Raw genomic sequence first — 209,450 nt, forward strand, 5'->3', positions numbered from 1 at the left:
CCCCCATACAGGTGCTCCCTTGACCTGAGAGGTCCTCTGTCCCTTGCCTCCTGGGGGAGTCCTGGAAGCCTGATTCACTCTTGTCTTTCTTCAGTTCTCTGGAACCCTTTGACTCTGAGACCTTGCCCTGGTCCTGTGATAAGTCTGTCCTTTTTGATCTTCTCTTCGCAGCTCTTCTATTCTCTTGTCCTGTAATCATCCTTTCTTATCGCTTGAGAAATGTGCTATTTACAAAACCTCATTTGCCCTTATTTTGTCATATACTCCCCACAGCAACCCTGGATAATGTTAACTCCATTGTATACATGGAAAATATGGAGGACCATGGGGGTTTCATCTCTGTTAACGGGCATGAGGCTGCCAAGGGGTAGAGCTGGAATCCAACCCAGGCCTTTCCTCCTTCCCAGAGCCCCCCGCACACAGCAAACCCACAGAGCAGCTGACACACGTGTGACCGTCATTGCAGGATGTCAGTGGTGTTCCCAAAAGAGGCCCCAAGAGCATGGGCACCTTGTCTGAGGTCTCACAGCTGGGCAGGGCGGTACCAGGCCCAGGGCCCAGCAGTCCTGGCTCCCAGCCCTGGGGTCCCTCTCCTGGGCAGGGAAAGAGATTGCCCAGATAGCGCTGGGGATTACACGGCTAATCCAGGGCTCAGACCTGAATCCGTGGATCCCTCCTTCTGGGGCAGGAGAAGGGGGGTTGGATGGAGCCAGAGGGTGGATTCCTAACTCATCCCTCCCTAACCGTGTCAAGGGAACACCAGGCCGTGGGGAGAAGGCAGCCTGGGGATGCTGCGGATGGGAGAAGGCTGGGTGTGGGGTGATGGGAAATGGAGAGTAAGGAGCAGGATCTCCTGTTCATCTAGCCCAGGCTCTGTGCCAGCCACTTGCCATGTGTTATCTCCTTAATCCTCCCTCAACCCAGGGCGTAGGAGTGATGAGCCCCTGTTTTCAGAAGAGGACAGAGTGTATTAGCAATGCTGAGTGGCCTGCCCAGGATGGCACAGCTGCCAGAACTCAGCCTAAGGTCCCCTGACCCTGAATTCCCCCACTCAGTCCCCACTCCTCTAGAGCACAATTGTCAGGCTCCACTCAGTGTCACCTGCCAGGAAGCTCTGGCGCTCACCTCTCCCTCTGCACCTGTCCCATTCTATGCCACTGTCCACATCTGCCTCCCCCACCAGCCTCCAGGCCAGAAGCCTCCCTGTCCCCAGATCGACTGCGTCCTGCCAACTCGGCCTTTTTTGAACACTTCCTGCTCTTGTGCCCTCAGGCCCTGCCCCACAGCCATGACCGTCACCTTTCACCTGGAATTTTGCAAAACCTCTTTGAGGTCTCCCAGCCTGATTCTTGGCCCCTCCAATCCCTTCTTTGCACCATGACGCAAGCAGGATTGTTGTAACTTCACATCCATTTTGCCCCTCCCCTGCATAAGACCCTTGGTGGTTCCCCAGTGTCCTCAGGACAAAGCCTGAGCCCCTTGGCCTGGCATGCAAGGTCCTGCGCAGATGGCTCTGCCCACACAAGCTGGGTTTGCACCAGAGGATCCCTCGTCTTCCGCTTCCTCCTCCTCCTGTAGAGCCCATCGGATGTCACCTCCGCAGGAAGCTTTCTTCCACCGCTCCATACAACCGTCTTGAGCAACTATTGCCACAGGTCCAGTGTGACTGTGCGTGATCGGAGCTTCTCTCTTTTCGGACCCCCCAGCACAGAGCTGTTCAAGGGAGGTGCTTACTCAATATTGGAATCTAACTTTGTATTTGGAAAAGGAAAAAAAACAATGTTTTTCCTTTGTTGGAGATTTAAGAGATACGGAAAAGAAACAAGAAAGTGGTAACTTGTTTTCACCACCCTGACTTAATCCCCATTATCATTTTTGCTTTTTTGTTGCCACTCTGTTCTCTAGGTGATTTAAAAACATTTCACAGTAGCTAGGAATATACTGATCCTTAAAAATTTAGACCTTAACAGAAAAGACAAAAGCCCCTCCACCCCAGAGCCAAATGCTGTTGAATCCAATATTATCTTCCAATCCTTTTTAAAAAATACCTTTACTTGTACATGTATTTACCCGCAGAAAAATATGAGCGTTGGGTGCTTTTAATTTGTAGTGATAGTATCTTGCTATAACACGATTCTTCAGCTTGCCTTTGCTTCATTCAACACTATGTTTTTTGTTTTTTTGTGTGTGTGAGGAAGATCTGCCCTGAGGTAACATCAGATGCCAGTCCTCCTCTTTTTGCTGAGGAAGACTGGCCCTGGGCTAACATCTGTGCCCATCTGTGCTCTACTTTATATGGGACACCACCACAGCATGGCTTGACAAGCGGTGCGTCAATGCGAGCCTGGGATCTGAACCGGTGAACCCCGGGCCACTGAAGCGGAGCGCATGCACTTAACCACTGCACCACCAGGCCAGCCCCCTCAACGCTATGTTTTTGAGATTAGTCCATGTTGATTGAATAGATTTAGAAACATGATTATCTACAGGTGATAGCAGAGTTTCAAGGTTAAGGACCTGGATTCAAAATCCTTCCATCACTTACTACCTCTGTGATTTTATGACCTGCTCCTCAGTTTCCTCTAGTGGGAAATTAGGATAACATATACCCTAAAGGAGCATTTGTTAGCGTTGTTGAGAAAAGTAAACGAGCAGTGCCTGGCACACGGCAAATGCCCAAAGAATGTTTGACTCGATGCACCGGATTATAGATTAATTTGGAGAAGAGCCACATCTTTACAATATTGAGTCTTCCCACCCCTGAAAAAATCCTCATTTTTCAGATCTTTTAGGTCCTTTGCTAAACATTTAGAATTTTTTCTTAAAATTCTGCACATATTTGAATATAGGTATTTATGTGATGTTTTGTGTTTTGATGTTTTTGTGATCTGTGTTCTGTACATTTTCTGATCAGTTATTGTTTGTGAATAGAGCACTATCAAGTTGCCTTTATTGATTTTGTATCTGGATCCCTTCATGGACTCCCCTGTATAAAAGTTTGGCCATTGTAGGGGCCAGCCCTGTGGCATAGTGGTTAAGTTCAGCATGCTCTGCTTCGGATCCCGGGCTTGGACCTACACCACTCGTCAGCCATGCTGTGGTGGCGACCCACATACAAAATAGAGGAAGACTGGCACAGATGTTAGCTCAGGACTAATCTTCCTCAAGCAAAAAAAAAAAAAAAAGAGGAAGATTGGTAACAGATGTTAGCTCAGAGCGAGTCTTCCTCAGCAAAAAAGAAAAAAGAAAAAGAAAGAAAGAAAATTTTGTCCATTGAAGCATTTCTGTTTTCTATGCTGATAATCATATTGTTGAGAAATAATGAGAGTCTAGTATCTTCCTTTCTTTTTTTTAAAAAAAAAATTTTTTTTATTTGTTTATTTATTTTTCCCCCAAAGCCCCAGTAGGTAGTTGTACATCATAGCTGCACATCCTTCTAGTTGCTGTATGTGGGACGCGGCCTCAGCATGGCCAGAGAAGCAGTGCGTCGGTGCATGCCTGGGATCCGAACCCCGGGCCGCCAGTAACGGAGGGCGCGCACTTAACCGCTAAGCCATGGGGTCGGCCCCTAGTATCTTCCTTTCTAATATCAGGATCTAGTTTCTTTTTCTTATTGCACCAACTAAGAGCTTCAGAATAAGGCTGAATAGTGGTGGTAGTAGTGAGCGTCCTTATATAGGGTGTGACTTTAATGGAAGCATGTAAAAGCTTAATATTAAATATTAAAGTCCCCAATTCCATTTGTTAGAATTTATGTTCCTCCTCTTCATTTCACATGCCTTTAGATTTCCTCAGGCCAGCCTCTGGCTGCTCAGAAACCGAATTCCCGCAAGTGGGTGTCACAGGAATTTATTGCCTTCCACGTCCTCTTCCCCCATCAATCAGAACTACCTTTCCTAACACCTGCTGCATCCTGAGGAATGACCTTTAACCTCCAAATGACTTGCTTATAAACTGTGTGTATCACTGGTTCCGGACAATAAAATTGAACTGCCTTACCAGATCTGGGCGTGGCTTGGTCGGTTGCCCAGAGGCACCTTTGGAAATGGGTTTCTCCTCCCATCAGGCAGGAAGGTAAAATGCTTGCACACACCTGTGTGATGATAGTCATGGCAACCTGTAAGTATGAGGTTTGCTGAGACTTTTGAAAGAGACCTTGATTATATTAAGGAAACTCCCTTCCAAGGCACACTTTTATCATGAAGGGGTGCTCAGTTTCAATGAATGATTCTTCTGCATCTGAGATGATCATATTGTTTTTCTTCTTTCTTCTTAATTACATCAATCTTTTTGCTAATCTATTGAATTATTGTTGACCTAAAGGAGCGGCAGAGTGAGGCAGCAAAGAGAACAGATTGAAGCCAGTTGGGACTAAATCTTGGGCTCTACCACTTATCAGCTGTGTGGCATTGGGCAAGTCCCTTGACCTCTCTGTGCCTCATGACATCATTGTGATGATTAAATGTTTTAATCTCTGCAAAGTCCTTAGAACAGGGCCTGGCATCTAGTAATATGTGTTTGCTGTTCTCATTTTTTATTATTCTGGGGACAAACTTTTGGTCGTGCTGTAATATTCTTTCATTGCACTGCTGGATTGCTTTTTACATCAATGCTCATAAGTGAGGGTAGCCTATAGTTTTATTTTCTCCAGGGGATCTTGTCTAGTTTTGTTAAAAGGAGGTGGGCCACTTTCCACCTTTTCCTATACATTGCAGGAGTTTGCTGAGGGTGAAAATGATCATTTCTGGAAGTGTAACTAGAACTCACTATAAGGCCATTTGGAGCTGGGGCCTCTGCTTAGGGGTGATCTGATCACTGTTTCCATTTCTTTTATGGTTATTTGTTTATATCCTTGAGCCAATTTTGAACACCTATATTTTAAAGAATGTTTTCTTGATGGATTGTTCCTTTTTCTAATATGAAATATTTTTCTGTGTCTTTTTTAAGGATTTTGCCTTGAGGTCTAGGTTCTCTGATACTACTATTGCTACACACGCTTTCTTTTTATGGTATTTTTCCTGTCTTTTTATTCAGTTTTTCTCTCGTTTTAGGAATGCCTCTTGAAAACAATATCTAATTAAATTTCATTTTGTTTAATTTTAATCCAATCAGTGTCTGTCTTTTAAAAAGCGAGTTTGACCCATTTACATTTATTGGTATCACCACTGGGAGTTATATCTGCCGTATTATATTGTGTTTTCTATTTAGCATTCTTTCTCTCTCTTTCTTTTTTCCTCTATTTTCCCGTCTTCTATTGAATTAGTTGAGGGGTGTGTGTGTGTGTGTGTGTGTGTGTGTGTGTGTGTGTGCGCGCGCTATTCTCTTCTTCCCCACTATTGGTTTGGAAGTTATACATTTTAATTTCTGTTTGTAGTGGTTTCTCTTACATTTTAAGTCATATCTAGATTTTTTTCCAGCAAAAGGTAATTAATATGCCTATCCTCCTGCTGAATATGAAACAGAAACAGGCTATCCTGCTTTCCTCTGTACTCCCTTCCCTCCCCAGTTCTGCACTCCTGTTTTCTGAGTTGGTCCCATTTGTGACTTGGCAGGGAGGGCATTTCTGGCCCTCATGCTGCTGGTGGAGACCTGGCCTCAGTCATGGGGGTCTCTCAGCTTTGCTCTCCAGCGCTGGGTACAGACTGAGGACTGGGCCCCAAGCCCTGTGCATTCAGCCTGGCTGCTTCCTGGCTAAGACACAAGGCTTCAGTTGCCGCTCTGGGCTGTGAGTTTTTTCCTGTTTCTTCCCTTCAGAGAGAGGCTTATTTCAAGTCTACACAGAATTCTCTTTTTCATTTCTGTGTGGCTGAGATTTCATTAGGAACATTTTTTTCTTCTCTGATTTTAATGTGTTTGAGGACAGGGTGAATTTCAGGTTGTACTCTGCTATCTTGAACTGGAAAGCTCCCTATTTTTTTTTTTTTTTTTTTACCATTAATTTAAACTCGAGAAGGTGAAGTCGATCAGTCATGGCTGAGAGGGTACACATAGGACAAAGTGTGCACATTTGGGGCAAGCAACCCAATTAATGACCCATCTAGCCCAGGTCTCCCTCCCTGCTCTCCAGCACAGGGTGCCCTGGCATGCTCTGCAGACTCTCTAGTCCTGGCATGAGAACCACTCCCTGTCAGCCTCCCAGTGTCTCATTGTCCCTCCTCGGCTTGTACTGGCCCTGAAGCACTGGAAACCATCTGCAGTCTCCATCAGGGGGGACCTGTGGGGTCTCAGTTGGGACAGGTCCCAGTCCCAGTACAGTCCCCATGGCCCACCCATCCTGGCACCTTCCTAGCAGCAGACTCACATTCATACACCCAGCAGATCAAGTCTAGGTATCTGACGTGTCTCCACAATGGTCCTTTGCCTGTCCCCAAGTCATCCCTTGAAGTCCTGCCTACACCCCTTTGTCCCTTAATACAAAAGCTCTACTTTCTTCTTTGCCCAATGTAGCCCTTGATGGCCATTTGGGATGACAGACACCAGGAAGAGCTCACATCCCTCCACTAATCCTAAACTGTGGGAAATGTGGGCCTCATCTTCCCCATTTCTCCAGGGTTCAGTTTGTAGAAATGCCATGCTCTATCTTGTAAATTAGCAAAAAGAAAAAGCCTGTTAAGTGTTTATTATTAGAAACAGGTTGAGCTGTTTGTCTTCTGTCACACGTTCTTCCTCCCGTGACCACTTTGCACTTCACAAAGACAATTTCCTCCCAATATACAAAACTCAGAGCCACAAAGGACATATGGAGGGGGCTGCAACGGGTCATAATAGTATAGCCAGTATTTATGGCTTCCTTCCTCCTTCATGCGTCCACATTCCCTTCGCCTCCAGCCAGCACCTCAGCTGCTCAGGGGACTTTACCAGGTGGGGTGACTTAATATCATAAAGATGTCACCTCTCTCCAAATTAACCTATAAACTCACTGCAAATTCTAATCAAAAGCCTATCAAGGCTTTTCAAGGAACTGGGAAAACTGATGCTAAAATGTGTATAGAAGAATAAAAGCCCAAAACAGCCAAGCCAATTCTGAAGATGAACAAGGGGGAGGGACCCGCCCTGCCAGGTAGCAAGACTAATTATAAAGCCAGAGTAATGGAGACAAGCAGATCAATGCTTCTGATATATGGTGCTCCTTTCTCATAATTTGCTAGAAGTTCTGCAATTTTAACTTTGATTTCTTTTTTTTTTTTTTTTGCATTTAGGCATTTTTATTTGCTTAGCAGAAAATTAAATCCAATATGCACAAATTGACTGTACCCTGCTTGCAGTAAGCAGATTTTTTAAACACAGAAGCAGTAATAGGCAATATGGTAATAAAAAAGTCCCAAAGTATCTCTTTCTGCATACTTATCAGTAAGTATTAGAAGCCAGAATCAAAACAAAACTTGAAATTTTCACAGTGAAACGATGTTTTAAATTAAGCAAGTCACAATTTTCACATCAGCGTTGAGATTACTGGATCATTTGCTGCCCAGCTCAATGCGCTGTTGTCTTCGAAGGTTGAAGCTCAAGTTCATGAAAGGCTAGAGATTTAGTTGAAGTCTTCAAGTCACCTTGTTCCCAAGGCATGACCTTTTATTATTGATTTTGGACATAGGTTGGATAAAGGACAAATTTTCATGATTTGGTAACAAGTGTTTAATTCAAAATGATAGATGGTTTTCTCATCCGTGTTTTCTCTCTGGGTTAGTTCTGGGCTTGAGCAAGCTGATAGATGAATAAATCAAATGCTCTGGGTTTCCAGTCATTTGTTGTAATAAATGAGTTAGGCAAAAACCACAGTCAAAGATAAGATGACTTATCTCACGTCAGGATGCTATAAATTACTAAGCACATGGGATCCAGCTGCACACTACCCGGGTCTTAATCAGCCTTCCCAGACCCCCGGCCTTCCTCCCTCCCCTGCAACCAGGCCTCCATTTTAATAACACAATCTCTTCTTGCTTATACGATAAGAACAACAACAAGAGACTGAAGGCTGTCTTATTTCTTTTTTCTTTCCACAGACTCTTTTTGATTACCCTTGTTTTTTTCACTGAACTGTGTTTAACAAAAATATCCCGGGCAGAGGAGGAAAAGAGAAATATACTTCAAGGCCTCTTTCTGATCCTTCTTTTTCTTTTTTAAAGATTTTATTTATTTATTTTTTCCCCCCAAAGCCCCAGTAGATAGTTGTATGTCGTAGTTGCACATCCTTCTAGTTGCTGTATGTGGGACGCGGCCTCAGCATGGCCGGAGAAGTGGTGCGTCGGTGCGCGCCCGGGATCCGAACCCGGGCCGCCAGCAGCGGAGCGTGCGCACTTAATCGCTAAGCCACGGGGCCGGCCCTGATCCTTCTCTTTCATCTCAACGATTTTAAAGCAGGCTGTAAACGTTCTCAGCAGGCCTGATATTGGCGACACTTCCTCTTGATTTTCACTCCTCTTTGTTTCTCAGCTGTGGCAACCTTCTTCCTCTTGGTCGTCTTCTTTTTTTTTTTTTTTTTTTAACTTTGATTTCTTCTTTGGCATGAGTCATTTTAAGAGAGATTTATAAACATACTTATAAATATGAATATTATAAATTAATAAATATTATAACTACAAATATTAGGATCTTTTTGTTTCCTGGTTTTGTTATTTTTATTGCCTTATAATGAGAGACTGTTGTCTGTATTAGTTCTCTCTCTCCCTCTGGAATGTTCTAAAACTTTCTCTGAGCCATGATATATGGTTATATGTCCCAAGCAAAATTGAAAGGACAGCACCTTCTCTGTTTTCCTATTGCAGAGTTTGAAATGTGTTGTTTCCAGCTGCCAAAGACCTTGTCTTCCCACTAGCTTCTGCTTTGTGAATGTTGAGGTATGTTATTTGGTGCATGGAAGTTCATAACTGTAACCACTTCACATCTCTCCCACTTTCATGAGATGGAGTGTGCGTTTTAGTTTTCCATGGTATTTGTGGCTGTGGGGGGATTCTGAAAGATTAGTGGGAGCGCAGGCTGGCCCCGTGGCATAGCGGTTAAGTGCTTGCACTCCACTGATGGCGGCCCGGGTTCGGATCCCGGGCTCGCACCAAGGCACCACTTGTCAGGCCATGCTGTGGCAGCATCCCATATAAAAAGTGGATGGAAGATAGGCACAGATGTTAGCCCAGAGCCAGTCTTCCTCAGCAAAAAGAGGAGGATTGGCATGGATGTTAGCTCAGGGCTGATCTTCCTCACACACAAAAAAAATAAGATTAGTGGGAGCGCCACTTCCAACATTTAAACCACAGGTCCTCCATCCCCGTCAGATGTTGCAAATATTTCCTTTGAGTTTATCTTCTATCTGATAATCTGATAAACAATAACCATTATTGCACAAGAGAAATTCTCAGTTTTGGTTTAGTCAAGTTCATTTTTTGAGGACCTTGTTTAAGAAATTTATCCCCAGCCTGAGGTCATAAAGACAACTCTTACTATTTTTTTTTTAATTTAATATTTTGTGTTTGTCTTTTACATTTAGGTGAACTCTGTTGCAGGGGTTCTCAGTCTTGCCAGTGTGGACATTTCCGGCTTTGTTGTGGGCAGCCATCCTGTGCATTTAGGATGTTTAGCAGCATCGCTAGGTGCCAGTAGCACCCCACAAGTTGTGACAACAAAAATGTCTCCAGACATTGCCAAATGTAATCTAGGGGACAAACTCTCCCCCCGTTGAGAACCACTGATCCATCTGGAGTTTATTGTTGTATATGGCGTGAGGTAAGGATCCAGTAATTTTTCTCAACTTGGTGAATCAGGTTTACTAATACTAAGTAACTCTTCTTTTCAAACATATTTATGATGCCACTGCTATTACATACCAAGTTCCTGTATATGCATGGGTCCGTTGTTGTTTACGGTAGAGACTGACTAGATATCACAAACTCATGCCCTCTTCCTGGGCACAGAGCCCCCTTGCATCGGAATGGGGCAGAAGTGAAGAGTGTCAGTTCCAGAGCTGGGCAGCTGGGAGCAGGTGTGTCTTCATCACATTCTCTCTCTCTCTCCCTCCTCCTTCCAAAGACACCTTGTCCAGGTATGAATCTGGGGGTTGAAGGGGTTCACCTAGGCAGTTCTCACTCAGGGTCTCATGTGGTCACAGTCAGATGACAGTTGTGGTGGGGTCACCTTGAGGGCCTCTTCCCTCACCTGGATGGCACTGGACTGGGAGAACAGCTGGAGGCTGGAACAACTAAAGTGCTCATCTCTCTGTCTCTCCCCCCCCCCTCCTTCCTTCCCTCTCTCTCCCTCTCTCTCTGTCTCCCTCCCTCCCCTTTCTCCCTCCCTCCCTCTCTCTCCTTGTCTGCCTCCCTCCCCCCCTCTCTCCTTCCCTCCCTCTCTCTCCCTCTCTCTCTCTGTCTCCCTTCCTCCTTCCCCCTCTCTCTCCTTCCCTCCCTCTCTCTGGCTTTCTCCCTCCCTCCCCTCTCTCTCTCCTTCCCTCCCTCTCTCTCCCTTCCTCTCTCTCTTCTCCGCCCCCCCCGTCTCTCTCCTTCCCCATCTCCCTCTCTCTGTCTCTGTCTCTCTCTCTCCCTCCCTCCCTCCTCCCTCTCTCCCTCCCCCCCTCTCCTTCCCTGCTCCCTTCTCTCTCCCTCTCTCCCTCCCTCCCTCTCTCTCCCTCTCCTTCCCTCCCTCCCTCTCTGGTCTCTCCACGTGGACTCCCCCCCCACCCCCCACCCCCGTGGCAGCCTCAGGGTAGCTGAACCTTTTGCACAATGACTGATGTGAGTGTCTCAAGAGAAACTGCAAAGTTGCGTGACCTTTTCTAACTTAGCCTGGGGAGCCTCACAGTGTCGCTTCCTGCTGAGTTCTCCCTGTTGAGGCAGCCACAAGGCCCTGCCCAGCTTCCACGGGAGGGCACAGAGATGCCAGAGCATCAAAGTATTTGTGGACATATTTCGAAATCCCCACAAGAAATCTGACGCGATTCCAAATTCCTTACCCTCATGTGTGGTTTTTATTTTTCTCTCTCTGGGAGGTTGCAGGGTCTTCGGTTTCTCTCTGGGGACTCTAGAATTTCACAGTCTGCTTTTGTATTAGTCTTCCATCCTTTTTCATTCAATGTGCTTGGCACTCATTGTGCCTTTCAACCTGAAAGCTCATCTTCTTCAGTCCTGGGAAAATTTATTGTATTATTCATTTGATCATCTGCTCCCTACTAATTTTTTCCTACCCTCTCTCTCTTCCTCTCTCTGGACCTCCTTGAATAATACTCTATTTTTCTTATCTTTCCGTGCTTGTATCTTCTTGTTCTATTTTCATATGTATTTTTCAACTTTATCTTCTGAGATTTTTCGTTTCTGCTATCACGTTTGTAATTTCCAAGAGCTCCTTTTTCTCCGAATGTTCTTTATAATAACTTCCCTTTCTTGTCTTCTGGATGTGATATCTTTTGTTATGTCCCTGAATATAATGATTAAAGTTTATGTGAAGTTTTCTTATGCAGCCTGCATGGTCTCTATCTTCTCCAAGTTCCTTTATTTTCCTGTTTGTTATCGTCTCTCTATTACGTTAGCGATTTCTCTCAGATATCTGGCAATTATTGTTGTCTGTTGATATCTGTCGTGTTAGGAGTGAGCAGGAAAGTTGAGGGAAGTTCTGGGTGACAGAGGGGCTTGTAAACTTCACAGCAGGTTTACTGGACACAGACCCTGTCACTGGGGTCCCCCAGTGTGTTTCCACTTCTCCCAGAGGACTCCCCCAGTCCCCCACCTGGGGTATGGGCTTCTCTGCACCTGCTCAGGGAGCTGGGCTGGAGGGCCAGTGCAGGGTCTCAGGGTTGAGTGTGTGGACCCTCCCGCTGGCCTGCAGGCTGCCCAGCCCCACCCACTGAATGCTCATGGCCAGGCCTACTGTGCCCTGCCTGAATTCCTGGTGGAGACTGATGTCACCAAGTTTGTTGTATAGCATTAGATGCCTGAAAACCCACTGAGTAGGAACTGGGTCAGCTGGGGAAGGACAACTCAAGAGACAGCCTGGTGGGGGTCATCGCCCCGACTGTTTGCCGCCTTTTTCTGCAGCAGGGTCTTCTGGGTGAGCATTCCCACAACACATGCACGTTGGCATGCACGGCTCACCCCCAAGGCCCTCCCTTAAACCTTGTCACCCACAACCCCAACGCCACTCCCCCAGTCTTGCCTCTTCCGAGTTCCTGAACGCTGGCCTCTGCCCAGGACTGTGGATGTTGACCTTGGCCTTCTCTCTTTCCTGGCAAAATCGACAGCGAGAGGGGCCACGTGAAGTTCTGCCCAGGGAGAGGTTTCTTTACCAGGGTCCTTCAGGGCTGCGCACCCTGGCTAGAGCTAGCCTGTCGTGCTGTGCAGAGCCCCAGGGAAGCCAAGCCCTTGGGGTTAGTCTCCAGGGCCCTGGAGGCCAAGGTGGGACAGGTGCAGGCACATTGGTGACAGGAGTCACAGGCTCCTGCGGTTTCCTGGGGCCTCAGGACCTGCTCAAGCAGGTCCCACGGTCATCTCTAGGGCAGTGCCATTTGGCACACGATCTCTGTATCTTGGTGTTCTGATGAGTGACTGATACTGGTCCTCTGGTGCCCCACAATCAAGTGTCCAGTCTCTCTCAGGGCCCAGAAACGAGCCAGGAGCTCGTTTCTTGAAAGCAGGCTCCTGCTTTCTGCCTGCTGGATCTTTCTCCAATCAAGTTTCAAATGCCTGAGGAAGAGGCTTCCGGTTGGCGTGGCTGGGATCTCATGTCTCCAGAGAGGCAAGAGACTGAATCCACAAACCCAAAATGGCCAGATCATAGATGAAAATACAACTCTGACCCACAACCTGCAGCCACTTGCCCAGAAAAGCAACCTCTTATCTACAATAACTAGCCAGGAAGCCAGCCTGCTGTTAAGTCAGACTTGCAGAAAGTCAGACTGCTGTCTCTAGGAACAGGCAGTCAACAGGAAGCCAAACGATAACCTTTGTGACAGTCACAAAGTGTCCAGGACTTGATTAGTAAATGACAGCTTCCTTAGCTTTTATCCCCTTTTCCAACTTAGGACCAACCAGAGAGAGCCAAACCTGCTCCCTAAACAATGACATGGGACGCCCCACTTCTAGTTGGCCAGCCCACAGCTTCCCCAGGCCGACAGCGTCCTAACAGGGCACACGGGAAGTCTCCCTTTTTCTCCCCTAACGCTCTCCCACTCCTCTGGCTGCCTCTGTCTCTGCCAATTCAAGTGATAGCGGCCGACTCCCTTGCTGCGGCAAGCTCCGAGTCAACAGTCACTGCTTGCTCTCACTTGTTGGTCTTCGTTTACTTTCACACAGGGCAGCTGGAACCAGCTATGAGGGAAGCGGAGTTTCCGAAAGCAAGATGAGGAAGGTGCTGATGCGGGAAGAAGATGGAGGCAGACCAAAGTCTTCAGCGGTCCGTGGGGATGGGGACTTTGGGATGCAGGGGACAAAGCGTGCATCTGCAGGTTACTCCTGGGCCAGAAGGAGCAGGCCCAGTCTAGCTCTGATACCCTCCTCTGCTCTCCCCAGCGGCCAGTCACTGGCCAGAGTCTCCAGGCCCAGGCACTGTCCTCAGGAGCAACACCAGTTGTGCCCACAGTCCTTGGATAGGACCCCATTCATCTGTTTCACCTTTTCCTGCGCTGCAGACAAATGTCCCTGCCGAGGAGAGGGCTGGCCCTTTAGTCTCTCTCCTGTCACCTCCTTCAGCTTGGTGTCTTCCTCCACCCGCAATGAGGAAATTTTCTCAATTCCTCATCACTGACAGCTCTCAGGGCTTGGTCTACGGGAGCCGGAGGGGCCTAGTCTTGGGGTGGGGAGAATACCCCAGTCATAGCCCTCTCTCTCATCCCCTTCTCTGATCACCTTCAGAGGCAGGACAAAGTTGGAGGGGTGACTGGACTCCCTCCGCCTGAGCTGAGAACAAAGGATGGATCCGACAGGATGGGTCAGGTTATGCCGCAGTTACAAACAACTGGAAACTGCCAGCACTGGAAAACCCCAGGGTCACTGCTCACCCTCACCATGTCCATCACACACTAACAGGGGCTCTGCTCCACGTCATCCTGGCTCAGGGACCAGGCTGCCAGAGCCAGTCGTGGCAGGCAGAGGACAGCACTGGGGTTTCCTAAACCGATTCACCCACCCTGCCCACAGCCCAGACCAGAACATGTCATGTACCCCCCCCCGACTGCAAGGGGGACAGGGAACTGCCATTTCCTCATATGTCACTGGTGAACAGCAGAAAAAAGTCCTTGCAAAGTGGGCTGCCCTCAGCTGCCCCAGCGCCCTGTGCTCCAGAAGAGCCTGGTCCAGGCCCCCTTGTCCTTTGTCACAGCAGCAAAATCCATTGTGTGTGCATTTAATGCGCCTAGCGGGTCTCCTGTCCGTTTATGCCATTTTCAATCTGCTGTGATCACGAACAATGACACGATGAATGACCTCATCTGTGCCTCAGTTCACACATCAGCAAGTTACTTAAACTTCCTGTGACTCGGTTTCCTCATCCATAAATAGGGGTAAGAGTAGGATGAACGCCTACTCAAGGTACTTGGGTCCTTACTATAAGGCAGGCAGTACACTCAGGCGTGCAGCCTGACACCTGACACGGACCAGGTACTCAACAAGCATCAGCAATGACTGTTGTCGTTATTTGCAAGTGCAAATAATGATTCAAAAAACACTTATTTACAAAGTAGGCAGTTCAAGGATACGTGCCTTTTCAGCTTCGATCCACATTTCCTCAATCCAAACTCCTCCCACTGGCAATGTCTATTCTAGCCTCTACCAGTTCCCCAGGGAGCGCCTGGCACTGCTCCCAGCTGGGGGCTCCCCGAGGGGGTTCCTGCATTCCACCCTAATGCTCGGGGTCGTGACTGCTCTGACACCACAAACGGCCCCAAAGGGGGCCTCTGAGATATGAGACGGCTGCAGGGATTCCTCTGCCAACCCACCACCCCTGCAGCGTGTGGCAGAAGGCCTCCTCCTTGGCCCTCTAGCGACATTTCCCGGAAGGTGTCAACTTACTGAGTCCTTTCAGAATGAGGCTGACCTCCTGAGGGGTTCCCCTATGTAGGGATCCCCCTCTGCTAGGCAAAAATCCCCAGAGAAGTGTTTGCTCCTCCAGGCTGCACCATGGGGGCCTCCCATGGCTCCTCCCCTCTGGCCAGCCCTAGGAGCCCCCAGAGTCCTGACCTGCTAGCACCCCAATGCCTCTGCTTTGCCTGGGCCTCTCATTGCTGTGGACAGGCCAGCGCCAGCTCACCCAGGCTGCACTGTTCTCTTTGCCAGACTCCATCCTTTGGCAACCCAGATGGTGAGGTGGCAAGAGAGCCACCTGGGTCATCCAGTGTGGCTCATATGCCCTCAGTGGCTGAACAGAAGAGCGTCTGACCCTGCCCGGCCCAACCTGGGCTGCTCTGAGCTACTCGGCTCCTGCCCACACCCCCCTCACCAGGGGCCCCTCAGCTCCCGCTGTCCTGACTGGGGCCCTCTGGCAGCTGGCCTGCTGGGACCAGAAAGCATGTTTAGAAAAGTGAGCCTTTTCTCTCTCTCTCGACTGCGGGGACCTCCAGGACAGGGACCATGGTTATTATTTCTTTTTCTGTTTCTTTTTATCTTCTCTTCCAGTTTCTAGACTTCAGTAAACACAGGCTAGGTTGAAGGCTCCGGGAAGACACTCCGATTGTGTTTTAGGACTTCAAGTACCCTAGCCAGCTGCCCTGTCCCTCCTGAGTCTGACAGCTGAGGATCCCAAAGTCCCCTCCCCAGGAAACTCAATAATGCTCGCAGCAGTGCTTCTCTCTCAGAAATTTTATTGGTCCTGCGGAAAGGGAGGCAGGCAGCACCTAGGCAGGGGGCTGCCCTCATTGTTTCCCATTGCCATTGATGGGGCGGTTCACATGCTCGGGGGAGGCCAGGAAGGCCTTGAGCTTGGGCCGGGCGCTCAGGCGGGTCACGTAGGCCGAGAGCAGGGGGAAGGAGTCCAGGCAGCTGGGGGCCAGGACCTGGTGAATCAGCAGCAAGTCCAGCAGGTTGTAGTCGGCGAAGGAGATCTGCAGGGCAGGGGGCCGGGGACTCAGCAGGTGGGAACCGACCAGGGGACAGGGGGAGGGGGCACAGAGAGCCCGAGCCGTTCCCTAGGTCTGCCCAGCTTTGCTGAACACACGGCTCAAGTGCTCTCTCTGCGCCTGTTTCCCATCTGTAAGAAAGAGGGCGGTGCAGGACAGGACCCGACACTCACCTGGCTGCCCACAATGAAGGCCTGGCCCCCCTGGTTCTGGGACAGCAGGGTCTCAAAAGGCTTCAGGTGCCCGGGCAGTGCCTTCACATAGTCCTCCTTGCCCGCCTCCTGCCAGGAAGGTGCCACCGCGCATCATTCTCCTGACCCTCACACTGCTGCCCAGCGCAGCCCAGCCCCTGCCCCTGCCTTTGCCCCTGCCCTGTGACGGCCCCTCCTGTCTGCCCCATCTCAGTGAATCACCACCACCCTGGGCTGGAGCCCCAGTGCTCCCCTGCTCACTGCCCAACCCAAGCTATTGCCACATCCTGTCCATTGCAGCTGCTGATTCTTCTCTACTCCATCCCCGCCTTTCCATTCCTGCTACGATCTCTCACCAGACTACTACAAAAACCTTGGAGGATCCTTCTCGACCTCAAGTTTGGACACCGCCCTGCTTAAGACTCCTTGACGGCTCCCCACTGCTGTCAGGAGAGTTCAAGCCAGCCAGTTCAAGGCCTTAAGGACCTGGGCCTGCTGCCCCTCCACCTCCATCTCGTGACTCTCCCTCTCTCTCATGTGCATGCACACACATGCATGCGCACGCGCACACACCCACACACGCCCTGCCTCTGCACAATTGGTCCGAGATCCCCGAATGTCCTCCGTGTCTGCATACTTTGTGCACCTGAAAGTGCCAGCACCCCCTATACATCCTCCTACACCTGTTCCCAGAAGGCCCTCCCGACCTCCCCCAGCCGAGGGGATCGGGAGTCCTCTGGCCCACGTCTCCCGTCCTTGCACTGTTCTACCAACCAGTGCCCCTGACTCGACTGGGTCCCTCCCCCAGGCAATGAGGCTTCGGGTTGTGTCTCGTCCATGTTGGCTGCTGGCCCCCAGCACAGAGCCCTACCCAGCCCAGACACCCTGACTGAGGCAGGGGTCAGCCAGAGCCACGGGAGGAGTGACGGGCGAGAGTACGGGTTACCGTTTTCTGTGCTCGTCCCTGGTGCCCACCCCCAGTGCCCAGGCTCACGTAGTTGGTGTAGATGAGAGTCACATATTTGCAGCGGAGATCCTCCACGCCGTCATTCACCACATCCACCAAGGCTGCCTCCCGCTGGTCCTTGCCATACAGCCCTGGGGGTCGGGAGAGCAGACAGCATGACTGGGCGCCTGACATGAAACTCTCTGTTGATCCGCTGCCACGCCACGTGGCTGCCTTCGGGCCACAGCCAGGGAAGAAGATGTGGACAGAAGGAAGGGACAGTCCTGACCCACAGTAGGTGCTCAGAACTCAGTGGGAGGCAGACTCAGGCCTGACCCTGGACAAGTTATAACCTCCACTCCACAGGGTTGCTGGAAGCCTGATTTAAACACATGAGACTCACAGGGCTGGGGCAATGAGCAGATGCTTAGGAACGCTGGCTGTGGCTCACCCACCCCTGCCCTGCGCTGGGCCGCTTGCGACCTCAGTACTCACCGAGGGAGCGGCCCAGGTGTCGCAGGATGGCATTGGACTGGTACAGGGTGAGGTCTCCATCCTGGAACTTGGGGAGCTGCCCGTAGAGCTGGGGGTAGTGCAGCATGGTGAGAAGTGCTGAGCTCGGCTGCCTCCTCACCCTAGTTTTGCCCCCCAAGTGCAGCCTCTGACCCCCATCTGGGCACAGTCACTCACACAGGAGGCCTTGAGTGGGCCCTGCAGCCAGGTCTCCATGGTCACCGCCTCCTCCTTCCAGCTCTGGCCCTGGTCAGCCAGCAGCATGCGCATGGCCTCGCAGCGCCCTGGGGGAGGGGAGGCAGGGGTGTGGGGACTCCTCCCGTGATCTCACGGCATCCTGGGGAGGGGACCAGCCATAGCCAGGAGGTTGGATACTCCAGCCTCAGGAGCTCAGGGATACAGGGAAGGAGGCCCGGGCTAGTAGCCACGTGATGGAGGAGTAAGTGGGGGTTGGGGTCTCCCTCAGACGGGTGAGGGGCGTGGGCTGCAGGCCCCAACCTCTGCCTCCCCTCCTTCCCAGTCATAGGCCCCTACCTCGAACAGGGAAGTAGATGATGGTATAAGGCGGCACTAGAGGGACAAAAGAAAAGTCTGTTAGGAGTCTGGGAGAAGAGCATCACGGGGAGATTTACCCACCTGTCCTCCTGGGGTCCCATTCCCTGCTCTGGGCGCTCCGGGCCCCCAGGAGCCGGTCTCTGTGCTGGGGGCGCCGCGCCCCGTCCAGAGCCTCAACCCCGCAATGATGGCGTCCTGAGTCCCCTGGATCCGTCCCGGCGCTGGGGGGTGGGGGGCGCGATGAAGGGGGCAGCGCGGGGGGGGGGGCGGGATGAGGGGAGCAGCGCGGGGGGCGCGGGATGAGGCGGGCAGCGCCTCCTAGGAGCCCCGGCCCGACGCTGAGGGCAGCGCTCCGAGCCCCCCGGAGGCCCGGCGGCGCGGACTCACTGGTTGCGGTGCACACGTTGACGCGGACGGAGGCAGCGGCGGCACACCTCTTGCAGGCCTGGCGCCTCGAGCCTTATAAGGGTGGTCCCGCCCCGCGCGCCCCACTCCGCCCCCAGTGCTGAGTCACCGCGCTGGCTCCGGACTGTAGCCCCGCCTCCTCCGCCTGCCCACCCGGCCCCCGGCCGCGCCCCCGGCCCCCATCACCCCCGCGGTCGAGCCCCTCCCAGCCCGCCGGGCCCCGACCTGCGCCCCTCGAGGATTTGCCCAACATCCCCCTGGGGCTGGTGGATTCGCGGCAGAGGCTGGGATGGGGGTTCTAGAATCTTCCAGAAGCCTTAGGGTCCGCCCAGTCCACGCCCTTTCCATGCTTGAATTGCAGACCTCAGAGGCCCAACTCTTTGCATGCAGATACTTTTCCCTCCAGACAAAGGACACAATAGACGCTGCACAAAGACGGGCACACCCGCCTGCCCGGCACACAGACACACACACATGCAAACTCACACTCCTAGTTGAGTTTCGCATACCCATCAGCAGCCGGCTCTGTTCTTGTCATAGTCAGGCACCCCGATGCTTACCATTTTTCTGTAATTACCTCAATTCTTCAGCTGAAATTCGCTCACTTTAAAATGGAACCTGTTTCACTTTCTTTCATTCTAAGTGGAAACGGGCACCACTTGTCATAAGTAGAAAGTCACCATAAAAATGACGAGAACAATATGGCTTTTTAAATCTACCTGAACAAAGGGACACTGGACCCTCCCTTTTCAAAAGTAACATTAGCGAGTGTTGGGTGTTTCTGGCACAATAGCACCAAACCGAACTGTGTCCCTTTGTGCATCAGGATTGAGGACAATAGCAAACGGTTTGAGGACGAGCTTCAATGCTGTTTAACCCTGTCTGTCTGCCTTGGAACTGCTTTCCAGAATTTCAGGCCCTACTCCGTGTGGACAGATTTTTGGGACCCTCTCTCTGGTCTAACAGGCGAATCTAGGAGGCAAATGGCACAGGCTTTAAGTCAGTGCAATAACATCCGTGCTGTCCTGTGAAGCAGCCGTGCATGCCATCCTCAGCCTGGGTCAAGTGACCTTTCCACCCCACACCTCATGACCAAAGACGCCAGCTGGACAGATCCTCAGCAGGAAGAGATAAAGCATACCGCGCTCTCAAGTTTCCCAGCTGCATTTCTTAGAGATTGAGGGACTAATTAACGACCCTGGTCCTTGCCTCCCTTCACACATAGATAACATCAGAATCTCTGAACTTGTTTGATGTCTAACCAAGGAATTCTTGTTTATGTCACCTTCAATGTAGAGTCTAGAGAAAAGCCCTGATGTCCTCTATCCCTTTTTTTGAAATCTAGCTGTAAGATTTTTCTCTTTTCCTCTTCCCTGCACGTGCACCGTTTGTGACAGAGATGTAAGCTGCACTTACACTCACACAGCTCGGAGCACTTCCATCAGAGCGCCCTGTTGGACTGTTTCCCCAGGGTTCGAACTCCTCACGCTGGTTATTGAATAAACCCCCTTCACTAACATCACCGAGACTCTTTATTGCAGTCTGCAAATTGGTGACCACGCAGGGACCCAGAGAGACTGCCTGAGACCACCTGGGACATCGAGAGGACCCAGTGCTGTGGTACCAGCAGGGCCCTTTGCACCCAACAGGCTCCCCGGAGCTCCAGCTGAGGCAGGGTAAGTCCTTCCTGGGCCTTAGATCTCCTGATTAATGATTGAAGGTCCTTGAGTTTATTCAATTGTTTGTAATTGTCCAGGTGGGACGGGTTATCCTCTGTGTTCGCAGAGAAGGGAATTACAAACTTGGTGCTCAGATTTTCTGGCTTTTTGAGCCAAGGGAAGTAAGACAGGATAGATGGCGGCTAATGTCGGAGTTTTCTCCTTTTGGCTCTCTTGAGAATCAGAAACTGGTTCAGCTTGCCAAAACCAAAACTATTTGATTAGGTCTCTGGGTGACCAGGGGCCAAGCAGAGGTGTCTGAGATCAATTCTCAAGACACGTAGCAGTCCCATAGGGGACTCCAAACCACATAATTAAGTAATTTGGCTCTCCTGGGGATGCACTATAAGGTTGATCACCAGTGCTCTGAGCCCCTACGATTGTGTTAGATAATCGGCAGGAGAACCAAGGCACTTAAGTAGGTTGAACCGACTCATTGGTGACACTTTGAGGAGCTATGCCGGTAAACAGCACACTTCTGATCCACCACTGTAAATCACTTGTTTGACTTACTGAACCAGAATGGGAAACAAAACATCAAAATCTGGTAACTGTGGGACATCTGACAGCCAGCCACCAGCTAGTACTCTGGTCAATTTCATGTTGAACTTTCGTTTCAGATAAGTGCACCTTAAGGGTCACCCTTAAAAGAGAGGATTCAAAACCTCTCAGAAACAGTGGAATGAATTCTTTGATTGTTATGCAGAAACTTCTAAAAGACAAAATGACTTCAAAAACCACTCTAAAAAAGATCCTTACAAAAAAAAAGAGAAAAGAATCTTCAGGAAAAATTTTTAACCATCTGTGTGGATGGACCTGGAGGGTATTATGTTAAGCGAAATAAGCTAGAGAGAGAAAGACAAACACCACATGATTTCGCTCATATGTGGAATGTAAACCAACACATGGACAGAGAGAACTGTTTGGTGGTTACCAGGGGCAAGGGGGTGGGGTGGGCACAAGGGGTGAGGGGAGGCATTTATATGGTAACTGACAAACAATAATGTACAACTAAAATTTCACAATGTTATAAACTATTAAGACATCAATAAAAAAAGCACACACAAAAAATTTTTAGCCATCTGAGCAAATAAACTTAATTTAATTCATCTGCCATAAAAACAATTTGGATGCAACTATTCTTTTGAGTTTCGTACCTGAGACATGGGTAAAATTTTAAAGATCTCTGTTTGTGTCTACCTGTATGTAAGTCTCTCTCTATTTGTCTGCCTCCAGATGGTATAATTTCTAAAGGAGCTCTATTTAATTGGCTTGAAGTAGGCGCTTATATAAATTATTTCTAAATGTAATAGAAATTAACCCAAATGTCTTTCAAGTTAACATGATATAAAGTGATCTTTGATAAATGAAAGCTTGTTTAAGTTGTTGGTTTAATTAAAATAGACATGTTTTCAGAATTACCAACATTGGATATGATACAAACATGTTATTTCTGTAACAAAATTTGTCAGTAAAAAATAACTTAGACTAATAGCTGATTTTGTCTAATGTCTCATGAGGTTTTTGTAGGCAATCTAAATATAATTATTGGGAACAAGTAAACGAAATGGTTGTGAAAGGATAAAAGTGTTGGGGGTGAACTTTTTAATAATAATTACGTGTTATGGTATGTGTACTTAAAATACCTTCAAAACCTTTTGGTGACTTGAAACCTGATGAGTTTTGCTAAATTAAGTTAAATGATAAAAATTTGTTGAGTATCTAGGTCATGTCCACATAAGATAAAATGTGAAAATTAATTACTAGGCATAAATTTGTCTGCCTTTGGCTTCTTATTTCAGAGGAACTGGAATATGCTTGGGTTTATTGATGAACGTGTTTTGTGCCACACTGGGAAATTTCCTATGAGAAATTACATGTTTCTAGAAAGTCTGTATTCAAGAAAAGTAAGGTGTTTTTTTTTCAGTAAAGAAGGTATAAGTAATAGAGATATTTTTGTTTATTTTGTTAAGAAAGACAAATTTGTCCTAAAGTACTAGGGGGAAAAAAAAAAGGAAAGAAGGCATGGGACAAATTCTGAATGTAAAAAGCAAGTGACAGAAGGTTTGTGGAAGTAAAAACCCAAGGAAAGAGTTTTGTACATGGTCAAGTTGGCTAAGATTAAAATGAATTTAATTATGTGAATAAGTTTTAATATCAAAAGTAAGCTGGTACAAAATTAGAATTAGGCTTTCTCTCCCTTAAAAGAATAGTCTTCAACTTTTGGTCTGTTGTGGATAAAGAGGTTATAAAAGGTTTTTTCTTTACCTCTGAGTAAGTCTACTTAAAAGACAGAAAATCAGTGTTTTGTTAAAATAATTTCCTATGTTCAAAAAGACTGAGGTCTCTCTATTAAGGTCTTTTTTTTGCTTTTTTGCCTTTGACATCTTCTGTTGTCATCTTGATTGAATGGATAACTAAGCATTGTTTCCTATTTGACCAAGTGTTTTAGGACCTTTTGATATTTTTGACAAACTTCCTCCCAAATTAAAGTCTTTCTTTTGACTTAAAAAGGACCTTTAAAAATTTCCAATTGGCCCTGGGGTTTCTCAAAGAATTTATTCTCTCTTTCTATAAAGAGGGAAATATTAAACCAATCAGACTCATTTGGTATGTTAAATTACATGCAAAGCATTGTCAAATAACTGATGACAAACCCTCTTAGGTTATATTACATAAGTAAATGTTAGTAATATAAGTGTTTTAAAAATTATATAACATTCCTAAAATTGTGATCTGTCCTGGTTATCAGTCATAATTCTAGTTATTATCTTAAAACATTATATGTCACAGAAATAACCAAGTTTCTTTGTCAGTTGCCATTTTTAAGTCTTTTGTCATCTATAGATAATTATTGTTTTACTCTGATGCTTTTGCAAATATGTTTCATCTTCAGAGAAATTCACGAAAAGGACTCTGGCACTTACTGTAAAATACAAGTCTCTGATAAACCTTCAGATCATAAAACTGAACTAAGTTAAAAAATTACAGAACCATAATGGAGAAACTGATGGCTTCATAACTGCTACCAAAAACAATTGAGGGGATTTTTTTTAATTTATTTTATTTTTTATTTTTTTTAATTTTATTTATTTGTTTTTTCCCCCAAAGCCCCAGTAGATAGTTGTATGTCATAGCTCCACATCCTTCCAGTTGCTGTATGTGGGACGTGGCCTCAGCATGGCCAGAGAAGCGGTGCGTTGGTGCGCGCCCGGGATCCAAACCCGGACCGCCAGCAGCGGAGCACGAGCACTTAACCGCTAAGCCGCGGGGCCGGCCCAAAGTTTTTTTGTTTTTTTTTTTGTGAGGAAGATCAGCCCTGAGCTAACATCTGCCAATCCTCCTCTTTTTGCTGAGGAAGACTGGCCCTGGGCTAACATTCATGCCCATCTTCCTCTACTTTATATGGGACGCCGCCACAGCATGGCTTGACAAGCAGTGCATCGGTGCACGCCCAGGATCCGAACTGGCGAACCCAGGGCCGCCGCAGCAGAGTGCATGCACTTAACTGCTTGTGCCACCGGGCCAGCCCCCGAGGGGATTTTTTTTAAACTGACTAGTTACTGCAGGAACTAGGTGCCTAACTTTTCACTCATTGCTCAACCTTTTATATATATTACTTAAATCTGACCAGTCTGATTTGATTAAATGAACACCAGAAGGAGAAAAAACCATAAACACCTTAAATTCTGTCTTGGCTCAGGCACCGACATTAGTTAACTAATTTCACCTTGCCATTTTCTCTCTTTGTACATGAAGCTAAAGGAAATGCTTAGGTGTATTAATTCAAGAACATGATGATCAACATCGACCTATAAGATATTACAGTCAGCAGTTAACCTCGGTAGCAAAGGGACTTCCACTGCATATGAAGGCTATTTCAGCAATAGCTCGCTTGTGCAAGGCTACTAAAGAAATGATGATGAGGTCTCCTTTAACTGCTTATGCTCCTCATTCAGTTAAAGCCTGTTAAATTCTCATCACACTCAACATTGTTCTGCAAGTCAATTAACTTCTTATGAAATTGTTTTACTGTCTCCTAATCTAACTTTACTTAGGTGTAACCGGTTAAATCCTCCTGCCTTGCTCCTAGATGATGCCAAATCAATGACATTTGATCATGACTGTATAAAATTAACTGATCAACTTTTGACCCCTAGGGATGATTTACGTGAAAGTCCTCTAACTAATGCTGACCTTATATTATTCTCAGATGGCTCATACTTGCGAGGACCTACCAGGAAATATGAAGCTGGAAATACTGTGGTTTCTCCAATCTCCATTCTTGAAAGAGCTCCCTTGCCTGGCGCTCACTCAGCGCAACAAGCGAAACTTGTTGCACTGACTAGAGCCAGTCCTTTGACTAAAGGAAACTGCAAATATTTTTACTGACAATAGATATATATTTGGAATAGCCCATGATTTGGGGGTGCTCTAAAAACAAAGGTTTTTTTTTTTAACCTCTACTGGACAACATATTAAAAATGGAAAACAAATGGCTGCTTTGTTACAAGCTGTTTTACTCCCTAAGAAATTGGCAATAATAAAAGTACAAGATCACTCCAAGGTGGACACTTTAGAAACCAAACAAAACAGCAAGTTAGCAGATCAGGCAGCTAAGGAAGGTGTGTCACGAATGGTGAGTCCACAAACTTTGACATGTTCCTTGTCCCTCTCTAGCTTAACTGAGGCTCTATTTGAGTTTCAGAAAACCACCACAGAAAAAGAAAAACAATTATAGATCCAAAAAGGGGGGGCTTTTGATTCTCACAGGAGCCTGTGGATTAGACCTAATCAATGCCCAATACTTCCTTTAGAAGCTCAACTTTCGTTTCTACAGTATATTCATGATTTTACTCACTGGGCCCTAGGAAATATGATCTCTTGGGGAAGACAATGCTTTTGGAAACCCTCTTACTATAGCACAGAAAATATACTCTAAATGTTTAGTCTGCCCTAAACATAAGGGAGGCCCCTGCGTAGTTAAAGGGAGTTTTCCCTTTGCCAGCAGGACTGCCAAATCTGAAATTTGGCAGATAGATTTTATCCAAATGCCTCACTCCCAAGGTTACCAATAGGTACTTGGTATGATTTGCATGTTCTCTCCTTGGGCTGAAGCATTTCCATGCCAAAGGGCTACGGCTCAGTCAGTAAGTAAACTACTCCTGCAGTGTATCCATTTCAGCATGGGGAGTTCCAGCGGAACTACGCAGTGACCTGGGACTCATTTCACCAGACCAAGTATGAAGAGAATTTGTAAAATCTGGCCTGTTTTGCAGCATATTCACTGCCGTTACTACCCCCAATCATCAGGCCCAATGGAACGAACATATGGCATAATTAAGACTCAATTGGCTAAGCTCACAGATGCGTTTTCTTTACCGTGGCCTAAAGCCCCTCCACTGGTATTGCTTAACCGAAAATCAATACTCTTCGGCAAACACCAGTTGTCTCCATTTGAGATTATTCCTGGAAGACCTATGCATCTGGATGAAGGATTCTATGAACCTTCATTACTAAAAGGTGATGTACATCATTATCATAAAATCTTAACCAGACTCTTAAAGGAACACTCGAACTTGCTTGCTGATGCATCTGATGCAAACTTATCCACGGAGGAAGATGTACAACCTCATGATTAACAGCCTGGTGACTACGTTTATGGAAACGTCACCATTTGAAAAAGTCTTGCAGCCTAAGTGGAAAGAACCTTATCAAGTCCTTCTGACTAATTCCTGTGCAGCTAAATTGCAGGGAATTGTCCCTTGGATCCATATTTCTCACTTAAAAAGGCACCTAGTCCAGAGTGGTCCCCAGAGCGTGTCTCAGATTTATGACTGAAACTACGCTGATGAGACCCGGATGAGAAGCAGCTGACAGCTGATGTGGACAGCTCTCCCAAGAGTCCGGACAACATGCGTTATTTTTTTTTCTTACTGGACTCACGTACTCTTGTCACAACATTTGTCTTTCCAAGCCTCCCCAATTCTTACATACTAACTAATGGTCTTGGAAAAAGGTTACCACTTTGAGTCCAACGAATGCTGAGCCCATAAGTCAAATACTCATATATAACTCTAAAACACAGAGTCTAGAATCTGTCATACACGAACCTGTTCTAAACCCGCCTGTTAATTCTGACTTCACAGGATAGATCTATTATATAGGGCATGCCTTGGGGAAAACCCCCAAGGAAATCCTGCCCGGGGACATTTTTCAGAGAAAAATGATAAAAACTGTATTCACGATTGTCATTTTGATTGTATTCGTTATCCTATTATTCCGATGTTATGCTAGGTGTTGAAGGAGGCAACAGCAAGACAAGGCCCAGATCATGTTAGCTAGGAAGGTAGAAGCAATCCAGATTGTGTTTTTAATAAATAACATGTAAGATAGGTAAGGAAATGAAGAGTACCCCACTGTGTTGCAGAAAAATGAAAGGAACACCTCATTGGTCATGAATGCAGCTGTGGGGGATTGTGGACAGGTTTTTGGGACGCTCTCTCTGGTCTAACAGGCGAATCTAGGAAGCAAATGGTACAGGCTTTAAGTCAGTACAATAACATCCGTGCTGTCCTGTGAAACAGCCGTGCAGGCCATCCTCAGCCTGTGTCCAATGACCTTGCAGCCCTGCACCTCATGACCGAAGACGCCAGCTGGACAGATCCACAGCAGGAAGAGATAAAGCATACCGCGCTCTCACATTTCACAGCTGCATTTCTTAGAGATCGAGGGACTAATTAAAGACCCTGGTCCTTTTCTCCCTCCACGCGCAGATAACATCAGCATCTCTGAACTTGTTTGATGTCTAACCAAGGAATTCTTGTTTATGTCACCTTCAATGTAGAAGCTAGAGGAAAGCGTAGATGTCCTCTATCCATTTTTTTTTTGAAATCTAGCTGCAAGTTTTTTCTCTTTTCCTCTTCCCTGCACATGCACTGTTTGTGACAGAGATGTAAGCTCCACTTACACTCACACAGCTCAGAGCCGTTCCATCAGAGCGCCCTGTGGAACTGTTTCGCTGGGGTTCGAACTCCTCACGCTGATTAGTGAATAAACCCCTTCACTAAGATCACCGAGACTCTTTATTTCAGTGGACTTGCGGGACCTCCTGGTGGCAGCGATGGAGAGCACAGCAGTGGGGGGCATTCAGGCAGCCTTTCGTGAAGACCCTCCCACAGAGCTGACCAACTGGGCTGAGGCTGCAGGGGGGCCAGGCCCCAGGTTGGGGCTGGCCTGGGCTAAGCCCTGGACAAGCTCTCCCAACACATCTGGGTGGAAGCTTCTGGACTTGGTCACTGTATGGGGAAGGAGGCTTCAAGGGAGACTGAGGGGTCCCTCCTTTCCTGAGGTGGAGACTGGGGAGGAGAGGCAGCCTGTGGGGCCTAGTGAGTCCAGGCATCTATGGGATTGGGGGGCGGTCCCCAGGAGGCAGAAAGAAAACCCAGACAGGGGCTCAGTAGAGCCACAGGGTTGAGTCAGGAGAACCAGATTCCTGCTGAAGGGCTGGTGCCCTTCTCATTTCTTCACCTTTGACACCTGCCCCCTCCCCCCAGCAGTGATTCTTCAGGGTCGATAAAAAACTTGAAAAACACCATCAATATATAAGGTAACTTTATTTGTGTACGATAAAATAGTCATTTCCTGACTGCCCCTTGGCAGGTGGAGTGGAGGGGTGGCACCCTCCAGGAGTGGCCCAGCCAGAGGTGGTATAGGCGGGGACAGGCACTGTCCTGGGGCAGACAATTCTGGCCCACAGAAGGGCTGGCCCAAGTCGCCATCAGCACAGTGCCTGGGCCTTAAAATATGCTCCAGGTTCCTGCCCAGAGACCCTGGCCCGGGGTCTCTGTGCGCCCGCTGCCCACAAACTTCTTTCCTGTTTTACCCCTTAACACACAAGACTCTGTTCTTTTTCTTCCAGAAGAGCTTAATTTGCCATTTGACCTCAGCTAAAAGGAACTGAAATTTGCCATCCTCAGTTCTAACCGCCTGGTATTCAATGAGCTATACAGAAAGCAAAGAAAAATAGAGCAAAGAAACAGTTGCAATTTTATATCAAAAACAGTGTGAATAGTTTCCTTTCTGCTACATTTGTCTCCTTGCAGCAAACTCCACAGCCCTGTGAGAGATAACACTCCCTCATCTCCAAAGACACTCACACATCCACACCGACACTCACACCTACATTCGCATGGCCCTTTCACACAGTCACACACACCCACGCACACCCACTCATACACACACACACACCATGTAGGGACCGGAATCTCACTAGGCAGTGCAGAGACCTCTTCCTCTGGGCTCTCCAGGGCCTGACGGGGACAGCCAGACCTCAGGGTCTTTCTGTGTAGGTAGGGGCCTAGGCCTGGGCCTGTGCTATTAAAGTGGGGGTGGGGGTGGGGTAGTGGTGACCATGGCTGGTGTCCCCCTGCCCCAGCCCCTGCCCCTGCCTCAGCCCCAGGTTCTGTCCCCTTCTGCTGTTTCTGAGTGGGCATTAGCCCAACTCTACCCCTCCTGTTTGCCCTGGAGTGGACAGAAGCATTTAGCCACCCCCACCCTCCATCCCTGTGCCCGTCTGTGGACCATAAGAGATTTCCGGGATTCATTTTAACTTGTCAGGTCCCTCTCACCCCCACAGCGCAGTCATAGGGCAGTCCTGGGCTGTTCCTGCATGCTGAAACTCAGGTGTGTGTGTGTGTGCGCGTGCACGCTCGCACACGCTCCTCGGTTCCTAGTCCATTATCATTGCTAGTGTGTGCTGGGTGTCCCCTCTCCCCCATTTGCATGCATTTATTTATTTATCTGGGCATTTCCTTTATCCCCACATTCCGTCTCATTCCCTGCAGGCAAGTTTGTTCGGTTGCCTGCCCAGAGGTGGAACCCCAGCCTCCAGGTGTGCAAAGAGTTGATTTCCATAAGTAGAGCCAGGTTGCCCTCCCAGGTGGCTGCATCAGCCCACTCCACGCTCCTGCTGCTCGGCTGTTTTTCCGACTCTGTCCAGCCCCACGTGCCCCCCAACACGTGGCATTAGCAGCTCTGGAATGTTCGCCAGTCCAATAGATGTAAAGCGATGTGTTGTTTTCAGTTGCATGTCTCTCATCGCTCAGGATTTCTATCATCTCTTCGTGTGCTCATTGGATTTTGTCTTCCTCTTCTGGAAACTGCCCCTTCATATCCTGACCATTTCCTGTTGGATTTGCTGCCTACTTTCTGCAGATTGGCAGGAGTTCTTCATTTATTCTTTTTTTTTTTTTTTTAAAGATTTTATTTATTTATTTTTCCCCTCAAAGCCCCAGTAGATAGTTGTATGTCATAGCTGCACATCCTTCTAGTTGCTGTATGTGGGACTCGGCCTCAGGATGGATGGAGAAGTGGTGCCTCGGTGCGCGCCCGGGATCCGAACCCGGGCCACCAGCATCGGAGCGCGCGCACTTAACCACCAAGCCACGGGGCCGGCCCAGGAGTTCTTCATTTATTCTAGAGATTAATGTCTTGTTGGCTTCAGACATTCTCCTATTCTGTCAACTCTCTCTCTTTACTTTGTCCAAGGTGTCTTTCATTGAAAACACTCCTTAATTTTAGAGTAGTCAAATTCATCAGGAGGTTTTTTTGTGGGTGGGGGGGATGCTCGTGTTTTGTGCTTTTGAAACTTTGTTTAAAAGTCTGCCCAGGATCACGACAATCTTCTCCTATGTTGTCTTCTATTAACTTTGTCAGTGAACTTCCACATTTACACCATTAATCCATCTAGAGGCCACTTTGCATGTGCTGTTAGGTAGTGTAGGGGAGGTAGAGATTTCCTCTACCCACTCTAGGTCCTTCTGGCTGGGCTATGAATTAAATTGACATGAGACAAAATAACAGGAAAAATCAAACAAAGCTTTGTAACATGTATACATGGGAGACACCCAGGAAACTGGGTAACTCAGCCATCTGGCCAAGGTTATCATCTTAAATAGCATCTTCAGCTAAAGACAAAGGAGGGTGTTGGGGGTAGTGGTTTGGGACTTCAAAGGGGTGGAAGGCAATTCACATGGAAATGGAGAAGCAAAAAAAAAACTCTGATAAGAATAGGCTTAGCAAGGGCCCTCCCAATCTATCAATACCTAGAGTTATCTATGGTGATGGCCTATCCTGGGGACAGGCCTTCTATCTTAAATTTCTTTTAGGCAATTAGTGGGGAGGAGGTCAAAGTTTCTTTCAGAGTCTTTTGTTCTTGAAAATAATCAAGGCAAAGAGACACATTTTGAGGTGGCCAATTCTTATCCCCCACAGTAGGAATCCAGTTTTATTTTTCTCCATGAGAAGAGCCACCTTCCCCAACACCATCTACTGAACAATCAGACTTATATATTAAGCTCTGTAGACATTGTGTGTGCCTGTTTGTTCCCTATTCTCTTCTGTTGTCTCTTTGTCTCTTCCTGTGCCAGTACCATGATTTTTTTTATTACTATGGTCTTCTAAATCTGGTAGGGAAAAACACACTCTCCAGCTTTTTTTTTTTTTTTTGAAGTTTTCTTAGTTATTTATGGGTCTTTATTCATCTATAAAAATACTATCATACATTTATCAAATTTCTACCAAAAAATCCAACTGGAATTTTGATTAGGACTGCATTACATTTAGAGATGAATTTGGAAAGAACTCCCATCTTTATAACTTTGCCATCCTACCCTACATTATGGACTATTTCTCTATTTATTCAGATTTTCTTCTATATCATTATTAAAGTTTTCTACCAAGAAGTCTCATATATTCTTATATATTCTAGATACTTTGTATCTTGCTGCTGTGAATAATATTTTTTAGTTGGGGATTGGAGAAGTAAACAAATACTAGAAATACTATTGGTTTTGTAGGTTTATATCTGTCAATGTTGCTGAAATCTCTTATTGATACTAATAGTTAGTGCGTTGATGCCAAAGGTCCTTCTAGATAAATGAACACATCATCTACAAATACATTTATCCCTTGGTATCTGCAGGGGATTGGTTCCAGGACCTGTCTCAGATACCAAAACCTGTGGGTGCTCTAGTCCCTTAGTTGGCCCTCCCTATCCATGCGTTCTGCATCCACAGATTCAACCAACCACATGGATTGTAAACATAGTATACACAGTCTGTGGTTGGTTGAATCTGGGGATGTGAAACCCATGGATATGGAGGGCCAACTGTAATGAGAATTTTATCTCCTCCCTTCCAACCTTTACCTCTTTTATTTCTTTTTCTTTATTTATCACATTGACCAGGACCTCCAGAATTATATAGAATCATAGTGTCTTGTTTCTGATCTTAAAGGGGCATTGTGGGTGTAGGGGTGGAAAAACTATTCCTCTGCCCTCTAGATCCTTCTGGCTGGTCTAAGAATTAAATTGACATGAGACAGAATAACAGGAGAAAGTCAAACAAAGCTTAATAACTTGTAGACATGGGAGAAACCAAGAAATCTTGAGTAACTCGCCAAAATGGCGGAAGCTACCACCTTAAATACCATCTTCACCTGAAGACAAAGGAAGATGTTGGGGGTAGTGGTTTGGAACTTCAAAGTGGGGGAAGGCAATTTACACGGAGATGGAAAAGCAAATGTTTGATAAACAAATGTTGAGAGCTGGCCCCGTGGCTTGGCGGTTAAGTGCGCACGCTCTGCTGCTGGCGGCCCGGGTTCGGATCCCGGGCGCGCACAGACGCGCCACTTCTCTGGCCATGCTGAGGCCGCGTCCCACATACAGCAACTGGAAGGATGTGCAACTATGACGTACAACTATCTACTGGGGCTTTGGGGGAAAAATAAATAAATAAAATTATAAAACAAACAAACAAACAAACAAAAAAACAAATGTTGACCGTGTCTTGCAAAAATAGTGAGAGATGGAGAGGACTTTGATCAAAAAGCCCTTGTTAGGTTCCCCCCTGTCTATCATACCTATTTTACATTACACTACCAGGTATCTTATGGTATTAGCTCCTTCCTGGAACAGACCTTCTATCTTAAATTCTTTTAGGCAGTTAGAGGGAAGGTTAAAGTTTCTTTCAGAGTCTTTTGTTCTTAAAAATAATAAAGCCAAAGAGACATATTTTGGGGTGGCAAATTCTGATCCTCCACATGGGCATGGATGAAGAAAGCGATGCCCAAACTCACACCTCCATCTCTCTTATGGGTCAGGCTGACCATTGCCTTGGTTAGGATGTCTGGGCTGGAGGCTGAAGGCCATTATGTATAATATTTGTTGTAGATTTTTGGCATGAAAACTGCATCAAGTTCAACAAGTTCTCCCCTATTCCTAGTTTAGTAAGGATTTGTATCATAAACAAGTAGATCCTTTCAAATTCATTTTCTACATTGCTTGATGTTATCATGTGCTGTTTCTCCTTTATTTTATTAGTGTGGAGAATTATACTGATACATTTTCTGATGAATTCCTGGAACAAACCCTACTGATCATGATGTATTATTTTTAATACAATGTTATATATTTTGTTTAGGACTTTAACATCTATATTCACAAGTGACATAAGAATGTAATTTTCTCTGCTTGTTCTGTCCTTATCTGGTTTTTGGAATAAAAATTTTGCTATCCCCACAACATTTTCTGGGAAACTTTCCCCTTTTTTTCCCGTTATCTGGAATAACTTGTAAAGATTAGAAGTTATTCACATCTTCTCATTATTCTTTTCCCAACTTTGTGAGTTCAAAGATTTGCTCATTTATTTTTAGCCCTTTTTATTTCCTGATAAATACATTTAAAGGTATAAATTTTCCTCAAAGTACTCTTTAGCTGCATTCCACCACTTTCAACATGTAATGATTCTATTCATTCAAATATACGTATTTCTTCTTTCCCTTTGTGATTTCCTCATTAACTCGAGGATTACTTAATGATCTATCATTCAATTTCTAAATATACGGAACTTTTAAGCTATCCTGGTTTGAGTCCTACTTTTTAGATAATTGTTATCAATTTCAATTGGCAGAGGCTTCTAGCCCTCTTGTTTTTAATTTCTAATCTTATTACATTATGGTCAGAGAACATAATTCAATCTCATACTTATCCATTGTAATTTATTGAGGTTTTATTTATAGCTTAGGTCATAGCTTGTAAAATTCCATGTTCTGTTGGGTATAGATAATTGTTCATACCTTTGACATTAGTGTTTATTCCTTTTGTATGTTTGTTCTATCAATATATGAGAGACATATAGTATTATTGTTGTTTTATCTATAGCTCCCTGCAGTTCTACCAGTTTTTATTTGATATCAGGTGAAGCTATATTGTTAGATGCATATATCTTCTTTGTCCACTGTACCTTTTATGAGTTTATAACATCCTTGTTTGTTCATTGTGACTTTTAGCCTTGAATTATATTTTTTCATGTATTAAGGTTCCTACCCTGGCTTCTTTTTAGTCATGTTCACTTGGACTATCTTCTCCTATCTTTTTATTTATTTTATTTTTATTTTTTTGGTGAGAAAGATTGGCCTTTGAGCTAACATCCATAGCCAGTCTTCCTCTTTTTGCTAAAGAAGATTAGCCCTGAGCTAACAGCTGTGCCCATCTTCCTCTATTTTGTATGTAGGACACTGCCACAGCATGGCTTGATGAGTGGTGTGTAGGTCCATGCCTGGGATCCGAACCTGTGAACCCCAGGCTGCTGAAGCAGAGCATGTGAATTTAACCACTACACCACTGGGCCGGCCCCCTTATCCTTCTGTTTTTTAATATTTCTGTATGTTTAAAATTTTTAAGGGATTTATATTCAGTAAAATGTACAAATTTTTAAGAGTACAATATGATGCATTTTGATAAATTTATGTCCTCATGTAACCACCACCCAATCAAGTTACAGAAGATGTCCATCACCTTGAGAGTCCTCTCAGGCCCCTTCCACTTGATCCTCACTCTCTGTAGAGAACTGCTGCTTTGATTTCTATCACCATAGACTAGTTTTACCTCTTCTTGAACTTCCCATAATTGCCATCAGTTAGTAAGTATCTAGCTTCTTTCACTCAACATAATGTTAAAAATTTTTTTATTGAGGTATGGTTTATATATATATATATATTTATTTATTTATTTATTTATTTATTGTGTGTGTGTGAGGAAGATCAGCTCTGAGCTAACATCCATGCTAATCCTCCTCGTTTTTGCTGAGGAAGACTGGCTCTGAGCTAACATCTATTGCCAATCCTCCTCCTTTTTTTTTCCCCAAAGCCCCAGTAGATAGTTGTATGTCATAGTTGCACATCCTTCTAGTTGCTGTATGTGGGACACGGCCTCAGCATGGCCGGAGAAGCAGTGCATCGGTGCACACCCAGGATCCGAACCCAGGCCACCAGTAGTGGAGTGCGTGCACTTAACTACTAAGCCACGGGACCAGCCCAAGGTATGGTTTATGTTTAGTAAAATTTATCCTTTTTAGTATACAGTTCTATGAGTTTGATAAAAGCCATCATTACAATGAAGATATAGAACATTTCTATCATCCCAAAAGTTTCCTTTTGCCACTTTGTAGTCAGCCTCTCCCCCTACCTTTAGCCCCTGGTAACCACTGATCTTCTTTCTTTACCTATAGTTTGGTCTTTTTCAGAGTGTTACAGAAATGGATTCATACAGTATATAGCATCTGAGTCTGGCTTTTTTCACTTAGCATACGCATTTGAGATTCATCCATGCTCTTGTGTCTATCTGTAGTTCTTTCCCTTTTATTGCTGAATAGTATTCCATTGTATGGATGTACCATAGTTTGTTTATCCAGTCACCAGTCAAAGGGCATTTGGGTTCTTGGCGGTTATGAATAAAGCTTCCTTAAACATTTGCATGCAGTTTTTTATGTGAACATAAGTTTTCATTTGTCTTGAGTAAATACCTAGGAGAAGGATTGCTGGGTCATATGGTAAGTGTACTTTTAAACTTATAACATATTGCCAAACTGTTTTCCAAAGTGGCTGTACCATTTTACATTCCCACCAACAGTGTACAGTCATGCATTGCTTAATGATGGGGATATGTTCTGAGAAATGCATTGTTAGGCGATTTCATCGTTGTGCAAACATCGTAGAGTATACTTACACAAACCTAGATGGTATAGCCTACTTTGCACCTAGGCTGTATGGTACCAGTCTTATGGGAGCACCATTGTATATGCGGTCTGTCATTGACTGAAATGTGGTTATGCAGTACATGACTATATAAGAATTCCATTTGCTTCCAACTGTCATCAGCGCTTAATATTGTCAGCTTTTTTCCTAGCCATTCTAATAGGTTTGTAATGTTGTCTCATTGTGGTTTTAATTTGCATTTCTCTAATGACTAATGATGTTGAGCATCTTGTCATGTACTTGTTTGCCATCAATATATCTTCTTTGTTGAAGTGTTTGTTTAAATCTTTTGTCCATTTTCAATGAGATTTTTTGTTTTCTTTTTTTTGAGTTTTGAGAATTCTTCATAAACTCTGGAGATAAGTCCTTATCAGATATGGGTTTGCAAATATTTTCTCCCAGTCTATAGTTTGTCTTTTCATTTTCTTAGAGTTTTGTTTTTTTTTTTGAAGTTTTGAAGTTTTTAATTTTGATGAAGTAAAATTTATCAATTTTTTTCTTTTATGGATTATGTTTTTGGTGTTGTATCTAAGAAATCTTTACCTAATGCAAGAACAAAAAGATTTATTTTATACTTTCTTCTAGAAATTTTATAGTTTGGAGTTTTGCATTTATGTCTATGATCCATTTTGAATTTTATATGTAATGTGAAGTATGGGTTGAAGTTCTTTTTTTTTTTGGTGAGGAAGATTGTCACTGAGCTAACATCTGTGCCAGTCTTCCTCTATTTTATATATGGGACACCACCACAGCATGGCTTGATGAGTGGTGTGTAGGTCCATGCCTGGGATCCACATCCGTGAACCCTGGGCTGCTGAAGTGGAGCACATGAACTTAACCACTACGCCATCAGGCCAGCCCCTGAAGTTCATTTTTTTGCATACAGATGTCTAATTGTTCCAGCACATTTGTTGAAAAGACTATCCTTTCTTCATTGACTTGTCTTGCAGCTTTGTCAAAAATCACTTGACCGTATACATGCAGGTCTACTTCCAGACTGTTCTGTTCTATTGATTATGTGTCAATCCTTTCACCAATGCCACACTATTTATTTCTGTAGTTTTTTTTGTTTGTTATAATTTTATTTATTTATTTTTCTCCCCAAAGCCCCAGTAGATAGTTGTGTGTCACAGCTGCACATCCTTTTAGTTGCTGTGTGTGGGACGCGGCCTCAGCATGGCCAGAGAAGCAGTGCCTCAGTGCGTGCCCGGGATCCGAACCCGGGCCGCCAGCAGCGGAGCGCGCGCACTTAACCCCTAAGCCACGGGGCTGGCCCTCTAATTTTGTTCTTATGATGGTTGCTTTTAACCTAAGAGACTTGGTAGGGAGAAGATATAAATATCAACAAGTTTAGGATATCAATAGGAGTATATAAAATTATCAAGATGTATACCTTCCCCATACCAAGACTCTTAGTCCTCCTTGCCCCCATACTGTTGATAGTATCTGGAAATTTGATTCTGGGTTGTAATGGATATATATGGCCTCTTTTTCTTTTCTTTGGTCCCAGCTTTTTAAAAAGATGCCAAAAACCTTTATAAACTTATTCAGTCGTCATGGCTTCCACGTGCCCTGCAGCATCTGCTGTATGTTTCTCTTCTTGCTTGAGTGCTCCCTTCCAAAGCATTTTCACTGTGAATCTTCAATGTGGCAAACCTTTTCAGCCCTTGTATGCCTGAGCATGTTGTCATTATACCCTCACATTTACATACTAATTTGGCTGAATAAAGAGGTCCAAGTTCAAAGATTTTTCCTTCAAGATTTTAAAAATACTGTTCTATAGTCTACCTGTATCCACTGTTTCTGTTGGGAAGTCTGATGTCAAACGGAATCATCTTCCTTTGTAAGTGATCTGTTCTTCCTCTCTGAGAGCTTTTATAATTTTCTTTTTTCACCTCAGATATTCTTCAATTTCACTCTAATTGTCTGGGTCTGGCACTCTTAATTTGCCAAACTGTCTCTCTGGATTGGCATTCTCAGCCCTTTTAGCCTGAGGTCGATCATCTTTCTTTAATTCTGAGAAATGTATCTCCATTATTTCTTCCCAGATTTCCTCCTCTCCATCTTTATTTTTCTCTCCTTCTAGGACTTGTATTTTCTGGATAATGGCCCTTCTATTCTATCCTCTTTATTCCTTCAGTGACATTTATATTTTTTCTTGTTTAGCTTTCCAGAGAGAGAGTTCTCCAATTGATCTCTCCACTCACCATTTCATCCTCCATTGTATGATTCATTCCATCTGTTATAGCTTTTCTCAATTATTGTTTTTATATGTAATATTTCTTTTTGGGTTTTTTTTGTTACTTATTTCATATTGCCAGTAACTTTTCTTATATCCCTGTGTATTTTTATTATATGTATTCTCTATGCAGTCCACTAAGTCTGCTTCGGATGATCTATTTGTCTTCTGAGATCTCTCCTCCAGGGCCTGTGAGCTCATGTTCCCTGGTGGAATTTGTCATTTTGTCTGGTAATATGCCAGCCTGTGGTTTCAGGGAGGGGGAAGGAGATGAGCCCTGGGCACCACCAGACCACGGCCAACCTCTGTTCTCTTTGCCATCACCTACCACAAAGCGTCTGAGGCCAAAGCTTCCCGTCAGATCTTTGGGTAAGCACACTGTGGGGGTTGGCTCCCAGGTTCTAATGTGTGCCTCCTGGGGGCCTGTGGGGAAGTGTGGAAGGGAGAAAGCCAAGGCCTATGGTGTCCACTCTTCTCCCCAGTGCCTCACCCAGCAGAGGTTTTGCAGTCCTGATGTAACACTGGTAAAGCCTGCACTAAAGTCAGAGTAGAGCAATGACAGCCACTTGACAACTCCAGGGAGTGGTAAGAACCGAGTGCAAACTGCTTCCATCCGGTATCTTCTTGCCACCTCCAGCCACGCTCAGCCCCTGCCCCCACACATGCACACACACACCTACACACATGCACATGTATACACAGCCACACACACACACAGGCACACAAACACACCTATGCACATGCAGATGCATACACACCCACACACACCTACACACCTGCACACACAGGTTCAAAACAGCCATCAGTCTCCAGGAGCGGGTATGACTCACTTGTTTTAATTTGTTTTTTCCTGAAATCCTTGCTTCTCTTTGTAGTTTCTCCAGGCTTCCTATCAGAGAGGGAGCCGGCAGCATGTGCTCCTTCACCATCTAGACCAAAGGTCGACACACTGTGGACCTCAAGCCATCACCTGCTTTTGTAAATAACGTTTTATTGGAACCCAACCGCTCACTCATTTACGTAGTATCTATGGCTGTTTTTGTGTTACAAGGGCAGAAATGAGTAATTGCAGGGGAGACCATGTGGTCCTCAAACCTTAAAATATTTGCTCTCTGCCTTTACATAAAAAGTTTGCCGACCCCTGACCTAGACCGAGTTCCTGAGCCCCAGCTTCCTGGAGAAGGTAGACTTCCAGTGTCATCGATTTTACCTTCACCAAGAGAGTTGTTATGGAGTCCTGCATAGCAACACCCTGTCATCCCCTCGCAACGCACCACCCGGCACCTCCCTGACATCCTGACACTCATGGGTGATTCCAGTCCAGTGTGGGAGCACTGAGAGCTCCTGGAATGTGCCCTGAGGGTGAGCTCTGCACCCCGTGTAGTTCCCCCACCACCTCAGAGCAGATGGACCCGGTTATGGAACTGGCTGCTCTCCAGTGGGTGCCAGCACACAGAGCTTTTCTCCTCGCATCCTGCACATTAAATGTGCTCCATCGAAGGAGTCCTTCTCTCCCGCTGGGAGAAATCCAGGGCATATCCCGTAGCTTAATCAATCACTCTGAAGTCTTCAAAGCACTTCCAGGCACCTTGAGATCATCGAAAGGTCTGGTCCCTTATAATCTTCAAAGTTCTGGACTGTTATCCAATTTGGAGCTTCTCTCGCCCCCAACTTGGATCGGACCCTGGCTTGGGAGCCCAGATTGGGAGGGGGTGGCCTTCTCTACCATGTTCTAGCTTCTTTCCACTCACCAACTCCAAGGGTAAGGTTTAGCAGCCAGGACATATTTTCCAAAGACTTTCACACCCTCTGTCTGTTTCACCTCAACAATTCTATATCCTTGAGATGAGTGATGAGCTAATGGTGGCCAAATAGGTCAGCTGGTCTCTTAGCACGTCCTATGTGGGTGGTCCTGCACCGCGCTCAGTGTGGGCATATTTGGCAAACATCCTAACATTCCCAACATTTGGAATCTAGCCCCAGGTGAGACAAGAAACTAGTTTTACTATCTTATTATTCAGAACTCCAAGAACAGCCACGGTTCCTCCTAAAAATCAAGAATTTCTGGCCATGTCCTAAATGTCTGGGTGGACCTCACTGAATGTTCGTTCTGGGTCTCAGGATCTGATCTGCCCTTCATCAATGAGTTTGGGTCTGAAAACGGACAGGTTCAGGTCTGCAAACTGGACAAGGGTGGTGACCTCTGTTGGGCCGACTGCCTGCAGACCCCTGATCACCTAGTCTTGACTTCGAGTGGTCCAGTTTGGGCACTAATTGTGTTGGTTGACCATCTATTTTGCCCCTGGAGCACTGAGTTCTATTTACCATTTCCATACCTCTCTAGGATCAGGACCTGGGGCTGCCGCTCTGATTCTGCCCTTTTTTACAGTAGTTGTTCCCACTTCCTTCTGGTGGTTAAGTGCCCACTTGGCTACATTGTTTCAGAGTTCCATCATCCCCATTGCCCTATGGAGCCCAGTTCTGTACAGCTTCTCCTGTCAGCCCCGGCCTGCAGAGGGGCATTGCCACTGAGCTTCGTCACAATGCTGGGCCCTCCTGCCAGTGCATCCCTTACTGCTTTGGTAAATGTGGGGTTTTCGGCCTTGGCCTTGCACGGAACATCCACTCTAGCATGCCTACTTCTCTGAACCTTTTACTTGTACCTTCCACCATCGACCATGGCGGCCCTGGTATTTCCACCTCACTTAGTGTGGGCATTGCTACTTAGAGCCGCCCTAACAGCTTAATTGCACCACTTCCTAGGGTCCTTGCCAGAAATTGCATCCTATATCACTGGGAAGTGCTCCCAGATTGTAACCGAGCTCAGTGGGTTTGTCTGTTGGTGAGTGCGGAGCCAAAAAGCACAACCAAGGCAGAAGTAGGTAAAGAAAAGGTTTATTGCTTGCACAAGCAATGGAAAACACCAGGGAAGCAGTGTCTCCCCAAGCTTAGTGCTGAGGGAGACTTTATATACAAGAGAGCAGAGGATAACAGGTTCATTTGTTACAACTGGGTACCAACTGTGCTTAATCAGAGTGCATGCGTAGCAGGTCAACAAAACATTACATAATGAGTTACAGTAACTTTTGGACACTTGGAGCTGGAGCATTTTTCAGGGGTCTTGCTGCAAGTGTGTAAGTTTCTCTGTAAGATGGCAACATCTGCAAAACCGGGACATCACCTTCTGAAAAACAGAACACATGGCTTTTTCTTGTCTGGAAAACATTTGACAGACCGTGTTAGTTATTGATCAGATCCACAGTAATCCTTTCTTTGCCTGGTTTCCTGGTCACAAAAACCCCCCTGAGATATTCTACTCCTCATTCTTGAGGGACAACAGACAACTCAGTCTTCTGTAACTGGTTCCTGCTGGCTGGAGTCATTGTTAGGGAATTTACAGGAGTAAAACTCTCGTGCTGCCAGGCTAAGATAAGTTTTAGGGCTATCTGAGGAGTTCTGCAATGGTTGGTACTGTCGCAGAACCAGCACTTGTAACTTGAATTATTCCAAACAAGAGCTAGTAAACTTAACTAGCATATTAAAGATGCATGGGCCAAAATTCATAATAACAGAAGTACAAGGGGGCCTACCAAAGGCAAGAACCAGGTTACAGAGGGGATGGCCTTTCCACAGTGTCCCATACCTCAGTGGCTGTACTGCCCTTTTGGTTAAAGGTGTGTAGCCGTGTAGCTTGATTAAATATTTCCTTAATATTCACCTCAACTTCTCCTGAAGTGTTTGCCCAAGTGCAGGATGAGGTATTAGTTACTGCACATACATCCCCTTGTTCTGCCAGCAGGTAATCTAAGGCCATTCTGTTGTCTAGCACCACACTGGCTAGTGAATCTAGGGATGCTCGTATGTTATGGAGTGCTTTTCCTGTATTACTAGCCAATGTTTCAAGAGACTTAGTTAGGTTCCTTAGGGTCACTTCATGGTATATGAATCCTCCCCAGGGTGTGGCCAATCTTGCTATTAATCCTATTCCTGCCAGGATTAGTCCAATAGCTCTTTTTTCTCTGGGATGGTGTTAGGTGTGGTTGTATATTGTGATACCTGTGGGACCTAGCATTCCCATGGTGCATTGTCCCACGTATTGTACATTATCTAAGCACGGATGGGCTGTTGCAAGCAGCAGGGAAAGGAAAACAGCAGAGGGGGAATGGTAGTCAGGGAGCCTATGGTGCGGGGAGCTACAGAGGAAGACATATCCCTGGGGTGCACAGGCCTATCGGGGCGTGCTACTATTAAAGTTGAGTATGGAATGCCCCAACCGGGGCCGTTGTCTGTGCAACTGGGAGATAACGGTCCCCCATGAATTGAGTTATATTTTATGGTGCCTGTGGGTACCCTTCCAGCTACCTGGGGAGACAGGTAAGTAAGCCCCCACTATCCAAGGGGCTTTTGCTTTGGTATTCCTGTCCAGAATTTGCACTGGTTTAGAAAGTTTTCCCTCGGGCTTTTTATATACCTTTCAGTTTTAGGGCACCAATGAGTTTCATTTGGGGCTGCAGGATTGGGTGATATTAAAAGTGATGGGGTGGGCCGGCCCGGTGGCTTAGTGGTTAAGTGAGTGCGCTCCGCTGCTGGCGGCCCGGGGTTCGGATCCCGGGCGCGCACCTACGCACCGCTTCTCTGGCCATGCTGAGGCCGCTTCCCACATACAGCAACTAGAAGGATGTGCAGCTATGACATACAACTATCTACTGGGGCTTTGGGGGAAAAAAATAAATAAAATAAAATTATTTAAAAAAAAAAGTGATGGGGTACATAGAGGATTGGTTTAAGTCGCCCTTCATTGGTAACCACTGGTGACAGGTCTCACTGACTGAAGTGCAGTTCAGATATATTACCCCCTCACAACTAGTGTGATTTGTTACTGGGGTAAGATGTAAACATTTTAGGTTTATACCTGAGGAGCCTAACTCTACTGCAATAGATGGGGGTCCACTGAAAGCCTTTGAGGCCCTTCGAAGAGGCTAATGTTGGGTTCCGATTGTATAGGATAAGTGACAGGCCATCCACTTTTGGTTTGGGGGTGCCTATGGCATATCCACATTGGGATCATCCATTTCTTCTTGCTATGGTTCTGGAAAGGTTTACCATTGCATTTGTTTCCCAGGGAATTGAGAGGGTCTGTGTTAATGCCCTTTGTGAATAAAGGTAGATAAGGATACAAGCTATAATACATCCAACAGATTTAGGCATTACTTATCTTTGGCTCTGTGGCACCCTTCTTAAACAGGAACTTCAAGTCTGATCATGGCTCGCAGGAATAGGAGTCTGTGGGAATGGTGAAGTTTCCGGCTCTTGAGCTCGCTTAACCCAAGTGTGGTAGATCCAGAGAGTCACACCTTGCAATTTAAGAGAAGAGTGTGTGGTTAGTAAGACCAAATAAGATCCTGTCCAAATGGGCTTAAGTTTAAGTCTGGGGGGACCCAGACTTCCAGGTTTTCAAGTCCGTGCATTCCCCTGGCTCATGGGGATGAAGCTTTATTCTCGTAGGGGAAGGGAGGTTCAGATTGACATGTTTCTGAAGGTTAGCCATTACTTGCCACAGGTTAATTATGTGCTTTACAGCTAATTCGATCTCTTTATCAGGGTGCATTATTGAACCAGTGTCACCGGAAAGGCCCTTCCATATAACATGTCAAAAGGGCTTAGCTTAAGATTTCCTTTAGGGGCATCCCTGATACAGGTCAGGGCAATGGGGAAGAGCTTCAGCCAGTTGTCCTGTGCCTCTTGGCAGAGTTTGGCCAAAGTGACCTTCAGGGTATGGTTGGTTCTTTCAGTTTTTCCTGAAGACTGAGGTCTCTAGGCCGCATGCAGTTTCCATTGTGTTCCCAGTGTTTGAGAAACTCTGGCAACTACTTTTGATATGAAGGCAGGGCCATTGCCGCTTTGGACAGACCTAGGCAGTCCAAACCTCGGGAGGATTTCTTTCATCAGTCCTTCATCACTTCCCCTGCCTTTTCTGTTCTACAAAGAAAGGCTTCAACCCATCCAGTAAAAGTGTCTGCAAAAACCAAGAGATACCTAAACCGTCCTGGTGCGACTGGCATAACCGTCAAGTCCACCTGTCAATCTTCCTCTGGCAGGCTTCCCCTGGACAGTGTGGCTCTTGCCAGAGGTGGTATTGGTGGCCTGGTGTGCACATTATTTTGTTGGCTGTGTACACGTTGCTCTGTTAACTTATCTATTATCTCCTTTAAACCCAGGGTTCTCTCTATGCCTGGGAGCCAGTTGTACAAGGTTTCCTTTCCAGAGTGAGTGGAATTGTGAGCAAACTTTATTATTGCCCAGACTGTAGGTGGCCAGCCTCAGGACACAGTGTCCAATTGTTTTGAAAAATAGGCCACCACCCTTTTAAGAGACCCAAGCATTTAATACTCTTAAAGCCACTCCTTGTTTTTCATGCAAAGAGAGATCAAAAGGTTTAATTAAACCAAGTAACCCCAAGGCAAGAGCACTCATCAGGAGCTCTTTTAGTCTCTTGAAGGCCCATTCTCATTGTTTGTCCCACTCCGAGGGATCAGGGATCGGTTTCTTGCCCTTGCCGCTTATCATATAGGGGTTTTGCTGTTAATCTAAAATTAGGAATCCAAACCTGGCAGAAATCTGCCATTCCCAGAAACCCTGGCGATCGAAGGGGCCAGAGGGTAAATGGCTGATTTTCTTTCTTGGGGAAGGCTGCATTGGACTTGTGAAATTATGAACCCCAAATACTTAACAGTTTCCTTAGGTATTTGTGCCTTCTCTCTAGAGACTTGATAACCCCTTTCAGCTAAGAAGTTCAGAACCATAGCCGTGTTCCTGTCAGAGCCCTTCTCCATAGGGCTCACGATAAGGATGACATCTACAAATTGCAATAAAGTCCCACAGCTTAATTTTAAGTCTCTTACGTCTCTACTCAGGATTTCTCCAATAATGGTTGGGGAATTTTTAAATCCTTGTGGCAACACAGTCCAACAATATTGTTGTTTTTGATGAGTCTCAGGGTCCTCTCATCCAAAAGCAAATAATTCCTGAGACTCAAGGTCCAAAGGGATGCAGAAGAAAGCATCCTTTAGGTCCAAAACAGTGTAATATTTACTATCTCCAGGCAAGTTTGCCAGGAGGGTATACAGGTTTGGGACCACTGGGTGAATGTCCCTGACAGCCTCATTCACAGCTCTGAGGTCTTATCCAAACCCTTATTCTCCCATCCCCAGTTTCTTAATGGGCAGGATGGGAGTGTTACAGGGAGATCTGCAAGGGCTTAGTAATTTTTGCCTCAAAAGCCTGTTTATTATGGGCAAGATCCCAGGTAAAGCCTCAGGTTTTAAACGGTATTGTTTTACCCGAGGCCAATGTTTCGAGTTTACCTTAACAGGCTGGGCGTTAACAGCCCGTGCCCCCTGCCCTTGCGCCCAAGTGTTGGGATTCACCTGCGTTAAAACATTTTCTGGAGGGCCAGCCCCGTGGCTTAGCGGTTAAGTGCGCGCGCTCCGCTGCTGGCGGCCCGGGTTTGGATCCCGGGTGCGCACCGACGCACCACTTGTCCAGCCATGCTGAGGCCGCGTCCCACATACAGCAACTAGAAGGATGTGCAGCTATGACATACAACTATCTACTGGGGCTTTGGGGGAAAAAAAAATTTAAAAAACATTTTCTGGAATGACCTCAGCCAGTTTGGTTGGCTCATGAAGGAGTGCCACAAATTCTGCTCCTCAGTTCCGGGGAACCTGAACCTCTATCTTATCCTGCTGAAGACTCATGGTGACCCCTAGCTTTGCCAACAGATCTCTCCTCAGTAAAGGCATTGGACACTCTGGGACCTATTTCACAGGTCAGAGGCTCTAGGAAATGCTTTGTTTCTCTTTCTCCTGATACTCCTTTTATGTTACATTCCCTCTTAGAGAGAGTGCCTTTTTAGCGGTCAACACAGAGTATGTGGTTCCTGTATGGAACAGGAACTCGATTTCCTCTCCAGTAATATCTAAAGTAACCTGGGGCTCCTTGGAGATTTCCAGAGCCGAGTGGGGAGCCTCTTGGCCTCCTCAGTCATCCTCTCGGGTCAGGGGTAGCTGGAAGGAATTGGACTTGTCCGGCCCCTTCCTTCTCCGGGGACGGTGCGGGCATTCCCCCTCCCAGTGTCCCTCCTGTCTGCAGTAAACACATTGATTAGGCCTGAATTTTACACACACCTTTTTGGTCTCACACTGGGGGCCAGGGACACTCACCCGTGGTGATTTCTTCCTTCCTCCCAAGTTACCTGGGATAGACTGCAATGCCCCGCTGACAAGGCTGCTTGCTTTTCCATCTTCTTTTGTTTTCCTCTCCTACCATACCTCAGTTGTTGAAGACCTTAAAGGCAATCTCCACCCACTTAGAGGGGTCGGTCTCAGGACCAATGGCTGATTTTGGCAGTTTCCCCTGGATATCAGGGGCACTCTGAGATATGAAAGAGGTTCCCAACACTATTTGGCTACCTCACCATTAGGGTTCCAGGGGGTATATTTTTGAAGGCATTCCCTTAATCTCTGCATAAACGTTGATGGATTCTCATCTTGCCTTTGCTGAATCTCCCTTAAGTTATTCCGATTTACAGGGGGTTTTCCTGCTGCCTGTATCCCTTTCAAGAGCATGTTTCTATAGTGCTCTAAGGCTGCCTCATCCCCGGCTCTATTGGGATCCCAGTCCAGATGGGTGGTGGGTACTGTCTGTTCCGCTAGTTGCCACATCTGGTGATGGGGCTGATTGGCATACTGTTTATCTGCCTCTTTTCGGGCTTCAGCTAAAACTGCTGCTTTTCTTCTCTGGTCAGTAGGGTTGACAGCAGAGTCTGTATGTCAGCCCAAATGGGGTTATGAGTGGAGAATATGCCCTTCATGAAATTAAGGAACTCTCCAGGGTCTCTCCGCAGACCCTGAGAATGTGCCTTCCAGTTGTAAAGGTCGGAGGTGGTGAAAGGTACATGCATGTTTATAAGGTTCCCATCCCCATCAGGGATTTGGTGTAAGGGAAAAATTCCACTTTTCCCTGGATTGTAGCAAGTCCCGTGTCTGGTAGTGCCATCAGGCAAGGGAGGGGGGATAGGTTTAGGAGCGGCAGTGAATGGGTGCGGCTCCTTGGGTGCAGACTTCTGATTAGGAGGATAAAGAGTAGGGTGCTCTGTGAGTCCCTTTGTAGCCAGGATGAGGGGAGCAGATGGCATGGCCTCCCCGTCCCATCTCCTAGCAGGATAGAACAGGTCCTTGTTGTCTGGAGGGCTTTCTATCGGAAGGTACTCCCTTTTGGGGCAGAAGGTTTGATCTTAAATTTGGTCAATTTGTACTTTTGCTGTAGTCCCTCATTTTGATAGAAAGCCATAGGGGGCCGGCCCCGTGGTGTAGTGGTTAAGTGCGTGCGCTCCGCTGCTGGCAGCCCAGGTTTGGATCCCGGGTGCGCACCGATGCACCGTTTGTCAGGCCATGCTGCGGCGGCATCCTACATAAGGTGGAGGAAGATGGACACAGATGTTAGCTCAGGGCCAGTCTTCCTCAGCAAAAAGAGGAGGATTGGCATGGATGTTAGCTCAGGGCTGATCTTCCTCAAAAAAAAAAAAAGCCATAAAGCATTGTACATAGGGAATTTCTTCCCATTTCCCTTCTCTTTTTTTTTTTTTTTTTTGGTGAGGGGGATCAGCCCTGAGCTAACATCCGTGCTAATCCTCCTCTTTTTGCTGAGGAAGACCGGCTCTGAGCTAACATCTATTGCCAATCCTCCTCCTTTTTTTTTTTTCCCCCAAAGCCCCAGTAGATAGTTGTATGTCATAGTTGCACGTCCTTCTAGTTGCTGTATGTGGGACACGGCCTCAGCATGGCCAGAGAAGCGGTGCATCGGTGCGCGCCCGGGATCCGAACCCGGGCCGCCAGTAGCGGAGCGCGTGCACTTAACTGCTAAGCCACCAGGCTGGCCCTCCCTCCCCTTTTACATAACGAGTCCAATTGTAGGATGGTATTATATTTCAGTGACCCATTCTGGCCACCTTTCCTGATTTCCCAAGGTATACTGGGGCCAAGCTGTATTACAAAAGAATCATTCTCTTTTTAGTCATGGGAGTACAGCCAAACAATTGCCAATGACAGAGGAGGCACCCCAGTGGGCTCTTCTTCAGTGTGGACGCTATATTGCCCATACTGGCATTACAGATTTGTTTCTAGTTCCCAAGAGGTTGTTAGTAATGGTTAATAAACACACGAGTCTCACAATTTTAACCTAGATGTAATTGAAATACTTTCCTTCCACTATCAGAGCTCTCTAGCGATATCACGCACATGGGGGGCTCAGGATGGACGGCTGAGCCTCCTGTCCCAGAACTCAGAGCTGCCTGTGGAGATCTCTCCCTAGGTTACGGAGGTTTTTCTCAGTCAGATGTCCCCTACCAGCCTCCCATTCAGCTAGGACAGAGATGTGTTGCGATCTCCCAGAACTTAGCTGCTTCAGCCAGAACAGAAACCAAACCCAGGAACCAGAAATCCGCACAGTTTATACCCAAAACCATTCTTCACCCAATACAAAAGACTCTTACAGCCGACTCGTGGGTCCAGCACTATTCACCGCTCCAGGAGAACTCCTGAACAAAACGGTCTGGTGCAGCCGCTAAGGTTGTCCAAGGGGGCAGCCGTGCAGGGCCGACGAGTCAGGCGCCAAGAGGAACCTCTCCCTTCACCCTTCACCAAGCCGCCAGCGGTGTAGGGGAGTTAGCCCGGGCGAGCTGCCGCTGCCCACTGCTTCCCTTGTTGGAAGCCGAGTGACAAGGATCTCAGCGGGCAGGGGAGCAGTCCCACCTGGGTTGCCAAATTTGTGACCGAACTCAACGGGTTCGTCTCTTGGTGAGTGCGGAGCTGAAAAGCACAACCAAGGCAGAAGTAGGTGAAGAAAATGTTTATTGCTTGAACAAGCAATGGAGAACACCGGGGTTATCTCCCAAAAGCAGTGTCTCCCTGAGCTCTGAAGAAGGTGCGAGACTTTATATGCAAGAGAGCAGAGGATAACAGGTTTATTTGTTACAACTGGGTACCAACTGTGCTTAACGGGGCACATGCGTAGCAAGTCAACATGCCATTACATAACGAGTTACAGTAACTTTTGGACACTTGGAGCTGGAGCATTTTGCAGGGGTCTTGCTGCAAGTGTGTAAGTTTCTCTGCAAGATGGCAACGTCTGCCAACAGGGGGCATCAACTTCTGAAAAACAGAACACAGTTTTTCTTGTCTGGAAAACATTTCACAGACCGTGTTAGTTATTGATCAGATCCTCAGTAACCCTTTCTTGGCCTGGTTCCCTGGTCACAAAACCAATAAACTCTCCTTGGCCCAACTGTGTGTTCTACCCTCCTTTTATCTCGCATGTTCAGAGTCCAGACCCTGGCACATTCTCCTGGTGAGATAGGTAGCTCATGAGCAGGGACATGAGCAGGGAATCATAGTTGGAGACCTTGGTGCATCAGTGGATCAGTGGAGCATCTTGCTGGCATCCTATAAGATACAAATAAAGGGGACCTGAGACTCGCCTGGCACTGCCATGGGAGTCTGAGACCCTCAACCACAACGAGAAAAGTAACAAGTACACAAAACAAAGCCTTCTGCTATAGACTTCTAGAGGACATTGACCTTTCTTTAATTTACATACAAATTCCATATGCATTAGCCCCCCTTCCACTGGGGATGACTGCCGTCACAGTTCTGGAGATTCCCCTAAAATGTCAAGAACTCCCCCTCCCGACGTGTAGGTGGAGGAAAGACCATTATTGGCGGATAACCAGATAATGCTAATTACCTTCTAAACAGCCCAAACAAAAATAAAACTAACTCAAGACAGGGGCAGATGGGTTCTCTGGCACTGCCCGCTCCTCACTTGGAGGGTATCTGACCTTTCCTCTAATAAATCTTTGCTTGCTTGCTGCTGCCGTTGTGTCAGTGTCTGAATTCCTCTCTTACGCTGACCAAGAACCTGGGTGCTTGGCCTCTTCAGTCTGGTTACACTGGTACGCTCTGGCTGGGTCCTCAGCTCCTTTGAGTGTGGTCTCTTTCCCCCCTTATCGGCCCAGCCTGTCCCACCAGGTCATATGGTGACTTAACCCCAGGTATTTGCACAGTGTCTGGAAGAGGCTGAGGGGCCTGCACACTGTCCCGGAGAGGGGAGGCCTCTGTATCATCTTCAAGCAAGTGAGTTGGGGTAGGGGTAAGCATTAGCCCTTAACAGGGAGAGGTAGGCCACTTCTCACTCAAGGGTTCAGGGGACGCTGGGGATTCAAGATTTGAGGGAGCGTCAACCCAGATGTTGCCATCCCATATGACAGTCTCCTGACGTAGGCCTGGCAGATCTGCCTCGATGGGAAACTTCACCTTCTTCAGGGCTCAGCTGCTCTCAGGATTAAGTCCCAGCCTGTCCTTGTGCTCTGCCCTCCAGCTGCAGGAGGTAAGAGCCTAGCTGTCTTCCTGCACATCACTTAGCTTTTCATGCCAATTCATCACTCTCAGTCTTTCACTATCTCTTCCCAAAGCGTCAGTCAAGAGCAGCAACAGACTCCTGACACCACTGTCCTGGTAGGTGCAATTTCCCTCGTGTTTCTCACATGCCTGATCCATCTGGCCAGCTCATGCATGCCTTTGCTATCCACTGGTATCCCATTCATTCCCCTCCACCTCCCCGAATTTAAGTGTAGCAATCATTCTGTTACTTTGTGCCAGCAGCTCTCTGTGCCACCTGCCACCAGTGACAGGTCCTCATTGCCAGCCGGATGATGGGTGATCCTGCTCCAAACTCCCGTGGAGTGTCTGCCTTCTTAGGCCACTTTGGATACCAGCTGTCATAGCTTGGGCTCCCCAGGAAGCAGACTCTAGGACAGAGCTTGGCATGTGGGAGATTTGTTAGGAAGAGTTTTGGGGTCAACACCTCTGGGAGCGTAAGGAAGGAAACAGGATTGGGTGGAGGGAGAAATCGGGCTGCAGTGGGGTATCAGTGAAGGCCTCAGCCAACCCCATGGGAAGCTAGGAAGCTGGATGGTTCCAGAAGATCTGTGACCAGAAACCAGGCAAGGAAAGGGTTACTGAGAATCTGATCCATAACTACCAGGGTCTGTCAAATGTTTTCCAGACAAGGAGAAGACCAAATGTGCAGTTTTTCAGAGGTTGATGTCCCAATTTTTGCAGATGTTGCCATCCTACAGTGAAACTTGCACGATTGCAGGAAGACCCCTGCAAATTGCTCCAGCTCTAAGTGGCCAAAAGTTACCATGGACCGTTATGTAATGATATGTTCCTCGACCTCATTATGTAATGGCATGTTGCATTGACCTCATTATGTAGTAGTACCTTGACCTCGTGATGTAATGGTGCCTTGAACTCCTCAGGTAATGACCTGCACATGCACCCTGATTGGGCCCAGTTGTTACACAGTTGTAACATACCCTCTGCACTCTGATATATAAAGTCTCCACCGGCACTGAGCTGGGAGAGGCACTGCTTTGGGAGATATCTCTGGTGTTCTCCATCGCTTGTGCAAGCAATAAACCTTTTCTTCACCTACTCCTGCCTTGGTTGTGCTTTTCGGCTCTGCGCTCACCAAGAGACGGACCCACTGGGTTCAGTTACAGATTGTCCTCAGTTAGGATAAAGATCGGGTCTTTATACCCCTCTCTCAACTAGTTACTGGATGTGGGCTGCCTGGGGGAGGGGGGTGACCTCGAGCAAGTGACTGTCTTCCAAAGCAATTCCAAAGAGGGCTGACAGCCCAGGGCTGTTTGCCACCAGCGTGTGCTGGGGCTGGGGCATAAGTTCTCAGTTGAGAACGGAATGGTTCTGGGCAATGTAGCACAGCATCTCCCCAGCTAGGAAAATTGAAAAACAGACAAGAAAGAATTCTTGGAAATTCAGAATGATTGCAAAAATAAAAATTGTTAGATTTTTAAGGGTTGGAATATAAAGAGACATTTTACAATATTTTAAAAAGAGGTAAAAATAAGGGGAAGACGACAAGAGCCATGGAAAATGAAACTGAGAAGTTTGACATCCAACTACTAGAGAGAACAGAGAAAGTGAAATTCTCAAAGAGATAATGTGAGAGGATTTTGTGAGCTAAAGGAAACACATCTCAGGATTGAAAGACCTCAAGGATCCTGGAAAATGAAGAGAAAGAGGACCCACACCTATACCCGTGAGTGAGAAGTTTTAGAACACCAAGAATAAAAAGATCGTAAAAGCTTCGCTAGATTAAAAACCAGGCTGCGTACAGAAGGGGGAAATCAGACTGGCCTTAGGTTTCCCGTATTTAAGGGTGGGGGTAAGAAGACCACGAAGCCATGGCCTTCCAGGCAGGGGGAAGGATTCTCAACGTGGAATGTACACTCAGCCAAATTATGAGTCAATTCCACACCTTCTTTCTTAGGAATTCATGTGAAGTTTTGCTCCAGCCAAACAAGGGAGTGAAGCAAGAAATCACAAGACCTGGGACACAGCAGTGCCTCCCTGCTCCCCCAGCATCACCCAACACCATGGGGCTGACACCTCTGTGGGCAGGGACTCGGGGAGGCTCGGGGTTGGCAGCCCCCAAATCAATGCCGCTCGCTCAGGGGCACGTTCAAGCCCTTGAGAGCCCCAAGTTGCCCTGCGCCCCTCTCTGGGGTGGGTTCAGCAGCCTGCAGCGGGCAAGGAGAAGGGGCCCCAGTGGCCTCGCTGAGGACTGGTCTATTCCTGTGACTGCCCTGGGCATCTGGGGGACCTCAGGTGTGGGTTCCTGCTTCACTGAAAGTTGTTGATAATGGCCCATTTTAGGGCTCAGAGCTCTGCTTTATGCTGATGCTGGTGAAAGCCCTTGGCCTCTGTCCCTTTCTTGGACTTGATCCAGTGTCACCCTGTGTCCACCATCCTGCCATGTGCGGCATGACCGAGGGCTTGGCCTCGGTGTGGGCAGCAAAGGCTAAGCTAGGGGCTTGACCCCCAGCTCACTAGGGCACGAAGGACAGCTGGCTTCACCCCAACACTCCTCTAGAGGGTAGGGAGGGCAGCCATCGGGGGCAGGGGCTGGACTCCTGGCACTCTAGGGTCTTGCCCACATCATGTGTGGCGACCTGGCCTAACCTGATAATCTGGGTGAGCTCATTTACCAGTTTAGTGCTCAGAATAATCTCCCCAAACGTCCCAGCGTAACTGGAAACCCCACAAGGGCTTTCATCTCTAGCTGTGCTGGAGCAGAGCCAATTGGTGACAGCGAGGCTCTTCCAGGTCTGTGTCCCCTCAGTGCCAGGACCATGCTCCAGGGAAGGCGGGGACCACAGGCACCGCTGGCTCTCATGTTCCTTCAGACTGCAGCCCCGTGCAGGCTCTCCAGGGTGGGGCTGCACCGCACCTGCTTTGCTGAAAGCCTGGGAAGGTGCAGTTAGGGTCTTGGGCTGAATAGCCCTTCAATGAATGGAGCAATCAAGAAGAAGAAAGCAGGTCCCCGCTCTCGTGGCACTCACATTATAATTTCCCATCTGAGGCATCAGGGGCAAGAGCCCAATCTGGGGCCAGCAGCCTGGTTCAAGTCCTAGCTCCTCGGTACTCTCAGGGACCTTGGCCTTTCCTTCCTCACGAAGTGAGGGCAAGCTGTAAGGATTAAATGAGACGGCACCTGGCCCATAGCGAGCGCTCAGTACATGCCAGCGGTCACTCGTACTCTCCTTGCCTGGTCCCAGGCTGAGCCTTTCCCTGCAGCTCTGAGCCCTTCCCCGCATCCCCATCCCCCCCAGGATGAGCCACAGCTTCGCCTCCTCCCACCTGACCAGCTCTGAAGGAGGGAAGGTGCTCCGGGCCCACTGGGCTAGCTTAGGACCCTTACTTCTGGTCCTCCCCATCTCCCCTGGGATATTCCCAGATGGCTTTTCTGCTTTTGGATCTTGCTCCCCGAGGTTGGCTCCAGGGAGCGAGGGCCCTGGTGTGCTCGGGGTCCAATCACGAAGCACCACCCAAGAGCCGTTCCCACGCCTACTAGGGGGCCGATGAGCTCCATCCCAGTGGAAGAAGCTGGGGTCAGGACTCAGGCCCAGATGAGGTTTTTCCCTCCCTCCTCCGGACACACGCGCTCAGACCCCCAGGCGGGGACCTGTCAGGTGCTGGTCCTGGGGCAGTGGGGAGCACCTCTCCAAGGCGGGGGCCCCAGACCCAGTCCTGGCTGCCCCCAAGCCAGACGCCAAGGTTCTGGCACCCCCCTGAGGCAAAACCAGGGAGTGCAGTGGCCAGGACGACTCATCCCAAGAAGAAACTTGGCTCCTATAACTGACCCAAGGATGCTGCTGAGAGCAGCAGGATACCCCACTTCAACAGGTATTTCTTAAGCACCTGCTAAGTACCAGGCACTGTTCAAGGCCCTGAGAATTCAGCAGGGAACTCAGGAGTGGTTCGGATGGGTAGTTGCTGCACGGGGTCTCTGTTTTAAATACATGCTTTCTTGTCATTTACGTACGGCAAGGCCAAAAGATCAGGAGGCGACTGCCATTGAAAAGATAGTTTGTGACTCACAGATCCCAAGAGAATGGGGCACGCCACGACATGGGGGCTACATGGGGAAACACCGGGGTCGATCAGGAGGCAGAGGGAGACAGAGAACTGTGGGCAGGGGCTTTTATTGTGGCTTCCACAGAGAGGAACGGGCAAGGCAGGGGAAGCAGGCTGAGGATTGCCTGCTTTGGATAATTTCAGTGGGCTCGGGGGCACAGGGGCTGCCCCTAATCATCTGGTGCCTGGCCTTGGGGAGGTTAGGGCAGGGGATAGTGGCCCTGAGTGTGGGAGTCCAATAAAGGAGGTAGTTGGGGGTATGGACTCTGAATTGGTTGGTTTGTATTTGGAAGGCACACTTGCAGGTACCACCTCTAGGAATTAGCTTGTCCCTCCAGGGTCAGTGAGGCCCCAGATGTCAATGCATCAGAATACAGAACATAAAAGACATGGTGAATGCAGTCTCTCATGAGGCTGCAATCAAGATGGCGCCTGGGGCTGAAGACATCCGAAGGCTTGACTGGAGCTGGAGAATTCCTTTCCCAGATGGCTCACTCATGGGGACAGTGATTCAGTGCTGTTTGGGAGGAAGCCTTAGTTCCTCATCACCTGAATCTCTCCACAGGGCTGCTTGAGTGTCCTCCCGACATGGTGGCTGGCTTCCCCCAGAGCATGTGCTCCAAGAGAGGGAGCAAGGAACAAGCCACAGGGCCTTTATGACCTAGCCTTGGAAGTCGTGCACCATCACTTCCACCGCACCTGAGTTAGAAGCGTGTCACTAAGTCCAGCTGCACTCAAGGGGTAGGGAATTAGTTCCACATTTTCAGGGGGAAATTGTCAAAGGATCTGTAGACATATATTGAAACTATCACAGTCCCTTTCAGCAGAAGTCGCAAAAACTCAACACTAAAAGGAGGCATTTATGGGCTTATGTGACCAAACCAGGGGAAGGACAGAGTGGAGCTGGCCTCTCAGGGACTGGAACAGGGGCCTAATCTCTCTCTCTCTCTCTGTCTCTCTCTCCACACACACACACACACACACACACACACTTTTCTCTGTGCAGGGGCTCTACTCTCTCGGCTATAACCAACCCCACAGTCTGCCTGAATTCACATCCTCACAGCCTCTTGAACAGAAAAGACGGCTCTGGTCTCAGAGGGCCAGCTGCTGTCTGGGATGAGTCAGGGGAGGACATGGATGGACCCAGCTCTGTTCGTTCGTGTGCTCACCCCTTGGACCAAGAGCTGGGGCTGTGAGTGGGGCTTGGTGATTGGCTGGGCTTGGGTCCTCTGTGTCTGGAGAACAGGGCCTGGTCCCAGCAGGGGACGATGGGGGCTGGCGGGGGTGGAGGAAGAGACGCACAGAGGTTGCCAGGCTGGAGCTGGGTGGCCAGTCCATTTGTGTGTGAAACTCTGTCCTGGCCGGATTTATGACCCAAAGTCACGGTTGCCCTATTTTTGGAATAACAGGAAAAAGCAACTGCTTCAAACTCTCAAAATGGTAACTTTCCACAGGTGTGGCCTAATCAGACTTATACATACAGAGCCTGAATCTTTGAGAAACCATCTTCTCATTGTTGACACACTTCTGAGCCAGAATCCAGTTGCAGACACAGCAGATGGGTGGGCCAAACGTCTTTGATTTTCTCCCCTGCCTTCTGCTCCTAAAAACAAGGCTCATGAAAATAAGTTGAAGGGGCAGCAAATAAAATTCAAGCCCACAGGGCCCAGGGCTCTTTTCCTGACCTCGTGGCAGAAAATCCCATCTGGAGACGAAAAGGCTCCCCCCTCACCCCATCCAAAGTCTTCCAATGGGAAGGTCTGGAGCTCAAATGTGGCTTCTTGCCAAAAACATCTCCCAGACAACCACCCAGCAGTTCTTGGGGGTCTCCATGGGTTCAGCGAAAGGACACGACCAGCTGCACACGCTCACCCCGATTCCATCCCCACATGTCTGCAGGGCTGGTTTCCAGCCTCTCTGGCCGTGAAAGCAAACAGTAAAGCAGGCCAAGGGCTGGGCGTGATCTATGAGCTTGCTTCTAAAATTCCTTGGCTTCAACTTGATTTCAATCAGGATATTTAACATTGAACTAATATTGACATTTTAAATAACCACTTCTTCATTTGTCCAGAGCACACTGGAGAGCATTTTCTGGGGCTGTTCGGGAAAGAACTGAGGCTTAGGAGTCAGCCTGCCTGGGGGCAAATTCCAGCTCTGACCTCAGTTTTCTCATCTGTAAAGTGGGGGTCTGAACACCTGCCAAGTGTCTGACACACAGGATGTGCTTGGTAAACAGTGCGGCACTTTGCGACTGCTGGGGATGTCAGAAGAGGAAACAGGCCCAGAGAGGGTTGGCCACCTGTCCAAGGTTGCACATCCGGGTAGGGGCAGCCAGGGGTCCCGACCCTCAGTCCCTCCCTGGACCAGGCCAAGGAAGAGATGTCTCAGGGAGCTCACGAGAGGGGGTCAGGGGGATGGACGCCAAGCCAGAGCGATCAAGGACCTTGACAGAGCAGGGAGAAGCTGGTGGAGGCAGGAGGCCAGGCTGGGAGGGACGGGGCCAAGTCCCTGCAGCTTCCCTGCCCAGATGGTGCGGCTGGGGAGCGAGGCCCGCAGGCTGAGACCTGAACCCAAGGCCTCAAAGCAGCCTCGGGTTCTACCCCCACGCTCTCCAGGCGGGTACCCCAGGGGAGACTCGAGTCACAGAGCTGCCACCAAAGGGCAAACCCTTGGGTGAACTGATGCTGGCTCCCCCCCCACCCCACCCCCATCTTCTGACCCAACAGCAGCCCTGGAGGAGAATGGAGTTTTTAATCTGCATCCGCACGTCCCACCTCCCCAGCTGGGGAGCAGAACCAGTCACCAGTCTTTAAATGTTCCCACCTTCCACCTGGAACCAACCCACTTCTACTCCCGGCCTGATAGGCTGGAAGCCCGATCTTTCTCTTGGGGTTCCTGTCCCCCACAGAATTAGGAGGTCACCAGTGTTACCAGCCTCCTGCAGTCACCCTGTGCCAGAATATAAAAAATAGTGGCTCGAGCCCCCACTTGTGGCAGAGTCGTTACAAGCACAGGCTCCAGAGCCAGAGAGCCTGGGTTCAAATCCTGGCTTGGCCTCTTAATCAGCTGTGCATCTTTGAGAAGGCTGCTTCACCTCTCTGGGTCTCAATGTCCTCATCTGTAAAACGGGGATATTAATAGCATCTACTAGGTGGGTTCTTTCGTGAGGATGAAATGAGTTAATGTATGTAAAATGCTTGCGGCATTGCTTGGAGGAAGGTTAGCCCCAGGTGTCACCTGTCACCTCTCCAGCTGGAGGGGCTCCCAGCCTCTCCCTAACCTAGCCACCTGGTCACCCCCATGCCTTGCTGCACCAGCTCACACCAGTCACCGGCTGCCCAAACAGGGGCCAGCCACTCCTCTCAGCCGCAGGGAGCCTCCTCCATCCACCTTCTTGGGGTCACGGAGCAGCACACTCAAGATGCCCAGTCATCCGGAAGAATGTGGAAGCAGTTGGTTGCAGGAAACTTTCAAAAGAGCAACTTCCTCCTGCCGCCCTGGGACCTGCAGGATGCCCGAGTGTCCCCTGGGCCTGCTCTGTGGCCTCTCACGGCTACTGTCCTGCCTGCCTGCTTGGTGAACCACTGTGGCCCTAGATTCTAGCACTCTCCGTGAGGAGCCGCTGGCCGGGGCTGCCTGCCCTCCTCGCACCCGGTGGAGCTGGGAGCTGAACATGCTGTGCTGAAGGCTCAGGGCACAAGGACACAGGGCCTGAGGAGGCTCGAAGGCTGTGGGGCTGCAGGCCTCAGCCCTCCCCTGCAGTCTCCCTAGGGCAGAGTGATGAAACCCACCAGGACAGCGGATCCCCAGGCGGCAATCTCTGCCTCCAGCGCAGTGGGTGCTTCAGGGTCCTCCACTCTCCTCTCGGGGACCAACAGGCCCTTCCCAGGGCATTCCCACCCTGAGGTCAGCTCTCCTCCTCTGGAACCCAAAACTGCCAATCAGCCCCCAAAACCGAGTGCATCTCCTCACAAGGCGTCTGTTCAGTCTGTCGGGCAGAGGCTCCTTCGAGCAGCCAGGCCGGAGGCCTGGGAGCTTCAGACCCACGACATCATCTTGGCCCACCTACCCACTTGCTCAGTAAACCTGGGAAGCCCAGTCCCCTCTCCGGGCCTCAGTACCCCTATCTGTAAGGCGAGGATGTTGAGTTAGGTGATGCCGGAGGGCTCCTGAGCACTCACAGGCTAAGGCTCCTAACAGTCCTCTTTCATGTCATTTTTCCTGCTCAAAAGCCTGCAGTGGCTCCCCAGTGCCCTGGGCATCAACTCCACTTGTGGGCAAGGCCTCCACACTGGACACCAGTGCCCCTGCCCACTCCACCCCCCAAGAAGCCTCTGCCAGCCTCTGGCTCCTGTCCATGCCTGGGTCATCCCTGGAAATGAGACCGGCCTCCTGCTTTCTCCTCTGGCCCCTAACCCCCTCCCTCCTTCTTTTTCCGAGGACCACTCATACGTCTGGGAGTCACTCAAACCTAGATCTGAATTCCAGCTCTCCTGTTTATGAGCTGTGAGGCCTTCGGTAAGCTGCCTCACCTCTCTGAGTTTCAGCTTCCTCCCTTGAGGGGGTTAGATGAGATAATTAAGTCCTCAGCATGGTGCCCCCACGGAGTGGGGGCACCAGGCCTGTGACCTTGGACAGGCCTCTGACAGGAGACTCTTGTCAACCAACTTGGTTGATGAGAGAGTGAGAGAGCTCGTGGTACTGAGGCCCGGAGGTAGCAGCATGTGGGACATAAGGTTCAGTTCTTGTTGGTGTTTGCACACCCATTTCCTGACAGGTAAAGGTGAGTCAGCCACCCCACCTGGGGGCAGGGGAGAGTGGAGCTGAGGGAGAGGCGGAAGTGCCAGGTCACCTGGGTCACTGCCGGAGGGACAGCGAAGTGAGCACTGAGCGGGTGTGGCTGTGGGTAGATGGGACAGAGCTGGGCAGACAGGGTCACAGGAACAAAGGCTGGAGGGACAATGCTGGGCATCCAGGGAGCTGAGAGAAGCGCAGTGGGGCACTAAGGGTGAACAGGGCAGGGAGAGCGGGGAATGTTCTGGAGAGCGGGAGTTCATATCAAGGAGAGCCTGGCAGGCTCCTCAAGCTGTGGACTTCACCTGGAGGGCATCGAGGATCCACTGAGAGGTTTGCACTGCGAGTGCCAGGCATTCTGGAGTTGTGTGACTCCACGTTGCCCAGTGAGCCTGCAGGAGTGCGGGGCAGGCTGAGGGAGCCAGGCAGGAGGCAGCTGTGGCTTTTCAGAAGGGAGAGACAGGCTGGGACTGGGCAGGCGGTGGGGCACCCCCACCAGGGCCTGCCAGAGGCCCCCTGCAGCTGAGGGAGACCTCGACCCCCTCGGGTCCCCAAGCAGCGAACACTGTTCAGAGCTCCAGGCCTGCCTCGGGCCCCCCAGCCCAGGGCCCTGCTGGCTGCCTGCCACACCCCCTAAAGTTGTCTGATTGTCTGCGACCCTGGGTAATGTACAAGACCAGTCTTGTACCAGTCTTGTACAGTCTTGTACACCAGACTGTACATTGTACAGTCTTGTACAGTCACAACATCGATGTGCGTATGAAACACTCGAGTGTGTGTCACTCCCAAGTGTACACAATGTCTGAGTGTGAGGAGACCATCCTGAGGCCAACCTGACCGCATGCCTGACGGAATTCATCACACAGACGGCAGGGACCGTCTGTCAGTTACACACAAGGCCGCCCTTGTCTCAGATGGAGATGGCTCCCCCAGGTGCTATAATCGTGCATGCCTGGTGAGGTCAGAGGACGTCCCAAGATGGATCCTTGAGGTCTGGAGTCTCATCTTCCTCCTCTTTGCCTCCCGGCAGCTCCAGGGGCCAAATGCTGTTCCAGGGCCCAGATGCCCACCCAGTCCTCATCCTCCCCAAGGCAGCCTGGGAGGGAGCAGAGGGTCCCCTGTACCCACCAGGCCCCTTGGGGACCACAGCACAGCGTCCTTCTCACTGTGTTTATTGGTTTCCAAGGGCAGCCCTCTCCCGAGGAGGCCGAGCAGGCTTATATCTTGCGGCTTCCAAAAACAGGGCGGTTCACATGCTCGGGGGAGGCCAGGAAGGCCTTGAGCTTGGGCCGGGCGCTGAGGCGGGCCACGTAGGCTGAGAGCAGGGGGAAGGAGTCCAGGCAGCCAGGGGCGAGGACCTGGTGAACCAGCAGCAAGTCCAGCAGGTTGTAGTCCGCGAAGGAGATCTGCAGGGCAGGTGGTGGGAGGGGGCTGGAGCGGGCTGAGAAGGGGGGCTGCCGGGAGCCAGAACCTCGGGTGCTCCAATGAACCAGTCATGGCCCGGCTCTGGGCCTCAGTTTGCCCGTCTTGAGAAATGGACCCACAATGGGCTGGATCTAGCGCTCACCTGGTCACCCACGATGAAGGCCTGGCCTCCCTGGTTCTGAGCCAGCAGGGTCTCAAAAGGCTTCAGGTGCCCAGGCAGCTCCTGAACATACCGGGCCTTGCCCTCCTCCTACAAACGAGAGTAATCCCAGCTGGCGGCATGCAGTGTGCCTGGCCAGATGACCTCACTGTCCCCACACCCCCCCCAGCCCTGAGCACCAGCCGAGGCCCCTGCTCACATAGTCATGGCGGATGAGGTGGCTGCCGCGCTTCCGGAGGTCCTCCACACCATCGTTGACCATGTCCACCAGCGCCGCCTCCCGCTGGTCTCTGCCGTAGAGCCCTGGGTCAGTGGCCAGGCAGTGGGTCATGTTCTGGCTGGGCGGGCGCCCCCGCTGCTCTCTCTTCCAAACCAGACCCCTTGCTTTGGAGGCCCTGCTTTGCCCAACTCTGCTGCCCCCAACTCCACGAGCCCAAGGGGACACACCCAGCTGAAGCCCACGCCTGTCTTCTAGGCCACACCCCGGGTCCCTAGGACTTGGAAATTCCCTACCCAAATGGCCCAAGCCCCCTCCCCAGGTCTGTCCCCCGCGAGGGTGGACCAAGCCTCTGGTGCACACCTCCCTAGGCCGGGAGGTGGCTGTTGTAGGGCCTGGACAGAACTTGGCTGTGTGGGCGGGCGTGTCCACTGGCAGTGCAGCACAGCATATGGGCGGGACGAGGGGGTGGCAGGCTGCAGCCAGAGGCCTCTGTCCTCACCCTGGGTCCCGCAGAAGTGAGGGTGGGCCTGGGCATGGCTGCTCCCGCTGCTCCTCTGCCCCCTTCCCTAGTTGCCATGTCCTTCTGGGACCCTGAGCTTTTCTGGACCTCCCCAAACTGGCAAAAGAAGAGGCAGCCACCTCCCTAAGCCATGTTCCTGCCACCCTTGAAACAGGGCCACAGGCCTGCTCACCGTGACCAGGGGTTTTCCAGATTCAGGTGAGGCTAGAGCAGGAAGAAATGGGCAGGAGGTCTACCTGGAATGCCCTGGCCACACCCATAGTGACCTCTAGCCTACACCAGCACACACGTGGGGACTGGCAGCCTCCTCGGAGCTGTCGTCCAGGAAATGGGCACAGTGAACCCATCTGGTGCCGCCTGGCTGGGGGCTACCCCGAGCTGCATGGCCCCTGCCCAGGTGGACTGGCAACCCCAGCCCCATAACCCAGAGCCCTCCTAATCCAGGCCCTGCCCCTTCCTTTAGGGCCATCTGGCCTGCCCTCTAGCCGGGCAGGAGTCTAGTGGCTGCAGGTCCAACAGCTCAGGCCCCAGGACATCCTGCCATGATCCGTCAGGCACTTTTCTGGACGGGGCCGCCTGCAACCTCAGGACTCACCGAGGGAGCGGCCCAGGTGTCGCAGGATGGCGTTGGACTGGTACAGAGTGAGGTCTCCATCCTGGAACTTGGGGAGCTGCCCGTACAGCTGGGAGGTGGCACGGCTCAGTGAGGGACGCTGAGCTCAGCTGTCCCCCACCCTAGTTTTGCTCCCAAAGGCCCAGCACCCGCCCCCTGCCTGGGCACAGTCACTCACACAGGAGGCCTTGAGTGGGCCCTGCAGCCAGGTCTCTTTGGTCACCACCTCCTCCTTCCAGCTCTGGCCCTGGTCAGCCAGCAGCATGCGCATGGCCTCGCAGCGCCCTGAGGCGCGGAGACAGGGGTGTGGGGATGGGCAGAGATCCCAGCCTCACAGCACCCTGGGGAAGGGTCAGGAGTACGGGGAAGGTACATAGGAATAGGATAGAATCGCCAGCTTGGTAGCATTCTGGGGAGAGGATGGATCTCAGAGAAAGAACGGAGACCATGGCCGCGACACTGTTTTGGATATGGGGACGGGGCGGAGACCCTCACCCGACAGCGCCCCAGTAAGGGAACAAGGACAGACGGACAGGAAACAGCGCCTGCGGCTCACGAGGTTGCAGCCAGCGGGAAAACCAGTCTCGCGCTCCCCGCCTCGCCCCTCCATCCCTGGTCCCGCCCCGCGACCCCGGCTCCGCCCCCGCAATCATTGACCCCGCCCCCGTGACCCCGACCCCGACCCCGCCCCCCGATCCCGGCTCCCGCCCTGGCCCGCGCCTAGCGAGCCGCCTGAGCGTCCGGGCTGCGCCGGGTCTGTGCCCTTCGCCTTCCTGAAGGAGGAGGAGCCGCACCTCGGACGGGGAAGTAGACGATGGTGTAGGGCGGCACTAGGAGAGACAGAGAGGACGATGAAGGAGGACCCCCCCGCGGGGCTGCAGGGCCCAGGGGCAGGCAGCCTGGGGGTCAGACCCCCGGGAGAGGAGGTGGCTCAGCCTGGGCGCCCCCACACCCGTCCAGACCCTACTCACTGGTGGCGGTGGAGTGGAAGTGGGCGGAAGCCCAGAGGCCTTATATTTACGAGTCTGCTCCACGCCCTCTTCCCTCCCTGCCCCACCCCAGGAATATGCCAAGTCACGGAGCTGAGCTGGGCCCCGGGCAAGGCTGGGTGTGGTGGGCAGGGCCGGCGGGCACACCTGCTCACTGCATGGGTGTACCCTGCCTGCAGGGCTGTGGCTTCACAGGAGGCACCCACACGTAGCATCACTCAGTCACTGCCCTCCTCCCGGCACACCCAAACAGCCTAACTCCTCATGGCCCACGGAGGGCCAGGACTGAGTATCTTACTCACTGCTGGGTCCCCAGCACCAGCACTCAGTAGGTGCTTATAAATGTTCGTCGCCTGAATGAATGCAATTTCAAGAGGCATATCCATTTACACATTCTCTCTCCATGATGATAATAGCAGCAAACCCTTAGGGTCTGAGGACTGTGTTGAGAGCTTTACATATATTACAACCCTAAAACTTGGTACTGTTCTGATCCTCATCTTACAGAGGAGGAAACTGAAGCACAGAGAGAGGGTAAGTGGCGTTCCCAAGGTCACACAGCTGGTAAACAGGATTTAAAGCCAGGTCTGGCTGGCTTCAGGGGCTTCACTTTTAACTCTCATTCTTTCTTCTGCAAGATCTTGTAGTGTCCAAACCATTTTTGACTGAGTCTGAGTGCTCTGTACTCTTCAAATACAGGCTGGGCCTGGGGAGATGGGTGGAGGGAAAGATACACAGACTGAAATGGGCAGGACCTTCTGGACCTGGGAGGGCTGCATCCTTCCAGGGAGAGGCCAGCGCCTGCCTCCCTGCAGGCTCATCTGGCACCCTCAGCCGAGTTCTCCTCCCGGGTGCCCCCTCTCCTGGGGGGCTCTCGGTGGTTGTGGCGGTCTTCCTCGGGAGCTGGGACCTGGTTGAGCCAGGCGCCTCAGCATGGGCCTGTCGGAACCACAAGCAGAGAGGAGGGTATCCTTCCCATCCAACCACCCATCTGTCCACTCAACCTTCTGTCTAACCATTTGTTGTCAACTACTGATCCACCTGGACATCCTGGGCACCAGAGCTGGGACTCAAGCTTGGCTAAGTCAGGCTGGGCAAGTCAAGGGCACAAAGATGAATGCCCTAGGATGCTGTTCATTGAACACAAGCCAGGAAGGATTTCCAAGCCAGGCTTTCTCCACTTAGACACAAAGCTTCTGCTCCTTGATTGAAAATTCTTCCACCCACTATACCCTGACCAGTTATAGCCTCAACTACTTTGGCTTGTACTTTGGGACACACATTTCTCACCACTCCCCACTCTCTTAGATGGTTATTTGGACATGGAATCATTCATCACATGTGGCATCCCCCATTTTTTGAGCCCTTCCTATGTGCCAGGAACCTGCTCGGTCCTTTATCATTTAATTTTCACAAAGGCACCATGAGGCAGATAATAGATCAATCCCCATTTCCCAGAGAGGTGAAATACTTTGCCCAGGGTCACACAGCAAGTGTGTGGGGGAACACAGGCCTGCAGGCCCTTTCTATGACCTTGCAGAAAATGGGAGAATTCCCATCTTTGAGGGGTTGGCGTTTGAATTGCTGGTGGCTGGAAGGATGGATGATTGAGTAGATGGATGGATAGATGAACAGATGGATGAAAGGATGGATGGATGGACAGGTAATTGGATGGACGGATAGGTGGATGCATAGTTGAGTGAGTAGATAGGAAGTTAGATGAGTGGATGGATGGATGGATGGATCATGGCTGACTGGATGGAAGGATGGGCAGATGATTTGATGGGCTAGTGGTTAAATGGTTGGTAGATGGATGGATGGATGATTGCATAGACAGATGGTTGGTCGGATGGTTGGAGGAATGGATGGATGAATGAAAAGATAGATGGATAGACAAATGGAAGATGTTTGGGTGGGTAAATGGGTAGTTGGATGGACAGGTTGGATAAACGGATAGGTGGATGTTTTGATGGACTGCTGGTCAAGTGTTTGGTTGTTGGATGGATGAATGATTGGGTAGATGGGTGTATAGATGGATAGACAGAGAGATGGTTGGAGCCACAGATAGATGGCTGGGTGGATAGACTGCTGGAGAAGATCTTATATTCTTCCTTAAAATTGTCCGTTAGACTGGAGACCATATCTTAACCAATTTCGTTATCTCCCATGATGTCTAGCCCACTCATTGCCTGACACATACTAATCAATGTGTGAATGAAGACTTGTGTCCATCTATCTACCCCCACTCTGAGGTGTGATTCCTCTGATGGCAAAGACGATGGCTCCTTTTCCACCCTGTTCCCCACAAGCCAGATCCAGGCTTGGCACCTGGTAAGCACCACACACAGAACCACGTTGAGATACCCCTTCACACTCACTAGGAGAGCCAAAGTAAAAAGGAAGACAATAACAATTGTCGGTGAGGATGTGGAGAAGTCGGAACCTTTATATGCTGCTGTTGGGTTTATAAAATGATGCAGCCATTTTGGAAAAGAGTTTGGCAGTTCCTCAAAATGAGTTACCATATGACCCAGCAATTCCACTCTTAGGTATATACCAAAGCAAATTGAAACCGTAAGTTCACACAAAAATTTGTATGCAAATGTATATAGCAGCATTATTCATAGTAGCCAAAAAGTGAAACAACCCAAATGTCCACCAATGCATGAAGAGGTAAACAAAATGTGTATATCTGCACAACAGAATACTATTTGTCCATAAACAGGAATGACGTACTGACACAGGCTACAACAACAGATGAACCTTTCATAAGTGAAAGCAGCCAGACACAAAAGACCACATAGTGTATGATTCCATTTATCTGAAATGTTCAGAATAAGCAAATTCATAGCGACAAAACAGATTAGTGGTTGTCAGGGGATGGGGGGAGGGGGAATGAGGAGTGACTGCTGATGGGTACAGGTTCCTTTTTGGGGTGATGAAAATGTTCTGCAATTACATAGTGGTGAGGATTGCACAACACTGAATACACTAAGAACCACAGAATGTACACTTTAAAAAGGGTGACTTTTATGTAGCCATAAAGCTACATAAAATATAAATATATATTTAATAACCTGCTGAGGACAGGTGCTGACGTCCACAAGGACCAGAGGTGGGGGATGGACACAAGGGGGTGCCGGCCCATTGGGCCGGGAAAGCTGTGCTTCTGGGCCCCAGAGGAGGAGCCCCAGGGCGGCCACAGAGCTCGACCACAGGCTGCGCCTGTGGAGCCAGAGGACTGTGGGTAAAAGCAGCCACCCGGAACACCACAGCACAGGGCCAAGCCAGCCTAGGGGACAGCCCACCCAGGGGACGTGAGCGTGATGGCTGGAGGGTGTAAGCTGGCAGGAGGCTGGCCCACTGGAAGGCAGGGGGTCTCCACTCTCCCAGGTCTGTGATGCTTGTGCCAAAGGAAGGGCGTGTGTGCCCCTGGCCAGAGCAGGTAGGTGAATGAAACTCACTGAGCCTCGGTGTCCTTGTCTGTATAATGGGAACAAGACTCCCTCCCTCCCAGGGTGTTACGGAGATGAAATGAGACCATTTATATGAAAGCTCTTTGTAAGCTGCTAAGTGCTGAGCAGATGTTCCTCCAGCTGTGAGTCAGGGATGAGAACCCAGGTCTGGTGCCACCTCCCCCATCCTCTGCCAGCCCCAGGCAGCTGTGAGCTCAAATGGGGCTAAGAGATGCTCCTGATCAGGCGCTGTCTGGGTTTGTTCCCATGCTTTGGGTGGGCAGTCCTGCACCTGGGAAGGATATCTTCCTCTCTTCTTGTGGTTCCGACAGGCCCATGCTGAGGCGCCTGGCTCAACCAGGTCCCAGCTCCCGAGGAAGACCGCCACAACCACCGAGAGCCCCCCAGGAGAGGGGGCACCTGGGAGGAGAACTCGGCTGAGGGTGCCAGATGAGCCTGCAGGGAGGCAGGCGCTGGCCTCTCCCTGGAAGGATGCAGCCCTCCCAGGTCCAGAAGGTCCTGCCCATTTCGGTCTGTGTACCTTTCCCTCCACCCATCTCCCCAGGCCCAGCCTGTATTTAAAGAGTACAGAGCACTCAGACTCAGTCAAAAATGGTTTGGACTCTACAAGATCTTGCAGAAGAAAGAATGAGAGTTAAAAGTGAGGCCCCTGAAGCCAGCCAGACCTGGCTTTAAACCCTGTTTACCAGCTGTGTGACCTTGGGAACGCCACTTACCCTCTCTCTGTGCTTCAGTTTCCTCCTCTGTAAGATGAGGATCAGAACAGTACCAAGTCTTAGGGTTGAGGGACATTTGCAGTGCTGCCTGGGATGCAGTGCACTCCTGGCCTCCAGGAGAAGATGTGACCCGGGATGCCAGGGGCTGAAGGATGCTGAAGGCGGAGCGTTCAAATAGTCAACATGAATGGTCACAACGAACCCTTCTTAACCTTGACCATCAGGCCAGCATCCACTCGCCTCTCAACCCTCGCCTTTCCTCAGATCTTCAGACCCTCCCAGGGTTGTGTGGAGGCTGTTCCCTCTGCTGCGTGGCTGCCCTCTCCCTTCACTCAGTCACCCCCTTCATCTCTCTGGTCTTGGTTCACATGTCACTTCCCCAGCCCCCCAGTCACAGCAAGGTCCCCATTCTCCTCCCTCTGGACAGCCTGTTGGGCTCTTCCCTGCACTCACCCTTCCATTGTCATTTGAAGTTTGCTGAATGTGCTCCTCCTACCAGGTGGAAGGTTCCAGGACGCAGGGACCGGTTCCCAGCACTCAGGAAGACACGTAGAAAGTGCTCCACAAACATTTGCTGAAGATTCAGCCCCTCTGAAATTTTCTCCAAACTTTTGCCACTCATACCCTCTCCAGGGGCTACCTACTCACCTCTGCCTCCCTCCTGAGGGCATCCACCCAACATACCCTGTCGGATTCCAGCACCTGGGACACTCCAAGTTCATGGCTGATGTCTGGGACGCCAGTGCTCGCCAAGGGCCAAGCACGGGTTAGACATTGGTGGCAATGCCTAGAATGTTGCTCCATCCCCTCACCTCCTCCATGAAGCCATCCTGATGCCTGGGATGGTGTCCTCAAGCACTTGGACACTGTCTGGTGGCCGTTTTCTGAGTCAAATGTGCCTGAGAGCAGGGCCCTCAGAGCAGACGGGGTCTGTGTGTGACCCCCAGCAGCCAGCCCAGGGCTGGGTCCCAGTTGGCCTAAGTGTTTGCAAAAGGAATATATGAATGGACGGCTGCCTGTGGCCAAGAGAGGCCAGAGCCACCATCTCAGGTGGCAGGTGTCCGGTGGGATCCGGTTCCCTCGGATAGAGGCTGGTGGGGGGCGGGGGGAGGGCAGGTGAATAAATCATGAGGGGCCTGGAGCAGGGCCGGGGCAGGACAACTGACCTCATTCTGGGAGGTGAGGAGCAGGTGGCCGGGCGGTAAGTGGGCCAGGGGCATAACAAGGGGGCACGAGAGGCGGGTGGGGGCTGCCTGGCCCACCTCCACCCTTTTCCCTGAGAAGCAGGAGGTTGGGGGTCAGCAGAAGCTGGGTGGGAGGTACTGGCAGGAGGTGGGGACGTGGGGAAGCACAGAGCCAGATAGGCCAGGTGACCAGGGCTCTGCAAGGATGGTCTGGTGGAGCCCCGGCGGGTTGGGGGCAAGGTCAGGATTTCGGGGAGGGGCTGTGTGAGGGGCATGGGGAGCCAGGAAAGATGTGGGCTTGGGGGGCCTTGGGCCTGCCGGTCCACGAAGCAAGGAACAGGGAGAACAGCAGGGACCCTGTGGGACCACACCCACAGTGGCCCACTAAGTCACACTCGTGCAGGAATGGGGAGACCCGAGTGACCGGAGTGGGGCAGTGTCCCCCAGCCCGCAGGCGGTGCCAAGCCCTCGTCTCCATGGCCCTTCCCCAGGGCCCGGCAGATGGCAGCCTCCCCGTGGGAGACCCCAGCCCCTCTGAGGGTGCTTCAGGGCCCAGTCGGGCCTGTGCCAGCCCAGCAGCCACCAGGCGGCGGGCACTCCTCCGGGAGCTCGAGGCCCAGGTGCAGGCTGCCTACGGGCAGGTAAAGGGGGCAGGGGCATGGAGCCATCCTCAACTGAGGGAACAGCAAGGGCCCCAGACCCCGTCGGGGCCCTGTAGGACAGACCCAGGGCCGAGCCCAGGGAAGGGACCCTGGACATGCATGTTGATGGAGGGTCAGTCAGTCGGTCGGTCAGTCAGCTGGTGTCCCCCCCTTCCTCGGCCCTCACTGAGCCCTGCTGCCAGCCCACAGCACCCAGCGTCAGACCCCTTTAGCTCCTCACCCGAGTACAAGAGTCGGGGGGCTGGTGCAAGCAGGACTGCCGAGGGCAGGCGGGCTGGGCAGGCACTCTGAGGTGAGGGCCAGGGTCCTGGCAGGAAGGGGCAGGGTCTTCCTGGGCTGGGCCGAGGTTGCCTCCTCTCTCAGGCCAGGCAGCGGGGGAGGGTCTGCTGAGCTCATACCACCTGGTATGGTCTGCCATTTTGAGGGGAGAGATGCCCCAGCCGCCCTGGCACACCAGGCACCTGGTTCCCTCCTCCAAGGTCCAGGCCCTGCTTCTGAAGACATTAAATCTCTCCTGATTGGGAGAGATTAGGGGTAGGGGTGGGGGGAGAAGGGTGCTGGAGAGGAGGTGTCTGGAAGACCCTCAAGAGTGAGCATGGGGAGGCGGTGCCTTCCAGGGGGCCTTGGGCCTCGAGTGGCCCCCCTCACCAGCAGAGATGCTCAGAGATAATCCCGGATTAGGACCCGAGCCCCTGTGCCCAGGGCTCCCCGTCTGCCCACCCGTCCCCAATCTTCTCCACAAAACCCTAGGAAAATCCCCTGCATTGCTCCCAGACTCTCACTGGGAGCGGCTGGGGGCTGGCGGGAGCCCACAGCATCCGCTGAGGCCCAGCCCTGGGCCGTCCCCGGGACTCCAGGCCTAGCATGGTTCAGGAGCCCATGGGAAACTGTGCCAAGCGGCCCCGACACTGGGGGCCTAAGGTAGGAGTGCTAAGGGGGAGAAGCCGAGGCCAGGAGGCTGGGCTGGACCCTGGGAGGGTCAGGTGGGGCGGGCAGAGCCCTGGGTGAGGGCTGGGCTGGGGTGGGAGGTGGGGCACAGCCGGGGGATAGAGGGGGTGGTTCCCACTGCCCTAGGCCAAGATTTTCCCTGGAAGCCCCCGACTTTGGCCCATCCTGGCTTTGGCTCCTGTGGGCCACTGGGCCTCCCCTGCCAAGCTCCTCAGGCCCCCAGCTGCCCATCCAGCTGCCCCGTCTCTGCTGCTGTCCCTGCTCCCTGCTGGTCAGTCTTGACCTGGGAGACACAGGGCTTGAGCTCAGAGTCCCTCTCTGTCACTGGCTCTCTGAGTGAGCTTGGCCAAATCCCTTGTCTTTTCTGGGCCTCGGTTTGGCCAACTAAATAGTAAGAGGGCGGACTCTTCCAGCCTAGGGTGTTGAGGGGTGAGGGCCCCCACTGTCCTATGCTGGGTGCCAAAGACAGGAGAGGCTGAGGAGTGAGGGCGGAGAGGGGCCGCTGCCTCAGCTCACGGCCGGCTCTGCCACAGGACCGCTGGCAGTGGCCCGGCTCCCCCCCAGGGGGCTCCCACCACAGCCCCGGCCCCGGCCCCAGCCCTGAGGAGCAGGGGGGCCCCGGGCCGGGGGTCCAGGGCTATTCGGTGCTCAACAGCCTGGTGGGCCCTGCCTGCATCTTCCTGCGGCCCAGCATCGCCGTCACCCAGCTCGTATGTACGGCCGCCCACCTACCCGCCTGCCCACTGCCCCCTCGCTCTGCCTCTCCTTGAGTAATGGGGAGAGGTTTGACAGGGACATCAGAGCAAAGGCCCAGTGATCCAGGGAGGTAGGGGGCAGAGAGGAGTAGAGAAACAGAGACAAGATCAGACACGGGGGAGACCCAGGAGACACGCCAGGAAAGAGAGAAGAGGTGGCAGAGAGAGACAGAGAAACGTCAGAGACGGCCACCAAGGGGATGGGCAGGGAGGTGGCAGGGCCCCCAGGAGAGGGCCAGAGAGAGAACAAGAGAGACATACAGTGACGTTGAGGCCTCCAGGGCCAAGCCTGAGGCTTTGCCCAACCCCAGACTCACCTCTGGGAAATGGAGCTCCGTGCCCGAGAAGAGGGGGTGTGGGGGCAAGGAAGGCCCTGGGAGAGGCCTGGGCAGGGGGCAGGAAAGGGGGACCAAAGACACCCAGACCAGTCAGCAGGAACGGGGCGGGGAGGAACCAGGTCTGAGCAGTGTCGGACAGACACGGGCCCTCTGGGTGCATGTTGTGGGGGGCTGAGTGGGGAGCCCCAAAGAACAAGAAGGAAGGGAGCAGGTCCCTGGGTGGCCCAAGGAATTCTTAACCCCTCTGTGCCCCCTCAGGACCGGGAGCTGCGGCCAGAGGAGATTGAAGGTAAACGGTTTGGGAAAGAACTAGAGTTTCCAGAAGGGTGGGCATCGGGTGGGGCACACAGGGTGGGGGGCATTGGGCAGGGGCCTCAGCAGTGTCCAGGAGGAACTAGCAGCAAGAAGAGGCTGCAGGGGACCCATCCGAGGAGATGGGAACAAGACTGAGCAGGGAGGGGGTGACAGAACCCCCAGCTGCCAGTTCCCTAGTCTCCTTTGCCGGGTGCGTCAGCCCCAAGCCACTTTTATATTTGCTCATTCAGCGAACACTTCCTGGGTGACCACTGTGTGCCCGGCCCTGTGCCGAGCACCAGGAAATGTGGCAAACTGGACAGAGATGGCCCATGTCCTCTGGAGACAGATGTCAATAAATCAACTACAAGTACAAATGGCGCTAAGTGCTCTCAAGGGCAGGAGGGGACCAAATTTAGAGGGAAGACTTCCTTGAGTAGGTGACACAAGGACCAAAGAGGTGGGGAGAGTTCCAGAATGTGAGCTCCATGAGGTCAGGAATTTGTTTCTCTCTCTTCCTTCCTCCCTTCCTCCCTTCCTTCTCGCCTTCTCTCCCTTCCTTCCTCCCTTCCTTCTTTTCTCTCTCTTTCTTTCTTTCACTGCCATATCCTCAGTACCTAGAGCAAAGCTTGGCACATAGTGGATGATCCTCAAATATTTGCTGAAAGAATTGAATTAGAGGAATAGCATGCGCAAAGGCCCTGAGGCAGCAAAGAGAAACTGATGTTTAGAAGGAGGGAACGATTCGGCCAAGGGGAGGAGGGTGAGCTGGTCCAGAGTGGGGTCCAGGGGGACGTAGGGGAGGGACTGACCCTGCCCTGCCCGGCAGAGCTGCAGGCCGCCTTCCAGGAGTTTGACCGAGACCAGGATGGCTATATCGGCTACCGGGAGCTGGGTGCCTGCATGCGGACACTGGGCTACATGCCCACCGAGATGGAGCTCATCGAGATTTCACAGCAAATCAGTATGTGCCTCAGACCCACCCCACCTCCGGTTCTCCAGAGGCCAGGCAGCTGGGCAGCCTGGGGAACAGAGGTGCCACACAGGTTGGCCCCAGAACCCGGGACCTTGGTCATTCTCAAGGCGAGGTCTCTGCTCCAGAGAATCTCACCATCCCCTGTGAGGTGGGTGGGACAAGAACCTTCATCCCCATTTTTTAGATGAGGAAACGGAATTTCTGAAAGGTTATGTGACTTGCCTAATGTCACACAGCCAGGTCATTGGAGCTAGGGCTTGACAGCATGGAACTCTTCAGGACAGTTAGGAGAAGCCATCGGGAAACAGAGGTGGCCCAGCCCACGGGGCCCAGGGGGAGGGAAGGGCTCAGGGAGCGGGCAGGGGAGAGGGCCACAGGCCAGGAGGGGAGGGCAGAGGGCAGAGGAGGGCCAGGGCTGGGCAGGGGCCTCTGATGACCTGGGTCTCTGATGCGCGTGGCCCCCAGGTGGTGGGAAGGTGGACTTTGAAGACTTTGTGGAGCTGATGGGCCCCAAGCTGCTGGCAGAGACGGCAGACATGATCGGCGTCCGGGAGCTGCGAGATGCCTTCCGGGAGGTGCGCCCCGGGGCCCGAGGGCGGCGGGGCCTGCGTGTCTGCTGTGAGTGAGGGGCTGTGCGAATGAACGGTTTGGTTGGTGACCCAGTACCGTGACCAACGCCACCACAGTTCGACACCAACGGGGACGGCTGCATCAGCTTGGCTGAGCTCCGGGCGGCCCTCAAGGCCCTGCTAGGGGAGCGCCTCAGCCAGCGGGAGGTGGACGAGATCCTCCAAGACATTGACCTCAATGGCGACGGCCTGGTCGACTTTGAAGGTACCGCCCGCTGCCCACCACGCTTAGTGCCACACGCCCTGGAAGCTTTTCAACAGATAAAGAAATGACAAAGGGAGCATTATCGCAGCGTGCCAGGCCCTGTCCTGAGCACATCTAACTTAATGTGCTAACGAGTTAATCATCACGAGAACCCAGGAGGAAGGAACTATTATTATCCCCATAAGCAGAAGACAGTCAGTTCTTAGGAAAGCGTGAGTGCTTAGCAAAAGAAGTGGGCAGAGCCAAGACTTGAATCCAGGTAGCTGGACCAGAATCCAGCTCTCCCTCTACGCTGCATTTCCACAGAGGGAAAACAAGGATTAAATAATAGGAAGTCAAGGAAAAATCAGTATGTAGAAATTCTCCAAAGTAGGCCTCAAAGTTGTTCCTGAGCATCCTAGCAGCCAAAGCAAAGAGGAAAATAGGTTCAGTTACAAGATTTTTTTGTCCATAAGACAAAGCCCCTCTTCCTAGCCCAGAGGCCTATTCCCTACCAGATCCAGGGGATTCCCTTGCAGGCTGTGCCCTTGATCGCACTTCCTCCCACCTCAAGGCCAGTATACTCGCCTCACTCTTAGTGGGGTCCAGAGAGCAGACCCAAAACTTTGGCTTTGTCCTGGCAGAGTTTGTGCGAATGATGTCTCGCTGAGCCTGCACAGAAGCTGGAGGCAGCAGACAGGACTTAGGATCACAGCCACTGCCTGCCAGTGTGTCCCTGGAAGCCCATTGCCTCTGGCTGGGACCCTCCTCTCCTCCTCCCCACCCCCTGCCTGTGTGCAATGCCCTTGCCTGCCCTCACCCCACCCCCACTCCTCCACCAAGCCCCCTAGCCCATCTCTGTTCCTCTGACAATAAAGTACCTTCGGGCCTGGGGTGATGGCTTCCACCTCTCACTTCTTCACCCTGGAGGACCTAATGTTTGGCCTCTAAAAGTTAAGTCCTGGGCCACAAGCCCCCTCAACTGTGAACTCCAGGTGACAGGGGCCCTCTCTGGATCCTGGCCCAGCCCTGAGCTGGTGTCAGGAAACATCCCTGGACAAGTAAACCCACCTTGCTTCTCCCAGAGCTGGGTGTGCATTGGCCCCTCATCCTGCGAATGGCTCCTGCCAGACCCAGGATTACATCAGACGGTGGCGCAGTGCGTGAGGGCTTTTCCCAAGCTCCATCTCATTCACTCTCTGAGGGGAGCTGCTTAGAGCTCCCTTCAAGAAAGAACTTGCGGTCAGCGAGGAGGAATGAGTTAGCTGACAAGCTCTGGCTGTTGGCCCCTTCAAGACACGCCTCAGCTTTCGGGCTGTCACCTCACTCTTCCCAGGAGCCCCCAGCCACTGACCGAGCATGGTGGGGGCGAGGCTCCTCTCGTAGGTGGGCTCTGCTCTGAGCTCCCCTCTAGGGTAGCCGTGGCGTGCTCAGGTCGGCCACAGATCAGAGGCTCTCCCTCCCATTCTGCTTCCTTGCCCTTTCTCTGTCTTGCATTCCTAACTTCAGCTCAGTGCCTGCTTCCTGGGGGACCCAAATGACAGGTCTCCTCACTCCAACCCTGCTGTGGTCTTCATAGCCCCATTTTCCAGATTGAGAAAAGCGAGGTCACACAGATTTGCTAGAGGTCACGCGACCCCCCTGCCACCTCTCCCCTCCAGTCCATGCAGCATGCACTGCCAGATTATTCTTCCTGAAATGCCACTTGTATTTTGTCACACTCCTGTTTAAGAACTGGCCATGATCCCCCATCGCCCCCAGGTTAATCCTGGCACCAGGAGGCTCCAGGAGGGTGAGAGACTGGCATAAAGTCACACACCATTAGGATGAAGAGGAGGTGGGACTTGCAGCCAGACGCAGGGCCTCTAAAATCACAGTGCCTGCAAGAGAAGGTGCCTCAGGGTCAGAGTGGACCCAGGACGGGCCGCAGCCTCTTCTAGCTACAGCAAAGGCCTGGTCCCCAGAGCACCGTCTGATCGGCCGCTGCTCCTGCCTGCTGGGAGGGGGGACGAGCCCTGACCTCCTGGCCAAGAAGGGGTGGGAGCTTTTAGCGCCCGTGCCCCGTCCTCACTCATCACTGCTGCCAACAAGATGGCCTAGGGACAGGGCAGGTGGGCAGCCTCCGGGCCCTGCCCAGCCCAGAGACTGAACACCGAGGTGCCAGGGCTGGCTGCAGCCGCCTCAGCATCACTCGCCTGGCAGATCCCAATTAATCCTTAATCCTCAATTAGGTGAGCTCTCCTGCCAGTCGGGCTGGGATGAGGAGGGGTTGCTCCAGCCCTGCAGCTTCTCTGGGAGCCACGGCCCAGTCTCCCTCCCACCGCCCTCCATCGGCTGGCACAGATGGCATTGCTGCCTGAGAAGATGTCTGTCCCCTCTGCAGGGGTTGGGGGCTAGTGATGGATGTGTGCTAGGGGAAGACCAGAACCCCACTCAGGGTCAGCCTCCTACACCCCCTGGCCCCAGCCTGGAAGGCTCTGTGGTTGGGGTGGAGGGGAGGGCGGTTAGTGGGATGGTCATAATTGGCTGCAGTGTGTCCACTGGCACCAGAAGTGCCCACAGCTCCCCCAAACCTCACGAATGCCCTCCTACCCCAAAAGGCTTCTAGCCCAGAAGGTCCCGACACACGACAGCTGGAGCGGGGACCAGGGCCGGGAAGGAACAGTGGGCAGGCAGAGATTGCACTGAGCCAAGAGCCCCTTTCCCACCTAAAGGGGGCACCTGCCGCCCACCTCCATTGACTGTTGCCATTTGGAGCAGGCTGGAGCTACAAGATCTTCTGATTTTCCAAGAGAAGCTGTAAATTCAGATTTTTACATTAAGTCCACTTGAAATAGTTTGAGTATAATATACATTCAGTAAGGTGTATAAATCTTAAGTGCACAGCTCAATGAATTTTTACAAGTACACGCACCCAGGTAACTGTCACCCAGATCAACATATTACATCCACTTATCTTATTTTAGAACAGTTCTAGGTTTACAGAATCATTTCAAAGATAGTACAGGGAGTTCCTGTATACTCCACACCCAGCTTCTCCTGTGTGTTAGTCAAGGCTCTCCAGAGAAACAGAACCAATGAATGTGTGTGTGTCTGTGTGTACATGTGTATGTGTAAAGATATTTATTGTAAGGAATTGGCTCAGGTGATTCTGGGTGCTGAGCAGTCCCACGATCTGCAGTCAGCAACCTACAGACCCAGGAGAGCTGGTGATATAGTTCCAGTCTGAGCCCAAAGACCTGAGAACCAGGAAAGTTGGTGGCATAGGTTCCAGTCTGAGGGCAGGAGAAGACTGATGTCGCAGCTCAACAGTCAGCCAGGTGAAGTTCCCTCTTACACAGCCTTTTTATCCCCTTCAGGTCTTCAACTGATTGGATGAGGCCCACCCACACTGGGAAGGGCAATCTGCTTTACTTAGTCCACCAGTTCAGTGGATGTTAATCTCATCCAGAAACACCCTCACGGACACACCTGGAATAATGTTTGACCACATGTCTGGGCACTCTGTGACCCAGCCAAGTTGACATAAAATTAACCATCACATGAGGGAGAAGTGAGAGTGGCTTCAATGAGACCAGTTGTTGCTGCTATGCTCCCAGTGTCTAAAACACACTGGATGGTCGTGCTGGTTCACATCTTACATTAGAATTGTACATTTGTCACAGTTAACGGACTAACACTGACACACTATTATTAACTAAAGTCCACATTTTATGCAGATTCCATCAGTTTTCCCCTGCTTATCCTTCTTCTGTTCCAGAATGCCCCCCAGGACGCCACATCACATTAGGCATCGTGTGTCCTTAGGCTCCTCTTGGTTGTGATGGTTTCTCAGACTTTCCTTGTTTTTTAATGATCCTGACAGTTTTGAGGAGGACTGGTCAGGTATTTGTAGCATGTCCCTCAACTGGGATTTGTCTGATGTTTTTCTCATGATTAGTCCGGGATTATGGGTTTGGGGGAGGAAAACCACGGAGGTAAAGTGCCCTTCTCATTGCGTCATATCAAGGGTGCATGCTATCAACATGATCTCGCCATTGATGTTGACCTTGACCACCTGGCCTGAGGTCGTGTTTGTCAGGGGTCTGTCCTGTAAAATTACTCTTTCTCTCTCTCCTGTTACATACTACACTCTTCGGAAGGAAGTCGCTATGCACAGCCCACACTTAAGGGGTGAGAGGTTATAATCCTCATTAATGGCAGAGTAGCTACATCAATTACTTGCAATTATTCCCTGCAGGAGATTTCTCTTTTCTCCCGCATTTATTTATTTATTCAGTCAGTCATTTATTTTTATCTGTATGGGCTCATAGATATTTATTTTATACAAGTTATAATTCAACACTATTTTATTTATTTTGTTCAAATTGCTCCAGCCTTGGTCAGTGGGAGCGCTTGCAGTTGTTCCTGTGTCCCTTTGCCATACCCCCAGCACCTAGGGGGTTTGGGGATTTGGGGTTTTTTTGGTTTTTTTCTTTAGCATTTTCTTACCCTTGGCACTACAAGATGCTTCAAGAGCATCTTGTATATGTCCTGCCCCAGTCCTAGAATCAGCCATTTCTCCGAGGAACTCTAGTTCATTTTATTGGAGAATGGTATTAGAAACCAAGATCTGGGTGCAAGGTTGCTTCTAGGACTTTCAGCTGATAGAGTGAGGAGATATGTGTATATACTAACCTATGTATATATACCTTTTTAAATATTTCTGTATGCAACCAAACTGTATCTATATTAAGCTAAACATGAGTTCATATTGATGTCTCCAACTCCAATCCATTACCACATGGATCATTCTAGCCTCCTCCCCTTGCTTACCTGTAACTTCTTATTCCAACAGTGAGAAATCATCCACCCTACGTTTACTTAATTTTCAATTCCTGTGCACATGCGCAGTGGTTTCAGCATTGTTACCCCCACCCCCACCGGAGCCACTTCGTCAACTAGAGTACAGTGCTCTGTGCAGTCCCTTTTGTCTTTATTCTTACAGACTCCAGCCACTTCCAGATTTCCACCTTATTCCTCCACCCCCTTCAGTGAAGCTGTTTCATATATTTGTAATACAGCTAGATTCTTTTGTCATAGTCTGCATTCCATCCTGGGATCCCCTGGCCTCCTAAATGATTTTTTAAATTTGCATACATTAAAGTTTACTCTTTGACAAATGCTTAATATCTTGTATTCACCCTTACAGTATCATACAGAATAGTTTCACCACCCTAAAGAAAATCTCCTATGCTTCACCTATTCAATTCTATCCCTTACACCCCAGGCAACCAGTAATTGTTTACCTTCTGTGTAAGTTTGCCTTTTCCAGAATGCCATACAATTGGAATCATACAGTATGGGGCTTTTTCAGACTGGCTTCTTTCACTTAGCAATATGCCTATCTGTGTCTTTTCATGGCTGGATAAATGATTTCCTTTTATTGCCGAATAATAGTCCATTGTATGGATATATCACAGTTTATTTGTCCATTCACCTACTGAAGGCCACCTCCTCTGGGAACACTTCTGTGATGTCACCAGGGAGTCCCTTCCTCTGAGTTCCAATGCACTGTCCCAGTCTCCACATTGTCTTACTGTGCTGTGTACGGGAAGCCGTTGCTTCCCTGCCTGTCTCTCCTTGAGACCAGGAGCTCCTTGAGGACAGAGGCCATGCCAGTTCACTTCGGTATCATCAGTGTCCAGCCTGGGATGGAGGATGGAGTCAGAAAATGTTTGTTGGATGAATGAATGAATAAATGTCCTGGGGATGAGGATAATCTACAGACCTGGGGGCATGAAGGATACACAAGGCTAAAGAGGTTTGGGGGAGAAGTAACCTGGGAGAAAGGATTAGTGTTTGGAGCAGAGTCTAAGATCTAGGGTTGTGAGGAATGAGATTTGAGGGGAGGGGTCTGGGTGGAGAAACGGATAGGAAAGAGGAGAATGAAACAATAAGCCCTTTATGAATATTCATTTAACCCACACAACAGCCCTGTGAGATAGTTATTAGCGTCCCCATCTTGCAGATGGGGAAACCGAGGCACATCGAGATGAGTAACTTGTCCAGGGGGAAATCGCTGGTGGGGGTGGTGTGAGATTCGTACCCTCAGTCCGACTCCGGTCGGTGCTCCTGTCCATGATCCGTTTGGTACAGGGCCCGGCGTGCAGTCAGTAATCAACAAAGGTCAGCTGTTCCTGCTATCGTCATTGTGAGGCACGGGCGTGGGGCCGTGGTGGGTGGGCAGGTTGCGGTCTTCGAGGTCGCCCCTGGACCTAACAGCAGCCTATGAGGATAAGGCAATTGGGAGCAAGAGGCGCGGCGGTAGCGTTGGTGAGGGTCCCGTTGCCATGGGAACAAACTACGGCTTCATGAGGGCGCATGCGCGGATCGGGGACCGGGTGTCGCACCGGTGAAAGGTGACGTAAAAGCGCACGGGGTGGAGCGCAGGGCTCGGAACGTCAAAGCCCTGCGTCCTCCGCCACCCGGAGCGGAGGGAAAGCGCGCTCGGCTGTGTCGGCAACGACAGCAGCCCCAGCTGGACCGAGACCGGGCGGCGCGAAGCTGACGTACGGAGCAGCGCGAGTGAAGCGTGAGGGTGGCGCCGGCGCCCGGGAAGACCTCCTCGGCGCGGACCGGGCGGACCAGACCCAGGTCCGGGCTGCCGAGGCCCCGCCTCTCGGGTCTTGAGACTAATCGGATTGAGAGCGCGCCGGCCCGGCCGCGAACTCGCCAATTGCCGAGGGCGTCGGCCACCGCCCAATCCGGGGCAGACAGGTGCGAGGTCCGGAAGGCGGAGACCAATCAGCAGCGATTGCGGCCTGCTGGGGCCGGTCTCGGCCAATGAGGAGGCCCGAGTGACACCTCCGTGAGCCAATCGGGAGTGAGGGAGCGTTCGTGGCCGCCCGCCCTTCCGGCCTGAGCTGTATTTACCAGGGGCGTGCAGCCGGTTTACCAATCAGAGTGCGGCTGAGCGGCCAGGCAGCCAACCCCGGAGGAGCGGCCGGCCGGCGTCCGCCGCGCCCAGGAGTTGGGGATGTCCTACAAACCCATCGCCCCCGCCCCCAGCAGCACCCCCGGCTCCAGCACCCCTGGGCCCGGCACCCCGGTTCCTACAGGTGAGGACCCAGCTCCACCCCTGCTCGCCTGCCCGGGCGGTCGAGGTCTCGAAGAGAAGACGGCCTGAGTTCTGCAATACTGGGCCTGCCGCCTACCTTCGCTGAGCCTCAGTTTGCTGGCCTGGGAAGTGGGCGTCGTCACGTAAGGGCTTGTTGGTGGAGCGCAGGGGGGAGGGATTTGTCCCTGAAGTTGAGCAGCCTGGAATGAAGCATCTATTTGGAGGGAATCGGGCGAGTCCGGTCGGGGGCTTGGAACGCTGGGAGGAGGTGTCCCTGCCCCGCACTGACCTCGTAAATTACTCGCGCATGTTGCAGCTGGGAGTGTCCCATCGCCGTCGGGCTCGGTGCCGGGAGCCGCTGCCCCTTTCAGACCACTGTTTAACGACTTTGGACCGCCTTCCATGGGCTATGTGCAGGTGAGTGAGGCCGAGGGACTGCCTGTGGATGGGGACTGGAGGCCCCCTCGGGACCTGAGCTCACTGCCCTGTTCCTCTTTTGACACAGGCAATGAAGCCACCTGGCGCCCAGGGCTCCCAGAGCACCTACACAGACCTGCTGTCGGTCATAGAGGAGATGGGCAAAGAGATCCGGCCCACCTATGCTGGCAGCAAGAGCGCCATGGAGCGCCTGAAGAGAGGTAAGTGAGGCCACGCCCACCCCCGCTGCCCAGGAGACTCACACTGGACACTCCTTCATTAGGAAAGGAAGGACATCTGGGGGCCACCAGAGCCAAGCCTAGACCAGGGCCAGTATCAGTCTCCAGAGAGGCATTTTGAATTGAATTGAAATTGAGTCGATTTCCAGGGAAGGACCAGGGAATTTGTATTTCAACAGGGCAAGTTTGAGGATTAGCCAAACCTCTAATCTCATCCAGCTCCTCTTTAGATTATCATCCCTCTTACTGAAAGGAAAGGGGGTGCAGAGAGAAGGGTCTTCCTCTGGAGGGTGGGGGCGGGACTGTGGAGATCAAGACCCTGGATGTTACTTATGCATCCCCACCCCAGGCATCATCCATGCCCGGGCCCTAGTCAGAGAGTGCCTGGCAGAGACAGAGCGGAACGCCCGCACGTAACAGGACGCACCTCCGCCTCGGCGTCTGGACCTTTCTCGGCCACTGCAGAGCACCTCCTTCTCCCTGGCCTTCACCCCGAGATGCACTTCCCATCCTGGGCTTCCTGTCTTGTGTCCCTTGGTGGGTGTCCTCCAGGAACCAGGGGGCAGCTCTCACTCCAGTTGGCAGCACTAACTGGGACCCCCACAAGAGTTAGCAGCGAGGTCACCGTGAGTTTCACCCATGACCTGCCAACAGTGTTGATCCCACTGGAGCCTTCTCCCTTCTGGGGCCCCCATCACTCAGCACTTGCCCAGGACTCCCCACTTTTCCTAGACCCCTTCTCTCCCAGCAGGGCCTCGAAAGGCCTGCCACCTCCCTGCCTTGTCTCCTGGGCCATAGTGATTCTTTTCTCAGTGTGTCTTTTGCTAAATATGCCCTTTTTGTATAAATAAAAGATAATTTGGAGTTGTTTTCTCAGCTCATAATCCTTGAGTCTGGTGCTTCTGCTAAGCCCAGGTGGGCTAGGAAGAAAGAGGGCAAGAGGAGACCCGGAGAGGGGGAAGGGGCAGTGCAGTGGGTGGGAGTGAGGCTGGCTGAGTTAGCCTTGCCCCTGCTGTCCATTGACCTTGGGTGGGACCGTGCCCTTCTCTGGCCCTCAGCCTTCCCAGCTGGAAGTAGTGGAAAGAGTTGAGCTCCAGTAGCTCAGAGCCCTGCCTGCCTGCACGTGGTGTCACCAGGGGGCAGTGCAGGGCCTTGGCTGCCTCCACAGCTGGCGGGCACTGTCACCACCCTGGGCCTAGATCCTCTGGATTGGCCTTGATGCCTGGCAGGGTGGAAAAGCCTTTTCACTTAAGCTATGTCCTCATGTGCCTTAATGCCCCAGCATCCTAAATTTGGAATCAGCCCTGGGAGGCTCTGAATACACGCAGTCTCTGACTCCTTAGAGAGGGGAGGGGGCGCTGGTGCTGCCCTCCCACCAGCACCTGGGAAGCAGAGCCAAAGGGAGAGGACTGGCTTCCAACATGGGTGAGACCCAGCTGGGTGCTGCCATCCTCTGTCCCAGCGCCTTCTAGCCGACTGGGTGTGGTCGCATGAGCCCAGCCCTCAGGTATCTCAGCCTTTGCCCAGGGTCTGGTGGCTGGTTGGTTAGACTTGTGGACCCGGAAGGTATAGGTGGGGCCCCATACAGGGGGTAGCCCACGGATTCGGAGTGCCTGCAGCCTTCTGCCTGGCTCTGTAGCTGAATGACCCCAGAGGCCTGGGGCGCTGGACCCCCACCCCCTAGGTAGAGGCAAGTCAGAGACCAGCTTCTGGCCAGACTTTGGAGGGTGGGGGTGGGGCACTTGCCCTACCCTGGGTCCCAGGTTGGAGGCCTGGGGCTGGGGAGGATGGGGATGGGAGCCTGCCGTATTTCCACAGCACTCAGGAGGGCTGAGCCAGGGTGGAGATAGGAACCTGGAGGGCTTCGGGGATCCCCAAGAGCACAGGGAGAGTAAAAAGCGCCCGCATTTGGAGAACGGCCTCTTCCCCGCTGCCTTGGGGAAGGAAGGCAGGGGCCGCCCTGCTCCGCCGCGGGCGGGGCTGCCTGGACCCCGCAGGGGTGGGGAGGGCCAGTCGGGCCCAGGAAGGGGGCGGGGCGGCCGCAGTGACGCGCGGGCGGCGGGGAGGGACGGCGGGGGCGCCGGCGGACGGACTGGGAGGAAGGTCGGGGCCATGGGCCCGCGCTGCGCCTCCAGAGGGTCCGGCTACTGCTGGAACCCGAGGCCGAGGCTGGGGGCGCTCCGGGCTCCGATCCACGGCCCGTGCGCCTTCGCCCGCACCGGGTGAGGGGCGCCCGCCCTAAACTAGAGGTGAGCCGGGACGTCGGCAGGCGGGCCAAGAGCACGGGGGGACGGGGACGCTGGGGAGCACAGGGAAGTGGGGACAACGCGGCCTCTCGCCTGTCCGCTGGGCGCGAGGTGGGGGGTGGGTGGGAGGGGTGCCCGCAGCGGAACCGGGGCGCAGGTGGGCGGAGCGGGGCTCCCAGGGCAGGGGCCTGTGGAATACCAAGTGGAGCCACTCTTGCCTCAGCCCGAAGGAGTCAGCCCACGGGAAGGATGATGGGGTGGCTGCATAGACGAGTGCCGGGGGTCCACGGAGGATGCTGGGGAGGGAGCAGTTGAGGACTAGACTGCCGGCCGGGAAGAGGAAGGCAGGTCTGGGGGGCGGAGGGATTACTTATCTAGTCCTGGAAGGTCAGTTCGGATGCGGGGGGGTGGGGAACACTGACAGAGATGCTAAGAGGAAGGGCGCATGGGGCTGCTTCGCTCAGAGACACCCCGGAGGGACGAGGTTCTAAGTGGACGTCTAGAGTCGGGGACACGGGACCCCACCGACTCGGGTAAAGGAATGCAGGGGATGGCCCCGAGGGGCCGGGTGTGGAAGGCGGGCCCGGAAGGAGGGGCCCCGGGGCTCCTGGGGGCGGGTCCCCGAGGGATGCCGTTTCCAGGAGGCTTAGGACGCGGCCGTGGCCGGAGCGGCGAGGAGGGCCCGCCGGCCCGCGCCCGCCGCTCCGGGGGGCCCGCGTCAGCGCGCGGTTGCCATGGTGACGAGCGGGAGGGGGGCGGGGGCTGCGCGGAAAAGAGGTCAGCGCTCAGCCGCGCTGCGGCTCCCGGCCCCCGGCGGCGCTGGCGGCAGCGCTGGACTCCCTCTGCCTCCCCCTTGGCGGGCTCGGGCATGGGGTCCCGCGGCCCGAGCCCCTCTGCCCGCGCGCAGGGCTCGGGGCCGCGCGCCGCCGCCCCGCACTGACAGCCGCGCGGTGCCCTGCGCCAGGCGGAGCGGAGGCCGCGCGCGGCCGGCCGAGCGCCTTCAGGATGCTCATCAAGGAGTACCACATTCTGCTGCCCATGAGCCTGGACGAGTACCAGGTGGCCCAGCTCTACATGATCCAGGTGAGGGCGGCGGGAAACAGGAGACCAGGGGGGGCGATACTTCATGATGGGGTAACCCCACCTGGGACAAGGGGCCGGGCCCAGCCCAACACCCACCAGTCCTGCTCCGGGGCTTGGAAGGGCTCAGAGGCTAGAGGAGGAGAGAGAGGGCCCCCTTTGGATGCGGGGGGAAGGGTAAGTGCTGTGGGGAAAGGGACAGGAGGGCCTGAAGGTGCCTCCCTACCCCCAAGTGCCCAGCCGGTGGTGGACGCTCAGCCTACGTCTGATCTCCTTTAATCCTCCTTAGGATCTAATCCCATGGGGGTAAGGAAAGGAGAGCATGAGAAGTGTGAGGAGGGGTCCTAGGTGGTAGAGAAGCCTGGGAGGGAGTCCCCAGAGGGTAGGATCCTGGCAACCCCAGGAGGTCAGAGAGTGGGATGAGGATCAGGCCCCAAAACTGTGACAGAGAGGGGCAGGCAGGGACCCCAGAGGGTGAGGGAGGGGGCTAGGCTAAGAAGGGGCTAGAGTTCTGGGCTTGGGCTGTGAGCAGAATGAGCCAGGGCAGGCTCTCAGGGAGGGGAGAGGGTGGGTGCAGGCCCTCAGGGAGGCCTGTTCCAGATGTGTTCCCCAGAAACATAGGATCAGAGTCTGCGGAGGCAAGAGGGCCATGATCCAGCCTCAGGGGGTTGAGTGGGCCGAGTTCAGCTTCCAGGGCTATAAAAGGGCAGGATCTGGTGCTCTCAAACTATGAGAGTTGTGGCAGGAGCTGGTATTGGGGTCCCAGTGAGGGAGGGCACCAGGTCAGGTCCTCAGAGAGGTGGGCACTCCTTTTACTCTCCTCGATCCTTCCAGCCCACCCACCCTGGCTTCCTCACTGCCCTTGGAGCACATGCAGCATGCTCCCACCTCAGGAGAGCTTGCACTGGCTTCCCCTCTGCCTTGAGTACTTCCCCCGACCCCACATCGGCTTGGCACCCTCCCCTCGCTTTGTCACGTTCAAATCGTGGTCATGTTGTCTTCTCGGTGAGGCCTTCCGTGACCATCCCATCAAAATTGCAATCCCCAACTCGATCCCCCTTACCCTATTCTATGCTTTCTTCCATAGCCCTGCGCACCTTCTGATAGCAGATAATTTGCTTTTTTCTGTTATCTGTCTCCCTCTACTAGAAGGTATGTTCTGTGAGGGCAGGCAGGGGTCTTTGTTCTGTTCATCAACAGATCCCAATTAATACAATCCAAACAATGCCCGGAATAGAGCAGACACTCAATAAATACTTGAATGACTGAATGAGTGACAGGTTGCTGAACCCTGGGGGCGACTGGACAGTGGCTGTGATCCTGAGCCCAGGAGCTGCGGAGGGCCAGGGTCAGGTTTCAGGGAATTGGAAAGGCTGGGACTAGGGCCCCAGAGCTGTATAGGGGGCCAGGCCGAGCTGGGGACCCCAGGAGCTGAGGTGGAGCTGAGCAGCCTGTTCTGCTCTGCCCTGGGCTACAGAAAAAGAGCCGGGAGGAGTCGAGTGGTGAGGGCAGCGGTGTGGAGATCTTAGCCAACCAACCCTACACGGATGGGCCCGGCGGCAGCGGGCAGTACACACACAAGGTGTACCACGTGGGCTCCCACATCCCAGGCTGGTTCCGGGCGCTGCTGCCCAAGGCCGCCCTGCAGGTGGAGGAGGAATCCTGGAACGCTTATCCCTACACCCGAACCCGGTGAGTGGGTGGGGCAGGCCTGGGGACAAGAGGGGAACAGCCCTGGTGGCACAGTAGTGACCTTCACCCCTGCCCTCTGCCCAGGTACACCTGCCCCTTTGTGGAGAAATTCTCCATTGAAATAGAGACCTATTACCTGCCTGATGGGGGACAGCAGCCGAACGTCTTCAACCTGAGCGGGGCCGAGAGGAGACAGCGCATCCTGGGTGAGGCCTGGAGCCAGTGGGGGGACCCTGGAGACCCTCTTACGCCACCTCCCGCCTCGACAGGCAGCCTCTGACAAGTCCCAGGCTCTCCCCCTGCCTCGGCTTCCTGCCCGTGAAAGGCAGCCCTCCCAATCCCGAGGTGGGGAAGGGGCGGCAGGGGCTGGAGGGTGCCGGTGTTGCTCAGTGCTGCTGGAACCCCCTCAGACACCATCGACATCGTGCGGGATGCCGTGGCCCCAGGCGAGTACAAAGCAGAAGAGGACCCCCGGCTGTACCGCTCGGCCAAGACGGGCCGAGGACCGCTGGCTGATGACTGGGCACGCACGGCGGCACAGACGGGACCCCTCATGTGCGCCTACAAGCTGTGCAAGGTCGAGTTCCGCTACTGGGGCATGCAGGCCAAGATTGAGCAGTTCATCCACGATGTCGGTGAGCGCCCAGCCTCGGGAGGTTCCGTCTACCCAGCATGCCCCGGGCCCCGGCTTTGAGCCATGGATGAGCCATAGATGTCTACTGGGGACACAGAAGCCTAAAGCCATCATTTCCATTTGATGTGTGAGCGCTGAGGCAGAGGGGAGCAGCAGAGCCTGGCCAGGGTTCGGGGGAGCCTAGCCTTGAAATTCGGGTAAGAGTCCGGAGGCCAAGAATCTGATGACGTGGTCTCTGAGCTCCCTGCCGGCTCTGACGTCCAGAGCTGCTGCTTCTAATCATTAAGATTCTAAGATTCTCCAGTGTTCTGTGAGTTAAGTGAGACTTAGAGACTCTCAGGAGGCAACATGCTAAGGAGCACAGGCTAAGGCTGTGACTCTGATGTCATTCTCTTGAGGTCCCTCCCACCCTCAGCTCCCAGAGTCCCATCCTCTGGCCCTGGTCTCCAGGAGCCTCTGTTTGACACTCCTCTAAACCTAACCCCTTGGCCCCTGTGGCTCAGCCCTGCCCCACCTGCCAGGTCTGAGGACGGGCCACCTGCAGGTAGGGAGATCCCTGGTTGAGGGTGTCCAGGGGCCTGGGTTCCACTCCACTACAGACTCGCATGGGACCTCCAGCAAGCCACTTCCCTCCTCTGCTCCTTAATTTCCCTCCGGTCAACGAGGCGGAGGTTGGGCCAGACATTAAGAGCTAGTATTGACTGAGTGATCACACATGCCAGATCCTCTGCTAATCACTTTTTATGCAAGGAGATGCAAGATCTCCTTTAATTCCCACAACACCCCTCAAGGTAAGGACTATTATTATTCCCATTTCACAGATGAGGAAATTTAGCTTGGAGAATAATACAGGCTCCTGGTTCTTACCTTTGGAAAAATACGAAAAAGCACAAATAAGAAAATGAAAATCCTCCACATATAACCACTATTAAGATTCTGATATATTTCCTTCCAGAAGTTTATAATTCAACCATTATTACTTTATTTCCAAGATATGGACGTTTCTAATTTTATTCCTCTGCTTAAGATGAAAATATCCCAGAATGGGTATCATCTTTCACTACACTCTTCATTAAGTGCCAACACTTCCATTAACTGTTAACACCTTCATTAACCATCAACAATTTCATTAACTGTTAACGCCTTAATTGTTAACTCCTCTCAGGAAGTCAGCAGCAAGCCAGCTGAAAGAGAGCAAGAACAAGCATTGGTCCCAGCTTCCTGGGGTGTGGGGGTGGGGTCAGTGCTCAGAGTTGGGGTGTCAGAGGGATAGAAGAGGCAGGGAGGGAGGTGGGGCAGGAAGACAAATGCCCCAGTTCCCACTCCCATCTCGTGGATAGCTCTTGCCCTGCCCGACTTTGTGGCTCTGGGTGGGTGGTGTGCCCAGGGGAGCCATTCTCCGACCTCAAGGGCTGGGTATGCGGCTGCAGCAGCAGAGAAACTGGGAGCGGGGGGGCACAGTTCTGATGCCTGGGCACCTCCAGGTCTGCGTCGGGTGATGCTGCGGGCCCACCGCCAGGCCTGGTGCTGGCAGGATGAGTGGACAGAGCTGAGCATGGCCGACATCCGGGCACTAGAGGAAGAGACTGCTCGCATGCTGGCACAGCGCATGGCCAAGTGCAACATGGGCAGTGAGGGGCCCGAGGCCCAGCCCCCTGGGAAGGCAAGCGCCGAGACCCGGGCTGGGGCCAGCCATGCTGGCACCCCCGATGGGCCCGAGGCCCCCCCTGGCCCCGATGCCTCACCGGATGCCAGCTTCGGCAAGCAGTGGTCCTCATCCTCCCGCTCCTCCTACTCGTCCCAGCATGGAGGTAAGACTGGGGCACAGGGACGGGAGGAAGGGACCCTCAGGCTGGACTCAGGCTGAGGCTGATGTGGCCCGGCAGGGGGCGTGTCTCCCCAGAGCTTGTCCGAGTGGCGCATGCAGAACATCGCCCGAGACTCTGAGAACAGCTCCGAGGAGGAGTTCTTTGATGCCCACGGTCAGCACCGCAGCCCTATTGGGGGGCAGGGGGGATGTCCCTGAGCAGCTCCTGCCACCCCGTGACACAGCCCCTTCTCCCTGCAGAAGGCTTCTCTGACAGTGATGAGGTCTTCCCCAAGGAGATGACCAAGTGGAACTCCAATGACTTCATCGACGCCTTCGCCTCCCCTATGGAGGCTGAGGGGGCACCAGGTAAAGATCTCCCATCAGGTTGCCAGCCATTGGCACCCTGTATGCAGTGGGGACTCGGAGAACAACACGGTCCTAAGTTTAATGGGGTCCTAAGATGAATGTCAGTCCGGAGAGGGGTCTTGTTAATTACACAGGTGAATAAGGAATGGGTAATGGGTGGATGGATGGACGCATGGCTGGCGTGTATTCACGGTTCGGACATAGTACAAAGAGGAATTAATCTGCAGTCCAGGAAGGCTTCATGTGGGAGATGACATCTAAGCTGGATTTTGAAGGATTGGACCAGCTCTGTCCAACAGAACTTTCTGTGATGATGGAAATCTTCTAGCCACTAGCCACATGTGGCTATCAAACACTTGAAATGTGGCTAGTGTGACTGAGTTTTGTACTGTATTGTATTTTAATTCATTTCAATTTAACTGGGCACGTGTGACTAGTGGCTACTATATGGGATAGGGCAGGATGAGAAGGAATTTCCCAAGCAAACAAGCATTGTGGGGAGAGGCAGCACTGCCAGCAGCAGGACTGGCATGTGCCAAAGCCCGGGAATGTGAAATGACCTGGGAGAGTCAGGTGAGAGGTCAGAGGAGATGGGGGCCGGGGGGCCACTCAGGCAGACAGCAGAGCAGGGGTACCTGAAATGCCAGATGTGGGGATCCCCACAGACCCCTCAGTCTCCTTCAATGGCTTTCCCCCATCCTACAGACCTTGGAGCCGAGGCCACCAAGGACATCGGGGAAGGGGCCCGAGCACCCAGGGACTCAGAGGTGAGTGCTCGGCCACCCCACATCACAGTTCTGCCCCCTCTGGCTGGGCCACTACTCTGACACCCCTGGCACCCCACTGTGCCCCGCAGGGCCCAGACGGAGCTGGGGAGCTGGGGGCCGAGGCCTGCGCAGTCCATGCCCTCTTCCTCATCCTGCACAGCGGCAACATCCTGGACTCGGGCCCTGGAGACGCCGACTCCAAGCAGGCGGACGTGCAGACGCTGAGCCTGGCCTTCGAGGCTGTCACCCGCATCCACTTTCCCGAGGCCCTGGGCCACGTGGCGCTGCGCCTGGTGCCCTGCCCACCCATCTGTGCTGCCGCCTATGCGCTTGTCTCCAAGTACTGGTCAGGGATGGAAGGGCGGGGGACACACGGGGTCCCCACGGTGCAGTCAGCCACCCAGGGGCTCTCAGGACAAGAGAAGCCCCATGGTGGGAGGGGGAGGAGGCAGGGAAGCCAGACACCTGGGCCAGACACCCACCAGCTGGACCTCAGTTTCTAGTCAGTGGCTCCATCACAAAGGCCTCTTGGGTGCTGACGCTCCCCACAAAGGCCCATGGTGCTAGGACCTGCCAGCAGGCCAAGGGGACTTGGAGGGGGCAGTGGTGGGGCTAGAAGCCCCCGACCCACCCACCACACTCCCTCCTCCTGCAGCCTGAGCCCCTACAGCCATGACGGCGACAGCCTGTCCCGTTCCCAGGACCACATTCCACTGGCTGCCCTGCCACTGCTGGCCACCTCGTCCTCCCGCTACCAGGGCGCTGTGGCCACGGTCATCGCTCGCACCAACCAGGCCTATGCTGCCTTCCTGCGCTCGTCGGAGGGCGCCGGCTTCTGCGGGCAGGTCAGGGGCCAGGGATGTTCCCGGGAGCTTACCATCCAAGCCCTCCATCTGCTGGCCTCTGCTGCAGCCCCTGATGGCACCACCTTCTCACCCAGGTGGTGCTGATCGGAGACGGCGTTGGTGGAATCCTTGGCTTTGACGCGCTCTGCCACAGTGCCAGCGTGAGCACAGGGAGCCGGGGCAGCAGCCGCAGAGGGAGCATGGTCAGTGTGGCCCGACCCCATCTCTTCAGGGGATATTCTCTGGCTTTAGGTCTCTGCCCCCTGGAATATGACCTCTCTGCTGGCCGGGTTGCCTGCTGCCTTGTTCTGTCCCCTCTGGGGCTCTGCCCACCTTTCTTTGAGTCCTTGCCCAACCCCCAAGCCTCTCTCCTCACTTCCAAATAAGTAGAAATTGAATCATGTCCAGGCCTAAGGTATTTCTGTCCCCTGTTCCGTCTAGAACAATGAACTGCTCTCCCCAGAGGTTGGCCCAGTGCGGGACCCCCTGGCAGATGGAGCCGAGGGGCTGGGCCGAGCCAGCCCAGAACCATCGGCACTGCCCTCCCAGCGCCCCCCCAGCGACATGGCCAGTCCAGAGCGCGAGGGCTCTCAGAACAGGTGACACTCCCGCCCATCACCCCCGCCCTGGGCTTGCACTGGGCTGCAGAGGCAGCAGCACTGAGCGCCCCTCCTCCCCCATAGCTTGCAGGCGGCCCCCCCAGCTGCCTCCTCCGGGGAGCCCCGGCGGGTAAGCACAGCCTCCTGCCCACTTGCTGCCACCTCTGAGGCTCCCGACGGCCCCACCAGCGCCGCCCGCCTCGACTTCAAGGTCTCTGGCTTCTTCCTCTTTGGCTCCCCACTGGGCCTGGTGCTGGCTCTGCGCAAAACTGTGATGCCTGCCTTGGAGGGTGAGCCCTTGGGGTGGGGGTCACGCCTCATCCTTCATCTGCCCCTCCTCCATCCCCTTCCATCTTTCATCTCACCTGAGATGCTGGCATTCTTGCCATCCCTCACTGTACGAATTAAATGGCCTGGCTAGAGGAGGGGAACCTGAGGCCCAGAAAGAAGGGACTTGCCAAGGCCGAGTTTCCCACAGTACACCGGGAGGAACTCACGCCCACAGATGCTCTGCATGAGAAGGGGTCCAATGGGCATGGGAAACGCTGTATCCTGAACCACATCAGCAAATCGAAGGCTCTGATCCCTTCTAAGCCGAGACCTCTCACTTTAAGCAGGACCCCCGGTGACCTCAGGGAGTGTAGTTTGGGAAGTACTGTCTTGGGGTGCTGCTTCCCACACCCCCTACCTCCCAGAATGCCAGCTGAGCCTCCTCCCCCTGTTATCTTCTGGGTACCAGTGGCCCAGATGCGCCCGGCCTGTGAGCAGATCTACAACCTCTTCCACGCGGCTGACCCCTGTGCCTCCCGCCTTGAGCCCCTACTGGCCCCCAAGTTCCAGGCCATCGCCCCACTGGCCGTCCCCCGCTACCAGAAGTTCCCCCTGGGAGACAGCTCGTCCCTGCTGCTGGGTACGCCCCCAACCAAGATAAAGGGGGGAAGAAGGAGGGCACCAACACGGAGGGATGGGGGTGGGAGCCCTCATCTAAGAACACATGAGGTAGTTCCTACATCATTGGCAAACTCTCAAATCACCACTTCCAGGACCAGGGAGCCCTACCCTGGCCCCTTGTGGGATCTGGATCCCAAAGGCCCTTTAACATTCTCTGCCTGGGAGTGGGGGGCAGTGGTGATGACTGGGCTAGAGAAAGGAGGCAGGGTGATACTGGTGTGCCAGTGTCTGAGCACAGCCACCAGTGTAGGGGGCTGCTGTGTCTGTGTGTAGGGGTGCATTGTGTCTGCATGCACTTGTGTTCATGTTTTGGTGTGGGGCGTGTGCACGTATGCATGCAAGGGGGTGCCCATTTAGTCCCATAAGACAAGCGTGCCTGTGTTGGGGTCGTGGTGGCAGGCATTCTGGCAGGAGTGCAGCTGGCTGTTAGGGTGAGCTAAGAGGAGATAATGCCCCCACCTCTTCACTTTCACCCAGATAGGGGGCAGTTCAGCCTCAGCCAAGACCTGACCAGGGAGGGCCGGCAGGGCAGATGGTAGAGGTGTGGGGGCCGAGCTGTCCTGGAACCCCTGGGTGGGAAGACAGGAGGGCAGCCTGGTGCAGCCTGCTGCTGAGGTTGTCCCTCCTCCCCCAGCCGACACTTTGCAGACCCACTCAGGCCTCTTTCTGGAGGAGCTGGAGATGTTGGTGCCCTCAACACCCACCTCTGCCAGCGGTGCCTTCTGGAAGGGCAGTGAGTTAGGCACCGAGCAGCCCGCCCAGCCAGCTGCCCCCAGCACCACCAGTGAGGTGGTTAAGAGTAAGTCAGCCAGCCACCACACCTGGGGAGGGGACACTTATTCCACCTCCCAAGCCCAGCTGAAACACCCCTGCCCCCAGCATTTGCTCTGGGACCCCCCTCCCCCAGCACCCAGCCGGGACTCGGCAAAGATCAGGGTTGGCAGAAAGGACAGAGGAAAGAGCACCCAGGGGCCAGACAGGTGGGCATGGGGTGGGAGGCCACCCCTGACCCACTGCCCACGTGGCCATGCAGTCCTGGAGCGCTGGTGGGGGACCAAGCGGATTGACTACTCGCTCTACTGCCCCGAGGCGCTCACCGCCTTCCCCACCGTCACGCTGCCCCACCTCTTCCACGCCAGCTACTGGGAGTCGGCCGATGTGGTGGCCTTCATCCTGCGCCAGGTGGGTCCGGGGGTACCGGGCGGGAGATGGGAACCGGACAAGGATGGGAAGCCGCGGGCCAGGGGAGGGGAAGCCCCAGCAGCACCCCCGGCCTCTGCCGGCCCCCGTCACGCCCCAGTTTACGCGGCCTCGCCGGGTTCTGAGCAGGTGATCGAGAAGGAGCGGCCACAGCTGACGGAGTGCGAGGAGCCGTCTATCTACAGCCCAGCCTTCCCCAGGGAGAAGTGGCAGCGCAAACGCACCCAAGTCAAGATCCGCGTACGTACCCTGCCCCTCGCCCCCCAGGAGCGAAGCCCTGCTCGCTCTCCTCGGCATCCCCGCCCCTACGGTCTTCCCGGGTCCCGCCCCGCCCCCTGTGGTCCTGGCCCCACCTCCTCATGCCTCGGCCCCGCCCCTGGGAACCACTGGTTTCCTCCCCTCCCAGCCAAGTCAGGTCGCGGCACGGATGCGCCCTCACCCCACCCCGCCTCGTCCTCTGCATTCCAACGTGTCTCGGCTCCGCCCCCTCGGAACTGCAATCCACACACAGGCACTCACGGCCTCGGGTCGGGGTCCGCAAAAGCGCCCACCCCTTGGGCCTCGCCCCTCTCCCGCAGCAGCCGTCTGGGCGCGGGTCCCCCTCAGCAGCTCCCCCCGCAGCCCCGCCATCCCCTGGCTGCGGCCTCACGCTGTCTCCTCCCGCCAGAACGTCACTTCCAACCACCGGGCGAGCGACACGGTGGTGTCCGAGGGCCGCCCCCAGGTGCTGAACGGGCGCTTCATGTACGGGCCCCTGGACGTGGTCACGCTCACCGGAGAGAAGGTCAGGATGCACGGCCTCACCCCGGGAAGACTCGCCCCAATCGGGCCTACCTGGCTGCAACCGGGAGCTCATGTCCAGTCCCGCCTCATATCCCCGGGACAGCTCCCGGTCCTGCCAGGTTCAGCCCCCATCCCCATCCACCCCCGACGACAGGCTCGCCTCGGCCCTCCTCCACTCAGGGTCAGGGGGACCTTCTCGCCCCCTCTCCCCACCAGGTGGACGTCTACATCATGACGCAGCCGCTGTCCGGCAAGTGGATCCACTTCGGCACCGAGGTCACCAACAGCTCGGGCCGCCTCACCTTCCCGGTGCCCGCCGAGCGTGCGCTGGGCATCGGCGTCTACCCGGTGCGCATGGTCGTCAGGTGAGCGCGGGGCGGCCGGGCCTCTGCGGCGCGGGGGTCCCTGGGCCTCGGCCCAACGCCGCTCACGCCGCCTTGGGCCACAGGGGCGACCACACATACGCCGAGTGCTGCCTGACGGTGGTGGCCCGCGGCACCGAGGCCGTGGTCTTCAGCATCGATGGCTCCTTCACCGCCAGCGTCTCCATCATGGGCAGCGACCCCAAGGTGCGCGCCGGTGCCGTGGACGTGGTCAGGTAAGAGGCCGCCGCCCAGCTCGCCGCGGTGACCGGCCCCACCCCAGCGTGGAGCTGACCGCCACGCCACCCCGCAGGCACTGGCAGGACGCGGGCTACCTGATCGTGTATGTAACGGGCCGGCCCGATATGCAGAAGCACCGCGTGGTCGCCTGGCTGTCGCAGCACAACTTCCCCCACGGCGTTGTCTCCTTCTGCGACGGCCTCACCCACGACCCGCTGCGCCAGAAGGCCATGTTTCTGCAGAGCCTGGTGCAGGAGGTGCGCGGCTGGGGAGGGTCCCGCCAGACCCCCCCCCCACCCCCCCCACCCCCCCCCCCCACCCCCCGGCCTCAGGCCCTTGACGGCTCATCTGGTCCCATCCCCATCCGGCCCGGACCCTAATTGACTGGAGAGACCCTTAGAATTCTGCCTCCTCGGTGTGCGAGGGGCCCCTAGTCCTTGGGGCCTACTAGGGAGATCCTGTTGGTCCCGCCCCCGTGGGGGCCTGGTGACGTAGGACTGTGTGGCCCCGCCCCCGAAAGTCTGACCCGGAAGCCCAACAGACCCCACCCGCAGCCTGACGGCCCCTCCCCCGGGCGGATGACTGGGCTCTGTGGTCACAGGTGGAACTGAACATCGTCGCCGGCTACGGGTCCCCTAAAGACGTGGCCGTATACGCGGCGCTGGGCCTGTCCCCGAGCCAGACCTACATCGTGGGCCGCGCTGTGCGCAAGCTGCAGGCGCAGTGCCAGGTGAGGGCCAAGGGAAGGCGGAGACTGGGAGCCAGCCAGGGAGCAGGGGCCTGGATCTGAGGCCATAAGGACCGCCTGTGTTAAGAAGCAACTGAAGGAGGCGGCTATGAGAAGGCTGGCCAGCCTCAGGGGACCTGGGCTGCTCCTAGGACAGAGGTCATGAGCAGCTGGGAGCTGCGGGGCAGACCAGGATTGGTAATTCAGGCTGGAGCGTGCTCAAGACCTCCAGTGCTGGCTCCACTCTGGCGTGGCCTTGGGCATGGGCCTTGACCTTTCTGAGCCTATTTCTTGTCTGTAAAATGGAAATGATAACATGGCACCGCACTCGACAGCTATTGTGAAGATCACATGATTTACTGCACACCAACGTGCACAGGCCTGGGCACAGAGCAAGTGCCTGCTGAATGTTAGCTGCCGTTATTCCTCCCATGATCCCATTTTACAGTTGAGGAAACTGAGGCCCAGAAAGGGGCAGAGCTAGGAGTAAAGCCAGGGTGCCCCAGCTCCCAGCCTGGGGTTCCTATCTGCCAAGGGAAGACTCTGGCCAGCACTGCCCAGGAGCCGAGGGAGGGCAGGTGAGGGCAGCGTGTGGGCCTGAGACCACTATCCCCTCATCCCTGCCCACCTCTGCCCACAGTTCCTGTCAGATGGCTATGTGGCCCATCTGGGCCAGCTGGAGGCGGGCTCCCATCCTCACGCCCCCACGGCACCCTCGAGGGCCACCCTGGCCAAGAGCAGCTATGGCGGCGCTGCCCCTGTGGACTTCCTCCGCAAACAGAACCAGCTGCTCCGCTCAAGGGGCCCCAGCCAGGCGGAGCGCGAGGGCCCAGGGACGCCGCCCACCACCCTGGCCCGGGGCAAGGCCCGGAGCATCAGCCTCAAGTTAGACAGCGAAGAGTGAGGCCCAAACTCTGGCTGGACCTTGGTTATTTATTCACACCCTCAAGGGGCCCAAGCGCACGTGGGAGGCTGGGGCCCCAGCCGTGGCCCCCAGCCCCACACCCTGCATCTTTGCCTGCCCCTCAGTGTTATTTCCCTTCCATGTGGGGGGACCCAGCCCCAGGGAGAGGAAGGAGGGAGCAGCGGGGGCCCAGAGGCTTCTTCAGTGTGTAAATCCGTGAAAATAAACACCACCTGCATCCCACCTGATTGTCCACCCACCTGGCATCACAGGGCAGCCGAGCTCCCAGTTTCCAGTGTGATGGGGACACTGAAGAGCAGAGAGAGGCCAGGATGTCCCCAGGGCCCTGCAGCAGGTCAGACGCAGGGCCAGGATGGGGGCCTGGACCTTGAAGGTCTCGTGGAGGGCTCTGTCCTCCCCTCTACCCATGGCCTCCCCCTGGATAGAGTCAGCCCACCTGCCCGGCCCGCCCCACCTGGGCCAGCCTTTCAGTTCACAGGGGCCCAGACTGGGCTTCTCACTGGACCTTCTGCCTCCAGAAGCTGAGGCCAGGGGCCCATGGGATCTGAGGCTCGGGGGAGAGGTGCACTAGGAGACCATCTCACTCAGACCAGGCCTCTGGGCTTGTGTCTGCTTATCTCCCCCTTAAGACTGAAGGCTCCCGGGCACCCCAGCCCTGGCCAGCAAGGGCCACTTCCTTTGTGACAGGGATCAGCCTCCTCATTTCTCTGTCAGGGACACTGAGGCCCAGAGAGGTCTCAGAGCTGGCTATGGGGAGCTGGAATTAGAATCCTGAACCTTTGCCTCCCAAGACCACCCAAGTACCAGGAAATGCCAGGGGGTGACCCCGACTCTCCCAATGCACAGCTCAGCAGACCCGGAGAGAGATAAATAAGGCCTTTATACACAGAGAAGCATGACGGAGCAGGGCGGGTGGGCTGGCAGCGGCAGCAGTGGGCTGGGCAGGGTGGGCGGGGCGGCTGGCCCTGTCAGTGAGAGAAGATGCCCCTGAAGCGGGCCTTGTCCTCCTCGTCCTTCTGCCGGATCCGTGCCTCCAGGGCCCGCAGCTCACGGCTCACAATGGGCGCCAGGGCGGGGTCCAGCTCCAGCACCTTGGCAAAGTCAGCCTGGGCCTCCTGGGCATTCCACACGGCCGCGTGCGCCTTGCCCCGCTTGAAGTAGGCCTTGACGTTGTCTGCAGGGGGTACCGGCAGGCAGAGGCACGCGAGGGCATGAGCAGGGACCAGCCAGCTGCCCGGCCTGACTCCTCCTGACACCATGGGCCCTAATGGGACAGAGCCCTCCCAACCTGAGGATGCCAACCCCACCCCCAACCTCCATGACACCATTCATAGCTCATTGGCACAATGGGGCCCATCCCTGCCCGGGTAGGGGCAGTTGGTTGGGCTCCTGTGGGAGCTCAGAATGGGGGTGATGTCAAAAGCTCAGTCTTGCGCCCCCGTGCCCAGTGGTGACAGGGAGAAGGAGGCCGCTGGCCTGTCTGCCCGCCGGCTCGCCCTGGCAGCCCAGCACTCACCGTCATACTTGTTGAGGATGGAGGAGCAGTGGTCCAGCACTTCGTAATACTCCTCGGCCACCAGCTTGCACTGACAGTAGTTGAGCAGCAGCGGCGTGATCTGCAGGTCCAGCTGGATCCAGTCAGGGGACCCAGGCTGTTCCTGGGGGTACGGGGGCAGCGAGAGGGGGAAAGATGCTGAGACCTAGGCCCCATTGCTCCACCTCGCCCCTCCTCCCACCGACCGCAGCCCCCGGGCAGCACCTTCATCTGCAGGTTCTTGAGGCAGGCGATGGCGTCGTAGTACTTGGCGGCGGCCTCCTTCACGTGGCCCTCGCGGTACAAGCGGTTGCCCTCCTGGTGGATGACCGGCACCGCCTTTGCCTTCTCCTCATCTGTCATGGCCCATGGGTCCTGCTGGTACGTGCCAGGGTTCTCTACCTGCCAGGGCACGAGCCAAGTCAGCATGAGGCCCTGGGGGCACCACAGCTCCTCCAGCCGCAGACCTGCCCAGCCTCTGGAATCCAGCCTCTGGAATCCAGCCTCTGGACACTGGATTCCAGAAGCAGAATCACTTGCCCATTCACTGACACTCAGCAAATGTTGATGAAGCATCTACATGCCCAGCACTGTGTCACGTTCTAGGAAGAGAACCCTGAACAAGACAGTGAAAATCCCTGCCCTCGCGGACACCTGGAGGAGGAAGAGGGGACCCCTGGGGACTGCCAGGGGTCCTGCACAGGCGTTCTTGTACCTGCCCTGCCCCAACCCCCAATAGTCCATCCATTGAGCCCACCAACCCTGGGCAGGTAGGCAGGGCTGGCGCCCACTGTGACACTACCAGTGATGGTTTGGCGAGGCGCCTGGGGGCCCCTCACCTTAAGCATCTCGATGTCGAAGATGAGAGGCTGGGGGTTCTGCTGCAGGGCGTCCAGGTCGGCGTGGCCCAGGGAGCTGTGCTCGTGCATCTGGGCGATGCCACAGCAGTGCCGCTGGCCCTCCAGGGGGTCCTTGCCGGCTGCGATGTTGCGTAGACTCTTGGCCACCAGCGGATACAGGACCACATGCTACAGGAGGGCGAGTGGGCACCAGCGGCTCTGTCGGCGTGGGCTGGCTGGTCACCGGGCCCAGCCCCCCACCCCACCATCTGAGGAAAGACACGGAGGCCCAGAGAAGGGCAGGCAGCAACTGGCTCAGGGCCCCACTCTGCCGAAAGGCAGGAGGGCTTTTCCCTTGGGACTCCTCTGGCCTCCCAGCCCTCTCTCCCGGTGAAGCCCCCAGCTCCTGCCACACTATTCGGCCACCAAACCAAACCAAGCACCTACCCCTCCAAGCCCCACACAAACAGACACTCCCACCATCAACCTGTCTCTCCTGTCCTTACAAGCCCAGTGGAATTCTTACCTCCTCCTCCTCCTCCTCTCAGGGGTGCCACCCACAGGCTGGACTTCTTGCCATTACTGGGGTCCCTCCACATTCTGTTCCCAGCGTCTCTTCCTTCTCTCCTGCCCCATCCCCACCCCATTCAGGACCTATCTCAGAGCTGGGCCCAGGGCAGCAACTTCAAAACCTTTGGGAGTAGGGGACCTAGCCTTTGACCTTTTACTAGGAACAGCTGCTGGGACGGTGGGAGCCAGACTTCCCCCACCCTAGTCTAACCAGCTCCTCTCACTGCCCCTGTTGTCTGCACGGGGGTGGACTGCTGGGCTAACGTCCAGCCAGCCAGCAGACACGTCCTGAATCTTGGCTCTGGGCTGGCGCATGGTGGGCATCTTGAAGCAAGAGGTAAACAGGCCCAATCCCTGCCCTGCAGGAGCTTAGACCCAGGCAGAGGACCAGATCCTGGCCATGCAAGTCACGAGGGGTTGGAGGACTCACAGGTGGGGTTCAAGCTAACCACCAGCAGTCAAGGAGGGCTTCCTGGGGGCGGTAACCCAAGAATTCGCATTGAATGAGGGAGGATCTTGGTCAAGAAGGGGATGGAAAGGCAGGGAGGTGAGTGGGAGGGGGAAACCGGCAGCGCCACACCCTACAGGGCTGTGTGAGCAGCTACAGCTTACACTCAACCCTGACGGCCACCAGGAGCCAGAAAGGTCTGAAGCAAGGAGCTGTACGGGTCAGCTGCATTTGAGAAGCAGTCCTCTGGCTGCAGTCTGGCTAATGGAGAGGAGAAGGCGGAACAGAGGCCAGGACAAGAGGCTGGAGGCTGGTGTGGTGCCCTGGACGGAGGTGGTGGTGGCCTAGCCAGGCGGGGACTCTGGGATGGGGAACAGAGCACAGCTGGACAGTCACCGCAGGAGGCGTCAGGTACCTTGACGTCGCAGCAGAACTGGGCGATCTCCCCCTCGCGCATGGTGCACACGATGGTCTCCCACACGGGCAGCTTGAACTTCTTCCCGATGATGAGCTCCATGGGCTTGCCGCGCACCCGGCTGTCATCCAGCACGGCGCCCTCCTTGTCGCTGTGCAGGGTCCGGTAGTGGAACGTGGCCTGCGGGCCACATGCAGATGAGGCAAGGTGCAAACCCTCACCCAGCCCCCGAGGACAAGCCCAGCCCCCAGCCTGCAGACGGCACAAGGGACAGGGGTCACCACCCCACCTTACACCTGCCTTCACTGCACCACCCAGCTGGGAAACTAAGTCACAGAGAGAGAAGTAAGGCACCCAAGTCACATGGCTACTGGGTGCACAGGCTGGGGTGAGAGGCGAAGCATTCTGGCTCCCATCATTCTTCAACAAATCTTTACTGAGCTCCTACTGTGTGCCTGAGCTCTGGGCTAGACACCAGGACACAGGAGTGAGCAAAGCAGACCAAAGGCCCCCGTGGGGCTCACATGGAACTTCTAGAAGAAAGAGGCCTCAAACAAAACAGTGTGCTATGTAAGGTGGAGCTAAGTGCTATGGATCGGAAAACAAGATGCAGCGGGTACGGCAGGGCGGGTTTGGGGGGGTGGGCTCTCTGAGGAGGCAGCATTTAAGCAGAGATCTGAAGGGAGTAAGGGAAAAGCAAGCCAGGCAGGGGCTGGGGTGGGAAGGGGGTGGGAACTTTCTAGGCCCAAAAGAACAGCAGGGGCAAAAGCTTCACAGTGGGACAGTGTGCTGTGTGTTCGAGCAGCAGCAAGGCCACTGCGGCAGAAGCAGAAGGACGAGGGGGCAAGCTGCACCATGGGGTCACCGGGCTCAGCAGGGCCTGTAGGCCGCGGTGAGGAAGTTGGTTTTTCACTCTGAGATGGAAGCCACTGGGTGGTTCCAAGCAGAGGGGGGACAGGACCTGACGTGGGTTCTGCTGCTGCTGGCATAAGAACAGGCTGTAGAGGGGTCGAGGCAGAAGGAGGAGGGCGAGGTAGGAAGGAGGTTACTGCAGGGACCCAGGGGACAGACGATGGCGGCTGGAGGTGCCCCTAATTGAGACTGGGAAGGTTTGGGGGGAGCAAGTTAAGGCTGAATTGCCAACCAGACATCCAGGTGGAAATGGTGAGTGGGGAGCCGGATATCAAGTTTACGGGAGAGGTCAAGGCTAGGGATGTACATTTGGGAGTAGTCCAGGCATGGAGAGGTTTTTTTTAAAGAGATGAGACTGGATGAGATCATCTGCCAGTGCGTGCAGAGTGAAGAGGGCTGAAGACGGAACCCTCGACAGGATATGGTTAGAGGAGCCCACGCTTCACCACCACACGGCGCCGCTTCTCTGAACTCGGTTTCCACATCAGTAAAATGGAATCAACAATAGTACCTACCCCACGCTGTGGGAACGAAAGGATATAACATGTGAAGCATTTAGCACGGCGCTCACGTAGCGAGCACTCACTCAACACTGGTGATTGGTTATTTAATCTTACCTAGCCCCATTCTTTCAGTACCATTGTTCACCATCTTTACAATGTTCTTTCTTTCTGGTGTCTGTTTCGTCCAGGATCTCCCTTCCAGGACCTTCTTCAATGCCACCGACCCCTCAGCCCATGGGGGCATACACCCACACCCCTTCTCTTGATCCGGAAAGGATCCCTCTTAATATAATGAACACTAGAGCCATGCAGTTGCCCTCTGCTCTCAGAGCACTCACACAGGGCCAGGCTAGGATCTCTACCTGCCCCACCTGGGCACAGGGCTGGTCGGGGAGCATGCGCTCATTCACAGCAGCTGTTACTTCTGGGGCCCCTAGTATCGGCCAGGATCTTTATACATTTGTTCAATATGCATGTTCTGCGTGACTGCTCTGTCGGGCACAGCGGCTGCCCCTGGGAAGTTCCTTACTCTACAGACAAGTGGCATCTGGGAAAGGTTCCAGGAGGAGGGAACTGCATGAGCAGAAGCAGGGAAGCCCGGAGATGTAGGTTGTGGGGGTTGGAGAGGCTGGAGCTGGGGGCCTGGATGTACAAGGCAAGAAGATGAGAGGCTCTTTACTTCTCAGCCCTTATCTGTCCTGAGCGAAGCCATCTAGAGCCATCGGTAAGCTGACAAAGGTCACAGTCTGGCAGATTTGACCTCTGGGCCCGTTCTCGGGGGTTGCGCGTCCCGGGGCCTCAGTTTTCCCACTTAAACAATGAGGGCTGATCTAAGTTTTCAGAAGGCCCCTTCCACCTATAAAAGGTCTTAAACCTTGCAACCCAGAGGTCCCAGGGTCCCTCCCTCGTCCGGGGACCCCTTCCAGGCCCCAGGTTTCGGGCTCCAGGTCTTCTCCAGCGCCGGGTCTGCGCCAGCACTCAGGTCTAACACCCCCGGAACCCGCTAGAGATGACTGACGGCCTCCCCGACCAATGCGGCCACATGGCCAAGCCAGAGGGCGGGGCGGACGCATTGGAATTCACCCCTTACTTAAATTCAGACTAATCAGCGTCGAGCTCCGCGTGTGAGTGGTAGGGTCACCGGCCGCTGCTATCTGGGCATGCGCAACCTCTCGCCTAAGGCCTCCTCCCGCCTCGCATGCGCACCGCGCTGCAGAGAGGTGAAGGGGAGGGGGTTAGACACGAACCTTGGTTCCATCCTTAAAGTCGGGGAGCTCTCCTCGGCCTTCCTGTATGACCCGCTTTTGGATCCCGTCCTCCCGGAGCCTTGCGATGATATCCGCCATCCTCCTTCCCCGCTGCTCTCTTTCGGTAACTTCCGGACCCGCTCGGCAGCTTCCGGACCTGCTTCGGCAGCTTCTAGAGCTTCGGCAACTTCCGAAATGGCGCCATTTTGACTGAGGGCAGACGCCAAAAAGGGACGCAACGTGGAAACGGACGGTGATTGGTTCTCTGCGCTGCGGCTGAGCGCGGGGTCCCCGGGGCGGGGCCTGAGACTGTCTGGGGGGAGGGACCGGGGTCTGTCAGGGGGCGGGGCGGGGCGGGGCGTCGCGCCCCTAGCGGTTGCGTCATGGAATTGGTTGCCCCGCGGCCCGCCCACGTGGCCGTGTGCCGCTCCACTTGGAGTTGTGGAAGTAGTGTAACGGCGTTCTGGGGCTAGGAGAAGGGGGCAGCCCGCGTTACGCCGCCCTCTAAAACTATTTTTGTGTATCCCTTCTGGCCTTTTCTTTTTGCTGTATCTAGCACCGTAGTTGTGACTTTTGCATCCTGGAGTTTTGTCTTTCAAAAAAATAAAACCAGGAGTTAGAGAGAGGGGGGAGGAGGAGTCAGCATCCCTGTGGGAACCGTGAGCTCCCCGAGAGACTGAGAGAGCCCCTTGTAGGGGCGGGGGTGGGTGTGTCGTCACCACTGAATCCACAGTGTCCCGCAGACAGTGGTGCCCAGTAACTATTAGAGAATACATGAATGATAGAAGAGAGGTACTTTGGGGGCTAAAGCAACGTTTCTCTCCGCCCCTGGAAGTGGCTGTGAACAATCGCTGTAAGAGTCTTCTGCTCCCGCTTCCGAGGTCTAGGTACCGAGTAAGGGGAGTGTCGTGGGGCCTGTGCACTGTCTTCATCCCGTACTCATACTTCGAAGGACTTTCGTCCGTCTCCTGTGACCCAGGTGCGAAGAGCATCAGATGTTCACACTGGTTCATTTCCCACAAGAAGTCCCCTGGGAGGGGCGCGACCTCCAAGGTGAAAGGGGAACATGGTTTGTTTGCTTGTTTTTCGCTTTTGTTTTTCACCAACACAGGAAGTTTTACAGGCAAGTTCTGCCAAATTTTGAAGTAACAGGTAGTCTGTATTTTACACAGACTGTTCCAGAAAATGGGAAAGACGACCAACATATTTTATGAGGCTAGTTTAATCTTGATTCCTGAACCAGATAAGTATACCATAAGGCAAGAAAAGGAAACACCCATTTTATTAATATAGATATGAAAACTCCTAAATGAAATATTAAGCTAATATTAAGCTAGTCCACTAGTGTATATAAAAATGCAGCAATATGCTAATAAGTGTCATTCACAAAAAGCCAAATACTAAATGATTCCATTTATATATATGAGGTCCCTAGAGTAGTCAAGTTCATAGAGACAAAGTTGAATGGTGCTTGGCTGGGGAGAAGGAGAAATGAAGAGTTGTTGTTTAATGAGTATAGAGTTTCAGTTTTGCAAGATAAGTCCTGGAGATTGGTTGTACAACAATGTAAATATACTTTACACTACTGAACCATGCACCTAAAAATGTTTAAGATGGTAAGTTTTATGTTTTGTGTATTTTACCACAATTAAAAATTTTTCAAAAAAAAAAAGCATCAAGATCAAGTAGGGCTCATTCCAAGAATGTAAGGATGTTTTAACATTAGAAACATCTATTACGGTAATTCGTCACATCAGTGAACTAAAGGAGACATCTCATACGGTTATTTCAAGATATGCAGAAAAACATTTGATGACATTCTATGACTATTTTTGGTAAAGACTCACAGTTAGGGGAAAAAAAGAACTTTCTCAGGTTGATAAAAGCCATATGTAATTAAGTATGATGGAATAAGTATTCACATTCCATTCAAGACCAGGAACAAGGCCAGGAACGCTCTCTATCAATGATGCTGTTTAGCTTTGTATTAGAAGTCCTGGCCAAAGCAATAAACCAAGAAAAAGAAATGAGTGTGAGTCTGTCTACATAGACAAATCCAACAGAATCTACAGACAGACAATTTTAACAAATTAGAGAGTTCAGCAATGTTATAGGGATATAAAATAAGCTACCAAAAATTAACAACACTCTTCACACCATCAATAACCCACGCAAAAATATAATAGAAAATAAGGTACCAATCACAACAGCAATAAAACCCAGAATGTATTTAGGAAATAAAAACACAGCCCTGAACTTTTTGGAGAAAAAAAATTTTAAGGAAGAAGATGTGAATAGCTGAAGTGACACACCTTGTTAATGAACAGAACAGCTTAACATTTAAAGCTGTGATTTCTCCTGAAATTAATCTAGAAATTCAATGAAATTCCAGTGAAAATTGGGAGGATTTTTGAAGAACTTGGAAAACATTTTTGTAATATTTCTATAGAAGAATAAAGATCCATGAAAAGTGAGGTCAAGTTTAAAAAAGATGACCAAAGGTGGGGGGCTTGCCCTGCCATATTAAAGCACACTGCAAACCATAGTCATGAAACGCATATGGAATATGGCTGAACATTAGTCAAGCAGACCCAAGGAACCAAAAAGAGATCTTAAAACAGATGTATATGTTAACACCTGTGTACTTAATATATGATACAAGTGGCACCAGAATTCAGAGGGGAGAGAACTGATTGCTTGGCAGGTGGTGCGGAGGAAACCGGCTCACTCTACATTGAAATAAATCTGGATCCCTCCTCACACCTCATTCAAAGGTAGAATCCTATCCTTGTAATAATACCAAACATTGGTGGAGTGCTTATATGTGCCAGGCACTGTGCACTGCTCCTTACTGTGTATTAACTCACTGAATCCTAAACTAATGCTATGAAGGAAACACTATTATTACCTCCATCTGACAAATGACAAAGGAGGAAACTGAGGCACAGAGAGGTTATGTAACTTGCTCAAGGCAAGGCCGGAACTAGGGCAAGTGACGGGAGTCATGCAAGATCGAATCCTGTCTTTACTTAAAATTTTGATATTTTGTTCATCATGGATTTTTGCTTTGAATTTGATTTTTTAAAATAACACATTAAAATATTATTTATCTTACCTACTGAGTTTTTTTGGTGTCCCCTTAAATTTTTCACCCAAGCGGAGTCCCAGAGCTGGTAAGAAGAGGGGGGAGTCCAGTGCAGGCAGCTTGGCTTCAGAGGCAGTGAACTATCTTGTTGCAACACTTTTCTAGAAAGTAAAGTATCAGGTCAATAGAATAAGATGTTGGAGAATATCTTTGTGACCTTGAGGTGAGGAAACACTTCCAGCAAGATTCAGAGCACAAATCTGATAGATCTGACTGTAGAAAAATGAGGATTGTTCTTTAACTAAGGGAACCTTAGACAAAGTAAGGAGACAAAGACAGACAGGGAGGAGATATGGGCAACATCAAAAACCAGCAAGGGATGAATACTTAGATACGTACAGACATGCAAATCAGCAGAAAAAGGACTAGAAACCCAAGAGAAAAAGTGGACAAAGGATATGAACAGACAATTCCCAGAAGGGGGAACCTTCATGACTGACAAGTGCATGAAGAGCTGCTCAAAGTCTCCAGTGGTCAGAGAACCCGGATAAAAGTGAGGCAGCACTTTAGATTAATCAGATCGACAAAGCATTAGAAATCTGGAATACCAAGTGCTCAGAGAAAACCGGAGCCTTTGTGGTGCATGTATAAATTCATTCAGCCACTCAGGAGAGCATCTGTGGTACTTCGTGAAGTCAAGGGTGCATGTATCCTATGGCCTGGAAGTCTCGCTCCAAGAATTCTCCCACAGTCCGTAAGGCGACAGTGTGAAGATGTTCACGGCCATGATGTATGCGATGGGGCACAGAGGCCGAGGTAAGTGTGCATCACTGAGGGGGGGCGGTGGATAGTAAAAATGCTGGATGCTCAACATGGTACAGCGCATACAGCTGGTAGAAGCAACAAATGAAATGCATATGGAAAACATTAGTGTTGAGTAGAAAGATGTAAAAATATAAACAACAGAGTTTTATACATGACACCATGTTTGTAAATTGCAAACATCCACACAGAGCCAATGCCACGTGCAGTGGAGGGCCAGGCAGGATTCGAGGACGCCGCCTGAGCACACCAATGAGAGGTCCTGTAGAAGAGAAGGGAGAGCGGGGCAGATGGGGAGAGAGGGAGGGAAAAGCAATGAATATAACTCGAGAGGGGTCTTGTTCATTGTGTTACAAACTGAGAGGTAGGATTGACTCAAATCTGTACACGAGGTCATACAATGAAGTGGGGGCGGGTGGGTGGAGGAAGATGAGCACCCAGGGAGCTAGGTGCACCTGGGTTCACATCCCATTTCTACCACTGTCAAGCATTTGGGATTTTGGCAAAGCACTCGTTCACTTCTTCCACAAATTTCTCGAGCGTGTACTTAATGCCAAACACTGTTCTGGGCCCTGTAGAAGAGACCGTGGTGAATAAAACGGTGTAAAATAAGATAGTTTCGGGTGAAGTGCTATGTGATGTGAAACTGACTTTAGATTGCATAGTCAGGGCCGGCTTCTCTAAGAGGTGACATTCAAGCAGGGACTCGGATGATGAAAGGATCCAGCCGTGAAAGAACAAGGTTAAGTGCTTTCCAGGCATAGGGAAAGGCCTTTCCAGCACATGCAAAGGCCCTGAAGTGGGAATGAACTTGACCCGCGTGGCTGAATGGAGTGAAACAGGGGCAGAGGGGGCTTGAGATTAGGAGAGGTGGGCAGGGACCAGAGCATTCAGAGCTTTGTGGGCCTTAGTCAAGAGTTCAGATTTTATTCTAACCACAATGGAAAACCAAGGGATGGTTTTAAGCAGAAGAGTGACTTAGTAGGGTACTGAAAGAAAAAAGTTTTATTTAAGAATAACACACAAAGGATCAGGCATGTTTTTAAAGATTACTTTGGCTGCTGCGTGGAGACCGGATGGGGTGGAGTGGAAGCCACCCATAAGCTCTCTGAGCCTCAGTTTCCACATCTGCAAGGTGGCGAGAATATCCCTCACGTGCAGGGCAGCGGTGAGTAAGGGTGGGAAACAGTCAGTTCCCTGGAGTCTCCTTGGTACTCGAGGAGCGAGCTGGGACGCAGAAGCCCATGTCGGGTCTGGGAGGCTGGCGCGTGCAGGCCCTCCAAGCCCGTGGTACAGACCTAGGAATTGCGTCCGAACGTGGCACTCGTTGTTGTTTGCAGAAGCGGCCGCTAGGCGGCGCCGCGGGCCCGGCGCGGTCCGGAAGAGAGGAGGCCCCGCCCACAAATCCGCTCGGCGCTCGGCAGCTCTGGCCTGCTGAGTGAGGGGGCGTGGCCGCTGTGTGTGGGCGGGGCCTTGGCGGGACGCCGGACCGTCGAGATCCCTAGACGACGGCGCGGGGCGGGGCTTGCGCGCGGGGGCGGGGCCGCGGCGACGCGGGGGCCGGCGGGCGAGAGGCAGGAGGCGCGGATGGCGGCGGCGCGGATGGCGGCCGCGCAGGGCGCCTGAGCGGGCCCGGGCCATGAGCGCCGCCCGGCCCCAGTTCAGCATCGATGACGCCTTCGAGCTGTCCCTGGAGGACGCGGGCCCTGTGCCCGAGTCCAACGGCATCACCCGCTTCGGGCCGCTGCACTTCGAGCGCCGGGCCCGGTTCGAGGTGGCCGACGAGGACAAGCAGTCCCGGCTGCGCTACCAGGTGAACGGCCCGGCCCACTTCACCCCCTGGGCGGGACCCCAGGCGGGCCCTGGAGAGCCCCAACTCGGAGACCGCCTCGAGACCCCAGCCGGAGCGGGAGACCGCCCCGCGGACGTGGTCCCTGATCCAGAGCCCTGCCCAGACCCTCAGCTCTGATTTCGGTCCCCAGCCACCATTGGAGAGCCCAGAGCCCGGATTGGGAACTTGTCCCCCACCCCCAGCTGGAGATCCCACCTGGAGTCTCCAACTAGAGTCCCCGCCCATCCTGGGTACTGACCCTCCCCCGTTCCCACCGCTGGGTTGCGGAGCTCTTCTATACCTGACCCAGACCTTGCCCACACTCAGGGGCAGCCCCCTGAGCCCCGGGCCAGATGATCTAATGGGAACCCGCACCCCTCTTCTGTTCTGAAAGTCCTCACCCTACCCTTTCCCCCAAAGCTGGAGGCCCCCACTGACATGAAACCTTGCCTACCCTTGACTCCCACTAAACTGGAAACCCCCATTTCCCCAGAGGACCACCACCAGCTCTAGGATCATTTTCTTGGAGACCTAGACCAGATTTCTGTGCTCCAAACCTGGAAATCCTGGGCCTGCCCTTCCCTGGCACCCCAAATCCAGAGCCTCCACACTGGGCCCCTGAAATACTATGCTGAGAGCTCTACCCAGACTCTCAAACTTGAGAGATCTCCTGGCTCTGGGACCCAAGCTGGGAGCCCCAACCAGCCCCTGCTGGCCCCTGCCTCCCAGAGCCCCCAACACCCAACTCCTACCTGGGTTTCGGTTTCTGTGAATCATCAAACCCGTTCTGCGGGGAGGGCGGAGGGCCAGGTGAGCAGCTGTCAAGAGGCCAGGGCAACAGCTGTGTGGGCCTACCTTCCTCCTCCCTCCTGGCCCAAGAGGGGAGTGAGGAAGGGCCTGAGCCCGCGACCCCTCTGAGCCCTGTGTTCTGAAACAGAACCTGGAGAATGATGAGGATGGAGCCCAGCCCTCTCCGGAGCCAGATGGGGGAGTCAGCACCAGGTCAGGGCCAGGTGGGGACCCGCCCAGTACCCCAGCCCCATGCCTCTGGCTCCTGTCCCCAGGCCCTGCCCAGTCCTCCACCTCACCTCACTCAGCTTTCTCACATGCTGTCCTACAAGGATTCCTAACCTGACCCCTCAGTCTCCTCATGGGGTCCCTTGCCCTGCAGGGTCACCCCACTCTAGTGCCAGCCTCACCCACCCATCCCCACCAGGCTCTTTATCCTGCAGAAACCCCCAGCCTGGCCCCTACCTTCCCACAGGTTGCCTGTGCTGCAGGAATCCCTAGCTTGAATCCCCAGCCTTCCTCCACCCTCAGTCCTGCAGAAACCCCCAGCCCTTGAATTCATCTTCACCCCATCCCTTCAGTGTCCCCTATCCTACAGGAACACCCAACCCTAGTCCCTGCAGCAACCCCTGCCACATTGTCATGACTCCTGCCCCCTCACTGGGCCCTCTGTCCTGCAGGGATTCTGGCCAGACATCCGTCCGCAGCTCCCAGTGGTCCTTTAGCACCATCAGCAACAGTACCCAGCGCTCCTACAATGCCTGCTGCAGGTGAGACCCTGCCCCAGTGCAGGCGGCCCTGGCTGTTCCCCCTCAGCCCTCCTCCACCCCCTCCCGTCACCTCCTTCACACCCATCCTGCTCTCCCGCCACCCAGCTGGACTCAACACCCTTTGATCCAGAAGAACCGCCGGGTGGTGTTGGCCTCCTTCCTGCTCCTGCTGCTGGGGCTGGGTGAGTGCCCCTGAGGGCCCCTGCCTCCCCCTGTGAGGGGGTCCACCCTCCCATCCCCCTGGGCACACCAAGCGTCCTGAGGGGACAGCTGCCTGCCATCACTCCACCCCCATTTTACAGGTGAGGAAACTGAGGCCTTGAGATGGGCAGGCCCAGCCTCCTGGTCACACAGCCAGGAAATCACACATGGTTGAAAATGGAACTGGGTTCAGTGCTCCAAACTTTTCCTTTTTTTTTTTTTTTTTTTAACTTAGCCTGTTTAATCCATCAAGGAACAGAAGAGTAACAGCTACCATTTATTCTAGTTCTACTTCGAGCCAGGTGCAGGGCAGGCTTATGTTCCCCGCCTTACAGAGGTCACACACCAAGTGAGAGGTGGCACCCTGACCCAGAACCTGTGTGTAGGGGCAGGTGCTCAGAGATAGGCCTGTCCCCATGGCCAGGGATGCTGAGGGCCCTGCCAGCCTGATCCCCAGGGCACCTGTCACTTCCCCTTCTCTGGAGTCTGAGAGCTGACGGGGACCTCTCTCCCATCCCCATTGTTCAAATGGGGAAACTGAGGCCCAGAGCAAGCAGCTCTCACAGCCAGGTGTTTTCTGACTCCCGCACTCCTCATTCCATGGGGCTGAGGAGTCAGGGTCCCCAGAAGGGATCTAGAGTTGAGATCAAGAGGGGCCCATAGGGAGGGTCCAGCTGTGGCCACTGCCCTCCCTCCTCCAGGAAAGTCAAAGTCCCCTGGCCAGAGAGCTGAGCAGGGTCCTCACCTGAGCTCTGGGTGTCTGTGTGCAGGGGAGGGAGTTACCACTTCCCCCCGACCCACTGCGCACTGGCCATCTGCCTTGTCTCATTTTATCCTCTCTCCCAACACCCAGCAGAGCAAGCATCATTACCATCCCAGTTTCAGAAGTCAGGACACAGACTCAGCCAGGTGAAGGGACTTGCTCAGGGCACAGCTGGGAAGTAGATAAGCTGGGATTTAAACCCACATTAGAGACATCGCCAGGCCTGGGGACCACCATAGGCCCATAAAGCGCCTTCATAAGAATTAGAAAAAGATGCCACCTGAGAGTGGGCCGAGCTCACAGCCCTAAGCCAGGCAGGCGCAGGGAGTGAGTTTCAGCCCCCATCGTACCCTTTTTGGAGTGCTCTCTGCAGGGCACAAACCACACAGCTGTACCACCCCCCTCACTGCAGAGCCCAGCTCCCACCTCCCCATCCCATCCTCTAACTGGGGACCCAGAACTCTCTCGGGGTCTGAAAAGTTGATCCCGCCATGACCTCCCCACCTTTCCCAAGGCCCACTGTCCTCAGCCAAAGTCAGCATCCCTCCCTGGGGCCTACAGTCCTTGCCAGGTTCCTCAAGCCTGGGCTCCTGCCTCTCCAGACTTGCCAAAAGCCGGAGGCTCCTAGAAAGCCCTAGGTTCCCTCCAGATGCTGGGGGGGGTTTGCCAGGCTGTCCCCTCTGTCTGCAATACTCCTGTGCCTCTGCCTGCGCGATGCCCATGGCAAAGCCTTTGGAGTTGCCTCCACCTTCCAAATGCAGCCCTGGGCAAGTTACTTCCCCTCCGTGCCTCACTTTCGTCTGTGAAATGGGGATGTTAATACTTGTCTCATTCGATCAAGGTGACAGTTAAATAAAGCAATGTATGTAACATGCTTAGCCCAGGCCTGGCAGCACCTGGTAAGTGGTCACTAAATGTCAACCGCTCTTGCTGCTGCTGCCCCTGCTCAGCTTAGATGCCACAGCCTCCAAGAAGCCCCTCCCTGACCCCCCAGGCTCCCACACTGCCTGATCTTCCCCCACCATGCCCTGATCCCCCGGGGTTGTAGCTGGGAGGTTCTTGTTGGTTGCTCCACCAGGGAAGGGCCATGAGGGCAGGGACCTCATCTGCCTTTCCCCGCGGGATTCCCAGGACCAGGCACACAGCAGGCGCTCCATAAATGTTTGTTGACTGACTGAAAAGCCACACCAAAGAGCAGACGCAAATCTCTCCTTTCACAGACATTTCCCAGGGCCTGCCAGGTACCCCGCTCTGAAAACACAGAGCTTGGTGAGCTCCCCGGGGAGGGTCTCCATCCAGGGGACTTTCAGCTCAGGTGGGGGACCCATTCCTCAGGCCTAAGTCATGCTGGGGGTTCGGGTAGAGGCCCCCGCCCTTGCCCCCAGCTCCGGCCCCCTGCTCTCGCCCTTACCCTCGCGGCTCCATCTGTGTGCAGTGCTCATCCTGATCGGCGTGGGACTGGAGGTGGCCCCTTCGCCAGGTGAGCGCCCCTTCCTACCTCGGCAGTCAGCGCTCACTCCCCTCTGTGCCCAGGGGTCCTTGGCAAATCTTTCCACCTCCCAGCGCGCACACCCTCACGGCAGCACCCGGCCCCTTCTACAGCGGAGAGAGAGGCTTGCGAGGGCTGTGACCCCCTCAGCCCCGCCCCGATGTCTCCCTGCCCTGACTCGGCCCCTCCTCTCCTCCCGCAGGTGTCTCCAGCGCCATCTTCTTCGTGCCTGGCTTCCTGTTGTTGGTGCCGGGAGGTGCGAGCGGGCAGCGGGCGGGGGCGGGGCTGGGGCGGTCCGCAGGCGGGGTTGGGGCGGGGCCGGCCCAGGGGGCGGGGCCTCGGCGCTGACAGACCCCGCCCCGCAGTCTACCACGTGGTCTTCATCTACTGCGCCGTCAAGGGCCACAGGGGCTTCCAGTTCTTCTACCTGCCCTACTTCGAGAAGTGAGCCGCCGGCCGCCGGCCGCCGGCCTCGATCTGGATCCAGCATCGTCTCCAGGGGGCGCTCCTCGGGCCGCGCCCGGCTCCGTTTCCCTCACCTCAAGGGAAAAGCCCCTCCAGGACCCTCGAGCCCCCAGTCCCCGTCGAAGTTTGCTCAGGAAGTTTGGGGCGCGTGGGCCTGGGAAAGTCGCCCCTTGCCTGCTCTGTGCCTTAACTTATTCTCGGGCTTTGGGGCTGCTGGGTTGGTGGTGTTTTGTGCTAATAAATGGGGTACTTAATTCCAGCAGAGACAATTGCTCTTTCTTTCCCACCAGCCCTGCCCAGTCCACCAGCCTGGCCACAGCCCCCTCCCACAAAGGCTGAGAAAAGGACTGACCCTAGGGCTGAAGGGCCTCCAGGACCACCCGTCTCGCCACTGTACATGTGACAGTCCTGCTGCACCGCAACTTGCCTGGTGTCACACGGCAGGCAGGCTGTGGGTAGAGCTGAGCCTGGGACTCTTCTGCCTTTCCATCTTGGAGGAGGCTCTTCCAGCCCTGAGCAGTCAGCCCTGTCCCTCTCTCCACCTGGAGGGGCAGCGTTGGCGCCTGCCCTGGTGGCCCTGGCCAAGGGCACTCAGAGATGACGCAGGGCTGGGGCCTGGAGGCTGGTATTCTGGTTCCAGCCTGGCTCTGGGGCCCTGGGCTGCCACAGCCGGCTCCGAATGTGGGCCATGACAAGGGAGCAGCCCAGCCTCCTCCTCCCACTGCCCTACTTCCCAGGCCCAGGGTGGGGAGAGGGAGGGGCAAAGGACATGGGTGGCAGGCCCATATGACAGAGAACCTCAGCGATCAAAGACTCTTAGAACCACGGAACACTGGAAACAGATCATCTCAGAATTTTGGAAAATCCGAGCATCTCAGAATCTTAGGAACCCGGAAACAGAATCTTTGAGAACCCTGAAATCCGAGCTCATAATAGCTACCATTTATCAGACTCTTAGAAGGCACCAGGCCCTGTGCTAAGCACTTAACACAGGTTATTTTTGGTAATGCTCACCACCTCCACCCCATTTCACGATAAGAAAGTGGAGGCCCCGAGAGACTGACTCGCCCAAGGTCAGAGTTAGGAACATAACCCAGGGCTCCAGCTTCCTGGCTCCTGGTCACTTCCGGCCAACTGAGGGGCTGGCTGAAGGAGTGGGGGCTGACAAGACCCTGTTCACATACTTCCGTGTTTATGTCTGTCTTCCCCGGTAGAACCTGAGTGCCGTTAAGAACGGACTTGGCCTGGCCTGGCCTCCACTGTGTCTGCAGCAGCCAGGACCGTGCCTTTAGGTTTCTATGACTTTGTTGAAGGACTGAACACCCAGACTTCCTACCCTCAGCCTCCAGTCATGGCATTTTTGGGGGCACCAGTTGCGAGCAGGAACTCCTAAATCAGTGGTTCTCAAACCAGTTGTGGTAAAGGACCAGTTTTCATTTTTAACCCGTCATGGACCAGTACTTTTGTAAGATAAATAAAATCTAGAAAAGTGAAATAAAAAAGACATACAGAATAAAGTCCACAGTTTGTCTTACCAGATTAATTCGACATAAAATTACATTTGAATAAATATAGTCAGAACCAACATAGAAAAAAAATTACAAAACCATTCATTGAAAGTGAGCAAATAGACTATTCATACAGGGAGTTGCTACTATGCTCATAACTTTTTATCATTCCACAATCTTAACTAAACAGAAAGGTATTCCAGAAGTGGTCATTCTCCACATTCTGAGACTATATCAGGAGTCAGCAAGCTAGAGCCCACAGGCCCAAAACAGCCCCTAAGCTAAGAAGAGATTTTACCTTTTAGTAATGGTTGGAAAAAAGTCAAAGAATAATAAGATAATAAGACTTCGTGACACATAAAAGCTTATAAAATTCAAATTTTAGTGTCAACAAATCAAATTTAATTAGTTACTATTTATTAAATTTCCAGCACAGCCACACCCACTCATTGGTATATTGACTTTGGTTGCTTGGTGACAGAAATTACAACAGCCGATTTGAGCACTTGCAACAGAAACCACATGGTCCTGGAAGCCTAAAATCTTTACTATCTGGCCCTTTCCAGAAAAGCCTGCCAACTCTTGCTCTATATGAACACTTTGGCAGAACACTGTGAATCACGACGTCTAAAGTTTTAAGGTGACCAGCATGCTTGCTTTTTGCTGGTTAATTTCTGTCATCTAAGTTGAATTGACAGCAACACTATCCTCAGAGAGTAATGACTATATAAACTCTAAATAGGCTTTCTTTTTAGTTGGAAAACACATTAATGGTTGCATCCAGATTAGGAACATATAGATTTCCTTAGTGAATTGAGACTCAATTTGTGCCTAATGCTCTTTGCCAAGTAGCCGACTTTTGTCTGAGATGCCTCTGGTTCTACTAGCTTTCTTCTGGTTAATTTCCTCCTAGCAAATCTTTTTTCAAGCTATCACTTTCAGCTTTTCAGTCCTCATTATGTTTTGAGTGTGTCTCTTAGATCCTGCACTCAGCTGGGGGAAGACCCTGAGAGCTGCCCTTTGGTATCTACTCCCTGCCCTTGTAGAAGAAGAACCCCTGGTTTCTAGCTGGGCACATGGCCACCCAAAATAAAGACTGCATTTCCCAGCATCCTTTGCAGCTAGGTGTACCAGGTGAAGAGCCTGCCTAAGGGGGTGTAAGTGGTTCATGTTCTTTGCCCCCTTTCTTCTTTGTTCCTGCCCCTGTCCTGCCACTTGGAAAGCAAACTAACACGGGCACACCCTAGGTATGGCAGAACAGCTAGCAGAAGGAGCCGGGGTCCCTGAAGACCACACAGCTGGATTTCACCTGAGGTCTTTCCTGTGGGGGAAATAAACTTCTATGTAGTTTAAAGCATTGTTATTTTGAGTCTCTGTCACTCCCAGGGAACCCAGTCCAATATTGACACTTTCCTCTGAGACTGAGACTCTCTGCCTTCTAACTGAAAAACTTAATCTGCTTATATTTATTGTAATTTTTGACCTTTTAAGGATTATTTCTACCTTCTGTTTTAATGTTTTCTATGTATTGTGGTTTTCTTTGCTTTTTTCTCCCTCTTTCCCAGGCTTCTATTGGCTTAATCAAGATTTCTTCACTTCCTCGTTTTCCTCCTCTATTGATTTGACTATTGAATGGAACATCTGTCTCTATTTCTGTTATGTTAATGGTTACCCTTAATTTTTTTTTTAATTTTTTGGGTTTTTTTTTGTTGTTTATTTATTTTTCCCCCAAAGCCTCAGTAGATAGTTGTATGTCATAGCTGCACATCCTTCTAGTTGCTGTATGTGGGACGCGGCCCCAGCATGGCCGGAGAAGCGGTGCGTCGGTGCAAGCCTGGGATCCGAACCCGGGCCGCCAGCAGCGGAGCGCTCACACCCAACCGCTAAGCCACGGGGCCGGCCCAATGGTTACCCTTAAATCATTAACAAAGTCTAAAGTTAATCAATAAATCTATTCTTCTCTAGGAAAAAAAGAAAATGATGTCAGCATGTCTAAAGCATCTCCTCCCATCTTCCATTTTATTTTCCCTCCTTGTTTTTAAAATCCCCCAAATTAATTTTTTTACAGCTAATGCTGCTTCAGATCTACCAATATGTTTACTGATTTATTTTCCTGGCTGTTATTTAGTACATACTCTGCCTTCATTCGGGATTGAATTTCCTTCTTACTGAAGCCATCCCTTCAACAAGAGTATGTGGGCTGGAAACCCTTTCAGCCTTTCTTTGTTGAAAAAGTTTATATTTCACCTTCATTCTTGACTAATGATTGAGCTAGGTATAGGCTTCTTGGCTGGCAATCATTTTTCCTCTGCACATTGAATGATTTATTCCATTATGTTCCGGCATCTGCTGTTGCCAATGAAAAGTCTTTGGAGAGTCTAATTACTGTTCCTCGGTAAGTAATCTGAGTTTTCTCTCGAGTTCTTTATACGATTTTCCTTTAGTATTCTGCAGTTTCACTGGGATGCATCTAGATATACGTGTGTTTTATTTATCCTTCTCTGGCTCCCATGTGCTCCTGGGCACATTTTCAGCCATCATCTCTTTGAATATTGCCTCATGCCCATTCTCTGTATTTTCTCCTCCTGAGACTCCGAATGACAAATTTTAACTACCCTTTAATATTTTCCATCTTTTCATCCCTCAATGCTACCTTATGAGTGATTTCTCAGATATAGCTTCCAGTTCAATCTTCTCTTAAATTATGTCTCATCTGCTGTTGAACTTATCCATTGGTTTTTTTAATTCCAATGGCTATATCCTTTATTTTTAGAAGTTCCACTGGGTTATTTTTTTTAAATCTTCCTGTTCTACTTTCATATTATCCTGTAACTGCATCTTGGTCTCTCTTCCTCCTTTTATCTCAATTTTTTTGCATTTACTTTATGGTCTCTTTTGGATTCTTCTATTATTGACACATTTGGGTGCCAATTCTCCCATTTGTCACATCTGCCTAGTCTCCCTCATGGTGATTTGTAATTTTCATCTTCAGAAGTGACAGGGGGTTTTTTTTTAAGTCCCATGTGCCTTGGGTTGAAAGAGTGCCCTTCTCAGAGGTTTTTTCCTGTTTCTCAGCTTTTCATACCGTGGAGACAGACCACACTCCTGCTCGATGTGCAGACCTGAGTTTCAGGTTCTCTAGGGTAACTTTTTCCACTCAAGGCCTTGAACATCTGTACCCTTGCCACCTCCTCAGGCTGGGAGGTCGAGGTATATTTTGGTCCCTTTTCAAGAACAAGGTAGCCCCCTGAGACCCTAGAATGTACTCAGGCTCGTGTCTTGCTCCCCAGCCTCTCTTTTACACGTCTCTCATCTCTCCTGGGTGTCAGAGCCCAGGCTCCCGAGCCTCTTTCCACGTCTGAAGCCCCCACGGTATCTTTCCCTCCTTCCACCCAGCTTTGGTCCCCGGGGTCATCCCTTTCTTTCTTTCAAGTTCACTTTGGTTTTTTTTTTTAACATTTCTATGCGTAAGTATTGGGAAGCCTCCAGCCACCCTCTCAGTTCACTATGTTACCAGAATTCCCTCCCAACGCTGCCCCGTCTTTGAATGTTCCCAGTGCCAGGGAGCGCCCTACGTCCCAAGGGGCTGGAGAGATCCAAATCTTGCTCACGCTGGGGAATGATGGGCACTTGGGGGCAGGTTTCCTCCAGGCACCTTGCGTGAGGATACGGGTGGGTTGGTGACATCACAAGCCAACTCTCCGGCCAGGTGTTGTCAGGGGCAGAAGAAGCCTGGGGGCTGCTGGGTCTCTTCCATCCTGGAGCCTCATGGGGAGGGTGTGCGGCTTGAACCCTGCTGGTGTCTGGGGCCAGAGGGGTGACGCAGTCTCCCTCCTGGAGCCTCAGTGGGTGGAAAGCATCATCACAAACTCTGTGGGAGAGAAGGGGTGGGGCTTGGACTGATCCAGGTCAGGGATCCCAGGAGGCGGCAGGCTCAGCCTTGGAGCTGGAGGGACAGGGGTTGTCTGGAAGGGAGCCTCACCATCAAAGTCTACGGTGCCGTCTCCATTGAGATCCACATCTCGGAGCATCTCATCCAGCTCAGGACCCAGCAGTGGCTCCCCCAGCAGAGCCGGTGCTGCCTGCCGCAGCTCCGCCACCGTGATTCGTCCATCCCGGTCCCTGTCAAACTAAGATCCCAGCAGGGCTCAGCCCCTCCCACCCAAAGCTGCCTCTGCCTGCGCCCATAAACTTGCCACATCCTGTGCCTGATGCCCTCATCTTCTCCCATCCAACCTCCTCCTCCTCCAGGCCGAGACAGGGGCCCCCTCTCCAAGACGTCGCCTTGGGTGAATCCCCCAGTGCGGAGTGAGCCAAACCCTTTCTGACCCCTCCCTGATCCTAGTCCCACCACCTGCAGGGCTCTGGGCCTCCAGAGGCTGAGGCCTCCATCTTCCCCGGCCTGGGTGGGAGGCCAGCAAGGATGCCACCCAGCCAGCCACCACCACCCGCCCCAACCATGCTCCACACCTCTCGGAAGGCGATGCGCAGCTCCCGCACCCCCAACATGTGCGCCGTCTCCTCCCTCAGCTTTGGGCCCATCATTTCCACAAATTCCTCGAAGTCCACACGGCCACCCACTGCAAACCCAGACAGCCTGTCACAATGGTGAGGGCTGGGGCCCAAGGAGGGCCATCACGAGGGCCAGCCCTTCCCCAGTTCTGCTTCCAGGAAGGAGCACGGTGTCCACGCCCTCAAGGGTGTAGGAGGCTGGACCCCTGCTCTCTGCTGGGGGGTGAAGAACTTGGGTGCACTCAGCGAAGCACCCAAGTGTGGGGGAAAGAACCAGGCTCTGGAACCAAACAGCCCCGGTTCAAACCCTGGCTCTGCTGCCAGTCGTGCATGGCCTTGGGTGACTTATTAAACCTCTGTCCTCATCCTGGGACGGGATAAGAGAAGCTACTCCGTGGGTTCCTATTGGGGTTGGGGTTCATGTTATAAAGTGCTGGAACACCACAGGCAGCAATAAACGCCCCTTAAGAAGCATACCCAGGGGGCCAGCCCGGTGGCGCAAGCGGGTAAGTGCGCGCACTCCGCTGCGGCGGCCCGGGGTTCGCAGGTTCAGATCCCGGGCGCGCACCGACACACTGCTTGTCAAGCCATGCTGTGGCGGCGTGCCATATAAAGTGGAGGAAGACGAGCACGGAAGATGAGCACGGATGTTAGCCCAGGGCCAGTCTTCCTCAGCAAAAAGAGGAGGATTGGCAGATGTTAGCTCAGGGCTGATCTTCCTCACAGAAAAAAAAAAAAAAGAAGCATACCCAGGGGCCGGCCCTGCCAGCCCTGTGGCATAGCGGTTAAGTGCACGCACTCCGCTGCTGGCGGCCCTGGTTCGGATCCCGGGCACGCACAGATGCACCACTTGTCAAGCCATGCTGTGGCAGCGTCCCATATAAAATAGAGGAAGATGGGCACGGATGTTAGCCCAAGGCCAGTCTTCCTCAGCAAAAAAGAGGATGATTGGCATGGATGTTAGCTCAGGGCTGATCTTCCTCGCAAAAAAAAAAAAAAAAAAGAAGCATACCCATTTGGTCCCTCGGTTCTAAGACACCATCAATTATAAAAAACTCCGATGGTCAATTAACAGCTTGGGGGAAAGAAAAGAAGGATGACACTAAAAGTTCACATCGATTGTAAATCACATCCCACTTTGGAAACTGTCAAGAATAAAATAATGTAGGTGTCCTGGAACGAAGGGAATCTGATATCTGTCTGAGGACAAATCAGCTAATGATAATCACACAAGTACCGCCCATCTGACATTTAATCGCAAGGAATGGCCAGACTTCTGTCACACCAGGCCTCACAGAACCTCTCAAGGCTCTTGCCAGGAGAGAGAGAGAGAGAGAGAGAGAGAGAGAGAGAGGGAGGGAGGGAGGGAGGGAGAGAGAGGGCAGAGAGAAAGAGAGAGAAAGATGGCTAGTACCAGCAGGGAACATTTTATCACAGAGGTGGGGACACCCCTGGAGCCTGTCTTGGATGGCCAGGTGACTTCCTCAATCCGTGGTGTCCCTGCATCTGACAGGGCCAACGTCAAACCGTTAAATTGCCCTGGAAACTGCCACCCCCTCACTCCCACCATCCCCCCTGCCAGACACTCTCAGATCCACCTCCCACCACGCCCTCATCGTCCCCATGAACCATGAGGCTCAGAGAGGACAGAGCTGCCCAGCCTCCAGGAAAAGCCAGGCAGCTCCGGCCCGGCCCTGCCCCACCCTAGGCCGGCGGGGTCAGGTACTGACTTCGCATCTTGACGTGCTGTGAGACCTCGATGAGTTCCATCTCAGTGGGCATGTAGCCCAGTGTCCGCATACAGGCGCCCAGCTCCCGGTAGCCAATGTAGCCATCATGGTCAGTGTCAAACTCCTCGAAGGCGGCCTGAAGTTCTGCAGGGGAGGGAGGTCAGGCCCAGGCAGCCAGGCTCAGGGAGACCTGCCACCCACCGTCGCCAGCAAAGGCCACTCACCATCCAGCTCCTCGGGGCCCAGCTCGCGGTCCTGTAGGGGCATAGTCCAGCGTGTTCCCCGGGCCAGCCAGGGCTCTGGCCAGCCCAAGACCTACCCTTCCCCAAACTGCAGAAACCCTGCCCCACCGCCCAGGCTCCCCAAGTCTGGAGCAGAAGCAACAGGAGGCCTGAGCACTAGGGGCAAGTCGGGCTGAGCCTGCGGGCTGAGTCCCCACCCCCACCCCCAGGCCCCCAACCCTGCCCAGGCCCCACCTGACCTTCCCAAAGATGCGGTTGAGCAGGGGCCCGTATGTCCTGTGAGCAGCATCGTGCTGCGGGGCAGAACGGTGCCGGTGGGACTGCCGACGAGAGCCCGACCCAGGGGCTGCAGGGGTTGGCCCCTCCTGCCCTTCTCCCGTCCTAGAGGGGTTCTTGCTGCTCCCTGGGGCCTCACGGCCCTGGATGGGGGTCTGCTCCCCAGAGCTGCCCTTCCGGGACCCTCGAAGCCCCCTTTTGCTCTTCCTCCTAGTCAAAGGATGCCCCTCAGCACCATTCTTGGGAGCCATGACCCCCTCAGGGGGCTTCTGAGGGCTGAGGGCCAGGTCTGGGCCCTGCTGTCCCCTCGCCTGCCCTGTGGCCATGTGGAGAGCAGCACCACGGGGCACCCTTGGCTCTTGGGACCCACAAAGCTGCTTATGCACCCCCACTCTGAGAGCTGCTGGCCTGGGATCAGGTCCTGAGAGGGATTAGGGTAAGTGAGGCAGGCAGCCCAGGCCCTAATCCTGGCCCGTGGCTCGGGGGGTGGCCAGACAGAGCCAGATGGGTCAAGAGAACTGTCCTCAGCAAGAAGGGGTGCCAAGACATGGTGGCTGCAAAGAGCTTCGACTCCAGCTTTGCCACCGATGAGCTGGGAGACCCAGCAAATTCACCTCTCTGAGCCTCAGCTGCCTCATCTATAAAATGAGGGCAATATTGCTGCAGAGTCAAGGCCTCAGCCCGGTCGTGTGACATGGGCAGGACTTGGCTGAGATAGGACACGGGAAGGCATCTCAGGCAGGAGGGAGAGTGTGGGCAAAGGCTGGGAGGTGGGGAAACATAGGACAAGCTGCCCACTGCAGTCCCCCCATGGGAGACATCCTGGCTGGAGCAGAGGGTGTGTGAAATTGAGGAAGAGAGGCCAGATCACAGAGGCCTTGAATGCCAACTGAGGGGCATGGGGGTGACGTCAGAGGAGGTGGACCCCAGGGGGAAACAGGGCCTGCCCTGAGCTGGAAGGACCCAGGGTGAGGGAGTTTCAGCCATCTGGCCCTGCAGGGGGTGGGGGGACCTGGCTGGTCACTTGGCCCTTCTGGGCGGGGGTTAGGGTTTCCCGGCGAGCAGCCCCATGAATGATTGATATCCTCCCAGCTTGGGTTTCACACCGGCCGCCTCAGCGCCGCCAGGCGCCATGCAGCAGGCCGGCGTGGGGCCATGCGGACAACTGACCGCTGAGCAGGCAGGCACGCCCTGCTCCTCCCAGCCAGCAGCCTGCGCCTCACAGGTAAGCCGGGCCTCACCAGTCGGGGCGGGGGGAACCCAGGGCTCTGATCCAGCAGCAGCTGGACCTTGCAGAGTGGGGTCTGCTGAGGAAGGGCCCTGGGGGTGGGGAGGCCACCTGGCGGAAGGCCACAGCAGGATCCAGTCTTTCTGGGGCATCTGCTTTCTCTCCTGACTCTGTGCTGCCACCAGGGCCTTCTCCACCCTCGGAGGGAAACTCTCTTGACCAGCGAGGGAAGGGGGTGGGGACAGCAGGCCTCTTGGGTGCCAGCCACCCTCATCCTGATCACACAGCTGAGCCGCCTCCTCTGTTGAGTTGCTCCAGGGGACAAATGGGGGCCACCTTCTGCCTGAGCTGTGAGAAGAGGGAGACGGTCCCAGCTGGGGCAGAGGATGATGAAGAGGCTCCAGCTCCTCCCAGGATAGCCCTCCTGGCCCCAGGCTGCCTGGGCCCTGAGCCTCAGACCTCCCCTGAGTGCACTGGCTCCGGGGAGGGGCCTCTTCTGCCCCAGATTCCCTTCTGCCCTCAGACTCCTATGGGCTCACGGGACCCTGGCCCCTCCCTTCTTGGAATCTTAAACACTTGAACCCCAGGATACCAGACAAAAAGGAGCCTGTGGTGATCTGACCAAGTGGTTTTCAAACTGTGTTCCCTGGATCCCTGGGGGCACTCTTGCCTCCTTTAATCTGAGCATCCCCTTTTAGTTCATATAGGAGTTCCACTATAATATTTCATTTAAAGAAAATATTCACCAGCTTAAGAAATATCTTTGAAAGCCTCTGATCTAGTCTACTTGGACACGGGCATTCTGTGGGGCAGAATGGTTAGGTCTGCGTTTGAGTCCTGGGCCCTCCCTGCCTGCCTCTGACCTCAGGCAAGTCTCTGATCCTCTGAACCTTCCTGTACTCACCTGTAAAATGGGTTGTATGAGGACTAGGTGAGGTAATCTATTTAAAGTCCCTAGCACAGAATAACTACCTGAAAGGTGATGATGATGGCCCAGAGGGGGACAGTGACTTTCCTGGAGATGCACAATACCCTCTCTGTCATAATCATTCGTGCCTTCATTGATTCACCAGGCGCCCACTCCGTGTCCAGCGGTACACTGGGGACCTCAGATGGATGTTGCTATGGAAGCCAATGTGGGTGCTGCTGGCCGCAGGCCCCGCACAGAGCTGGATGACGAGGACTACTACCCCCAGGGTGGCTGGGACACAGTCTTCCTGGTGGTCCTGCTGCTCCTGGGGCTGCCAGCCAATGGGCTCATGGCGTGGCTGGCCGGCTCGCAGGCCCGGCAAGGAGCAGGCACACGGCTGGCTCTGCTTCTGCTCAGCCTGGCCCTCTCTGACTTTTTGTTCTTGGCGGCAGCGGCCTTCCAGATCCTGGAGATCCAGCACGGAGGGCGCTGGCCACTGGGGACGGCTGCCTGCCGCTTCTACTACTTCCTGTGGGGTGTGTCCTACTCCTCTGGCCTCTTCTTGCTGGCAGCCCTCAGCCTGGACCGCTGCCTGTTGGCACTGTGCCCACGCTGGTACCCTGCGCGTCGCCCAGCCCGCCTGCCCCTCTGGGTCTGTGCCGGGGTCTGGGTGCTGGCCACACTCTTCAGTGTGCCCTGGCTGGTCTTCCCCGAGGCTGCCGTCTGGTGGTATGACCTGATCATCTGCCTGGACTTCTGGGACAGCGAGGAGCTGCCGCTGAGGATGCTCGAGATCCTGGGGGGCTCCCTGCCTTTCTTCCTGCTGCTCGTCTGCCACGTGCTCACCCAGGCTGCCGCCTGCAAGACCTGCCGCCGCCACCAGCCTAGGCCCATGACCTGCCGTGGCTTTGCCCGTGTGGCCAAGACCATTTTGTCAGCCTACGTGGTCCTGCGGCTGCCCTACCAGCTGGCTCAGCTGCTGTACCTGGCCTTCTTGTGGGACATCTACCCCGGCTACCTGCTTTGGGAGGCCCTGGTCTACTCTGACTACTTGATCCTGCTCAACAGCTGCCTCAGTCCCCTCCTCTGCTTCCTGGCCAGCGCTGACCTCCGGGCCCTGCTGCACTCGATGTTCTCCTCCTTCGCGGCAGCTCTCCGCGAGGAACGCCCAGGCAGCTTCGCACCCGCTGAGCCACAGACCCACGTGGACTCTGGGGGTCACACTCTGCCAGGGCCAACAGCTGAGGCCCAGCCACAGGCGAACCCCACGGCCCAGCCACAGGCAGATCCCACGGCCCAACCACAGTCAGATTCTGTGGTCCAGTCTCAGCTGAACTCCACGGCCCAGCCCCAGGTGAACTGTGAGGCCCAGACCCCCAGAACTGCTGCCAGCTCAGCCTCCAGCCCCTGCGATGAAGCCTCCTCTGCCCCACCCACAGATCCCACCCCAGAGGCCCCTGAGAACCTGACCACACCTGCCGCCTCCGAGGGAGAAAGCCCTGGCATTGCCCCCCGAGAGGAGGCCCCCAGCACAGGCCCAACGTGAGGGTCCAGGAGATCCTAGGCCCGCCAGGGCAGAGGAAGAGCCAGAGGGAGATGGAGGACCCAGGCAGTCAGAGAGGAGGGGAGCCATGGAGGAAATCACTGTGGAAAACCCCACCAAGACCCCTGGGCCTGGCAGGAGGACTTGGGGGAAGTGAAAATGAAGCAGACAAAAGTCCCACATGGTTTGTTGTGAGCATCGCGTCCTTGCCTGAGTCCCACCAAGCTCTTCCTTGCTTGTCCCCCCACACGGCAGCCCAACAGCCCCCTGAGCGGTCACAGCTAATGGTGTCCTGCTGGCCTCTGCCCCCAACACCCCAGACCCCACTGACAGTTTCCCCCTTAGCCTTGGTCCTGCAGGAGAAGACGGCAGAGAGGACTTCTCCAGGCTTGATCTGACCTCTCTTGATCCTTCCCTCCCTCCCCTCTTCCCTGTCCCATCCTCTAACCTGGGCACTGGGAGGCCAATGGAGGAAGTCCTTGCAGAGGAGGGAGGCATTCAGGGGCCAGCAGAAGCCAGCAGGAGCCCGGGGCCCTAGGAGCCCCCAAGCTGGCCTGGCATGGCCAAGACCTCTCCACCAGCCCCCCCGGCCTCCAGCAGGCAGTGAGGCTGGGGCAGGACCCCCATCAGCAAGACAGCTGGAGCCGGGCGAGAGCTACCAAGCCTGGATTCAAGTCTGGCTCTGGGTGACTCTGGACAAGCAGCTTCACCCTCTGAGCTCCTGTTCCATCTGCCATTGTGAGGATTAAATGAGAAAGTGTGTGAGGGGCCCAGCAAGAGCCTGACACACAGTAGGAGCTCAGGGAACAGATGCCCTTCCCTCACTGGCATCCAGGGATGTCCCTCCAGGGGCTGGGGATGGAGAGGAGGAGGCACCTAGCTGAGCATCTGGGATCCTGTGAGCTTCGGGGCAGATCAGCTGTGCCCATGACCAGTTCTGGGCTGCAGACACCCAGGTGGCCTGGAAGAGTATGGGGCCACCTCTGTGCCTTGGGTGGCTCCAGGGGATTCCAAGTTCTGCTCCATTGAATCGTTCAACTAGTGTCCACCTGCCCCCCCCCACTGCCCACCACGGTGGGGGCAGCAGGTACAGAGTGCCCTGGTCCCTTCTCCATCTGAGCCCCTTCTATGCCCTCAGCCCAGGGGCAGGGATGGGAATATGTCCAAGCAGAGAGCCCTGGGGACCAGTGGCCCCAGAAAAGGCACAGGGCCCCCAGAGGTCACCCAGGGTCTCTTCCCTCTCGAGCTGCAGACACTGCAAGAAATACTAGGAAGTGCTGAAGGTCTGTTTTCCCACCCCCATCCCACTTCCCATTTATACCCATCTGTCTCATCTGGCACCCATCCCACCCAGCTTTTTCTCAGCCCCTGGTGTTCCAAAATCATGAACCTTTTCCCCCTCCCCTCCCCCAGTCCTTTCCCATCAGCTCAGCATGTGACCTTTAGCAGCTAAGAGATGCCCTTACCAGAAGGTGTAAATGGCAATGACATTTTATGTGCTACCCCTCCCAGGGGTGCTTGCACTTTAAAAGGGCAGCAGGCTGTGCAGGCAGATCTGGGTTCTGGTTTCTCACTCTCTCTTTGCCTCAGTTTTCTCCCCTGCAAGGTTGGCTGTTGTGCTCATTAACTGAGCCCAGGGATAGAGGCACTCTGGGGAGGAGGTGGGGGTAAGGTGTAGCAGCATTTCCTGGTGATGGAATTGTGGGCACTGAGGCCAGTGGGAGAGAGATTTCTAGACAGGCACGAATTTGTTGAATTCATTCCTTCAACAAATATTTATGGAGCACTTGCTAGGTGCCTTTCCAGCCGGCCTTCTGTTTTGGAGACACACAGGTGGGGTTAGGGGCGTGGCCTCTGGTGCTCCTCAGGGTTGTGTGAATCCTGGCTCCACTACTCACCAGCTGTGTGACCTTCAGCAAGGCTCTTGGCCTCTTTGGGCCTCAGTTTCCTCATCTGTAAAATGGGGATCATAATAATGGCTCCCACTTCCTAGGAGTGTTACTCCCTGTGACATGCTTGGATCCTTGCCTGGCACAGAGTAAGTGCTTAATAATTGACAGCCATTAATTTGATTATACCAGTGGGCACCCCCAGGCCTCACGCAGGCCTGGGACCAGCACTGACCCAGCCCCTGCGGCAGCATCCTGCCCACCAGGCATTGTCCCCTCCCCCACACCACCTCCTCCTCCACAGAAACACTTTCACACCTCCCACTCCGTTGGAGTGCCCACGCCCTGAGGGCAGGTTCTGGACTCTGCAGTGTCCCTCTCCCTCCTCCCAGGTTGGGGTCCCAAAACCTTGTCAACAAGGCAAGCAGATCACAAACTAAAACCTCAGTGCCAGGGACCTGCCTTCAACTCCGGTCCACACTCCAAACTCCGCCTCTTGGAGAACGGGCCAGCCCCACTTCCAAGGTCCCCCAGGGGAGTCCCACCCGTAATGGGTAATTGCTGTCCAGGAGAAAGAGTGGTGCCATGAAGGGTTTTGCGGGATAAAGAGGAGTCCTCCTGGTGGTCCACAGAGGCGGGTTTTGTGTCGGAGGAAACAGGCACACCCAAGGCCAGAGGGGATGAAAGGAGGGCTCACCCCCGACATTCCACAGCCCCTCCACCCCAGCCCTAACACAGCCCATGGGGCTGGGCTCCTGCTGCCCTGGGGAGACTCACCCCTTCTCCAGGTGAGAGACACCACCCCCTCCCCCACAGGGACCAGACATTGATTCTGAGAGTTGTGAATATGAACACTTTTCAATTCTACATTCAGGGCCGCTGTTCATTCATTTATTCATCCGACGTCCATGAACTGAACACAGGCTGTGTGTGAGGTCTTCTTCCAGGTGCTGTGGACACAGTGGGAACGAGACCAAGTGCTGCCCTCAATTTGCTGACCGCCTAGCGGGCCAGGCAGACCAAGACCAAGAGCAAATAGACATGTCATATAACATCAGGTCGTGATTAAGAACCATACAGGGGTGGGCCGGCCCCCTGGCGTAGTGGCTAAGTGCACGCTCTCTGCTGCTGGCGGCCCGGGTTCAGATCCCAGGCGCACACTGACACACCGCTTGTCAGGCCATGCTGTGGCAGCGGCCCATATAAAGTGGAGGAAGGTGGGCAAGGATGGTAGCCCAGGGCCAGTCTTCCTCAGCAAAAAGAGGAGGATTGGCATCAGATGTTAGCTCAGGGCTGATCTTCCTCACACACAAAAAAACAAGAACCATACAGGGGGACAAGTAAAGGCAAGAGAGTGACGGGCCAGGGGCATGGTGGGGGAGGGCCCTCAGGGGAGGAGGAGGAGGTGATGTCTGAGCAGAAACCTGGAGGGAGGGAGGGATGGAGACTTTTCAACATCTGGAGGAAGAGTTTCCAGATGGAGGGAACAGGATGTGCCAAGGCCCTGGGGTGGGAAAGGAGGTGGTGGTATGTTTCATGGACAGGCGGGGCAGCGTCATTGGGCCACATGCAAGGAGAGGACGGTGGTAGTCAACAAGGGGTGGGTGGGGGTGCACAGTGATGGTGGATGTTATTTCAGGTGTGGCGATGACCAGCAAAGGGAGGGTTTAGGGTAGGGGATCTGGTTTGGGCTCTAGACAGACCCCTGCTGTTTTTGGGGGACACAATGGAGAGGCAGGCTTTGTGGCTGCGTTCCCTCTTCTAAGCACCCACATTCCTGTCCCAGGCTGGAAGGATCAGCCTGCTACAGGGTCGTGGAGCAATGGGAAAAGCAAGGACTTTGGAGCCAAACAGACGGGGATTGAACCCCGGTGGGGCGACCTGAGGCAAGCACCTCTCCTCTCTGAGCTGTTCCCTCAGCACCGTGTGGCGAGGGGAATGAGACGGGTACAAGCCCCAGCTAACGGGGACACACAGTAGGATACGCAATGGGGCCTCATGCAGCCCGAGACCAGATTCCTTTTGACTTCTGCTCTTCCCCGCTTCCCCTCCACTCCTCTCTTTCTGGGAAAGGGACCCTGCCCATCACCCCTTTGTCACCCGGGGCAGTAGATGCTCAAGGAAGGGACGAGGGAGGTGGCTAGCCCCAGGGACATCAGCCCCAGGCAGAGGGGGCAGATTCTGCCTGTGGGACCTACAGGGACACCTAAGTCCCCGAGGGTGGGCCAGGCGGGTGGATCTGGGGAGGCCAGTCTGGGCTCCTGTCACAGGAGCGAGCTAGAAGGAGGGAAAGGTCTGTGACCTAACCTCCAGACCTCCATGGGAGATGGGCGAGGAAATAAAGGAAGGTGCGAGGGATCTGGGGGGGCATAGCCCCATTTCTCTTTTTAGGGAGGACCCAGGGGTGTTCCTGGGGAGAAATGGAATGGTCGGGGCTTTCCATCCGCCTCTTAAAACACCTGTTTTATTTACACTGTTAACCGGGAGCGTGTACTTTTGTAACTTAAAGAGAGGCACGTGAATATCTCGACTATCTGAGTAGATATATTTTGGAGTGAGGGGTGCACTGGGGAACCCTGGAGCTTTGCGCCGGGGTCGGGAATTGGGAGGACGGGGCTCTACCCAATCCTGGCGACTTCGGAGGACGCCGCTACGAGGAGAAGGACGGGGAACGGGCCGAGTTTGCGGCCAGGATGCACCCCGCACCTGCAGCCCCTGCAGCCCCAACCCCACCCCTGTCCCTGCCCTTTTGCCCTGGAGCCCCCGCGCTCCGGGCCTCCAGGCTCCGCCCGCAGCCTCCCGTCCTCCCCGCCGCACGTGACCTCGGCCCCGCCCCCGCCAGCCCCCGCCCCGCCCCCCACCCCGCGCCCCCGGCTCCTCTGTCACTTCCTGATTCCCGCTTCCTGCTTCCCAGAGGCCGGGATCCGGAGCCGCCCGAGGCCGGTGCCGCAGCCCCCGGTGACCCCGGTGAGCACGGGGGGCCAGGGCTGGGGGCGCTGGCGGGGGCGGGGCGGCGCTGCGGGGGCGGGGCCGCGGGGGGCTGGCGGGGGGGGTCCCAGGAGCCCTTCCACTCCGCGGCGCCCCACCTTCAGTCCCCGCTCCCCTTGGCCGCCCAGCCTGCCACCTCCTGGGCCGGGGTCCCTGGAAATCGGGCTCCTAGTTCCCTTTGGACGCGGCTCCGAGGCTGCTCTGGGATGCTCTGCGGGTGGGAGCGCTGTCCCGACCCCCGCCCAGTCCTGCCAGGCCTCCTGGGCCGGCCTGGGGCTCCCTGCAGCTCCCCGCGCATTCCTGCAGGCGCTGCACATTCCCTGGGACTCAGAACTGGGGCCTAGCACGGCCTGCCTCCTCTGCCCGTCCTCCCCATCACCCAGCCTCCAAATCCTGGGCAGGAAGGAGTCTGCTCGGCACTGACCAGGAACCACAGAGGAGCTAAGCTTGCTCTGGTTTTGGCGCCTCCTTCCTCCCCCACACATACCAGAGGCAGGGAGGGGCCTGGAGTAGTGTCTGCAAAGCCCCTCAGGACTCAGCAATGTGGGCGGGGGGTCAGTGCATTTCCCCCTTCAGATCCCGCCTGGGGGGAGGCAGCCAGCGTTTGCACCTGTGACCCCTTTGTGTAACTGGGGAAGCTGAGAGCCAGGTGGGCTGTGATGACCAGGCCTCCAGTTGCATCCTCCCCACCTCCCTTCATGCAGCCCTGGGAGAGCTGGGGGCTGTTGGGATGGGCAGGGCTGACCCGGGCTTCTGCGCCCTGCAGACATGTCCTTCCGCAAAGTGGTTCGGCAGAGCAAATTCCGGCATGTGTTCGGGCAGCCGGTCAAGAATGACCAGTGCTATGAGGACATTCGAGTATCCCGTGTCACCTGGGACAGCACCTTCTGCGCAGTCAACCCCAAGTTCCTTGCAGTGATTGTGGAGGCCAGCGGTGGGGGCGCCTTCCTGGTGCTCCCCCTAAGCAAGGTGGGCCCCATCAGGGCTGGGGACTGACCAGGACCCACAGAGGAGCTAAGCTTGCTCTGGTCTTCCTCTGGTGCTGGGGCCGGTTTGAGGCAGCTGGGCCACACCTGCCAGGCCTTTCTGCTCACTTCACATCCCATATCTTGCCCAGCCCAGCTGGGTAGGTGTCATAATCCAGATTTACTGCCCAAGAGGTGTTAGCACAGACGGAGAAAGTCTTTTATTGCCGCTCAGTCAGGGTCAAAGGCAACAGGTGTTTCCTGCTCACCTGGGGATGCCCGTGAGGAAGAGGTGGGCCGGGAAGAGGCAGTGAGAGTCACATCTGGGCCACCTGTGGGCCAGGCCAAGCGCACCCTTCTCCCTCTAGGGAGGGGAAGGCTCAAGCTCTGGGAGGGATGGAGCCTGGGGTCCTTGGGTTCCCCTTGACTGCTTCCCTCGTGCCTGCAGACGGGCCGCATTGACAAGGCCTACCCGACAGTGTGTGGACACACAGGGCCTGTCCTGGACATTGACTGGTGTCCCCACAATGACGAAGTCATCGCTAGCGGCTCGGAGGACTGCACAGTCATGGTGAGGCATGGGGCTGTGGTTGGGTCTGGGTCGTGGTGGTGGCTCGAGGCTGCCAGCAGCAGGGCCAAGCAGGGGCCTCAGCCCGCGTGCCTACCCCTTCCGCAGGTATGGCAGATCCCGGAGAACGGGCTGGCCGCCCCGCTGACAGAGCCGGTGGTGGTGCTGGAGGGGCACACCAAGCGAGTGGGCATCATCACCTGGCACCCGACGGCCCGCAACGTGCTGCTCAGCGCAGGTCTATGCCGCTCCCCACCCGCCCCCTCCACGTGTAGCTCTGGAACACCCCACATCCTCTCCCGGGAACGCTGAGGCCCACGGGGTCTGGGCCCAGGAGGGTGGTCAGAGCTGGCCTGCTGGGCTGATGCCCCCTACCCGGCAGGCTGCGACAACGTGGTGCTCATCTGGAACGTGGGCACGGCGGAGGAGCTGTACCGCCTGGACAGCCTGCACCCCGACCTCATCTACAACGTCAGCTGGAACCGCAGCGGCAGCCTCTTCTGCTCCGCGTGCAAGGACAAGAGCGTGCGCATCATCGACCCCCGCCGGGGCACCCTGGTGGCGGTGCGTGGCCCTGGAGGGTGAGGATGCCAGTGGACAGGCCGAGGGGCTCTCCTGGGGCACTGTGCTGACCGCTCTGTCCCCCCACAGGAGCGGGAGAAGGCTCACGAGGGGGCCCGGCCCATGCGCGCCATCTTCCTGGCAGATGGCAAGGTGTTCACCACAGGCTTCAGTCGCATGAGCGAGCGGCAGCTGGCACTCTGGGACCCAGTGAGTGGCCGTGGCCAGCCAGAGGGGACAGGCTTGAGACTTGGGCTCCACCCTGGAGGGACCTGTGGTTCCCAGGTTCTCAGCCTGGCACCTGAGGCTCTCCGGCCCCAGAACCCCGCCAGCCTCTCCTCTCCCAGCTACTTCTGTGTCTTTGCCCACCTTGTTCTTGCCAACTGAAAGGCCCTTCTTTCCTTTGCTTGCCTGTTTGCACTCAGCTGCAGAGGCCCCCTCCTCTAGGAAGCCTGCCAGTGCTTTCTCTGAAGTGCTCTGTCCCACAGCCCTATGATTCTGTATAGTGACCTCCGGGGGTCCCTCTGAGTTGGGCTGCTGCTGCCTGGCACCCCTGGTTCCTGCATGGTGGGGACTTTCTCTGCACTTGCTCAGTGGCCTGGGAGTTGGTTAAAGACCTGGAAGAGGCTGGGAAAGTGGGGCCCTGGGAGTTGAGGGGAGCCAGCAGGCCTGGTGGGGCACACTGTGTGGGCAGAGGCTTAGAGGTGGGAGAGAACCCACCCGGCATCGTAGGGGCAGCACTGGCTGGCGTGGGAGGCTGGCTGGGGCCCAGTCCTGATGGGGGGTTGGGACGGTGACAGGAGAGGGGAGGTTCTGGCTGGCCTGACTGTCCCCCACCCCACGTGCCAGGAAAACCTCAAGGAGCCCATGGCCCTGCAGGAGCTGGACTCGAGCAACGGGGCCCTGCTGCCCTTCTATGACCCTGACACCAGCGTGGTCTACGTCTGCGGCAAGGTGAGGCTGGGCAGGGCTGGTGGGGGCGGGGAAGAGGGATGCCCGAGGGCTGACCCCTGCCCCCTCCCGCCCCGCAGGGTGATTCCAGCATCCGGTACTTTGAGATCACAAACGAGCCCCCCTACATCCACTTCCTGAACACATTTACCAGCAAAGAGCCCCAGAGGGGCATGGGCAGCATGCCCAAGAGGGGCCTGGAGGTCAGCAAGTGCGAGATCGCCCGGTAAGAAGGGCCACCAAGGCAGCCGGCTGTAGGCGGGTGGGTCAGCCTGGGGGCAGGAGCCAGGCTGTGGGCATCCAGGGTGAGAGGTCAGATCATAGGAGGCTGCACAGGAGCAGGAACTAGCCCACAGCGGGGCCCAGAGTCAGGGGTCAGTCTGTGGGAGGAGCTGAGGTGAGGCCCGGAAGTGGAGAGTGCAGGGAGCCCGGAGAGCTGGTGACGGGGCATTCCACCCATGGCTCCCCCTCCCTCCCTTTCCCAGGTTCTACAAACTGCACGAGCGCAAGTGTGAGCCCATTGTCATGACTGTGCCAAGAAAGGTGAGGCCGCCTGGTTCCCCTGCCCACCCGCTGCTCTTTTCTCGGGCAGACAGGCCACGCAGGGGGTACTGGAGTGAGGCCTGTGAATGGGCCATGCCAAGTGAGGGGGTGGTCAGTGGGCTGGACAGACGCCAGCATGGCCCTGTACCCAGCCAGGTGTGGGGCTGTGCTGGGCAGGGGGTGAGCAGGATGAGATGCAGTGTGAGCTGAGGCCCTGCCCTGGACGAGCCACAGGAGACAGACAGACACCTGCTGGCCACGGAGGTCTCCCTGTAGGAGGCAGGACGGACAGCACGGCTGGGGCGGGGCCCTCCAATGGGGGGCAGTAGGCCAAGCAAAGGGCGTGGAGGTGGGACTGGAGCATGGCTGCAGTGGAGGCTCCCATGAGGAGGGGAGCAGGCCACGTGTGGCTTGGCCCCAGATGCCCAGCCAAGAGCCTTGGACACACGTTTTTCTCCAGCCGGCGTGTACTGAGTGTGCCATTCGGCGTGTCAGGCATGACCCAGGAAGCAGAGCTGTGAACGAGGCTGACAGGGCCTGCCCCAGGGGCTCCCAGTCCATCAGGCGCAGAGGGGGCTCCCAGAATCCCACGCAGCCACTAGCTGGCCCCTGCTTAGGAAGGTTGGGGAAGGCTTCAGAGGGAGCTGTTCGCAGTGTCTGAAGAGAAGTGAAAGGACAGATTGAGCTTTAGAAAGGTCACTTGGGGCCAGGCCATGGGAAGATGGGTTGACAGGGTGCAAGCCTGGAGGCCAGGAGAGTGAAGAGGAGGTGGCCACCCAGGGTCCAGACAAGAGGACCCTGACGGTGGGCTCCCAGCTGACCTGGACCTCCCCAACCCGCTTCCCAGTCGGACCTCTTCCAGGACGACCTGTACCCCGACACAGCCGGGCCCGAGGCGGCCCTGGAGGCGGAGGAGTGGGTGAGCGGGCGGGACGCCGACCCCATCCTCATCTCCCTGCGGGAGGCCTACGTGCCCAGCAAACAGCGGGACCTGAAGGTCAGCCGGCGCAACGTGTTATCTGACAGCCGGCCCACTGTGGCTCCTGGCTCCACCCGCCCAGGGGCCTCCACATCTGCAGCCTCCACCATCGCTACCACCCCCAGCAGCAGCCTCGCAGGAGCCAGGGTATGTGCCCCGCAGTCAGGGGTGGAGTTGGGAAGCCCCACCTGTTGTCCCAGTCTGCTGTGTGTGCCTGAACCATTCTTTGTACCTCTCTGGGCCTCGGCCCTTGCCTGGTAGTAGATTTAGGGAGCCTTGCAGCTCTGTGACCCCTGACCCCCGTGATGTCCCTGCAGGATGCTGGGAAGCTGGAGGAGGTGATGCAGGAGCTGCAGACCCTGAGAACGCTGGTCAAGGAACAGGGGGAGCGCATTGGGCGCCTGGAGGAGCAGCTCGGCCGCATGGAGAACGGGGATGCATAGGACCACAGGCCCGGTGGATACCACTCCCCCTCACCTCCATCCCCCCATTCACTCAGCCTCTGCTGGCAGGTCACTCCTCGGGCTGGCCGCCCCCTGCCCCCACCGAGGGCCTCTGGGGCAGGCTCAGGGGCCAGTCCACACCCTGACCCATCCTGTGGGCCCAGGCTGGAGCTGCTGCCTGGCTTTTGTCATTGTTACTGTGGAGGAGTTTTGTACCGAGGCAAGCTTATACTCTGAGGGACCATCTCCCCCACCCCACCCAGCCCCCGGCTCCCTCCCTGGAGGAAGCCGGAGGGATGGGCTCTATATTTTCATTCCAAATAAAATTCTCTTTCTAAAAGCCAGTTTTGCCCTTCTGCTGCAAGGGTGGGGCTGGGAAAGGAAGTCTGGAAATCTGGGGGGAAATGAGCCCCGAAGGGCTCACAGAAGAAAGGTCTGGGGGCCACGAGCATCCCCATAGTCATCGGTTCCCTGAATTCTGCCAGGTAGAGAAACTGAGGCGGAAGACCTGTGGACACCTCTAGGGTGTGTCCTGCCTTGAGCTGGGTGCCCAGTCCCTCCTCTTGGAGGCCTGGTTACAGGCCTCATAGCCCCAGCCTCACCCAGTGAGACCTGTGAGCACCCGGTGTGGACCAGGGTGGGCCTGAGAGGCCCAAGGCCCCCACCAGGGTCCCGTGTCAGGAGGGCTGGGGGGGTGCTGTGGGCAGGAAGCGGAAGCGTCAAGTAACCCTTGGCTGCAGTTGAGAGCGCGAGAGCTCACTTCTCACTCAGCTCAGCCAGAGCTGGAGGTGGGCGTCCCGCGCTGAGGCCGGCAGACAAATGGTGAGGTGGAGGCCCCCTGGGTCCTTGGGGTGGGGGCGACAGGAGGTCAGGGCCGGAACGTCCGGGGAACGTCCGGGCCCCGGGAGCTAAGGAAGGATCCCCCGGGGTGGGGGGGGCAGGCAGGGACGGAAGCAACCGGTCAGGGGCAGAGGTGAGACCCAGGACGGGCATGGGGCAGAAGCTGGGCCTCTCACCCCTCCTCAAAGCTGGGCCTTCCTGGGAGTCAGGGTGTGGCCCCAGTGCCCCACTCCAGGCCCAGCCCCCCTTGAAGACCCCCAGATAGACCCTCTCACCTGCTCCTCTGGCGAGCTGGGACTCTGACACAGCCCCTACCTGCATCCCTGGGAGCTTGGGCGGACAGAGGCCAGGGTAGGGGGAGGCTTGCTTGCACCTCGGCACCTCTACCCCTCCCCCCATACCCCCCACCTGCTTGTTCCGACCGCAGGCTTCCTCTGGCAGCTGCACCCGCCTCCCCCAGCCCCCAGCAGGCCCCCAGGGACGGGGAGTTGAACGGAAACACTGCAGCTGGGGCAGTCCCATGGCTGGGAGGGAGGAAGAGGGGTCTCAGAAACCCCCATCCTGAGACCTGGCCAAGTGGAGGGTGAACAGTTGCCTGGGAGTTGGTCCCGCCATCCCAGGCCTCAGGGAGAGCAGCCCCAGCACCAGGCATGCAGGCTCCCTCCCTCCCTTCGATCCCACCCATCCCTGCCCGGTCAGCCAGGATGTACTGAGTGTATTCTGTGAGCCAGGAAGTGTTGAGGTGCCTGAGCCAGAAAGATCCCTGTCTTCCTGCAGCTTATTCTGGTGGGGGAGCTAAGACAACAAACCTAATGAGCAAGCAGAGTTATCGAGGGTGTTAGGAGTTGGGGCGTGGCGGGGGGCAGGGCGGGGAAGTACAGCAGGTAAGGGGCACTGAGAGGGCTGGGCTGGGCTGCGGGATGAACGGGGATGAACGTCAGGGGAGAAATCCAGGTCAGGTTAGGTGCACAGGTGAGCCATGTGGCTCTCGGGGGGAGAGAGCATTCGGAGCAGAGGGACAGCCAGGCCCAGACCCAGGGCAGAGGCCGGCTTACACGGTGCAGTGGGAGGGAGGAGTTCAGAGCATCTGGATCTCACAGGGCTTTATTGACCAAGTAAGGACTTGGGCTTTTCTGCTTACTGTCCCCGTTTCGCCTGAGAGGCAACCGAGGACCCCGTCACCCTGCCTCCCCCCACGGCCTGCCCCAGCCCCGGTGACGAGCCCTGCCTGTCTCCCCGCAGGACCTGTCCTGCGCCCTAGGGCTCGGGACACTGCTGGCCCTGCCAGGGGTCCTGGGCTCGGGTGGCGATGCAGAGCGGAGCGCAGGCTCCAACTCTGTCACCGTCGTCCTGCTGCTGCTGCTGCTCCTGCTGCTGGCCACTGGCCTGGCGCTGGCCTGGCGCCGCCTCAGCCGCGACTCCGGAGGCTACTACCACCCGGTCCGCCTGGGCGCCGCGCTGTGGGGCCGCACCCAACGCCTGTTCTGGGCCAGCCCGCCAGGCCGCTGGCTCCGGGCCCGCATTGAGCTGGGGTCGCCAGATGAGGACCTGGAGCGGCAGGAGGACGAACAGGACGTGGAAGACGACTACTACGACATGGAAGGTGGCCAGGAGGAGGTTGAATCCCAGGAAGAGGGGCAGCCAGGTGGAGAGGAGCCCAGCCCACAGCAGGTCCCAGGGCCGGCGGAGGAAGCACGTGACGGTGACGCTGGTGATGACAGTGACGCCGGTGATGCCGAAGGGGGCCTGGGTCTCAGCTCCCAGGGGCCAGCAGGCTCAGGGGGCAGTGCCGAGGCCTTGCTGAGCGACCTGCACGCCTTTGCTGGCAGCGCGGCCTGGGATGACAGCGCCAGGGCAGCTGGGGGCCAGGACCTCCATGTCACTGCACTGTAGGGGCCAGCCCTGGGGTCGCATCCCTGTCACTGTGCATCTGCTTCCCAGGCTGCCGTGGCTGGACAAAGCCTGCCCTGGACCCATCATCACCCACACCCCCACGTGGAAAGCCTCAGACTGTCACTCCCCCAACTAGTTCTGTCCCCAAGTCTGTGCATCCCTGCGCCCTCCAGAAGGCCACCCAGCCCCAGGGCCATTGGGCAGCCATCTGAAATAAAACCCCTCCAGCCCTGCGGCTCTGTGGTCCTGTAGTGAACCCTCCCATCCCCAAGGAGGGGCTCCTCCTGGCACGACCCCCCCCATTCCTGCCTCCAGAGGTCCAAAGGAAGAGCCAGGTCAGTGCCATGATTCAATCCTTTATTTCTCCAAGGGCACAGCTCGACTGCGGGAGGCCAGGTGGGTGAGGCCCCTCCACCAGCAGCCGTAGCCTGCACCCTTCATATTCATGATTCCGGGGTACGGCCACACCCAACAGAGACACGCACTCACACACACTCACTCCCGTGCCCCTAGGGACACCCCCAGGTCTCTGGAACGGGCCCAGGGTCCCGCTGCCCTCACAGCCTATGGGGAGGGGCCTCAGCAGCTGCCCTCATCCCCACCCATCCCCCTAGCGCCCAGGGCGCCCACGGCCTCTCTTGGACTTCTTGGTCCCTGAAGGGGGTCGGATGGGGAGGGGGGCAGTGCTCGAGGGTGGCGGTGGCGGTGGTGGCGGCAAGAGAGGAGGTAGAGGGGGCTCCATGGGCTCTGGTGTGCTGGGGCTGGGCCGGAATCCCTCAAAGGGCGAGAACTTCAGGGGGCTGCAGGGGAAACCAAGCGGAGTCAGCACCTACTGGCCCTGGGGCAGGAGGGCCGCCTTCCTCACGTGCCTAGGTGCCCAGGCTGTGAGGTCGAGTGCCCATCCAGGCAGCCCCTGCTGGGGTCCCGTGGTAGATGGGGAAATGGAGGTTAACACTGGTTAAGAGACTTGGCCAAGGCAGCCCCGGGGTTGACGGCAGAATCGAAGCTAGGACCACTGGAGCCCCCTGCCCCCAGCTCTAGGCTCCCCTCTGCCCTGCGGTACCTGATGGGGGTCCGGGGGCTGCTGTTGAGGCGTCTGGGGGAGCGCAGCTTAGGCTGGAAGGAGAAGCCCTCCTTGATGCTGTCCAGGACGGAGGGCGCCACATACGTGAAGCCCTGAGGGGCAGAGGCAGGGCCAGGCGACGCTCAGTGTCCACCACTCTTTAGCCACCATCCCCGCCTCTGTCCCCATAACTCTCAGGCCACCTCACCAGAAAGGCCTGGTTGGCGCTCTCACTGAGGGCCGTGTCGTCTGGACTGTCCACTGGCGTCTGCCGCGTGAAGTGGGTATCAAACTGGCTCACGTCCTCCTCTGACTGCTGTGGGCAGCCCCGAGAGGGGAGGGGTTAGGGGCGTCCAAGCAGGAGTCCTCCACCCGCCATGGGGCCCATGGGACCTCCACTCACCAGACAGGGCCTGAAAGGGGGGTCCACGCGGCGGGCCAGGAGGTCGTCCCAATTAATGTGCCGGAAGAAGGGGTGCCTCTGTGGGTAGGGTGCCCCCAAATGTGCCAACACTTCACCCTCCTTGGCTCCCTCAGTGGCTCCCTCAGTAACTCCCTCTGTCCTAAGGCCCTGCCCCCTCATGGTGGTCCCAGACCCACCTGCACATCGGCAGCGTCTCCTGGGCCACCCCCTATCCGCTGGCTGGGATTCCGCTTCAGAAACTGCAGGACAAGGGCAGACGGTGAGGGTCTGGGGAGAGGTCCTGCTCGTGTGTCCCCCTGTTCCCAGGGGCTGCTTGGGTGGGGAGAGGTGAGATGGGGTGTGGGGGAGAAGGCCTCTGGAGCGTGGTCTCCACCTACCGACACCCTCAGGACTTCCAAGGTTTGGTCCAGTGGCCCCTTCTTCATGATGCCTGGCTGCTGGCATCATCCCGGGGCACTTTAGTAGGGATCCATCTCCAAATCTGGGTCCAGGGGCACCTACCCCCCCATGTTTACCCCTAATGATTGCCTCTTCACTGGGAGAGTGGCGAGCTCATCCTGAACGTTTTGCTGATCAGGACTTGGACTAGGGACCTGTCCAGGGCCAGGAGCTGGTCTGCGTCAGAGTTAAGGCCCAAGCTCAGTGTCTTGGACCCCAAAGCCAGGGTTCCTGCATCCCAAAGGCCCAGCGTACAGGCAGGGATGGCTCCGGCTCCCCATGGCCCAGGGAGATTCAGGAACCCGTGCAGGACCTGGGAGAAGCAATGGGGGGCCAGACTAGGGGCAGGAGGGAGAGGGAGCCCACCTTTTTGACAAGGTCCCGGGCATCCGGGGTGAGGTAGGGGGGCAGTGCCAGCTTCCCTTTGATGATCTTGTCCATGGTTTTCTTCCGGTTCTCTGCAGTGAAGGGTGGCTGGAGAAGGCAGAGGGTGAGAGGAGACTTGTGGACCTCCCACCGGGCCCAGCCCCTGCCCCAGGAGGGGGCCCTCCTCCCACGCCCACTCCCGTCCTCCCAAGGAGGCTGGACTTGCCGATCCAGTGAGCATGTCGTACATCAGGGCCCCCAGGCTCCACCAGTCCACCGCCCGGTTGTGGCCACTGCGCACCAGAATCTCAGGGGCCCTGGGGGCCAGGTGGAACCGTCAGTCCAGCCAGGCCCTTCCTGGCTGTGCTTCTGACCCCTGGGCCCAGCCAGCTGCCACTTACATGTACTCAATGGTGCCACAGAAGGTGTGGGTGACGGCGCCCTCATGGATCGACTCCTTGCAGAGTCCGAAATCCGTGAGTTTGATGTGGCCTGAGGAAGAATGTTGGAGGGGGGTGCTCAGGGCCCCAGCCCCCGCCACGGGGCTCCCCAGCCCTCCCTGCAGACTCCGACCCACATGTGGGGTGTACGCGCACCCTGGCTATTGAGCATGATGTTCTCCGGTTTGAGGTCCCGGTAGATGATGCCTTGGGCATGGAGATGGCCCAGGGCCAGCGTGATCTCAGCCAGGTAGAAACTGCAGGGACATGACAGGGTGATGGTAAAGACGGGGGAGCCAGGCCCAGGGGAGGAGACCCCGGGAGCCCCTCAGGAGAGAAACGAAGGAACACCTACCAGGCCGTGTCTTCCAGGAAGATGCCCTCCCGCTCCAGATGTGTGAAGAGCTCGCCGCCTGCGACACAAACACGTCAGCAGCTGTGTGCCGGGACCAAGCTCCTTTGCTCTCTGAGTCTTGGTTTCTTCTCGGGGAGAGTGGGGCTCAACATTCCCGCCCTACCTGCCTCACAGAGCTGCCGTGGGGATTCAATTCAATCAGCAAACATCTACCGACGCCTACTCGGTGCCTGGCCCTGTGCTGGGCGAAGCTGGGGACACAGAGATGAAGAGACCCAGCCATCGCCCTCGGGACGCTCAGTCTAGTGGGGAGACAGACATGCACACAGCTGCTCTAATACGCCAGACGGAGGCAACGGCTCCGAGAGCTTAACCCAAAACATCTCACAGAGGAGATGGAGGGGGACAAAATTAATCCCGATGTGAGGAGAGAGAAAGTCCGTGGTAGACTTAAAGGGGATGCTGAGATGGCACACAGGGAATGAAGGTCACAGGGCTCGTCAGGTACAGATGGGATAGTTGGGAAAGGCAGGCCCGGACCGCTTTGTGGTGAACCGGGGACACCAGGCCAAGGGGGCCAGGCTTTCTCTGGGCAGTTACAGGGAGCCAGGGAATTCTGAGCAGGAGTGCTGGGGACAATCCGTGCTCTGAAGCGATGACCCTGGGAGTTAGTGGAGGAGACACTAGGAAGAGGGTGAGCTGGAGGCCTCAAGTCCAGGTAAGAAACAACTGTGCCTCCCCACCCCCCCACCCCCGCAAGAGGAGAGGATGGAGGACACTGTAGAGAATGAACCAACTGGATTTGGGACCTGAGTGGATGCAGGCACATGGCAGAGCGGAACAGGACATGAAGGAGTAGTGGAAATGGACGAAACAACCCTCTGGACTTCTATACAAACTCCCACCACTCCCATCCACCCCCAACACAGGTGAGGGACACAATAGGCGCTGGACAGATGTTTGCTGAATGAATGAATGAAGGAAGGGACGGACAGATGGTTGGATGGATGCATGTGGGGGCCCCCTAGCCATTCTATACACCACGTCTCTCCAAGCTTCCCCCAGACCCCCAGGGCTTCCTACGCTGGTTCCCTGACCCTGCCCACGCCCCTGCTGGGCCCGCACTCATACCACTGAGGCACTCGAGTATGAGGTAGAGTTTGCCACCAGTCTGGAAGGCATAGGCCAATTCCACAATGAAGGGGTGCTTCACTGACTCTAGAATGTTCCGCTCAGCCCGCGTGTGTGCCGTGTCCTTGGCGTTGCGCACAATTTTGGCCTGGAGAGACAGGGATCGGTTAGAAGTTGGGTACCCAGGGCTCCTTCAGTCCCTCCAGCCATTACTCTTCTGCAACCCTCTATCACTGCATGTTTCCCCATAACTCTGCTGCGATCAACAATCCTCCTGGTTTATCCTCCAGCATAGTGTTTTCAACCTTAGCACTATGACATTTCAGGCAGATAATTCTTTGTTGTGGGGGCTGTCCTGTGCACTGTAGGATATTTAGCAGCATCCCTGGCCTCTACCCACTGGATGCCAGTAGCATCCCCTTTCTAGTTGTGACTCAGAAATGTCTGCAGACATTGTCGAATGTCCCTTGGCCAAACTGCCCATGGTTGAAAATTACTGCAAAACAGTATAATCACAGTTGACAATAAACCAGCAAATGCAAAGACAGGGACGGTGTCCTCCATCAACGTTCACTGCTGTCTTCCCAAAGCTGGGTGTAGTGCATTGGGAATGGCAGCCACTCAGTAAGGATCTGTCGGCTGAAGAAATGACTCACCTTCCGCAGGACTTTCATGGCATATATTTTGCCCAAGTTGGTGCCCTGCACCTTTCGCACCTGGAACACCTGTGGGGCAGGGGAGACAGGATCAACTTCCCTCTCTACATTCTATCCTCAAAAAACTCCACCCTGAAGCTTTGGCATTGGGACCAAGAGGCCCAGGTCCACCCAAGGGTGAGGCAGTAAAGATCTCAGGTCTGAATCTGAGAGAGTTTGCCCTTCCCTCCTTTATGTTTTTGTGTCTGAGCTCTATCAGAGGCTAAGGTGATTTACAATCAAATTTGTTTTGAGAACCCTTTGCAGCAGGAAGACTGAGGCTGTCAGGCCAGTGAGGAAGGAGGGAGGGCCGGTACCTTGCCATAGCCCCCCTTGCCCAGCACACGCAGCAGCTCAAAGCAGTGGGGCCCGATGCGCTCGGGGCCCAGGTTCACACTGGTCTCAGTTAGCTCCACCTCCTCATAATGTCCTACGGGCCTATGGATACAAGAAGTTAATGGGGGCAAGGCCCGGGTCCCCTTCCCCAGCCCATCCCCTCCTCTCCCAACACGACCCTCACTCACTCCAGGCCAGCCGCCCTCGACTCGGCAAGGGGACACACGTCCTGTGAGAAACCGAGGGGTAAGAGCCAAGAGAGGTGCCAGGATCCCTCCCCCCGAAAACTGGCCCAGGAGAAGAGAGAGTCAGGAATGGCAGCTGGCAGGTGATGGGCGGGGACTGGGGAGGAGAGGCCGAGAGAATCAGGGGAAGACCTGGGGTCCTGGCAGACAGGTCGGGGCTTAATAGGGGCCGGGATCTGAGAAAGATCGGGGTCCGCAGGAGCGGAGCGGACTCTGGGTTGGGGGAGCGGGGCGATCCCACCGCCTGGGCGATGAGATCGGCCCCGGGATCGAGCCGCGCCCGGGCAGACCACTCACCGCGGGGCTCAACTCTGGCTCGCCCTCGCCCTCGCTGCCTTCCTCCGTCTCCAGGTCCAGGTCAAACACCGCCGCCATGGCGGCGCCGGCCCCGCGGGCCCCTCGGCCCGCACCTGGCCGCGCTCTGACTGACAGCCCCGGGCCCGACCCTTTACGTTATCATTCCGCGACGGCGGCCGCGCGCGCCGATGACGCAAAAGGCTTGCCCTCCCTCGAGTAGGCTGCTTAGCCTGGCGGGGAGAAAAGATGGCGTCCGTCGCAAGGCCTCTCGGGAATTGTAGTTCCAGAGTGCCGGGGCGCTAAAACCTCCCCAACCCTCTTCTGCAGGATCCTCAGTCTTCCCCGCACAGCTCCCCAGGGGCGGCACCGGACAGGGGTTGGCCTGGAAGGCGCCTATCTTGGCTCCGGGGAGAGTTTCAGTTTGGATGGGGCAGAGTCGGAAGCGCATGCAGATGTGAGTGTAAATGCAATTCCCAGTCCTGGTCTAGCTGTGTGCTGCCAGGCTGGCTGGGTGGCGAGAGGCAGGTCGTCTCCTCTCTGTTCGCTCCTGAAAGGGAGGCGGCTGCTTCAAGGTCTCCCTAACGTGCCCCCAGGCTGCAGGACCCTGCAGGTCAGAGCATTTAGTGGGTGACTGCCTTGTGCCTAGCTTACTGCCGGGCTTTGTTGCCAGGTTCCTCCAGAAAGGGTTTGGATCTCACTGATCCATCTGTAAATATGGGCTTGTGCTGGAGTTTGCTCCGTTGCCAATTTGAGCACATTTAGTAATTCGGCTATCTGGTACAGGACAGGCGCTTAATAAAACTTCGTTGAAAGAATGAATGAATGAGCACACCAAACCTGGTGTGTGACTTTAGATTTGGGCGTGGATTCTTGTTGGACGGGGCTCCGTGGTGGTGAATTTGGACCACACCAGGCTTTGGATGAGTCTTGATTGCCGCAGGCTGTCTGGATGTGATTCCAGTTGGACAGGGGAGGCTAGATATGAACTCAGATGGACAGAACTCAGGGGTCTCCAGGCTGGAGGAGGGTTATCCAGTTGGATGTTGCCCTCTGATTGTAATCGCACCCACAGGAGACCCTCAGGTTTGGGTCCTGGTGTGGGTGCCCCTGGCCGGCCCCTGCCGAAGGTCAACCTCAACGCCTGGCCACTGTGGCAGTTTATCTTTAGCTCCTGATGCCACAGGGATGCCCTAGCCACCCCTCCCTCCTGCCTTCCCCACCTCCCACCTAGATGAGCCTGAGAAGTGTGGTCCAAGTCACAAGAACCTATCCCAGACTCGGGACATTTCACTAGTCCATAAGCCTTTATTGGAGAGAGATGCTTGTGGAGCCGTCCATGGCTCCTGTGCTGCACAGACACAGTTCTTAAAGCAGCCTCCCCTGAATTAGGAAGGGAGTGTAGACTCTCCTCTGCCGATGCTAGTTAGGTGTGCCAGAGGCCAAGGCACAGAAGCTTGGAGGAGAAGATGCATGATGCATGGGAGGGGGGTGTTCACGCGCCTCAGGGCCACACAGGAATGAGGGCAGGGAGGTGAGCGGGGCCTAGAAGCTGAGTGGGCATGTAAGACTCAGTAAAAGCAGAAACCTGGACCTTGCAGCTTGTCCCTTGACCCTCCATCCGCTGTGGTACAACCTCGAGGCAATGGTTGTTCTGCTTTGAGCCCGCTTCCTCATCTGTAGGATGGCATGATAGTGTCTGCCTGGAGGGGAGATGATTACTGCTGACCCCAGGTCACCTGCTTCTACTGCTCAGGCCAAATGAGGCAGGTGGGGCACTGCCAGAAGTTGTCAGCAGGCTCTAGAAGTATCCTGGAATTTGTTAAATGAGGGAATGAGTAAGAGGACAGGGGGCTTAGTCTCAGGTTTTCCTGGGATCTGTCCAAGGCCAGGGGCCAGCCGGGTTCTCTCCTCCCTGAGACAGCAGGAAGAGAGAGACCTAGAGGGATGGGGAGTATGGGCTGGGTTTGGGCCCACTCCACCTCCCTGGGTACAGGTGTGTGTGTGTGTGTGCAGCTGTTGTCACTTCTCCACAGCTAGAGTCCTGGGGCAGCTGTGGGCTGGGGGCCTTTGGGAGGGCAAGAGGGCCCAGCGACCCCCCAGATACTTTCTTTTGCGGCCTTGAAGCCCAGGAGGCCTTGGTGTCAAAACCGCCCTGGCCCTCTGGAACAGACCTGAGGCCTTGGAGTGGGCCAGGGCTCTGGAAGAGAGGCAGGGAGAGCACTGTGGAGCAGAGGGCAGCACAGTGCCCCACCAGCACTTCGCCCCTGCCCCCTGGCCCCAGTGCTATTTGAAGTGGGACAGGAAGTGGGCGACAGGATAGTGGGGCCCGTCGATGCCCAGGCCCTGGCAGAGGCCCAGCAGGCGGACGCGGGCCTCGGCCGGGGTGGGCCCAGCACAGGCCACACTGCAGTAGGGCTCTTCGTACTCCCCGGGTACCAGGGCCTCCTCCAGCTGATTGAAGCGCAGCAAGCCCCGCTCATGAAGAGCCTGTAGGGTCTCTCGGCTTGCAGTGGAACTCAGCGCCTGCAGGTGCTGGGACACCAGGCACATGACACCCACCAGGTGGCCACGGGCGCGTGGGTGGGTGGGCAAGGCGGGCCGAAGGCCACAGGCCACCATAGCAGCAGCCAGGAGCAGGTCCACACCATAGAGCTCCAGGATCCAGTCTCGCAGGTAGAAGCCGCCCATGCGGGGGTTGATCTCGATGAGCCGCGGCCCAGCCCTGGTCATCTTGAGCTCCACGTTGAAGACCCCATCCAGCAGCCCACAGCCCAGGCAACAGCGGAAGGCTGCCTGCACCAGCTGCACCTCCTGCTCCGGTGCCAGCCCAGTGGGCATGCAGGCTGCCGTCTCAGTGAAGCCAGGCAGCCTCGTGGGGCCATTGTCAGAGACAAAGGCACCCAGCAGTCGCCCACCAAACAACACCAGGTCCACATCGTGCTCGGTGCCCTCGACGAACTCCATCAGCAGCATGGCATTGCCCCAGCCCAGCCCAATGCCAGGGTGGTCGGCCTCGCCCTGCAAGTCACGGGCGATCCGGGAAAAGTGCTCGTGGCACTGCGGGGCATCCTCCACCAGCCGCACGCCCACTGCGCCTGCCCCAAACTCCAGCTTCATGACACCCGGCAGGGGCACCTGGCGGACGGCCCTCTCCACATCGGCCTCACTCTCCAGGGGGCAGCAGGGCACAGCATGGAGGGAGGGTGCAGGCCAGGGCGGGCCGTGGCGGCGCAACAGGTGCAGCTGGGTGCGGCTCTTCTGCTTGGCCAGGCGCATGGTGGCCGGGGGGTTGCAAGGCAGACCCAGCTCCTGGCAGAGCAAGGCTGTGAGCACCAGGCAATCGTCCCAATAGGAGAAGCAGCCATCTAGCTGCAGGCCGCGTGCCCGCACCAGCTCCGCCAGCAACCGTGCATTCTCCTCGTCCCTCTGGTGCTCTGTCACATCAAAGTGGATGAAGGTCTGCACCAGCTGGGACGCAAAGTGGTTGGGGTCTGACTCCACCAGGTGCAGCTGCAGAGACCACAGGAGGGCAACACACCCAGATCAGCCCACACTGGGCACTGGGGAGAGAGCCGGGGTCTAGAATGTGGTCCTGGCCCTCAGGAGAGATGGGCTCACCAACATTAAGGTACTCAAAAAATATTTGTTGATGGTTGAATAAATGGAAGGTGCAGAGGTGAAACACCTAACCCAGTCTGGAGGGGAGGGAAGGCATCCTAGGGGAGGCAGTGCTTAAGGTGGGAGCTGAATAAGAGTCAGCCAAAGGAAAGATGGCTGCAGGAGGGAGAAGGCAGAGGGGAGGGGTAAGGAGGGTGGAGGGCAGAGGGCAAGGGAGAGGAGGGCAGGTGGGCTCATTCCCACAGGCAGCCTCGCTCTGGCCAGGGCTTGTAGGGAAACTGCCAGGGTTGGGGCTCAGGACAGGTGGTCTGGTGTCTTTGGGTGTCACGCTCTTGGTCATTGTTCACCCGATGTGTTCGGACACTGGGAGGTGCCCACAGAGGAATCCCGTGGGGCCCCACGCCCCCAAAGCTCACTGCCCAGAGCGGGAACACAGGCACGAAGCAGCTGGTACCCAAGGCAGAGGCAGCCCCTGAAGAGGGAGGGGAGAGTGGCTGTCTGCACTGAGGCAGTTGGCAGCCTAAGGAGTGGAGAGACATTCCAAGTGGAGAACACAATGTACCAGGCAGGGAGTGAAGAGGCTTAGGAATGGCTAGAGGAGAAGTACCCAAGGGGCTGCTGTACTGTGGGAGAGGGGAGAGGAGGCCACTGTGGTAGATTGGAGCCAGGAAGAGCCTAGACATTCGGCCTCGGTTTTCTTATCTGTTCAATGGGGATAATGTCTACTCAGCCTGCATGGCTCCAGATTCTGTAATGTGAGGCCACTACTGTGAACTTGATTCGAGATCTGTAAACTGCTCCCCAGCACCCTCCTCTTGCCCTCAGGAATTCAACCTCCAAGGGCCTGCCCTCTGCAGGATAGGGCCGGGCTCTTTAGCCGGCATTCAAGGCCCTCGTTCTGGCACTAACCCTGAACGCCACCCCCGCCCCTCCAGCCCATCAACCCTGGGCTCCTCTTTTCCTGGAGGGTTCTGTGCCCTCCCTGAGGTGCCTCTTACACCTGGCGAGGACAGAATACGGCTAGGGGCAAAACGGAGTTTAGACTCCTAACCTGGGCCGGGCGGTGGGCCCGCCTGTACAGCTGGGCTCCGCGCCCCCAGCGAGAGCGCCCCGCGCAGGCCCCGCCCCAGAGGTGCTGGCCCCGCCCCAAAGCCCGCACCAGCCCTCGCCCGGGCCCCGCCCCCACCACTCAGGCCGGGACTTGGCGCCAGGCCCCGCCCCTCTCCCCGCCCACCTTGAGCCCGTAGTCGCGCGCCGCCTCCCACACGAACTTCTTGCTGACGCCGCCCGCGCCGATCAGCAGCAGCTGCTTTCCCTCCATGAGGCAGCGCGCCGAACGCCGCAGCATGGTCTCCACGAGCGGCGCGGCCGCCGCCGCCTCGGCCGCCGGCCCCCGGCGCGGCGCGGCCCACAGTCCTTCGAGCGCGCCGCACGCCTCCAGACACAAGCAGCCGTTCAGCTCCAGGGCCACGGGGGTCAGCGCGCCACTGGCCACCGTCAGCGCGAAGTCCACGCCTGGGCCGGGCCGGGGGCGCGGGCTCAGCGCGGGCCGCCCTCGGGCTCCGCCTCCCCCGCCAGCCCCGGCCCCCAGCCCGGGCCGCACGCACTCACCGAGGAAGTCAGTGCGGACCCGGCGCCCGCCGCGCTGCTCGGCGCTCAGGTCGGTCTCCAGGGCCAGCACGGCGGCCAGCGCGGCCTCGGCCGCCGCCTTGACGCGCCGCCGCACGACCGCCACCTGCGCCGCCTCGCCCAGGCCGCACTGGGCCAGCGCCACCTCCAGCGTCAGCGGCAAGGAGCTCTGGTGCCGCAGAGGCCGGTCCCCACGGCCCACGCCGCACACCACCTGGGCAGGGGGCGGCTCAGGGGGCTGGCCCAGGAGGAGTCCTCCCAGGACTACGCCCCCCTTCGCCCCATGCACACAGCCCCCTGTGCCAAGATCCAGGCTGGACCCCTTACTGGACATTCAAGAAGCCCCGCCCTCCAATGTGACTTAAACTCCACGAACCACCCTCCCCTGCCACTGCCCATCTGGTCCCTAGACCCCTGGGTCTACCCAGGCTTCCAGGCCCAGCTGGGGTATCTGCTCCCGGAGGGCTCCAAGCATGCTTGCTCCTGGCTCCTGGAGCCCAGGAGGCCTGTGCCACCCTGGTGTGCCCCAGCCCTAGAGCTCCCTGAGGGCAGGGTTGAGTCTCCCTTTCAGCTTGGCCCAGAGCTGTGTACCCAGGATGGTCCCCAAGCCTCCCTGAGCTCCCCAGCTTGGAGGCCCCTCCTAAAGGGATCCAGGCACTGGAGGTTTATCAGGGACCCTGGGTCAGTCTCTTCTATAGGCAAGAGCGCCCTGGGAAGAGGATTCAGCCCTGGGCCCTGGTACCCAGCATGGGGTACCAGGCAAGGCTTCTGATGTGGGAGGGGTGCAGGAAGGGTTGGAGGGGAGGGAAAAAGTGTCAGACCCAAGAGTCCTCCCAGAGGCAACCAAGATCCCCTCAAAGATTTTGTCCTCTCTCTCCCTAGGGGCCCACATCAGCTCAGTGGGGCTGGGCTGGGGTGTGGCAACAATCACCTTGCTCAGCAGGGGCCTGTCGCCCTGTGTCCGACACACCACAGCACACATACGCACAGCCAGCTCAGGGCCGGGTGGGGGACTACCTGGGGGAAGACAGTGAGGCCTGAGCCTAGCACAGAGCAGCCAGGAGGCTGAGCCGAGCTCCCATCCCTGGCTGGTCCAGGTGGCTCTCACCTGGGAAGGGCAGCCGGGCAGGTGGGCACACAGCCTCCACCAGGACACTCTCCTCCTCCTCCAGTTTCTCCAGCAACGCCAGCACCGTGTCCACTACTGTACCTAGCTCTGCTCGTGGGTACAAACGCAATGCCTGCCGCCCCCGCCAGCGCCAGCCGCTGAGCTTCACGGCCACCTGCAACGGGGAGCGGAAGAGGCCTCCTCACCACCCCATGCACCTGCAGGCTGGGATGCTCATACCATAGGGGCCAACAAGTAAACTGAGGTAAGACGGCCCGGGACTGCCACAGGGCTCAAAGTGGGGGACAACTTTCCAGCAGGACTTGGTAGCCATCCTTGGGTCCCATCCTACTGGCATCTGCACAGCCGGCGGGAGCAGGAGCCTGTTACCTGCAGAGCATCACCCAGGGCCTCGGAGAGCAGAAAGGCCCCTACTTCCTCCTTCACCAGCATCTCCTGGCCCTCTTTGCCACTCAGCTCCACCAGCCGTAGTCCTGGGCTGGCATCCCCTCCCCGTAGCAGTACCGGTGGCTTGTAGGTGAAAGCCAGGGTAGCTGGCACGACCACACCACCCTGCTGAGCCAGCAATCGCCTCGTCAGCAGCCGGTCCTCCAGCAGCCGGGCCAGCTCAGCAGAGGCTCCCGTGGGGCAGGTCAGGTCGCGAGCAAGCTCTGCTGCCTCTCGATCCCGGCAGGACCCCAGCCCCAGGCCCGCCAGGAAGTAGGTGGCACGGCGTGGGGGGACAAAGTCATCCAGGAATGTCAGGCCCCCCGGGTGGAAGCTCACGGCCTTGGACACCAGCAGGGCCGCCTCGCCTGGCTGCTCTGGTGCTGGCACCTTCGTCAGCCAAGCAGGGGACAGGCAAAGGAGCATGTTTCCTGTGGGCAGAGAGAGGAGGGTTGCTGGCCAGGGAAGGCTTAATGCCCCCATGCCCTCCAACTCCAGCCTGGGCCCCTGGGTAGCGGGGGGCAGCTGCTCCCAGAACCCACCCCCACTCAGAGCATGGCAGCTGGTCCAGTGGAATGCTGGCAGTTGCCAGAGTCGGCGGGTATTTTGGGATGTGGCCGGGCCAGGGCAGGACTGCCCTTTCTGTAGGGGGGGGTGGGGAACTTGGGCACACACTCACCCGGGCTCTGGACCCCACCCTCCAACAGCACGGACAGGAAGGTGCTGGGGGATCCTAGAATGCACAAGGTCACCTCGGCCCCAGGGCAGCCTCGGGGGAAGAGAACATTGCCAAGCTCACCAGGGGCTCCTCTGGCTGGCTCTCTGTCCACCTTTCCCCACCCCCACAGCCCTGCCCTCACCCTTGGGCCCCCAGGTCATTCCCAGTATGTTCCCTAACAGGACAGAGAGGAAGCTGGGGAGGGAAAGGGAAGCTGCCTGCCCATCTCTGCCCCAGGAGGCTGGCTCCCTTCTCTCTGAAGCTGGTCCAGAAGGCACTGGAGGCAGGGTGACTGGAGACCTGGGTTCTAGCCGGAGCTCTGCCACTTTCCATGTGACCCTTGGCCCCTGTGCAGTGGTGGTGGGGGGAGTCTCTGTGCCTTGGTTTCCCCGTCTGTACAATGGGGCCCAGTCTGTGATTTTTAGGTATTCTAGCTGTGAAACCTCTGTCCACATGAAATCTTGTGTGGCCCCCTGATATATAAGACAGGTAAAGCGGGGGAGGAGGCTTGGGTCCCAACTGCTAGCTGTCTCCACGGCAGCTCCCAAGACACTTCTAAAGAAGCTTTGGCTCCAAGAACATGGATTGCAAATCCCAGGGCTGGATCTTCTGGGGCTGGGAGGGAAGTCTCCATTTCTACTGGTGCCAGATGCCCTTGGGAACAATGTTTGCCTGCCTGAGGTTCACTAGCCTTGCCTCCCTGGCTTCAGACCGAGCCAGAGCCTGGGGGAAGGGGCCGATCTTGATAGGGATGGGAAGCAGGCTGGGCTGAGCGTTCCTTCCTCCCCCCAGGGGTGCCCCCCTCCGTGGAGCCCTCAGGCACCTGTGCGGGGCACCTGGCTGCGGTCCTGGGTCTCCGGTAGGCCAGCTTGCTGCAGACAGCTCTGCAGGAGGCTGTAGTAGTAGACAGTCCAGGCCTGGGCCTCCGCCACCTCGGGGGACCCCTTGCAGTCCAGGCCCACGTCATGGCGCCAGGAGCCAGGGAAGCAGCCTGGGGGCGGCAGGCCAGAGCCCCCTCCCCATGGGCCCTCCTCTTCCTCCAGGTCCTTGGAGCCCAGGGGGCAGTCCCACTCGGGACCCAGTGGATCCAGGGAGAGCTGAGGGGGGCAGAAGTGGTGGGTCTTGGGCAGGGTGGGCAAGGAGCACGTTAAGTCACCCAAGGGTGTAAGCCCCCCACTCTCCTAACCTTGGGTTATGTTCAGGGCAGATACTGTCCCAGGAACCAGGAGAGGATGGGGTTGGGTCGTGGGGTGAAGGCCTGTTACCAAGAACTTGTAGGTGGGAGTGCTTTGTAAACTGTGTGCAGTGCCCCAGGGGGTGGGGGCAGAAGGCAACGTGCTGCTGGCTGGACCACTGCCCCCCATCCCATGCCAGGGTCTGCCCGAGCTTGGTTCACAGGGGCAGAGGTTTTTATGAGTTTTGTTCACGGAGGCAGCCCCGGAACCTGAAACAGTGCATGCACACCGTAGCTGGTCAATCAGTCAATGTCTGTGGACTGAAGAATAAATGAACCAAGCAATCATTCTCAGGCCGCCCATTTCTCTCTGGCCTCGGTGACCCATCTGCCATCATGGAGTTCTGCTGAGACCTGATGCGTCTGTTCCGCTGTCACCTCCAAGTAGGCCCTGAGGACCTACTGTGCACCCAGCCCTGTGCCAAGCACTGGTAGGCAAAAAGCTGGAGCCCTTCTTTTCAGATGTTCTGAGTCAGGGAAATGCTTTCTTGGGATGAAATCTTACACCGCTGCCCCTCTCTGAGACTGGCTTGCTCCCATGTGGGGCTGCTCAGAGGCTCAGTGTGAACACACATGGGGACACAGGTGGGCCTGTCCTCCAGGGCACAGGCTGGGCCACCTTGGGCAAGTCATGGGACACCTGCCCTGTCCCACCCCAGGGTGCTGATGAGGCTTGGACCAAGAGAATCACCTTGGTCATCGGGAGACCGTGGGCTGTGGCCAGGAGGGCAGTGGTCTGGGCCTCAGACCTGGGCTCGAATCCCGGCTCACCAGTGCCAAACTCTGAGCTTCGGTGCCCTCTCTTAGAAGGTGAGTTCCCTGAGAGCCCAGGCTGTGGGTTCACTGCTGTGTCCCCAATCCCAGAATAGTGCCGTGCGCACAGTAGCTGCTCAGTAAATGTTGCAGAAGGAATGAATGCCAAAGGGTCCAACAGCGCCCACCTCCCAGGGCTGAAGGGGGAGAGATGGAGTGCGTGGCACACAATAGCTGCCTGTCCCATGGCACAAAGTGGGGAGTCGGGTGTGCGTGTTATGGGTCTGAGCTTCTGCACACAGCAGCCCCCCAGGGTTCCGCTTCTGGGTGCTGAGCCTGCCCCTGGGCCCTCCCTCGGACCAGGGGCTTGGGCCTTTTGGGGGAGGGACCAGAGGAGACTCACCATCTTACAGGTGAAGAGGCTGAGACACTGATGGCAGAGACAGAGGGAGAGAGACAAAGGAGGGAGTCAGGGCAGCCGGGGCTCTACCCCACCGCCCAGCCCCTAAGACTTTGGAGGCCAAGAGGTGGCCGCCTTGGTGCCTCTGTCCTGTCCCTGCCAGGAGGTGTCCAAGGCTGCCCCACCCCCACCCCGAGGAGCGGGAGGAATTTCTGCATCCCGGACCCCAAGGGTCTTGCACCCCGAGGTCACAAACCCCGGGGTGCGCCGGGCAGCGCCGGGGGTCCTGGCACTCAGCCCTTCCAGCGGGGGGCGCGCCGGGTCCCCGCCCGCATGTGGCAGGGAGCGGGTACTGTCGCGGGTCCCGCTGGGGGGCGCGGGCGCTCAAGGTCCCCGTCCCCGCGGCCCCTGCCCCCGCAGCCCCCCTCCCTGGCTCCCCCCGGGGCGAGGGCAGGAGCCGGGGTACCTGGCGGGCGGCAGCGGCTCGGCGGGGCGCGGCGGGCGGCGGGCGGCGAGAGGGTTCGGACAGGGCGGCGGCGGCACAGCGCGGGGCTGAGGCGGCGCCACTTTATATAGAAGCGGCCGGGGCATGCCCAGTGCCGGGCGGGGGCGGCGCGGGGCCGCGGTGGGGGGGTGGGGGGTGGGACGGGACCAGGCTCCTTGTGCCAGGGGACTGCCCCGCCCCTCCCGCCAAAACATCCGCACCCCATCCAGGGATCCGCGGTACTGCGGGCGGGGGACATCCGGCCGGCAAGGGGCAGGGCGCTGGGCGGGCCAGGCAGAGCCAGCCAAAGGGACACGTGGGTATCTTCAGAGACACAGACACCGGGAAACAGAGGGCCAGGTACCAATGGTCAGGCGTCGTCAGAGAGAGTCACAGACATAGGGCAGTTGTGGTAAAGAGAAGACAGACGGGGACAGGGACAGAGAGAGAGAAAGTCCCATAATGGAAGAGAGATGGAAAGAGGAGAGAGGGGGAGAGGAGGGGAAGGGCGGGACAGCTGGAGCCAGCAGAGACTGGTACTAGGGCCCGCCCTGGGGGGTGGAGTGGCCAGGAGAGCACTGGGGCACACAGCCAGCCCGGAGCCCTGCCCTTGGATGGAGCCCTGGGCTTCCTAGCCCTCCCAGCCGGACAGCTGTCCTAGCCACAAGCTCTCTGCCCTATGGCAGACTCTCCCAGGAAGGCCCTCTTGGGCAGGGGTCCCTGTACATGTGTGGGTCCCCTCCTGACCTCTCCTGGCCCCTACTAGAGTAGTGACCACTCAGTAAGACCCCCCCACAAGGGCAGTCCCAGTTGCCTGGGATACCCTCTGCCTGCAGGGGGCCAAGAGGGAAGGGGGTGGCCAGCCTGGGGGGTTCTAGTGGGTCTGAGCACGAGAAAGGGCGTGTCTACAGGATCTGCCCTGCCCATCAACAGCCAGGTCAGTTGGACACCTGCAGCGACACCCACAGTCTCCTCAGGACACATCCTTACACCCAGGTGCACCCACCCAAGCAGCCACAGAAGCACACACCGCAAGAGACCTGGCTCACAGCCACACATTCAACCCAAAAAACACACGCAGACTCACACCCTTTCCGCAAGTGTGTCACACCAGGCGGGTTCTAATCTTAGCTCCAGCTATGGCTCCTTTTGGGTCTGAACCTCGCTTTTCTCCTGCCTAAAATGGGGGATTTCCCATCTCACAGGCCTGTGCTGAGGATTAACCCCAGGGTCCTGCACCCAGCATGTGTAGGCTGTTGTTACATTTCCTCCACCTCACACCCCCCAACTCAGACCCTCCCCCTAGAGACTCCCGAGAGCCTCCTGGGCTGGGGAGAGTACTGAGGGGCCCGTGGCACTTGTGGGGGCAGAGGTGGCAGCTCTGGGCCCTGCTGCAACTGTATACAGAGCAGCCTATGAGGAACCATCCCCGTCTACCAATGGAGGGGCTCAGAGGGAAGAAGTGACTGACCCAGGGTCCCCGAGCCCCGCCCACAGTCCCACACAGCCGCTCTGGGCTCTCGGGTCCAGGTGCACTCGCGGCCCTCCCTGCTGGCAGGCCCAGGTCCTGGGACGAGGTACGGTCACCGGAGAAGATCCATTCTCTTGCTGCGAGGGTAGCCTGAGCTTTGGTGTGAGCCCGCTGGTGGGAGCAGAGGCGGGGCAGGGATGTCATCAAAGAGCAGGAGCTTTGACACTTACGTGTTAAAAAAACAAAATTCAACTGAGTAAATTTTAAAGATCTTATTGGCTTCATTATTCATGAATCAGGCAGCATCCCGTCTAGCAAATAGAAAGGAATTCCAAGGAGCTGTATAAAGTGAAAGACTTTTATAGGCAGAAGGGAGCAGGAACAAGGAAGTTATACTGGTGAAACAGTGGGTTGGTTACTGCAAGGTCACCTTCTTTTAGGGGCTGGCAGGGTCTGTCAGGCAGATGACCTAACCAGTGCTGATCAGGGGATCCCTGACGTACTGGATTGGCTCCATTTCTGGGAGATCCCAAACTATAATTAAGTCTTGCTTTGGTGACTTGGGGCTTAGCATAAGCGACTCCATTTTGGGCCTGTTGTCTTGTTTTAACACAAGTTATGCAGCCTGTGTGGACTCAGTTTTCTTGTCCTCAGAAGGAGATTATAATGCATACTTTAGCCCAGGCTTGGCTGGGCAGGGGGCACCGGGCAGGAGGTAAGTACTCCAAGGCAGTGTCAGCAAGTGTGTCGTGACCTTGTTTCAGGTGCTGGGTGCAGGACTTTTACGTGCTGTATCTCACTTAACTCTGTGAGGTAGCAGTTATGATTCTCTGCTTTTCATAGATGAGGAAAGTGAGGCTCAGAAAGGTGGTGTGATTTGCCCAAGGTCACACAGCTGGTGAGAGGCAGAGCTGGGCTCTTCCCTTTGCCAGAGTGCCTGCGTACATGCACGGAGAGTGGAGTGGTCCTGTGCTCAGTCCCAGATCGCCCCGGCCGGGCCCCGGCTGTGATGGCGTTTGCCTTGTGGATGCAGGGAGGAAAATCAGGGTCAGGCAACTATGGCTCAGGCCCAGGGCCCGGGGACTTGGGGCAAGCAGGCTGGCAGGGCGGTTCTGCTATCCCTGCCAGGAGGTCACTGGAGGCTGAGCTGAGCCAGGTAGGGGTGGGGTGAGGAGAGGCGATGCCTTGGCTGCTGCCCAGCTGGACTGAACAATAATCATCATGATAATGAGACTGGTGAGAGCGCTCTTCGGCTGGGGTGGAAGCAATTATTATCCCGTTCTCTGTAGGAGAAAACTGAAGCTCAGAGAGAGTGACAGGGCCTTTCTCATGCAGGGACTTTGCAAGAAGCCACGTCTGGCCTCTGGACAGTGTGGGGATGGGGGGACCTCTGGGGTGGGTGGCAGTGCAAGATGGAAACCATGCGCCCTCCCCCTTGCCCCGACCAAGGTGGGAATCATTTGCCCTTCCACTTCTTTGCTTGCCCCCCACTCCTGTCCCCTGGGCTGACCCAGGCAGACAGATATCGCTGGGGGCCATCCCAGCTTCAGTCTCTGCAGGCTGAGTGCTCTCAGGTGTGTGGCTTGCCTTCTCTAAGCCCCATTTCCAGGCAGGTTCAGAGGGAGCTGGGGTTGCCGGGTTCACTGAGGATGGTTGTGCAGGTTGCTCCCTGCACAAAGGTACCTGGCTGAGTGGTCACTTTCCTCTGCCACGCAGGGCTGCACGTGCCTGGAGGGGCTAGCGCAGCCCTGTGGGGACAGCGTGTGTAGAAAAGTGTTCGTAGCAGGGGGGAGCTCTCCTTCCCGTCTGACCCCTCGGCTCGGGCTCCGCAGGTGGGTGGTTGATAATGGGACCTGCAGAAGGACTCCCAGAAAATGCTTCCCTGAGTAGAAACGGCAGTAATGCATCCCCAGCTGGAGGGTCCCTGCTGGAGACCACCTGCCCCTAGGGTCTATAGCCAGGGCAACCCACTGCCACTGAGACCACTGCTTCTCCCAGACGCATGATGGATTCTCAGTCCTGGGGCCGGGGCTGCCGCTTTCCTGCTCCCTTCCCCTCCTGGCAGAAGAGCTGAGCCCACGAGGGCAGAGAGCTGTGGGCTGAGTTCCCTCAGCTCCCTGCAGGTCCCCCCACCTGCTCCAGTGCCTGAGGTTCCCTTAGATGCCCCTTGGTGCCTAAGGCATCGTCAGAAAGCACCTCGGCGCCTCACTGTGATCTTGGGCCGGTATGACCTCACCTGTTCCCCTCGCTCTAGGAAGCTGTCAGTGCCACCTGCAGGGAGGGCGGTGTGGGATGGGGAGGGGGCCTGAGAAAGGGGTCTGTGAACTGCAGGGGAGTGGGTCATTATTAAGCTGCAGTTACCCCAGTGGGGAGGGGAGGGGGGAGGGGAAGGGACAGGGAGGGCTCGTCAAGCACTGTAACTCACAGGGGCCCAGCAGCTGCCCCACACTCAGAGGGGCTGGGACCCAGGCTGGGGCAGGGCTGGGGGAGTGGGTGGAAGCAGGAAAGAGAGCACTCCCAGGAGGACAGACCAAGGTGGGTGCCCAGTGGTGGGGGGCATGTTCATGGCTGCTGATGGGGGGGTAGGGGTAAAGCTTGGGTCTGCCATTGGCAGCTAGACCTCAGCCAAGTTCCCTCCCCTCCTGAGCCTCAGTTTCACCCAGGGAGACTGCAGATCTGGGTCTGGACCCCTGTGATTCCCTCCTCCAGGCTCCTTGGGAGTGGGATGGTCTGCCCTGGACCCAGGGCCTGGCCAATCACATAGTAAGCACTACAAGAACATATGTAGAGTGAGTGTATTCATCTGCAGCCCGTGGCCCTGTCACTAGACCATTCTGAATCGGGGGTCTGACGGGTGGCCATGCCAATGTTCCAGCACAGCCACTGGGACGGGCGGATAGAACACTCCACCATTTAAGTGGGACTCCAGACACTTTCTCCTGGTCCCCTCAAATCCTGCCATGCCCCCGCCCCTCCACCCTCCAATCTTTGGGGGAGGATGCTCAGGGAGGCAGGGCACCAGGAACGGGCGCTGCAGGGACACAAGCCTGCATGGAACCAGCCCTGTTGTCCTGGCGATGGCTCATGTCCCAGGCACCCCAGGCACCCACGGCGGCAATTAGTGAGTGTGGGAGGGGGTTTCCATGGTGGCAGTCCCAAGGGGGTGCAGCCGGGGCTTAGGGTGGGGGCGAGGGCCGGCGGGACCTTTCTCCTTTGTCCTGGCACACTGGGCCTTTGTTCTCGCCTGGCTCTCTCTGTAGACGGGACCAGGACCATGGGTCGGGGGCGGACTCGGGTTAGCGTCCCCCCACCCCTGGGTGTTCTGAATTAGTGGCAGGGGGCTACAGAATAGGGGATAGGGCCCCACTTCTAGGCCCAGCATCCACCTGGGGGGGCCCTCCTCCCACAGGTGCTGGAGCCTTACCTGGCCCCAAGAGGTTGGGCAAGGCGGCTTACCATTGGCTCCTGTTGCTGGTAAACACCTGCCAGCAGCCAATGGGCAGCCTCGTGTGTCCCGCGGGAACCAGGGCTGGACCAGGAGAGGTGGGGCTTTGGGGGGTGAAGGCGGGAGGGGAAGGGGCAGCTGGGCTAGGGTTGCGGGTGGAGGGCATTCGATCCAACCCCATCCAGGCTTCTGCTCAGTCAGACTTTATTCCAGACCTTTCAGGAGCCTTTGGGTTCCCCTAGCCCGGCCAACTGCCCTTACCCCCACGTTCCTTCTTGCAAGGGCCCAGGCCCCAGGACAGCTCCATGGGCGGATGGCCGGTCTGGGTCCCCCAAATCCCACTCCTTCCTTCATCCTTGTGCCTGACACAGTCCGTGCGAAGGGAGTTGAGTCACCACATCCCAGCCTTAAAGTGCAGTGCCCATTTGTGAGGCTGGCATCAGCCCTTCAGGCAATTGGGGTTGGGGGCCACTGAGTCCACGCCCCTTCAGAAGCAGGACCTTCAGAATCGGGTGTCCAAGAAGGAGGTGGAGCCTCGATGGGACCTGGGGGGGCCCTCGATAGGAGGACCCCTGGACCGAGTCAGGAGCCCGTGGAAAGTCTTGCCTCGGGTCTGGGGTTTGCGCCGGGGCGGCCTGGGCTCCTCTGGGGGCTGCACCACGATCCGGGGCACCTCAGGCCTGGTGCTTCCCCGCGCCCCTGCCAGCTGCTGGGCCTCAAAGATGGCTTGGGCCCCGGGCAGGCGGGCCTGCGGCCGTGGGGGTGGCCCGGACGCCGACTCGGGCAGCTGGGCCAGCTGGGCTCTGATCTGCCGCTGCAGGTCGTGCTCGGACAGGGCCACACTGTGCACCTGTGGGGAGTGGTTGGTATTGAGTCTGTCTGGACTGGGGGAGGGCAGGAAACCGTGAGGTCCCGAGGGGGCGGGCAGTACACAGCCCCAGGAAGTGGCTGAGAGCTGAGGAGCTGACAGACAGCCTCGCGAAGGGAGCCATAGAAAGCCACTTGAGGCCTGGGGTTTTCACGTTCTCTGATGCTCAGAGGACAGGGAACTGAGCCCCAGTTCTCACTCTGACTTCCTGCTGTGGGACTCAGTTTCCCCAACTGTGCAGCAGGGGCTGGATCACTGCAGAGGGTGGGCAAGGGGCACCCACCTGGGACATGAAGACCTCCTCCTGCAGCTGGGCCGGGGAGATGGTTCGAAGGGCACCAAGCGTCTCCAGGAGGCCCGGGCAGGCCAGGCGCTGCTCTGTGGTGCCCAGGGCCAGGCGCACCAGCGTCAGTCCCACACGGAACAGCACCTTCACGCCTGCAGGGGGTGGGGGGGCTCACTCAGTCGGGGGCCAGCCCTGCCCTCCTCAGTCCTGCACCTGAACCTGCCCGCAGCCAGACTCCTTCTACCCTCCTGCAGCTCTGCAGCCTTGACTCAGGCCACGAGCAATGACTGGGAGTGGAATGCAATCTGGGGGCACCAGCGAGTAAGTCTCAGCAGCTGCAGACACCCCCAGGCAGAGCAGCCTGCGGGAGCCAAACCTTCTCCCTGGGCTTCCGCTCCTAGTTCCTACAAGGAAGAGCCAGGGATGCCCGTGCTCAGATCTGTGACAGTGTGATTCTAGAGAGATTCTCGGCAGAGCTCCTCACCCCTAAGCCAAGAGCATAGTGCACACATGCACACACACATGCACGCACGTGCTTGTCAGTGTGACCTTGGGCCATTCCTGGAGCCTCAGAATCCCTTCCTGGCAGCCTTGGGTCGGCTGAGAAGAGCAGTCAGGGGACCAGCGAGGCCTGGTGACAACTGTGATTTGTAACTGGCTGATAGCGACTACGAATGTCGCCATCGTTATGAACGGGAGCCTGGAGCAGAGCTGTCCTCGGTGGAGAGGGCAAAAATGGCTCAGCCACACTGATTGGGCCCTGCCCTGGCCCGCCCTCGAGGTCTGAGGCTGGAAGGAAGACGACGCGTAGATGGCGACTTGGACACTCGTGGTCAGAGTTCTAAGCCCGCCGGTGGTCCTTTCCCGTAGGCTGGGCCTGGAGCCAGCTAGGCACACAGCCGGTACTCAGTACATGTACTGATTGATTTCCACCATTTTTTAGGTGCAAGTGCCAGACATCCCATGTAGACCAGAATGCAGGTGGGGTACCGAGGCAAAGCCCCAAAGACCCACAGTCCAGCTCAGCTCTGCCCCGTCTCTTCCCCTACTCTTGGCCTGGCCCCGGGGTCCACCTCTCTGGCTTCGCCTCTCTCCACGCACCCCCCACCCCGTGTCATCTGTAGTCTGGATCCTGTGAACAGTGTCTCTCCCGGCCTCCCGCCCTCCACACTGCCCCTGCAAGTTTGCCTCCTCATGGAGCAGCCAAAAGCATCTTTAAAAACAGCATCTCCTCCTGTGGCTCCACTAACACTCTGTCATGTCCCTTGTTTTATTTTCTTCATGGCACTTATGACAATCTATAAATATCTTGTTAATTTGGTTACCTCCCATCCCCCCCCACCAGAATGTAGGTCTCACCCACTCAGGTGGCCCACAGTGTCCAGAGCAGTGCCTGGCACAGTGAGGGCTCACCAAGAGCCTGTGGGCTCCAGGGATGAGTGTTCCTACCGTCAGCCATGCCCCCACCGTGCCCAGTCCCTGAGCCCCTCCACTGCTGTGATCTCCCAGCTCCTGCCCCATCTGCCTCGGAGGGAGACTCCCTGGCCCCAGCCCAGCCCCAGGCAGAGTCTGCCCTCCCTATGGTGTCTCATCACAGGGGCAGGGGCCACCATCACTACCCTGGTGATGTGCAGCCAGGGGCTGGGCTGTCTCCCCAGAGCGGGGCATGGTGCCATCACCCTCAGCACACCCCGGCACACAGACTCAGACCCAGGATTGGCAGTAGCAGGCAAGGCAGAGCAGAGCTGGCGTGCTTTCTCTGCAGACACCGCACACCCCAAGGCTCCCAGCCCTGGGCACCCTCCCACCCGCCCGGCCACCCACTCACCCTCGCTGAGGAAGGCGTCCCAGACACGCAGAACGGTGGGGAAGGGCAGGGAGCGGGCGAAGAGGCACAGGAACCACTCGGGCAGGTAGAGCAGGGGCCCGACGCCCACCTGCTGCAGGTGCTTGTGCACACGCGGGAGCAGCCGCCGCAGCAGGGCCGTGAACACCTCAGCATCCAGCTGCACGGCCTCCTGCGGCCAGTCCGTCAGCACCTCCACTCCCAAACCTCAGGCTCTGTCCCCTCTGTCCTGGGCCCCCACCCGCCTTCCCAGCCCCTCCTTCTGTACCCTTGGCCCCATCCCAGCCTCTCACCATGTGAGGCCCATAGTAGCCGGGGAGGTAGACCTCGCAGATCTGTACCAGGCACCAGAAGGCCTCCTGGGGGCAGGGCACAGGCTGTGAGTGCCCACACGAGGGGACTGCAGGGCAAGGGAAAGGGGCACAGGGGAGGGCCTAGACACCATCTGGGGTGACTCTGGAGCCAGGAGCATGGACTTACTGCAGGGGGGGCTCTTACCAAATGCCTCCCCCATGCCCAGACAGAGGCCTACCGATGGGTTTAAGGGGTTGGAAATCACAGGGCTCAGGGTGTTGAATTTGAGGGTCACAGGGTTGGGGTTCACTGGTCAAGGGTTGGGAGGGTCTCAAAGTTCAAATCCTGGCTCCTGGGGTTATTAGGGTCAGGGACCACAGGGTTCAGAATCGGGAGTCACGAGGTGAAGGTGATAATGCCAGACTCCTAGATCACTGGGGTAAGGGTAGGGGTCAAGGGTCCCAGGTTCCTGGAGTCAAGGTGGTTGGGCTTGAAGAACACTGAGGTTGGTGGTCATGAGGCCCCAGGTCACCGGGACAGGATTTGGGAGTCAAGGATCCCAGGTCCCTGGGGCCAGAGTTCCTGGGGTTGGAGGTCATGGGCCCAGGGCACAGGATTACAAGGTCCCCAGGTCCCTAGGATTGGGGATCAAGGGCCTTAGCTCCCTGAAGTCAGAGTCCCTGGGGTTGGGGGTCATGGATCACTGGGTCCCACTGGGGCTGAGGGTTCAGTGTCTCAGGTCTCTGGAGCAGGGTCAAGGGCACTCACCTCCGGGGGCAGATGCATGAGCAGCACAGCCGCCACAGGGCCCTGGGCCTGGCAGTAGCCCTGTTCAGGCCGATACAGGGTGTAGGCCTTGAGCACTTGCAGGAGCCCCTGCTGCCTGTGCCAGAAGACCCATTTGGGGCCAATCCTCTGGGCAGCCCTTCCCACCCTCTGGCGGCCTCTGCCCAGGCCTCAGCCCCCTGCGCCTTGCTGGGTCCCCTGAGATGCAAGGCTATAAAGGGGTGGGGGACTGGGCCGATGTGCCTGGGGGTTGTGGGGCTGGGGGTCCCTGAGCATCACTGGCTTCGTACCCGTGACCCTGGGGTGACACAAACATCTCGTGCAGAGGGAACTGGCGGTGCAAGTCCCTGCCTATGGTCTCCATCCACTGTGGGTCTCCAGGGGCCTCAGCCAGTTCCTGTGGGTGGGCAGGAAGATGAGTGTGAGGGCTCAGAGCGGCGAGGGGCTCTGGGAAGGGGAGGCAGGACCCCCGCCACCCCCCTTACCTGATAGGTGCCAGGGCTGTTCTTCTGACACACATGGGCCCCGCACAACAGGGGCCAGCAGCGGGCCCGCAGGGCTGAGGGGATGCCTTTCCGGCACTGCATCTTTACCTGTGGGTGAGGCCAAGGGGCCCCATTAGGCCAGCCAGGCCAGCCTCACTGGGCCGTGTTGGCAGGCCCCAAGCACAACTTGTCATTGGGCAGGGGCCCACTTTGGGTGGTAGGGAGAAAAGGCAGGAGGTGCTGGGACACAGGATGGGTAAATTTTGCTGGGGCAGGGGCCGAGGCAAAGGGGAATGAGCCGAGGAGGCCTGCGTGGGGCCACTCTCCCCTCACCTTCTTGTACCGCCGAGACATGGTTTTCTCCCAGTGTGAGGTCATCTCCACCCACTTCATCTCCCGCTGGCGGATAAGGTCTGCAGGAGGGTGACCTGGTCTGGGGGCACATGGTACAGGCATCCAGGTGCTGGGTAGCTGTTACCTAGAGCCCATATCTGCCACCCTCCATGGTACTTGGGTTAGCCCAGGTCCTGGCCCTGGAGATCTCTGGGGAGCCCTGCAGGGTGATCTGTCACCCAGGAGTTGCCAGTAGTTGTCATGGGGACAGGAAAGAAAGTGGCTCCCATGTGGGCAGAAACAGGAAAGACTGAAGGGGGTGTGTAGGTGTGTGTTGGGGGAGGGGCTGGTTGGCTGTCCCGCATGATAGGGACACAGACAACTCACAGGGGAAGCTGGGTGGACAGAGCCCCGGACTAGAAGCCAGAAGCCCCGAGTTTGAGTCTGGTTCTGGCTCTGATCTGCTGTGTGACCTTGGGCAAGTTCCTATCTGTCTCTGGACTTGTTTTCCTGTCTGTATATTGGGAAAGGGTGAGGGTGGGAGAAGAGGTTCTATGATTTGGATCTGGGATTCCTGGGCCAGAGATTAAAAGGGGAAGGGTCAGCCCTAAGGGTGGGTGCACACCCTCAGAGGTTGGCGGTAAAAGAGATATACAGGGACACCCTACCCACAGTATACAGGGACACCCTACCCGCAGTCCTGCCACCCTTGGGATTCCACCTGGAGCCTGAGGAGGGGTGGCACTGGCTAAGTTCCTAGATCCTTCCAGGACCCTTGAGGTTGGGCCTCACTCTAGAATTCAGCCCTCAGCCCTCATCCTCAATCCCAGCACCCCAGCACCCCATTCCTGCCCCACTTACCCTGGCTCTGCCGAGCTGCCCCCAATGAAGCCATAGCGGTCAGCCTGGCGGTATGGGCCGGGCCCACTCAGCTCTGAGTCAGACCCCAAAGAACTGGAGTCATCCTGCAGCTCGCAAGGCTGCACCAGGTCCTCCCCCAGGGCCTGGGCCATGGTGCCCCCGGATGCCACAGGCTGCAAGACGTGGGGAGAGCCAGTGTGAGAGGTAGCTCCCAGCCAGCCTGCGGCCTGGGCTCCCATCCAGCCAGGCCCCAGCCCCAGGGCCTGGCTGCAGCATCAGAGGGGGGAGATTTCAGGGTATTTCACCAAGCCCCCTCTGTCCCCTCTTCTGTTGCGGGGGGCTGGGCCCTGAAGTGGCAGAAAGTCCAGGCCTCTGTACAGGAAATAGCCCCAGGCCCAGCCCCTGTCCTCACCAGCCCAGCTTACCTCCCGGTAGCACCTCACCTCCTCCTCTCACTTCCTCCTCAGCCACAGCTTCAGCAACCCACTGGGGGGCCCCTCCCAAGGGTGTAGAGGGGGTGTCACCCCTTCCTCTCCGAGGCTCTTCCGGCCTGCCCCAGTGCCCCTGGGCCATGGGCTCCTCCCACCCTCCCCATGGGCCGGGTGGCTGCAGGCTTGGGTTTCTGTGCTGCGTGTGATGGGGCCAAGGCCTGCAAGAGGCAGAGAGACCAGGCCACCTCCACTTTTGAGGTTACTGCCGTGTAAAACACTCAAATCAGGGTTCCAATAAGAGTTATGGTTTTGGGGCCGGTCCTGTGGCGTAGCGGTTAAGTCCGCGCACTCCGCTCCGGCGGCCGGGGTTCGCAGGTTAGGATCAGGGCGTGCACCCACACACTGCTTGTCAAGCCATGCTGTGGTGGCGTCCCATATAAAGTAGAGAAAGATGGGCACGGATGTTAGTGTTAGCCCAGGGCCAATCTTCCTCAGCAAAAACAGGAGGATTGGCATCGGATGTTAGCTCAGGGCTGATCTTCCTCACACAAAAAAAGAATTATGGTTTCTTTAATGTTTATTCTTTACAAAGTAATACTTTTAACACACACACAATGCAGCATCATTATGCTACTCAGAAGGCAATGATGGGACTTATAAAAAGTAATAATTAGTGTGCACCACAGGCAGTGTGGACCAAAATGGGCTCGCAGTGCTGCGGCAGCTGCCTGGGTCTGCTCAGCGCCTGGGGGCCAAAGACACTCAGGAGGTAGAGGTCCTCGGTGAATGCGAGGCCCCGGTCTTGAACCAGCCCCTCGCTATATCTGAAGTTGTTTCCTTTTCTGCACTTCGAGGACTTAATCTGCAGCGTTCAGGGAGACCGTTATCATTGTGCTCACACCGCCCCCTCGCCCAGAGTAGGGGTGGGAAGGACTGTTTAGCTTTTGAAAGATAAAAACAACTTCCACAGTACTTCCGGCCTCATATCCTCCCTATGGGCCTGGGTGATCCTCAGGGGCGGAGCCAGACTCCACCCTGCCCCACAAGGCCCCGCCCACCGACCAGGCCCCGCCCCAGACACGCCGAGCCCGGCCCAAGCCCCGCCCACAGCCGAGGCCCCGCCTCCCGGGCCGCTGCGCTTGGCGTCCTGCGGAGGCGCTAGAGCGCTCGGGCAGCGGACGGGGCGGGGCGGGGCGGGGCGGGGCCTCGGTCATAGGACGGGCGGGGCGGGCGGCCGAGGAGGCGGGGCGGCGGGCCGGGGCGGGCCGGGATGGCGGAAGGAGCTCCAGGCCGGAAGGAGGCCGCGGGAGGGCGGGAGGCAGGAGCTGGCCCGGAGCTGCTGGGCCGGAGCGGCGGCGCCGCCATGTCCGACAGCGAGAAGCTCAACCTGGACTCTATCATCGGGCGCCTGCTGGAAGGTTGGCCGGGGCGGGGGAGGTCGGCGCCCGCCGCGCCCTGGCCCCCTGCCCGGCCCGGAAGTGGCGCGCGGGCGGGCCTGCCGCTCCCAGGGCCAGCTTAGACTGGGCGGGGACGGGCCGCGAGGGCCGCGGCCCCCCCCCACTGGCGACGCGCCTAGGAGGTCTGGGGCCGCTCCGGCACGGGGAGCTGCCCCCTCTTCTGGGCCAGGGGCGTACGGGGTGGCTGGGGCTCTTGGGGCGAGGGTGAAACGTGAGAAGCCCAGCCCCCCAGGGAGGGGTCCTGCGCTATGGGGTTTGGGTGGCAGGCCCCTGCGCACAGCAGCCCCCCTCGAGTGACTTGAGGGTAGTTGGGGTCCCGTCCCGGGAGGCTCAGCAGCAACAGCTGCCCCTGGGCAAGGAGGGGCCTGGGAGCCTCCAGAAGTGCTCCTGGGGCCACCCGTGTCGCCCACCCTCCTCCTGCCTGAAGGGCCAGGGTCCTGACGCCCCATTCCGCCCCCAGTGCAGGGCTCACGACCTGGAAAGAATGTACAGCTGACGGAGAACGAGATCCGTGGTCTGTGCCTCAAATCCCGGGAGATTTTCCTGAGCCAGCCAATTCTTCTGGAGCTGGAGGCGCCCCTCAAGATCTGTGGTGAGCCCCGTGCCCAGGCTCCTTTGCTTCCTGAAAGTGGCATTGGCCCCTAGAGTCCCTGGATCCCTTTTCTTGAGCCCAACCCTGGCCCTGGATTCAAGTCTCGACCCTGCACCTAGTGCTGACCCCGGTTCCCTGGGTCACAGGTGACATCCACGGCCAGTACTACGACCTTCTGCGGCTGTTCGAGTATGGTGGCTTCCCTCCAGAGAGCAACTACCTCTTCCTGGGGGACTACGTGGACCGGGGCAAGCAGTCTTTGGAGACCATCTGCCTGCTGCTGGCCTATAAGATCAAGTACCCCGAGAACTTCTTCCTGCTCCGCGGGAACCACGAGTGTGCCAGCATCAACCGCATCTATGGCTTCTATGATGAGTGTGAGTGGGCTGGGTGTCTGGGGCTGCCCAAGTCCTGAAGAGCTCTCCCCGCTGTCCAGTGGGGCCCTCACATTGTCCTGGTGGTAGGGATATCAGTGTCTAACAGACACCTGCTGGACTGCGAGCTCCGTGAAGGCAGGGCCCTGCCCTCCTGGCCTGGGGCCTGGCACTCGGGAGGGGTCTGGTGAATGGTTGCTGACTGAAGAGCTGACCATATTTTCATGCAGGGCCCTGCCTGCTAACACTCCCTCCGGCACATCCGTTACTTAAGCACATAGGATGCCTATCTGGACTGGACTCTGTGGGCCAGAAGCTGAGATAAACCAGACCTGGTCTTGGCCTGGCCCTGCTCCTGCTCACGGGGTGGGTGCCAAACCTGAGGTTGTTCCAGATTGGAACTCTAGGTTCCTGTGCACTCAGCTGCTTTAGAATTCCTCTTAGAAGGCTGGTAGGCAGTGGGGTGGGGTTGGGGGTTTCCCTTCTTGCCTTCCACTCTCTTCTCCCAGCTGTGTCTGAACAGCCCACGAAGTGCCTGGGAGGGCCCAGAGACCCAGGCTGAGGGTCAGGCAGACAGGCCTCCTCATGAGCCATCTCCTTACTCTGGGCAGGCAAGAGGCGCTACAACATTAAACTGTGGAAAACCTTCACTGACTGCTTCAACTGCCTGCCCATCGCTGCCATTGTGGATGAGAAGATCTTCTGCTGCCATGGAGGTGAGGGCGGCTCTGGGGTACCTGCTGAGGGAATGCTTGGGGAGAAGGAGCCTGGCCACATCCCTGGGGGCCTTGGGATGAAGAGAGTGCCTGGAACAGCTCTCCCTGGCGTCTGGGCTCGCATATCCCTTCTTCCAGGAAGTCCCCCTGCACCCCAGTGTTAGGCCGTACTCGCTCCCCTGTTGTGGCCTCAGCATCCAGCATGGAATTCACCTGTCTCCCTTCTCCAGGGAGCTGTGTGCTCCCTGAGGGCAGGGACTTGAAGAGGCAGAAGGTGATGAGTTCTGCCTGCCTGGGCTCCCAGGAGACAGCCAGGTGGTACGGGGGAGGCAGAGGCTGACTGCAAATGCTGTCTGGAGGAGGGGGTCCTTGTTCTGAGGCTTATTTGAGGAAGCGTCCTATGCTCTGCACCCCCCAGGCCTGTCCCCCGACCTGCAGTCGATGGAGCAGATCCGGCGTATCATGCGGCCCACGGATGTGCCTGACCAGGGGCTGCTCTGTGACCTGCTGTGGTCCGACCCTGACAAGGACGTGCAAGGCTGGGGCGAGAACGACCGTGGTGTTTCCTTTACATTCGGGGCTGAGGTGGTGGCCAAGTTCCTGCACAAGCACGATCTGGACCTCATCTGCCGGGCGCACCAGGTGGGCTGGCAGCTCTGGGCCGGTGGGAACGGGGCCTGGGCAGCCAGCACTTGCTGAACTAACCGCCCCCATCCTCCTCCAGGTGGTAGAAGATGGCTATGAGTTCTTTGCCAAGCGGCAGCTGGTGACACTTTTCTCAGCTCCCAACTACTGTGGCGAGTTTGACAACGCAGGCGCCATGATGAGTGTGGACGAGACGCTCATGTGCTCCTTCCAGGTGGGGCTGGAGAGGAAGGGGCTGGTGGTCCCTGGCGTGGCCCCGTGAGCTGACCAGCTTTGTCTCTCTTAGATCCTCAAGCCCGCCGACAAGAACAAGGGGAAATACGGGCAGTTCAGTAGCCTGAACCCTGGAGGCCGGCCCATCACCCCACCCCGCAACTCCGCCAAAGCCAAGAAATAGCCTCGGTGTGCCCGCCCTCTGCCCCAGATGGTGGATTGTACAGAAATCACACAGCCGTGGGGCGTCACACTGGCTCCCCAGGCCCACCCATTATGGGGAACGCGGAGCCTTGGTGTATTTTTCTTTTTTTTAATGAATCAATAGCAGCGTCCAATCCCCCAGGGCTCCCTCTGCCTGTGCCTGCAGGGGCTGCAAGCAGGATCCTGGGGCTGAGGCTGCAGCTCAGGGCAAAGCAGGGCCAGATCGTGGGTCTCCAGCCCTGCTTGGCCTCATGGCTGGCAGCTGGATCCTGGGGCAACCCATCTGGTCTCTTGAATAAAGGTCAAAGCTGGATTCTCGCCCTGGCCTCTGTCTCCCTTGTCCCAAACACTGGGCCTGGCAGCGCTTCCACCCAGAGCTACTTGGGAGGGCAGGCTTACTGGGCAAGAGGCCCTAGCCAGGGCAATCCCAGCCACAAATTCAGGTCCACAGGGGCTCTCAGAATTCCAAGCCAGGGCCAAAGAATATCAGGAAAAACACCAGTCTGTGCCAGCCACAGCAGATCACAGAGGTGTGCCCAGAATTGAAAGGAGGGACAGGTCATGATTGGCAGAGAAAGTGGATCAGCAGGGGCCAGCAGCCCCACTGTGATTTTTTTCTTAGGGAGGTAGGCTTGAGGAACGCAGGGGTCCTAGCCCGGGCCACGTGGTTGGAGTAAGAAGCAAGGGACTTCCCATCGGATGGCAGCTCAGCGCCAAGCCTGGGAACACACATGATTGGTTGGGGGTTGGAAGGCGATGACAGGACCCAGGCCAGTCGCTGATAGCCGGGTGGGGCCTGAGGAGCCGGCAGGGCCAGCGAGCGGAGCTCCAGCACAGCCCACCTTTACCACCCACTAAGGTGGCGACCCCACCCTGCCCCTGGCCGGTGCTGCGGGAAGGGGGAGGCTGGCTGCATGTAGTCCAGGGCCTCGACACAGACTCGAGGAGGTCAGTTCAGCCTTCGCCCTCACTGTCTTCCGCCAGCACAGGGCTGGGGCCCTGGGGGGAGTATGCAGGGGCCAGGATGGAGCCAAAGAACAGGGAGCGGAACTGGAGAGAGAGCAGACGAAGTTGAGTGAGTTCTGGAGGCTGCTCCCTCCCCTCCCATCCCCGGCCTCCACCTTCAGCCCCTACCTTCTTGGGTGGGGGAGTCCCAGGCACTGTACTGGGCTCAGCTTCATCTTCCTCCTCTGAGTGGGGGCCAGGGCTACAGGGGGGCTGGAGGCCAGGTGAAAGTGAGATGGAGGGCAGTGCCCGTGAGCCCTCATTGCCCACGGTGGTTTCCATGGCGATCATATAAGAGTCAATGTCGTCATTGGCAAAGTCGTCCAGGTGGGGTGTGCTGCAAGTAGAGATGGTGTCGTCAATGAACAAGGAGAGAAGAGGGGGTACCAATGCAGAACCCCACCTTGGAAGGCTCAGAGGGGGCTGCAGGGGCCTCGTGACCGCTGGTGATCTGTTTTATTCTTGATTTAGTTGGAGGGGAGGGGATGCAGGGGTTAAGTGGCGGCTTCCTGGAGGGGGTGGGCTTCCTGGAGGGAGTGGGCCTGGAATCTGTTTGATCAGAGTTCAGGTAGGGACCTGAGGGAGGCATCCTGGGATCGGGTTTAGCTCAGCTCGGGGAGGGGAGCAGCAAGTCCTGTGAGCTGGGCCACCTGGGGCCCAAGCCCCCACCTTCCCAGGGGACAGGAGCTGGAGAGCACTGGGGCCCAGGGACATGCTGGGCGGGGGGCCAGACCAAACTTCCTCTGCTTAAACTACACTGGGCCCATCCTCCTCAACCCACCTGCCCTTCCAGCCACCTGTTTCCCGCACCCCAAGCAGCCCCCTGCCTCCAGGCAGCCCTTTCCCTCCTTGGCCTTGGGGGAGGCTCGAAGGGGAGGCCTCAGCCAGAGAAGGAAGCCAGTCCCACCTTGGGGACACTTCCCTGGGTGGGAGGGTTCTCCGAACACAGCTGACCCGGAAGGCTGGGCCTGCGGGCTGGAAGCTCTGGAAGCTGTGAGCACTGGAGGGGCTGGGGCCTGACAGGAAGTGTGGGGGGTGGGGAGGTGCAGACACTGGAAGCAGCAGGCTCAGGCCAGGGTGCCCAGAGGTCGAGGCGCCCTCACCTGTGGGCCTGGAGCTGAGGCGCTGGCCGGCACAGCTCTGGGGAGCGCAGGTCCTGGGAGTGTGGGTATGGCTCCGAGAGCGTGGCCAGGACAAAGTGGCCGTTCAGCAGAGAGTCCTCAACGGCAAAGATGGCTGGCCTGGGCAGGTGATGGGTCCCTGCGAGGTCAGGGCCCTTCGGCTCCTGGCACCCCAGGGTCCTCCCCTCCCTGTCCCAAGGCTGGGAATTACCTGCCGGGAGCATGGAAGTGAATGCTAAGAGACAAGTTTGCTGGCTCTGCGAAGCTCAGGAGCCCCTGGGGGAGCAGAGGCAGAGAGTGAGGCCCTGGGCAGGACAGGGAGGACAGGGTGGTAAGTGCGTGTGGGGATCCTCACCCGGAATTCCTTGAGACAGAAAGTGATGGCCACGCCTTCTTGGGCCTGCAGCTGCTGGAAATCCTCCTCCCCAATGCTCATCTCAGTCACCATGGCTTTGACGGTGCTGTCTGTGGGGGCAGGAACAGGAGGAACCTGGGCCTCTGGGCCTCACCCCCTGCCACCCCAGCTCTGCTCCCTGTCCCAGGCTGTGTCCCGCTCCCTTACCTGCCTCCTCCTCCTGGTAGCTACGTAGGATGACCCTGTGGCCACGGCCAATGCCCAGCGTCACTTCGGCCAGTGCAGGGGGGAAGGGCAGAACAGCCTCCCCTAGGACCCTGTGAGGAGGGCACAGCATTACAGTCATGCACTGCACAGTGACATCTTAGTCAGTCATGATGGACCGCATATATGATGGTGGTCCCATAAGATTAGTACCATACAGCCCAGGTGTGTAGTAGGCTCTACTATCTAGGTTTGTGTAAGCACACTCTATGATGTTCACACAATGACAAACCCGCCTAAGGACGCATGTCTCAGAATATATCCCCGTCATTAAGCGATGCATGACTGTACACCCAAGGCTCAGCCCCCCCCCCCCCCAGTGGGTTTGCTCTCAGAGGATCTAAGGCAGGGCAGCGAACACACACCAGCATCCCAGGAGAACCTCTGCGGGCCAGGCCTAGCATGCCCCCAGGGAGGAGGACCGGGTGAGCAGGACAGGGTCCCTGCCCCATCAAAAGCTCCCAGGCTGTCTTGGGAGAGAAGTCCACTGCAAGGGATGGGGCAGACAAGAGTGGAGCCCAGAGAAGGCAGCAGCAAGGATGGGCTGTTTGCACCCAACCAAACCAGGCAGGCAGCTCCTGCCCATCCAAGGGTGGGAAACCACAGTCACGCTGTCCCTATAAACTGGGCCTTCAGAAAGAGCCCTGAAATCCTCGTCTTTTAGGGAAATAAATTGACAAATATTTACAGATGAAGTAACATCTGGAATTTGCCTCAAGGTAATTGGAACAGGAGCTGGCATCTGCTTTTATATGTATTTGAAATTGTCCATAAGAAAAAGAGGAACAGGGGCCAGCTCCATGACATAGTGGTTAAGTTCAGCACGTTCTGCTTCAGTGGCCCAGGTTCGCGGGTTCAGATCCTGGGCGTGGACCTATACCACTTGTCAGCCATGCGGTGACAGCATCCCATATATAAAGTAGAGAAAGACTGGCACAGATGTTAGCTCAGGGCCAATCTCTCTCAAGCGAAAAACGAGGAAGACTGGCAATAGATGTTAGCTCAGGGCTAATCCTCCTCAGCAAAAAAAAAAAAAAAAAAAAAGAGAGAGAGAGAAACAATTGCTCATTAAAAAAAAGAGAGAAAAAAAAGCCTCAAAATCCAGACTAGAGGTAAGAGCCTTCCCTCTTTCTTTACCCAAAGGAGTCCTGAGCAGTGCCATCTCAATAGAACTCAGAAAAACAGACTGTCAGGACCCAAAGGGACCTTCAGGTTATCATGTCCTACGGCTACCAAAAGAAACAAACAAGACTTGGGGCTACTTAAATGCAAGCAGCATCCAGCATGGGGCAGGAGGGGAGCCATTCCTCCCTGTGCTAGTCTTCACCAGGGACCTTTGTCTCCATTGAAGCCCCCACCTCCTGGGCCTCTAGGTGCTCGGACTGCCCAGAACGCGTCCACCCTACTTGTGGCTGCTTGTTCAGGCGGCCCTCCTGGACGACAACCTCCCCACCCAGCCTCCTGCCTTGGCCTGGGGACTTCTCAAGGCTAGAGCCCGGGCAGGTAGGAAGAGAGGCTGCCCTTGAATGGGGAACATTCCCAGAAGGATGACCAGGCCAGAGAAGAGTTTTGAGCCCCTGAGCCACAAAGATTAATTAGGGACTTTCAAGGCTGCTCAGGCCAGAGACCTCCTGTCTAAAAGAGAAGTCAGATGGGTCTGAGCGACCACAAAGCCAAGCTGGACCTCTGAGGTAGAGAATACAGGCTCCTAAAGACAGTGAGGAGCGTGGAGCAAGGGAGCATCCTGCCCCTCCTCCACTCTAGCCTCTGCCCTTAAAGAGCCAGACAAGGACCTGAGAGCCAACTGAGCTGGATGAACTCTTTGAGGTTCACAGACACCCTGTAGGGAAAATGGAAGAGGTGCTTTCTTAAATGGGCCCTTGAGGCCCCAAAGAAGGAAAAGAGAGACCTAAGGCTGAGCTTGCAGCCAGGGGGTGTGCTCACCTGGCGGGGGCACGGAGCACATGGGGGCACAAGGCTGGGTCGAAGACAGCCTGCAGGGACTCGCAGTCCTGGAAGGACAGGTTGTGAGTCTTCCTCACCCCTGGATGGGCAGAGAGGGTCTCAGTGGGCCTTGCCAACCTCCACCCCCACAGCTAGGGACTCCCTGGCCAGCCAGCTGCCTACTCACCATATTTGCAGTGCAGCTGGACCACCAGGCGGCTGCTCCTGCTATTCAGGGAGATGCAGCATTTCTCCACGGTCTTCTCCAGCATTGTCAGAGAGCGAAAGACGGACAGGAACGACTGAGTGGGGGAAACATATTAGCCCAGCGTTGCACCTGCACCAACCAGCTCTCATGTCCCCTGCAGGCCCTGGCCCACCACGGCTCAGCACTGTCACACCAGGAAAGGAGCTCCCACAACATGCAGGATGTTTACACGCTTCCAGGCCCTTGCTCATGCTGTTCCCTCTGTCTGGAATGCCTTGAAAGACATGCTTGAATGTTACCACTCTCTCCAGGTCCCTGGCAGGATCAATCCCCTCCTCCATATCTCCCATTACCCTCTGTTGGTGTCTTCATCATGCCCCTCACTGCATTTTGCACTGGATGGCTTCTGCATAGTCTCTCTCCCCAGTTAGCAATTACTCAGTGCCCCAGAGCAGACATACTGCTGGTGGAGGTTCGGTGGGAGGGTGGGGGGGCATTGTGCAGGTGAGGGAAGGGCCTCACCTTCATGAGGATCTTACAGCGCAGGGGGTCCTGACCAGGGGTGGCCGCCTGGTATTGCTGGAAGAAGAGCGGGGCAAAGAGGAAGCAGGCATATGCGGAGCGGGAGGAGTTGACAGTCCGAAGGGAGAGCTGGGCCAGGAGAAGCAGGGAGAGGGATGCAGTCAGTGGGCAGCGACAGGCCCAGCCCTCTGGCCCACTTTTGCTCACACACTTGTCCTAATGTCCTCCACCTCCACCATCACCTGTAGAAATCCTCCCTCTCCTTCCAGTCAGTGAGTACCTTCTCCACGAAGTCTTCCCTGAGTCTGCCTGAGCACTGCTCCCACAGCCAAGGGCCCTACCCAGCCGTCAGCACACTCACCTTTTCCCCAAGTCACCCCACCCGCCACTGGGCATTGCAGGGAGGGCAACTGCTCTCAATTCACACACTGGCCTGGGAAGATGACAGGGCCCAAACTGAAGCCCCAGCGACGGCGGGGAGGAAACTGAAACTCAGCAGACAAATCTGCCCACGGGAGGCGAGACTCGCCCAGGTTAGGGCTCCCCGTCGGAATCTCACCCCTCCCCATACTCCAGCCCCTCACCCCGTCCTCCAGGGGCTCCAGGTAGAGCTCGTCTCCGATACGGGACAGGGAGTGGACGGCCTTGCCGAGCACTGCGGGGAGGAGAGGAGAAACAGGGGTTAGGCTGGCGCCTCGGGCCGTCCCACGTGCCCCCGCCCCCGCCCCTCCCGGCCAGCCCCGACTCACCCTTTACGTTACCGCCCGTGACCAGACACTTCATGCCGCCTCAGCCCGAGCCCGGGCCTGGCCCGCGAGCGGCTAGACTGGCGGCTGGCCCCCAAACGGGCTCTGACTCGCTGCCTCCCTCCGGGTCTCCCGGCCGCCAGCCGCTGATGCCAGGGTTCCCTTCGCGCGCACCGCCCCCGACGGCCCCGCCCCCGCATCCTCATTGGTCCACACACCCGCGCCTCCGTCACGTGAGAAAACGTTCGCCGGCTCCGCAGTCACGTGACGGAGTCTGTGCCGGGGAGGGCTTTGGTCACGTGAGCGAGGAGCGCCCGGCGCTGGCGGTGCCTGCTGCTTCCTGCAGTCCAGGCGCACCCCCGGCCTCCCGCTCCCCGGGGGACCGGGTCGTTTGGCCGCGCCCGCGGCTGCGCACCCGAACGCGAGGAGCATGGAGGACGCGGCCCCAGGACACGAGGTGCCCGGTGCGGGGGAGCGAGCCCCAGGCTCGGAGGCCTGAGATGTGCGGGCCAGCACACCTAGGTCACTGATTTAGTACGGATTTCCTGGGCGTTGTCGGGGATACCGGGTCGAAGCCAGACCGTCCGCACCCAGACCGGGCCGGGGACTCGGACACAAGCAGCACCCACCAGCGCTAAAAAGAGATTAAAGCAACGGGCTACCGGATCCCGGGGTGGGACGTGGTTCTTCATTCTGGCTTCCAGGATCCTTCATCGATCCGTGAAGAACAAAATATTCTCTGTGTGGAAGAGGATGGAAGCGGGTACCTAGCAGAGGAAGAGCGAGAGTAAAGGCTCAGCGGTGGTGGGGCTTTACCCGGAGAACGGAGAAGTGGGTCTTTGAGCCTCGCAGAGGTGTGGGGGCTGCCAAATGTTGAGGGGCAGTACTGGGGAGCGCTGGAAACTTTTTTTTACGAGGGTAGTGTCGTGCTTATGGGGCCATTTAAAAAAGACTCCTGGATTGTGCAAAAGGAAGGGTTCATCAGCAGGGAGGTCTTCCCTTTGCCCAGGGCCTCGGTCCCCACGTGTGTAAGGTGGGAGAGAATGCCCTGCAGGGACTCTCTGACCTCTAGTTGCCTGCAGCACCAAGGTTCTGTGAAGGGCCCTGGGCATCCCTGCGTTCCTTTAGGGCCGGCCTGGTCTTGCCCCTGGGGGGCCGTCTGGGGGGAGTAGGCCATATTTGTGGGTCCCTGGCTCTCCTGCTCCTGGCCTGCAATTTGTGTGTGTGTGTGTGTGAGGAAGATCAGCCCTGAGCTAACATCCGATGCCAATCCTCCTCTTTTTTGTTGAGAAAGATGGGCCCTAGGCTAACGTACGTGCCCATCTTCCTTTACTTTATACGGGATGCTGCCACAGCATGGGCTGACATGCAGTGCGTGGGTGCGCACCTGGGATACGAACCCTGGGCCGTGGGAGTGGAATGTGTGAGCACTTAACTGCTGCACTGCGGGGCCAGCCCCCTGGCCTGCAATTCTGAACCCTACTTTGTTACTCCTTCTTGCCCTCAGCTCCCCTCGCTCTCCAGCCTGGCCCTTCTCTAGAGCACTGGGGTGGGGGCCCTGGGGGGGGGGTGAGGAGGGAGGTTATTGTTCCCTTCCCCCTTCCGGGGAGGAAGATCAGTGCAAATGACACCACCTCTGCCCAGCATTTAGATCAGTAAACTGGGAGTCATCCTTGACACCACCCTCTCCCTCACCCCACATACTACAATCCTTCCTCAAGTCTTGACTGCTCCCCTTCCGAACAGAGGGCAACTTTGCCCTCCTCTTCCATCTCCACAACTGACACCCTGGCTCAGGCCACCGTCATCTCTCACATGGACGACTGTAAGAGCTCTCTGAGGGGTCTCCTGCCTGCAGCCTGTCCCCTCCAGTCCACTCTCTATACAGCACCAAAGTGACCTTCCTAAAACATCAATCGTGTCACGCCTCTCCCTTGTTTAGATCTTCCAGTGGTTGCCACATACTACACTTGCCATAAAATCCAGACTCCTTACCCTGAACCTTCAGGAGCCGGCCCACGCATCTCTCCACCTGTCTCTGCCCTTCCTCTGCAGCCAGCTGGCCCTGTCAGTTTCCTGAACCCACCACATCCTTTTCCACTCTTGGGATCTCTGTTTGTGCTGTTCCCACCACTTGGAATGCTCTTCACGCTGCCCTCCCACCCCCAGCCTCGCCACTTGCTGGCTCCTTCTCTTCCTCAGGGCTCAGCTTCAGCTGCCCATCCTCAGATGGGCCTTGTCTGCCCCCCATCCCCCGTCCTCCGACTCTCCAGCTGAGCCCTTGCTATGTTAACACAACACTTATCACAACTCAATGTTATTTCATACATGTGTCTACTTATTTAATGTCTGTCTTCCTCACTGGTATGTCAGCAACGTGAGGGCAGGGACCGTGTCTTTTGTTGCTGTACCCCTGTGCCTTGCACAGGTCCTGGCCCCACACAGGGCCTGGCCCTCCGTAGATGATCAATAAGTATGTGTTCAGTGAACAAGTGTGCAATCCAAATGAAGCTGAGTTGCCTCTAAGTCACTCTTAGCATGGTGTGGTGATGAAAGAAACAAATCTAACTTCCGGCCTCTGCCCACAGTGCCACCCTTCCCTGGACAATAGCTGTCCCCCCCAAGTCTGTCAAAAAAACAAAGGAACCTAGCATGAGCTGTTCTCGTCCTTACCTTTCCTCCTCCTCTCGGGATCTCTCTCCCTGTCTTTTTCTGCCGATGTAAATCAGCATAGCCTTCCCAGCTTCTCCACCTCTGCCCCACGCCATTACCTGAGCAACTGGAACGGGAGATAAGACACCAAAGCTCCCTGGAAGGCACGAGGGGAAGCCGTGAATAACCACACAGTCCCGCCTCTGCCCTGACCCCTGTGGGGCTGTAGGGTCCTGTGGCCCTGAGGTCTTTGGAACAAGGCCCTGGGGAGAGGGAGAGGGAGACATGACTCTGTAGGACTTTTTTTTTTTTTTTTGGTAAGGAAGATCAGCCCTGAGCTAACATCCATGCTAATCCTCCTTTTTTTGCTGAGGAAGACTGGCTCTGAGCTAACATCTATTGCCAATCCTCCTCCTTTTTTTCCCCCAAAGCCCCAGTAGATAGTTGTATGTCATAGTGGCACATCCTTCCAGTTGCTGTATGTGGGACGCGGCCTCAGCATGGCCGGAGAAGCGCTGCGTAGGTGCGCGCCCGGGATCCGAACCTGGGCCGCCAGCAGCGGAGCTCATGCACTTAACCGCTAAGCCATGGGGCCGGCTCTCTGTAGGACTTTTAACGTCTTTCTTCAGTCACACACCCACACCTGCCAAAAGTGGGGAATCACCTGACCCTTCGGAAGGCCTCGGACACTGGAAGGGAGTCTAAAGCTGGGAATCAGGAGTCCTGGGTTTCCAGCCTGTGCTTCAACACTGACTCGCTGTGTGACTTTGTGCAAGTCCCTCCCTGTCTCTGCAGTTGTCTCCTTGTCTGTGTAATGTGGTTGGTGGCATGAGATGCACATTGAGGTCCCTTCCAACCTTGACACGCTGTGATCCCAAAGGGGCCTTCCGGTTTCCCTGTGCCCCTCATCTGGCCACAGCTCTGGAGAGGAGCTGTAATTGGCCGTCCTGCTTCCCCCAGGCTGTGGGCTGGAAGGGAGCTCTCCAATCAAGGCAAGTAGCCTCCCCAGGCTTGCAGCTGGCACAGCCAATAACACCTTTCAGGGCCAGAAGGGAGGACACTCAGTGGGGGAAGGGGGCCTCTCAACTGTCAGGAACGCTGTGTTAGGTGAGGGATAGGTATAGGGACCCAAAGACGATATGGGGTCTGTGCCAGAAGTCAGGAGACCTGGGTGTGGCTCTAGCCCTACTCACAGAAAGCCTCAAGCAAGTCCAGGCCCTTCTCTGAGCTTCAGTTTCCTCCTTGACAAAATGAGGGGGTTGGATGAGAGGCTCCTTCAGGTTCTTACCCCAAGTTCTTACAGTCTGCGCCACACCCACATTAGAGGTGGCCTCCTACAAGCGCATGAGGATGTAAGCATGTGGGAATGTGTGTATGTGTGCAGGGGGCAGATAGGGAACAGAAGAAGGGGGTTACCATTTCAAACTCTTAACATAATTATCTGCCGGGAAATTTCTTCCTTTCAGCCATTATTTCTCACCCAACTGGTTAGTTTTGAAGTCACAGGAATCCCTAGAGCTCAGTAATTCATTCATTCAACACATATTAGACACACTTTTCTAAGTTCGGGAAAGAGAGTACAAGACAAAAATCTCTGTTCTCGTGGCTTCCACTAGGGGAGAGAGACAGACCAGAGGGAGTGGCCTGTGCCAAGGCTCCAATGGGAGTCTGCTGTGCTGTGCACACACAGAGAATGGTGTTTGTGGGTTACTCTGGGGTAACCAAGCAGGTGAGATTACCTACTTGCCCACCTGTAATGCATTTGTGGCACACCAGGTGCCACCAGCCCACACAGGCAAGCCCCGCCCAGGGCTCTCCCATTCCCCGGCATTTCTCCCAGCAACCAGAAGAAGCTTGGCACATAGCAGTGGTTTCATAGGCATATGTGGAAAGACTGAGGAGTATAAGATTCAGAGAGGTTCCAAGACTTGAACTCAGGTTGTCTGTTGAGGTGGACAGTGGGGTGCTGGGCACCAGCCTGCCCAGGTCTGAATCCTGGCTCCATCACTTCCAGGTTCTGTGCAAGTGGACACGCTGCTTGTATTCCCTGAGCCTCAGTTTCCTCATCTGTAAACTGGGGGAGCGGTAATAACGGTCCCTACCTCACAGGGCTGTTGTGAGGATTAACTCAGGTGATGTTTGTAAAGCTCTTGTACACACTGTCAGTGTTGTTCTTGTTATTGCTGTCCTACCACCTCCGTCCTCCATCTCTGGAGAGAACCCTCACAGTATTCTAAGGTCAGGACCGGGGTCAAAATAAATCATCAGTGTGGACAAAGCCAGGGTGAATCCACATCAGGAACCCGGGAGGAAAATCCCCCCAGAGAAACATTACCGAGAAAAGGGCTGAAGCCAGGGACTGGAAAGTACTCCGAGGACTCAGGTGGGGGCAGAAGTCAGCCCCCAGAAGAGGCGTGGGGGAAGCTGCGGCTGCTGCCGCGAGCCCGTGCCTCAATTCTGGGCCCTCAGTGCCCTCTGCCTCGTGAGGAGAAGGTGAGTCCTTGCCGTCCTCGCAAGCTGCCGGAGGCTGGCATGAGGTAATGGCTGTGCCTGCGCTGCCAGGCTCTGTGCACAGATGAGACCAGGTCTCTTCAATCTCAGGGTTGGAGGTGGAGGGGAAATGGGATGGAATTTTTTAAACCCACAGCAGGGATGGGAAGGGGGAAGCTCAGGCTTGTTCGTCACAACCTGGCATGCTGGAGTGACAGGGCCCCCTTGGAGCGTGAGTGAGGTAAGTTTAGGGCAAATCAAAGGCAGCGTGCTTCACCCAGCGGGGGGGACACCGATGGAACTCATTACCCCAAGATGTGGTCTCAGCTGGAAATATAAATAGCTTCACAAAAGGTTTAGATAAATCCGTGGATGACAGCTCCATTCATGGGTTAGGGGAAGGAGGCTGTTGGGGCCCGCTGGCCTGTGGGGAAGGCAGCAGGGAGGTGACCTGGCCTCCCTAAGACCACCCCTCGAGGTCCCTGTTGGAGGCAGGCGTTGGGCTGCAGGGATGCAGGAGGCAGTGTCGTGTTCCTCCAGGCTGGGGCCCTGCCTGAGTCCCCGGGCCCTTTCCTCAACCCCCCAACTCTCGCCATCCACTGTTTGGGGAGACAGGGACACCATCAGCTCTGGGGAAAGTGTCCTGGTCGGGCTGTCCCCTAAGGGACCAGCAGAGGGAGACAGACACCGTGTCCAGTCCCAGCTCCCAGAACAGACACCAGGCTGCGCTGCCTTGGATGGGGCAAGCAAGCGACTGTGGGTCCCAGCTAGGTGCCCAACACTGTGCTAGGCACCCAAGGAGAGAGGCCCGAGAAGGCAACCTCCTTGGCCGAGATGGGCTTACTACAGTGGAGGGGGCCAGGGGGAGACTGCAGGGAACTAGGGGCAGGGCAGGGAGGAGGCCACTAGGTAAGAGCAGGGTGGCTCTAGAGCCATCTTGCCCTCTGTCCCAGGAGGGCAGGGCGTGGTTCTCTGTAGGTCCACACTGTTCTGCAGGGCAGTCTGCACATATAGGAGGTGCTTCAGAAAGCTTTGAGAGGTGAGTGAACCCCACAGGTCTGAGTATCAGTTCCTCCCTTGCCTCGGTACTGGTTCCATGCCAGACGTGGCTTTTCTCTTTCTGCCACTCAAATTCTCCCCAGCTTCTCAAGAAGTCTTCCCTGACAGCTCGTCCCTCCTCTGACCTCTCCTTTCTCTGCATCACAGCCCTTTGAACACCTTTTTGAGTTCTAGAGTCCCTATTTCATTCATCACATTTTGCAGTGGTCAGCGGCTGACGCTGACGTGTGCTCAGAGTGCTCTATTGAGGTGGAAGTTGTCTGTGGGGGCCGGGGATGGGTGGGCTCCGCACAGACGCAAACCACCCACGTCATGCAGACAGATGGGGCTGGCACCTGCACACCAGCATCAGTTGGCCCTTCTCATTCCTTCAGAGCTCACTGTGGCCTGAGTGTCTGCCCTTCCCCTTCAGCACACTGAGCCCCTAGGAGGAGGCCGTCTGGGATGCGAGGTCACATCCTCAGGAGTGGTTCATTGTTGGAGGAGAGATGAGCAACGGCCCCTAGAGAGTTCTGTGTCTGTGCCCCGTGTGGGGAGTCGGAGTCGGGGTGATGAGATTCAGGAAGAAGACAGAATGAAAAGAATAGAGAAGGTGCAGACATGTAGACATGGGGGGCTTGCAAGGGGAAGGTGGCAGTCTAGAGAGGGGACATCATTAGCAGAGACAGGAGGATAGGGCATGAGGGGCAGACGACAATAATATTTACCATTATTGAGTGCTAACAGCCAGAGATTTGACTTGTATTAACTCAGTCATCCCTTATTCTAAGGAAGGTACCGTTATCATCATCCCTGTTTTATGCAAGAGAAAACTGAGGTGTAGGGGGGTCAAGTGACTTGCCCAAGGTCACTTGCCCAGTGATCCCAGGAAAGGTGCTGTCCATCCTCTGACCCCTGGGCGAGTCTCCTGAGGAAGCCAGACAGTCTGGAGAAAGCCCAGGGAAGCCTGAAGGAGGGAGGCCCGTGGGGAGGGAGGGGACAGAGCGGGAGGAGCCGGCAGTGACTCAGCAGGGCAGGATAAGGATCTTCCAGCCCAGGGAGAGGTAACCCCACTCCTCTGCCAGGGGAGACGGAGTCACGGAGCCCGCGGCATGGGTTGGCCAGGGCAGTGGAACATCCTGCGAGGATGGCGGGGAAAGCTCCTGGCGGGCGAGGGAGGAGTTGAACACCTGGGGGTAACCCTTCTGCCCCAGCCCTCCTCACACACCCATCACCCAGACATCCTTGCAGACGGGGAGCCAGAGCCCAGGTAGGGCAGGGGAGAGGCAGCAGCAGGACAGGACCTGGTTCCTCTCAGCTTCACGGGGGAAGCAGGGGGTGGGTGGGTGCAGTGTCCTCCAGGAGGCCTGAGCTGGTCCAGGTGTGGGTGGGGGATGCAGGGCAGGGTAGGGCTGAGGGTTGCTGAGGCCCTGGGGTTTCTGCTGACATCACGGCCAGCTCAGGGTGAGGCAGGGCCCTCTGGGCTCCGGCCCACTGGAGGGAAAGGGAAAGTGCACACTCCTGCTGCCTTTCCTCCCCGTCCTTCCCTCGATGGCTCTGGTGCCTGCGTACTCACGCTGGAGAGAGCGCTCGTGGTGGTGCAGAGGATGCCCTCCTCCTAGGGATGCGGATCCCAGGGGGCCTGTTAGGCCCTGGCAGCTCAGGCGGGGCTCTGAGCCTACCTAGTGCCTCCCTTTGCAGGCCATACAGTCGGGCCCTCAGGAAGCACAGGGAAGCCCTTGCCCTGGTTCTGTGGGCGGGTGGCCCTCTAATTCCCAGTTCAATGCTCATTCCATGATTCAAAATCCCCAGCTCTTGGAAGCTACCATTCTAGCTGAGGGGGACTTGAGCACTCTCGGGGTGGTGCCTCTCACCAACCAGGAGGCGATGTAGGGTGCCTGGCCTAGCATTACACAGTCAGTTCATGTCAGTAGTGGGCAGTGGGTGGTGGGCAGGAGAGTCCAGGCACATGAGGACTATCTTTCTGTCCCAAGGAATGTCTTAGGGTCCTGAAGAGACCAGGCATGCCCCAGGTTAGATACCTCATAGCCAGGGGGCCCTCAGCAAGTCTCGCTATCACTGCGGCTGCTCTCAGCACCCAGCCTCTTCTTTCAAGAGTCCCCTGCCTTGGTGCCCCTCTCCCTGCCTCCACCCCAAGGTTTGCACCTGCACGATATAAAAGGGCGTGGCGCTGCAGGCAGACATTCCTGGGTTCCAGTCCTGGTTCTACCACTTGTGTGACTTAGACAAATGACTTCATCTTACCGAGCCTCAGTTTCCTCATGTATAGAATAGGGAAATTACAGTTCCTAGTTTATAGGGCTATTGTAAGAAAGAAATGAAATCGTCCATGTAAAGCCTGGTAAGAGCTCAGGACATTTAAACTAGAGGCCCAAAGGAGTAATGTGTCACCGAGAAACGCCAGGCCTTGCGGCAGGCTGGCAGAGTCGCTGTGGAGCCACCGTGGAGGGCCCCTGCCTCTCCTGCCCTCAACCGCATGGGCCCTCAGGGCTCCTCTCTGTGTCCCTGGGACCTGGCACGGAGTGTGTATTCAGGGAATGTCTAGTGAAAAGATGAATGAATGAGTGAATTTCTTACCTCTGTAGGCTTCTCCAACACCACACCCCTGCCCACCCCTCAGAGGTGACCGGACTACAGGCTTCCCTAGTGTGAGAATCCAGGACACCCCGGGGGCCAGGGCCCTTTCAATGCCAATTCTGCAACTGCACCTGGAGAGCCTTCCCTGGGGATGCTGGTTAGGGGAAGAGGGACGGGAGATGGGGCGGGCTAGCCTGTCCCTGAGACAACATTGACTCACCCCCACACCCTTGGAGGGCAGCTCAGTCATCACCTGGTGCCAGCTCTGCCACCCCCCCACCCCCACGTGGATGGTGAGGCCTGGAGTCTGGAAGGCCAGAGAAGGCAGCAAAGCAGTATCCTCCTCATCAGCTCACTGATACTCCCACCATCCTGTGGGGAGGAGGGCAGAGGTGGTCATGTCCCATTCCATGGAGAGGTGATGGCCATGTCCCAAGGCTGTGCTGGCCGATTGGAAGCCGGGCATCTTAACTTCCAGCCTGGCCCTCTGCCCGCTGCAGGGAGCCGTGTGTCTATGCCCAGCGCTACCTCAGCACCTCTGCCTGTGGTTGCCACTGCCCCTCCTGCCATTCAGCCACATTTCCACCCTGAAGCTCTACCTCCTCCCAGAGCTCTCCTTCCCTCACCACCCTTAATCTCAGATGGTTTAATGAATGTCCCTTGTCACAAGATTGTGAAATTCTTGAAGGCAGGGTAGGTTTTCCTTGTCCCTCTGTCCTTTACAGGGCCTGGCACCCAGCAGGGGCTCAGGAAATCTTGCACACCGCAGCCTGGGACAGATGGATCTGGAGCTCAGGATCCAGAGTGGGTGTCTCCTCTGACCTCCGCCCTGCCCCCACCAGCACGCCCAGATTGTCAGAGCTGGAAGGGCCCCCCAATAAGAATCCTGAGAGCCACAGGGGAGCAGGAACTTTCCTGAGGTCCCCAGCTAGAAATCAGAGGGCAGCCACCTGGGCCTGGCCACCCCTCAGAAACCCAGGGGGGGCTACTCCTGCTCTGCCTCTGCTTTCTTCCTTCTCCCCCCAACTCCAACAGCCCACCCCCATTTGGGATTTGGCAGAATAAAGGCACAGTCTTTCTTCCAGCCCCCACCCCAACACAACTGGCAGCTCCTAGCCTGCTGCCTTTGCCCAGACATGGCAGAGGGGCACTGGCAGCTTGGAGACGGAGCTGATTTTCCTTTTGGCAGTGGCGAAGATGGCAGTGGGGGAGGGGAGAGGCTTCACCCCCTGGGTGAGGAGAGAGGGCAGGGATGCAAGTCCAGACAGGAGGCAGAGGGAGAAAAGGACTTCTCGTTTGTGGGGTTCCGGCATCAAGCCCTGGAACTGTGTGGAAGCCAATTGTCCTTATACCCACCTGGCCTGGGTCCCCATTTCAGAGCTGCAGCCCTCAGTTCCTCCTCTAGAAACCAATGTTTTCCAGACTCCAAGGTGAACATTTGCTGGAGCCAGGGGGCAACATGGTAAGCTCCCTCCCCTCCCACTGCGGTCTGCTCCTCTTCCTCCTTGGCTCCTGCCTCCTCCCTCCTTCCCACTCCCACCGTTTATTTCCTCTTTGTGTCTCCTCTGTCCTGCCCATGCCTTCTCTGTCCTCCCTCCTCTTCCCTCAGCCCCCACCCGCCTCCTTCAGCTCCCCTCTCTCCCTTTCCCCTTTCTCTCCTGGCCCCCTCCTCCTCTCCCGCGTTGGGGCTGCTTTCTCCCTGACTCAGCAAGGTGCTTTATAAGGTGCTGAGGGGGCTCAGCCAAATCCAAACCACATTGTCTGTGCAGACACTCCACAGGGGCAGGCTGCAAACCCGAGGAGAAGAACTGGAGCTGCTCCCCTCTCCCTCCCCCTTCCGCTCCCCTTCGTGGCTCCCTCTCTCTCTGAAAAGGTGGCTGCTAGGGGACCTCCTGGCCAGCCTCAGTGCCAGTCACCCATTGGGCATCTGCCTCCTTGACCTTGACTTGGGCATCAAAAGATTGTCGGGCTCACCCGCCAAGGATGTCATTGAAACTCCAGCGTTCTGGCTGGGGGAGGGTGAGGAGGAAGAGAGAGCCCCCCCCAGCACCTTTCAGAAGGGCCCCTCCAAGGCAGGTTTTATCAGAGCTGCTGCTGATGTCCCAGAAAGTCCCCTACCCCCAACCCCAGGCCAGCTCCCCTTTCCCAGCTCTTTTTCTCCTTGTTTAGGGGGAAAAAAAAAAAAAACCACGAAAGAAAGAAGAGGGAAAAAACCCAACAACAAAGTCTGTCCCCCTCCAGTGAGGTAATTGAAAACAAACTTCTTCCCCCCCCCCCCCACGGTGCAGAAAAGGGAAGAGCTGTCCTGGGAGTCCAGCACTGGTCATGACCATGACGCCCGCTCTGACCTGCAGGCTGGAGGGGCTGTGGCAGGGCTGGTGGGGCGCCCTCCTTTCTCTGGGGGCAGCGGGACAGGAGTGGGGAGCCAAGGCTCTGATGATATTCCAGAGAGAGGGATCACCTTCCAGGTCTGCCCCACCACTGCCTCTCCCCCTTTGAAACAACAAATAACAACAAAGGCAATTTATTACCAAATGATTTAATTGCTGGTCTGGTTCTAGAGCATTCAGGCTTTGGAGACCAAATGACTGTCCCGCAGGAAGAGTCACGGAGTGGGGATGTCGGCATGCCCCAGAGGAGAGCTGTTTCCTCTGCGATCGCCCTGGCAGCCCTCTGTAGAGGGAGGAAGGCAGACCCTCCAGGGAGGGTCTAGGCTTATGGGTCCCCCAGGTATCCCACCCAGCAAGTCCCAACCCAGGCCTGAGGGAAGAAGGAGCGAGAGCACTCCACAGCCAAACCACCCCTACCCCACCACCGGAAAAAACCAACAACCCAAAACCCCAAAGGCAGGAGAAAGCCAAATGTCTTTACGGGGAAGCATTTCACAAATGGGGACTCTTGGGCTGTCCATCGCCTTGAATGGGAGCATTCCCGCTGAGTCACCCGGGAAGCCTCTGGTGTTGAAACTGGTCCGGTGCCTCGTGCTGATTAATGAATTACAAATCCCCCACCCATGTGCGCTCTCCTGGCCACTGGGAGGAAGAATGAAGAACCTTGTGAACTTGAGGGAAAAGCTTTGGGCCAAGCGCTCTCTTCTTTCTCTCGAGCTGGGCAGTGGGCCTGTGGTGCCCTCTTCCTCCCCCCAAGGGGGCATTGTGAGCCGGTTAGTCACCTGCCCCAGCCCCGGCGCCTTAGTCCCAGCTTTTGGAAATGGGACAGGCGGCGGGACAATAGGCAAGGGGGGCGGTCAGCCCAGACAAAGGGCAGCAGGAAAAACACCATCACTTGCTTCGAGGCCAGCTCGCTGGCATTTGGGAGAATGTGTCATTGCATTTACTCAGGGGGAGGGGGAAAGGGGGAAGGTTAGTGATGAGGAGGCAGAGGTAGGGTGAGAGAAGGGACCCTGCACTGGGCAGGGGGCAGGCGCCCCAGGCCGACACCGAGGGAGAAGAAGAGCGGGCGGCTCACTGCCGGAGCCCTCGGAGTTTGCAGACGGACTGATGCCCTCCCCGCCCCCTCCCCGAGGAGGCTCGGGGTGGTACCGCCGCAGCCTCGCCTCACCTCACCCCCCCTCGGTGTTGTGGGAGGGAGAGGAGCCCCAGAAGCCCTCCCTTCCCTCCTCCCCCCGCCTCCCCCCACCCCGGGGAGGGCCGCTACAATTTGTGGTTACAGCTTTACACGTCAGAAAAAAAAAAAAAGTTTGCAGAATGTCCCACACCGAAAAAAAAAAAAGATCCGAAACCGAGCGAAAAAAACCTGCGAGTGGGCCTGGCGGATGGGATTATTAAAGCTTCGCCGGAGCCGCGGCTCGCCCTCCCACTCCGCCAGCCTCCGGGAGAGGAGCCGCGCCCGCCGGCCCGGCCCCCAGCCCCATGGACCTCCGAGCAGGTAGGAGCCAGGCGTCCGAGGCCCTGGCCCCCGCCCCCGCCCGGGAGCCCGAGATCCGGTTCCGTCGTGCCCCCGGCGAGCCCGAGCCAGGCCGGGCGCCGGGGCTGCCCCCGCCAGCAGGGCTCGGGCCGGGGAGGCACGGCCGGCGCCCTCGAGAGGGGCCGGGCGGGGACGCGGCATTCCTGGAGTCCGCTCGGCGGGGAGCCCGGGCGACCCGCAGATCTGGGGAGGCAGCCACCTGGAGCCCCAGCGAGGCGGGGTCCCGGGAGCACGGCGGACAGAGCCCCGCGCAAAAGTCGGGGCGAGCGAGTCCGAGGCGGGGAGCGGGGTTGCGGGGGAGGGGGCCGGGAGAGGAAGAGGGCGGGAGGGCGGGAGGCGGGGGAGCCCGAGGCCGGGCCGGCGGGAGGCGAGGGGAGGCCGACACCTCGGGCCGCGCCGCTCTCCCTCCCCGGCGGCCGGGAGGGCAGGGCGGGAAGGAGGGCGGGCGAGAGGAGAGAGGAGGGCGGAGGGCAGAGCCGGGCCGGGCCGGGCCGCGGGACTCGCGGCTTCCTCGCTGCGCGCCGCGCGGCCGGAGCCCACCATGCTGCCCGCGGCCGCGGAGCCGGCGGCAGGTAGGGGCGGGCGGCGGCAGCGAGCCCCCCGGGCCGGCCCGCCGTGGCCTGGGAGCCGTTAGTGGGGGGGGGGGGGTGGGGGGCAGGCGCAGCCCGGCCGGACCCGGCAGGAAAAAGTCCGTCACCGGCCGGGGAGCGGCGGCAGCGGCACTCGGCCCCGCGGGAGGGCGGGCGGGCAGGGAGTGGACGCGCGGGAAAGGGCAGTGGCCGGGCCGAGCCCCGAGCCCGGCGCCCCGGACCCCGCCCCCGCCCCCGCCGCCGGGAAGGGAAGGGAGCGACCGGGCGGGAGCGGGCCGGGGGCGGGGCCCGGGGCGCCGGGGCCACACAGGGGGAAGGCGCCGCCGCCACGGGAGGGGACCGGGCGCGAGAGGTCACCGCCGAGCGGGGACGGCCGGCGAGCGGCCGCCGCCGCACAGTTCCCCAGCCGGGCGCTCGAGGGAAACCCCAAGTCCCCCGGGCCTCGCCTGAGTCCCCTCATGTCTGCTCTCCCCGCCTTCCTTCGCAGCAACTCCACACTGTGCTCCAGAAGCCCTCCCCACACACCCCTCTCCCAGTGGACCAGTCCCTGTTTCCTTCTGCGTCCAGCCTGGCCTCCCCCCTGGGGTAGGAGGGGGCTGCCAGGAGGGGACGGAGGCGGGAGGTCTGGCATGGCAGGCGCAGTCCGAGCCTCGGAGAGGGGCTGTGAGTTGGGGGGCACTGGACACACTCCTCTGTCAGGTGCGCTCTGACCCTGACCCAGACGCCTGACATCTCCCTGCTTTCACTGCCCCCGACAGACCCCCGCCCTGCTCCTGAGCACACAGTGCCCCTCCCGGGGGAAACAGGGACACATTCCTCTGCCAGACCAGACCCGCTCCCCCCACTGGCTCAGACTCCCTCACTGCCTGGAGCCACGCACTCAACCAGGGAGGAAACAGGCACCAGGCAGAGATGGCAACAACTGTCACCCAGCAATCCAGAAGTCTCCTCCTGACTGGTGTAATGGCTCCCCCTTCCCGCCTCACAGAGCCCCACACTTCTGCCCTGTTCACACTTCTGCACACCACCCCTCCACACCAGCTACTAATTAGTGACACTTCACATTCCTCCCCACAATCCCACCTGCATATTCACACCCTGGCTCCTGCTCCCTCAGAGCCCCTCCCACACCTCTGGATAACAACACCCTTTCAAACTCACCCACACGCTTGTCGGACTGTTTTTCCTTCACTTGGTCCCCCTGTGAAGGAAGGTCCCCCCTGCCTGGCTTTCTGCTGGCTGCCCAGCTGTCCCCCGCTTCACCCTACTCTCCTTGAGCACACCCAGGGTCATCCTGTGGCATGATCTGGAACACTCTCACTCCAACCAAAGCCCAACTCCTGTGTCCCTATTGAGTTCACAAGGCAGGGCGGCTGGCCCGCCTGTCTGCTTCTTTCCCTGGGCCTCAGATTCTTCTGTCATTTAGACTGGAAGAGAAGGGCAGGGAGGGGGCTGCTGAAGAGGACAGCAGAGATGGAGCCCCACGTGGTTTGGCTGAGAGGAACTTGAGTGTGCACAGTGCAACCCCCTCATGCAACCCAGTCGCCTGATGGGTTGGTGGCAAAGCTACGTCTCCTGACTTCTGGGCCCATGCCTACGCACTCACTAAGCCACTTCTCAGCGGACTGGGGGATCGGGAACCAGGGAGAGGACAGAAGGGAGAGGAGGAGGAGAGAGGAGGGCAGCCAGCCCAGAGGACAAGGAAAGACAGGCTGTTTCTGTGGGCTTTTCCCTGGGAAGGCAGGTGGGGGGGGCACCCCCAAGGGCCATTTCCTACAGTCTCTCAATGCCTGGGTCTCACACCACAGTGGATACACCACCCCCTAAACCGCTTCATTCCCCCAGTTTCCCTCAACAGACCCTCCAGGGTCACCAGGATGCTGGTCCTGGTTTGGCCTGAGAGCAGGGCCTTTCCTTCTGGCTCCCACATTTAGCCCAACACCCCTAGAGCTCTGCAATTCCTCCCTGGCTCCTATGTTTTCAGCTGATAGCTCTTAGCCACCAATCCCAGGTGCAGAGTCTTCTGGCTGACTTGTCCTACGCACCCTGACCACCCTGGCACATCACACGGCTGAGCCCCCCACCCTCACTGAGTGAGGTCAGCTTGCGGGGTACAGGCCCGGGGCTGAGGGGCAGCTGGCTAAAGACATGCATACAAAGGTATGCCTGCCTGTGCAGCCGTGTCAGGGTGGCCATGCGCTTGCGTGGGCTGAGGATGTGTGTGTGTTCATCAGGGGGGCCTCGGTTCCCAGGGCCCAGGGATCTGGATGGAATTAGGGGCTGGCCCGCCGGGCGGGGGCCAGGATGGGGGGTGGGGGTGCAGCAGGAAACGTGAGCTGCACTCATTAGCTCCTCACGTGCTCAGCCGGATTTATAAACACAGGGGAAGACGGGATGTAAACAATCAGTGGGCAGCAGCCAGAGGCAGAGCTGGGGCGGGGGGCTGGGCGGGGGGCCAGGACTGGGGGAGGGGGCCCAGGACACAGCCCCCAGTGGCCGGGTCCACCTGCACACCATGAGCCTGGAGAGGAGGATGGATGAGGGCTCCAGGATGCCCACCGCACTCCCTCCTAGGGACACAGGCCAAGCTGCAAGCTGCGCCGAGCTCCAGTGCTTGCAACTAAACCACAGGTGTTCTCTGCCCCACACGGCCTTCAGTTTTGCTGCCTGAGATATGGGGACATCTTGTCCAGAGCGGAAGCTGTCGTAATAGAGGGTAGAGCCCTGTCCCCTTTCTCCTCTCCTAGCCTTTCTCCCTCTGGATTTCTGAGACATCTTCCCTCTTTCTGGTTCTCTCCATGGGCAGGTCAGTCGGATCCTTCTGCTTTCTCCCCTGCCCCCCCTCCCCAGCCTGCAGTGACACAGTTACCTCAGAACTGAAATATTCCTGGAAACACCGGCCTCGTCTGGTTAATTTCATGAGCCGTTTTTCTGCCCAGATGATTTAGCTCTTGTTTATCTGAAGGCTTCTCCCCCTGCTGTCCCTGTGTAGGGAGCCCAGTCCTCCAGGGGGCTGTCCCACAGGGCCCAGAAGGGGAGGGGGAGAACGAGGCCTGGCGCTGGGTTCCTGACCAGCTCCCCCATGGGATGGGCAGAGCCCAGTCCCAGAACTCTGGCCAGCAGCGCTGCCCAAAGCAGGGCGGGTAAGAGGCGAGCCCAGCTCCCAGTTCCTGCTTCGGCTGGGACCCTCGGCATTGCCACTAACTGTGAGCGAGGCCAGACTTGTCCTGAAGGCTACCTCAAAGCCAGAAGGGCTGTTGCCCACCTCAGCAGGTCTCCAGACTCCAAAACTAACCCCACATTGTACCCATAGGATCCTGAAGGTGACTCAGCCAGATGTCCAGGCCGAGGGTAGCCCAAGGCTTTGTGCAGAGGAGAACGGCTTGGAGTTGTTTTGGGATGTGAAGAACAGCGAATAGAAGGAACTCAGAGAGTCAGCAAGAGCTAGGGATGGAAAGGAAGAATGAGGAGTGGAGCATTCAGGAGGGAAGCCACAGGCTGCAGATGGGGAAGAGAAGAGGGGAGCCTGTCTCCTGAGGGGGCAGTTATGTGCCTGACCCTGCTCTCTGTCCTAAAACACACATGCGTGCGGGGCACACGCACGCACACACACACACCCTCAAACCAAGAACCCTAAACCACAAGGGCAGGGTCCCTGTGACTAGTGGCACCCCTACTCCCACGCTCCATCACTAAGCCAGCCAGTCAAGCATCTGGAAGAGACAAGACTGACCAGTTGGGCCACAGCAAAAGTCCCCACCTGACATCTTCACTCTGTTCTTTTTTTTCTATTCATGAGGAAGATCAGCCCTGAGCTAACATCCGATGGCAATCCTCCTCTTTTTTTTTTTGCTGAGGAAGCTTGGCCCTGGGCTAACATCCATGCCCATCTTCCTCTACCTTATATGGTGCGTCGGTGCGCGCCCAGGATCTGAACCTGCGAACCCCGAATGGGCGGCCGAAGCGGAGCGTGTGCACTTAACCGCTGCGCCACTGGGCTGGCCCTTTTTTTTTTTTTGTCTTAATTGTTTCTTAACTCCAAACCTATCCTAACTCAAAGTACAAATTGTTAAACCCATATCCAACTAATTTCTAACCATGAAAGCAATGTCACTGTAGAAAATTTGAAAGTATAAAATATAACCTAGAAGAAAGAAACCACTCATGATCTCACACCTATCCAAGCTTAAAACCCAAACTAGCCGTACTCTTAGTGACACGCCATCCATCACCCCATCTGACATCTAAATCAACAAAGTCACAAAGCTTAGCCCCAGCAAGCCCTCTGCCTGCCCAACCTAACCACATCCTCCAGCTGGACTCAAACTTCAACCACACTCAGTCAGCCAGATCCCAATAAACTAACCTGAAACTTCAAAAGTAACCCAGCCCTTAAACCTAACCTAGCTCAGTGCCAAGTACAGCCTTAGCCTTTCCTAACCCTAACTGCCTGTACCCAGTCCCGAAGCCCACTGAATCCTGGCCTAATGCTCTTGACTTTGGACCTCACCTAAAAGCCTGGAAAATCGTTTTCTAACTGCTTATGTCCGTCCTCACAGCATGACCCCTGGCCTCTGGCATCCCGGGATACCAACCTCTCCAGCACCATCAGCTGACAAGCCCAACTCATCAAATTCTCTCTCTCTCTCTCCATTGCAGGCTGATCAAAAGGCCTCCTTCAGGTCAAACTTTTCCCCATCCAACACCCTAGATAAGAATGGGGCAAACCTCCATGCCGCAGCCAATCCTTGGAGTGAATGCTAAATCTTCAATCTAACCCCATCCTACACTTTCCGCACCCAGGAATCATATCCCATCACTGACTACACAAGCCAGCCCTGTGTCCTTCAGCCTGACCTCAGGGGTCTAACCCTACACCTTGCCTCCTATGGCTCGACTCAGACTCGTTCTAGGGCAGCCTGTCTCTTGCGCCCCTCCCCGGGCTGACTGCTCTCAGCTGGCAGCTCTGACATGTGCTGTTTCCTACCCCTTGCCCCGCCCCCCCAAACTGCAGTGGGACTGGGAAGCTGGGAGAGGAGGCTGAGGTACACCTGGACCCTGGGAATGCTGATTTGCAGTCCCTAGGCCTGGCCCCGTCCCACTGTGCACACACACATACGTGTTGGCACACATACAGTGACTCTTTCTTAGCTGACACACAAATATACTCTCCAGTGTCTACTGGTAGACACACACTCACACAGGCCAAGTCCTCATCCTCAAACACATACATGCCTCCACTCACACACATACTTTCTCAGGCCAGGAATACTTCCCGCCTCCATCCCCACTGCCTCCCATCTGGTGTCCCACCCTCACTCCCCGTCCCAGCCCAAGGTGGGGACAGACACCTGAGGGGCTGCCAGCTGCTTCCTCAACGGGCCGCCCTCATGCTTCTTGCCCATCCTGTCCACAGGGGACTCGTGGGGGATGCTAGCGTGCCTGTGCACCGTGCTCTGGCACCTCCCTGCAGTGCCAGCCCTCAATCGCACAGGGGACCCAGGGCCTGGCCCCTCCATCCAGAAAACCTATGACCTCACCCGCTACCTGGAGCACCAACTCCGCAGCTTGGCTGGGACCTACGTGAGTATCCAGGGCAGCTTAGGGGTCTGGGAGTTGGGGGAAGAGAGACAGAATGGTGGAGGAGTCGTGGTGAATGATGGGGTGATGAGGAAGGGCCGTTTTGCTCCAAGCAGGCTCTGGGTCTGGCCTATCTCCTGCCCTTCCCTCTTAGGTACACCCCTCCTCCCCATCCCTGGCCCCAGGACTAGGCATGTGGGCAGGCCTCGCACCCGCCTTGGCCCATCGCCCCACTGGCTGTGGGCCCAGCCGCCCGCCTCCCCCTGGGGGCCGGGGAAGTCTCCTCTGTTTACACCGTGTTGTGGTGTCTCTTGCACGGGCGGGGCTGGGTGGGGATGGAGGGGCCCCACCTCCCATGCCTGTGTTCCAGCTCGCCTCTGCCCCAGACCTGGGGCCCTGCTGCTCTGGACCCTTGGGCCTCCCTTCTGTCTGCCTCTCCCATCCTAGCTGGGCCTCCTAGGGGGGACTTGGGGGATGGGGGCTGCAGGGAACCCAGGCCAGTAGTGGCAGGGGGTTCAGGGTGTGGATGGAAGTTAGGCCATAAGGAGTTGGGGGCCGTCCAGAGGTGTTCAGAGAGCCCAAGAGAGAAGGAAGGAGGGTCAGAGTTGTCGAGGACCATGGGGAACCGGCCCCCTCTTCCCGTGTTCCTCTTCCACATCCCAGACCCTACTCTGGAGCCAGGGAAAGAGAGGGGAGGAGGGTGGCGGGGGAGCTGGCTCCAGCCCCAGGATACACCGAGGAAATTAGTTTGTCTCTGTGCTTGTCAGCGTGTGAACCTCCCCCTGGGCCCTTGCCTATCCCAGGCCTCGCCCCTATCTTCTCCCTTTCCCTCCCGCCTGAAACGCCTGAAACGTCTCCCTCAGCCCTTTCCCTGGGCCCCAGGCCTCTCCCCGGAGGGTTGGCAAGACTCTGTCCTCTTCCCTAGACTGTCTTCCATACCCTTCCTCCTGCCCAACTCTTGAGACTGCCTCAGTTTCTTCATTCTGCAGCCCTGCTCCTACGAGCCCTTCCTTGGGGGGTTAGTGAGTACCTTCTGACCCCACCCTTCAGCTTCAAGAGGGAAATGGAGCTCTGATGCCCACTGGCCCTCTGCCTTTCCACCCCTTTTCCCTCTCTGGTTTTCCCGTCCAGAAAACCTTTGCTTGACTCTGCTACCCCCTCTAGCTCCCGACCCTTTTTCTCTCCTGGCTTTCCCTGCCAAATTTCTCGAAGGAGTGGTCTACACCCTCTGCCTCCACTTCCTCTCCACCCACTCACTCCTTAACCCCCTGCAGTCTGGCTCCCAGGCCACTGAATCAGTTCTCTCCAAGGTCGTCAGGCACCTCTTCTTGCCAAGCCCTGCGGTACTTTCTCAGGCTCATTCTCCCTGCTCTCTGTTTTACAGCCGCGCTGTTGAGCACTGCTGCCTTCTTGAACTCCTCTTCTTGGCTCTGCATTCTTCTCGTCCACCTTCTACCTCTGCAGCCTGGCCTCCTGGGTCCTCATGGCTCCTCTTCCTCTCTGCCCGGCCCCCAGTGGGCACTCTCCCAAGGCTTGCACACACAGCCAATCAGCGCATCCTTCCTGAGTATCTCCCGAGTGTTTTTCTCTTTCTACACCTCTCCATAGGAGAGCTCGTCACCTCATTGCTGCAACTGTCACCTCCATGCAAATGACATCCCTGGAGAAACTTAGGGGAGGCCTGTGAACAGAGAGGCCTAGCGTGGAGATGGGGCCAGTGTCAGGGGACATAGGAAATAGAAGCTTTGGGGGCAGGTATCTCCTGGCAGTGAGCTGGCTGCTCCGCCCTCCTCCTTCCCCATCGCCCTCTCCTTTTCACAGCTTAACTACCTGGGCCCCCCTTTCAACGAGCCTGATTTCAACCCACCTCGTCTGGGGGCAGAGACTCTGCCCAGGGCCACTGTCAACTTGGAAGTGTGGCGAAGCCTCAATGACAAACTTCGGCTGACCCAGAACTACGAGGCCTACAGCCACCTTCTGTGCTACTTGCGTGGCCTCAACCGCCAGGCCGCCACGGCCGAGCTGCGCCGCAGCCTGGCACACTTCTGCACCAGCCTCCAGGGCCTGCTGGGCAGCATTGCGGGTGTCATGGCAGCTCTGGGCTACCCACTGCCGCAGCCTCTGCCTGGGACTGAGCCCACCTGGTCTCCTGACCCTGCCCACAGCGACTTCCTCCAGAAGATGGACGACTTCTGGCTGCTGAAGGAGCTGCAGACCTGGCTGTGGCGCTCAGCTAAGGACTTCAACCGGCTCAAGAAGAAGATGCAGCCGCCAGCAGCTGCGGTCACCCTGCACCTGGAGGCCCATGGCTTCTGATCTCTGACCTTGACCACCTTCTCTTTCCCCTCCCCGTTCAAGCCCTGCTCCTACTCTGGGAGGGAGAAACCTGTATGCCAACACTTGTTGAGCCAGGAGACAGAAGCCATGAGCCTCTGGCCCTTCCAGGACTTGGAGGAGGGTGTGATGCAATAAGGCCTGTCCCCTCCCTGCTTCCCAAAGTCCTACAGGTCAGGGGAAGAGGTGCAATAGGCCCCATCCCATTTCCACAGGAAGTAATGCTCAAGGGAGCCCGAAGTGGTTCAAGTTGGTGCAAAGGCTCTCATGGCTTCCTGCTTCCTGTCCACCACTTGCCAGTGCCCACCTAGCCCCTCAAGTGGCACTTCTAGGAAGCAAGCAGGGAGGGGGGCCACCACAGCACATGTCTTTCTGGGGTGAAGCCCTTTGGCTGCCCCACTCTCTGTAGATGGGTGTTGCTCCCCTACCCCCAAATAACGCAATACATCCAATTCAGGAAACAAACATGGTGGCAAGTCCAAACAGGAGGGGATTGGATTGAAAATGGAAGAGGTGGGGTCTGCATTGGAGGTAATACTGACAGCAGAGGCGCAGGGACAGACTGGAACCAGGGGTCACCAAGGCAATCGGCCCAGGGCGGCAACCCAAAGAAGCTTGCCTCGAATTTAGTGCCGGCATCATGGTGCCTCCTCTTTGCCCCCTTCCCAGGGTATCTGTGGGTTGCCCAGGCTGGGGAGGGCAACCATAGCCACAGCCACAGGATTTCCTGAAAGTTTACATTGCAGTAGCATTTTGGGGTGCATGGGGCAGCTCCCCCAGGCCCTGCCCCCCAGCCCCACCCACTCATGACTCTAAGTTTGTTGTATTAATATTTATTTATTTGGAGATGTTATTTATTAGATGATATTTATTGCAGAATTTCTATTCTTGTATTAACAAATAAAATGCTTGCCCCAGAACTGCATCTCTTTGCTTGGCCTTGCCCCTCTTCCTGACTCTCATCACTTGTCCTCATGGCCCTTCACCTCCCTGGCTTCCTTCACTGCTGGTGGAGAGCCTGGAAGCCCAAGGGTTAGCTCAGGAGAGGCAAAGAGCTTGGGGAAGAGGCTCTCTCCCCTCAGTCCACCAAGAAGACGTGCACACAGCAGACTTCTCTCCTGCTCCCTCCACCAATGCCAGGTTCCTTTAGTCCTCCCAAATATCTTCTTGTCTGTGCCTTTGCTCAGTCCGCCTCACCTGTCTGGATTGCTTTAATGGTCTTATAGGTCTGTCTCCCTGCAAAGCTGTCTATCTGGCCCTCCAGCGCTCTCTCCAAGCAGTCAGCCCCACACATTCAGCCCTCAGCTTCCCCAGGACCTCCACCTCTGGTGGCCCACTGGGGCCCCCAGCAATGACCCTTGCCTTCTCAATACTCTTCATCTCCTAGGGAGGGCGATAGACTGTGGCCAAGTCACAAGTCTCAGCTGTGATGGTACTCCTTTATCTCCAATGTAAGACGGGAGATTAGGGTGCAAGAGAACAATTCCTATTGGACTACAAGCGAATGGGATAGATGCTATTCAACGGATGACCTAAGTTCAAATCCCAGGTTCATAACCTACTAGCTGAGTGACCTTGGACAAATGACTTAAAGCTCTCTATTCTCCAGTTTCCCTGCCTGTAAAATGGAGATAATTAAATACCTTATAAGATTGTTGGAAAGGATAAGAGAAATAATAAAGGTAAGACGGTTGGCTGCAGCAGCAGCGATTGCTAATTACAGGTTACTTGGGACATATCAGTCTATTGCTAATTACAGGTTACTTGGGACATAGTCTGCATGTCATGACGCTCTAGTGAAGAGCCACTGGGTAAATTAATGGGCTAATTGCTCCCAGGTAATACATGGATATTTCACAAGGGCCTCCTGACACAGTGCCGTAAGCGAAGGAAGTAACAAATGATGGTGATGTCAATCAGTTGACAAGTGTTTTAAAGACCTAATTACCTGCTCATCACTGTGCTAACTGGAGTAGGAAAGCCAAGAGAAGTCCAAGACCTACCTTGGCTCCTGCGCTTACCGAGCCTGTGGATCCATCCAGGAAGAGAAGACCAACATACATGAAACAATCAGGACAAAAGCAGACATGTGCCATAAGCACTGGGAGCTTCTAACAGCGCATGAGCTGTGGGAAAGGGAAAGGTCGGAGGACGGCTACAGGAGCTATTGGATTGGCTTGTGGGCAGGGCGAGCCAGGCTCTGCTGAATGTCCCTGAGTCACCTGGCCCAAGTTGGAGGAAATGTGCCCACCCTGAGGGGTCCAGGCTCTTCAGGCAGAGACATCTGCCCTGGCATGGCCAGGGACATCTCAGGCCCTGCCTCCTGCCTAACAAGATAGAAAGGAGGGGGCATCGGGGCTGTCCCCATGGGCAAAATGAGTAACAGCTTGTAATGTAAGGCACCAAGCAAAGGGCGATATGGAACACAGAGAAGGAAGGTATGTCCCACACTACTGTACTGTGAGCTTCTTGGGGGCAGATTCTGAGTCTTCCCCATCTCTCAATTCCAGCATCCAGCTCAGGCTTCATGCCCAAAGGAGGTGTTCAATTAGTGTGTTGAATAAAACAATTCATGCCCAAAGGAGGTGTTCAATTAGTGTGTTGAATAAAACAATCTGGAAAGGGACTAGGAGCTCCCCTCCCCCCAAATGCTAGAATCCAGGGCAGAATGCGGAAAGACCGAAGCAAAATGCCATGGAAGTCGAGGAAGGAGTGATGGCATCCAGTTGGGGGAGGGCCCTGCTAGTCTGTGAGCCCTACAGGAGGCAATGGTGTCTGAAGTCACCGCTGTATTTCCAGGGCCTAGCACACAGTAGGTGCTTTCGCATAAACAGGAGAGGTGGGATTTGACACCTATCTTAGAGGATGGGCAGGACAAGGATTAGTTAAGCGTGTCTTTCTCTCTTTTAAGCAGGTAGCATCTTGAGGGCAGGCTCCACAATTTATTCATCTTTGCATCTCTACAGCATTTTAGCACAATGCCGGGCACAGACTAAAGTTCTCGATAATTTGACTTAATCTGACTTAAAGAGTGTCAACAGGGGCCAGCCGGTGGCGCAAGCAGTTAAGTGCGTGCGCTCCGCTGCGGCGGCCCGGGGTTCGCGGGTTCGGATCCCGGGCGTGCACCGATGCACTGCTTGTCAAGCCATGCTGTGGTGGCATCCCATATAAAGTGGAGGAAGATGGGCACAGATGTTAGCACAGGGCCAGTCTTCCTCAGCAAAAAGAGAGGAGGATTGGTAGATGTTAGCACAGGGCTGATCTTCCTCAAAAAAAAAAAAAAAGAGTGTCAAGACAATAGTGTATTAGAAATCAAGAGAACCGAGTTTTAAAGAGGCAGCTGATCAACAGTGTCAGATACCCCCGAAGAACTGAGAGAATAATACGGGGAAAATCCACTGGCTTTGGTAATCAGGAAGTCACAGGTGACCTTTGCGCGAGCTTTGGAGAGGCAGACACCAAATTGTGGGATTCAAGAAGGAAATGATGAGAAGGAGGTAGAAGGGGTAAATATACTCCCTCAGGAGTTTGGTGGCAGAGGGAATATGCAGAGGTAACAGGATCACGGAAAGGTTTTTTTTGGTTGGTTGGTTTGCTGTTGCTGTTTTTAAACAGAAGAGATCAAACATGTCATTGCTGCGTGAGGGGTGGCGGCTGGAGAAGAAGAGACAGACTTGGGGAATGGAGTCAGGGACAAGCAGAGGAGAGCCAAGATCGTTGCTGGGCAGCCACGTGGAACCAGGGGACATAAGCACACACATCTCTGTCGTGGACCCATTCAGCATGGATTGTGACATTCTCTAACAAGCCAGAGATGGCCAGAGGTGGGGAGAGAGCAAAGAGAGGGCCTTTCCCAAGGCTGAGGACTGATGAGGGAGGAAAGGCAGAGAATCAAGCGGCAAGAGCCTCTGGAGGACTGGAAATTGCACTGTGGAGTGGCTGTGAGCCCCACAGGGTGCGGAGCAGAGGGAACGTGTGGGGGAGTGCTGGAGTTCACTCCCTGTGAGGATGCAGAGCGCATCCTAAGGAGCGAGGGGGGAGGGGTGCAGGGACATGGACGCAGAGGGCAGCCCAGTCAGAAAGGGCGTTTCAGAGTCTGAGTCCCTGAACTCTCCACCAAATAGCTCCCTACTGATGGGGTCAGGAGTGTGAGTCTCTCCTCTGGATTTGGCGCTGTGGACCACGGAGCAGGTACCTGCTCCTGGTAAATGACAGGTCATCAGGCTTTTCAGTGAATGAGTTTGTCATTGGTTCTCCATCCACAGCTGCTTCAGGAGAGGTGGTGAGTTTTCGTTGGTTCTCTTAGGTTCCACCTCATAAGTATGGCCTTATAGTCAGAGGCTCAGGTATGCAGAGGTCAACCTAAGACCCTGGAATACCTGAGCCCTACAGTGTCATGAGGGGAGGGAGTTATCTCTAGAAGTCCTTCTGTTCCCAGGAAGCCTAGGGAAAGTGGGAGAGAGGGAGAGAAGGCCCTCTTCCCTCTCATCTCGAGACAGCAGGGAGTAGATTAGAAATCTCCTCGTCAGGCCTGCCCGGTGGCGCACCGGTTAAGTGTGCGCGCTCCACTTTGGTGGCCTGGGGTTCGCAGGTTCGGACCCCGGGCGCACACCAACGCACCGCTTGTCAAACCATGCTGTGGCGGCGTCCCATATAAAGTAGAGGAAGGTGGGCACAGATGTTAGCCCAGGGCCAATCTTCCTCAGCAAAAAAAGGAGGATTGGCATCGGATGTTAGCTCAGGGCTGATTTTCCTCACAAAAAACAAGAAAAAAAGAAATCTCCTTGTCATCCTGGGTGCCAGGGAACGCCCCTGTGTTGGACAGGATGCACACAAGATGGAGAACTGTCACTTGGGAGAGGCAACTTACAGGAGTGAGGCTCTGATGCGGGGTGGCAAAAGGTAGTCACGCTTTGCTAGCTTCCTGCTTTTTCGAAGACTGACCCAATATCCAGGACCTAGGGCTCCCTCGATGTGAGGAGACTCATTCAAGCACTCATCTCTCTCCCCCTTCTCTCTCTCTCTTTCTCTCTCCTTCTCTCTCTCTCTCTCTCTCTCACACACACACACACACACACACTCACCCGCTCGCTACAGTCACCCCAAATAGGGAAGGGCCAAGGGAGGCCCTTGTTCCCATTAACCTAGAGGGCAAGGGCCAGTGATCTAGGCCTGGCTGAACGCTGATAGGTGGCTCCCTCTCAGCTCCCCCTTCTTCTCTGGAGCCACAACTGTCCCTGCCTTTGTCCCTTCAATTCTTGAGCTCCCTGACTCAGCCTGGTTCCCCAATTTCCCAGCAGTGGACAAAGCCCTTGTCAGTGGGGTAGGGATGGGGGGGGTAGGGCGTGAGGGAGTAACTGTGAGCTTTAAGAACCAGAGTTCCAGCTCTTTCCTTGTCTCAACTTTCAGGGTCCCTCAGCCTCCCTATTTCAGAGGTCACCCCTAAGCCCCTCCCCAACTTGCCCTGATCTCTAAGGCCTGGCTGATAGGGTGGAAACTAACTAGGACCTTCCTACCAGCTGGACAAAGTCTGACCCCTGGTGGCCAAGGTGAAGAATGGCCAGAAGGGCCCCTTGCTGAATTTCCCCAGAACTTCTCTCCAGTCAGGATGGTCAAAGTGAAAGGGGAGGTGATGGGAGGAGGTTTGGAGGGGTGGTTGGGACCGGGCAGAAGAGACACCCAGTGGCAGAAGAGCCCAGACCCAGGGGAACCTGCGCCTTCCACCAGGCTCCTGCTCCTTCAGCCCACTAGGCCACAGAACCTGGAGCAGGAAGAGGTGGGATGTCTGGGAGGGTCATGACGGACTAGGAGGAGCTGCCTGAAAGAATTCTGGCCCACGGGGTGGGGAACGGGGCCCAGGGTGTGTGAGTATGTGGGGGCTGGGATGTGAGTCTGGCTGCCCAGAATCTCCAGCTCAGGGTGGGTGGCAAGGCCTGAGGGCTGAGGAAGGGGGGTGCTAGGGAGGGGAAGGAGAGCGTGCTACACCTCATAGTCCGCAGGGCCCCTGGCAGCTGCTTCCCTCCCTTCACCTGCCCCCACCTTCCTATCTCTAGCTGGCTCTCCCCCAAGCCTCATCATGAGCTGGGGGAGGGGAAGGGGCTCTTAGGGCTCATGCGCAGTGCTGAGAACCCCCACCCCGCCATCCTGCCACATTGTCTGAGCTAAGCCAGGCCTAATCCCCCTTCCCCTTGGAGCAGTCTGCGGTGGGCCTCAGCCCTCAGGAAGGTGCTGGGCTTCTGTTCCAGTTCTTTTCTCTCCTTGTCTCTTGGCTTCCCCCAAGACTTTGGCCTTGGCTGTGAAGCAAGGGACTTGAGTGTTCCCAGGCCAAGGTGCAAAGGTCACTCCTGCTAGTCCCATCACCTGCCTCTAGGGGTCAGAGCTGACACAGGAACCTACACCTGGGTCTCAGGAGATTCCCTGAAGGAGAGAGAACTTAGCCCCCAACTCAGACCTCAGGCCTGGCCCTTCAGCCTGAAGCCTCAACTGTGACAGGCCCCAGGACAGCAGCTGTGGGGATAGGCCAGGAGGCTACCTGAGAAGGGGCAGGGATCCCGGGAAGGAAGGTGATAGGGGACAAACAGGGTTGGGGGAGTAAAGAAGGGAAAGACCTGAGTATGGGCAGGCCAAGGTCCGGTCCAGTTGCCAGTACACCTGAGGGATCCAGATACCAAGTCAGGGAAGGATGTGAATTGGACAGGGATGGTTCCAAAACCCCTGGTGACAACTCCTTCGAGCCTTGGGGCTCGATCCACTGCTGTCTGACCAGGAGAGGAGGGCAACGCTGCCTGCGGAGAGTCCCCTCAACTCCAGGCCGGAAAGCCAGTCCAGGGCGCCTGCACTGAGCTCGCCACCCTGATTCTCCTTCTCCGGGCTGGGGGAAGCTAAAGCCCAAGGGAGACATCTTCCAGGCTGGGTGGGAGAGGCTACCAGGGCCTGAGCCAGGCAGAGCTGGGGGCAGCTGGCAGGGACGGCCCAGACAGCGCCCACAAAGCAGGTCAGGGTGCCAGAGGGGAGAGGGAATGGGCTCAGGCAGCAGCAGGAGCCGCTGTGGCCGCCCAGCGGCACACCCTATTTCACGCTCCCTGGGCGGTGGCAGGGCCCCACGGCTATCAGCTTTCAGGGGTGGGAGGGCCCAGGAATGAGGAGGGGTCTGCCTCACCCATGGCTTCCTACTCCCTCAGGGCATTGTGGGCTCAGGAGTTGGGCGCCACACACCTCTGGGAACACCCTCTGGGGAGGAGGTAGTCAGTTCCGCAGAGACTGGGCACCATCCCTCCAGAGTGCCCAGTGCCCGACTGGACCCCGCATCTAAGCCATTGCCAGGTCCCGCAGACAGGGCCTCCCTGCTTCCCTCCCCAGTGCAGCGGGGCCCCTGTCTCCCTCAGTGTGGGCCTCACTTAGTCCACGAGGCAGATGAGGGGATTAGGCCAGGCCCAGCCCAAACAATAAAGCATGGACGGGCCCTCCAGTTCCGTGCAGCACACCCACAAGCTCTCATTCCTCCACTCAGCCCTCCTCAAGGAAGCAGATGGGAGAGCCAGGTGGGAGGAGGCCCCTAAAGACATGGCCGGCTCCTGCTCCTCCCCTCTGGTGGTCCACACTCCAGAGCATGGTCCTCCCCGGGCCCACCCAGACCCCAGAGCAGTGGGAGAGGGGGAAGGCCGAAGTCTCTGAGCAGACCCTTGCACCTTGGAAGGAAGAACTGGATGGGATCTCTAGAGGTCCATTAGAGCTGGGCCAGTCCCTCTGCTGATTCCCAGACTCCCACTGGCCAGCACTTTCGCCTGCTGCCAGGAAGTTGCTGAGGGGGAGGCGGGTGTAGGGGTGAGTCAGCGATGACAGGAGCCCAAGGGACAAAGGTCATGGGTGGAGAATTGAGAGACACTGTTTACAGCAGCCTGCCTCCTCCAGGAGGTCTTCCAGTGCTAAGCCAGCCCTGTGGTCCAACCCATCTCTGACCTACCCTTCCCTATCTCCTGTTATGAATTTTATCCTTGCACTGACAACTTGTGTGTTCCGTCTGCCTGCCCAGTTAGCCTGTGAGCTCCTGGGAGGCATGGAGGAGCTGTGATTTATAACTGGGGCCTCACAGTGCCTATCAGCACTTCCTACTGTCAAGAACCATTTTACACTATTTTAGTTGAGTATGTGGGAAAGCGCCTGGAGCAGTCTTCAGCACACTGTGAGTGCCATGTGAGTGTTCGCTTTACTGTTGATACTTGCTGCTCATATCTCACATTAGTGTAAGACAGACAGGGCAGATTTTACTGATGAATAACTGGGGATCCAAACACACTCTGGCCTCCCGCTTGGTGTGGGATCCTCCTGACTAACAGGGCAGGCAGGGGCAGGCTGTGGGACCCCAGCAGAGCCGACAAGGCAAACATTGCCTGGACTAGGAGTGGGCAGTGTCTTTGGGCACAGACTGTGAGAAAGGAGCTTTCCGAACCCATGGGTTCTCCAGTCACGTCTCTCAGGGTCGGTGGGGGTAGGGTGGGAGTAGGGAAGGGGGCTGGATTAGCCCAAACCCTCTTCGGACCTCCAGACCTGTCCCCACAACACTCTGCTGGCCAAGGGGCGTTAGTAGAAGGCTCCAGCTGGGCTCTGGGGAGTTATAAACTGGCCACGGGGATTAGTGAGGCTGAAAAGCACATTTGCCTAGGAAGGGAAAACGGGAAGTGAGAGCTTGAGGATAACGCTCTGTAAGTCCCCCGAGACCCACTGGAGACCAATGGGGGGCGGGGGAGGGCAGGAGGAGGTGGTGCAGTCTGGGGCATCTTGACAGGTTCCCCACCCCAGCCTCACCCCTCCCCCAGAACACAGCTGCAGCAGCTGCTCCGCCCCCTCTGCCTGCGCCGCTTGCCATTGGCTGGAGTAAGGCCACGCCCCACAGAGGCGGCCTGCCATTGGCTTAGTCTTTGATGTTTGAGTGCTTGTGGGGGTGGAGGAGACGCGTCATTCCCAGGAACCGGTGGACTTCCTTTCTCTGCTTGTCTGGGTCATCCTGTCTGCCCTCCGCTGGCCCCAGGCTCGCTCTCCGGCCCCAGCCCTCTCTCACTCTCTCTCTCAGCAGCTGTCTCTCTGGTGCCCGCTGGCCTGTCTCTCTCCTTCCCCGCAGTCGCCTCCTTCTCCGCCTGCCTGGGTGGCCGCCATGGGCCGGAAGCGGCTCATCACTGACTCCTACCCTGTAGTGAAGAGGAGGGAGGGCCCCGCTGCGCACTGCAAGGGGGAGCTGGCACCAGAGCTAGGTCTCTGAGGTGTGGGGGGGGCGGGAGGAGTGGACATGGAGGGACATGAGAGGACGTGGGCGGACATGGGCAATAGAGGAGGAAGTGAAGGATGTCTTCTACTTCCGACACCAGGCCTGGCAGCGGACGGCAGGGGCAGAGGGGTGGTGAGGGCTGGGGAGCAGTGGGACAGCTGGGAGGCGAGGGTCAGGGGACCAGTCCCGCAGGGCACAGGCCTGGGCAGGCCTGAGGAGCAGTGTGTCATTGCAGGGGAGGAGGCCCAGCCCCTGAGCGTGGATGTGAGCGTGGATGAAGCGGAGCTGGAGCTGCTGAGGCAGTTTGACCTGGCCTGGCAGTATGGGCCCTGCACAGGTGAGGACCCCCTCAGGCCCCAGGAGCGCATCCTGGAGCCAGTCCTGTCACCCACATGTCTGAAGCAACCCAAGCCCCTGCTTGACCCTCTCAGGCACTGCCTCCTGAGACTGGGGGGTGTGGAGGTCCCGACACACCCCTCCACACACATTCTCTAGCCTGGACTCTTCCCTGCCCCCCATGAGGTCCCAGTGTCTTGTCTCCCCCCCTCCACCCGGGCAGGGATCACACGGCTGCAGCGTTGGCATCGGGCAAAGCAGATGGGCTTGGAGCCTCCCCCAGAAGTGCGTCAGGTGCTGCAGACCCACCCCGGAGATCCCCGCGTCCAATGCAGGTCAGAGACTGGCCAGGGAGGGCTTTCAGAGGAGCCAGAGCCCTCTCCAGACACATCAGCCTGCTGGCCCCAGGTGGGAGCTGCACTGACATGAGGGAGAAATGAATACAGGTTTGGGGGTCATTGCTGAGCAGGCAAGAATGTTCTACAAGGTGCCTGGCAGGAGTGCCACCTCAGGAGGGCAGAAGGTTGCTTTAATAATTCTTAGCTCTGAGCAAATGGTGAGGGAAGGGTGGACCCAGGGCCCACAGGACTGTCTATTTAGTACTGAGGAGTTGGCTAAGGACTATAGGCCATAGTCAAGAACTGGGGCTGGTGAAATCAGATCAAGGGACTTAACTGACTCTCTCTGGTTTCTCCCTCCCACCCTCCCCTTGCACAGCCTCTGGCATCTCTATCCCCTTTGAGCCACCACCTAACACCTCCTGCCCGCTCCCCGAGAACCTCAGGACACAAATGAGAGCCAGTTGCTGCCCCTCAGCTCAGCTCTGCTGTGGAGAATGTTTGGCAGCAAAGAGTCTCACAGGGAATGAAAGAGGCTGAATCTGGAGGTGTCCACGGCTCAGCCCTCCATCTGACCAGCAGGCTCCCAGAGCCACGTCTGAGAGCTGATGCAGCTGAAGCTGAGCACCTCCTACATGGAGAGTGGTCTGTGAGGACAAAGACTTGGCCATGACCCTTCCGATGCCAGCCACTGTGGTCCTGGGGATGGTGTGGCAAATAAGGCACAGCCTTGGGCAGAGCCAGACTCAGGCGGCTGATCTAAGAGGGAAAGATGCACTCCCCACCTGAGACTGGGAATCTGAGGGCAGAACTGGCTGAGCTCACAGGGCAAGGGGTTCACTGATGCTTATGAATAAAGAACACTGAGCCTGGAAGCCTGACCTCCAGTCCCTTAATGTGGCCCTGCCTGGGCTGGCAGCACCCAGCAAGTTGCTAGATGGGATAGAGTCAGCACCAAACTTTCCTGCAAGGTGCGAGTGCCTCTTCCGCTGCCTAACCCTAGACCTGAGAGGGAGGACAGACTTTAAAAGACCAACGGTCGAGGCCTCACAGGAGCTGAGCAACCTCTGGCACCCCCTGGTGGTGCACAGTGAAATGACTCTTTAGTCACCTTCACTGACCAGCCAGGGAAAACCTACCAAACTAGTCTGCCCAGTGTTGCCCACCTCACAAAAATGGGTCCTTTGTCAGAGGAGGATCCATGGGGCCATTGCTCATAAAGCCCAGACAAACCTACACATTCCCAGCAAGTATCTCTGCTTCCCACACGGGGGGCCACGTGGATCCAAAGCAGGGTTGGGGGAAGGTTTCAACCTGCAGGATCTGCTCAGAGAGGGCCATCATCTGAGGGGCTTTGGTAGGGAACTGGGTGGTGCTGGGGATGGAGGAGAACTGGCTGGAGCCAGAAACAATGCTTAGGGGACCTGGGACCATATGACATGGAGAATGGAATCCATACTCCTTATATGGTGTTACCTTCATTTGACGGACCAGCCCTCCATCCTGGGGCAGATAGAGACAGCACTCTTAACTCCTTGAAAACAGACCTAGAGAGTGGCCAAGCGGCCTTTTTAGCCCCCATTTTATTGACCACTGATCATGATTCAAGTACTTTAAATGTATTATCTCTAAACTTCCTAAAAAGCCTGCGAGGCAGACTTCACAGAGAGGGAGACTGAAGCCTGGAAAGGCTGTGCAGAGTTGCCCAGAAGCACCAGTGGGGAGGCGGTGGCACAGAGACCAGGGCTCTTCCCATCTATACCATGCCCCTGCCTGCCTGGCGAGCAGCCGCTGTGTGCCGGGCTCTGGAGGCCCTCCTGGGTGGTGTTAGTGGTGACGAGATGGACAAAAACAAACACGCAAATGTTACATCAGGTGGCGGTCAGTGGTAGGCAACACCTCTAGGTGGTTAGAGGCAGAGAATGCCAAGGGTGCTAGAGAAGCTGCTCAGGGAAGGCCCTCTGACGGCGGCGTTTGAGCAGAAGCCTGAAGGAAGCACGCGAGCGAAACTTGGACGTCCATGAGTGCTCCAGACAGAAGGGACAGAAAGCACACTCCCCAAGCCGGAGTGTTTCCAGCCTTGTCAAGGAACAGCCTGGAGGACAGTGCAGCCAGGGCAGAGGGAGTGAGGGGAGCGTGGCGGGAAATGAGTCCAAAGAGGAGGCAGGTCAGGCCCACATGGCCTTGTAGGCCAGGATAAGGAATCTGGATTTTATGCTGAGAGAGAGGAAGACACTGGTGGTGCCAATAAATGACATAATCAAACTTGTGTTTTGAAAACATTACTCTGACTGTTGGTGGAGACCAGATTGTGGGGTTGGGGGAAGAAGAGGCAGCAAAACCACTCAGGAGGCTACTGGGGTCGGTCTCGGGAGAGGTGATGGTGATTTGGACCAGGGTGGGGAGATGGACGTGGTAAGAAGTGGCCAGATTCTTTCTAGTCTTTCTTTGAAGGGAGAACTGACAGGACTTGCTGATCAGCTGGCTGTGGGGTTTAAGAGAGAGGAAGAGGCTAAGGATAACTCCCAAGGTTTTAGCTTGAGCAACTGGAAGGACAGAGCTCCCATTACTAAGATGGGAAAGACTGTGGGAAGGGTAGGGTGGGGTGGGGAATGGAGAGCTCAGTTTTAGACATGTCGGGTTTGAAGCCTGTGATATATCCAAGCGGAGATGTGGAGTAGGCAGTGGATATGCAAGTCTGGAATTCTGAGGAAAGCTCTGGATTTGAGATATAAATTTGGGCATCTTCTAGATGGCATTTAAAGCCGTGAGTGTGGATGAGATTACCTGAGGGAGTAGAGTTAGAGACAAGAAGTGGTCCAAGGACAACACGGGGGCCTTCTACACTTAGAGGCCAGGGAGAAGAGAAGAGGCATGCAGCAAAGGAGACTGAGGAGTGGCCAGTAAGACTTGAGGAAAGTCAGGAGAGGGGAGGGTCTGGGAGGCCTGGGCAGAAGGTGTTTCAAGGTCTCAGATGCTTCTGAGAAGCTGGTAAAATGAAACCTGAGAAGAGCACGATGGACTTGGCAATGCCCGGGTCACTGGAGACCTTGATAAGAGCAGTTTCCATGGAGTGTGGGGATGAGTGTGCCTGGAGTGGGACCAGAGGGAATGGCAGTTGAAGTGGACACAGGGAACATGCCAGTTCTTTCAGGGACTGTTTACTGTAAAGGGAGCAGAGAAAAAGAGCGGTAACCAGAAGGGATGTGGGATCAAGGGAGGGTTTTTATTTGTGGTTTTGTTTCAGGTAGAGTGACATTACAGCATAATTACACTGTGAGGAGAG

At 55.8% G+C, this 209,450-nt stretch overlaps 18 protein-coding genes across 32 annotated transcripts; 10 read left to right on the forward strand and 8 right to left on the reverse strand.

The window, feature by feature from the left end:
• Positions 1-15,752: 15,752 nt before the first annotated feature.
• On the reverse strand, positions 15,753-18,690 carry LOC101407897 (glutathione S-transferase P). 2 transcript variants are annotated; one of them, XM_087422548.1, is made up of 7 exons: positions 18,617-18,690; positions 18,209-18,244; positions 17,852-17,958; positions 17,657-17,744; positions 17,210-17,313; positions 16,198-16,305; positions 15,753-16,009 (listed from the first exon to the last, which is right to left on the reverse strand). In XM_087422548.1, coding segments are annotated over exons 1-7 (633 nt in total). In that variant the 5' UTR covers positions 18,618-18,690; the 3' UTR covers positions 15,753-15,820. The 2 variants fall into 2 exon arrangements, with proteins under 2 accessions (XP_087278674.1, XP_014648557.1); XM_014793071.2 differs by lacking the exons at positions 18,209-18,244; positions 18,617-18,690 and adding an exon at positions 18,311-18,397.
• Positions 18,691-54,295: 35,605 nt separating this feature from the next.
• Positions 54,296-63,031, reverse strand: LOC101407640 (glutathione S-transferase P-like). Of its 3 annotated transcripts, XR_015549701.1 has the most exons (8): positions 62,953-63,013; positions 62,477-62,811; positions 62,160-62,266; positions 61,964-62,051; positions 60,828-60,931; positions 60,611-60,718; positions 55,731-60,449; positions 54,296-55,640 (listed from the first exon to the last, which is right to left on the reverse strand). XR_015549701.1 is itself a non-coding variant. In XM_087422550.1 (7 exons), coding segments are annotated over exons 1-7 (633 nt in total). In that variant the 5' UTR covers positions 62,954-63,031; the 3' UTR covers positions 54,296-60,260. The 3 variants fall into 3 exon arrangements, 2 of the variants coding, with proteins under 2 accessions (XP_087278676.1, XP_087278675.1); XM_087422550.1 differs by having other exon boundaries at positions 54,296-60,449; positions 62,776-62,811; positions 62,953-63,031; XM_087422549.1 differs by having other exon boundaries at positions 54,296-60,449.
• Positions 63,032-69,821: 6,790 nt separating this feature from the next.
• CABP2 (calcium binding protein 2) lies at positions 69,822-73,895 on the forward strand. Its single transcript, XM_004437714.2, has 7 exons — positions 69,822-69,929; positions 70,490-70,666; positions 71,308-71,338; positions 72,173-72,307; positions 72,785-72,894; positions 73,006-73,153; positions 73,777-73,895. The coding sequence occupies exons 1-7, from the start codon at positions 69,873-69,875 to the stop codon at positions 73,800-73,802; spliced, it is 684 nt and encodes a 227-aa protein (XP_004437771.1). The 5' UTR covers positions 69,822-69,872; the 3' UTR covers positions 73,803-73,895.
• A 6,038-nt stretch (positions 73,896-79,933) lies between these two features.
• CDK2AP2 (cyclin dependent kinase 2 associated protein 2) lies at positions 79,934-81,763 on the forward strand. 2 transcript variants are annotated; one of them, XM_004437713.3, is made up of 4 exons: positions 79,934-80,232; positions 80,548-80,648; positions 80,737-80,869; positions 81,237-81,763. In XM_004437713.3, exons 1-4 carry the CDS (start codon positions 80,151-80,153, stop codon positions 81,302-81,304), a joined length of 384 nt encoding a protein of 127 aa, XP_004437770.1. In that variant the 5' UTR covers positions 79,934-80,150; the 3' UTR covers positions 81,305-81,763. The 2 variants fall into 2 exon arrangements, with proteins under 2 accessions (XP_004437770.1, XP_014648554.1); XM_014793068.2 differs by having other exon boundaries at positions 80,227-80,374.
• A 1,214-nt stretch (positions 81,764-82,977) lies between these two features.
• Positions 82,978-96,336, forward strand: PITPNM1 (phosphatidylinositol transfer protein membrane associated 1). 2 transcript variants are annotated; one of them, XM_004437712.3, is made up of 24 exons: positions 82,978-83,136; positions 84,098-84,216; positions 85,691-85,905; positions 85,990-86,111; positions 86,316-86,540; positions 88,024-88,350; positions 88,426-88,521; positions 88,608-88,715; positions 89,421-89,482; positions 89,572-89,822; positions 90,138-90,327; positions 90,423-90,530; positions 90,769-90,926; positions 91,011-91,216; positions 91,666-91,836; positions 92,512-92,676; positions 92,911-93,059; positions 93,207-93,317; positions 93,745-93,861; positions 94,077-94,225; positions 94,309-94,458; positions 94,536-94,719; positions 95,064-95,192; positions 95,830-96,336. In XM_004437712.3, the coding sequence occupies exons 2-24, from the start codon at positions 84,139-84,141 to the stop codon at positions 96,091-96,093; spliced, it is 3,735 nt and encodes a 1,244-aa protein (XP_004437769.1). In that variant the 5' UTR covers positions 82,978-83,136; positions 84,098-84,138; the 3' UTR covers positions 96,094-96,336. The 2 variants fall into 2 exon arrangements, with proteins under 2 accessions (XP_004437769.1, XP_087278678.1); XM_087422552.1 differs by lacking the exon at positions 92,512-92,676.
• Positions 96,337-96,975: 639 nt separating this feature from the next.
• AIP (AHR interacting HSP90 co-chaperone) lies at positions 96,976-102,795 on the reverse strand. 2 transcript variants are annotated; one of them, XM_014793066.2, is made up of 6 exons: positions 102,583-102,795; positions 99,921-100,100; positions 98,488-98,676; positions 97,874-98,050; positions 97,639-97,772; positions 96,976-97,288 (listed from the first exon to the last, which is right to left on the reverse strand). In XM_014793066.2, exons 1-6 carry the CDS (start codon positions 102,679-102,681, stop codon positions 97,216-97,218), a joined length of 852 nt encoding a protein of 283 aa, XP_014648552.1. In that variant the 5' UTR covers positions 102,682-102,795; the 3' UTR covers positions 96,976-97,215. The 2 variants fall into 2 exon arrangements, with proteins under 2 accessions (XP_014648552.1, XP_004437768.1); XM_004437711.3 differs by having other exon boundaries at positions 97,631-97,772; positions 102,583-102,792.
• Positions 102,796-108,048: 5,253 nt separating this feature from the next.
• On the forward strand, positions 108,049-112,922 carry TMEM134 (transmembrane protein 134). 3 transcript variants are annotated; one of them, XM_087422555.1, is made up of 7 exons: positions 108,049-108,302; positions 109,258-109,322; positions 109,790-109,879; positions 109,985-110,061; positions 112,207-112,323; positions 112,535-112,588; positions 112,698-112,922. In XM_087422555.1, exons 1-7 carry the CDS (start codon positions 108,129-108,131, stop codon positions 112,778-112,780), a joined length of 660 nt encoding a protein of 219 aa, XP_087278681.1. In that variant the 5' UTR covers positions 108,049-108,128; the 3' UTR covers positions 112,781-112,922. The 3 variants fall into 3 exon arrangements, with proteins under 3 accessions (XP_087278681.1, XP_014648551.1, XP_087278682.1); XM_014793065.2 differs by having other exon boundaries at positions 108,052-108,302; positions 112,279-112,323; XM_087422556.1 differs by lacking the exon at positions 109,258-109,322 and having other exon boundaries at positions 108,067-108,302.
• A 5,225-nt stretch (positions 112,923-118,147) lies between these two features.
• CABP4 (calcium binding protein 4) lies at positions 118,148-121,391 on the reverse strand. Its single transcript, XM_004437707.3, has 6 exons — positions 121,029-121,391; positions 120,772-120,802; positions 120,548-120,691; positions 118,776-118,885; positions 118,288-118,435; positions 118,148-118,176 (listed from the first exon to the last, which is right to left on the reverse strand). Exons 1-6 carry the CDS (start codon positions 121,389-121,391, stop codon positions 118,148-118,150), a joined length of 825 nt encoding a protein of 274 aa, XP_004437764.1.
• A 767-nt stretch (positions 121,392-122,158) lies between these two features.
• GPR152 (G protein-coupled receptor 152) lies at positions 122,159-125,140 on the forward strand. The gene is made up of 2 exons (XM_004437830.3): positions 122,159-122,290; positions 123,367-125,140. Exons 1-2 carry the CDS (start codon positions 122,198-122,200, stop codon positions 124,747-124,749), a joined length of 1,476 nt encoding a protein of 491 aa, XP_004437887.2. The 5' UTR covers positions 122,159-122,197; the 3' UTR covers positions 124,750-125,140.
• Positions 125,141-129,486: 4,346 nt separating this feature from the next.
• On the forward strand, positions 129,487-134,977 carry CORO1B (coronin 1B). The gene is made up of 11 exons (XM_087422561.1): positions 129,487-129,602; positions 130,390-130,592; positions 131,037-131,159; positions 131,265-131,394; positions 131,539-131,720; positions 131,808-131,927; positions 132,567-132,671; positions 132,749-132,894; positions 133,154-133,211; positions 134,059-134,337; positions 134,508-134,977. Exons 2-11 carry the CDS (start codon positions 130,392-130,394, stop codon positions 134,631-134,633), a joined length of 1,470 nt encoding a protein of 489 aa, XP_087278687.1. The 5' UTR covers positions 129,487-129,602; positions 130,390-130,391; the 3' UTR covers positions 134,634-134,977.
• Positions 134,978-135,074: 97 nt separating this feature from the next.
• Positions 135,075-137,601, forward strand: PTPRCAP (protein tyrosine phosphatase receptor type C associated protein). The gene is made up of 2 exons (XM_004437706.3): positions 135,075-135,455; positions 136,716-137,601. The coding sequence occupies exons 1-2, from the start codon at positions 135,453-135,455 to the stop codon at positions 137,364-137,366; spliced, it is 654 nt and encodes a 217-aa protein (XP_004437763.1). The 5' UTR covers positions 135,075-135,452; the 3' UTR covers positions 137,367-137,601.
• Positions 137,602-137,706: 105 nt separating this feature from the next.
• On the reverse strand, positions 137,707-143,281 carry RPS6KB2 (ribosomal protein S6 kinase B2). 2 transcript variants are annotated; one of them, XM_014793061.2, is made up of 15 exons: positions 143,157-143,281; positions 142,803-142,843; positions 142,596-142,716; positions 142,240-142,308; positions 141,584-141,731; positions 140,453-140,510; positions 140,254-140,354; positions 140,059-140,149; positions 139,884-139,974; positions 139,658-139,765; positions 139,030-139,092; positions 138,833-138,910; positions 138,638-138,745; positions 138,430-138,542; positions 137,707-138,166 (listed from the first exon to the last, which is right to left on the reverse strand). In XM_014793061.2, the coding sequence occupies exons 1-15, from the start codon at positions 143,232-143,234 to the stop codon at positions 137,977-137,979; spliced, it is 1,458 nt and encodes a 485-aa protein (XP_014648547.1). In that variant the 5' UTR covers positions 143,235-143,281; the 3' UTR covers positions 137,707-137,976. The 2 variants fall into 2 exon arrangements, with proteins under 2 accessions (XP_014648547.1, XP_014648548.1); XM_014793062.2 differs by lacking the exon at positions 142,803-142,843 and having other exon boundaries at positions 143,157-143,254.
• A 1,091-nt stretch (positions 143,282-144,372) lies between these two features.
• On the reverse strand, positions 144,373-153,610 carry CARNS1 (carnosine synthase 1). Of its 2 annotated transcripts, XM_087422560.1 has the most exons (10): positions 153,530-153,610; positions 153,067-153,093; positions 151,500-151,773; positions 150,638-150,727; positions 149,902-150,389; positions 149,512-149,686; positions 149,335-149,420; positions 148,386-148,617; positions 148,009-148,289; positions 144,373-146,666 (listed from the first exon to the last, which is right to left on the reverse strand). In XM_087422560.1, the coding sequence occupies exons 2-10, from the start codon at positions 153,067-153,069 to the stop codon at positions 145,440-145,442; spliced, it is 2,856 nt and encodes a 951-aa protein (XP_087278686.1). In that variant the 5' UTR covers positions 153,070-153,093; positions 153,530-153,610; the 3' UTR covers positions 144,373-145,439. The 2 variants fall into 2 exon arrangements, with proteins under 2 accessions (XP_087278686.1, XP_087278685.1); XM_087422559.1 differs by lacking the exon at positions 151,500-151,773 and having other exon boundaries at positions 153,530-153,589.
• Positions 153,611-158,650: 5,040 nt separating this feature from the next.
• TBC1D10C (TBC1 domain family member 10C) lies at positions 158,651-164,932 on the reverse strand. Of its 3 annotated transcripts, none has more exons than XM_014793063.2 (10): positions 164,666-164,932; positions 164,223-164,395; positions 163,362-163,461; positions 163,029-163,136; positions 162,834-162,940; positions 162,526-162,640; positions 161,757-161,822; positions 161,446-161,635; positions 159,615-159,769; positions 158,651-159,313 (listed from the first exon to the last, which is right to left on the reverse strand). In XM_014793063.2, exons 2-10 carry the CDS (start codon positions 164,372-164,374, stop codon positions 158,966-158,968), a joined length of 1,341 nt encoding a protein of 446 aa, XP_014648549.1. In that variant the 5' UTR covers positions 164,375-164,395; positions 164,666-164,932; the 3' UTR covers positions 158,651-158,965. The 3 variants fall into 3 exon arrangements, with proteins under 3 accessions (XP_014648549.1, XP_014648550.1, XP_004437759.2); XM_014793064.2 differs by having other exon boundaries at positions 164,648-164,932; XM_004437702.3 differs by lacking the exon at positions 164,666-164,932 and having other exon boundaries at positions 164,223-164,612.
• Positions 164,933-165,925: 993 nt separating this feature from the next.
• PPP1CA (protein phosphatase 1 catalytic subunit alpha) lies at positions 165,926-169,172 on the forward strand. The gene is made up of 7 exons (XM_004437700.3): positions 165,926-166,071; positions 166,571-166,702; positions 166,849-167,079; positions 167,688-167,792; positions 168,211-168,434; positions 168,517-168,651; positions 168,724-169,172. Exons 1-7 carry the CDS (start codon positions 166,017-166,019, stop codon positions 168,832-168,834), a joined length of 993 nt encoding a protein of 330 aa, XP_004437757.2. The 5' UTR covers positions 165,926-166,016; the 3' UTR covers positions 168,835-169,172.
• On the reverse strand, positions 166,848-175,185 carry RAD9A (RAD9 checkpoint clamp component A). Its single transcript, XM_004437699.3, has 11 exons — positions 175,023-175,185; positions 174,858-174,928; positions 174,274-174,402; positions 173,731-173,845; positions 173,544-173,643; positions 171,543-171,652; positions 171,336-171,445; positions 171,192-171,256; positions 170,963-171,100; positions 169,989-170,196; positions 166,848-169,904 (listed from the first exon to the last, which is right to left on the reverse strand). Exons 1-11 carry the CDS (start codon positions 175,054-175,056, stop codon positions 169,809-169,811), a joined length of 1,176 nt encoding a protein of 391 aa, XP_004437756.1. The 5' UTR covers positions 175,057-175,185; the 3' UTR covers positions 166,848-169,808.
• Positions 175,186-192,330: 17,145 nt separating this feature from the next.
• On the forward strand, positions 192,331-197,148 carry CLCF1 (cardiotrophin like cytokine factor 1). Its single transcript, XM_004437698.3, has 2 exons — positions 192,331-193,897; positions 195,716-197,148. The coding sequence occupies exons 1-2, from the start codon at positions 193,745-193,747 to the stop codon at positions 196,208-196,210; spliced, it is 648 nt and encodes a 215-aa protein (XP_004437755.2). The 5' UTR covers positions 192,331-193,744; the 3' UTR covers positions 196,211-197,148.
• An 8,022-nt stretch (positions 197,149-205,170) lies between these two features.
• Positions 205,171-208,714, forward strand: POLD4 (DNA polymerase delta 4, accessory subunit). Of its 3 annotated transcripts, none has more exons than XM_087422564.1 (4): positions 205,171-205,476; positions 205,726-205,827; positions 206,050-206,234; positions 206,544-208,713. In XM_087422564.1, the coding sequence occupies exons 1-4, from the start codon at positions 205,380-205,382 to the stop codon at positions 206,619-206,621; spliced, it is 462 nt and encodes a 153-aa protein (XP_087278690.1). In that variant the 5' UTR covers positions 205,171-205,379; the 3' UTR covers positions 206,622-208,713. The 3 variants fall into 3 exon arrangements, with proteins under 3 accessions (XP_087278690.1, XP_004437754.1, XP_087278691.1); XM_004437697.3 differs by having other exon boundaries at positions 205,173-205,476; positions 206,050-206,161; positions 206,544-208,711; XM_087422565.1 differs by lacking the exon at positions 205,171-205,476 and having other exon boundaries at positions 205,492-205,827; positions 206,050-206,161; positions 206,544-208,714.
• The last annotated feature ends 736 nt before the right edge of the window (positions 208,715-209,450 follow it).

This window comes from Ceratotherium simum, chromosome 34 (assembly GCF_057802395.1).
Source record: "Ceratotherium simum simum isolate JZ-2026a chromosome 34, ASM5780239v1, whole genome shotgun sequence".
NCBI lineage: Eukaryota > Metazoa > Chordata > Mammalia > Perissodactyla > Rhinocerotidae > Ceratotherium > Ceratotherium simum.

What these genes read in the sequence shown, in the direction of transcription:
- LOC101407640 (XM_087422549.1), bottom strand. Translation starts at nt 62,591, where the DNA reads ATGGAGGGGCGAGGCGGGGAGCGCGAGACTGGTTTTCCCGCTGGCTGC. An exon ending in ACACCTGGGCCGCTCCCTCG is followed by an intron (nt 60,932 to 61,963) that starts GTGAGTCCTGAG and finishes CCACTGACCCAG; the next exon opens with GGCTCTACGGCAGAGACCAG. An exon ending in CCTTCATCGTGGGTGACCAG is followed by an intron (nt 60,450 to 60,610) that starts GTGAGCGCTAGA and finishes CCTGCCCTGCAG; the next exon opens with ATCTCCTTCGCGGACTACAA.
- RPS6KB2 (XM_014793061.2), bottom strand. Translation starts at nt 143,234, where the DNA reads ATGGCGGCGGTGTTTGACCTGGACCTGGAGACGGAGGAAGGCAGCGAG. An exon ending in CATACTCGAGTGCCTCAGTG is followed by an intron (nt 140,511 to 141,583) that starts GTATGAGTGCGG and finishes TTTGTGTCGCAG; the next exon opens with GCGGCGAGCTCTTCACACAT. An exon ending in CATCATGCTCAATAGCCAGG is followed by an intron (nt 140,150 to 140,253) that starts GTGCGCGTACAC and finishes ATTCTTCCTCAG; the next exon opens with GCCACATCAAACTCACGGAT.
- GPR152 (XM_004437830.3), top strand. Translation starts at nt 122,198, where the DNA reads ATGCAGCAGGCCGGCGTGGGGCCATGCGGACAACTGACCGCTGAGCAG. An exon ending in CAGCAGCCTGCGCCTCACAG is followed by an intron (nt 122,291 to 123,366) that starts GTAAGCCGGGCC and finishes TTGATTCACCAG; the next exon opens with GCGCCCACTCCGTGTCCAGC.
- CDK2AP2 (XM_004437713.3), top strand. Translation starts at nt 80,151, where the DNA reads ATGTCCTACAAACCCATCGCCCCCGCCCCCAGCAGCACCCCCGGCTCC. An exon ending in CGGCACCCCGGTTCCTACAG is followed by an intron (nt 80,233 to 80,547) that starts GTGAGGACCCAG and finishes CGCATGTTGCAG; the next exon opens with CTGGGAGTGTCCCATCGCCG. An exon ending in CTTCCATGGGCTATGTGCAG is followed by an intron (nt 80,649 to 80,736) that starts GTGAGTGAGGCC and finishes CTTTTGACACAG; the next exon opens with GCAATGAAGCCACCTGGCGC.
- CORO1B (XM_087422561.1), top strand. Translation starts at nt 130,392, where the DNA reads ATGTCCTTCCGCAAAGTGGTTCGGCAGAGCAAATTCCGGCATGTGTTC. An exon ending in TGGTCTACGTCTGCGGCAAG is followed by an intron (nt 132,672 to 132,748) that starts GTGAGGCTGGGC and finishes CCCGCCCCGCAG; the next exon opens with GGTGATTCCAGCATCCGGTA. An exon ending in GCAGCCTCGCAGGAGCCAGG is followed by an intron (nt 134,338 to 134,507) that starts GTATGTGCCCCG and finishes ATGTCCCTGCAG; the next exon opens with GATGCTGGGAAGCTGGAGGA.
- CARNS1 (XM_087422560.1), bottom strand. An exon ending in TGCCCGGCTGCCCTTCCCAG is followed by an intron (nt 149,421 to 149,511) that starts GTGAGAGCCACC and finishes GTCTTCCCCCAG; the next exon opens with GTAGTCCCCCACCCGGCCCT. An exon ending in ACAGGCCCCTGCTGAGCAAG is followed by an intron (nt 148,618 to 149,334) that starts GTGATTGTTGCC and finishes CCCCCTGCCCAG; the next exon opens with GTGGTGTGCGGCGTGGGCCG.
- CLCF1 (XM_004437698.3), top strand. Translation starts at nt 193,745, where the DNA reads ATGCTAGCGTGCCTGTGCACCGTGCTCTGGCACCTCCCTGCAGTGCCA. An exon ending in GCAGCTTGGCTGGGACCTAC is followed by an intron (nt 193,898 to 195,715) that starts GTGAGTATCCAG and finishes TCCTTTTCACAG; the next exon opens with CTTAACTACCTGGGCCCCCC.
- PPP1CA (XM_004437700.3), top strand. Translation starts at nt 166,017, where the DNA reads ATGTCCGACAGCGAGAAGCTCAACCTGGACTCTATCATCGGGCGCCTG. An exon ending in CATCGGGCGCCTGCTGGAAG is followed by an intron (nt 166,072 to 166,570) that starts GTTGGCCGGGGC and finishes TTCCGCCCCCAG; the next exon opens with TGCAGGGCTCACGACCTGGA. An exon ending in CGCTCATGTGCTCCTTCCAG is followed by an intron (nt 168,652 to 168,723) that starts GTGGGGCTGGAG and finishes TGTCTCTCTTAG; the next exon opens with ATCCTCAAGCCCGCCGACAA.
- TBC1D10C (XM_004437702.3), bottom strand. Translation starts at nt 164,461, where the DNA reads ATGGGAGCCCAGGCCGCAGGCTGGCTGGGAGCTACCTCTCACACTGGC. An exon ending in TGTCTCGGCGGTACAAGAAG is followed by an intron (nt 163,137 to 163,361) that starts GTGAGGGGAGAG and finishes CCTCACCCACAG; the next exon opens with GTAAAGATGCAGTGCCGGAA. An exon ending in TCATGCATCTGCCCCCGGAG is followed by an intron (nt 161,823 to 162,525) that starts GTGAGTGCCCTT and finishes CCCTGCCCCCAG; the next exon opens with GAGGCCTTCTGGTGCCTGGT.
- CABP4 (XM_004437707.3), bottom strand. Translation starts at nt 121,391, where the DNA reads ATGGCCACAGGGCAGGCGAGGGGACAGCAGGGCCCAGACCTGGCCCTC. An exon ending in TCAACCGCATCTTTGGGAAG is followed by an intron (nt 120,803 to 121,028) that starts GTCAGGTGGGGC and finishes ATGCCCCTACAG; the next exon opens with GACCGCGAGCTGGGCCCCGA. An exon ending in GGGCCCCGAGGAGCTGGATG is followed by an intron (nt 120,692 to 120,771) that starts GTGAGTGGCCTT and finishes CCTCCCCTGCAG; the next exon opens with AACTTCAGGCCGCCTTCGAG.
- PITPNM1 (XM_004437712.3), top strand. Translation starts at nt 84,139, where the DNA reads ATGCTCATCAAGGAGTACCACATTCTGCTGCCCATGAGCCTGGACGAG. An exon ending in GGAGTTCTTTGATGCCCACG is followed by an intron (nt 88,522 to 88,607) that starts GTCAGCACCGCA and finishes TTCTCCCTGCAG; the next exon opens with AAGGCTTCTCTGACAGTGAT. An exon ending in GGTGCCGTGGACGTGGTCAG is followed by an intron (nt 94,459 to 94,535) that starts GTAAGAGGCCGC and finishes GCCACCCCGCAG; the next exon opens with GCACTGGCAGGACGCGGGCT.
- POLD4 (XM_087422564.1), top strand. Translation starts at nt 205,380, where the DNA reads ATGGGCCGGAAGCGGCTCATCACTGACTCCTACCCTGTAGTGAAGAGG. An exon ending in GCAGTATGGGCCCTGCACAG is followed by an intron (nt 205,828 to 206,049) that starts GTGAGGACCCCC and finishes CCACCCGGGCAG; the next exon opens with GGATCACACGGCTGCAGCGT. An exon ending in CATCAGCCTGCTGGCCCCAG is followed by an intron (nt 206,235 to 206,543) that starts GTGGGAGCTGCA and finishes CCCCTTGCACAG; the next exon opens with CCTCTGGCATCTCTATCCCC.
- AIP (XM_004437711.3), bottom strand. Translation starts at nt 102,681, where the DNA reads ATGGCGGATATCATCGCAAGGCTCCGGGAGGACGGGATCCAAAAGCGG. An exon ending in TCGACATCGAGATGCTTAAG is followed by an intron (nt 98,051 to 98,487) that starts GTGAGGGGCCCC and finishes GTGCCCTGGCAG; the next exon opens with GTAGAGAACCCTGGCACGTA. An exon ending in CATCCTCAACAAGTATGACG is followed by an intron (nt 97,289 to 97,630) that starts GTGAGTGCTGGG and finishes TACCCCCTGCAG; the next exon opens with ACAACGTCAAGGCCTACTTC.
- CABP2 (XM_004437714.2), top strand. Translation starts at nt 69,873, where the DNA reads ATGGTTCAGGAGCCCATGGGAAACTGTGCCAAGCGGCCCCGACACTGG. An exon ending in GCGGCCAGAGGAGATTGAAG is followed by an intron (nt 71,339 to 72,172) that starts GTAAACGGTTTG and finishes CCTGCCCGGCAG; the next exon opens with AGCTGCAGGCCGCCTTCCAG. An exon ending in TGCGAGATGCCTTCCGGGAG is followed by an intron (nt 72,895 to 73,005) that starts GTGCGCCCCGGG and finishes ACGCCACCACAG; the next exon opens with TTCGACACCAACGGGGACGG.
- LOC101407897 (XM_087422548.1), bottom strand. An exon ending in GCCCACTCAAGGCCTCCTGT is followed by an intron (nt 17,745 to 17,851) that starts GTGAGTGACTGT and finishes CACTACCCCCAG; the next exon opens with CTCTACGGGCAGCTCCCCAA. An exon ending in CCTTCATTGTGGGCAGCCAG is followed by an intron (nt 16,010 to 16,197) that starts GTGAGTGTCGGG and finishes CCTGCCCTGCAG; the next exon opens with ATCTCCTTCGCCGACTACAA.
- RAD9A (XM_004437699.3), bottom strand. Translation starts at nt 175,056, where the DNA reads ATGAAGTGTCTGGTCACGGGCGGTAACGTAAAGG. An exon ending in CCAGCTGCACTGCAAATATG is followed by an intron (nt 173,644 to 173,730) that starts GTGAGTAGGCAG and finishes CTGCCCATCCAG; the next exon opens with GGGTGAGGAAGACTCACAAC. An exon ending in CCTCAGCTCCAGGCCCACAG is followed by an intron (nt 170,197 to 170,962) that starts GTGAGGGCGCCT and finishes CTCTACTTGCAG; the next exon opens with CACACCCCACCTGGACGACT.
- TMEM134 (XM_087422555.1), top strand. Translation starts at nt 108,129, where the DNA reads ATGAGCGCCGCCCGGCCCCAGTTCAGCATCGATGACGCCTTCGAGCTG. An exon ending in TCCTACAATGCCTGCTGCAG is followed by an intron (nt 109,880 to 109,984) that starts GTGAGACCCTGC and finishes CCCGCCACCCAG; the next exon opens with CTGGACTCAACACCCTTTGA. An exon ending in CCTGTTGTTGGTGCCGGGAG is followed by an intron (nt 112,589 to 112,697) that starts GTGCGAGCGGGC and finishes CCCGCCCCGCAG; the next exon opens with TCTACCACGTGGTCTTCATC.